At 34.7% G+C, this 288,358-nt stretch overlaps 9 protein-coding genes and 2 long non-coding RNA genes across 37 annotated transcripts; 5 read left to right on the top strand and 6 right to left on the bottom strand.

Annotated features, from left to right (window-relative positions):
- Nucleotides 1-7,696: 7,696 nt before the first annotated feature.
- On the top strand, nt 7,697-48,774 carry LOC138178523 (probable cytochrome P450 6a13). 5 transcript variants are annotated; one of them, XM_069110471.1, is made up of 6 exons: nt 41,916-42,410; nt 42,725-43,940; nt 44,298-44,868; nt 46,185-46,406; nt 47,411-47,662; nt 48,153-48,774. In XM_069110471.1, the coding sequence occupies exons 2-6, from the start codon at nt 43,605-43,607 to the stop codon at nt 48,317-48,319; spliced, it is 1,548 nt and encodes a 515-aa protein (XP_068966572.1). In that variant the 5' UTR covers nt 41,916-42,410; nt 42,725-43,604; the 3' UTR covers nt 48,320-48,774. The 5 variants fall into 5 exon arrangements, with proteins under 5 accessions (XP_068966574.1, XP_068966575.1, XP_068966572.1 ...); XM_069110473.1 differs by lacking the exons at nt 41,916-42,410; nt 42,725-43,940 and adding an exon at nt 7,697-7,858; XM_069110474.1 differs by lacking the exons at nt 41,916-42,410; nt 42,725-43,940 and adding an exon at nt 41,202-41,330.
- Nucleotides 27,742-38,154, bottom strand: LOC138178522 (uncharacterized). Of its 2 annotated transcripts, XM_069110469.1 has the most exons (15): nt 35,929-38,154; nt 35,772-35,898; nt 35,346-35,534; nt 34,465-34,700; nt 34,067-34,278; nt 33,429-33,505; nt 33,094-33,290; nt 32,749-32,909; nt 32,233-32,401; nt 31,767-31,960; nt 31,557-31,686; nt 31,281-31,470; nt 31,059-31,201; nt 30,203-30,723; nt 27,742-30,099 (listed from the first exon to the last, which is right to left on the bottom strand). In XM_069110469.1, exons 1-15 carry the CDS (start codon nt 37,378-37,380, stop codon nt 28,629-28,631), a joined length of 5,469 nt encoding a protein of 1,822 aa, XP_068966570.1. In that variant the 5' UTR covers nt 37,381-38,154; the 3' UTR covers nt 27,742-28,628. The 2 variants fall into 2 exon arrangements, with proteins under 2 accessions (XP_068966570.1, XP_068966569.1); XM_069110468.1 differs by having other exon boundaries at nt 35,772-38,154.
- A 539-nt stretch (nt 48,775-49,313) lies between the features above and the next one.
- On the top strand, nt 49,314-61,035 carry Pi3K68D (phosphatidylinositol-4-phosphate 3-kinase catalytic subunit Pi3K68D). 6 transcript variants are annotated; one of them, XM_069109209.1, is made up of 27 exons: nt 49,314-49,554; nt 49,671-49,755; nt 50,279-50,526; nt 50,611-50,820; nt 50,920-51,157; nt 51,251-51,301; nt 51,486-51,747; nt 51,829-52,049; nt 52,130-52,235; nt 52,316-52,474; nt 52,560-52,789; nt 52,862-52,961; nt 53,060-53,479; nt 53,565-53,766; nt 53,889-54,062; nt 54,132-54,392; nt 54,468-54,656; nt 54,774-54,999; nt 55,073-55,219; nt 55,305-55,553; nt 55,625-56,061; nt 56,134-56,290; nt 56,904-57,139; nt 57,254-57,454; nt 58,356-58,552; nt 58,630-58,877; nt 58,970-61,035. In XM_069109209.1, the coding sequence occupies exons 3-27, from the start codon at nt 50,279-50,281 to the stop codon at nt 59,141-59,143; spliced, it is 5,343 nt and encodes a 1,780-aa protein (XP_068965310.1). In that variant the 5' UTR covers nt 49,314-49,554; nt 49,671-49,755; the 3' UTR covers nt 59,144-61,035. The 6 variants fall into 6 exon arrangements, with proteins under 6 accessions (XP_068965310.1, XP_068965309.1, XP_068965311.1 ...); XM_069109208.1 differs by having other exon boundaries at nt 49,671-49,834; XM_069109210.1 differs by having other exon boundaries at nt 49,314-49,755; nt 50,923-51,157.
- Nucleotides 61,036-62,478: 1,443 nt separating this feature from the next.
- On the top strand, nt 62,479-65,586 carry LOC138177826 (uncharacterized). Of its 4 annotated transcripts, XR_011172556.1 has the most exons (4): nt 62,522-62,754; nt 62,873-63,203; nt 63,379-65,293; nt 65,405-65,586. It is a non-coding gene; the product is annotated as an uncharacterized LOC138177826 (long non-coding RNA). The 4 variants fall into 4 exon arrangements; XR_011172558.1 differs by lacking the exon at nt 62,873-63,203 and having other exon boundaries at nt 62,479-62,585; XR_011172557.1 differs by lacking the exon at nt 62,873-63,203 and having other exon boundaries at nt 62,527-62,754.
- Nucleotides 65,587-68,544: 2,958 nt separating this feature from the next.
- cad (homeotic protein caudal) lies at nt 68,545-84,821 on the bottom strand. Of its 2 annotated transcripts, XM_069109452.1 has the most exons (4): nt 82,503-84,821; nt 77,883-77,951; nt 69,805-69,950; nt 68,545-69,086 (listed from the first exon to the last, which is right to left on the bottom strand). In XM_069109452.1, exons 1-4 carry the CDS (start codon nt 84,058-84,060, stop codon nt 68,868-68,870), a joined length of 1,992 nt encoding a protein of 663 aa, XP_068965553.1. In that variant the 5' UTR covers nt 84,061-84,821; the 3' UTR covers nt 68,545-68,867. The 2 variants fall into 2 exon arrangements, with proteins under 2 accessions (XP_068965553.1, XP_068965554.1); XM_069109453.1 differs by lacking the exon at nt 77,883-77,951.
- A 10,447-nt stretch (nt 84,822-95,268) lies between these two features.
- On the bottom strand, nt 95,269-99,198 carry LOC138190196 (TBC1 domain family member 13). 2 transcript variants are annotated; one of them, XR_011176219.1, is made up of 11 exons: nt 98,701-99,197; nt 98,559-98,632; nt 98,312-98,437; nt 97,903-98,056; nt 97,679-97,835; nt 97,324-97,522; nt 97,061-97,262; nt 96,866-96,988; nt 96,737-96,794; nt 96,430-96,586; nt 95,269-96,338 (listed from the first exon to the last, which is right to left on the bottom strand). XR_011176219.1 is itself a non-coding variant. In XM_069132829.1 (10 exons), the coding sequence occupies exons 1-10, from the start codon at nt 98,718-98,720 to the stop codon at nt 96,509-96,511; spliced, it is 1,191 nt and encodes a 396-aa protein (XP_068988930.1). In that variant the 5' UTR covers nt 98,721-99,198; the 3' UTR covers nt 95,269-96,508. The 2 variants fall into 2 exon arrangements, 1 of the variants encoding a protein (XP_068988930.1); XM_069132829.1 differs by having other exon boundaries at nt 95,269-96,586; nt 98,701-99,198.
- Nucleotides 99,106-101,634, top strand: LOC138190197 (uncharacterized). Of its 6 annotated transcripts, XR_011176224.1 has the most exons (5): nt 99,106-99,206; nt 100,153-100,216; nt 100,668-100,822; nt 100,904-101,109; nt 101,174-101,634. It is a non-coding gene; the product is annotated as an uncharacterized LOC138190197 (long non-coding RNA). The 6 variants fall into 6 exon arrangements; XR_011176221.1 differs by lacking the exon at nt 99,106-99,206 and having other exon boundaries at nt 99,839-100,216; XR_011176223.1 differs by lacking the exons at nt 99,106-99,206; nt 100,153-100,216 and adding an exon at nt 100,223-100,428.
- Nucleotides 101,635-115,261: 13,627 nt separating this feature from the next.
- Nucleotides 115,262-265,421, bottom strand: crp (transcription factor cropped). Of its 3 annotated transcripts, XR_011172701.1 has the most exons (7): nt 264,261-265,416; nt 245,449-245,773; nt 123,901-124,051; nt 122,552-122,817; nt 121,964-122,418; nt 117,053-120,853; nt 115,262-116,983 (listed from the first exon to the last, which is right to left on the bottom strand). XR_011172701.1 is itself a non-coding variant. In XM_069110265.1 (6 exons), exons 1-6 carry the CDS (start codon nt 264,341-264,343, stop codon nt 120,529-120,531), a joined length of 1,602 nt encoding a protein of 533 aa, XP_068966366.1. In that variant the 5' UTR covers nt 264,344-265,421; the 3' UTR covers nt 115,262-120,528. The 3 variants fall into 3 exon arrangements, 2 of the variants coding, with proteins under 2 accessions (XP_068966366.1, XP_068966365.1); XM_069110265.1 differs by having other exon boundaries at nt 115,262-120,853; nt 245,449-245,770; nt 264,261-265,421; XM_069110264.1 differs by having other exon boundaries at nt 115,262-120,853.
- A 912-nt stretch (nt 265,422-266,333) lies between these two features.
- LOC138178420 (polycomb protein Sfmbt) lies at nt 266,334-275,564 on the bottom strand. 4 transcript variants are annotated; one of them, XM_069110262.1, is made up of 10 exons: nt 275,508-275,564; nt 274,698-274,966; nt 274,363-274,597; nt 274,081-274,280; nt 273,814-274,008; nt 273,433-273,697; nt 272,604-273,340; nt 272,146-272,401; nt 271,400-271,749; nt 266,334-271,148 (listed from the first exon to the last, which is right to left on the bottom strand). In XM_069110262.1, the coding sequence occupies exons 1-10, from the start codon at nt 275,527-275,529 to the stop codon at nt 270,819-270,821; spliced, it is 2,859 nt and encodes a 952-aa protein (XP_068966363.1). In that variant the 5' UTR covers nt 275,530-275,564; the 3' UTR covers nt 266,334-270,818. The 4 variants fall into 4 exon arrangements, with proteins under 4 accessions (XP_068966363.1, XP_068966361.1, XP_068966362.1 ...); XM_069110260.1 differs by having other exon boundaries at nt 274,698-274,990; nt 275,508-275,557; XM_069110261.1 differs by lacking the exon at nt 275,508-275,564 and adding an exon at nt 275,359-275,501 and having other exon boundaries at nt 274,698-274,990.
- Nucleotides 275,565-276,615: 1,051 nt separating this feature from the next.
- On the top strand, nt 276,616-278,060 carry LOC138177951 (serine hydrolase-like protein). The gene is made up of 2 exons (XM_069109313.1): nt 276,616-276,866; nt 276,935-278,060. The coding sequence occupies exon 2, from the start codon at nt 277,010-277,012 to the stop codon at nt 277,895-277,897; it is 888 nt and encodes a 295-aa protein (XP_068965414.1). The 5' UTR covers nt 276,616-276,866; nt 276,935-277,009; the 3' UTR covers nt 277,898-278,060.
- Nucleotides 278,047-281,003, bottom strand: LOC138177950 (protein arginine N-methyltransferase 9). Of its 2 annotated transcripts, none has more exons than XM_069109310.1 (7): nt 280,791-281,003; nt 280,599-280,725; nt 280,075-280,476; nt 278,997-279,998; nt 278,768-278,924; nt 278,594-278,659; nt 278,047-278,519 (listed from the first exon to the last, which is right to left on the bottom strand). In XM_069109310.1, the coding sequence occupies exons 1-7, from the start codon at nt 280,951-280,953 to the stop codon at nt 278,178-278,180; spliced, it is 2,259 nt and encodes a 752-aa protein (XP_068965411.1). In that variant the 5' UTR covers nt 280,954-281,003; the 3' UTR covers nt 278,047-278,177. The 2 variants fall into 2 exon arrangements, with proteins under 2 accessions (XP_068965411.1, XP_068965412.1); XM_069109311.1 differs by having other exon boundaries at nt 278,049-278,519; nt 280,075-280,530; nt 280,791-280,804.
- Between the last annotated feature and the right edge of the window lie 7,355 nt (nt 281,004-288,358).

Below are 288,358 nucleotides of genomic sequence, written 5' to 3'. Positions count from 1 at the left end.
TCCGAACGAATGAAATGTAAATCGGGAAATAAAGGTAACGTTGCGGAAAATTAAATACCATTTGAATAACGCAAATGGTAATAGAATTATCGAGCTGATCGATTAAAGCAATAATACTGTCTGTCTTCCTGCTATACTATCCACTCTACCCTTTTTTCTTCGATGAATACGTCTCCGACCATTTCGCTCGTTATACTTCGTTTATACCAACCTTCTCTTTGTCTTAGAATTACAAGAATTACACGACATCATAAGTTAAATTACGTTGAGTTTAATATGAGACTATATTAGTACTTCCTTACTTATATCCTTGCCACTATAGATCTTTTGTATAAAAATCCTCCATAGACCATTTTCTACATAAGACTAATGAAACATGTAACTTAAAAATCTACCTACTAAAAATTTACCAAAAAACCACTAAATCTTCCTCTTTATTACCAGAAATTGTTTTCAGACAATATTCTTCCGACTATATTAATTAATTGTGCGATCTTAAATAAATAAAAATCACTTGAGTGAAAGTGTACAATTGCAAACGGAACCAGGCGATCTGAAGTACCCTCGATCCTTGTAACAAATCCCGTGTCTCTTACGTAAAGGACAAGATCACAGAAGAAGAAGAAGCATCGAATCGCGCCGATACGAAGCTTGTTCTAGCGCATCGATTTGTTTGCACGTTTCGAGAGACAAGTTGGTGAGAAGTACAGAGGATGGCCTGGTGTAGAAACAATGGAAATGAGTTTTCTGCGGGGCAACCGGGAGAATTTTAAGGTCCTGCAAACGAGGCTTTAGGCGAAGCAAGGCCTGATATCTGCTCTGGTGTAATTGTCATTCGTATCTTATTCCAAGCGACGAAGGACGAAGAGGATGAAAGGTGGAAGGGCAAGAGGAAGAGAGAAACTAGAAGGAGAACGAACAGCGAGCAGTGGCTGTAGGTATCGTAGCTTGGAAGCAAACACCGTCTCGCTACAATGAAACGCAATTTCCTGCTGCTGGTGCCGAGACTGAGCTAGTCGTCTCATTCGTCTTGACTAAAAGCTTCACTCCTCACGCTCGCTGCGTTAAACAATCGTACCTGCGTGGCATTCGTTAAGGAAAGCCGTAGGGTAGAGGGTTTCCTCATCCTTGGTTGCAATAGCGAAGATTCACGGCTCCTAGTCGAGTTACCCTCCATCGAGTACCAAGACGTTTGTTTCCTCGGTGTGATTATTTACAGCGCAGCGGCCGGCTAACGCATTCTTCTCCTCTCGTTATATTATTCTTCGGTAGTTTACGAAATAAATTTATCAATGCAAAGAATATGCGGAGTTCGATCACCGTTCTTGAAGAATTTCGCTCGAAGTGTTTCTGAAATAAGTATTGTAATTTCTTATTTGTTAGACAGAAAATAAATATCGATGTTTCGACAAGACATCGTATTCTTTCGTTGAATATATTAAAGAAAGATATTTTATCAGAATATCTCATTAAAATATTAAATTATTAAAATTGAAAATAACACAGAGAAATAGAAAATCTATTATAAAAGAATTTTATAATGTAACTAGAATTCTATAATCATCTAACAGCCTATCGACTCCACCAGGAGCCACGTCCAAAGGTAGGAGGAAGGAAGTAAACAGATTGGAAAGGGTGCAAGAAAGCAGGCTACGTCTCCATGTGGCCGGCTCTCGGTTATTTATATTCATATCGATGCATGAGAAAAAGTTGGCAACCTTCTTGCCTCCTCTTGACGCCGACGCAGACGCTGCTACCTATCTTCATCCCCCTTCTCTCTCCTAGTGACGTCCCTCATGCCACTAGCTGCATCTTCACCGGCCATAAATACAAAAAACTCACAGGGACAACCGCTCCAGCCGCGATTTATTGCATATGAGTTCTCGGATTTGTCAATCGTGCAACGTGCCTCTCGTAACCACACAGCCACCTTCCCTCTCGTTTTACCCTGTTCGGCCTTGCTCGTGGTGGTCGAGCGCTACTTATTTCCCGGAACAAACGCCATGAATCATCGGTGTCCGCCACGCCGCTACGAGTGCTCTTCCGCAGATATCGGAAGCGGATGTACCATATAGCCATCCGCAACTTGCACTTTTTGGTGTCATGCCTTGCAAAGGAAATTTTTACTTTCTAAAGAAATAGTTTTTAAGAAATGTCCCTTTTACATTTACAAGATAATAAAACATTTCATAATAATTCGACTATTTGACTAGAAAGGCACTCGATACATAAATTCAAATGTACGGACCCAGAATATATTATGGACGCAAATACGAGAAGTTTACCGAGAAAAACTTTTTCACGGTTGTCTTTATTTTGCCAGGCATTACATACACATGGAGGATAGTCTGGTGCCCGGTCGATTTATCAAGCGAGACAATTTATGGTGGAAGCAGCGAGAAGCTTATCTCAAAGCACGAAGGTGGTAGATCGAACTTGCGGCCACCCAGAAAATGGAGTGTCCTGAAACGGGCCGAGCGTGTCGACCAATTTATGACACGTAATTAAAAAGTCAAGCGCCCGCGGCAGCATCGTTCCTCTCAGGCACATTCTATCTGGCGTAAACTCGATAAGACCGATAAGTGGATAACGCCAATCACCAATATTTTATAAGAAGTAAATCAGCTACACTATCGTCGCTAATTCATCCCTCATTTCTTTGTATACTTTTACAAATCTTACAGATAGTAACTTCTACAGAAAATATTTTTAGTATCGTAAATATCAGAATATATTACCACTGATTCAGTTATTTCATAGTGTTGTAATAGTGAAATAATTGTTCCACGTGTTATCGTATATAAAATTCTAACAAATGAGTATTACAATGTATCACAAGTTTAATCGGATTAGATCTCATTGGTACTCATGCATATAATGTCATTAGCGTTATCATGCTCGGAAGTAAAAAAGAGGGACTTTAGGTTGTTAAAAAGAAGAAAGAAAATAGTTTCCTCCTTTCATCATGGTCGAGAACACGGTCGAATGCAAGAGTACCATTCTATTGGCAAACTTCCTTGGAAATTCAGGCTGCAAAGCAGAAACTTTTTTTAATTTCATTTACTTTAATTTGTAAAGTAACTTTTCAATAGTAATTCTCTTGCAGTCGCAACGACCGATATAAAAGCAGAAATGTTAAGGAAAGGAGGACAGAAAAGGGTAAAAAGGTGAACGACAAAACTAAAGAGTTTCATTGCCCTATTTTAGATCTCACTACTTTCGGTATTTATCATTAAGTTTCAAAACTTATTGACTATGAACTACTCGAAATTAAACGTCAAATATTGCACCAACCGCAATGAGTTAAAGCAGTTAGATCGTCGTCGATATGGATTATAGGTTATCTGCCTCGAGCCAGCAGTTCCAGAAAGTGATGGAAATAACTCGTGGCCATATACGCGAATAAATTCGTTCAACACTACCCCAATCAAGGGTAGTTAACCTCTTGCCTTGGAATTTCTTTAGTAGCTACTTAAATAGCTATTAGCTGTTCATTCATGTAACATATCAAATGGCAATATTAAAATATTACATAATTTACATTTCGCTAGATTCTTTACGCTATAACGAACCAGTCCTTTTGTTCGCCATTTGAAATTATTCCTGAAACTCGAGCGCTCAGACAACTGTAGCGTGTGATTACAAACTAGGGACTTACATTTTTCCCTCTTTTCCTCTCTTTCTTTTTTATATCGTATGCAGGACAATGACGCTGTCGTGATGCCATTGTTTGTGCCTGTAATTGCGCCTGCGGCACGCCACTCTGGATTAATCTCGCACGATTTCGGGAAATCCCTCTTCCACCTCCGTCCCTCGTCATCACTCGATCCTTGTTTTCCCTATGAACTGTTGCCAAAAAGGGGTTCACTTTCTCTGCCTTCTAATTTCACCTGTCAAATGGTTCTAAAATGCTTTGTTTTCTTATTTATCGAATTTCTGTAAATTTATTGTTACAATAACAGTTCTAACTGCTTGTACATTAGTTTCTCGAGGTCCCACGATTGACTTCTTGTTTTAGTACCAAAATAAAACTCGATTCATCAAAAAAATCTCTGTCAATTCGTGGAAATACATCTGTATGGATAAATAGCTACCACATAATGTCCATAATGTCCAATGTTTTAAACGTCGTACCTTACTTCGTACGAATTCCATACACGTCTATGTCATTTTCAATTTAGAAATTCAATGTTATATACATAGCGGCACGTTTCGAAGCGTGCAGGAAATTCCGCGTTACAAACGGGCCGCCGCTTTAACCGCGGAATTATACATTCAGAAAAGGTCCTCGCTGAATTCTAAATTCGTTTGCATTGCACCTTTTATTCTTCCTACGTTCAATATGTAACGCGACGGGATTAAGCGTGAAGGAAAGTCGGCTGGGCAAATTTAATCCCTAACCTCTCTTTCGCGTCCCTTTCTACAACATTGCCAGGAATTAATTAATTCGTCTTTAACTAGAAACCTTTCAGCAGATAAGGAATCTCCTTCTCCCTCTTTTGTACATTTTCTCTTCTCTTTTCTTTTCTTTTCTTGCCTTTCTTTGTGTAGGAAAGCTTCAGCTGTTGGTTGGTATTTAATTAATCGAGAATAATCCGAATTCGTCTCGATCCAAGCCAACTACCCTTTGTCCCCCTTTTTCACTTTCTCTTTCCATGTCTCCAATTCTATGTCTTCCATACTTTCTGGCACCTATTGTTCTTCTCCTCGGCGCAATCTTCATATCAAACGGTATTTCATAATTACGCTGTTTGAGAAAGTATTTCCGTCTCACTTCATCCTCGTCAAATTAAAGTCTCCGGCATGTCGAGTTAAATTTTGAACAGAGGAGATCAAATTTTGTCAAGAAACAAAATCAATTACGTGTTAAAATCGGAATATTGTAAATACTGTAAATGGTTCGATCATTTATTTAAAATTATTAATTCATATATGTATCTGAATTCTAAAATACAATTTTAGTGACAACTAAAACAAAATCATATTTTTTATTAAGAGAATATCTTTTACTTAACTAAGCTAACCAAGATTCTTTATTTTTTACGCAAATATTCTTTATTTTTGTCTGTATATGTTATTTTGTTTGTATATTAATATTTATAAAACAGTTTAAAGTAAATAATATTCTTTCATATAAAAGTAAAATTCTAAATCAAAGGTTATCTAAAAGATTTGATTATCCGAAGCAAACAGCGTGTCACGATAAATTTTGATAATCAATGCTCAGCAGTAGTTCCTGCTAATGAAAAAGCACTGGGTTGGAACGTTCTACCTTAACCTAAAAGCACTCACGTTCAACTGAGTGAGTCCGCTGTTGTTTCAAGTAATGCCGTGTGTTTATGCACGCGAAGTAACTAAACTTACTTACCTACTCCTCAAACCGAACGATCCTAATCCTAACCACGTTTCTCACAACGATACTGTACCATTTCATCTTGTTCGTTTGCTAGTTCGTTCTACTGTGAATAATAATAAGTTTCCACTTGTTAGAAATTTCATTACAGCTTTGTTGACCGTATTTAACTCAGATGGTACATTTTTTCATTTAATATTTGTTTTACTAATTGTTCTTTGTCACTAAAAAAATACTTTTGTTCGTTCTCTTTTTCTCTTTAAATCTTTTTATTGAAAATCAAAAAGACAGTATTTGCGTAACAATAGTGAATGTGTTAATTATATATTAATGATCTTTGTACTATACATATACATATAGAGTGGTTCATTGGTAAAAGGATCCGCACATAATTCAAAATACTAATAAAGATGTGAAAGAGAAGCTATTTTTGTGGTTTTATCTGATCCTAACCTAATCTCCACATACAATTCAAGTTTTCGATTTGGAAGTTATTAATTTAAACAAGGTAATGTAATTGTTACAACGTTTCGATATCGATATTTCGAAATTAATTATCCTTCCTGCATTTACGGTTAGTTTCAAATTGCATTGCATCACGTTAATAAATGTAATAACTTCGCATAAAGGTTAATCCGTTGAAAGACCAATACACTCGGTACAATTGTTAATTATAAGGAAGACCTACAAATTTCTATGGTTCGATTACCTATTATCATTTGACGCTTATTCAATATAATTGCGTTTCTCTTTTCAGATACATGGGTAAATCCATAATTTATAGCAAATAAGAGAGTAATTAATATTTGTAATACAAAGATTTTATTCCAATTAAAGTTATTTCCGTTCTCTTTCCTAATTTAATAAAACGTAAAAATAAAAAATATGAATATGATCTATCAAATATGACAATAAATAATACTAAAAGCAAACAGAAATAAAGTATTATCAAAACGAATAAAATTTATTTTATTTATTTTATTTATTTGTAAAACGCTGAATGAATAAATGTAATTAAAATGTCTTAAAATGCTTCAATAATAAATATCAATAGTCTCTCCACTGCCAAACTTAGTCTCAAATTATTTTATAGTCATCAAAATAAGAGAACATTATTTTATTTGCTTTACATCCATATAAATGAAAATTCGCCTTAAAATTGTTCGATAATAAGAATCAACAGGCTCTTGTAAATGTAACGAGAGAAGATATGGGTGAAGGATGAGAAAGAAATCGGAAAGACCAGATGAAAAGCGAAGAAACAAAGCGGCGAGGGACTAGAAGAGGCGAATCATCGCAAAATGAAAAAGAATCACGGGCGATCAACCCGAGATGTAATTACTTGGAGAAGTACAAACACGAGCACCTCCCTTTCTTCGTATTCACCATAAAAAATAATGGAGCCGGCTTCCAGCTCGCAATTTGAATGCCGGTATGAATGGGCACTTACGCCTAGCTTCGAGTATAGCCGCCGAGAGATAAAAAGATATTCATGTTGCCAGCTCGAATTCCTCCTTCTCTGGTTTTGCTGGCACCATCCCTTCTTTCTTTTTTCTAATTACTCCTCTAAAATTAAACGAATTCAAACGCAATCGCCGACAAAAGGAGAGAGCACTTCAAGAGGATAATAAATCATTGTCTTCCTCGTCTTCGACATCGAACTTCATTTCTTATGTTTTAAAACTTACTGACAATCGTCAAATATTTATATTTCAATCTTACTTTCGTTTCAATAATCGAAAAAGATTTTTAATGTTACAAAATTTTGAATGTAAAATCAAAATGAGGGCTGAACTTCGTCTTAGGACAACGTGTAGATTATGAATACATTCAATATATACATTAAAAGAAATTTAAGAATGTAATGATTTGAGAATAAATTGACGCAAAAATATTCTTTAAGTAAATCAAGATAATGAAATCTAACTTTTAAGTATATATCAACGTCATTTATGAACATATTTAATGCACTACATAGCGTATAAAATATACTTGTGTTTAATTGTATTATTAATTAATTGCGTTATTAAAATATAAAGTACTCACGTAAGGGAATAGATACGTCCTCCATTCACAAATAAACTGTTTCTTCATTTATGTCTCAGTATTATTTCATTCTGGTTATTATGTTATCTGAGAAATTACGGCTGAGAACTTCAACAATTACGTTAGAATTTAGAATGTTGGATGAAAATATCGATATGTGTATAATGGATGATAGTATCGATATATAATGAAGGAAAGTATCGATATACAATATCTGTTTAGATTAAAGGACGATAGATGGCAGTTATACATCCTGTATCTTTTAGTTCTTTTATCACAGTCAATCGTTTGTTTAACTGTCGAAACGTATTGTGTCGCATCGCATGGTGCAATTAAAAGTTTTTGACCTGCATTTTTGTTTCTTTTGATAGTTGTGTATTCGTGTGTTTAATGTATTATTCATACGTTATAATAACTAGTATACAAGTTTCTTACGTATTATACGCATACTGTAAAAAGGTAAGATGTATTATGAAAATTATTTTTCTATGGTTTTGTAACATATGGTATATGTCAGTAATTTCATATGTATTGTTATATGTATACGAAAAAATGATACATTCAAGAATTAGATCATTCTATGTTATTCAATCGTATTTTTCTCAATATTAAACAGCAAGTGGACAAAATTATTAGAATTATTAATTATAGAATTAGTCGTTCATTGGAAATCACAGGTTAAGTTTTATAAGTTCTGGAAGAAATTCGTCTATTTAACGATTTGGTCAAAGATGGCTAAAGCCACGCAGTAAGGTTAACACTGTTACCAATTATAATTATCAATAAAAGCAATTTCTTATGAAGAATAATATTATTTATAGGTTACTTTAAACATCATACGCTACATAAACAATCTTTTCTCAAGAAATGAAATATTCCCCTCGAATAAAATAAACTTAACAGATCAAACATCGAAATGCTTTTTATGATATTTTTTCAATACGCATCATCGTATGCGCACGTTTTGCGATAGTATTCACAATGCGTTGCTTGATAATAATAACGCACAGCGTCAGAGTAAGAGGAGCATCAGCGTGCATGCCTTTAGGCGATATAACTTCTTCACAATGAAACCGGAAAATTAAATTCCAACCCTGCCAGTATTCAGCAACTTGCTGTACGCACCTTTGCCCCATTCACGACTCTGTCACGTTACCATGAAGATAGAATGGAAGGAAAGGGATCACCTACTTGTTAGAAATCTCTATTGATTTGGCCCTTTGTCAATGTGAAAATTATACGCACGAATAAACATATTCTGCGTGTTATGTTAAAGTATAGAATGTTCGATACGTTAAGTTTGTACTTATGAAAAACTTAATACATATATAAAATATTCAAAGTAAAGTAGTGGTTATGATTTATAACATTTAATTAATAAAACAAAGTGATTTTTAGGTTCTATTCCTTCAATTAACTTTATAAAGATATGAATTTTTATTAATAATTAGCAATTATTGTCGAACGAAAATTAAGGTAGACAAATCTAAGCAGACCGAACATAGATATGGTTAATTGATTTATTCACTTTTCATATCCATATATCTTTCTGTATATCAGTTTTCATGATCAGTTATTCCCAAATAATTTCTTAAATAAAATAGAGTCAAGAAGAAAATTGAAAATGAGTTATATATAACATTGCGTATTAAGCGTTTTGAAGCTTATACTAACCTATTAGGAACTAACAGGAAAAAATTATTTACTTTTCTACAAATAAATCAATTACTCTATACATATATCAAAAAACACTTCAATTTCAAATCATCAAATTCTAATTCCATATCGAGCATTTTCCAAAACAAGGAGACAACTTTCAACTTTTCCTATAGACGAACTATATAAAAAGTATAGAGTAAAATATGAAAAACATGAAAGGGCCAGCTGTTTCGCTTGTTCCGCGTCCGATAAATATTATTCGAGGAAAGAGGCGGCGACACGAACCGAAATAACGTCTCTCCCTGTACACTGTACACGGTGGCATGTATCGTGGTAAAAGTGAATTTGGGAACTCGCCCAAATGTTAGCTCATCGGTTAAATCCATGCGCGGGCGAGAGGTATTTAATATTGTGGCAGCAGAGGTGGTTGCGGTATAGGCAGCCGTGAGCTGCCAGCGGACCCCTCTGTTTACCATATAGATGACTCGTTAGCGAATGTTAAATTACTGTATTTGCCTAGTGGAGATTTATCATTCATACCGCGGGCCAATCTACCCAGTCGTCGCGATAATAAGTCAGCTTCCATTCTCGTTCCACCACCACCTATCTGAAATACGCCCACGGCGTGATGCAGGTGGCAACCTCTATAATCGATTTACCACCGGACCGATTCTTCCATCGATTCCTCGCTAAAATGTCGCGCTAATGCCATCTCCAATCGTATTTACGACCCCGTTCACGCACATCGTTCCCGTTTCGATATCCCAGCCAATGAAATTGACACGTTTACGCGTTTACGCAAAATTTCATTGTTACTCTTTCACGAATTTGTAGTAAGTGTGCAATAGTGTGCATGTCTGTATGGAGGGAAGATAATTAAAGAAAGATCCTTTAGCATTTAGACGATAATTCTGATTGATCGATAATTATTGTACTATATTCAATGGAAAGTTAGATAAACATAATTTATTTGTTAAAGTAACTTATATAAATTTCGAATATATAGGGACGAATAATATTCTATAATTTAAAACATTCCATAATCCTTTGCGTTTCGAATAAATTTTCTGTTTTATATTAAATTTACTTTTGTAAGGGTTATGGGTCAATATTTGAACCAAATTGATCAAAGCTGCATTTTTGAAACTAATAAACTTGCGAACGCATAGAAACGAAACGCTTTCGTTCACTTTCGATCTCTCGGTCCGATTCGCTTCACGGTTGGCTCAGTGTTCCATCGACTTGCGAGTAATAAATAACGATTTCGAACGTCAACCAAGAATTCGCCGCGGTCAAATTGATACCATAGATCAAGCTATGGAAAAATGGCTCAGGCATACCTAGCTCCTGCCCTTCTTTCGTTCGATAAAGCTTTATCGAACAGCCATCTCTCCCTACTGGAAAAGACTTTTCTAGAGTTGGACCTTGAAAATGGATACTGTCATCTGAATCTGCAGATGATAGACATCCTATACTTTATGACTAACTCTTGGAAGGGAGAATCTTATAATTGCACGATAATAGTGTCTCTCACGAACTTGATCTCTAGTAATCATTCAAATAAATGTTAATAGTAACATATAAATATGGGAAGATTATTCTTAGAATTTGAAATTTTCTAAAAATTCTATCTTTTTAATAGCATTTTTTATGAGCTGAATGTTTATTGACAATTTCGATAAATGTCTATAAGAGCACAAACAATTGAAAAGTTTGTAGAAATTCTACGAGCTTTACCTTTTCGATGGATTAAGAAATTTTGTTAGAATTAATTTGATCTCAGTTATAAATAAATGATTAATAAGATATTAAGTGATACTGTAAAGATATTTTTATGAGGAAGTTATTATAAAACGTACAAATGTTTGGAAAAGATTTGAAAAGAATTTCACATTCAGTTCCTTTCCACATTGGACATTCTCCAAATTACCAGGAATTTTGAAACGGGATGTTGGCATAACGACACCAAGTATGAAATACGCACCTATAATTAAGGAATCTCATTCCAGAATATTTGTAAAGTTCTTTACCACTACTATTTTGGCGTAAAATTTATATTTTTATCAATAGAACTAAAGAAATAAAAATTTGTGTCATGCTCTAGACATTATAACATGTATTTTATTTTTGATATTTTTTTATGTATTATATGCATTATTCTCATAAATACATAGATTCCTATAATACATAAATATGTCTATTAACAATATTTCACATTTATACGTGATATAATTTTGTATTACGTACAACCTTAACATACATACATAGATATTTTTAAGTACACGTTTAATATTACGAAGTTGCACAGCCCCAACAGTTAAAAGCTGGGAACATTCACAAGAGGGGCTTTGAACATTTTTTACTCTACTTGTTCACTAAACAGCTTGGAAAATATATTTTTCACACAAAATTTAAACCCAGCTAATGTCGAAACCTCTTTCAAAGTAGAATTTAATTTAAAAACATTGCAATTACAGTTGGTGATAAATCTATTATAAATATCTACTATATACTATAAATACCTATCCTTGAAAATTATAAGAGAAGAACCTACTAGTTTGTGGTAAATATATTTCTAGTCAAATGGTTTATTCATTATCAAATTTTTATTTATTTTGAAAATACGAGAAAAACGAAGTTCCCTGTAAGAGCAATTATAATTTTATCAAACAGAAATAGGAAAGAGAATTGTTATAGAGAAATGCGTCGAACGTTTTACACTCTTAACGAGTCTGTCATCAAAACTTAAATACGGAATGAGTACGTTGTTAATTCTGCACTACAATTTTCCAGAAGCACCGGCCCGTTTCCTAGCACTAATTGCAGTTATACTTTCATACGTTCAGGGTTGTTACAGCGTTTACCTCTGCTTTCCTTTGAAGTATACTTCACGACCGAGGCACCCTCAGAGTCAAGGTGAAATTTAACGAGACCTCTGTCACGGTAAAGATACAAAAGCTAAACGCGAGATGCATCACAAACCTCATATAATTGGCCGAGAATTTAGCAACCGGTAAACAAAGCGAATGCACCAGCCCGTGAAACCGCACTGTTTCTAGCTCGTGTGTTCGAGATTAAAGCGGTTTCCATATACCCCAAAAATTTATTCTTTCTCTAATATTCCCCTTCAAAAGTATCATTTCTTATATTTTTTAATAATATGTAATGATAATTTCAGTTTTATTTCAAGGATATTCGTCTATCTTAAACTATAATTGAAGTGTGATTGAAAGCAGAACATTAGAAGGTGAATTTTTTAAATAAAATGTACTGAAGTACGTAATAGTAGTTATGTTTCTGTTTTTTAGTAACAATAATCGAGATTTTATCTCAAACTTTTGCATTTATTTTAAGTTATAATTAAAACCTAATTAGAAACCGGACATTAAAGTGGAAATTTTGTAATGATTAAAGGCCAAAAATGAAGTCTGTAGGAGGAATTAAGGTATAAAAATAAGGTTTAAATAAAAGAATTATATATAAGACATTTATAATGAGTTAATAATATTTATAAATAATATTTATAATGAGTTAGGTCAATACAAGTAGAACATTCTATTGGTCTGGGCCTACCGTTAGTAGTTAGTATCATGACGCGTTAGACAGTTTACTCTTCCTTAGCCAAACAATTAATATAGATCAATGATACGTATGCTTTTCTACTCACACAGTCTGGAAACATTATTATCGCACGCCATATGAATTCCAAGTACTTCGTCATATATTTATATAGATATCTATCATAATTCTCAAAGAGACATAATACGAATGACATATATCATCCAACATTCAATTAATTGATCAATCAGTCCAACAATTACCAATAAGATCTCCCTTTAATCAAATGCGTAGTTGAGCAGGTAGATAAAGCAAGGATCTATATCGTTGCGGGAGACAAATCCAGGATGGCGGGTTTTCTTCAAGGCAAGAAAACCTTGAAAGATTCGGAAGGTTGGGGTAAGAGCGAACCGCTGTACCATGCAATGGATCGGATTAAATATTATTATGAGGAAGAACGAGACGTGTCGTGCGGCACGGTACAGCCTTCGTTCCTCGTCGATCCTCCCTTCGTTTTCCCTTAACCACCGTTAACCACCCTCTGCACCCCTCGTTTTACCCCTTTTCGCCCCGCTTCGTTTCTCACCATTGAGAAGAAACTGCGCCCAGGCCTGTGAAAACCGAAGTCTCGAAAGTTTAGACCCTTTCCAACGGTCCACGCCATCAACTATACCGCGAGGAATGCATTTTTCATATCCTTGCGATATTATCGCTCCCGTTGGTTGTATTAATCGGTTTGGAAAGGGAAATAACGAAGGGAAAACTTCGCGGCCGCCTACGACGCGAATTCCGAAAGAATTATGTAAACGGGAATTGCTCGCCTGGATCGCGAATTAGGCAAGGGGAATTTCAAATGAGACCATGAGTGACGCGTTATGGCGCGAATCTTCAACACTTGAATACTAGAGAATACCTAAAACGTCGCTCATTTGCTCCAGCAATAGTCATTTGTCTCTTATTTGATTCCAAATTTCCATTTACACTGTAGGTAAACTTTTCTAAGTTTTTGCATCTAATTCATACAACAATTCTCTCTTATATTCTTACAAATTTTTGCTTCACTATCGTGATCGATTAATTACCGTTTCGGTAATTCAACTACCAGGAGATAACCTGATAGCTATGAACCGAAGTATACCTGAATGGTATAATAAATAGGGTTTCTAATCGATAGTAAATTTTTAACTACGTGGTTAGTCGATGTCTTGGCATTATTTAGGAGTCTGCTGTATACATAAATAGAGGTCGACGACATTCTAACGTAGCAGTCGAACGGTACAGACGAAAGAAAGAAACGAGGCTGTACTATCGACAAGTAATTAAAGCTGCTCACCAAAGAGCGAAGGAATTTAAAGATCTTTTCTTCGTCTTTGAAAACGGCTTCCTTGTTCCGTTGGTCGACGACCACCGATAACCAAAGAACAGAGCGTCCCGATTGGTCGTTAGAAGATCGCAGACGATCTCCAGGAAAGAGGCTTCATTTCAGGAAACGATAGTCACCCGATAATTCCGCGGAGAGCTCCAATAATTTTGATATGTAAATACAAGGTGGTATCCTTGTCTTGCGATATCGACCTGATTAAAATATCCCGAGGTTCGGATTACTCGTTGGATTCGCAGAGGTTGCCCCAGACATCTTATCCCTGCTTAGGAAACTCTTCCAGTATTCTCTGCCATTTTACCCTTGTCTTCTTCCTGCTTTAAATTTCATTATCGAATCATCGAAACTCACTGCTGAGCAGGCTATTCCTATTTACCGATGCAGCCGTGTTTAAGACTGCTTTGTCTTAGAAGTCGACGCTCATTTTTGGAGGTAAATGGGAGGATTTGCATTATTATCGAACGCAATTTACATTATGTTCGTGATTGATGGTGGTTTCGTCAATAATCTACATTCTGATTGTAAATTAAACGGATATTGATTTAATTTTGTGCTAAGGCTATTGACAAGGTCATCTAGTTCGCAGCTAATAATACATTCATCTTTTAAATTTGTTAATCGAGTTTCTAAGTAATGAAAGTGTGATGGTAATGAAGTAATCGCAGAACAATTAATTGCATTTTTCCACGTTCGTTGTCGCATCTTTGCTTATTATAACATTCTAGCTTTATTCGTAAAAACTATCCATTATAAAATTATAATATTCGTCGGTAGAATTAGTTATCGTAACATACCATGATCTGTACTATAGTATAAAATATATTTTATTTGGTATTTCATCGTTTACGAGACACTTTGTTCTGTTTAAAATCTGAAATTAGTCGCTGTACAATCCAACCTGTAAATTACGACTTCAACACCATCGTAGTCGCCTCCATGCTCTGTTATCAGGCTAACCAGGAAGTTGGAAATTAAACGAGACTTCGCGTTCGAGCAGATGAAACAATTTTTCGATGAACCAAGAAGGGTAGTAGCAAAAAGGGAGGAAACTGGAGGCCTCTTCGGCTCTGGCTAGAGGGTAGGCAGAATTAAAGAGGAAGAAAGAGGAGATCGAAGGAAACGGCGAAGCGTAAGAGGGTAAGTGGGTGGGATTTTAGGTGGGACGCTATCTCGACTTATTTTCACGGATCGGATTTCTTCGGGCCAGGGGTAACGGTATCAGCGGTTTTCACGTCCCGCGGCAATTACATTAAAAGTTTCTTTAAGGGGCGCGAGAATTGAGCGGGAAGACTGGGATAAAGAGAGAAAATCTCAATCTGAGCGAGAGACCTGTTCTGTGGCACGAGTGAGAAAGATATTGGACAAGGAGCGAAAGAGTCCATTTAGCGAAGGGAGAGAAGAGTAGTCGGAGAGAGAATAAGAAATGGCCGAGACGCCTGCTAACGATCCACGAAGGTTTTTATCTCGTCATCCCTTAACGGTTCCCGTTGTTATTTAATGCCTCGTCATTATAACTCGGGCCCGCTCGCGTTTCTTATTCCATCTTTACTATTAATTGTCCATTCACCCCTTATCGAGACCATGCGCGCACGCTTCGCCCTTTTCCCATATTCATAATAGGTTATAACAGATTCAACGATCCTATAACAAACAATTTTTATTAATACGAACGATTCTACAACGAGTGAAATTTCTTCATTTCCTACGACTAAAATTGGAATACTATAACGAATAAAGGTGCGACAACTACTGTTTGCTTCCGTTGATGCTTCATCGTCTACGTGATTCTACTAACTTCGCACGAAATAATAAACGATAAACTCACTGTCGTAGCTATAATGAGATTAGCAATCGCCGTTCGCCAGAGGAAGCCAGCATTAAAAACTTCGGAACGTTGTACACTTTCCTTAAAGAGCGAGTCAAGCCAGGAACTTCGTAATTGGAGCACCGTCTGTGTTAAATTGGAGATCATGGGCCGAGAGTTGATGCAATCCTGAGATAGCTTATTCAACTATTTCTCCCGTGATAAATGTTTTCACGGAATTTGGCCAAGCACATGTAATGACCGCTCGCGATAATAGCATTTTTTGAAGATCGGTTGATTTTTAGAATTATATCGGCTAGGCTATTTAGTCGATCGACTACTTCCTTTCCGCTTGAACAACCTCTTATACACCATGATTTTAAAGATCATGGCAAATAGTCTAAAAGAAGCATTTTTAAGCGAAGATAAGAAGAATTACGGTTAGACGACGACTTAATTCGTTTTGAATGGCTTCCAAACGATTCCATTCGCGACACTTTCATTCACAGTATACTATTACCTGATCATACGTTTTATTAATTAAACGACATGCGTTAAGGTAATATGTTATGGGGTGAATTTAAACTTTCTATTACTAGTCCAAAAAGGCTTTAATATATTCTTAACTACTATTTTTGAAGTTAATTCCACTTTCTGTAAGTGTCTTAACATTTATGAACGGAGGTATATGTTGTAAATCGTCTACCCCATAGTATGCTCAAATAACTGTTAAAACTATTCATGCAAAAGACGTACACGAATGTAACGTTGATACCTGACCGGCTGGTTGCGCGGTCGGCGAAGGAAGTAACGATACGTGTAACGCAATCAATTTCGGTCTGGTCGCGTGTCAAATGCTCGGCTCCCGCTCATTCCCGGCGGAGCCAAAAATTCCGAGATTTTCCACGGAATAAACGGCCCGTTTTTTTGCGCTCTGATGCGTCGCGTAACGGGCAAACAACGCCTAAATCGTTTGAAAAACAAGCGTCGGTGTTTTGTTTCCAACGCGTTGAAGCGGTCATGCCGCGACCCACGCGCCGCCAATCTGTCATTGACGACAAAGTGACTGACGACGAGCAATTTTGCTAGACGAGGCTTCCCGTGGACACTGTCGAATCTGCCAACCTATGTCACAGGATATTTCCATCTGTTAGGAATAATTAAGGGGATTTTTGGAAATAGAATTCATAAGACAAAATGGGAAATTGAGTAAATTGCATTGGAAATTTTAGTTCTAGTTTTTTAAGATCTATTAGCTATTTGTTAACTTACATTTTTATTGAAACAATCTGAATCTTCACTTGTACATTTTTTATCACCGCTAAAGCAGGAGCCTAGTTACAGATGCAATATTTTCTTAAATCGTTAGATTAATCGCAAATTAGTTTTTCATAAATGACTAAACGAATTTATAAATTGTTACTGTAACCTTCTAAGATATGAAATTCTTCATCACAATATAAACAACCATTAACTATGAAATTTCTTTGTAACCCATACTCTCTCTAATCCTTCTACTAATAATTATCTAACACCAATTCTCTACACATTCTCCAATTATTATTGTTCATCTACGTATATGGCTAACAACACAATGCAACACGTACTATTATACATAGTTATACATATAGCACTCTTGATCCAACATCGTCTACAGTGAAGTAACGAAAAGAGGCTAGCTGTTGGTAGTGCCGAAATACCTCTAACGATATTATTACAAGGTTCATTTAAGTTAGATAACAACAACTGTATAGCTCAGTCGGCGGCGTAGCAAGGTAACAGGCAACGTGCTATAATATCCGCTACATCTCTCGCCTGCAGCCTAATTATTTTCTGGCCTCCGGCACCGGTACCAACGGTAATGCCCGTAGAAGGAGAACCGCTGCAGTTACAGACACCATCTCCATCGACTTACTGTCATAACCTTCGACATAACACTCCGCGTTATTTCGTTAGATAGTGAATTCCGAACAGTTTGCATGAAGTCGCGAAACGAAAAACTTCTTCATGTATCTATATACATATATCTGTTCTTTTTAGCGTATCTTCAATTTTCTTATAACGTCATCATACAAATTTCGTGTTGAAATATTTCTTTCAGTATCATTTCTTTGCGAAGCGTATTTCACTTTCATTGTTATTTTCCAAATCGCGTTATACGAAGGCAATAGCAATTTTTTATGTTTTAGCGTTATACGTGGTCCTACTCTGTATTTGGATTGCTCCTGCGTCTTTAACGCTAGATGTTGGAACGGAACGCGGCGCTCTATGCTGCGAACGATAATCCTTCTTCCTTTTATTTTATTTCTTATGTTCCAGTTTAATTAGTTCCCCGATAATACCTGTTATCTCCTCCGTGCAGTGAAAAGATCAGCCCAGTCTCCGCCCTACCATTCCGTTTCTACAATACTACGCCTCCTCTTCTGAACGAGCTTTTTGCACCCTCGAATCGTTCGAAGACACTCGTTCGACTTGATTCCACGGATCGTTCGTTAGTTCGACTTTAGAAGACCTCTGATATATCTCAGATTTTATGCTGATGAGACCGAGATTGGGAAATGATGGAGAACAGTAGGCAAATGAAACACCAATGAAAATTGAGAATAGAGGAATCGCTCGTTTTTGGAATTGGGGATTCCAGAAATCAGTAGATGGTATTTTTTATCGTGTTTTGAATTCCTCGTTTGTAGTTCGATTTGGACTACTAACTTGAATAATAAGAATAAATATATGTAGAAAATTAAAAAAATATTTCATATAAAATAAATAAATATAAAGCCCGTGAATAATTCAAACGATACTTTGCTATTACATGATTAGTATAATCAGTAATAAAATAGAATTAACTGAATTATAATAAACCAAAAATCACGAAGCTTCCCAGCAACTGAACCACCCGAAAATTTCCGAAAAGACAGAAACAAAGACACTTGGATATTGCGTGATAATATAATAAAATTCCATAGCTTTGTGTTTTGTACTTAATACAAAAACATTACCAATCTTTGTTACAACCCAATAAAGTATAGTCCTAATTAAACTACAATAAGGCAAAAATCACGAATCTCATCCACAAAAACTGCCAGAAAATGTCTAGTGGCAAAAATATCGAGCGTAAAAACGGTGGCGCGTGATCGAAATGGTTCGCGGTTCGATTCGTTACAAACGAACGGCAAATCCTGGTTCGTCTGGCCACGTTGAAAAAATAACGAGTATTTGGAATCGACGAGTTGCGGAATACGAGTAGAGTGAAGTTGACGACCATAACTCGGCTTGGCCTTCCGTTCAACGAAGTTCGTGTCGATTTTCCAGGGCAGTTTTCCAACGAGAAAACGATTCGTGCCGTTAAAGTCGTATGTTTGTTTTGGAAGTTGCGCATCGTCGCTTTTCAGTCCACCGCAGCCGCCATCTCGACTCTTCACCCGGGCAACCGGCAATATCTCGTGTGCTTGCCACCCACTGGCTGGCCACCCATCCGATGGTGGCTGGGTGAAAGAGCACCCTTTTGGGGTTTGTGATGCGTGCAGATGGCCGTGCAGAGGGAAATCACGCGTGGCTGCGCTCAACTGCACGGTTGCACCGAATACATGCCGACCACCGGCGAAACGTTCGACCGACCAACACCAATTAAGCCAATGACGGTCTCTGACACCGATGATAATGCTAACGCTACGCGTTTTCGAGACCATGTATCCTATAACATGACACCAAAGAGTGTTGCTGCGAGGGAAAAGATGGTAGAGCAGGGTTGAAGTTATGATTTTAGCTTGTGAAATCTTTCATGACGAGGCTTAAATGTGATCACTTAATAGTTCAGATCATTTTTGGAAATAAATAACATATTTATTCATACATTATGTGTGTCTTTCTGATGACAAAATTTCTTTCTGCTTTTAAAAACTAAGTAAGCTTTGAAGAAAATATTGACGATAGTTTCAATAGAGTTGATAATACTTCTTATCGTCTTTAAGCAAAGAAACAGCAAGTTAAAAACTTTAATTGATACATACATTCTATGAATTTTACCATAAAGAATTTTATTACATACATTGACACAATTTCTATTTAAATTTTATGTTATAAAATAACAGTTTTAAATAGAAGGTTTGCATAGAAGGAACATTTTCGAAGAGTGAGAATTGGGGCAGATTTTAAGAGTCTTAAAAGCAGATTTCTACAGGTTATATTAACTCGAATAACTTTTTTTTAATTGCGTTGGAAGTTACAATTATAATTATTTTCAGCTTTAAATTTATCCAGCACTTTCATATTCTTCAATTGAAATTCCATCTGCGTTCTTTGATATTACAGTAATTTTTATGAAAATACAATTTCATATATATTCTTCAACAAATTTTTAATACACGAGGCTAGTGAAACATAAATAAATATGAAAAGTGTATAAAATAAGACTAAATAAATACATTCTACATTCAGAATTAAAGACGTTTAAACTTTAGTCCCTAACACTAAGAAATGTGTCTTAAGTATAAATAAAAAATCATCTGTCTCGCGGTATTCATAATCCAAATCATTTGAAAATAAATTAGAAAAAGTTAGAATAAAGGGAAGCTATCTAATTCGAGAGATTGGACCGAAAGTTGAAGGTGCAACGTTCTCGAAATAATCACAAATCGATGGTAATTATCGCGTTCAGATCGATATTCGTCGATTGAATGCTGGGATTCCCTATTGAAGCCGTTTTTTCATTGAGTCTTGTACTTTCCTTAATAGACACTCTCCCTCTTTTAATCCGGATAATAGCGTTGCGAAGTAATTAAGCTCTTTGTCTTCTGTCTTCTTGTATTTAGTTACAAAGAAAACGTCAGGAAGCTTCGTGACTTGTTGCACAAACTGTCATGTCATACGATGGAGCGTTCTGTATAGGAGACAAAGCACCTTATTCGTCGCAAAAGGACTTCCCACTTTTATAATAGATCACCAGATCAGCCTAAGAACCAACATGTTCTTTACAAACTTTCTACCAGTAGGTTTCTAGCTTTGCTATCCTAACATTTCTATTCTATTTGTAAATGCGTGTCACAATTTTTCATTGTCAAATAAATATTATATATATATATATATTTGATGAAAATATTTGGAAAATTATTTATGAAATAACTATTTAAGTGTGCATTATCGCCCTGCTGCTTTTTCCTCGATCATCTGGTTTCCGGCATTCGGCATTCCAACACGTTTCAAAACAGTTTGTTGGGTACGTTTACGCATCATGCGTTCCAGTAGATAGATCCCTGTGCAGATCCGTGCGGTTGAATTTTATTACAGGGCAGGAGGGCTATCGATAATTGCGCGATCGGTGCAATCAAACGTGGCCGACAATGAACAATATATAATATTCGTATCACATCAAACGCCGGGCTGATCTCGAATGCCTCGCGAAATTTTCAGACGCATAATGGCCGATTGCGTAAAGCAATTTCGCGGATCATTGCTACTGAAAGGCATCGGCCCCTTCAGCCGTCTCGATGAATCGATGTCCTCTTGGGCTCCACTAATTTTTCCGTTGAATGGTTTACATCTCTGTAACGGTAAGGTATTACAATTTATTTTCTCTCGACTAAAATGAAGTTGCTTTCTTTTATTAGCCGCAAATTCGTAGAAATATTTGGAATCTAAGAAAGTAGCACAATTAAATATTAAGTTTTATCACATATACATAATGTAAGAAGAATATAATATGTAATAAATAATATATATAATATATAATAAGAAGTAAAAAATTTAATTGAGAAATTACATACGAGATTTTAGGTAAACGTCTCTGGGTTGCGCTTCTACTTCGTACAAAACTTTTCTAACAACGTTATAGTATGATTCTTAAATTATATTCAAAAACTGATCTAATACTTGTGAACGCGGATGTACATCAGATTAGAAAAATCGAGATCTAAAAAGAGAAATCTTAAATCATGTCGTTGTAAAACTTTGAAATACATAGATTTTACCATGACACCCATGACACCAAAGTCAAAGATCCCAATAGAGAATCAACCGATTCAACTACATACAATCGCCTTGAAGCTCACCCACGGTCCTCAGTTCTCGAGTAGCCTGTGACGAATCCCTTGGCTCCGGGGTGGTCCGTGGCTAGTGGCTCGACCTCGGCGTGGATCGAAGCCGCTCTCTCGACCTCGAGGTTATCCGAGTAGTTACCGCGATCTTGAGGTCATGGTTGCTGGGCTATCGCGACTCCCGGGTGGTCCGTAGCTAGGCGAGATCTCCAACTAGTGCTACATATGTTTTTCAGTTTGTGGTTCCTCCCTAATATTCGAAATTAATGGATACCAATAGATATCGCAAAGCAAAGTTATGAAATTTGAATATTTCTAAGCTCAAATTTTCTCGAGGTTAATCTTTTGAAAAATTGTAATATCTCGCGACGTTGCTATGAAGAGAGCGTAGACTAAATTGTATGCGAAATAACAAATTCTAGTCAACTATCCAAAGGTAATTTATTATACGACGTAGGAACATATATTCTACAAAAATTAAAGATTCTTATGGTAAACATTTATTTAACACAGTTTTTAAAGCTGTACTGAGGATACTAACAAAGCTAAAAATTATAAAATTCCATAGCTTACTATCGTTATCAACACATATTTAAAATGATTGGCATCATTGCCAATCTAGATTTACAGAAAGGGAGAACCGTCAGATAGAGTATAGCGGAGTGGTTGAGTTGGGATGGAAGAGCACCTTTTAGGAGCTTAGAGATTACACTTGGGACGAGCTAGTAGTAATGCAGAGGTGAATCTCGCAAGAGCAAGCCGCTCATTCCCACGAAGGATTCGACAGAACTTATAATACCTACGATGTGGGATCGGTTGCGGCACGCTTCTACCACCTAACTGTCGCCCTCTTGACGCTATCGTTTCGTCTTTAGACACCCTTCCCTTACTCGCGTCGCTACGCATTCATAATTCAATGTCAAGCGCCACTTATCGAGCCCCTGGACCCTTTAACTCTTCAACGAATTTGATTTATTTCCTTTCTCCATGCCAGTCTTCGTAGAAGCGACGATCATATCGAATTGAATGAAAAAATTGATCCATATATCAACAGATCGTGAAACGTACAGTTGCTATTAATTGTTCGTTTATAGATATTTGTAGAATTTTTCTGCATCTTCTATCATAGGTAAAAAGACATAAATCCTTTTTTTCGATTTTAATTTAATGCCACTTTATGCCTAAAAAAGGATACTATTCACGTTGAACATATAAGTAGGCTACGGATGTTTATGCATTTATGGGAAATTTAAAAGTACAAAAATACACTGAATTCGTATGATATGTAAAAATATATAAAAAAAGTTAGCATAGTACATATTATAATATTTGGTAAATAAAACATATTTCTATTTAGGTCCTGTTTCTTACATTGTATTTAATAAAACATAAATTTGCATAAACATCCGAAATCTATTCATAAGATACAATTTGCCAACGACCATTTCCCTGGTCGTAGTAAGTTTCAATTCGTCGAGCGACGTCAAACACTCGCTGGGAGGTCTGCCACCCAATTTCCGACGCAGCAATTTCCCTTAGCGTGGAGAGACGACTAAACACGAGACATCTCCTTAGGAAAGAGTCGCTTTTGGCTCATCTGCTCGAGCCAATATTATCAATCGATTCGTCGACGCTGATAATGAAATAAAACTGTCCGCTTATTTTCATCTTCCGTGATGCAGAAAAGTCTCGTAATGTTACTTTGTACCGTTTTACCAGACGAGTTGGATAATTGCTTCGATTATTTACAAGATTTTCTCTCTACAGATTAAAGTAGTACTGGCAGTTACGCGACGGTACTTCATCTACTTTGAAGCATACTCTTCTTCCTCCTTTCTTTCATCTTCTACCTCATCTTTATCGTCCTCTGGCCCCTTCCAATCGTTTTCGTTGCTCTATCTCGAACTCGATGCAGCCTCTCATTCTGTCTTTCAAGGCCTAATCCGATTACGATGGAACGAGGTGTTCGTTCGGGTGTAACTCCGTGATAATGGATATTGCTATTCAAAGTATTTCTCGCGTTAAATGAGTTCTGCCTGGATTCACCGGAGGAGAAGATTTTGCGGTTCGATGCGACACTTAATTTCTTTTCTCCCCAGATGATTTCTAATATCTAAGCAACCTGAACCGTTTTTGCGCTTCAGATGATCGAAGCGTGTACGTTAAATGAGAAAGTATTCCGACTAAGAATATGGGTGTCTTTAAATACCAACGTCATCTCGCACAATTGAACTTATATTATTAACGAAACCGAAAGTGTTGAAACTGTTGTTTCATGTTATATTTTTATCTGATTATATTCACAGTCTTAGTATTAGTCCGAAATTTTAATAATTAATTAATAATTAATATAATATTTATATTATAGTATAATATTAAAAGACATATGTATGTATTTTATTGTGTATAACGTATATCCTTTAGTTTAAGTATCATAGGAACTGAGAGTTGTCTCGAGATATCCCGTATAGACATATATATATGTATTTAGATCGTGCAAGCACAAGACAGTCCTTTTCTCTCCATCGCACGCGACGTGGCCAGACTGCGGAAATCGATGATTTCCACATTGCATTCCTTTACCGTTGCGTCTGTAGCGTTTCCAGCATGCACACAACAGGCTTCCTCCTGGAACCGTTGCTCGACGTACTTGCCAAAATAAATACCGTGCCACAGTAAACTCGAGGCACGCCTCTGTCTTACCTGCTACAGCAGACACATCGCCCATTCAGCTTCTGTGCAACGAAAGAGGCACTTCTTTGACCACTAAAGATGTTTTCTTTGGCCGAACACGTATGTACATACTCTCCTGTTCATAAGTATTAAGTATTTTTTGCTTTCATATAAGATGTGATAATTCATTTAAATCATCGAGTAAACGGTTAACCGACCACGATTTTAGCTTCTGACCGATTCAATTTTTCATATTTTCGTTCATATTTCATTTTCGTTCCTACAAACTAATTATACGCTTTATCAGTTAAACGGAATTTGTATGAAACAGAAGCTGTAATAATAAAGAGGCGTTAGGTGGTAGAGAAAAAGGGAGAGACGTCTAACGAAAAGGGTCCTCGAGTGATGTTCAAAGACGAAGAGAAACGTCTAATGCCATAGTGGCATTTGCATACTTGGGTATTCATGCAAGGAAAGCTTTCGTCGCCGCATTACACGATCCGGGATTGTTGTGCGAATACGCAACAGCTCTCGCAAAGTAACTAACAATAACCTTCAAGTGGCTGTAGATACGTTGCAGCTACCTATAACTTACTGCGAGGAGTACTTGAACTGTGCGTATAACATACAATGTGACGTCAATCAATAAAATATCTTCATATTTTATATTTCGCTGGTGTTAAAGAACAAATGTCATTATCCAGTGGCGGATTTCATTATTCGTCTGGATGCGGATACGCATTGCCGTCTTTGTTACATTTTCTTTCTTTGAAATATTAAGATTTTTTGTGCGACTCGATCTTATTTTGTACGATTCTCGAAAACCTATTATGCATAGCGTTTTGATAATCGATAGATAAATTGCACTATTTACATTGTATTTTGAAAATTTAATTTTGATAATTTTCTGCAAGGCCATCCTCATCTTTGAAAAAAAATGCTGCCCACCGGATACGTGATCTCTTGTCCGTCGCCTCGTTCGTAGGCTGTTTATCCGCTTTCCTACTCGAGAAGTTACGTGAACATCGTGTTTCTCCAGCGTCGTTGATTTTCAACTTCACGTCCACGTGTACACGCGCTTCTGTTGATACACGTGCACGTACGTACACGAATACCGACAGCTGTGTGCATGGTATCTCTAGCTACGTTTCGTTCCAAGTAAGCTCTAAACTGACAGGCTATGATGTTACACAGCTACTTGGAATAAGCTACGCACAAATATTTTAGTGTATTTTTAATAACATCCTTTGTTTATTTGTAGAAATACAAATCATATTCAGACGTGTATTGAGGCGTAGGTCAAGGATTAAAATCAGAACACTCAGTCAGATGTGCTTTTACACAATCTACTTTCTTTTCCAAAATATAAAAAAAAATATACGCTATTGGAGTATAATATGTTATTATGAAAACTAGCAATTGACTTAAACTAACCCAATGAAGACGAAAATTTTCACTAGCCAGTTTTCATCGATGATTCGAGACAAGAGTGTAAAGATAAGATTCTTATTAATGAATTGTCATAGAATCGGAGCACGTGAATCGGAACCACGTTCGCATTCCTATGTTATGAAGGGTCATGCAGTTCGTGGCCCTGGGTTCTAGAATTTCAAGGGTTCCGTTCCAAGCTTTCGCTCACAGCCACGGCCTCGTGAAGCATGGTAGTCCAAACTGCTAGGAAGTGATCCGTGGAAGGTCGTACCACTCGCGTTTCGACCGTTTCGAATTCCTCGAACGTCCGGGTTCGCGATGGCTATGCCATTTTGTGGTTTCATACCTGAGAAACGCCTAGGGACCGGAACCACTTATCGAAGTCCTCGAGTATTCGTATATTTCGTACTAGAATTCTGTTAGATAATAATTTGGTAGAACGTCTAGTCGATGCAGAGATGCGTTTAATACGCATATAAATTCCCAACTACATTGTAGGTTATCGTGCCTGGTCAATTGAACCTGAATAATCGTCAGATGAATTTTGATTCATTCTTTGAATCGATGAGAGAATGACAAAGTTTCGAAACATTCGAATATTGAATCTATACTATAATATCCCAGTGCTTCTTAAATTTTTAAGTTTCAATTGGAACTTTGAAATTATACGAAAGTTCAATCGTACAAGAAGTATACAAGATTACACACGAAACTAATATTAGCTCAATTATACAAAATAGCCTGAGCAAGCATTGATACAGACTAAAATAAATTTTTCGACTGATTTATTACATTATTAATGGATCGTACTTTACATCGTATTTGTACTGTATTTTTATAGAATTACGATTTCCAGGGAAGGTTGTAGCTTCAAAAGTAAGACAAAAAGAAGAGATTGCTTTGCGGTACGTTGTTTTACGACACAAAGCCTCGTAAAGAGTTCGTACAAGCGCATAATGGCCGTCGTTTGCTCGTAAGTTAATTCTCGGCTGGACGTTATCCGGTAGTAGGTGATGTACGCGTGCGTTTATAGTGCCACGGGGATTACTTCCGTTCAGCATAGACACCAACCGCAGAAGACAGCCGCTTACGGTGCTTTTCATTACATCGCCTGCGCGATCGTCCGTGGCTCGTCCCGTTTACGCCTGTCACACGGGACCAGCGAAGTCTTCATACCGTAGACATCCCACGAATCGGTCAAATATCCGTTCGCTCCCCGTAAATTCATCGAAAGATCACGTCCTCGTCGTATTTCATGTTTACACAATTTTATCGGTTCCTTCGCGTAGGTTCGCGTATATGTTCCCTTAGCTTCATTTAATTTTTCTGAAGGGAAATACGTGGGTATATTTCCCGTATCAAATTAAAAAAAAATACATATTTATTAGTAACAGTACAGTGAAAGTAAATTAAAGTTGTAGTGTTTTAGAGTATCCAATTTTCAATCTATGGAAGATAATTGCCAATATGTTATATGTAATATGTAATATGTTAAATATGTATAAAGTCGTGAAAGCACAACTAGAATTCATTAACTAATCAGACTTTGGATTGGTTACATCGTATGTTGGAATAGAATAAAATATAAAATAAATAATAAAAAATATAATAAAAAAAATAAAAAAATAAGTCTTAAAATAGAATTTTAAATCTTACGACTGATTTGTCTAATACAGATTCAAATAAGCATTTTTCTATTTGTTATAATAATAATTATAATATTCCAAATGAAATATTGAGGCATTGGAGAAATATTGAAACAAGGCTGTAAAAAATGAAATTTCGTCGTTCAAAAATTTCATAAGGAAGACACTTTTTTAGCATAATTTTATTACCAGTATCCTTCGCATCCTTTACAATAAACAAATTCCATCAAATGTAAGAAGATAAGGAACGTCATAAATACCGAAGAAATACGGAATTTTCCAATATTACTATCTCATTCATTCACGATGCTAATATATGTATATTTAACGAATAATTTATTATACTCTACGGAAAATAGTTTCATAATTTGGTCTTGTCATTCGCAACGCTTTTAACATGTATTGTAATTCCACGATTACATTCGACTTATGTGTTTTGACGATAGATTTAAATACAGATAAACGATCTTGGGCTTGAAACCAGAAACAAGAGACAATTGCAGAGAAGATGTACAATCGGTCACAAAATTCTACATATCTTACTCAATTCTCAATAAGACATAAAATGAATTTGATCAATATATTAATATATTTCTGGAAGAAATTAAAATAATATTAACATTTAGCTCACAAACTCTTGGGACGAAATTTTAATTTTAATTTTATCAATACCAAAAGTTAAGATTTTATTTAACTCGTATACTCGGTTTCTGTATAGCTAATGTATTAGAAGCTTTATGTGATTTATAAACAGCGGTGTACGTAGACTTCTGATTGACTGTAATAAAACGATTAAAACTGTAATAAAAGAATAAAACTATTGTAAAAATACGTTCTTTCTATTCTCTCTCACGGAACGATAATTATATCTATCAATCATTAACTCCTCAATGATCCATTTTTCCTTTCAAATCCTCACTCCTTCCTTCCCAAAATCCAGTCCACTTCGCTTTCCCCTTCCCTCTCAACCAATCCAAGCAGAATAATTTACCTCGTTATATTTAATTTATAATCATTTTTCTTGCTCCATAATTCACTCACTTCATCAAGTCTCTTCTCTTTCGCAGCTCCACTCTGTCTCCTCCGATTTACTCCTAGGACCGCTTCTATAAACTTGCTCCTCCTCCGATGGCCAATTAGATCTCAGGGAATCCTCCTCAACGTCCGATGACTTCACACTATTTTTCTTAGAACTCTTACTCCTCTCAGTTGAAACTGACTCCGTTTCTTCAGACCTCGAACTCATTCTCGTGTTATCATCAATATCACTACTACTATGAGCCAGCATAACCGATTCTGACTCATCATCAGCAAACATGCCAGTGTCTTCGTACTGTTCTCCACTAAATTCCTTTCTAATTTCTTTAGTTTCCTTAATTTCGTCATCTTTCGATTTCATTTCTGTTTTAGATTGTTCTTTGGATTCTTTAATAACGTATGCAGCGCTATCTTCCTCAGACCTAGATTTCTGCATCTGCCAAGCTTTCTTAAAAGGATGCTCTCTCTCCTGCTGCACCAATTTTGGCCTTTCGGGAAGAAGATACTCAGGATCTTCTTCACTAGCCTGGCTTTTAATAATCGATTCTCTTTTATACAAACCAGAAGAAGACCTAAGTAAACCTTCACCCTCTTTCTTTCCAACAGTCAATTCAAGCTCTACAAAGTCAAAATCTTCCTGAGGTAACCTAGAAAGGTCCTGAACAGATTTTCTTTTACTATCTTTTGTTAGAACGAAGTTATAAGTATCAATATCGTCGTCTTCTTCGATAGAAGTCACCTGACTACTACTGGTATAAGATTTTCTTGTGGAATCCCAAATCGCTTCTTCTTCGCTTTGAGTGTCTTCTCTTGGAGGCGGAGCCTGTTCACGATATTCTCTTCTTCGTCGAATATAGTCGTCTTCAGGTTCACTTCGTTCTTGAGAAGAGCCTAATTGAGTAACACGCGAACCTACACTAACCGTCCAGGAATCCATATTGTCATCTCCTGTTGGATCTTTTAGCAATGCTAGCTTTCCTTCCGCTGAAGATCTTCGTAAAGAGACCAAGTTTTCTTCTTCAGATGCAGGATCTCGTGTCGCCAGTTTTTCCATGAATTGCTTTCGACGTATTCTCAACTCGCTCTCCCAATCCTCTTCGTCGCTGATCCTTGGTTCTACGTGTCTCTTTTCAATTCTTCTCTGTTGAGGAAAATGTTCTTCTTCGCTTTCTGAGGAAAAGGTTTTTGAGACTCTTGGTTGTCTTTGTATAGGCTCGCGTTCTTCGGATTTTCTGGAAGGTCTTTTGGAATCTTTAGGAAGGTCCCAGGAACGATAATCGTCCGATTCCCTGATCACGGATCTTCCTCTGGACTGCGATCGCCTGTATCTCGGATTATTTTCGTCTTCTTCTTCATATTTGGTTCTTGGATAGTCTTCCTCGTCCTCGCTGTCCCGTGTGGATAATTTTTTAGTGTCGAGGCTTCTTGACAGAGAGCGTCTGCTTCGTTTAATTGATTCTTCTCGCTCTTGTTGCGCTCTAGAAAGATTTAGAGTACAAGTTATGGTTTTGATCGTATATAACTGAATTTATATTGAAAAAAGTTCAATATAAAAATGTTTTCCAACAAATGAATAGTCACCTTAAAGCTTCATTCTCCTTATAATCCCTTTGACTGCTTTTGCTTCTTCTTCCACGATCTCTATAGTCTTCAGTATTATTTGAGAATCTTTTGTTATCGTTCTTTAGCCAATATGACGGATATTCGGCTTCAGATGGTTCACGACTAATAAATGATCGTCTTCTGCCACTTGACTTTTTTAAGATAGGCATGTCTACTCGTTCTTCGTCTTCTATACTCTCATTAGAGTATTTTGTACCACCATCTACTATGTCTCTTTGCCAGTCCCAGCCTGTTGAAGCTACTTCGTCTTCTTCGAACATTTTCTTTTCATGGAGTTCTGATTTTGGAGCTTTTGAGGTTTTCGAGATTTCTGCGGTTGAAGACTCGACTATTGCTGATTTCTCTGATATTGATACTTCTGCGTTCAGGGAGTCTGTACTCTCCATAAGCACGTTCTTGATCTCTTGCATAGGGATATCGAAGAATAAGGTTAGGATGATGGAGATGATTATGACTGTTGCTGCTTCCAGAAGATCTAGCTGGAAAAGTACACTTTATTTTAGTATCCTAGTTATTTTAACCTATTAACTAATTCATCTTTTAAATACAATAGTTCGGAAAATTCATGAAATTGAATGTTAATTGCAACAAATTAATTATAATTGTTTGCAACAGAAAATTTAATGTTTTTTCTCCTTAAAGAAAAAGGCATAAAGACGCATTAAGAAAGAAGTCTCTATCTTTTTTTAATTTTAAAAGGAAATATAGAAATTATTATATCTAAGAGATTAGGAACCTGAGTGACAAGTTAATTCATTTTACTCGGTTAACAAGAGATGTGGATGCTGTTTTTCGAGATTCATATTATACATACGCCTCTATGAAGATGAAATTCACTAGAGTGTCTGGTGGTCCCAACATTGTAGAAAAATACTGCGAATTGTGTTAAATATACAGCATACGATATTCTGCTGAAGAATAATAGCCAGTAGTTCGAAAGGAATCTATTTAATATACCTATAAATAAAAATTAGCATTGTTAATAAATAATCGAAATTGTGTGTTAACGCCTAATATTCAACAATTTAAGAAAGACCTCCGTGATTGGTGTAGCACGCAAAAATGAGCCAACATAAAGCCAAGGTCCAAAAGACTGGACTGATCACAACATAATTGGTTGCTTCTTCAGCATCGTACACATAGTCCCTTCTGGCTAAGTGCCATGGTGAAAATAACGACCAGGATCCCAAAGCCATCGCGATCAACCATCCCAAGATCACTAACACCTGAAATTAATACGATACATCTCGTTTATTTGGTGGGTCACGGTATTTTGAATTGTAGAATAAATCTTATCTGCAGTCTACTATACCTTGTGGATTCTGACATCTTTTCCTGTGTGCCGTAATAACACACCAAGTCCTACACCAAATATATACGGCGTTGCTCTATGTAATGGTAGTGCGTAAACTAAATTGGCAGTCCTGTAAAGATGCTTCAATCTAAAACCAAGGACTTGCGCTTAAAATGATTGAATATAAAATGAAGAAGCTTATATTGAAAATTGGCAAGATATACTTACGACATTCCATGGAAAACAACAACGGAAAGATAATTGCTCATCGTTGCTACGTAACGGAGTGTAGCTGACAATAAGACGAAGAAAAATATTACAAGAATCCCAATGATAGGCCTGCATTCTAAGAAGAATACCAACATTGGGGCTAATAGTGACAATTGCATGTCTAAAGCCAACTGGTGGGTATGAGTTGCACACTATCGATCAAGAAAAATTTGTTAAATCGAATGAAGTTGACTGAAGTTAATCAAGTTGATGAAACGCAAAGACTAATTTTATAATAGAATTCAAATTAACGACGATTGGTGCACTAGTAACATTGAGAGAACACAAGATCTAATTGTAGATGAAAACGAAGTTAATCTTCTAGAATAATTTGGAATGTTTGTGCTTATGATAATCGATAAATAGGATTATAATTGTGATTATGTTGCGAAGTCCTCGCACAGTTTCAGAACGGCTTATATACCATCTCTTCGAAGGGGAAGAAATTTTGTATGTATAACAAATTCGTCCACGCGTTGCTTTTGCAAAGCTCTGCATTTGGTACTATGACGCTATTCCATTGTGGTCCCGATCCAATGTGCTCCATTATGAATGCGTACCAAAATACCACTGCGAGTAACGCTGGGGTGAGTCTAAAAAGTAGCATCGAAAGAATCAATATACTTTAATAAAAGTAATTAACAAAATGGAAATTCAAGAACTCGGCGTTAAAATTCAAATTGAGATATTTAATTTTATTATCCTTTTCCTATACAGTGAAATATTTTCAACGATTTTGGTTGAATAAGAATATAACTTTGAAGTCAAATATAACTTTTCAAAATTTTCTGAAATAGCGAAATTATATAGAAGAATATTTATATGCTGATATAAAAAAAAATTTCACTGTTAATAAATTAATAAATGAATTTATTAGTGAGAACATGAAATAAAATATCTGACATTGCTTTAATAATCAAATGAGTCAACCATAACTTACCTGATATATCTGGCAATAAAACGGCAAAACCATCGAATCTCGCCCCGTGTTATAAATTCGTGCGCCATGTTGAAAGCAGCTAGGACACCGCTAAGCAATAAAAACGCGTCTGTGTAAACCATTGACACCCTCATTATCGAGCTGATAGGAGAGTTCGCTACCTATTTTAACACCAGACATTAAACGCAAACTTCAACGACACAGAAAACCAATGAAAAGAAATGTTAATTCTATTTCTCTAGTTGAGTTCACAAAAACATGAATTTTCATAGAAATTCGCGGTATTATAATAAAGAATTATTTGTCTTAATATGTTTGAGCGAATATGTAAATCTTTATCCTTACCTCTGTGAGTTCGATTCGATTGGAAAATGGCAACATCGAAATCGGTATGATTTGATGACTAATGTAAAGCATAATCGTGACGAGTGTCCTTATTCCATGAATGCATGTAATATCGACATAGCTGGATCCTTTACTGAATAAAGATCTGAGGGTTCTCCGTAAGGAAAAGGACATTATTATTCTCTCCGAATAGTTTCCTGTAAAGGACAACGATCGTGTAATAAAAATTTGTGATATCGTACATAAAATAAAATATTTGAAACTACTTAAATAAATTTAGAAGATTTTTTAAGCGCATTAACTTGCAGAAAATATAGAATGTTATGAGAATCTACCTTTTCCTTCCGACACCACTAAATAATCTCTCGTGGTTGCTACAGCGACGAGACAGACGATCATTGCGTAGAAATATCTGTAAAGAAGATTGGAAAGAAAAAAAAAGAAATTAAATATTCCATTTTATTATTGTTATAATTTTTAATCAGATAATATGAGAATTGGAGAATTTTGTAATATTTGAATTTTGTGAAGGAACCCACAATTGTCAATAAAAAGAAAATTATCTTCATTTTTGCCTACTTTGAGAACGTAATGTAAAAACGGATTTCTGTAGTTTTAATAATTTTATAAGAACTTCTATAGGAAACATAATTATGAAATAATCTGATAGTTCTAACGTTTTAATAAAATTGTTTTAATGGTCTCTCATAAGAATAGAGCTCCATTGTGAATTCCTTAAATTGATTTAATTCGATAATTATAAATATACTGCGGATTTTTATGCAAATTTACATTTTTGTGAACTCAATTGGAGAAATGGAAGTTAAGCGGATATTTATTTCACCCACAGTAAGTATAACGAGTATACTTTGGTGATTTTTTAATATTAGATACATTCTGTACATTTGTATACCTTTTAAATTTCACATAAATGCATAAAATCCGCCATTTAATTGTAAATATAAATACATACAGAACACCGATCGTCTCTTTTGAATAGCTTCGTGATTTTTGTTTGACGTAGCACATGTTAGGATTGACATCTACCATGAATGTAATTCCTACGGTAGAGTTATAGTCGTTCAATGCTTCCTCGACAACGGTTCGTGCATCTTCAGCGGAACACGCCGCTGGAAGACACACTGCCCAGTTCACTGTCGTGAATTTTGGAATGAAGTGACCAGGCTGAAAAAGTGAACGTTCATCATAATAAAATTTCTCGAAAGTTTGATCATTCATTAATCTTCACGGTGTGAAAAAGTAATACGAAAAAGTATTCACTGATATTGAAAACAATGTGCTTTTGGTTGCAGCGAAAAGATCAATATCGTTGATAAAATGCAAACAAAAAAAATACAATCATTCACTTACGTCGTACATACTTCCTCTTATGAAAGAACGTGCCTGCATCATATTAACCGGAAGCTTCATGTCCGGATGAGACGGATACAAATCTATATTGGCCAAACAATATTTGCCCTGCACCCTTATCGTTTTTTCATTCAATTTCACGTGCGCCATCACACCCAAACACTCGTCAAAATCTCCAAGTTGGTTCACGTTCCCTCGCAATAGACCCGATGGAATTTTTGCGCTCGAATCTAACACTGATTCCATAGAGACAATGAAACACAATTGGATAAAATATTGACAATATGATTCGGAAAATTTCCAAACGAAAAATCAGAGGAAGAATAGAATCAAACACCATGTTCAACTTTAGATTAATTACTTTATTTTCGAAAATATAATACGTTGACTATTGGGCCGAAATCACGTGGCTTTTTATTCTAACTGAAATATTTCTTTTCCAACTCGTCGACCATTCCGATGCCATTTGAGAATTATTCATGCGTGACGCCAACGTAATGTCATCAATACTCAACATGATAGAATAGATAAAATTTGTTAAAGCGAACTGTTGAGATATGTATAATTTTCTGTGCTGGACTGGGTTAAATGCGTAGTAGAGATACTTGTATGTGGGTATCAGTGTGTGGAGGTATGTGTGTGCGCGGCGTCTCGAAAACAGATGAATGTAAACTATTCAGTCGGTTAACAGTCGGGTATAGAAGAAAGTGCTGAGACGCGTGCAAGTGTGTATCGATGAATATATAAAAAATCATCCATAAAATAAATATATAACTATTCTAATATTAATCCCAAGTGTAAATTTAGTGTTCCTGTAACATTATTTCGGCTAAAGATCCACAATTCTCAACACGAACATATGGAAAAAAGAGGTGACTTACTTTGCAACGCCCATAATTTATAACCCCGTAATTGTCGTAAGAAGATCTTGCCATGCTGCTGACATTCGAAGTTCTCAACGGCCGTGAAATTTGGCACGAATGTCGGTACGCGTAGTATCGCTTCGTTCAATCGAGCCAAAGTGAAAGAAGCTTCCACGTGCGTTTTCGTTTTTACTTTCGACTCATCTTCTGCAACACAGTATCATACTCATTTTACTCCAAAAATTCAACAAAGATTTCTTTCTGCGATGATTTTCTCCGTGGACAACTGGATAAAACACGATTTACATTATACTGGATGAAACGATTTATATCGACGTAATTCCAATAACTACATTTGATCTTGTATTTACAAGTACTGTGTTTTCCGCAAATTCCGAAGAACAAATCAACAAATCACGACATTCAATCTTTCACGATACTCACTATCGGATCGCTTAACTTCTGTAACTTTAACCGGAGCTTGAGCATTCGTTGTTTTCACTTTTGCTGGTTCCCGTGTTTTCGACACTTCCGGTTTTACCTTCGTCCTTTCTTCCGTCTTCACCGGAATCTTTGTCCTTTCTTCCGTCTTCACCGGAACCTTCGTTTTCTCTTCCGTCTTCACCGGAACTTTCGCTTTTTCCTCTGTCTTCACCGGAACCTTCGCCGTTTCCTCTGTCTTCACCGAAATCTGCGCTTTTTTTTCCGGCTTCACGACAATTTTCGATTCAGGAGATTCGATTTCAGCTTTCGTTATTTTCACGGGTTCCACTTTCTTCGTGGCTTCAACTAGCTTCGATGGTTCTTCCGTCGACTTCTTTTCATATAATTTTTTAATCTTCTTCACGCTTTCCTCTGGTTCCTTCTCTACTTTTGGTATTTCCTTTGGCTTTTCTGTAATAATTGCTATTTCTGCTGACCTAATCTTATCTTTGTCCGCGTGTCTAACCTTTTCTAGTTTTCGTGGTGGAGGTAGAACAATTTTTTCTTCTTCGTCTTCGTCTTCATTTTCGTCTTCGTCTTCGTCTTCGTCTTCGTCTTCGTCTTCGTCTTCGTCTTCGTCTTCGTCTTCGTCTTCGTCTTCGTCTTCGTCTTCGTCTTCGTCTTCGTCTTCGTCTTCGTCTTCGTCTTCGTCTTCGTCTTCGTCTTCGTCTTCGTCTTCGTCTTCGTCTTCGTCTTTGTCTTCGTTCTCGTCTTCGTCTTCGTCTTCGTCTTCGTCCTCGTCTTCGTCTTCTTCAATCTTCTCTTGCTTCTTAAATTTCATTGTCTCTTTCAATCCTTTTTCTAAACTTATTTTTCTCTTCAAATCCACTTTTTCACTTGTCTTCTCATCTTCCTCTGTATCTTCTACAAGTTTCTTTGCAGCCAGTTTTCCATGAACATCTCTCCTATATTTCTTTCCATGTTTTTCTTCTTCATCCTCATCTTTGTCCTTTTCATCCTTTTCTTGTTTCTTAGATTTCAAACCTTTCTCCAAACTTACTTTCTTCTTCGAATCCACTTTCTCGCCCTTCTCTTCATCTTCCTCAGTATCCTTTACAAGTTTCTCCATAATTACTTTTCTATCTTCTTCTTCATCACTATCACCGTCATCATCATTTTCACTTATTTCCTCCTCTTCCTCTTCTTCATCCTGATCCTCATCGTAACTCACAATTACTTCGTCAGTATCTTCTTCTATCTCCACAATCACTTCGTCATCCGCATCCTCGTCCTCTTCAAGACTCTTCTCTATCCAATCAGAGACACGTTCACCTCCTTCATGTTTTATATACTTTTCTTCTTCTATTACTCTATCGTCATCCGTCGACGTCAGCTCGACAGGTGGTTTCCTAGCAGCACTGGCAAGCCGCGAAGTGTCGTGCCACTTTTTGTTCGACGTGGCCGTGATCGTCTTCTCCTGGCATCTGCCAAAGATGGAAGTGCAGGTGGCGCGATGTGGTTGCTCCGTCGACGATGGATGATCTCGAATACGGAAGCCATAGCAACAACTATAGAGAAGCAACACCAGAGCCAGTAATCCAACGCACTTGCCCAAAAGGGCGGCAGCCATGTCACCGCAACCTTCGCATGGAAGAACCCACGATTCACCACTGGAAGCTTCAAAATTTGCTTCTTTTCTTCACTTATAATTACAGATACAAACACCTATTTCGTAACAGTTCTCCTTAATCTTCGCAAGTTTTTCAACCTTTTAATTTGAAGATTTTTTAAGTTTTAATTAGATGAGTAAATCGCACACCAATTTTGACACAATTCTTTTAATCGTCACAAGTTGCTCAACTTTCTCGTTTTGAGGAGAAGGATTAGTAGGCAAGTAAATAAATTACTAGAGTTCCGCAACGATTCAACTTTTTTCGATAGACGCAGCAACTATCGTTTCTAATCGTCATCAGTTTGCCAGTCTTTCGTATAAAAGTACTCGCAAACGAGCTTTCTTGTATCTCGTATCAGACGACCAATTTTTCTGTTGATCGAAAGAATTTCCCCGAATTATCACCAATTTTTCAATTGCTCATGTTGGAGGACTTTCAAAGAGATCTTTTTGTTTTTCGCCGTGAATGATTCTAATAGTCACCGACCTTTCCGTGTCTCGTCATAAGCGTACGAGTTTCTTCGTTTATCGAAACGATTCTCTATAATTAACACCGATTTTTCCTTGTTTGGTCTCGAAAGACACGTTTTCCCGTTTATCTATGTGTAAACTTCCCTCTCCTTGCCACGAAGAACAGGTAACCCGGAGAGAGCTTCGAAAGACTATCGAATCATCCGGCTCGAAACGACGCGGCGGACCACGTCCCGGGCTAGCGATCTGCCTTCGTGAAAATTAGAACGCATGGCATCGTCCCAACCAGCTAGGAGTTTTATTTAGCATCAACATTTCGGAGTCTGCTGAGCCACGACGCGCCGGCCAGCGAAACTCTTCTGCACGTGCGCGAATAATGGTCGCCTCCGTGCGTTCCCTCGCATTTTCCACTCTTCAGAATAATCTACAGTTAACTGTTCCAGGTCGTAACTTAGTTATCAGTGCAGTTAGACAAAATTCTCAAAGGAAGAAGATGAATAGCTGAAAGGATACTTTTGTAGAATTTTTCTTATAAGTGCAATGGTGCACATGCATACCACAATTGTATTATTTTTTTCAATAAATAGTATTATTAATAATGATATAAATAGTAAAATTTCCAGGATGAATTTTGCACAGAAATGTTGGTAAAATATTGTAACTATTTTTTTCGTTGTAAAGTTGATTAGTGTGGTTTGTGTGTGTTCGATTGCGCAATGGTCCCCTCAGCTTGAAAAGTTAGGTTTCACCGAGGTTTCCCACCGTACAGTTCGAAAATAATGTTTCGTGGCGAGTCGAAGCGACGCCCACGATCAGACGAAGGTTACTCGAGATCGCCTTCGAGCATCTGGTTACGAATTTTGCGATAAAGTAGCGCGACGATGCGCCGTCTGGTATGCAGCCATTGGGAGCCATCCAGATGTTGAAAATCGAGGATCATGAATTGATCGAAATTTAGATCTGACACTTAATGTATTAGCTTTTTTTGGTGGAAGAAAGGATAAGAGGTTTTGGAAAAATTTTAAAAGAAATTAAATCGCTCTTCTTCATTTTTTAATGATGGCTTGATGATGGGTTCAATTTATTGACGTACTCGTATATGTAGATTATATTTTTTTAATTAAGAAATTTGTCGACTTTATTGAAGTCATTCGTATGTTTTTGTTTCGAAAATGGAACTGGTATGATAAAATAAATGAAAACGTTTTAAGGGTCTTGAAAAATTTTGCTCGAGTATTTGAAAATATGCTTGACGTATTGCTAGAGAATTACGTGTTCAAAATATTTCGTTGTTCAAGCTAAGATGGGAAAAAATAAATAAACGAAATACGTTTTTCTTTTCGTAGAAAATTTTTTCTACGTATTTTTGTTCGAAATTATCTTCGATTTATTTCGAACAATACACAAAATTTTCGAAAGAACTTAAGAAACCTATATGTAAATTATGATTCATGCTTGGTGTCTACCAAAAATTTTCTAAATATTGCTAATTGCTAAATTTGTCACTCAATAATAATATAGACACACATCCTTTAAATACGTAAGATTTAATTTGTTCAAAAAATTAGATGAGAGAGAGAGAGAGAGAGAGAGAAAGAGAGACAAGTTCTTAATAATTCTTAAACTCTGACATTAATTCTAACGATATTTACTCCATATTAGACAACTTGCATTTAGCGTACAATATCTTCACGATATACTTGTAATTCAAGCCAACTGTTACGTATTATGTTATATAATGCACTGTTGAGTACAATTTTCCAAATGAAATCGGGAAATATAATTTATCGCTACGTATAAGAGCAATAAACTATAAAAATAAGTATTATATATAAAATTATAATATTGTAACGAAACTAATGTAAAAATTATTCTATTGTTGCATATCGTAACTTCTATAAAATTACTTTACGCTTGTTCTCCTCTATAATGGTAATAGGTTACTATAATAAAACACAATATTATAATGTTTACTATTAAATTAAAATTATACAAATGACATATTTGAAATTTTCTAAGTTTCTTACATTTTTAGTAACTTTTCTACTGTAATTAAAATTTAATTTTTATAAATAACAAGAGCGAAACTTCATACTGGAATTATACGTAACTGTTGAAAGGATTGAAATACAGAGTAAAAGAGAACAAGAAATTTTTTCAGACAAAAAAAAGTAGCATAATAAATACATGTATGAAATAAAATACATAGAAAATTCTACTATTTTGAAACTTTTTAGTAACAAAATTCTGAGAATTTGAACTGAAACGAATAGCCACATCACGGAAAATAGATAAAACACTATTAAAATTTGAATCTTCTTACTTATATATGATATAGTAGAAAACTAGACTGTAATATATATCTTTTATCGATATCTTACCGACATTTCCCACATTTTTACAAATACAAACGAGGTATAGTCAATGAAATTGACTTGCAAATTTCGAAATCGTATTCATTATTTGCAGCAAAACTTGTGAATTATATGCCGTCACTAGATTTATTTTATAACTCATTTGCATTGAGATTGTAGAGAAGATGACAAACCTATGTAAATCTTATATAACCTTGTTTGAAGTGTATAAAATGTAAAAAAAGGGTATAATATATTAACAGTTATTGATAAACATTTACCATGTATAATCAACAAGTTAAATAAAAATCAAAACTCATTAATACCTTTATATGAAGTTAGAAAAAAATAAAAAATTATATAATGCTTGCGTAATACGAGTTCTGTATTATTTACATGACACGAATCATATATGAAATTGAGCGCAAAAATTAAACATATCTACGATAGGATAGCTTTGCTAAGCTTATGTACATAGTCCATAATTTTTATGATGTAATCAATCATGAAATGGTATAGATTCTATCTGTTTACATGTAGAGCAAAATTTGTCATACTTTTAAATTTATTATTGAGCAAATTTCAATTTCAGATTTATGAAACATACCAAAGAGAACCAATTTTAACTTATAAGAAACCAGAAATACACTTACTCAGTTTCAAATTACTTTACATTCATTCCATAAATCGGAACATTCTTTCTATAAATATCATCCAGCGACAACTTATTCATAAAACATACACGCATGAGCATTACATCTATGCATAATGTAGAAACCTAATCTAATCTTAATTTACAGTATTAAACAAAACCTATCATTTCATCTAATAAATAATAATAACACGAGGAAACAAGTTGCGAATGAAAGAAAGAATCGGTTGCATATTGTGGCAACGAGTTTTCATTCGCGTTGCTTCTAATTTTTTCTTTTTTTTTTTCTTGGTAACCCAGTCGCATACATCATAAGGAGATAGAAGGTAGAGAAAGGCACGCAGGAAGGAGTCGAACCAGGTCCCCCATGCTCAACCATCTGTTTTCATTCTAAAAGCAGTGGAAGGAGAGATCACAATCTCGTAGTAAAAGTAAGATCTATTTTCATTTGTTACAGATTGTCGACAGACACGCGTTCAAAACGAAGTAGACTACGTTATCTCTGCATATAACGCATTCTGAAATTTCCGCATGACTTCACGCTTTCGCGGATTAGTCTTTCTCTTTTAGTTGCATTTCTTGCCACTTCGTATCATATTTTTACGTGTTCGTCCTTATATGATATCATTATGTGAGTCACAGATTAAAGTAAAACGTTGAGTTATTTCATTTTATTTCATATTTTACATCCGAATGATAAAATAAGAGTTACAGTTAATAATCTCCCCTGTATAAAATATGAAATATAAAATACAAAATAAATAATTTGATTAACTTGTTATATTTTTTACGTTTATCTAGGACTTGATTAGTACTCATTGAGTTGAAGATACAAGAATGCACAAAATACGTATAATATGCAAAATTACTACATTTCATATAATAATAATAATAACAACAACAACAACAATAATAATAATAATAATAATAATAACAAAATAATACAATATTATGGTATTTGGTATATATTATTATGGTAATTGATACTAAATCACCTAACGCTAAACTTTTAACAACTAAAAACACTCTTAAACACCAATTCTGAGATAAAGATGTTAAAATTACAAGAAAATCAAATTCTAAAAGAACAACGATACTAACGAATCATAACCGTGTAATGTAACCATAAGAATTTCTCATATAATAACATCAAAATTTTAACCGTTATGACAGCAATATAATACAGCGTTTTTAAAAGATCGTAATTAATAGCCTCGGTTTGTTAACGATAGTGATGAATAAAAAGTCTCACGCAAACAGAAGCTATACAAACTTAAGATGATATCGATCATTTTTAAACGGAAATTCGTGCGTAAAAACGAGCATATATCTTGGGGCTAATTATCCGGGTGGCAGAGAGAGGGAACGAAAAGCTGTTGAAGATAAACGAGCGGCTCTCGACCGGAACATGAGTTTGGATACGAACCCGAGCCGGAGCAGGAGCACAAGGTCTCTATAAATGCGTGCATGCGTACGTTCATGATTTCCAGTCGGTGGGAGGTTAGCTTTCGGTGAGAACGATAGGCGTCCCCTTCCCTCTTCTTCTTTCCTTTCTTTCACTCTTCTTCCTTTTCCTATTCTTCTTGTTGTCCCCAAACTTGTGCAGTATACCTTAACCTCATTAAATCCGATACATCTTACAATCGTCTATAGTTGCGAAACTTCGATAGTGAATTGTTGTGAATTTATGTTGTTGATTACATTCTTCCCGCCTAAAAACTAACGTTGTTTTGTATACGTGAAATAGACAAAAGTGTGAAATTAATTCAAAGTGATAACCAATTGCAGCTTGTAGGAAGTTTTAAAATTACGTACGTTGTTTCAGTGATCATAAGAAGCATAACATCTCGATTCGACGTTCAAAATCGACGTGTAAGTCGATAAAATGCACACGCAGTAAAATTACAAGAATCGATTAGTGGAACAATATTAATATTCGAAATGGTGTTAAACGGAACGAATTAACGCTCGCTTAGCATTTGAACGTTGAATTCGGCAGCCTGATAATCACGTGCTCGCACGAAACGTCAGTTGCGCGTGCGAACAGTGAACAGTTGAACGAGCGTTCATCACTGACATTTCACTGGGAGAAACAAGAGAGTGCAAATACTGCGTTCGTGAGTCAGTCGACAAGTGTACTTCTATAAACAACTCCAAGGATTCGATCGGAGTATCGAACTGCGTAATTCGAGAACTGCCGCGACAAACGTCGAGTAATCCTTTGTTTTATACTATTGACCTCGCGACGATAACGTTGAACCGATATCCGCCGCTCCAGACGTAATGCATTATGTATACGACTGTTGAATCAAAAAAGGAAAGAATCTTTTAACGCGGTTCATAAAAGTATCAGAACACTTGCCATACACAATTGCTATGTATTATATTGTACGCGTTATATGAAACATCTTTCTCATAGCTACTTCGTTACAATGCTAATAAGATCGTAAAATATGAAAATATAACACACATAATACATTCGTAAAAGATTGCTATACCTATTTAAATGTTTGATCTCGAATATACATATGGTGTACGAAAATTTATTTAAAAAGCAGAAAAACAACGAAAATTATGAGATGACATGTAGCAAATATATTGCTCAATTTTATAAATAAAGAAGGAACAGAAGAGCGTCATAGTTATTGATTTGGAAAAATAATTTTATATTTGTATTTCGAAAAAAACTCTGTAGCGAATTCAAAATGTGGAATATTTTGGAGCAATTTCTATTACTAGGATTACTGCTAGGTATTGTATATTGTTTTTTTACGTCGTCATTCGATTTTTGGAAGAACCGTGGCGTCCCTTTCCGAAAACCTATAGTATTATTTGGAAATTTTGCGTCGTTGCTATTGTTCCAAAAATCGTTACCAGAAGGTATAAAAGATATGTACGAGTGGTTCAAAGACGAGAGGTATTTCGGAGCGTTTCGTGTTACGTCGCCTGTGCTGATCCTACGGGACCCAGACCTCGTGAAAGATATTTGCGTGAAAAGCTTCGCTTGCTTCACGAACCGTGGAATACCGGTAAACTCACAGGTAAAAGGAAAATGTTTTGTTATGTAAATTGGTCGTGCCCATAACGGGTTCTAACCATGATAAGTATTTTAAATATGAGAACAAATTTCGTTCTGCTAAGGTTAATAGAAAACTTGAATGAATTCAAAATTGAAAATTTAGTTATATTTAACGATAACAATACAAAATAAATTAGGATCTTATTATTGATATAAATTATTTGTAAAAAATGCAAAATTAAAGATCGACGTACGTTGTAACAAGATATACGCAGAATATTAGAATAGATCTGAAATAACCATAAAATACATAATACATAAAAATACATAATAGAAAAACATAAATTATAATTAATTTAAATGAATAATCTTCTCATAGGATTCGTTATCCGCCCACTTATTCAACCTAGAAGGGAAAAGATGGAAGAGCCTGAGATCCAAACTGACCCCAGCCTTTTCATCCGGCAAATTGAAAAGAATGTTCTACCTGCTGGCCGAGTGCGGCGAGGAGTTTCAAAAATTAATCGACGCGTCCTCCGAGACCCATCGTCCATTTGAGATTCGCGAGCTAGCGGCGAAATTTACGATAGACGTCATTGGCAGCTGTGCTTTTGGCATACAAATAAATGCTCTCACCGATGAGGAATCCGAGTTTCACAGGGCTGCTAAGAAACTCTCGAAACCAAGTTACACAGCTACCCTCTGGAGAATGCTCAGGACAGCCATGCCAAAATTGTACAAATTTTTGGATGTTCAAGTGATAGATCCTGAGGTAAGCAAATTTTTCAAGAATGTAGTGTCGCAGATGATTAACGAACGAGAGGAACATGGTATTAAGAGACACGACTTTATGGACCTGTTAATTGAATTGAAAAACAAAGGAACATTGGATGAGTGTGGAAGTGGACAAGTTTGCAATGACGAAGATGAGAAAATTACTGAAGAGATAGGTATGTTGATAAATATGGAGATTAGTGGTGTTTAAGTTGTGGATGTTTATGTATTTATGGGAAATAAATGAATAGTATAGAAAATTAGATAAACACAATGTTTAGAAGTACAACATAAATATAGAAAATGAAATAACGTAGAAAGCTGATAAAATTCACGGAATACGCATTTCCTCAATTACGTTCATAAAAATGCACATTTGCATAAACATTCACAGCCCAATAGGTAGAATTCGAAAACGAAAAACACAAAAACTCTTGCGAAATCGTAGCAAGTAGCAACAGAATAAACTGTCGTATGGGTGTATCGGCTTGCTCCTATCGTTTATATAGATTACTTTATACGAAGATAAATCGTACGCTTTACGAGAGAAATGTTGTCGTTCGCCTTAACATGTGGTCTGGTATGTGCTTGATACTGCTGCACCGTTTCACTGCGACACACATTTTTTTGGCAGACCAATGCCAAGTTACTTGCACGTTTTTTGTACAACTATACTTGTTATTAGAAAGTTGTTATATCAGTTAATATTTTTTGTGTAAATGAACTTGACACTATATAAAGAAATATCGATAAATGTAATGTATTCGCTGCTGTTAGCGTTTGCTCTATATTGCCTTCTATCGGTTCTGAATAACTTAATTGTATCAATGAAGGAAGAGAGTTATATAATTGATAAGTCTCCTTCAGTCAATAAGTGAACTATTTGCTGTACACTTCCAGTACTTGTAATGACTAACCACAAACGATACCATTTTGTAACAAATTAATCAGGATAAGATTGACAGTAAATGCTTTATTCATATAGCCGCTGCAAGATTCACGTAATGTCAGTGAAATGTAGCAGCTCCTTTAATGAAACGTTTTATTAACTACGTATAAGAGAAGCTTTATCAAGTCGTAATTAGAATTCACAGTTAACGTTGGTTACATCACAATGTTACGTATATCAATAGCTTATTTATTAATTTTCTAACAAAATTAGTATTGTCTAAAATAATTAGAAGATTTTATATTTGGAAAGCAATCCAAAATTACTTTGTTAATTTCTTATTTATTTTTTATTTACTTTAAAAATGTCTAAAATTATATTTTCCCTATACATACCTTTCCATAAATATTCCAAAATACGTCGTTTCATAATAATCTAATTCATAATTATGCCGATTCACGATTCACAATTAGCGATCAAAAATTACAGAATAGCTTTCTTCTTACGATTAGGAGTGTTCATATTGAAAGTTTATCAAACTGGTGACCGATAAAGAAATTTTTTGTCCACATGCTTTATCATGTATAGTATCGTTATTTATAGAATTGGACGAGAACAGCATTGCAGCGCAAGCGTTTGTGTTTTTCGCTGCCGGTTATGAAACGTCCTCGAACACCATAGCTTTCTGTCTTCACGAGTTGGCGTTAAATACAGAAATTCAGGAAAAAACGAGACGCGACATACAAGACGCCATTGACAGCAGAAATGGCAAACTGTCTTACGATGCTATCCAAGACATGAAGTATCTTGATATGGTTATTGCAGGTATAAATGCATTTTCTTTGACCTGATTGCACGTAAATTGCATACCTTGAAATGTGTCATAAGATATTCTTGTAATGATTATTCCTATTATTTGCTGTGTTGATATAGTATGTTGCTTGTCATCGTTAGTTTCACGATTTCTTCAAGTTACGTATCTCTTTGGAAAGTTCGAAAATATCTATCTCGAGATATTACTAGAATTTCAACAATTTCTCGATCTTTTAACAAAATTAATTAATTATTTTATCAAAGTTACTTTATAAAATATTACTAGTACAAAGCATAACAATTATAAGTATGTTATAAGTTTTATTACAATTATCCTTGTTATAACTACCAATGACTTAGCGTACAAAATTTGTTAAGATCAGAAAATTTAGGTGATAAAATAGGCAATAGATCTTTATAACAGATTTCAGATTTTATTCAGATTTGATATTCCATATAAGTGTTTATGTATGCATGTCTTCATCCTCATGATCGTAATCTTTTTGTGTTTTACTATGACCTTCAATTGCACTGTGTCATTGATTAAGTTCTTATTCCACCCACAGTGAGATATAAATAGAACGATTTAAAAAGAGACGAAGTTGGCCTTGTTTACTTAACACCTCCACGCGAAAAGCAATTGTTTTCGTCATACACGTTATTTCAATAGTAAGAGTTTCGTGCTTAAATTGAGCAGGATCTTGATTTAACTGAACAAATGAAAAAAGTTTTTAAAATTAGGAGCTAAAAGAACCAATTGAAATAAGAAATATTAAAGAAAAAATTACTTTTCCTTCAAGGATTTTTGTTAATTACGGAATATCAAAGTTATAGGTGTAATACTGCAATTTATTATAATAAACTAGGAAACAAATGCTGGACAACAAACTATTTTATTATAGAATTATTATTATAATAGAATTTCATTATTAAATGATTATTTATGTCCAAAATTCATCTAAACTTTTAATGTAATATTACTGAAAACATAGTGTAATCTACTAAATTCTTCTCAGAAACGCTACGGAAATATCCTCCAGCTTCAATGCTATCCCGAAGATGCGAGCACCAATACCAAATACCAGGAAGTAAGGTTGAATTACCAGTAGGCATGCGGGTGATCATACCGATTTATGGATTTCACCATGATCCAGATTATTACCCGGATCCAGCAACATTTGATCCCGAAAGATTCACAGAAGAAAATAAACGAACCAGACACCCTTATACGTATCTTCCATTTGGCGAGGGACCTCGAAATTGCATAGGTATATTAAATATTATATTTCATTTAACTTTACTGTTTAAAAATAAGCTGAAATGTTCAAAAATGTATAAATAATATTTTTAAAAAATTATTTTTGAGATAGTGAACATCATAGACTACAAATATTTTAAGATGAAAAATTGTCCACTGTGTAAATTTAAATATGAAAAGCAATAAAAAAGAACTATCACAAAATTCCATTTAAAAAGGTATCTTTACTTATCAACAAGAAATTTAAAATTTAAATGCATTTTTTGCTGTTTGTCAACTCGTTTAAGTCATTATTATCAATTATATAAATTATACATTAATTTTGCATTTATCACGCAATATGGTAGCATATTACAGTGAGGTACTAACATGATTTATTGCGATCTAGTATAGATCACAACTTGTAACAAATCATTAGTGATGAATAACCTAAAGTACACTATATCAAATGACGTCAGAAAGATTACATCGTTATATTAACGGCACTTCATTTGTTTCAGGTATGCGGTTCGCATTGCTACAAATTAAAGTGGGGATAATTTCGTTTCTCAGAAAGCACAGAGTGGAAACATGCGAGAGAACAATAACGCCGATAAAATTTAGTAGACGAAGTCTCGTGACAACTAGCGAAAAAGGATTCTGGCTTAAAATCATACAATACTCTTAAACTTGCAAAATTTAAAAAAGAACACCACCAATGTCTGTTGTGTACTTAAAATACCTCAAAGAAATTATCAATATTATTAACTACCTTAGTATTAATGCGGCCAGTAGAACAATTTTAATCTCGCTTTTTATATTTTATTTTTTTTTTATTCTTATATTTCATGAATATTTATTAAAAATTATTAGTGTTACTTTCTACAATAGTTAATTTTCAGTGATGTTTTAGGTTACCATCAGTAATATATTTATAATTATTAGTAATTATGAACAGGATAATTCACTTTGTACATTCTTAATGGGTCGTATTTATAGTTAGTGTTATTGCACTATTTTTGAAAATGATATTGTTACACAAATGAAACATTTATATTTTTGTAAACATTTTATCCATTAGACATTATAATGTATTAATATAATAAATATCATACGTGTATTAATACACGACAAATATCTGAATCTGTGTATGTGTTATTGTTATAGATAATAAATAACCGATATGCGAAAGAGATCAAATGTTTCGTTTAGCAGATCGATTACAAATGAAGACCGATCTTGACAATATATATGCATAAAATCGGGATGCATGATCCGATGTATCGACACTACTTGACACAATTTGACAAATTTTCAATTTTTATTTTCTTGAAAATAGAGCACCATATGAAAAAATGTTATTCCATATTTTCGGTTTATTTTTCCCCACAAAATTATCCTGTTCTCTATTATACCACAACTAGACATCTTGTATAAAAAAAGAATAAAATTAACGGACATAATCTTTCGCATAAGAAGGTTCACATATAGAGCTATACATATTATTAACACAACTTATATATATATATATATATATATATATATAGATAGATAGATAGATAGATAGATAGATAGATAGATAGATAGATAGATAGATAGATACTCCTAACTGTAAACAATCCTACGCGTTCCATGTATAAATCAGCTTTAATCAAATAAGGTTCGCTGTTCAGGTTAAATAGATTAACCATCCAAATAGTCGATACACCGGAAAGAGTTAATGTAACCTAACTGTATACCGTCACCACTTTCAATTACATCCGCACCATAACCAGTCTTTCGTTACATCGTATCGTTGTATTGATTGTAAGACGTATCGTGCACGTATATACGATACATTTATTGTATGTACATACGATACACTTATTGTGTCTTCTACTTCTACTCTACCAGTACGTTGTCTATCCGTGGCAGCAGCTTCAAGTCAGTGCACTTTTCGATTTGTGTACACATAGTATCTACGTGTGTACAGTTAGTACAGTAGGTTGTTTGTACACGACAGCTAATTATACGATTGAAAATGTCATTTCCTTGATTAGGTGACAGTGCTTTTTCTCAGACTGTATTGGTCTTTTGCTTGAAGATTTTTCAACAGCGAGACACTTCGCTGAAAATAATGCTAGGGTGAGCCGTAAATCTGTTTACCTAGACGCATAATATTCCTGGAACTTTAAATTGATAATGCAGCCCTTTAAATGATAAGGTCTATACCAACAATATGTTTCTTTCACTTTTATTAATTCATGTGATACATGATTACACCCAATGTTGAGAAATTTCTTTTTGATATACTTTTTTTATCTTCTTCATCACATAATTTTAATACATAGAACTACGTTATTAAGATATATATGTGTAAATTAGTAAGATATATAATAATAACATAAAACTATGTTATTGTATTAATAAATTAATGTTATTATTTAATTTAATTTCGTTAACAATGTATGAAAATACTTACGTGAATGCACTTCAGGTATAGGTTAAAGTGTATTTAAAATATACGTATTGTGTTTATATTATTAGTAGCTTATTCATACTAGTTTGTCATATTTACATCTTGAATATTCGTACATATATATATATTAATTTTCTTTACACTTCCGTCTTTCTTTAATGTGGTAACAAGCTTTTAATTTAATTTTAGATGTCACACTACAGTAGAAATACAAGTACTCAAAGATCTGCGATGATTGATTATGAACGTCAATTCCAAGAGGATTTAGAACTTGCTCAGGCAATGAGTTTGGAGAGTCTGGCACTAGAAAAATTTAAGTTACAAAAGCAACGATCAGATTTTAATAATATTCAGCAACAATGTGTTCCACAGAGTGATGGAAACAGCACTGTACATAGTAGTTCATCAGAAAGAGATAACACACAACAAACCGAAAAGTAAATGAAATTTGTATCATTTTTATTTTATCATATATTTATTGCACAAATTAGAATGAATTTATAATAACAAAAATTATATAGATTTCAGTGTAGAAGTAGACCAAGGCCTGGTTCCTGTAATACTAATCAATCTAGAAATGCTGTGATATTAGCACCGCCACCAGTTCCATCTAGAAGAAATTCAACAACAGCCACCACAAGTCAAGAACATACTGTTGATTTGATTACATTTACAAGTCCAGTGAAGCAAGATAATTTAAATGATTATTGTTCACCTCCACCTCCACCTTCGTAAGAATACAATTAATCACTCTGACAAATTATAAATTTTATAAAAACATTGGAGAATTATTAGTTAATAGTTATTAATTAATAATTACTTTTCCATAGCAGAAAAGCGACTGTAGAGCCAAGATGGGAAACTCATCCCTCATTATTGAAAAAACAAGGGAGAGTGTCACGTAGCACTAGTTCTGCAGGTTATCATTCTCGAGACTTCCGATATCAATCACTTTCTCCAGGGCCTAGATCTTCCACTGCGCCTTGTACACCAGGAACCCCAAAAATTAGTCCTGTTATGTCAAGATCTAGTAGTATTAACAGTAATGTACCTGATATAACGCCACAGGTAAATATCATATCTTCATCAGTATTCAGTGGTTAATGTGGAATATGTTTTTTTTTTTTGTTGTAACGATAATTTTGTTAATGATTCTTGCAGCCTGCATGGAATCTTAATGATTTAAAAAATTTTTTTCTTACTCATTCTCAGGTATATATTATGTATAAATCTTACATTCAGTTTAATATCTTCAACTATCAATTTAATAATGTCGGGTATAAAAATATTAGTTTTAAGTTTATCTGTAACTCTTTTTTAAAGTAATTTTTTAAAAGACAAACATTCAATAATATTCATCATTTTTTTAAGAATAAATATTGATAATTTTTTACAGATACCTCCACTACCTATGAATTATAGACCAAGTATTACTCCTTCTATATGTGGTGTCCAAAAACCTACATTTTGTATGGATGACGAACAGCTGAATGTATTAAAAGTGATAGAGAAGAAGCCAAATAATAATCTTATAGATTTGAGTTCTTTTGATCAAGTAGATGATAAAACAAATGTTCGGGTTAGTGTACTAGAAGCATTTGATCCATTACTTGTTAAGATTGAAGATCAGAATGATAGCACACAGGGACATAAAGATGGTAATATTTTGTTAAAATTTATAAAAAAAATAAAATAATTGTATAAATATTTAATAATAATAGTATGATGTGTTTAAGCAGAAATACAATCGCAAGTGAGTGGATCAGTGTATGATCCATTCGATCCTTTTGATTACATGTATAGCACAAATGAAAGTGTTAATTCAGATCCAGTATATGTTGCTGTGGAAAAGTCTGCTAAATCTCCAGCAGTATCTCCAGCTGCACCACCACCACTACCTCCTAGAAATTCATCAGCTTGGAATACTATTGAAAGAAGAAGGACTTCCTTAGATAGAAGAGTAAATATTCTAAATGTTTAATTACTTAAATAAATAATTAATAACTAAAGTTTTAATTATCTTCATCGTTTATATCACAGAAACGACAAACACGCTTGTATGAAAATGTAACAGTGAGAAAAACTAGACCATCACTTCATGATTGCGATCTTAGAGCTTTCTATGACATGATCAAATCTGTTCGAAGTTAGTAAAGTATAAGTAAACAATTTAGTATTTTCATAGAATTTACAATACATGTATATTAATTGACAAAATATGTTCAGGTGAATTTCCGTTCAATGATCCCAGTACAAACATTGGACATGTAATCAGTCCAATGATGGAAAGTTTATATCCTGAAGGCACAAGTATAAAATTAGTTGTACATCCACAGTTAATGGATTCTGACGAAAATACTCCGTCCATTTCTTTTACATGCGATGGTAAATTTACACACATAGAATTTATAATAAAAAATTTATGAAATAAATTTCAACAATTTAACATATAAAACACATCTTTTTTCAGTAAATTGTAGTGTTGAGCATGTTATTCTTAATGTCGCTTGTTCCTTAGAAGATGAAGATATAGTAAATATAGAGAAATATTGTCTGAGAGTATGGGGTTTAGCAGAATATTTTGCATCTAATACAACTTTAGCTCAGTACGAATATATACATCAATGTATCAAATTAGAAAAAGATATTGAATTAGCTATCCTAACTAAAGCGCAAATAAAACGGTCTATAACACGAACAGTAAGTATTTTTTTGAATGTAAGGATATTTTAATTAATAATTAATGTTATACGTATACAATTTTGTTTAAAGCTTCAAGATGATAATCGTGATCAATGTCTCAAGTTAGAAGATATTCTTCCAAATGAACCAGTACAACCTATTTCGTACGATACACTTCTTATTTTATTAGGTATGAAAACAAAAAATAATTTTTATGAAATTATTATTATACAAAAAAATGTGAAATATTTAAATAATAGTTACGCATTTTCATATAAAAAATTGTAGAAACTGTAGAAAAAGAAATGGAACGTGTGGAAACTGCTGCCATACATTTAGCAACTACTAATCATGGTTCCAGTCTTTTACCACAATTGCAACCCCGTAGTGTTGTGCAAGCGGTAAAAGCAGTATGTGCGTTAATGGGAAACATAGAGACATTTGAAATTACCGAAGCTGTTGATAATTTCGTAAATGCATGTTGTCAATTTTTACCTCAAGTTCATACAACAAATATAGAGTGCAAGAAACCAGAAATTCTGCATGAAGATGGTGATTATTCCGTAGTGACATTAAGAACAAAATTTCCAGATGTTATTGCATCTCATTGTCGAAAAATTCGTGATGCAATTCAAGATCTTGTAGAAACTTACTGTCATGCATTTAGGGTCGATTTTGAATTAAATAGCAGGGGAGAAGTTCCAACAAGTAAGAACATTAGAATTATAAAATTTCATTTTGACAGATAATGAATTATAGAAATGATTAATTTTATTATATTTTTGTATAATAGATACATTAATATCGTCTGAGGTATTAGATACCATCCTAGTTCGTGTTGGAGCATTACATAGACTGCCAGGATCATGGAAACATGATGATTATATCATCGCAACTCAAATATTTCATGGAACAAGACCTGTTGGAAATCCAGTTTTATCTGAACCTATGGCAGTCAGTTCTAATTTTCATCCAAGAATTTTATTTAATTCATGGTAATAATATTGAAAGCTACTATTAAATAACATTACTGTTACTTTTAATTGATGAGAAATATTACTATTATTTTATTACTTCTATTACTATTAATAATAAAATTAACTATTACTATACTAAGGCTAGAATTTCGTGGGATAAGCGTATGTCAAGTACCAAGAGAAGCAAGATTAGTGTTAGTTTTATATGGCCGTACATTGCAACCTACTGATCATGAATCTAATTCATCAGCAGAAAATACCATGCAAAAAGAAGAATTGGGATGGGGAGCTATACAATTTTTCGATTATGAAGGGTAATTGATTACATCTATTAAAGTGAGAAAGTATTTTACTATATGTTTTTTTTATATTTTTACTTACAGAGTTATGAGTCAAGGAAGCTTTTTCTTGTCACTTTGGCCAGCAATTGCTGATAAAAGATTAGGCCCTGCCCCAGCAGCTGGGATTCATCCTCATGGAGATACGCATGCTATTATTGGTGTAGAATTACCTGATTATGGTGGCAGAGTATTATTTCCTACAGAATTACGTGATTATGATGTAGAATCGCTTGATTTTAATTCATTGGATCAGAACACACAAGAATTGTTAATAGATATCACACAGCAAACTACATTTTCAAGGTATAAATATATTTTTGAATTACAAATATTAATAATAAACTATTGATATCTATTAATTAATTAATTTTTTAATAGACCACTTGTTGAAGAAAGAGAAATTTTATGGGAAAAACGACATTATTTGCACAATAGACCTGAAGCTTTACCTAAAGTACTTTTAGCTGCACATAGTTGGGATTGGGCATGTTTGCCTGATCTTCATGCATCTCTTAGAATTTGGAATCCTTTACCTCCTGTCCAAGCTCTGCAATTATTGTTACCTTGGTATATATATATATATTTTAATGTTTTAAATATATATGTTCCAATGTTCTAAATATATATATGTATATGTATGTGAGATTGTTGATAATTGTACAACTAATCAAAGATACTTTATAGTTTTCCAGATATGAAAGTTAGAGAAATGGCAGTTGGATGGATTCGAGAACTGAGTAATGATGAACTTGTAGATTACTTACCTCAATTATTACAAGCGTTAAAGCACGAAACATATGAAACGTCCCCTCTTACAAAGTTTTTATTAGAACGAGCTTTACTTTCTCCGCGGGTAGCTCATCACATCTATTGGTTACTAACGCAAGCGTTACCAGGGCAAAGTCCTCAAGTAATTCAGATTGGAATAATTTTCTTTTACTTTAGAAAGTTAAACAAGTATATTTAGTGTACTCTATTTTCAGAATTCTGCTGAAACTACACCAGAGGATGATAAAAATATTAGTTCAGCACGTTATCATAGAAGGTTACAATTGATGTTACGAGCGTTATTAGCCGTCATTGGGGATGCACTAAGAAATAGTTTTCTTACGCAACAATTACTCGTTAAAGTAAAATATTTCCTCTCCTTCTTTCTTTAACGTATATTTTTGTATAAATTACTAAATGTTAACGGTGTAACTCATAATATTGTAGAATTTATATGAAGTAGCGGAAAATATTAAGCAAACGAAAGAATCATTACGACTAGATGCGCTCAAAATTGGTTTACAAAATATACATTGTCAATTAATGGAAGATGATGGCACCTGTTTACCGTTGTCTCCTAGTAAACAAGTATTTGGTATAAATGTACAAAGCTGCTCATACTTTCCATCATTTACACTTCCATTGAAAATCAACTTTATTAGCTGTGATGATGTAATTTGTCCAGCGATTTTTAAAGTATGTTTAATTAACAAATACCTACTGCTATAATTTATTATGATTTATTCTATACTAAAATAATCTTGAAGGTTGGAGATGATTTACAACAAGATATGTTAACTCTTCAAATGATGCGCATAATGGATAAACTTTGGTTAAAAGAAGGTCTTGATCTTAAAATGGTAACATTTGCTTGCGTACCTACTGGATACAAACGTGGGATGATAGAAATGGTTACAAATGCAGAGACGTTGAGAAAAATACAGGTTGAGTTTGGCCTAACTGGATCATTTAAAGATCGACCTATTGCCGAATGGTTGGCAAAACATAATCCTTCAGAGTTGGAGTATGAACGAGCAGTAGAAAACTTTACTGCATCTTGTGCGGGTTATAGTGTTGCTACCTATATCTTAGGAATTTGTGATAGACATAACGACAATATTATGTTAAAAACATCAGGTCACCTGTTTCATATTGATTTTGGGAAATTCTTAGGTGATGCTCAAATGTTTGGAAATTTTAAAAGGTAAATGTATCCTTATTTATATATATTCACTACTTATAAAAGTAAATTATAATCTTTCATGTTTTTAATTAGGGATAGGACACCATTTGTATTGACATCTGATATGGCTTATGTTATAAATGGTGGAGATAAGCCATCAGCTAAGTTCCATCATTTCGTGGATTTGTGTTGTCAAGCATTTAATGTAGTGCGGAAGCATGGAAATCTAATTCTTCATCTTTTTGGATTGGTACGTCTATTCCTGTTATATTGTATATGTTAAGGATTTTGTGTCATTACAATTTAAAAATTTATATCGAAATATTATTAAACAGTAGTCTATTCGTTTACTATAAAAGACCTAACTTGTTTACAAAATTGAATTAAAAAGGCAAAAAAAATAGTTTGAACTTTTTTCTGGTATTATAATTTAAACCATTACTGTGTTATGACAACAATAAAACCGCAACGGAAGGACCTATCCACGCGTTTTATCAGAAAGTGGTCCGCCTATCACGCTAAACTATATACAGTGCGTAGTTAATTAGCGTTTATCGTCTGAGGTTCCGTAATATCGAACAATGCAGCAGTTTTAATCATTTATGCGTAAAGCAAACAAGCGACGAACAATATATTAATAACAAACGGTTATAATATTAACTTTAAAAATATCGTAGAAGTTATTGTATCATAAATCATTTTAACAGACAAGAGCATAGGTGTTAAAAATGGATGATTTATTGCTTCAAAAAAATAACATGACTGATTTATATAAATCACATGTTATACAACAAAAGCTTAGTGACATTGAAATCAAAGAATTGGTGAACAAATCTAAAATGAATAATTATACAAATTCACAGATGACTTCGTCTGGCATTCCTGGTGTGACTGTGGATGCAGTTAGTTATGTACAAAAAGCTCTTCTTCCAGAGCAAACAAATCCTGAAGCAGCTGCAACATTTGCCCGAATGATAGAAAGTTCACTTAAAAGTTGGTTTACACAGTTCAACTTTTTTCTACATAATTTAGCACAACTTAGATTTTCGGGCGACCATAATGATGGAGCATTATTATCTTTTATACCACGTACATATACGTAAGTTTGTTAATATACTTTTTAATATTTGCTCTTAAATGTAAATTTAAAATTTAAAATTATATTTCTTAAAGTACATTGAATGTTTAAAAGATGTCTATATGTTCACTGTAGAATGCAGCAGGAAGGTCAGTTAACAAGTGTTCAAGTGCACGGCTACCAAAAACGATATGATCCTGAAAAATATTATATGTATATCTTGCGTATACAACGGAAAGGTCATGCAGATCCTACTTATTTATTCCGATCATATAAGGAATTTTGTGAATTCTATCAAAAATTGTGCATTCACTTTCCTCTTGCAAAACTTGCTAGGTAAGTAAAATATATTTTATTGCACTTTTATGTTATGACACGATTTTTATAGTATAAATTAAAATACATATTACAGTTGTTAATCAACAACAATATATTAATAATAATTCATATAATATCATATGTGATTCATGTCTGTAGAGATTATACATATATAGTAATTTAATTTATCTACATCATTTTATATCTCATAGTCTAGATTATTCGACATATTGAATCCAATGCAAATCATTTATTAGTTTATCTTATTTCTTTATTGTTAGGATGAAGACTTGAATTGTTTAATATCATTGCTAACAGTTTTCTTGTTATTTATATTGTTATTTATGTCTTTCTGCGATTGTGATTCAGTTTGTGATATTCTTCGATAAAATTCGGGCGCAATCGATTTTCTAGACGAAGCTTTTTGTATCAATACTTGAGCACGGAAACGTTTAATAATACCCATTTTTAATTTGATATTCTTTTCTAAAACAATGCAGAATTAAATCTTATGTGTATATATATTTTTTAATTTGATAATAATACATACCTACTTTTTAGTATAAAATGTATATTCAAATACTTCAAACAAATGTACAATCAATAGTACAAACTTCAATAAGTGTAAACATAAAATGATAATGCGTTTTATTATTGCTACTTGAATTGTTTGATAGATTTTTATAATATGTTATCAGAATTTTGTGTTATCTTATATTTCGTATTATCTAATCAGATTAGTATCTTTGATATAAAAAAAGTTCCTTTGAAGCCAAATTTACAAGAATAATTTAGATGTTACTTTATCTTCGTGAGTAATTGTAATTAGTCATAATTCATGAAAAATTGATACAGTTTATTTGTAAAATATAAAAATAGCATTATATGATTAATGTAAATAGATATTTATTTTACATAGCTTACCAAGTGGTATAAGTGTTGGAAGATCTAACATAAAGCAAGTTGCTGATAAACGACGAGCGGATATTGAGAAATTCCTTGTAAGTTTATTCAAGATGGCACCAGAAATTTCTCAAAGTGATTTAGTATACACTTTCTTTCATCCTTTGTTGAGAGATCAACAAAATGCAGATATTCATTTACGTAAAGTAAAAGGTATACACTTTTTTTCACAATGTGGCTATCTAATATTTGAAGATATCATAAATGTTATTATCATCTTCTTTTATTAGTTGGCAATTGGTGGGCTGAAAAACGTGTAAGAGATAATGTACAGAACGGACAAATTAAGATGTCTCTTCACTATACACGTGGAGCATTTTATGTGATGGTCTATCATGCAAGAGGGTTACCCAAAGTAGCAAATTGTCAGGAACCAAATACATATGTTAAAGTTTACCTTAAACCTGATCCTACAAAAAAGACAAAGCGGAAAACAAAAGTTGTAAAGAAAAATTGTCATCCTTCGTTTATGGAAATGGTAATGAATTTAAATAAATAAATCAGTAGCTGCTGTTTCTTTTTGGTTAAGTTAAAATTCTTGGATGTATAATATGTATATGTTCATCACAGTTGGAATATAGAATGGCTCTAGACGTGATTAAAGAGAGAACTCTGGAAGCTACAATATGGAATCATGACACATTACAAGAAAATGAATTTCTTGGTGGAATACGCTTACCTCTTGGACGTATCGATTTAACAACCGAAACAATTGAGTGGTTTTCGCTTGGAAGTATTCGATGAATGAATTGTTCAATGAACGAATTAACAAATTGAAAAGGAGATTTATTAATGCTCACGATTTGTTCTCGATAAGAGTAAACAAAATGTAATTCTATCGCACAATACTAATTATAATATTTCTATACTATGCACGCAATAGTGCAATAAAAAAATAGTGTTTATGTATCACTATGAATGACATTGATACATGCTTTCATGTTTAGGGAAGACGTTTCTTAAAAAGTTAGCTAACGTCGTACAATCCATTATACATATAAAATCATATTCAATTGTGACATTGTAACAGCACATGAACAGAAGAGGCATATTTCATAAAATTATTCTGCCTTTGCAAGAAATTGCTAAAATATGACAAGTAATGAATTTGAATTTTGCTTTACAAGTATTTGATGGAAATTATTAAAAAGCATAGACCAGTAAGTTTACAGTAGGAAATTTTATTGGGATCTTAATAAGGATTTGATAAACAGGTTCTTATGAAAGATATTTTATGCTGTTTCTACCGAGAGATACTTTCTAAGTATGATATATATTAATAATTGTAAATTAAAACTTTATTATGCTACTCCATTGTAACAAAATCAAATACAAGATTTCCTAAATAGCGAGATGTAACAATATAGATCTTTATAAGTGCGTAATATTGCTCGATTATAAGTTATTTGCCTACAGTGAAGAGGGGAGACATTTTTTACTTTCGTATAAAAATTTTAAATTATATATAAAAATCAAAATATGTCTATATAAAATAGCAAAATCTATATAAAGGGAAAATTGCATATGTTGGTGTGTATTTAAGGGATATTTTATCCTGAAAAAGGAGAATGAAATTATGTAAATATGCTTTAAAATTTATAAATGTTTTGTAATCAGTCTACGTATTGTGAATATATTTTATGTTGGTTCTTTAGATAAATAGTATATACTATAACGAAAATGAAAGTTTGTGTTAATACATTATCGACGGGAGATTATTAAATATTAATTTGATTATACATGTAATACATTAATATTTTTCTATCACTTTTATTTTATAGAAGAATTTTATTACGGAACTTTACTATGGACAGTTTGACTATCATAATTTATTATGAAACTAATAATATTACAAAGCGCAAAATACAATTAATATAATTCTTCTATTATTACATTTCTTCTAGCCTTCTGTCGTTAGTGTATTAATGTAATTAATTTCGATCTAATCTTTCGTTATAAATATGTTTAAAATACAATGAGATAATTTAATAGTACAAGTTGCACCGTTTCTTCGCAATTAATAAAATTTTTAATATTATAATTGTGAGAAAGGAATTGCGCTAATAAAATGCTCAAACTTTGTGCTTCTGCATTATAAAATGCTTTTGCATGTGCTTTCTATAATCTTTACATTGTGACATAAAATCATGTAAATTTGGATAATTTATTTATATTTTGAATTTACTTTTGTTTCTTTAATCATGTGACATAAATATAAACAAAAATAATTCAATATTGGATTTCAATCATTTCCTTAATATTTTCATGATCAGCCAAAAAATTAGAATCTTTTTTACGCCCTCCGTAATTCCCCACGGCGAACATAGCAATCATTATAAAAGATTCGTCAGTGCCAATATCACCGATGAAGTACAGGATAGATGTTACATTTATAATGTCGATTTATCAACGTCTTGCTGGCCTATCGGTATAATTGCTAAGAATTTTTGTATCTGTCGCTGCTCTGCGACACCCGAGGTGTGCGAGCGCGGGCCCTGTTGTCACCTTTGATATCTGCAGCCATGAAAAGCAAAGTTGAACCTTTACATAAGCCAGCCTCTCCCCTACGATGAAGGTCAAAGTATAAAATGATCTGTCTCACTGATTTTTGAAACTTTACTTTTTTATTACAAAATCTCTATTATTTACATTGTGTTATTTATTTACATTGTTTTATTTATTTACATTGTTATTTATTTACATTGTGTTATTTATTTACATCATGTTATTTATTTACATTGTGTTGTCAATGTATTATATTAGTGCATTACATAGCATATAGAATTTGTAATATTTGAATTAGTCTTAATAACCTTGTCCTTTATTACTATATATAAAGTCTTAAATACAAGTTCTCATCAATAATTAAACACTTTATAAATTACTTAACTTTATTCCTTTTTTGGCATTAAGCCAAAACAATTTGAAACTATAAATTCGATATCTACAAATTTGATATTTAAAGCTAACTACAGTTCAGTTTTTTGATTTACTGGAGATTCCCCTATTGCAGCTCCTTGGTGTCACAGCAAGCCGATCCTGTAACATACAAAAGAATAAAGTTTATTAACAAATTGCGAAATGTATTAACACATAGCGTAAGATTTATTCTAGTATTGTTGATTAGATGAGTTTGAATGAATAAGTTTATTCTAATATTAAGTTTTAAGTAAATTGTGTGCGAAAACTTGATGAATCATGAAATTAATTTCAAACAATAAAATAAAAATTGATTTGTAATATTCGGATAATCAAAAAAATTACCACTTCAATCTGTTGTATCATAATAAGATTAGAGTACAATTAAGTACGTATTGCAGAAGTATAGAACTCTATACTCAATACGCAAAATGTTCTGTTCTCTGCATTATTTGTAATTTCATAAGGAAACAGTATGAAACATCAGATGACCGTCAAAAAGATGACACCAAAAAGTATTGAATATCAGATCTATTCTGTACCTCGTTGGTGATATTATCGATTTTTTTATCATTTTCCACATTACCGATTATAGCGCAGAATAAGATTACAACATTCACAGCGGAGAAAATTGGGATTAAAACATGAAAATTTATTTATTTCTCAGAAATAGTATGTGGAACAATATATAGGAAAAAGGTATTGTTATAAATTTGATCATAAGTAAGATATGAAAAACTGAAATCTCATATGAGATATTTTACCGGAGAAATTGAAATACCTTCCGGGTAAAACAGTCAGTGGATCCATAAGATTTTTCCACCGCTTGCAATTCAGAGCGGTGAGTTTATCAATTATGTATATATATTGTATGCAATCCTAAAAAATTATAGAATTTCTTCTCATTTGAAACATTTAGAACCAAAGTAATGTTTTTAAAATTTTCAGTTCAAGAATAGAAGTGATTATGTAGCGAAATCATAAAGAATAACGCTATAAACAATTAAAATAATCTAAAGTTATACAAAAGTGTCATTCCGAGGTTATGATTTGCTCTATATCAAGGAAACGTCAGTTCCGATACCTTATTTATACATATATAAGCGTATAGAAACGCAAGGTGTATGATCTCGTAAAATTTTAAACTAACCTAAAACAGGGGAACAGTATATGTTTTCCTTTAGGAAAATATTCAGGTCAGGGTGCTACCTGAGCACTCAAAGTAAGGGCGCGTATTACTGCAAAAGGATTTCAGATACATACGCAGGTCGGACGTTTTATTACAGTTTTCATCCGCAGATTAGCCCCTTTGGAACCATCGATACTCGATTCAGCACCTTTATAGCCCCCCATAAAAGTATCTATTTGGTGTTTTCGACTGGACCGACTGGACCGAAACGCAACTCGAACAAAAAGCTATCCCCCGGAATTTCTCGGTATACGTGAAACGTTGTTACGTCTCGGGGTCCAATTACGTTAGGATCGCCGACGTACCTTTACAATTTCAAAGACGTTGCGCATCCCTTTCATTTCCTTTTTTATCTTCCTCTATAGATCCTGATTTTTACTATTTCATGGCGCGATACTGTGAAACCTAGTATATACGTATATACGTATGTATGGGAATGTTAAAAGCTTGTGGTTATATGATTAGAATTGTATGTGTGAGTTTTGAAGAAAGAGGAAGCACTTTTTGACTTCTTTGTGTGCTTAGTGAAGTTTACGGAATCGTGGATTTCTACGCTTAGATCTTTATGTTAGACTGTTCCTTTTTCCTCGTTTTGTGTAGTAGAGATTGTAAATCATAGATATTGTGGTATATAGAGAAGAAGTTGTTGGAAGCAAGCAACATGTATATAGTTTGAAGTTGTATTGAGTTAAAAGGGTTTGTAGAGAATGGTCGTTTGGAGATTAATAATGAAACTACGCTTGCAATATATCGAGATAAACATATGCTAATTTAAATATATTAAAGAGTATTTAATACTTATCGTACATATATTTATACGTAGTGTTTAAACACATATACGATTTTCTCATAAGTAATTTTTTTCCTACAGTTGATAGGTTTGTGAGGAAAATAGCAGGAAAATATCGTAACCGTAAGAGATAGAAAAGAAACACAACGAATAGGACGAAAAACGAATAAAATAAACTAAAGCGAAGTCAAGTAAACTAATGAAGACGAACAAACATATCAAGAGGAAAAGTACACGAAAACATAAACAATATTTAGAAGAAGACTGTTCAAAAGAACAAGGATATAAAACCATAATACACATGAAAAAAGGAATACGCAAGAAATAATACGTATATGTATATACAAAAAGAAATGAAGAACGAAAAAAAACAAATATGACGAGTAGAAGATGGAGGACAGAGAAGAGAGGGAACGAGTACTCGGTAGCATGTAAGCCAGCAGGGGTTGGTTTCAGGGGATGAAGCGTGGTCGGGGTTGGACATCGATCTAGTAGTTAAGTTGAGGGCTCCCATGGGACTCGTTGCCACCTTCGCAGCTTCGTCTCGTCTTGCTTTATTTGCCCCCTTTCTCAGTATTCACTGAATACACACTTTGGAATCGGTTACCGCGTTGCCTGGCCATTCGCATAAACCGCATTACACGTTTTTATGCTTGTATTTATGTACGATCTAACGAGAGCCATTCGAGAGCCGTCGTCGAGACAAACCAAGGAACTTTTCCGTATCGCAAACAAATCGCCAGGTCGTAAATGATACGTTACCATTCTACAGATTTGACGATCTCCAAGAGCATTTCACGATTGAAAATTGACCTCGTTGAATTTTAGTAGAATTCCAGTAATTGCCGGTCGTTAACGATTTGTATTTCTAACGTATTTATAACGTGTTTGTAAATTCCCGTTAACGAGCAATATATAAATGAGTACAAGCTCAAATATCGCGTCAGTCGTGTGCCAAGAGTGTACAAACATGTTTCTGGTAATGTACGATCGTTCTTATATCAATTTAAATGTGAACATGTATTACGTTCTACATTTTATGACCCTGATCTTCGAGTTTTAATATAACGGAATTTAATAGTTTTAGAGAAGAGACTATTAATCTATACGACAATCGTTAAAAATGAATGATCCTATATAAATTGGTCTGAAAAGAAACAAATATTTGGATTACGCAATTGATATTTATACGATTAGATATTGTTAATACCGTGCAATAATATGTAACAGTATTAATTGCCATATATATTACAAACAATTTAAATATTCCAATCCTATTCGTTATCTGACCCCTTGTTGCAATAATTTGGTTATGAAATAAAATTAACGATTTTACAAAAATTGAAGAAATTAGAGAAATGAAAGAAATTAATTTAGAACTGGCTAAAGAATAAAATGTCTCCTACTAAACTTTGTAAACGTAATACCGTGTACTTTGAAATTACGAATATATAATGATCACATATCAGAATAATATTAGGCTTAACGATCATATAATATTCACAGTATATATTATGATAATTAATTATTATATAGAATAATTTAAGAAATGCTCACGTAAATGTATTTTCACATAAACCATATGAGATTTTCCGTAGAATACGTTACGACTATTCTTGCTATTTTTTCACATACACATTCTATATTTATACTAACGTCGTAATTACAGATTACAAGCTTGCAAACAGTCTTATAACACATGGTACGTAAAACCGCGGAAATTCTCATTTTCTGTTCTTCGCAAATATCGTTCGTTTCTTTTATTGTCGTTAAAAATTCGAAATATTCAGGACCGACGAACTCAAAACGTGTAGCAGTAAAGCCAGCATAAAACGCGTTAACACGAAAAGAGTGGAAAAAGGGACGAGAAGAAAAACAAGTCCAGACGCGGATTCTCGAGATGGTAATAAAAATGAAGGATTGAAATTTGCCATGATCAGAAACAACAATGCATGCTAACTTTTCTCATGTTCTAAGGCATGTTTCACCTACGTAGGTAGGTACATTTTATAGAATTATACTATTATTATACTATTATACTATTATTATATTGTTCTCCTTATATGATCAAATATCTTATCTATCTTTATTATATGAACATCTTAAGAATCTGAAGAATCTGAAGAATTTCAAGAATCCTAGAATTTGATTAAAAATATTTCATCATCATGTCGTGATAGTCTGTATAATGAAAATTCTCAATTTCGAAAGTAAGAAATACGGGACTAATACTCTCATTTTGGAAAGTGAAGAAAATGCTATATAGGATATTTTAACTGATTTATAAATGCGATAATTTATACATATACACACACATACAGTGGTGTTAGTATGTAAATAGGAGAAAAAATTCTTATATATACTAAATCGAATGCAATTTAGTCATAGCTAATATAATTGAGCCGTTCGAAAGACAAATTAAGCCTCTATCCTCTGAATGATATTTTCAGAATTGGTTGCTAAATGCGAATTTGATATGATCGAACACTTAGTTATTTTATGTTTTTCTATGACGTAATTAATTGAATTTATGGGTGAACATATTCTTTTAAGTATTCGTACGCTCACCACTGTATATAGCATGAACCGATGAATGATAAATGAAAAATTTCGTGTTTTATCGCGTTTACTTTTCGATCCTCTATTATCCCGACTTGTGGTGAACACGATTTCGAGCGATTTCTTAACGAATTTACGATAATATGGCACGTATGTAACTACACAATTTTCTCTCGGATTGGGGTACGTAAAAATTAGGAACGATGAGTACTAATAACAATACACTTTGTGAATTATATCTCAAAAGTTAAGTATATAAAGACAAGCTTGTAAAAAGAAATATTCCTTGAAAATAATTAATTCAAATAATAACAGTAGAAATAACAGTAGTAACAACAACATTATTATTATTATTATAGTATTAATAATAGTAATAATAATATTGACAATAATATTAATAGTGATATTATTAATAATTCAATAAATATCTAATTAACTCATAAAATTATTAATAATCAGTCGATAATTAATTAAGATACTTCTATATCATGATCCTACATAATCAATAAGAATAATTAAATTATAAAGAAAAACTTTGTTTTGTATAAAAACATGCTTAAGGTTAATCTTATTGTTTTTAATTGAAAAATCGATACTACATGGTAGATATCTTGCGTTATAATTCACGAAAGTGTTAATTTTACCGTTGCTATTAATCAGGGTGAGAACAGAAGAACATCTGCACTGTAAATCATATTCTGTCGTTTTCTGCATGTCAACATGTTAACACAATGTAAAAACACAAATATGTACTAATTTCAAAATGAGTTCATAAACAATTCTGAATTTAATCAAAATCCATGGTACTTGTTTAGAAAGAAATTACGCTCCTTATTATAACGAAAAAGTTTATTTATCAAACATTATATAATAAAACGGGACGGAAAGTCACTTCTTATTATCAAAAATTAAAAATTCTCTAAAGTCGTTGCGTTGAATCATATCATAAATTTAATATATTCGATATTTTTTTATTGTAAAATTGTATAAAGAAAATTGTACGAGATAAGTGATTGAAAAAGAAGATCAATTTACACATGAATTTTGTTACTTTCCATACGAGAAATGTTTTTAATTTCGTTTTTCTTTTCTTCTCGTTTGAGGAGTATATCAACAGACTAATGCGTACCAAAGGGGTTGTTAGCGTCTTAAACTCTTTTCTATTTACAATTCATAACGAGACGATACGTTACAAGTACATGTTGTACGTTACATAATACAATGTTATTGATGTATTTGGTATAACTGAACAAATGGATGAGATAAAACGAATATGAGATCTTCGATTTGTGTAACTTCTCATCTTAAGATTTGAAAAAGGTGTTTTAAAATATGCTTTAAGCATAAGATATACATAAGGTCGTCCAAAACTATCTATCGTTATGATCATGACATAATGATCATCTCGTTAGAAAGTATTTGGAGAACCTAACAATCATATTTACAACAAAGAAGTTCTCGCTATATAGCGCGAGTAATTTGAAAAAAAGATCGAAGAATTTTTCGTTCATTCGTCTAATATCGTCTTACGATTGGCGAAGAAGAAACGAAAATAGAAAAGAGTATCCAAGTTTTTTATAGGAAAAATAAATTAAAAAAAGAACTAAAAGAATCGACGCTAAACATCTTAGCTTGTCTAATTTGTACAAGCGATACTTTAAAAATTTTAAAGATATATATACAAAAACGATCTTCTATGAGGCCCCTTAGAACGTAGTATTAGTCTGATGTACAAATAACAAAAAAAAATATGTATATATATATATATATATATATATATATAATATAATACACACACATATATATATATAATATATTATAATATACATATACATATATATACACACATATATATATGTCGGAGATGGAAAGACATGTAAATCCGACATATATATATAATATAATATATATATACATATATATATACATATATTTTTTATCATTTTCTTTTCTTTTTTCTGATCTCTTAATTGTAATTTCCGAATTCTGTAATTCAACACATTAATCGACGTGCACGAATACGCCGATATACTCAGTGGTTCGTAATTTAAGGCAAACGCTGGACGTTTCTGACATCATTCGTGTTTTGTAAAATATCAGAAATTTGATTGTCATTCGATAATCTAAGAACTAATTATAACCGAGGGTATGCCGTAAATGCGAACAAACTATCATACTTTGCAAAGCGTTTGGAAGAAATTGTGCACGATGTATTTCGGAAAAGTAATATATTTTTATTTTATAAAAATTTTGTATTCCGTCCCGTCTGTTGAAAATTGAAATAATTTTGTTTATAAAAAGTAGAATGCGGATTTATATGGAAATTCATATTTATGCGTACAAACAAAAATTTAACTTTAATTGTCAACTTTGATATTCATTATAATTTTGATTAAATTAAAATTTTGAAGTAAATTAAAGTTTCATTTTATTCAACTTAATGAATATCATATTTAACGTTATAAATATATTTATCGCTACATATTGTACGCATTTCTCATTAAAATTTTATCATAAATTATTGTCATAAAAGTATTTACAGAATTTCCATGAAATTACATAAATATCCGCATTCTACATATAAACACTATTTTTTATACCATTTTATTTCATTTTTCAATTCTATATTCCATAAACATTTTATATAATATATAATATCTATTTATTTAATATAATATCTATTTATTTTTTGTAACCACGATATTCTAGTTATTATAAGTCTTTTTCTCAAAAATATCACATTTTGTTTCGAATTATTTAAGTATCCTCTAATATATTTAAAAACTGATAAAAGAAAAGTCTGTTACATTAATCTATTAGTCAATGTAATTAATTTTGATGATTTGATGTCGGTCACCTCAATTCATGCGTCCTCTTACCAGCATGCGTTAGGTGGAGCTTCCGGAATTAGTCGTCGCCGGACCAAGCTTTTGTGATGTGGTCGCCGGCGCCAGGTCACAACCCCACCGCCAATGGGAATGGCTGCTTGGGTGGACAGCAGCTGTCGCGCCTCAAATAAGTGGATGCGACGAAGGTCCGGGACGAGGAGACGGCGGATCAGGTTCGTAACCAAGCATCCCACCCATTTCTGCCAACCCTCCGATCGTTAGGTTGGCCATCGGGCTGTTTGGTATTGCATCTGCCGCTTTTAACTCTTTCTGTTCGAGTTCTTCGCGCTTTTTAACTTGTTTCCGCTCTTTCGCGCGGCGGTTTTGGAACCAGATTTTGACCTGTAACAGAAGAATGGTGGTACCTTTAAATTGTGTGTCTAGGAATATAGTCGGGAGATAGAACATGTATTTAAGTAATATTTAAGGATAGAAGATTTGAAACTATTTTTCTAGGCCTTTCAAAATACAAGTAATAAATATTTTACAAGAATATTGTGACAATACAAATGCAGTTTTATTTCACTAGTGCCTACTGATCCAAATAAGCTTGTGTTTAGATGTTAGATAAATTTTAACGACTTCACCAATTATTATATATTGAGAAATGATTAAGGCGGCTTCATATTACAATAATTTCAAGGAACCAGCAAAATCAAAATCAATCAAAATTATGCAACTTTCCTAAACGTACTATAAATTCATATACAGTCCACTATATATGTATGTGATATTTACAGTAATAGTTTTTCGTGTGTTTATAAAACCGACTATAAAATCCATAAGTTTCTTTAGATACGTTGAACATATAATTTAAAAAAGAAAATTGTATTTATCTATGGTGGTATCAGATACCATCATATGCTAAGTATACGTATACAGCCTATACTAATAAGTCCAATACTATCTAATAGTCTGATAGAAAGTACTATTTCCTTAAAAAATACAATTTAGGTGTCGAACCTGCCTCTTTATTCCTACAAACTCTCCGCCTCACGCAAGTCGCGTTTTATTTTAAAGTCGCAAATATTTGTATCTATTATTTTTGTAAATTACTCACTTGACGTTCCGAGAGCGCAAGATTAGCGGCGAGTTCAGCTTTGCGACGAATTGTGATGTAACGGCTATAGTGAAACTCCTTTTCAAGCTCCAACCTTTGATGATCTGTGTAGACCACTCTGTATTTGTCTTTAGTTCGGGTTTTTCCTGTAAAAAGCAAGAAGGCGAAGATAAGATCGACATTATTACACGTTTAATATCTGCTTCCCTAATTCTCTTGTCAATAACGAGTATAACGAAGATAACGCTTTTGACGATCATACAAGTAGACACATCTCGTACTGAAGCCCATTAGTAATGTAAGTAAAACATGATTTATAATAATTTTAGAAAAAACTATTCGCTACACATGACACGTGTGAAGGAAACCTCGAAAGAACGATAAATCACGACGTAACTTCAAAATGGATAATACTCGTCCGAAATTTCGATGGAAATTATATTCAATTATATTCAATTGTATTCAATTATAGGAAGATTAAAGATTACATTAAAAAGTAATACATATAAAAAGTCCATATTTGCATAAAATGTTAATAAAGAATTTTCACAAAATTAGGAAAAATATGTAAGTTTAATTTTAATGCAGTTAGAACACTAAAGGAGAAAAAATTTTACCTAATATCAAACGGTTACATTGTCTACTTCATGCAGTGGCAGGCATATCAATTTAGCTTGTAATTAATCTTTTTGGAAGCTTAATCAAGCATAATACTTAGACGTTTCCTACAGTAAGCGTTCAAATACTTTAGCGAGCCATTGTATATGAATGACAGAACGTTCTGTGGTTCATTACTATATAGCGACAAAGAATTTGAAGAAAATGGGCGAGAAAGAAGATACCGATAAGTCTGCGTCGTTGATGGTGCGAATTCAACGTGGCATTCGAAAACGATTGCTATACACCAGAGTACGAAATATACAAAATGAGAAGGAAACTGAAACGCAGCGAAACTGACGGAGAGGGCGGGAAGAGACGCAACGGGAGAAAGGAAAACGATTAGATAAGGCCGGTGGCCGGCGAGATCAAAGGCGTGCACGTTAATCCACCACTCCTCGATAACAGTGCTCGAGGCCTTCGAGACATCACGAATAAGCTTCGACCTTAGACTTTTCGATGGTATATACATGGATACAGCATGGCTGGCACCAAATCACCGAGATTACTGTATAAGTAACTCTTCGTTTGTGCCAAAGAGAAATTAATTTCTACTGCCATACATGTAATACTCAAATTTGATACTGCGTTTTCTTCCACAAGTACCGCAGACTTTTAGAAATCGCAATAGTTTAAATCCTCAAAAAATGAATATTTAAAGACACTATATTTAAAAAGCATTCTTTATAAAAACAACAACTTCACTTTTATGAGAAATGTCCCAGGATTTTATTTATTTCATTTTAGAGCCAAATCAGTGATGTTATCAAATTAGCGATGCTATTTGAGACCAAGGTATTGTTCTCTCTTTATATTTCGTACTTTTGTTGTAACTTTTCAATAAAGTTTTAAATGACGTCTAGATATAACATCTTTTACTCGATTACAGATACCCGTAGAATACACTGACAAAGTTTGATTGCGTAAAAGCCATTTATAAAAGCCACTAATTTCAAATTTCCTCTTTTTTTTTGTTAAGATTATATTATTACGATTTTTGAAGAGTATTAACTATGTGTGGAGGAAAATGGAGACTTGAGTATTGTATATTTGAATGGGGTTGAAAGATATGTTATATACATAGGTATCATAGCTGTTCAAATATTAGAACAATATATTATGACACGTCGAATTTCTTGCTCAGATTGCGCTCGATCGTTATCGTGTACCTATGAGCATATAAAATTTTTCGCGGTAATGATAGTGAAATAATGAAACGATCCCCGTCGCAAATATAAAATGCGTTTTACGCATAGAATATTTTTGGAAATTTGATAAAAAGAACGTTTTATGGAAGAGTTTCACAAAGTAAGAAGATTCTATGAATGATTTATACTGCCTTTCTAAATAAGAAGAAGAAGAAGAAGAAGGAGAAGAAGAAGAATAAGAAGAAGAATAAGAAGAAGTTCCTTACAAATATTAATTTGAAAACTATGATACAACTTTGGCGAATTTTTCGTATCAGTTCGTAGATCCTATTTTCCTATACTTCGTATTATTTACAATGATTATATGTAGATACTTAATATAGTATTAGGTTGCCCGGAAAGTGTCTTTCTTCTATAGACACGTCTTTTACAACGATGCATACAAACATGAAACCTAATCTATTAAACGTTGTGATCTTTATCTTGATAGAACAAAATGGATCATACGTAATTTGATAAAATAATATAAAACGGAAAATGTTGTGTATCCATTATTTCCTTATAAAACGAAAGAAACTTTTCGGACGATCTAATATGTAACAAAATACATATAATGTGCAAAAGTTTAAGTATAAAATATTCAAGGTATGCCATTTCTTATAATATTCAATGGATAAACCAAGTCCCTATTTAAGTTGCATTTTTTAAATTAGTTTCATAAAAGTACGAATTTGTATAAACATTTAATCCTTATTAGCATTCTTATTGGTTATGGTAGAGACCATAGAAAACACAATTTAATCGAAGTCATCAACAATTTTGCACAAATTCAAAGAAAATGAGGGCATGTATACTTATACAATACCTTGTAGGTACACTACTATTGTTTTAAAACAATAATTAATATATGCAAATCAGTGAATAACATTTGTAAATAACAAGAAAAAAGTCAATCGTGTATAAATATTCGAATATCATTCCTTTTTCGACAATGCGCGTACACGTATCGTTCGTCAGAATCGCAAATATTTGCCATGTTAAGCATAATTGTCGATGAAACTTAATGCACGATAAACAAGCATAAAACATTATTAAATCTTATCGACAGACATTTCATCGTTGAAGATTGTCATCGAAACAGAAAGAAGAAAAAATTCCAAACGCTACGGCATTATGCGTGCTTCAATTTCGACAGATCTTTCCACGTACTCTTTTGATACATTTTTTTTTCTAATGTATTGTTAAAAGACAATTTCATTTCAAAAGATTTAAAACTGAAAAATAAAATAGAAAATACAAAGACACCAGAATAATAAAACGGAAAAGTTTGCCATCCAACACGAAATTAGTCCGCTCGATGTAATAGGTGAAAAGCCAATTTCCTTGTAACTGTTTGATTTTTAACCGTCCAAAGTTGTATACACTTGAACTTTTACATCCGAAAAAAAGTCTATCGGAAATCCCAGAGGAGAAAACGTTGTTTGAAGGGGAGAACGGTCGGTTTTTCGATGTAAGAACCGCGTAGTTGTGTGAGTCGGCAAGGATTACCGTCGGCTTTTTTCATCTCTCTGATATCGGAACTCGCACCTACGATTATCCGACCGGTTTCTTGTCAACACTCGATCTACTTATACTTTGAATAGCGTAATTGTTACACCAGGTCAGTCACGATAATTTCATTTCACCCATTGTAAGTACCTACTCTATTACGCATTGACATATATATTTCTTGTAACACCGTGTGCATCATTCATCTTCCCCTTTCAGAAAAGAACTTCATAAAAATCAGTTCTGATACAAATCTTGACACATTTTTGACCCACTCGCGTTTGTTACTAAAATGATCAAAACGGGCAATTCGTTATTTTCCATAGAGATTGTTGTTTCAAACAGAATATTATAATCGTCACAAAGATGTTCATTGAAATATTATTCGAAAGAAGAATATTACAGAACCGTGAATTTTCAGAGATTTCAATGATTCTCAATCATATGGATAAAATATACGAGTCAAAACTTGTTTTTCTCCCTATGTATTTGTTCATGTATTTTACATTCTAGTTTCTTTGATACAATGTTGATACTTCAAGTGTAGCAAGAAACTCTTGTAATTTCAAGAAAAGTACGAAATCGAGAGCTACTGTGCGAGAAGTTTCTTAGATTTCTCCTTAGAAGTTTCTTAGATTTACTGTAAGGAAACATATTGCTTAACGTTTCAGCGTTAGCCAGTTATTCTTTATCCAAATAATTAATTCACAAGATTTGTATAACACGTATCTCACATAGATATTCCTGTTGTAAGAACTTCTCTACTATTCGATAAGAAAAGACAACGTGAGCGGAAGAATGTAAATCGTCAGCACGATGTAGTACAAATGGAAGAATTTGAGCATCACAGAGGAACGTGTCGTGCAATATTTGTAGAGAGATTACAAAAGAATTTCTTTCGAAAGAATACGCGCCTACCTTTAACCACGTGTCAAACATCTACTTTTCTGAATAATTTTACGAATCTCCTGAAAGTCGACTTTAGATATTCGCTACAAAATCAACCCTTTATGTTGTAATTAATCTGTTCCGTACAAGCATGACGTTTAGGACGTACACATATAGTTCAATCAAAAACAAATCCACGTCATGATTTTGTGCCTTCACTTCGCTATATGTGCATTTTGATTGAGCAAGAGGGAAGAATATTTTGCGTACTATCCGGCGGAAAAGTGAGACGAGAAGAGAGCTCGAGCAAGGGAGCAAAGAAAGAGGACTCCTGGGGCTCGTTGCTACCCCATTATAGCGTTTGCTCTTCCATTTCGCTATGCGAAATGGTGAAAGCGCGTGTCCCGCTTTTCCTGTCGATGTCCTCGAGTTCTCTTTGCCACCCCCTTAACCGCGACCCCCATGCCGCCACTCTACTTGAACCGGCGCTTCTCTACTCGCACGGGTACTATTCGTCAGTGACATCACAATTACCTCTATTGTGCCATGCAACATTTGTATATTACATATCAAGTGTCTTCTCTGTAGTTAGCTATACAGTAGTCGCTTCGTTGATTAATCTCGTTACGCGCATACAAGATTTTTTTAATATTACTGAAAATATTGCTTAAAATATACAGGAGAGTACGATTTATTTAAATATGTGGAATATGCTTTACTCTTTGTGAGATACTGTTTGGGTTTCTAATAAGTGGACTGCTGATGTTTATACGAATTTATACTTTTATAGCTTTTTGTATCTTTAGAAATCTAGGCAACCTGTCTAAGTTTATATTGAGATATCATTTTACAAGAATCCTTGGATAAATACTACACGTATTCGCTTGAATTGCTCAGAGAAGCAAGTTTACATAAATCCTAACCTTGTAACTAACATTGATAGGACGAGAAATTCTTGGTGGTCGAAAACAACAATCAATCACAGCACGGCGCGCGACGCTCAAAATTCCTTGACACATATGCACCTTTTTCAGCCGCAAAGGTCCAGATCAAAGAATATACAACGTAATATTTGTAATTTTCTGAATCGTAGAAATCGTTATCGCTGTGCAATTTTATCTCCGATAACGGCGCTCATACGAGTGCGCGATATTTATAGAAACCATGATTTGCAAAAATCTCATCTAACTGATCCGACGAATTTAATTGAATCATAATCTCGAGTGCCTCGCACGTGCTTCGTAATATGCACGACGATGTGTTTTAACCCGTTAAGCGAAAAAGACGAGTTACTTCGTCACCAAGTCGCTCAAACGTTTTTTAAGCGTAAGAGTTTCTTTATTTACGGATTCGATGTTTTCCGATACGCATTTTTATTTCTGTGAAAAATCACCTATTTGTAAGGGAATAGAAAGATAATACAAAATCGTCAATCAAACGTCTATTTTAGAATTATAAGTTTATCCTCTCTCAACGGCTTATCGAGTCAGGTCAAAATTCAGATATTTATGTGTGCAAGGCTAAAGTAACAGTTAGTAACAATGTACAGGGTATTTAGAGGTTCGGGGTAATTGTACCTACAGTGTACTTCTCGAATCGAAATTTCGCCAACCCTGTATTTAGAAATAGTACCTGGTAAAATTTCTTGCCTCGACCCTCAACTGATTATTATATTGCCGACACGGCAAAATTCATTAGCCGGTTCTTAAGCTGCAGGTACAAATGGGTGAAATATAACACAAAAGGGTCGGTATAAGAGGATTAGGAAAGCAAAGTAGAAAGTAAAAATTATCCTGGTCGATTCTAACAAGTAACCGTAAGTAAGTAATATTTAATGAAAGTTTAACGAAAATTGGTAAAACAAACCGTTTGGAGAAGTTTTACGACATAATAGTCGAACGTTTAGATGGACTTACGCCACAAAATTGTTTCCAAAAGTTTTACGAGTCAATCGATTTATATTCGAGTATATTTAGCGTGAATTTATAATTGTGACGTGATCGTCATGCATTCGTGCGAAATTGACAATTAGGGAAAATTTAGATTTCATTTCTATAAAAATACAAATTTGCATAAACATCTTTATTCTATCTTCAGCTTCTCACGAGGTGACCAAAATGGCGTCAGTAATAAAATCCGAAGAAAACGCGTTCTCTATCGCGATGACTCGAACAGAATGCGGTCGTTCCGAAGGAGCACGCCAACTATAACTAATAATCACGAGGAAAAATCGCATACAGCCAGAAGCGTGCGAATATACGTATTCTGAATCATCTGAGTGTCGTCTTTATACGAGACAGCGGCTGCCTGCAATATAACCATAAAATCCGGGTAATAGCCGGTAGAAGGTATTGAAGGGACGCTGGGCTGTGAAACGGTCGAAAAATGAGAAAAAGGTGAAATTTAGCAGCAGGAAGGAAACAGGGCGAGGAAAGGAAAGTCGTGATGTCCTCACGATTGTAAGGTGCTATCACTGATGATTTGGCTGTAGTTATACTTCGAAGTGAAGCAAATACTTGAAAGTTTGCTTCTGTATACTATGATTCATGGATTCACAAAGTGTATGGATCGCTAGCTGATTTTGGCCCAGTTAAATATCAAAATATGAAAGTTCTTTAAACGTTCATTAGAAGCGTCTTATTCATCGAAAATCGCCGGTTGCACAATTCAAAGTTGTTTCGGTTAGAGATCACGCGAGGATTACTGTTTTTGCCTAGTTTCTCCAAGTTTGCAGATCTCTATCACGTCAATTGTGAAAGTCAAGTCTCGATAGTAATTACGCTTCGTGCGACCTTCGAATGGATCGTGAAAAATTATTGTTTTCCAAAGTAGATGTCGATCCGTAAAAGTTTGGAAGCCTCACTATGGGCGATTTAAATGCGAGAGTTTACAGCTTAGAAAGTTGAAAATACTGGAACTTCGAAAATCGGATGTCAGATAATTAGAATTATTTGAGAATGTTACGTCTAGTAGTGGTAAACTTTTCAACGATTTCCATCTTTAATTTAATTGATAAATTTAGTTGAAGAATTTAATTAATAATTATGTACATAATTGTCGATTTTTATTACTGGCATTGTGCAACTATATGAAAAGCAACTGCGTTAAAAGTTATAAATATATAGTAGAAGAAACATTTAGATCGCTTATAAATTATCACAGCATACAATTCATGCAAATGATTATATCATGCAATAATTCCATCATCGATATTCGTATCATAAATATGAAATGATTAATACATAATCGAATATATCCACAATATAAAATTTACATTCAGCAAGGCAAACTTAACGACTATAAGTTTAGATGTACGTAATTGAGACATGCAAACTATCGAATAATCTCACTTTTCTTCTAAATATTCTATATAAGTTAGGTTCTTTTTTCAATTCTTCGTAAAGAAACTTTCGAGTTTAAAAGAAAAGGCAATAAATAAAAATAAATATTGAAGGCTACAATGAAATTAGAAATACAATTTTTGAGAAAACACAAGATTTCCATTGCTTTAAAATTAATTTAAGAAATTAATTTTAGAACTATTTTGGAATAGAAGTAAAAAATATGTATATAAATAAATTTCAGTTAACGGTTATCAGATATAAACATTTTAAGAAGCGAAACCGATATCATAATCTCCTGCGACCTTGAAAAGTGATATTTCATAAAAGAATCAAATAAAAAATCATATACATTTACAAGTACTTGCATAGGATTTTACAAGGGAAGCTAGTTTATATGAATAAACACTTTTGTTCATTACTAATCAACGACATATTCACGAATAGCTAGAAAATAACACAGTGCACATCCGAATATCAACTATTGATATCGTACCGTCAATGATGCAGAGGTCGTGAATCGAAGAACTTGCATTTGCGTTGCAACTTGCAGTTATGTTGCATGCTGCAATAGTAGAAAATATTTGACTGTTTGAGCGTATAGATATCTTCATTCTAAGATTATTCCACTAGAGATATATGAAGCAAGTTCTTTCCCGTAGCGTGAGTTTTATTATGAAGTTTAAGAAAACCTCAATCTTCTTTATTATGGAGTATAAAAATTGTAGTCTTCTTCATTATGAATTTTAACAAATCCCTGTTTTTAATTATAATTACCTATGAAAATAACAATAATTTTAATAAAGATATACAACTTTCTAAGTGTTAGAAATTTTCAAGTGGCATTTCAAAGTTATAAATAATATTTAGAGACAATGTTCTACTCTCGTCTCGTTTCCTTTTAATTTTTCAGTGGAAAAGTTTTATGCAGAGAAATTTTCTAAGAGCTATAAATCTTCTCCATCATATATACATACATCACGTAATACGAAACTCAATCCATAAACTGTACACGAAGAATTAACAGACATTCGAAAGGTTTACCGAAACAATTAAAATCCACGTAAATCAGGAAGCATGTATATGAACATGTAAATATCTATGAATCTATAATGTCAATTGCAACAAAATTCAACGTGAAATATGTAAACGTATAGTGCCAAAAAATTTGATTAATCTTTACTTTGAAGTTTTATTAGTAAGTATTGCGATGAAATCAGACTATCGTGACTCTATCGATAAAGTTTGAAACAAAAGATCTGAGAATATAAAAGTTTTCTATGGTAATTTATCTTATCATGTATGTGATTTATCTTTAGCATTGCTACAAAATGGAAAAATCCGCGTAATTTTAAAATTGCGTTCAACTTCGTTGCGACAACTTTCAAACTCGCGGAACTCGGAAGAAAATTACTTGACATGTTTCGTGACTAACTGTGGATGAATTTTGAAAGAAACGAATCCTTTGTACTTGAAGATGACTGGAAAGAGTAGCGTTCTGAGTTTCGTTGGTCCGGTTAAAAATCGAGGCGACAGTAAGAGGACGGAGATTATCTCACAAATATTTGAGAGCAATTAGATGTTTGCTCGTCTGTTACCGTGTTTACATTGTTCACCGTATCTAGACCGCAGAGACGTGTTTATGTATAGTCGAGTGCGATGTGCGCCGAGTTCTACACGATTCTTTCTTAAAAGTCTTTCTCATTTAACACTAATTCAAGTAAACTATATTAAGATTATGTATATCGACAGAAATGATCTTTCGCGTATCGTGAAATAAAGTGAATTTGCTATCGTTCGATATCGTTTGATAGAGGAGCGACATTATATGAATTTTCAGTTTCGAGATATCTACGAAAATAAGCTCTAAACGTGAATTTATCAATCATTCTGAGAATTGTTACTCATCTAACGAACCAATAATATAAGTCATATATATATATATATCAATAACGGGATACTTTATCGTAATTCGTCAACTTTGGAACAAATCTGATAATGCACATGGAAACTGCAAGATATTTAGGATATATTTGACAATGATCGCAAAAGTATTTAAACAATCCATTATATTAATAAGTTTGAATATTCAATGGGACCATCTCGTATGTCTAAAACGGTTGTGTTGTGTATCAATTTTTGTATTGAAAATATGCTTGCAGTAAATCTCTCCTAGTTTCTTGTATATATTACATTTTCAGATTGGTTTCAAAGGTCAATACATATAATAATGGCAGTTGTGACTCATTATAATACTGTGTAATGAAATTGCAAAATGTGTTATGAAATACATACAATATGAACATACAAATTTTTTATGTTAAACGTTCAAATACTTTCATAAAACACTGTATGTATTACTGTAGAAAGATATAATGTATTATATTTCACCTAGTATATAAATATCATATCTGTTGACATAGAGACCCAATGTCCTAGGTTGCCACAGTTTGTCGTATTATTGTATTTGTAACTCGATTTTTTGTTACAGGCTATGTAGGTAATTATTTAAATAGGCATCTATCAAGAAAATATAAATGATTTTTCTATCGATTCGTACATCAATAAAATCTTACGCTTTACGTTCTTCAATTAGCTATTAATTAACGCTACTTTTGAATGGTTTCAATTTTAAAGAACAATTGTTATAATTACGATTTTTATTTAATTAATAATTCACCAATAAATTTGACAAATTTCTTGCATTTCCTAATAGCTCGATTTTGAATATGTCAACTGATTTTAATTTATTTTAAGTGATATGTAGGTAAAGTATTATTTGCCAGATATATAAATAATAGAATATTTTATGAAACTATTATTATATTTTGAACACAGTATTTATTACCATAAAATAAAATACAATAAATTATAGTAGGAGGTAGCAAATTATATAATCTATATTCGATATTATATCATTGTTGAGGGATAAACGAATATAATCATGTAGAAACGAAATGATATTTTAAAGGTATAATCGAAGCTCCATTAACGCGGGAACCTTATCTGTATTAACGAGAAACGTTTTAATTCGTCTCATCCATCGTGTCAGTTATCGTTTTTTTTAATACCAGTAATTAGAATACTGTTTGAAGCAATTTGACTTTAAATCGTGAGACGTAAACTGACAAGATCGTTTTAAAAAACTGAAATTCATTGCATGAATTTATCAATGCATTTCCAGATACCCTTGCACAATAATTTTCCAAACAGATTGTATCAGCGAAACATTTTACAACTATAAAATTGTTCTTTATAGTCCATAAACTTCAATTCCGCAAACAATATTTTGTAATTTGTGAAGAATGTTTTAAATTTTCTTAACTACAGATCGCAAAATTGCACTGTTTTAACGTTGCTTAGAAACATCTTTGTAACGTCGTTTGTGTATTTGTATTAACGTAAATTGCAATTTACGATTTTATGTAAAATAGGGCAATTAATTTGCGATTTGTTTAATTTGTAAAATTACGCTTATAAATCTTTCCTTCATTAGCAAACTCATTAGCAACAAGTATTTTTACTACTTTACTGTATAGAAATTTTATTACTGAGTTTACTACTTTATTATGAAAAAATTTATTAACGCTACATATATATATATATATACACATATTTATTAAGATTTATTATAGTATAATAAGAAACTATAAACTACATTTATCATAATTCTACAAAAAACAATTTACTAATTACTTGTAACTTGTAAGATTCCGCTAATACCTAGGTTAATACAAAGTAAATTGTGCAAGAGAGCCGTGATCGAAATTTGTTCATCATTTTCTTCCTATTATTCGTTAAATTTCATTCGAGGTACGATTCTCACGTTCGTAAAATATTATCAGTAACAATAATACGATGTCGCATAAATATCGCGTTATCTACTTTTTTCTTGTATAATGGTACCTATATCGATTAGTCTTGCAAGTTTAATAATTATCGTTTTTGGTGTTTATTATTAGCGAACAAAGTGACTCGCGTGTCTCTGCTCATTGTCTTTTGTTTAATTACTTCGTCGTAATTTGTTGACCAATGTTTGACTTTTCGCGACATGATACGATATTTTATGTCTGTATATCTAACTTTGAACAGTCTCAATGTCGAATGTTAGCATAGTGGTTAATTTGATTCGACTTTTAAACAACGTCTTTTCTTTCAAAAATAATAAATTTTGAGATAGAACGATGTCTGAATATTAATACGAGTACTTGATTGTAGATGGAAGATTTGTATAGGAATCGTTTGCACTGCGAAGGGTTAATAAACGATATAAAGACAAAGAAAGTGAAGATCAAATTCTTCAGTCTAAACTTTCCATTTAATTATTCTTAAGTCAGAAATGACTACCATTCTCGGATTTTGATCAGAGTGTTGAGTAAACAGTATCGTGTCCAAAAAATTTTCGTGTATGCACGAAATTGAACAAATCAATTATTGATACATTCGTGATCAGTAATTTTATACGAATTATAACGTAGGAAATCAAAACACTCTACAATTCAGAGAAAGAATTTGAAAATTCCGAGGAGGAATAGAAATACGTATTATATTTTGAACGTTATTTTATACGACCAAATAGACGCAATAAACGTTGAATATTAAATAGAAATTCTCTGTTACTGCAATTAACGAACCAAATCTTCTTTTTACAAATCCTACCAATTTTATAATCAGCTGACACCAAAAACTAACAAGTATATGCCTACCAATAATATATGACTAACAAAATATACCAATGTATATCCAATAGGGGAAACATGTACAAAACCGTATAGCAAGACAAAACCATATATCCATACTCGTCTCCGTAGTTAATTAAAAAATCCGATGTAAATTAAGAATAAAAAGGATAAATAAAATAATTAAATAAATAAAAAATAGAATTTTGATTTACACAATTTGTTTCATAAAACGAAAAATTATCCAGAACCTTTAATATACAGTTTTGTGCGGATTTCCCCCAAATACGAGAAATAAATCGTATCCATAAATGAAAATAAAATGAACTTGTAAATAAAATAAAGTAACTAAAGAAAATACGTAAAGCAAGAAAGTAGAGCATATAAGTAATAAAATAAAGTAGATAAGTAAAGCAATAAAATAAAATAAGACTAACCAGGATTGGGGTGAGACTGGTAGGAAGTCTTCTTCATCCACTCGTAGGGACTTCTGATCTGCGCGGGTCTCATCGATGACGCGCTATTAATACTGTTCCCACTATTGCTAGTGCTAGGCGGCGTAATATTTTTACTATTCGTAACGTTACTGCTGCTGTTATTCCTCGGTGGAGTAGACGAAGTCTCTGGATTACTAACTTCGCTCCCGCTGGCAGTAACGGGAGGACTTGTTTCTTCAGTTATAAGAGGACCACTTGCTTCATTACCCCAATCATTTAATCCTGCCAGCTGAGCTTGTTGATACTGGTGATACTGATATTGATGAATATGTGAGTACGGGTAAGCGTGAGGATGCGGCCAATTAGGAATCATCTCTGCCGGATCCAAATATTGTTGTGGTCCAGGTGATTGATAATGGACATGTGGATATCCATGTGGATGTGGTGTATGTGCATGTGAAAGTCCTTGTGAAAGTGTTTGTGTATGTGCATGTGCAAGTGTTTGTGTATGTGCATGTGCAAGTGTTTGTGGAAGTGCATATGAAAGTGTTTGTGGAAGTGCATGTGAAAGTGTTTGTGGAAGTGCATGTGAAAGTGTTTGTGGAAGTGCATGTGAAAGTGTTTGTGGAAGTGCATGTGAAAGTGTTTGTGGAAGTGCATGTGAAAGTGTTTGTGGAAGTGCATGTGAAAGTGTTTGTGAAAGTGTTTGTGGAAGTGTTTGTGGAAGTGTTTGTGGAAGTGTATGTGAAAGTGTTTGTGGAAGTGCATGTGAAAGTGTTTGTGGAAGTGTTTGTGAAAGTGTTTGTGAAAGTGTTTGTGGAAGTGTATGTGGAAATGTATGTGCATGTGTATTTGGATGTGAATGTGCTTGTGCTTGTATTTGTGTTTGTGTATGTGCTTGTGTTTGTGCATGTGTTTGTGCATGTGTTTGTGCATGTGCTTGTGCATGTGTTTGTGTATGTGCTTGTGTATGTGCTTGTGTATGTGCTTGTGTATGTGCTTGTGTATGTGCTTGTGTATGTGCTTGTGCTTGTGCTTGTGTATGTGCTTGTGCTTGTGCTTGTGCCTGAGCTTGTGCTTGAGCTTGTGCTTGTGCTTGTGCTTGTGCTTGTGTTTGTGCTTGTGTTTGTGCTGGTGTTTGTGCATGTCTTTGTGTATATGTATGTAGATGTGCATATGTATGTGGATGTCCATGTGAAGAACCATGTGGAGATCCATGTGAAGATCCATGTGAAGATCCATGTGAAGATCCATGTGGATGCTCATGTGGATAACTATACCAATATTGCTGACCTCCGTCGGCTGTGGTGTTTGTTTGTTGCGGACCATGTTGTGCAGAATGATGTGCAGAATTATGTTGCGCAGAATTATGTTGTGCAGAATTATGTTGTGTAGAATTACTTAATGCAGAATTATTTGGTGCCGAATTATGTTGTACAGAATTATTTTGTGGTATTTGCTGTGGTAGTGGCTGCTGGCCAGATACTTGCTGTTGTTGGCAAAGCATCGCAAGGGAATTATAGTAAGATACCATTCCGATATTACATATGTCTCCCATTTAATTCGATTATTTTTGTACACCCTCGACAAGAGCACTTTTTTTAGTCAATTCTTGTTAATCAGTTGAGCAACGAATTTCGAGGTTTGTATAGACTAGATTTCTTTTATCACAATTACGAGTTATTTTTAGTCAATATAAAATTTAGTCATATAAAGCAATTATTAAGATTCGTTAGATCTTATGCAACATTAATTTATTAAAAGATTAAGTTAAATTTATCTCTTTTGTTGCTTTATATCGCTAGTTTTTGTCAATAAACATAAATTAAGCTTTATAGGAACAATTTCTTGTTTTTAAAATTTGTGTCGTAGGTTAGAAACCTTCGTCACTGTGCGCTTGTCACGGTTACATCTTATTAAACGAATAAGTGTGGTTATCAAACGAGCCGCCTCATAGTGTCAATAACGTTGATGTAAGTGGTCAATCTGGAATTACCAGATTTATATGTCGAAAGAATTATTTCTGTCACTGTGACGAGTTCCACAGTGAACAGAAACCAATTCTAAAAATTTGACAGCTTCCCCATTGCGAAAGTTTTGTTAGTTTGACCTAGCTTGAACTTTTTAACTGTTTAGTTGATCACTTAAACCACGCACCTTTCACATCCAGAAACATTCGAAGTTTTCTCTTCAGTTTTCGAAGCAAAGTAGACACACGAATAAGATTTAAGTCCTGTACTATTGAGTATAAATTCACGACTAGACACACTTCCCTCTAACAGCAAACGCGTGCGCGATGTTGAGATAACGACGGTTGGGTAGACTGTGATCATCAAGCCTGTGACTCTGTCAAGGCATAGAGACGCCCGGGGTGGGAACTTCTCCCCACAACTGGTACCAAGCAACCAATCAACGCGTTGCGTGGTTACCGTTAGCTGTAATGGCGTCGCACGAAAGTTTCGACGGCCAGAGATATCGCTGGCAGATAAAAATTGCTGGAAGGCAGCTCTCACACCCCCGCGAATGTAAACCAAACGTGAAACACGCGAAATAGACAACATTTTTCGCACTTGTCGCCATTTAATAGCACTTGGACGAGGTTATGGAAATTTATCTGAAGGATCTCTGCGTGTTTACACGAGATGATGGTAGGGGACGTTTAATGAAGATCGGTGCACACGCGAGAAAGTTCAGTTTCTGGGCTTGATCGAGATTTTATCGTCGGAGAAGATGGATTATTTTAGGTTTTCGAATATAGAACGAGTTCGTGTTATGTAACCGGTCTTTGGAATCAAAATCCGTCGACACGTTTGTTAAAAATGGAGGATTTAATAGTTTCCAGGGTTTCAAAGATATGATTTCTAAACGAAGAGTTGCTATTGAATGAATACTTAAGAGAAACTTTGCTTTAACTAATAGTTATGTAGAATATGTGTAAAAGATTGTGGGCAACTATAGATACATAGTTGTTTATATATATATATATATTTATATTATATATATATAATATAGCATATACATTTTAGTTCTACTTCAGTCCGAAACGCTATATAGTTTTGTGAACTTTCCGTTCCGTAGTATAATAATATTATTTTAAAAAGAGATATTGTAGATCAGCGGCGACCACGAAGTCCTCACACATGCAGATTGTGATCGTATTATTCGGATAAAAATATTTATTATGTGTATTTATTTATTTAATTTATTTATAATGAATCTCTTCCATTCAGAAAGATTGTTATTTGGCACATATTTGGCACATTTAGGATATAAACTTCCTGTCATGTCTTGGGGGTCTGCGAGAACAATGTGTTGTTTAAAGAAGGTCTGTGCCCATCGTTGTATAGCATTGTATATTAATTTTCATTAAAAGAGTAACAGGTGATATATATATAAATAATCGTTTGCAATTCGATTAAATATTTGATATCTGCATAAATATAATTTAGTAGAATTGAAATTAAATTACATAGATATGTACAGCTATCGTTTAACATTTACATACGTATAATCATATTCATTGAATATAAGTGTTTATATATGTATCTTTAGATATTTTTCGTAGAAAAGAATCTAAAATGAAGAGAGAGAAACGCAATGAGAAATTACATAGCTCATCGCGTTCGTTGCACCAGGCCAGCAAATTCTGATACTTTATTGCGTGGTCGTAACAAAATCATACATAATTAGGAATGTATAACAATTATAAACTGCACTGCGCCGACTTCATAAATCACCCGGCCACAGAAATGATTTAAAGCCAAAAACTTGAACTTGTGTGGTTTCATAACTGTGATTAAGATCAATGATTATCGTTTATTACGTTTACATAAGGTATAATATGAGTATTTAAAATGAGAATGAAACGATTGCATGTTATTCACGGACAATCCAACTAAATTATATAGGTACTATTTCCAAGCAATAATAATCGAGATATCCCTTGCTTATCAGCACTCTATATTTCTTTCAAGTGACTCGGAAATAGTGTTCTTTACGTTACACGCGTGTATATACACACTCCCCATTGAATTAATCTAAGCTATATACGATTCAACTGTTAGCTACTATTGAAATTTATGAGCGCAGATCGTATCTTCTTTGGAAATTGATTTAAACCAAATTATAGCACTATTATATACTTTTATTAAGTATTGTATATAGAACGTACTGACAGCGAGAGTTCATTGAAGATCTAAATTATTACAAGTATTTTCTAAATCATCGATGAGTATGAGAAATATCGTACATATCTAACATAGCATTAAATGACAATAAGAATATCAACGTTGATGAAATATTAAATAATACAGATTTCAAAGAAGAAATGTTAACCTACTTAGAAATACATAGAAACTAAAAATATCTTCATAGTATAATAATAGCAACTGGCACAAATGCACCGACAGTGATGAGTGTCATAATATTGACTAGCAACAATGCAATGTAGTCAACGCTTGACAGTCCGTTAAAATCCCTTCTTATTCTTCAATTAGATCCGCCTTGACTATCGGTACCCGTCCATCATGCTCCCTTCTGAGCGTTTCTGGTGTTTCTTGTTTGTGAATCCGTATTTTTGACCATCATCCCTTAATCTTCACCCTTGTTTCAACACATTGTAGATACGCAAAAATATCTAATTAAAATGATTGCTGAGGATAAGCTTTGTTTGTTCTTCGTTTATTTTAAATTTCTTACTTCGAAAGAACTGTATAAGTTTTTGTTTCTTAGATTATTATGTTCCAAATGGGGTTTATGGGATATTAAACATGTTCGCGAAGAAATTTATGGTGAATTACTCGTTAGAGTTAATGGATAAATAGATAAGTAGGATAGTAGGTAAATAGTATCAAATATTCAAAATACTTTGTTACATTCACGCTTCATACATTACTTCGTACATTACTTCACACTTTGTTGTTTTTTATCTAGAACTATTACATATTGCATTTGTTTACTTATTTCCTTTTTTATTACCTAATATCTAGCTATCTGAAAAATTGACATTACGCACAAAGTAAGAACAATTAAAAATCTAGTTGGTAATGAATATATCCATCATTCATTGTAGCGAATAATAACCGGGAAAACCGGAAAATTTCTAATGATCGACTAGTTTATATTTCTGTTAGCTCACGCAACATGACGTCGTGATTTTCTCTTTGTCACATGATCTATAGTGTATTAACGCGTCAAAAGATGTTTGTCGGAGTTGCCAATGGTCAAACTTTGTCAAGATGCCATCGCAAAATCTTGTAAAGAACATTTCAGCCTTCTTAAAGCTTGCTATTTGCCACGTGCTGTGGTAAACACTATAATTACACGGTTAGTTTACGACTTTTGAGATGCGAAAATATTATGATATCGCGATAATGGCAAATTACAGGCAAATAAATGTGTTAAAACATCACAAACATTTTATATTCTCTCTACTTGCGAGTAGTATACGTAGTTAGAAGTAAAAATGTATATCGATGCTAAAAAAAATCTGTAACAACACGCGCGAACACAAATTTCAATTGTTATAAAAATAATTGCTACAAAATACGAAGTACCAGGATTCCGCTTAATCGCAGAATGAGAAGTAAATATACATATGTCTCCTAAAAGATATTTACTTATGAAAAACAATTAAAATGTGGCAAGTATAAGCAAAACATAGCAAAGGATTCTTTATACCTATATAATACGATACATACAGCTTATATATTTTCTTTAATTTTCAAGAAATTTCGTAATATTTATTTGAGTTGCAACTGAGACTAACAAGACTACACCAGTCGTAAATGTTTAATACGGAAGTTAAATATTCTTCTCATTTAAGTTACTAAGAAAAGGTAGGAAATATTAAGAATTTCTAGGCTCATAAACTATTTTCCCTGACGGTAATAAGCATTTAAGGACCGCTTGTTGACTGTACCTTATTGTATAATTTTCGCTGTCAGAAGTTAGGGAAGTGTTTGGTCCAAGAAATAGCTTAGTCAGAACTTAAGATAATTCAATAGGGATACACAGATGCGGGTTCAAGAAGGATGCCCCTAGAACATTACCGTTCCCATCAAAAATGGGACGCAATATTGTACACAAAATTGCACGGACAGACTAAACATGTCCTTTGCCTTCTGCTTTGCATTCTTCGTCATCTGGCGTTGGCCTGATAATGCTCCACATTATATTCACCTCTTTAAAAATTTCGAAACTAACTGTAATGAAATTGTCCCGTTTCAATAAATCATAAAATTGTGTCAGCATCGACATTACTAATGCGTAAATGCTTGTCACGTCTCATTTATTTCACGTTTTACTACCTTTATTCGAATGTTAGTGTCTATCCGTAGCTTTAGAGATACAACTACAAAAGTCTAGAGAGAAATTTATTTTATTTATTGTTTGGAATGTATTGTCGTACACTGTGTACATTTAAATATATTCTGCAAATTTTTAGAATCTCCTTTATCATAAGTGTTCCATCCCAGTGTAATTTAACAACTTTTACTTTCTACGACATCTGCGTTTTACAAATTCTTTTAATTTGTTTGTTTACTAACTTAAAACGAACTTAGAACCTAACTTAGAACATAACATTAATATTTTCCGGCCTTTTACCAAGCTGTACATACAATACTTTGTAAAAGGACTGACGTTTCGTCCGAAAGATTGAGAGAGGTAGAAGCCGGGAGAAATGGAAAATTTATTGTCGCCTATAAAAATGGCACTTCGAGACTCGTGAAAAATAAACGTTTGATTTACTATTCGGTTGTGGCAATGAACTTTCCATTTAGGAACTTTAAATTCTCCACCTTCCAAAAACAAAAGAAATTTACAAGTAAAGGCCAAGAATTTATTTAGAATTTTCTTCTTCCTTTAATTTATTTTACTAAATTTTTCCGTTTAACAGTTGCTATTTTGAAAAAGAATTTCAACAATATCCTTAATATTTTTTGTCCATATTTCTTCTTGCATCTAGTTACTAACTATACGCAATTTTGCAGTTATTATATTTTACAATCATATCATATTAACGATCAAATCATATTAGCAATCAAGTACAGGATGTACAAAAGAAATCTCGCGCGAAGAAGAACTGAAACGCATACACGTAAGACGAGATAAGAGATAAACGATTTAAAAAGTGACGGCACGTATCTCCGTGCGGTATTACGCGTGCTTAAAAGAGTTTTCAAACCGCTGACATTTGCGTCAATCGTTTCTTTACGCAGATTACGCGTAATCATTGAGAACACAATTAGACAGCGATATTTGCATAACAATGTATATAAGTCGCGATGACTCGACAGTTTTATTGGGAACAAAACATTAATCTTGAAAGTTAAGAGAAGCAGTGCTTACTGCCCATTATGTAGATTTATAAGACTGAAACGTAGGATTTGTTAAAAATGCGCTTCATTGGAAAGCAAGAGTATATAAAAATGCTACAAAAAGTATTGGCATATACGTATGAAACGAAGACGAAATAATTTCTCTTTCATTTATTCCTCTTCCATATTTTTGCACGCGTATGTATAAAGATCACAATTGCGTGAACTTGAAAAAACACTAATTTACGAATACATCTTCCTTTCTTCGCCAAGTTGACTTTAATGATCGGTACCGTAAACATGCTTCTTTCTTTTATAGCGCTATAAACACTTCTTTGATGAAAGCGTACACAAGCGCTTACAACTGCCCTCCGCATGATGCACTTTATTTATTTCAAGTTTCTCGCCAGTAAATACTTCGATAGATTTTAACATCGAATCAAATTATAAAGTACATTATTCACAATTTAACAATAAATTTAACTCTAAAATTGTGAAGATTTACAACGATATATGTGTATAATTGTTTCTTCACGATTATATTACTTCTATTTAAACGTTAATTGCTTCTGACATGCCGCATTGTGCCTCCACTTACCTTTTTATCATAATAATCAAATAATAAATCAAACGAAACATAAAACTATACATTATTATACTAATTTGCGAGATTATAAATTGGCACATAAACTTCGAATGAACGTCATTATCTAGCTTATAAATGGTAAACAAGACAATAGATGGATTATTATCATTTCAATTATTATTATTATCCTGTTTAGGACAAATAAATTCGTTAGTTAAAAGATATATTATCCAAAATCGACAGAATTCATAGATAGCATTACATAGATACATAGATACATTATTTATATGTTTTGATGAATATTAAAAGGCAAAAGATTGAATTAATTACAAACATAAAAGGAGATTTCCTTGATGACCGAATTAGAAAAGGTGTTAATACGTTCGAATGCGTTAGTTATCCCAAATTCCATGCAGAACATTTAGTTATACTGCAGCGCAGTTGCTGTGAGTCGCAACCTCTTGATTATTGCACCTATGGGAAACATGATGGCACATCAGGGCATCGCAACGTCTCGTAACTTTACATAAAATTAGTACCTAAAAGCCCTTTGTCTTCATGGAGCCCATGAAATAACTGTACTCCTGCGAATATTATACCTGGGCAATCGTTACGTTTAATCGAAATAGATTAATATTATAGAAAATTCGGTAAATCTAGAAGGATAAAGAAAAAGTCGCACTGATACAGCTTGTGGAAAGAATTGATACCGTCATTTGGAAAGCGAAGGAGTAAATGTCATAAATATCGTTCTCATTTATGATATTTGACTTGCGTGGTTCTTGTGTAAAGTATTGCTCCTGTGTAAAATTTGTACCTAAAAGCCCTTTGCCTTCATGGAGCCCATGAAATGATTATACTCCTGTGAATATTATACTTGGACATTTGTTACGTTTATTCGAAATAGATTAATACTATAGAAAATTCGATAAATCTAGAAGGATAAAGAAAAAGTCGTAATGATACAGCTTGTGGAATGAATTGAAACTGTCATTTAGGAAGCAAAGGAGTAAGTGTCATAAATATCATTCTCATTTATGATATTTAACTTGCGTGGTTCTTGTACAAAGTATTGCTCCTGTGTAAAATGTGTACCTACAAGCCCTTTGTCTTCATGGAGCTCATGAAATATTTGTACTCCTGATAATATTATACCTGCACAATCGTCACATTTAATCGAAATAAATAATTATTATAGAAAATGCGATAAATCTAAAAGGATAAAACAAAAGTCGTCCTGATACGAGTTGTGGAACGAATTGAAACCGTCATTTGGAAAGCGAAGAAATAAATATCATTCTCATTTGTGTTATTTAACTTGTCATTCCTGTGTAAATTATTAATAATATCGTTCTCCCCCGATACAATGCGGCATGTATACCTCTTTCAAATAGATATCGTAAAATTTTATTGTAAACAATACCATATAAGAAAGGTTTAATACAGATGAAGGTGTGAAAGTGAAATAGTCAAATAATAAGTAGCACGAAGTTCGAATTCACATTCCCTAAACGCTTATTATGTATTTGGTATAATCATAAAATGATTACGATCGGTTAATAGGCAAACAAAGAAATTAACAGAATCTTAACGAAATTTATGGACGTGATTACCAAGTCAAGTATGCAAACAATACATTGCACAATATAAATTCCTTTTTCGCGTATATAATTTATAGCTCAGGTAATCGTTATCTAGTAGACTGATCAATCATATCGTTCCAATCATCGATCGAATGAATCAAATAAATCTAAATTATCTTAAAAAATGCATACGACACGCGCCAATATACGTATAAATTATCCAAAGTGGAATATAATTATAATTTTTTATTTCAAATGTATTTTTTTAATTGCATTCGCAACAACATAAATTTACATAAAAATACGCAATCTAGTAGTGTAATGAACATATTCGTGCGGACGCACTTTATGCATCGCTGTAGCGTCGAAAATAATAATAAACTAAAAATACCAGACGGCAGGGTACAAAAGATGGTAATAAAAAATATTGAGACAAAAAAATGGTAAGACCCTTCCAAAACAAGAAGAAATTTGTGAAAGCTGCCTAACTACGGTAAAAGATAAGGTACGTTTATTTTTAATGCAGGTTTAGTTCATCACTTTTCCTTCGTGTACCAAAAGGTACACGACGTTTTCAAACCGCATTTAAACGGCAATAATTTTATTGCATGGTAATTACGTCTCAACTGCCGTACCTTCGAGGGACCTTTGTCATTGCACGTGTAGTAAGTCCGGAAAATTTTACGACCGAATTTGCCTGAGCAAATTATCCTAACTTCACCCTAACAAAAAATTCGTACTCCGAAAAAACTCAGACAGCGTCAGTTGACCATTGAAAAGGTATTAAGCTGAAACCAAGGCAGCTAAGTACACATTTCGGGAACAAAGAGTGGACGACTGCCGGATAATTTCTTGTATGAATTCGTTCAGCATCAAACTGCATTAATTATCGAAGTTTCTCGATAGCTTTAATTTACTGCAATCACTCATGAATTACACGTATCGTGATATAAAGCGAAAAATTCGATATGAGGTTTACTGCACAAGGTATAAGGTATATAGATGAGCAGGAATAGATTTGGCAACAATGTCAGATGAATTTCAGATGTACAAATAGTACCTTCTGGTTGACAGCAGACGATGAGGACCTGCTAAAGTATAGGTACAGGAATTACCTTGCTGAGCGCAAGGTACAATAATGAATAGACAGTAAGTGTCGTGCTACCTTGAATATTTATTCCATCGTATAAATTAACTTGAGCAATAAATTCGTTTCTTGCGAAACACGTTACAGAAATTATTTGAAAACTGTAAAAATACACGTATCTGAGTTGCTTGATGAAAGATAGGATATATTTTTATAAAAGAAATGAGATAAATGAGCTATTTATTAGATAAATGAGATGGATTATGTATGAAACTAATATGTTCATATGCTCTCTTAAGAAAACGTGTACGAAATTATTATTTAGGTTAAGATATCCTATATATATACATATAAATATGTACATAATATATAGTACGATTTCTATTATATAGGTATGTATAATATAAAGTTAGATTTGATCCGGAGCTTGTAATAAGACTGTCCACGTTAATTTATATCCGCGTTTTATGTTTCGAGTTTGATAATATATCCATGAACCGCCAGCTAGAGGTCATTGGGAATTCGATCATTTGACTCCGCCTATGAGGGCACAGATATTGGGGCACCTCTTTATCTTGTTTAACGTTCGTATGAATGCAACAGCACGGGAATTTCCAGGATAGGTTGTCCTAAGTTAAAGGCATGCCTTGGAACAACCGGTTCGACCACTCTCCAACGAAACCAGGACCCGTTCTTTCGAATAGAATCTTATGGACGTGGTGAAAGATCGAAGACGAGGATTTCAAGATGGTAGACAAATCTTGAATCGTTAGTTCAATTTTGTTGAACCTTCATCTATGAAGTTTGATCTATTTTTAAATATGATGGAATATTTTTGCGATTCATGTGGATATTTATAAATTTTAGATATGTATAGGAACCATGATATTAAAATAACATTTTTACTCGTGATAAAGAAATTAGAAATTTCAAAATTGTTGATTTATATATAAATTGTATTAAATAATATAGAAATCGAATTTTGCATTGTAGATTCGTGAAGTTTGATTGTTACATATCTAGCTTTACTTTCATCTTCATCTTTTTCTACTTCATAACATTAAACTTATTAAAATATTTTTAGTCTTAATTTCTTATTATATTCTTACTTATAATCTTGTATATAGTATTTGCAATCTTTTTTCGTTAAATCCTTCATTTCCTATACAAAGTATGCATTTATTTTAATAAAGTGAAACCACAGCCATCCTAATAGTTTCTCATATAGTAACAAATATTAGCATCTATCTGTAACAATAAATTAATATTAATATGTGTTTGAATGAATCTTTTCAAATTCGTGGAATATTTGTACATAGCGAACCAATCAGCATCATTCGAACACCGCCGAATATTGACCGAAACCAGGTTCGTAGCAGTGATAAGAAAATGAGCGGCAAAACCCTGCGCCGTACGAGCATACAAGTTTTTGATCATTTTCGCATGACAAGAGTTGATTTGGCTCTATCGATCAAACAGCAAAATCAAATCATTGCAGAATTACATAATTACACAAATTATTGTACAGAAAATGATGAATTTATTGTACAATTGTACTGTTACTGCAAATTGACGAAGCATTTAATTGTTTAAAATCCCACCAACATCCACAATCTTCAAATCCTTTTTATCTTCTATTAGTCTAAGGAATAAGTTATTAAAGTGACGAAAATTTTTGATAAAATTGGTGAATATTAAGAGAATAAAACAGCATAAAAAGTATTCGAAACCTTCTGAAAATCCTGGAAATGGTATCATTTACCAAGAAAATTTAAGAGCGGAAAATTTGCCGCACGAATGAAAAAATTTGTAAAGAGACGGAGAGTATACAATCTTGAAGGTGGTAACAATGTGTCGATAATTCTTGGAATTTGATGTCAATTTTCAGAATTTTCGACAGTTATTTCGCGAATATTTTTTTATACAATTTTGTTTAAAATTCCATATGTTCTTAACTAATTTTTTCATTAGTTTCAATTCATTTTATTTATTGCTTATCATTAGTTCCTACTTCAACCACTGCTGGCGGTGCAATCTTATTCTATACTTGGTCGATAACGTCGAAAGTGATACTTAAATGGTAAAACATTCGCAAGTTAATAAATAAAAGAAATCGCAAAACTTCAAAGTTTGAGATAAACAGACAGAAAAGGTGGGTTATAGAATATATATAGAATTGTAAAGAAAACAATTTATGCAAATATAACATTTTTTTATTTTATAAACGCAGAACAAACGACGCAGGTCATTACAAAAATAAGATTACAAAATATAATATTTCACTTAAACACAGTACGTAATTATTGCGCGTACAAACGATAATAATATTAGTGTTTAATGATTACAAAATGTATGTCGAATCAGCCAGTATTACAGACGCATTCGCACATCTTTTATTTTCTTTCTGCGCTCTTGTAATTATTTAATAACTACTAGATTACCTTTCACACCTTTTTCGTTAAGAAATTTTTATGAAATCTCAACTTACTAATAAATGCTTTTTTGAATATCCAAACATTTGTTCTTTTCGTTTTTTTTTTTTTTTTTTTTTTTGGACATAACAAAGGTTAGATGGCTGAATTTTTCATTCACAGCACAGTTATTATGTTTTTCTTAACCCTTAACAAAAGTACTTTTTATTCAAAATGTCTACTTTTTAAAAGTAAACTTGCTCCTTTCTTTTATTGCTATTTACATGTATATATCTTAATCGAATCATTCAGTCAAAAAAAAAAAAAAAAAATAATAAGATTAATGGCGATACTGTAACTTAAAATTTTTTAATGTAACATCTTTTTAATATTTAATTTATATAAAATATTTAAACTCACTTATTTATATAAATTTAAACATGCTAAAGTGCAATCAATTTTCTAGGAAGAAAAATAAAGAAAAAATACTTAAGTATAAATCTTATCAATAACAAATAACTAAATATATCTGCAGAAATGCGATAAGAATCATTGAGTTTACAACTTACTTCATTTCTTGTTAAGGGTTAAATGAGTCTCTTTATCTCGATTAATAAAGAAACAGAGAGCCAAATTCAGATTCTACCAATCCCGCCCTCCCAGATACATACAAATGGAGAAATTTTTATATTTTGGGAGTATAAAACGTTGTTTAAAATCATTTTACTTTTCAACGATTCTTACACGTAATACGATATTTACGTTATATCTATATATGTATATATCTATGCGAACCATTTAGTACGACTCTTTTAGTTCTGATAAGTTGTTCGCGTAAGGATGCTCAGGCCTATGTGTAAGATCATAATTTGCATTGTAGAAATGAGAAAATGAGAGAAATAAGAAGAAACAAAGGGTATAACAGCGTTAGGAATATATACCTTTGAAGGATGTTTAAGCACTCCATTCCAAACGATTCATTTATACTTTCAATTCTTTACGAAACAGCACAATTACACGTTACGATAAGTTCAGACTTTTGCCTGCCAATGCAGCTGCCTTAGAAAGTACTATTTGGATGTCAACCGAAGGAAAGTTCTAAAACAAAATCAGAATAAACATTATGGCATTAAATTCAATAATATTTCGAAGGATATCTTACTGAATATAATTTTTTCGTTTAAGTACAAAAGGTATACGTACATTCAGTTTCAATTTTCTACGTGGTATAAAGGAAATATAACTTACTTGTAAGAGTTTAACATTTGTAGCAAAGTCTCCAGCAAGTAATTGGTCCCTCAAGAGTCTGAAAATTTTCACATGCTTAAATTATATTTATATTTGGGACTAAAATTTATTGCGACAAAAGATACTTACAAAATCATGGCACAGCAAATATGTATCAAAAAACTGAATCTATTCTCATCAGCAAAAAGAGAATCCCAAATTCTCATGACATCGGGTAATGGAAATTCTTGTGAGAGAAGAAGCGTTAGCCATCTAGAGAGAGGATAATTTTTATTTATAAAAATAATAATTTTTAAAAAAAGAAAATTATTTCTATTAACTTACCTGAAGCTATAGTATTGTGGACATAATTCTTGTTGATGCAAACGCATCCAAACTTCAGGATCATTAACTTTGACTTGAGTTGTGAGCTTACCCATCATCGAATTTATTCCAAACTCAGCTTCATCCAGTGATTTTATAAAGAAGTCACGGATCTCACTCATCAGATTGGTGAAGCAAAAAAATGTATCTGCTTCTGCATGTTCTATAAGAAATATGTAAATGTGAAATATAAAGAATTTAAAAGTGTATTTTTCAATGATTACCTCTCCAGTTTTGGTCAGGGTCACAAGCAAATGCGTGATATATAGGTCCAACAATTTCATTCATACCCTGTACATATCCTTGTCCTGGATTTAATTTGGCATACAGAAAGAGTATCCTTTCTAAAACTTCCCAATGAGCTTCACCACCTTCCGCTAGTGGTGCATAATCTTCTGTAGCTTTTCTAATAGATACTGCTATCTATAGGTAAACAAATGAAGTTTTTTCACAACACTAATTTAAGATATGAAATTCAAGTAATTAAACGGTGTTACCTGCTGCTTTCCATCCGCAATAAAGCATAAGAATCGACATTAATACCATTTTTTATTTATAGTATCATTAAATATGAAATACCTTAGTGATACCCAGTCCCTTTCTCTCTACATTTGCACTTCTTAAAACTGTATGTTGCACTCTATGATGTAAACGTCTCTGTCCATTAGCATTTACAATCTCTTTACGTGGATAATCGGTGCCTTGTTGGAAGAACGATATATCTGGACATAATCTCCTACAAATATAATTCATTATATTTCTAATACATAAGAAACTGTTACATCATATGGTCAAAAACATACCTAACATCTTTGTCTATTTGTAGAAGAACTTCATTATCCTTAAAGTAGGTTTGCCACTTACTATCAGGATTTAAATTTAATGGATGATCGTGAAGTGTAACATCTACTCTTTCTCCATCACTATTTGCTTCACCTGGCGTGACAATGAGATCCTCTGCAATGCAATTTCATTACTGACTATTTCATTATTTATACCTTTATGATCGAAAATCACAGGTGAAAAACATCATGAGTTATTTTATTTATATATTGTATATATATATTTATCTTTTATAGAAGAACAATAAAATTCAATATGCTGTTAATTAAATTCACATCAAAACTATCTTTCCATCTGAGTTTGGTATTAATTTATCATATTTTCCATGTGATCTTCAACTGTAAATCAAATAAGAGAAACAAACTGTACCAATAAACGTTTTATAAAGCGTTCTTTTACGAATAAGCGTTTCTGACCAACTGGCTCTTGTTGAAGGTAGATAATTTAATAAAAGTTTCCAGCATAGAGGTCTCAAACCTCCTTCATCCGGTATTCCTATAAATAATCAACCATCAATTAGTAAGCTTTTCTAATCTATCCATTTATTACAACATCCACAGTGGCACACAAAGAAAATTAAAAGATATATATATATACACATACATAAAACACATACCATGGAAGCATAATCGTTTGAGATTAATGAGATCTATTTCTTCAGCGTTTAGTGCATCATCGAATTCATATAATCTAAAGAAGAAACAAGTATATATAACTGAAAATTTTTCAAATCAGCTAAGATTTCGTAATATAATTACCTTTTTCTTAAAATACTCATGGTGACTGTGCGCGGCACATGCGGTGCTTAACAAGAAATCCACTATGTTCTTATCGGCATTCAATAGGCATGTGGGCGTAGAGCAATACCCACTTCTTACATTATTGTCAGTGGCCGGCCAGATTGACAGGCAAACTAACCGCCATTTTTCCTGTTACGCACTGATCGACCGCTTACATCAAACAATGATTCAAGGGTCTCGTATTAGGGTGTGGAATAATCTTTCTTATCATAGCAATATGGCACTTTATACTCGTGACTTCGTAACTACAAGCACGTGAACTACAGTTTCTGCACAATCTACTCGCAGTCGTGGTGGCGGGATAGCAACGGGTAACAAGGGGAAAATACAGGTGTGGAAATCGCTCTCCAAACGGGACTACGTGAAAGTTGTAGTACGCGTATAGTGTTACAAAAGCCTTATAGGTTTTCTTAAAATGGATTTTCGTTTTTTAAATATCTTGGCTTAAACTTTATATGGACCGAGTAACTCAGATGTATGACACATATGCCTCAAAATGTACTGTAGCTATAATGCTACAGTACGTATTTACTACGCGGCTGGTTCGGGTTCAAATCCAGCAGAAGGTTTACTAATTCTCATTTATTTTTCTACTTTTTTTGTTTTCTTTCGTTTCTCTTTTTTACGAATCTTATCATGGAAATATTATATATTACGTATTATATATATTTATAAATATTATATATTGTATTACATATTGCATATTATATACCACATATTATACATTATTTTACACAAATTTCAAACTTGAAAATGCATTTATAACCTAACATATTATCCTAATCGCCTCATTCACAAGTGTAAATATATTATTAAATGATAAAAAAATAGATAAAATGCAAACTTCTGCTGGATTCGAATCCAAACTAGCAGCTTTCTAAACAACTACCATAACGTTATACTATTACTATTAGGTTGTCCGGAAAGTTCGTTCCGATTTACATTTCGATTCAATATACATTTATTGAATTATATAGATGGCATTTTGTTCCACAACCTTTCTCCATCTTTCACGTAACTCGAATATTCCATCCTTCCAGAACCTCTTAGGTTTTTCGGCGAAAAACTTTTCAATATGATCTTTCATGTCGACGAAATTCCTTAAAAATCGAAACGAACTTTCTGGGCAATCAAATAGTTTACAATATGTAGTATTCTATCGAGACTTGAAGCTAAGACAAAGACGAATTAGGACTAAATATTATCAATAATTAAAGATTATAATCAAATCTAATCGAAGAATATAATTAACTATATATAAATCAATACTAATATAAATATATCAATAACTAAGGCTAAATACTATCAAAGACTTATACAAACTATAGTAATACACACATATACTTATTATGTTAGTCTACATATATAGTAATTGCCATATACAGTTGTATAATATGTATTTATGCGCAGAGCATACATAATTCTATTGAGTACATTGCTTGTCGCCTGTGGTTTAGGTCAATCATCAATAAAGGTTGGTATTCTTCCTATAATTGTCGCAATAACCAACGTCTGAAGTCGAACAGAATAGTTGTTCAGTTCGTGAAGTATTCTTTTGTCTTGTAGTTTTCGATTGTAAGTTATAAGCATATTTTCTGAATCTTGAATCAGACCTTGCGCCTCTAAATGTACGAATTTTTCGGTCCAGGTGTATCCAATTTATTTTGTAATTTCGAAGTATTAAGGGTAGGTGGAACTAAACATTAAGCTGTTATCTTCGATGTCTCTTACTTTGGTCCAGTGGTTTCTAATTATTTTCAATATGAGGAGGTCAATTCTTATGATATTAACTTTGTCGTGTAGATCGCCTTTGTTAACATATTTTGTATCAACCTTTGCCCGTGACTTCATTTACGTGGGACTTTGTGAGGTTGATGGATATTTATTATATTTGTTTTATTGTATTTGTTTTTTGCCATCTGTAGACAAGGCCACCATCTCACGTAATATCTGATGCTTTGTCCAGGTCAATTAGTACTGCCCGAAGCATTGATTTATATTGTTTGCCCAACAAATGTCAAATGTAAACTGCGTTGTGCTTGAAACTGTGCCGAGTTTCGAGGATTATGTTGTGCTTATGGTAGATTAGTTACATAATGAGCTTATTGGTTTCAATTTAGTTCGGTGGAATTATGGCTTAGAATACTCTGCTTATTTTCAGGTAACAAACAAACAGCACGATCATCCGACAAGATCATCTTCTTGCAGAGGATTCATGGGGAGAGATTTGCAGTTTCCCATGTTCTAGGAAAGTATTTCAGATTTAAACAGTTGTTGAATGATACTGTGTAGTGGTTTGTTAATGTTAACTACAGCTTCCACATAGTGCCATTTCAAATGCGATTTCCACAACTGTGACTCCCTCTTGTAAGTATTTAATCAAGTGATTTTCCCAACGAAATAGCCAACCTACATACTGGTACACCAACAGGACGAGAGAACTCATAGATACTCAACATACTGACTCAACCGTTTCACATTTTTCGCAAGTGAATGTGGCTGATCTGTAACGTGCATATACATACATACATCCACACACATACATGTATACATATACGCGTACATACATTCGGTGGATACGAAAGTACAATGGAGATGAAACTGCTAATGTAGTAAGTTCATAGGGCATGAAGTAAGAGGCCAAGTGTTGAATGAAGGGTCATTAACATAGCTATCTTTTCATTCGAAGAAGCAAACAGCTGCGAGAATTTGATGACGGAGATAATTTTATGGCGCACATTTCCGTAGTTAAAAGGCTATTTTTGAGTTAACGCTTTCAATTTTCCATGTTTATCGTGTTCTCAATAGCTGAGTCATAATAGTCCCAATAGTTATATTGACTTGTCAATCCTAATCGAAGTTCGTTCGAGTATCACTAGAACTTGTACAGAACTTGTACTGTATATCCTTGGTAGCATCACTCGCACTTTTCTCGCCAAAGATCAGGGTAGTAAACAATGTGTAACGCACGAGCATTCTGATCAGACACTTTCGTTTTGAGACTTGCTAGACATCGAATCTAGCAATGTCAGTCTCGTGCGAGCTTTTTAGAGCTCCAAGCAGTCGTAGAGTAAATTAGTCTCTCAGTAGTCAGAGAGAACAGTTTCGAATCGCTAACATCATGAAGCAGTTTCCGAAGAGCTTGATATCGTAGATTAATTTACTCAGTCGGTAACGTTAGACGAAGCAACGGATCCTCAAGACATATTAAATGTATTAAGTTTAATGCAGAATATGTTAATAATGAAGGTAGAGATGAGGAATTAGGTGAAGAAATATTAAATTCAGATGTTAGGGGCAAAAGGGAAAGAAAACACGATAGTAGATAATACAGAGACAAACTTAACTGCGCATAGGAGAACAATATATTTAACAGTACATTCATGATTTTGAATTTTGATTTTGAATAATGTGCAAACAAACTAATGAAAAACTATAACCTGGACGATAAAGTGAACTCTGTCAGGCGCTTTTAGATTGCCGTGTAGAAATGAGAACATAAAAATTCTTTAGATTTTTGTCTGGTCGGTTTTGTGCGATCAATAAAATGTATGTCACATCATTTGAGAAAATTTCTCAAAATTCGTATCATACAATATGCCGTTTAGATACAAATAAATTCCGTAATGTAGCAAAGTTTCTTTGCTCACTTACTATTTACTGATTCTATATCGTGGTAAGTATTATCTCGTGTGAAATTAATCCAATAAATTCCAACAGGATATTCATCAAAATTTTATTTCAAGAACTTATCGAATACGTGCTAGTATCTGAACTTTAATCAAAGTGTGAAATACATTACGTTAAAGCATACATTTGAAGGTTTGTTATCGCAATAAATCCGTTTGTTTCAATGGTCTCGCAGATGATCTAAGGAAGCATTTGAATAAAGTAGAATTTGTACAACAAAGATAAGTAATAAATATTTTTACCTTTTATTAATTCATATTGTTAGTATATTTATCGCACCACACATCCGTACATTATTCAATGTCTTTCGGATATGTAATGTACTTAGTATAGTCCTACAATCCTATATTGCAACAAGTACATAAAATATAATGCAATACAAAAAACAGAACAATATACTACATAGGTAATATTCGGATAACCGTATAGCCATGCTTCTTGCGTTTGGTTGCTCTTCCTCCCCAATTTTCCGTGCTGTGGCTCCTTACTTATTCTCTCCAGAAAATTTTGTTCTCATATATTTGATGATTTATATACAACTACTTGCAGGGATGTATATTTGTAAATATCATTGAAATATGGATTTTAGGGGAAGAAGATTATCGTAAGGAGTTATAAAATTATTGCATGAAGGATGTAAACATACATATAGTTGACTTGTAATTTGATATACGATGCATACGCATATATACATATACACGTATGTATATACATATATATGTATTTAAGAAAAGATTGTTAAAAATTTTTCTGGAGATTTGTCGTATTCAGCCAACAGCTTTTCGCAGGATTTTCGCGTGCTTCTTCATATTCTGCTAATATAGAATAAATCATTGGGAGTAGGATAAGAAAGACAAGAGACAGGCTAACATTGTTTATTACTTTTTGTATTCAAGGTATCTCGAATGAATTATTACAAGCAATAATATAATCAAAGGTAATGAATAAAAAGCGATGAAACTAAACAATCAGACGTTACACCTCACTCGTTATTGGTCACAATTATCTCATTCTCGAATGATTGATTTTATTTCGCATTTTTACGGTTCTTGTCTCACGCTCTCTCTCTCTCTCTCTCTCTCTCTCTCTCTCTCTCTCTCCATTTAATAATTTGTACTTCTCTATTGGCGCAATCCCTTGCCTCTCTATAGTCTCTAAGAAACCGGTTGATTGCTTCACCAACGTCGACAGATTTGCGAGGTTTTACTATACGTTATCTTTACGACGATAATAATGTCGATGAAACGATGCGACTCGATTTTGTATTTATTACCAGTCTTCGGCATCTCTCAAAACGCGTATTCTATCGCACGAAAAATATAAAAAGAAAAAGGAAGAAAAAAAGAAATAGGAAATATTAAATAAAACGAAAAATATAGTAAAAGATCATCGACAATGATTACTTACGAATAAAAGATACAAATTCTATTTCGTTGATTGAGAAAGGAAATTTCTCTTTTAGAGTCTAAAGAGAAACTCCTTTAGAATGTAGTAGAAAATTAACGGAAGAAATCGGAGTGAAAAAGCATTCGAAAGTTTGAGGCGACTACTTTCCTGTTGAGATCATTTTTTTCTTGTCTCGTTCATAGTATGGTTCCATTTGTATGCACGCGTGCATACGCATCTGAACAAGAACAGGGGGTGGTTAAGTCCGGAAAACTAAATTGAGTCACATCGTTACGAAGATCATTACGTTTAACGACGACAAATTAGTCGTCGTTTATATCAACGCGTTCGATTCAATAAAATCTGGTTGATTAACAGTAAAATGAACGTGTTTTAGTCGTAATAATTCTTATTTTTTTTTTTTTTTTTAGTCCATAATTACATACCGTCGTTCTAAATGGATGGTTATTCTGGGAATATACAAAGTACGTAGAAAAAGAAGGGAAAGTAAAACGTTTCCGTTTTTACCTATGAATTAAAATGCTCCACCTTTGTAAATATGTGAACGTATCTCGCGTAATAGCTAGAATTACGTACTGGCGGTTTTAAAGCGAGTCCTCTCGGGGAAGCGGCAAATTTCTATGCGTGGGCATAACCAGTGCAGTCATTTGAGGGAATTCCTGACGAAGGTTCACGAGGTTCGTACTTCTCACACTCTGCATATATCCTTCTTCCGACTTTTATTTCTTCATTCAAATAAAATTAATTTTTCAGAAGTCGTTCTTACAGTCTCGACTCCCTACGTATTTTTAAAACTTTTTTATTCAAATATAAGTTTAAAAATTCAAAGTGAAATTACGTTTTCATACATAAAATTTTAAATCTTGCAACTTCATTAAAAAAAGACGATCAGTAAACAGATTTTAAAGATTATTTGAATACCAGAATGGAGAAGAAAGTGTGAACAGTCGACAGTGTGAAAATGTTGAGAGACAAAAATCAAGTCTCGTATCTTCGCGTGAAAAATATTTCGGCAAAATACACACAGTAATTTCTTGGACACGGCTTAAAACCGCCGGTAGAATCGATGGATACCGCCGGGTTAATATTCCTTTACTTTTAATCATAATGTATCGTTACAATGTTCGTATAACAATAAAGCAATATGCAAATAGTATGAAGACATTTTTTCTCAAAGTGTTTTCCGCTCGTGTGGCGCGTTCCGTGCATCGCGCGAGTCGAGTTTAACAATAAAACATTGCACTTTCATCTGTTTCATTCGTTATCTCATTATTTTTATTTCGATGCCCCCTTTCTTCTTTTTTTTTCTATTTTTAACTCGTCTACGTCTCACAATTCACATTTTTCATTTCGTATTTACCACGGGCAATACAGGCAACGCTCGATTCTTCTTTTTCTCTTGTTCTCGTCTAATTTTCTTTATTGCTGATCAACATGGTGCAACGTTTCATCGCCGTTTATATAATAATACGTTATTTAATATAATAAATTATCTTTCATATAAGGGTATAATATATTATCCGATAAGATAATATATTATTCTCGAATAGTTATTTTCTTACGCGAGCTTGCAAGGGTTCGCGTGTCTTTTACACATGCCTTAAGTGAAGTCGTCTTCTTGCTTTTATCAACTATTTCTACCTTTCTAATTAATTCTTTTTCTTCTTTTTTTAAGTCTAGGTGTGTTTTAAACGTTTCAAACACCGCCTGGCGGCTCTTTGGAAACGACCGGTCTTCGAACCCGTTGCGTCTGCACGAAACATCCGCTCCGAGCTTTATCCGACGTTTTTATTTTTTCTAGTCGTCGATTTAGTAACCAAGTACATCTTAACCCTATCGGTCGACCTGAGCGAATTCGAAATCACCAAATATAAGTTAACTCTTCGAGGATCATTGTGACGCCGTCATCTCGCTCTCCAGCTTGCAAAACTTCGTTTCGCTACACGATATATGAATCAGCCGATAACCTTTAATCGGTTGCCATCATGATTTGCACTCTTTTTTTATTCTCATTTGTTACTTTATCCAATTTAATTCTAATCTGTCAAATATTTATAAAATATTGCGTGTCAACACCTGAAGCCCGGAAGAGTTAAATAAAGTGGAAAAACGAGATATAAAGTCGGCCAATTTTTCGCGTTTCGCTCAAGTCGCTCCAGTGCAGTCGTATGTTTCATACCTTTTTTATTTTTTACGTTTTTTTTTTTTTCATCCTTAATTATTACAACGCTTAGAATACACCATTCTATCTCTTTTCCTTTCTTTTTCACAATTCTTGCACGCAGACACAAATATACACGACTTTCTTTCGCCCCATTTCTCGCACATTTTTCATTTTTGTCCGTACGTACGCCTAGTTCTATCTAAGTTCACGTTCTTTCTTCCTTTTCTTTAATCAAAGTTCAAAGAAGGAACGCCGTTTTTTAATAACCTGTCTCTGGTTTTCTAGAAAACCTTCGATTTTCTTTTCTTTTCCTTTTTTATTTTATTCATTTACGTCGAATTACAAGATTCGACGACCTTTATTTCTTAATACTTTGATGACCGGAATAGATCTTCACGTTGGAAGTCATTAGAGCTCGTTTCAATAAAACAAATTATGCCAAGTAACGCGTGTTATCTTATCCCCTAAAGTGTCTACTAAAACGACTAACAATCACGTGACGATAGATGAGCAGACTGTGGATATTTATGCGTTTGAATCTAAAAAATTCTTTAGAAATTTCATAAGTTCAACGCCTATTGTCAGAAAACTTGCGTCTCTGAATCTAATTTAACTTGGCTATCTTAGCTAATTGTAAGTGACAAAAGAAATAAAAAAAGTCAAGGGAAATATACTTTTATGTTTTTCTCTTATAACTATCTGTAGTATTTTGTCACTGAAACTAACTTTCATTTAGGTTTCTCGCTTCCTCCGATCACATTTATAAAAATGTTAATTTGCATAAACATTCGCAGTCTATAGACGAGAGTCCGTAGAAATAAATAAATAACGACTATACGAAATAAATTAGAATTTCTTACGATTCGTCAATTTCGGTCAGCTTCCTTCTCTTTCGCTTAATTAGAAGAAATGCATCGATTAAAAATCTAGTAGACGTGTTTACATTAATTAGTTAAATTATATTTCAACAAAAAGGATCGCTTGACTTAGTTTAAACAAGATTCTTTGAAAAGCAAAGAAAATATCCGTTTTTAACAATAGGACTACCGATCTATGTGTGTTTAAATACATTACAATCTAATATACATACATTTCAATTTCACAATAAAAGTAAATAGATATATCTACGAGATTATGTTTCTATCTCAATAAAAATGAGCGTTTCAATTCTTTAGAAATGGAAAAATTCACAATTAAGCCTTTAAAAGTGAGAAAACTAATATACAAGTTGTTGGAAGTGAACAAATTTTGTAAACACAAGATTGTAAAGACAAAAGTACTAAAATCCACGATCCTGACGAGTTTGATAGTTCTAGTGTTAAATCTATCATCCCCTACTTGCTCGTTCGAGCATCGACTCGTTCTGTGAGTTTTCTATTAAAACTTTAAATTCTCTTTTTTTCTTTTTCTCTAACTACGAGCAGCTTAGAATATCCGCGCTCTCAACGTTTACGCTCTATGTCGTTAAGTCGTTTCACCCAAGAAGTTTCTTTATTCTTCACATTTCCTGTCTGCCTTCTCATCCCCGATTTCTCTTTCGTTCAAACGAATTCATTCGAAAAACGTACGAACAAATCGCATTAATCGTCCTCGATTACCACGAGTCGATTTTTGCAATAGATATCGAAATAGAAAATTCGTGAGAAAAAAATTGATTCTTCGTTTTCTTATAAGATCAACCGATTTCTCGGGATAAAACAACTTATTTCGCCGATCTAATTAACGATCCCCGTTGAATCTTCGCTGTTTCACGCGTGCATTTACGTTTCGCGTCGTTTTCGCTTTCTTCCCATATTTTCTCAGCGAGCACAGTGAATTTATACGCGCTATTCATCAAACAATAAGATTCGATGGACAGAAGTACGCGAGGGAACGAAATCGAACATTTACAACAATCTCACGTTAGTCTATACCTATATAAATAAAAGATAAATTAACGATCGGCTATCTAAAGGCGCGATCTCCTATAAGCGTCAGACGCGTACGTCTGACATACGCGACAGACGCATTTATACCGATACAATAAAGTAGTACGTTCGGCTCGTTTTAAAACTGTATTCCACTTTCTTTATACGTAAAGAATCATTTTTTTTTTTTTTGCTAGACAACGATACACTACATAACGAATGCATAAAGAAACAAATGCTTCACGTTCATATTGGGTTAAGCGATCTGCGTTTAGTGGAACCGAAGCACGCGGCGTCTCATGCTTGCAGAAAATTTCCCATGTACAGAGGGATGCAGTAACTGTGTCTAGTCGAAAGCAGTGGACATGTACGTCTGATGCTTATTGGAAATTCAACCTTGGTAGAGTAATCGAGTTACTTTACTTTATAGAGAATTACATTGTTCTTTCCCGATTTCCCTCCATCCCTTCATTTCTCTTCCTCTTTTTTTTAATTTTTATCTATTCATGAATTTTAATTTATGCGTAATTACATGTTTGAATTGACTCGGATCTGTTTTAATTTTCAACTGTTTCGTTGCCGCACGAGTTGTCTGGAAAACGCAACTCGACAATCTTTGCGATCTCTCGTGTCTATCGATTGATTGCACTTCACTGAGCTTGTCGTTAAAAAGTGCTTGAGAAAAAGAATCTCTTTGATTGATTATTACCGATCGATAAGAACGTAGCATCATTTTTTCAGTTCTATCGAGAATGAAACGAACAGGCTTTTAAAACGTTGACAAGCTTGCGTGGACGTGATTTTTGGCAATTAGAATTTTTAAATGAAAAAAGAAACGATGTTGCTTAGTATATCTTGTATCTTCCCTCAAAGAGACTTGTTTGGAACTTGTTAAAATATATGTACATCGCAATTGGTGGATTTGATGTAATATTAGGTTGTCTTAAAAGTTTCTTTCGTTTTATACGGAAATAATAGGACAAAATGGATCATACATAATTCAATAAAGTAATATAAAAGAAAAAAATGTTGTGCGTCTATTATTTCCTTATAAAACGAAAAAATCTTTCGGGACAACTTAATACATTGCCAGAAATACACGTGAACGTGACGTTCTTGTCGCATCGAGTGCGAGCTGCGATATTAGGCACTTAACATTGTCACCAGAGATACATTTGTTATGTGCAATTTAAAACTAGGGCGGTGTATTGTGTATGACTTTAAGAAACTCGTAGAAAAGATTATTTTAGACCCGCGTTAACCCGTGTTTTTACAATATTTTAATTAAATGTTTAATTAATATATTTTCGTACTATTTTCATATTTTCATTAAAGTAAAAAATTTGATATTTTTATTAATAAGATAATTTTCCTATAATAGAGAATAAAAAAAGACGCGTGTATAATTTCATTTAAAATGATTTTATAAAATAATTAATTAATTTTGTATTAGATATTAAATTTGTATTAGTAATTATTTAAAAAAATAAATTTGTTGACATTTGTAAAAAATATTTTTCACTACACCGGGCTAACGCAGGGCCAAGTTAGTCATCATCATATATATATTTTTCACTCCTGTTTGTTAAGAATAAAAACCATTGGACAAATTTTAGAATATTTTCATATCGAATAAAAATTCGTCGTGTTTGCATGCGTAAGGTAGAACATTCACGTTTATCCGTCTTACAAGCTATCAAAAACTCTGTAAAATGTACAAAAAGTTGTCCTCGGCAAATTACAGATAACAAGTTGAGATTCCATTTTAATTATCTTTTTCGGTTGATCTTCATGATTTTTATTCTCTTTCAGGATGATCAAAACGACAGTCTTTCTAGATATGCGCAGAGTCCGGCGTTTCTTGTAAAAATTCACTAGATCCATTCTCTCTATTCTTAAAACGACACGATTAATTATTATCAAATTACGGTTTATTATTCGTAACTGCTTATTCGTAACGGTCGTTGGCACTAAATGCCCTGTGTAAATTAGATAGCGTTTTATCGATCATCGAACGTGGTAATTAAATCTCCGAGTATACACGCACGCACACTCTTCACCTCTTTCCACATTTTTTTCGTTTTTCTTGTTTTTCCTTTTTTTTTTTTTTGTTTTTAGTTTAGTAGAATTTACGAAAGAATTTATTTATTATTCCACAGAAATCGACACTTTCTTAACCCACACATGGATAAGAATACTGTAGATTTGAAGTTTTCGATCTTTTACACGAAACAAAGTCGTCTTCTTGATGCATTTTAACAATTGCTGTCTGACAAATTTTAAATGAAAGTCACTGTGTAAATAATGAATATTTGAATATGGATAATAAACTTAAAGATGTATTAAGATTGAAGAAATATTTAAATGTTGATAATGTTACTTCATTATTTCACAATTCTACTTTTTATCTCGGATTTGGTTAACTCAATATCGCATTGTTTGACTGTTAGTACGTGAAATCCAATATCTTATTGAATGTTCTCATTCAAAAATTAAGAAGGAAGAAAGTTTAGAAGAAAATAGCGCTGTACCATTGCGAATTTATTTTTTCTCATTTTTTCCTCTTACGTGAACATTTGATAAAAGAAGAAACACATTTAACAGAAGTATCGAAAGAAATAAATAAAAATCAAGAACATTCTTTCTCAATTCTTTGATCAATTACAAAATAAACCTTACGAATTCTAGAATAAAATTAAGAATTACGGTCTAGATTACAAAAAGGAAAGAAAAAAAAAAAAGGCAGAACGAACAGTATTCTCTCCGCTGTGCGATCTCTCGTTTAAAGGTTCGTCCATCCAATGTTTCGATAGTTTAATCAACAAAATTACATCGATAAAAATCTTCTTATAGCTACAAGGAATCGCAGAATCTTGTCCAAAACAAGAGCCGATTGCAAACAAAACAAAACAAAACAAAACAAATCGTCCGTTAGAAACATCGTTTTCTCTCTAATATATTTATAATTTATAAATCGCAGCTTTTAAAAGTATAGTTCTATATAAATCTATGATAAATTAGAGTTCGTCGCTCGGAACAATGATTTATTTTTACAAGCTCCCCTTAAATTTCGACGATTAATAAGTTACGCACCACGATATCAAAGAAAAAAGAAATGCAAGAAAATTACAATCTCTATCGTGTCGATGAGTTGAAATGAAAATATTGTATAAAAAAGAAGGAAGAGAAAGTAAAGTTGGAGTTAAATGTGGGAATATTTTGAAAATGTTATTTAAGTGAATTTGCAAGTGAGAGTAAATGTGAATATTAATTATTGGAACGGTTTCACGCGTTCTCGGACACTCATTCATTGTTCTCTCTCTTTCCGTCGTACACAGTTTGTTTCTTCTCTTTATACGAATTGATTACAAAACAAGTACATTCGAATCAATGGCAGTCTGTTCTTGTTCGAAACATTGGGAACAAAAGTGGATTTCGCATTCTTCTGAATATCGTAGATCATTCAATTTTTGATGAACGAACTTTTCATTGCGAACTTTTTAATATTCCATAATGTGTCGCTTATGACATTAGTTCATTTAGGAATTCATTTGTTCCAAATGAAAGCCAAATAATGAAATCGTCGATGCAACGCATATTTTATGCCTACCACTATTTTAATAACGATTATTGTTAGGTTATTTAGAATTGCTTGGTTTATCGAGCCAGTTCATTTTTGTTCTCAATGTTTCATTTCATGTATTTATATAGACGGAATTTACGGCGCGTTGCGACGTTCCTCATTTTCTTTTTCGGCTTTCTCTTGTTTCTTCCGTGATTCATATCTGTTTTCGTCTAACTTGTTTCATCTCTATTTTCGTTTCTTCAATTTGTTCTTTCTACGAGGGAATGCAGACGCACGAAGCGAACGTAGCTTAAACTTGAGGAACATTTTCTTCTTTCCTTTCATTGTTTTCTGTTTTGTTGTCCATTATATTTAAGATTATATAATCTTTCTTTCGTTTCGTTTCAACAATAAGTCGATGTTCGAGGGCCTGCCGAAAATTAAACGATGAAACCTCGATCACAATGGATTTCTTCTCGATTTTCTTCTAAGCGAATAAAACAGATTATCATATACGCATATCAGCTCCTAACGACTAGACATTCTTCAACGTTCGAAACTTACGAAAAAAAATAGCCGCCAATTTGTCAGATCGCTACTTAATCGAGGTATCACCGCTATTTAAATCGAATTCTTTTATTCCATGTCCTTTTTCAATTTACAATCGTGAAATAATCGTAAAGAACAGAGAAAAAAATACTAATACTGTTACAATGTTCCCTTCGCGAAAGCTTGTAATATTCCACCCATTCTTCTCGTTTCTATTTGAACGATTAATTGGACGGCGCTTCGAACTAATTAGGTACATGGTTTTCATCGATCTCAAAGTCAATAAAATTGTTCCATCAATCTTCCCTCTGTTTTTTCTTTTCATGTTCCTGTCTTTATCAATTGTTCTGTTTTAAGTTCCAAACATTTCCATTAAACATTGATAAAAACGTGTTTCTTTGCCACTGATACGAAAAAATTTATTGATTTTTATTTAAACTAATTTATTAAGAAAAAAAAATTATTTTTTAGAAACTCTAGATATGTCCAACCTACTATAGTATTATGTGTTTAGGTCTAATTTAACAGAGGATCAAAATTAATTTTGATTTATCGGCCGATCAAATGCACGAATATTGCCGAACGCTGTTCGAAAAACCGCATCTGTATAAAGTCTTATACAGTCTTTAATTTGAATCTTAACTCTATAAGAAGAGGAAAAAGAACTGTATTTTCCCTTGTTATTTCGTTTTTTTCGTTTGTCTTCGTAAAATTCAAGAAAGAAACATTTTGACTTTCCTACAAATAAAAGCACGTTAAACACGCGGAAAAGAAAAGAAAAGAAAAGAAAAAGAAAACAATCAAACCGCCGTTTTCTCTCTCACCTTAAACGAATGTCATCTCGAAGAATTTATCTCTAAATTCTGTTATTCAGGTCTATTCTCAAAAAACGAGAATTTCTTTGAACCTAACTCTTATTCATCTTGTTTATTCACTGTTCCACTAAGTGTACTTCAACTCTCATGCACACTATTCTCTCCTATATTCCTAACGCTCCTTTCTCAACAAATTCGCAATCTTTAACGCTATTCACATACATCTTTTTATTAACCTTACATACGCAATACGTTGTGGCCGCCATTTTAACATTCTAGGATTTATAATATGCACAGTGCTTCTTTCTTCTCCTCGATTTTGGGCCCGTGGCGACCGAAAGTGTGATAGAAAAATAATTACGATGCTCGATCGATTTATCAGAGGCACTCCGTTCTCTCGAGCTATTTTCAGTCTCATTATCAACGTCATTTACTTATTCGAGAGATGAGAACACTCAAGAGCACACGAATCGATTTAATATCCCTCGTCCTCGTTTAAAACTTCAATAAACACTCGAATTTCTTTAAATGAGACATTTGAAATCAAAGTGACAGACAAAAGTTACGTTAAGATCAAATAGATTAATCATGCATATCAATTGAGTAGTGTATTTTTTATCAATTAAAATTCTAATATATATTAGTTACGACGAAGAATATAAAAAGAAACGTTTGCTTTCTTTATTCCCAGGAGACAGTTAATCGTCCATTTTGTATTCGCAGTGGACGATCAAGGAACAACTTTCAGTCGCCATTTGCCGCAAAAAAAGTACAAATCGAAATTAGCCTTAACGTTAAACTTCCTCTAATTAATTCATAATCGCTCGCACAGCCACGCTCGCCTAAATGTTAAAAGGATTCTTTTTCTTCTTTGTCGCTTCTTTTGCTTTTCTCCACTATTTCTTCTTTCTTTTTTTCTTATTTTATTCTTCATCTTCGTTTCTCTTGCTCTTTCTTCCTGTTTTTTTCTTTTCTTTATAATAGTAATTAAACTATTATGATGACTCTTCGTATTTTACCTCTAATTTTTTCTTATTAAGATTCTTTTAACTAAGTAATGTTAAAGTATAATGAAGATATAGCAATCATTGTTTCGTAAATTTATATGTATAATTTATATTATTTATTTTCTTCTTTTTTACCGGGAGAATTATCGAATTCTAAAGTGGCGTTTTAAATGTTTCTATATTCTCTTTTCTATCTTTCTGTCTATGTGTGTATATCGTTTTAAATCGTTTCTTCGTTTGAGTGAGGAAATGCAGCAATGTATAAAAACAGGTTCAATGAAACGCCATTCAAAAGTCCGTCATTTCTTCTATATTTTTCTGCATTCTTTATTTGTTCTTGCGTTGTTATATAGTTTATCTTCTTTGTTAGATCTTCAATTTGTATGCGGTGTAAATGGTAGATTAAAAAACATTTATGGTAAAAATTGGAGGAATTTCCTTTGTTTCCGAGTATTTGTTTCATCAATTATTAAAAGCTGTAAATCGATAACACATTTAAACGTAACTATCCGAGGACGTTGACGTGTATTCCAAAAAGGAAAAATAAAAAATAAATTAATCACTGTTGATAGTAACAAAGTTAAAAATTTTTTCTCTAACATTTTTGCGGATTTGCAAAGTTTAATTGGATCAGAAATTCCCATTGCTACGTGTACATTGTATATCGAAATTTAAATGGATAAGAGTACTATTTTCATAATACATAGGCTTCATAATTATAAGTAATTCCTTTCAAACAAAGAAGTATAACTAAATATTGGAATCGTTAATGTTTTATTTTATAATTATTTAATAGCATAGAATGGATATAATAATCGAAATCTGATTTTCCTCAAAGCGTTTTTTGTCAAACACTGGGCAAAATACACGTCAACGCGTTTTTCTGCCGCGAACCGACTTTACGAGAAATATATTACAGGGAAGAAACGCATGGTAGACCCACCCATACACCAACTCATCAATTTATAGTCTGTATATACAGTAATTAATAAAAATATTGGCACAGACCAGATTTTAATAATCCTGTGCAAACCTGCAAAACGTACGATTGCTTATTCAATTTTGTTTGTAATATATTTTCATCGCTGTTGTTAAGAAACTGTATCGAAATTACTTCGCAAATAATGAAAAATATATAACGATCTGTTTTTACTCCAATTTTTCTTATATATATATATAAGATATATATGTGTATATATATATATATATATATATATATATATATATATATATATATATATATATATACACACACATATATACATACTATACACACATATAGTATTTATTATTGTAATACGTATCTTTTATCTTCATGAAACAATAAATTACTGTATTTGTCTTCCAATAATATTGCATTCTTGCAACTTTATTTCGTTGCTTTGTCCTTAATGGGTACAATTAATATGGCAAAATTAAATATCATAACTTTGCAACTTTTGCTCCTTATATTTTACAAAAAATAAACAAAGAACCATGTCTTTTACAAACCAACATAAAAGTTTACAAAATAACCTGATCTATGCCAATACTTTTGTTTATCATGCGACCGCGGATTTCTATGCATTTATGCAAAAGATAAAAATGCACAGAATGCATATAATATATGCAAAAATATATAAAATACATATCAATAATTCAATACATAAAACAAATCTCTATCAATGAAGTTCATTGATCAAGTGAATTCTATTTCTTTAGTTGTGTTTATAAAACCATAGATTCCCATAAAAGTCCGCAGTCTACTTATCACCGTACTCTTCACCGTGGCTCTTATCATTCCTAAGAACTTCGTTTCGTCATAAACGAAATAAAATTAAATCAGGCATTTGTTCGCCAAAAATATAACAAGTACATTCTCTCTCAAATTCTTAGATTTTTAATAACATTCAAACAAGTATGGCTCGAGAGAAAACAAGATTTGATCGAGTCGCACGAAGCCTTAGGAAGGTTAAGGCTTTTTCCCCTAAATGCTCGCAAAGTAAGCTGTGTAAATGCGTATGCATAGCGTATGTAGTTTTCTCGCGTGTACTCTAGATTCGTCACTGCTTCTTTCTTACATTTAGACGCAATGTATGCGCGCAACATTCTCGTATACATTGTACAAGCTTTTCCATAATCTATGGAAGCGCTCGAATATTTAAATTACAAGTGTTCCTTGCTACAAGATACAATATCCTTTCAATAATTATCATTTCGAAGGAGTTTTCGCAAACCTTAATTTCACAAAAATTAGTGGCTGTCTTTTCCAAATAATTCGCTTGCAAACTATTATTTCGAGGAGACATCATTAAGTGAGTGTTCATAGAGAAGAAAATATTCTAATAAAAGAAAGTGTGAAGTATCGTTTAAATAACACTAATTTATTAAAACTTAAAAAAATATTATTGACAAGATAAACGCTGACAATTTAATTTCCTTGCAGATCTGTAATATTCATGTTTATATTTTAATCGTGATTTGATTAAATTATCAAAACGCACGTTATCGAGTAGCAAGAAACACGAGAAAACGGAAAGTGTCGCGTACGCGTGATCACGCATTCAGAGCCGAAAGAGGGGAGATCGATCGCGCGCATACACGCCATTACAATCGTATAAAATCACTCTTGAAAAAACGATTGATGAAATTTACCGGAGAAATCGTCGAATTATCTTTTTCCACGTCAGAGAAAAAAGAAAAATTAGGAAAGGAAAGAAAAGATGAAAATGATCGAAGAAAACTCGTATCTCGACTTCTTAGGCCCTCGTGCGTCCTCGCGCGAACATCGACCGCGAGATTTTTGTACATTACCCTTGAACAAGGTTTATCTTAATTCCTCGAAGGTACGATATATCAAAGTTCCATTAGTTACACTTTCATCGTGGAATTTTAAAGGTTAACCCTATCTTTATATAAATGGTCTCTTCGTACCTGTCGCGACACGAAATGTTTTCGTGGCGAACGAAGTGTGAAAAACGTGGAAATAGCGGCGTTGAAAATCGTAGAAAAACGATGAACGCGTGATAGAAAAAGTTGTCGCGTCAGGTACGAGAAACTGAAACTCTCTTCCATTTTCTTTCTTCTTCTCTCTTTCGTTATGCTTCTTCTCCATTGCAAGCTTTTTAACGTCGGCCTTAGATAATCACGTGTATAACCTACGTAACATCGCTATAATAGTATATACACACAGTACAATTACGGATTAGCGTTCACATTTATCATACCGATAGACAATATTAATAACATGGTTGTATCTTCATTGTGTACTCGCTGCTAACAATTCCTACGTACTCTCTAGCTGCTAAACGTTAACTAAAGTTCTTAATCTTTACGCCAGTGTTTCATCTTCGTTTATTTCATAATTCTTTCTGCGTCTGCCTTTTGCTTATGTACTTACAAACACAAGTGTATGTATATCTAACAATGAAATCCCTCTCGATGATAGGCATACTACATATTCGCTCAAAACTCAATACATACACACTCTCTCGTATCTTCATCGCATGGAAAACTAAACCGTGTGTCGGTATATCGAATGGCGATCGAAAGGATCCACTGTTTCGATCTGGAAAGAAAAGAGAAATAGAAAAAAGTAACTAGACGCACGCGTTATGTCGGTAATTCAGTCCGTGTTTATTTTTCTAGGATTAAGAAAAAAAGATGCAACGTAAAACGAGAGAGAAAAAGAGAGAGAGAGAGAGAGAGAGAGAGAGAGAGAGAGAGAAAGACGCGTTTAACTCAAACGAATGTATGTCTGTCTGTTTATATAGTAGAACTTCATTTATTGAAACGAAATTTTGTTAACTGATTATTTGGTTCCTCTTGCACAATGAAATTAGTATTATTAGTGACATTTTACTAATCATAAGTTACAAATTATCAGTATTAATAAGTTCTTTTGATAATAAAATAAATGAACTTTTACAAATCACAAGTCATTTGCTTATCCTATTTAACATGTGTCTATAAAAGAGAAGTCTAACACATAAAATTCATAATTTGTCAATTTATTAATTTTATTAATATTTATACTAAATTATTGTGCAAGAGAATCCTGAATATGAACTTTTATTAAGCGCCTCATAAGCCAAATTGATCAGCACCACTTTTGTCAATTTCTCAGTTTCATTGCGTGACTACATGATTAATATTCAATTCTTAATAAACAAATGACTTACTTTCACAAGATCATTTATTGCAAAGAGATAACAAAAATAATAATAAATCCTAAAGTAAGATTAAAAAATAGTGTCTGCAACATCGTCACTCTTCTCTGCTTTTCAATTTATACAGATGATCAATATGGCTTTGTCATAGGGTCATGTATAATATAGACTCTTGTTATATATGCACATTATTTCCTTCATGAATAACTTCAGCTTTCAGATAAACAAAGTTCTACAATATTTGATTGATCGGTATTTAAGTCGCGTTCGATCCAATCGAATAGATCGTTCTTCCCTTCAAAAGGCACGAAGAAATCATGGCTCGCTTCTCTCAAGTTTCTTAACCTAAAAACATCGTGCTTCGTTCGACGTACAAAAATGGTTGGGGGGAAAGTGTTGTTGCGAGGATCACCGAAGCAGTGTTGATGGTGATTGCTCCCAGTGTTTCAGCCTTCTGCGTTTCAATACATGTATATATTTTTTTGTTATTTTTTTATTATATGTTTTTTTGGTTTTTCGAATTTTCGTCTCGCGATTGAGGTTAGGGGAACAAGTGAATATTAAAAAAGTGTACACACGGTAGAAAAAGTCTGCCTCGCGAGCTCGAGTGTCGTAATATGCATGCCAGACACGATTTGCGAGAAGGGAGTGAACGATCATCGTTTCAGCGGCTGATCGCCGCCATTTTGGTTCGAACGCCAGGTCTACCAATTTTCTGTTTTTCGTCGCTGGCACTACTACTATCTACGAAGGAACAAAAAGTCTGGTTACTCGATATTTGGCACAGATTAAACGGAATTTCTTGCTCGCGTGTGCTCTCTCGTGCGACGAGATCACTCTTCGACTGGATAACTATGTTTTTCGCTCTGCCGTTTTTTTTTTGTTTTCTCTTCCTAAATTGGTTCATGGAAACAATCGGTATTTTTCTTTTTATGGCTCTTTCGCTTAGGTGCATCTTAATGTGTGTCAAATATTAAGCATGCGGCGTGTATGTGTAATATACATATACGTATATATATACACATATATACGTGTAGTATGCGTACAATGTGTGTGATCGATCCTGTTGATCGAACTATCACTCGAACAATATGGTACTAAGTCCATATGAACATCGTAAAAAAAACAGAAACATAAAGAGAAAAACAAGAAACAGAGAAAAAGAAAAGACAAAAGAATGTACGGTGTCGTCGAGAGTGTATCCGCTTCCTATAAGTATCTTTTATATGTATATATATATAGAATGCTCCTTTTTTTTCCTTTTTTCTTTGAATTCTCGTAACAATGTAAAAAAGAAAACGCAAATGTGTGTATGTTTGTGTGTGTGTGTATATATATATCCATTATATATATATCTATATACATATATACGTATACACACATACATATACATATATGTATATACACATTTCGCGGAAGGGGATCGTACTCGTTACATTGTCTCATGTATATACGTATATATCGTGTGTACATATGTATATATCGGTACGACATACAGCATACGCAGCCTTACGACCTAGGAATAATTATTATTGTGGTAGCATGTCGCCTTAAGTCTATGGAAAAAAAACAAGAAAAAGAAAATGAAAAATCCTGTCTCGTTAACACACGAGGAGAGAAACGCCCGCTTCGCTGTCTCGATTCGCGAAGTGATGAAGGGGATAAATGTTGGGAAAAGACTAACGATTCAACCCTATTACGGGTGTTATTGAGGATGACAGCAGGACAGGGAAGAATCTTTCTTGGGAATGAGGGAAACGCTTGGGTTCACCATCGTGTTCTTATTACAAAGAAAGAAAATAAAAAAAATAAAACGGAAATGGGACACGATGGAGAACCTAACTAAGAGGAAAATATATCGGTGGTATTTACAAGAACTAGCGAGAGGATAATGATGATTGGAGTGGGCGATGAAAAGTGAGGTTAGGACGAGGGAAACATTTCGACGACTCGGTGGCGAGGATCCTTTCGTCGAGCTTCGACTTTTTGGCCCCACCCTCGTTTCGAGATTTTCATAACCTCAAACTCCATCAATAGAAAGTATGTGGTTAGATAGCTTTCTCGTTGGATCTGTCGATACTTATTAACCAATAAACGATTATCTAATCCCTCGAACGTAAACAGCAACAGGTTTGAATCTCGATGGACACTGGGGACAGATCTGTGCTCGAAACGACGGCGGACGACAGGCAGTAGGAACATACGAAAACGCCGACAGAGCAACACCGATACAATGGTCGGTCGGCGGTTACAACAGCGAACGCAAGGAGGCGTCCCGAGCGTCTTCGAGGAAACAGAGCCTCCGACTCGAGCGTAGACTGTGTAGCAGAAACATCCTTCTTTCTTCTTCTTCTTCTTTATTCTCTCGGTTGGTTACTTAACGTACGTGTTTCTGTGTACACACTTTTCGAAGGATGCGTCTCTTGATGTCTCGATGCGTCGCGGGTTTTCGACCGTCCATTAATCTCGAGCGGAGGCGAGTTCGCCGTGGCGAACGCGCGCGTTCAGTTTGCTGATCGCGACGCGCCTTTTGATCACGAATGCTTCACTACGATCACGCCCGGTCGCTGCTGGGCCTGTTGCTGTCTGTGGAACTGAAGGAACTCGGCCTGTAGTAGCCGCTGCTTCGCCGTCGGCGACGCGCCTGGCGTAGTAGATGATTTGCTCGACGTGTTCGCCGTTTGTTTGTTGGTCAACGCCAGCGGCATGTCCTGCGCTGGTTCGTCGCTGAAGAGATGGTCCCCCTCTAGGTGACGTATCGCCTCCACGATCGTTTCCAGATTCTGTCTGGAGGTGTTCGCTAAATAAAGCCTCGCCTGAGGGGAACTGTCGTCTAGGGAGTTTGAAGGCGACGGCAACCTGGAATTAGAATGATTTTTCTTTTATACGTGCTATCATGTAGTTTTACAAACCGCATATTTATGCAATTTCCTATGTTAATGAATGTACATAAACAAACTGAACTTTGTTCCAGTCACTAAATATTGTGTACATTCTGTACATTTTGACAATTAAATTTCTCATAAATGTATAAATACATGATAATAGCATGATAATAATGAATTTCATCGAGCATAACAAATTTGTGTTAGTAAAATGTATCAGAAAATTCGAAAATAATATTGAAAATTTGATAATTCTGCATGAAAATTATTTGATAAATTATAAAAGCTGTTTACATTTTTGAAGTCTTGTTATCAGTCAAATGCACGACGTTCATAACAAGAATCATAAAATATTAATAAGATGGAGACATGTGTTACTATTTACCTTGACATTTACCCTACATACTAAATGCAGGCTATATAAATGTATCACGTAAAGTTCATCGTAAAATTGAAACACTTATATCTTGTAAGTAAAACGATAGCATATTTTAAATTTGTTAAGACACATTGCCTTTTCCAGAAATGTTCTTAATATTATATAAGACGTGATATATTATACGAAATTAATATTAAAAATTGACTCCACCTATAGAATAATCAATTTATTAAACCGTTCTATCTATATATCCGTTATATCTAACCATTATATCTATAATCTATATACAGTAAATTTAATACATATAATATTCAATGCATATATAGAATGTTATATTTTTATTTATTTCAAATTATTATTTTATAATTAATATTTATTCATACATTACAATACAATATTATTAATTATTTATAAATTTTCTAATACCTATAAAGGAGGTTGCATATAAACAGAAGCTGGGAACGAGTTGCACTATAAATATGTTACAGACTTTTATGTTTATATTTTTTATATTATTATAGATATACAAAGATATAAAAATACACAGAACCCATATAATATATAAAAATATACAGTTCTGTTTCTTTAATTATTCTCCTAAAAATACAAATTTGCATCCACTCATAATGTAACCAGCAATATTAATATATTAATACGTATAATAATATTAACAGAAAATAAAAAACAGGAAACCAGAACACTCACCTCTCAACTTCTACTTTCGGTTCCGCTTTCATAGCGGCCTCGAGGACGCTTGGTAGTCGTTGCGGCTCCGCGGTCGGTGAGAAAGGCCTGCTGGGGCTGGTGGTGATATATTGAGGTGACGCGTTTTTAAACTCCCCCGTAGTCGTGGCGTACGTGACACGACTCGACGAGGAAAAAGAGTCACCGGTTGTCTGTTCGTCAATTGCAGAGAACACCTGGTTCTGACCAAACGTTACAATCTTCGGCGAACCTGGTCCAGTCTCTTCCTCCTTGATCTCTTCTGGTACCATATCGGCGGGTTGTGGAGACAGAGGTGGTGAACTTGGATCCGGACTAGACGTGTCCACGGTCTGCGTCGTGCCAACCGGTGCCAAGGACACCACGGAAACTACCTGCAGTGCCGCTACCGCTTCCTCTGTCTCTTGAGCGATCACGTTGTCCGTATGTTCAATCACCTGAAGAATAGGAATTAAGAATTTCACCCTCTTCATATTTTACACATTGTTGTCACAAATAAAGAGAAATTTTTATGTACTATATTATTTATTGTCAATGCAATAAAAAGGAGAACATTATTTAATAATTTACCTCGTGAGGCTGATAAGTGATCAGTTGATTATCCCTGAATCTTTCCGGGTATAGTTGACTCTGTATAGCTCTCATCTGCTTCTCTAGATGCAACCTCGCGTGACGTTCCCTTTCCAACTGTCGTCTGAGTTCTACCACCTCACTGTTGACCACAGAATGTCCCTCTGTGGTCACCGTTATTACCGACAATGGTTCTGGGGACATGCTGCCCAATCCTTCGTCACCGCTTTCGCTAACGTGCATTGGTAGACTAACCACGACACCTCCTGAAACAAGCAAATTCCATCGATAATTCATTACTTAATCACATATAGCAAAAGCAGAATAAGTTCTACACTCTTTAACGTTTCTAAATGTATTTTATATCGTCGATTTGATCGAAGAGAATAGAATTCACAAAACTAACTTCTGAAAGTAAACTATTATCTAGGATAGAATGTGTTAATATTTTATATATGATATATTCGAGACTTCTAAATTAATAATAATAAATATAATAAAACAAATATATAATATATAATAAATAAATTCATTCTTAATAAGGATATTACTTGCACTGGAATTATAAAATAAAACTAAAAAATGAGGAATTAATTAATAACGCGCTGAGAATTTTTAAATCGTGTGCGTGTGTGTGTGTGTTCTTTTTTCTTTTCAGTTTTAATAAAATTTCCTTCGTCATATCTCTTTTCAATAGTCATGAAATGGAAGTTTGTATAAAGGTTGTGAGTTTATAAACTTATCATAAATATAAGAATGACGATCACAAAATCAACGATTATATTCAAATAATTTATTAGTCCGTGGAAATCAATGATTTAGTAGACAAAGAGGAAGCATCCCTCTTTTTATCCGATGCGTAAGATTGAAAATTTAATCGCGCCGCGCCGTGAGAATCAAAGGAAAGTAAACGAAGTTTCGATCCTATCGATCGAATTGCGACTTCTTCCCTCTTGTGAACAGAATAGAATATCCGGCAGAGCCTGCAGGAATGTAATTACTCGCACGAAAATGACGAACGACTCCTATATTAATCTCCACACCACTTTCGACCGACAAATTAAAAAATTCCTCGACGAATCTTCCCGATGAGTCAGTATCATAAAGCAAGTTATTCTGATGACGCGGGTAAATTAGTGATCGTGCGTTCGCAGATTGCGTTCTTCCTCCAAGAGTGATAGATTAGTTCTATGGTCGTAGTAAAATCATACAAATATTTGATTCGCAATTTTGTATACGTTTAAGATGTATAGTTTCAACTTAAGATACATACTATTTAGTTAATGACACATTATAATCGTTATAAGTAAAATTGTCAATTTCCTTTAGATCAAAGTGAACACACTCACCTTGATTGTCCGGTTTGCGTTTCTTGATCGGAACATCACCACCCTCGTGTTGATTCACCAGTCGCTTTAATTGACAGTTCTGTGACAGCAGTTGGGTTTTCTCTTGCTCCAGCTGGTATATGTATTCGGCAGTCTGCTGAAGTATCGCAGCCTGAAATAAGAATGCCATGTTATTGAAATAAATACTTATTTCCGTATTTAGTACGTTAATAATTTGTATTCTACAATCTATGCGATAAATATCATCGATGATCATCAACGTGTAAGATACAAGATACAAAGTAAAAATTAAAATGAAGTGTTGCAGGTGCGGCCCAACGATGTATCCAAGATTTAAAAAGTGATCTTCAAAGCGCGCGTTGCTACTCTATTTTTATCTTTATACACGTTTTACCTAAATCAATATCTATTCCACCCATTCTAAGTCAATACTCGTTAAATAATTTTTACATCGTATTTGTCAGATATCGTGGTGTTCGAACATTGTCGATATAAAAATTGTTCTATATATTTTTAGAACAAACTGACGCTAGAACGAACGAACTTCTACTAAAACCATCCTGGCATATCTCGCTATACTTTCAATCAATAAAAACCTTCGAAACGAACCAAACTAAAATCCATAAAATACCAAAGGACAAGAAACAGCGGAACTAGGCCGAGTTTAAAAAGAATAAAGGTTCATTCAACACGCAGGTGTTCCCAAAGAATTATTCGCAATCTGTGTCTGAATACAAAATAAATAGGCAAGAGGAGGGGGTGTAAGATACTTCCTGTTTATATGGCTGAAGCTTAAAGGGTTTTATCAAGGGGGAGAAAGGACCACCATGGGTCTGTGGTCGAGTCGATAACATCCGGAACAGCGACGTACGCGTGTCGTACGCACGTAGTACGTAGTAAAACGGGAATGGTGGTGGTAGCAGCGAAAACAAAAGGGTCAATTGATACAGGAGTAAAAGGTAACGGGCTGTACGTTTTGCACCTGCCGACAGGTGGCCAACGAACAGATGCCCGCGTGTGTCGTGAAGCCATCTTCAGCTGTTTCTCTCTTGAAACTCGTTCCACTCGAAACTCCAAGTAATATACATTTAAAAAAACGTCTCCACTGTGATTATGCATATGATGCAAAGGACATTTAACTGGTTAATCGAAGAACTGGTTTCATGAATAATTTTTTCCTGCAACCGTTGAATTATTTTTTCTTTTCATTTTTGCTCTAGATTTGTTCATTTTGGATCGGATTAATTTGTAGGTTCAGATGCATTTCTCGATGCGATAAAAGCAAGATCAGGATTCACGTTAAAAAATGTTTTGTAGAATTATAAATTGAGCTTTTTTCACTGATCTTGCTTTATGGTTATTTTACTATGAATCTGTAATTCCTGTTCTCTAATTTTTATTTTAATCGTAATATAGGATTTCAATTATTTTTATTTTTGTTCTTTATTATTTTAAATATAATTGTTCAATTGATTTATCTATCTATTTTCTCTTTTATATTGAGAAAAATCTTGTTTTTCTTTTTCTAATTTACTAATTTCCAAGTAGATTCATAAGAGCATAAAAAAAACAATTGCTTTCATGGAAATTATTCTATGATTTTAATATACTTTATTACATTAAAGTATGAATATATTAAAATTTAATTTAACGTAATTGTATTAAATTCTGTTGCACACATTGTTCCTCTTTCGAAAGGCTGGATTATTAAATTCAAAATATCATGATAACGAGAAAGTATTTCACAACTCGTTAAAACTCCATGTAATTCGTCTATGCTCGCGTGTAAGCACGGACAAAGAATTTCTAGAATTTAAATACATAGACTGCTGAACATGATATTTCGCAATATGAAGTCATACACGAATTAAGCGATACACCGTATATAAAAGAGAATTAAATTTAAACTAAAATCAGTGGAGCTAAAGTTTATACGTTTTAAATTTCTTGAGGGATTATTTCTACTAATACAAAAACTATTATTAAAAATACAAGCAACCATATGGTTTTAATTATCTTATAAAGTTTATTTATTATAAAAGGTACGAAATATAGAATTTGCAAAGCATGCGATTCTTTTCAAATCCATATTTTTATGGACACAACTAATGAAATAGAATACTTATATTTATGTACACATTTCAGGAGGATCTGACCTTTGGAATTTATTATAGCAACAATCGTAACATTCGATGAAGATCGACAAAATTTTCATTACATTCTTCCATGGGACTATCGAATGGCAGAAAAATTTAATTTGTTCACCAGAGTACCGTATCTCCTCGTGTGGCTTGGTTTGGTTTACAATCTCACGGTTGCATCACCTAGCGTCATTCAGAGACAAATGAAAAGGCATGGCGATGAATCTAATAAAAAATTACTCGTCAAAAAGGTCATTCGATTCCAATGACAGCGCGACGAGACGTAAGGGAAAAATCAATTTGGAGATATAAATTTGGTATTGAATATATGATGAAGACGTGTTTGACATGGTTTGAAGAAAACATAGGGTGTCATAAAACATATAAAAACATATAATAAAAGATCACAAAATAAAGGAATAAAAAGATATTTTCATTTAAAGTGACATTTAGATCACTTGAAAAATCCATTTAGATATTTTAATATTGAAATCTGTCCATCGCACAGATTATACTTCAAGTATAATACAATATTTGCATATATAACAATTGAAATAAATTGCCCTACTTAAGTTTCATTTCTATAGAAAAGTTGCGCCCAATAAAAAAATATGAATCTACATAAACTGAGCAGCTAACTCAAACTCGTGTAAGCGGATTAAGTGTGTGAGAGAGGTCAAGAAAATGTTAACGATGCGTTATATTGCGTATCATGCATATTTACATACATCTATGACATCATATGATTGAATCTTCGGTTTGGGCGAGTAACGATCTAAATATAATTCGCGTCGAAAGGAACGAAAAATGAAAAAAAAGGAAACTAGCAAAGAAAAGTATTAGCCAATTCGCCAAAAAGTTGTCATTCTTCCGACAAAAACATAAAACGATCTTACGATCAACAAAAAATCTTTTCCTAAAATATTCCTACTCGCATAAACACGTAAAACACATGGAAATATTGAAGACGAGAAACACCGCAAGGTTGAGACAGAAAGGAAGTAACAAAACGAAAAAGATCACTCGTGAGAGGAGAGAAAGGTGGAGAAAGAATGCAAAGGTGCGCTGTAACAAGACCAAAAGAAGAAAATGACGAAGAAACTAGAGTAGAGGAGAAGTCTTAACCAGAGAAAGACGAAAAAGAGAAAGGATGTCTGAAGAATAATATCAGAGGAACCGGGTACGAGTCCCTACACGGACTCTTATTATTGCGTTTGCGTGTATGTAAGCCCGATCTTAGAGCATAATCGCGAACACACTCGGCATCTGTCAAGGGCACAAGGAGTTGGAACGAAAAGAGCTGCCCTTTGCGCGCATGTTTTTCTTTATTTGTGCAATTAAAAACTCACAGTTAACATTGAGAACCGGAAGCGATCCAGATGGAACCGAATCCGCGTTCCTTGGAGAATCCGCGGATTTTATTCCTTTTCGTATGTTTTAATTCATTTCGGAATTACGAAATTTGTTTAATTAATAAAGCTAGAAGAATTTTGATAATTCACAAAAATAAATACATATTTAGATATTCTTTACAATTAAAGAAATGTTAAATATTTAATTGGAATTTTCTCATGTTCTTTAATGTTCCGACTGAAGATGTAAAATATTTAAGAATTTATTTCGGGTATTAATAAATATGAAATATTAAATTAAAAAAATACTTTAGAATTTAATTATTAATTTTCGAAAAGTTATGGTTGGATATATATCACGAGTATTCTCATTTCTATTTCTTCTTTTGCCCTTTAAAAAGAGAAGATAGAAAAATTAAAAGCTCATAAAACATCGAACTGGGAGTTGATTATGTATCGCGTGACTCGATCGCTTAAATTCGAGGCAATCCATTTTTTACCTCTAGACAATCGACGCCGGCAATACGAAGAAACAGCTATAAAAATGGTTGTCGTTGTTTGCCATGATTTCGGGATCAGCGTGATCTAGCTAAATCATCCAGGTTTCAATTTCGAACTCGCAATGTCTGTGACCAAATCATGTGTTCGCGTGTTCATACGCATTTTCTCTGAATGCTATAAAAATCTTTCATATTTTAGAGCGGTTTATAAAGTTCCTCTCCCAAAACATTATATATAGTTTGTTATGAATATTCATATAAATGTATTATTACTGTCAATAGAGGTATTATAGATCAAGAATTTTTTACATTACGCTAGTATCGATATTTATTGCTCTAAAATGTCATAATCTTATTTCTGTATATCCTCCAATTACAGAACTATATAAAAAAGAATTCTACGTTTCATAGATCGATAATCTTCTGTACTTTAGAAATTTTCATATATTCGCATACATTTCGGAGCAGTTATAGTTATATGTATATATAATTAGATTTCTACATATCGGAGGATTTTCATTTCATAAAGAAAAATATTTTTTCAACGTTAAGATCGAAAGATTGAATTTCGCTTAGGAGATGCCAACTCTTAGGCCGTTTTTCGACTATGATGATTAGGGGAGCCGAAAGGCCACGCGTACGGCCTGCTCGGTCAGAGTTCCGACGCACGTGCCGAAATCTTGTTAATACCATTCTGCAGAGTCGTGGCGGGCCAAGGTCGATCCTCGAACGTTTCCTGAACGTTCGCAGATAGCGATTTACGGAGAGGAAGCGGCCAGTCGAATCGACTGGCCAGGCAATTTTTTTAAATAACTCCGCTCAGAAAGTTTCGTACGAACAATTGGTTCTTCTGATCATCTTCAATGGCTCGATTTGATGAAATTTTATTTGTGTAAAAATGCTAAAAAACCATGTTAGACGTTGCGTACGAAAAACTTTAATAATTGTCCCTATATATAAATTCGTTTTATAATAAATGGACAACGATAATATTCTACGAGTAATGTAGCGTTTATGCGTGTCACTACCTGGTAGTGATATAGTATGTAATAAATATCAAACACAAGGAAAATCGTAAATTTTGAATTAAAACAATTCTTGGATATAGGAATTTAAAAAAACTTCTCTGAGTGTTATGTAAACGTATTATATCATGCGTTGGACACGTGAACGTTTTAAATTTAACAGTCATTAAAAGGGATATTTTCAAGATATATTACAATAAAACGTCACTCACTGGTTTCGTCTAGTATATTCAGCAAAAAGAAATTTATTAACTTTTTTCCTATTTAAAACAAGCACACGTGACGCCAAAAAAATTCGCCAACTACTTACGCGACCTTGAGTCTTATTTATGTGTATGAAATCTTATGCATTTTTAAATGGCTTTTGCTGGAACTCTTCAAGAAGCGTGTCGTTGATAGAACAAACGTGTATTCATTGATAAACAACGTGTCATGACAAAATGCACAGTCATTTTTTCTAAATTAAAACAAGATAACAGGATTATTAATTAATGTTATTATTGTAAACAATCAAACAAACAATGCTAATTAATTAATGTTAATACTGTAAATAATCAAAGGATTAATCGTATTATACAGCGGATGACGGAAATACCATGAACATTATATAGAATTATACTATTTCAAAAACAAAATTTATGAGAACTGAAATATCGTAAGTAATTAAAATATTGTGAATACAAAAATCTTCAACGGAATCTATTTACCTAAAATTGTTTTGTTTGCGTAGGAACCTAAAAATTCATTCGAACGAAAATGAACTCTTGCTTTCTATGCTTAATCTGAAAGAGCGGAGTTCTTTTACTACAAGAAAATGGTCACATAATTTTAGTTTTTTTTTTTTTTCGTTTCACCCTAATAATATACTACTAGAAATATTTAGTTTGAACTGCCAACTTAATATTTCGAAGATCACTTGACACATCTATTTCGATAAATTTGATCCCTGATATCAATAGAACTACCGGTTGCACGAAACTGCAAAGAATATGAGGTAGCTGCGCGTGGAAATGAGTTCAGCAGGTAGGGTCACGAGCTAAAATCACGCTTTACGGCTGTGAACTTTCCTTTCTTTCGATCGCCAGCTGCGCGCTAGAGCATTATGCCCTCTAGTCTTTCGCTCCTATCGATCGGTCCGTGTCGTCAGCCCATTCAGTCACGGTCACAGCTGTCGTATCTTGATTTTCTCAGCAGCTCGGGAAAATAGTCGATTTACGACAGAAAATTGCCTTAAAATTTTCTTTTTTAGCAGAACTGGATGTAAGAAGGCTAATCGAGTGGTCCGGATGGTGAGAAAACAATAAGGCGAGGCAGGAAGAGGTGAAGAAAAGAGAAGAGCTAGAGGGTGGATTTTATTGATGGAACGCAGGATCATAAAGGAACGCGAAACTGCAGCACGAAGTGAGAGCGAGTACGATAGGTGGCCGGCTGTGGCCGTTCTCTTGCATCGTGTTCGGTCTTTGGAATGCCGACACCGCCGACGCCGACACAACAAGAAGAAAACGATTCGATTCTCCCCAGGGCCGAGTCAGGACTTTCGGTGGGAGAGAATTCTCTCGCCAAGCGATGGCTTCGAGCTGTCCTCGTTGTGTATTGTGTATGCACGATAGAAGAGTAATAGAACTCGGAGAAGTAAATTTTCTAAAAAATATATTTGAAATAGGATTTGTTAATTAATTAACTCGACCATTTAGCTACGAAAGACATTTTTTCCAGGTCTGGGACTTGTAATGAAGACTTAAATAAGATACTTGTATTTCTAATAAAACATTATATACGTACATAGATTGCCAGCTAATATAAAAAGAAACAAGTTGTATGTGTAATGCAAATTATTATGCACATTTTTATAGGAAGTATTTGCAATAAATTACCACTAATAAGAAAGTTGATTACCTAATAATGATAAACGAATCCTGTGCCATTGGATAAAACTAGAAACCGATGCAAGCGATTCTAAATCGAACATGTACGTACATTAATTCTAGATCTGGACAGAATTCAAACGAGATCCATTACATGCAGATCCATTATGTAGATTCGCGTAGATCCAATATAGACCTGGAACGAATTCAAGAAAAGCGATTTTCCTGATCGTTCTTCTTCTAGAACTGTAAACATTAGTTTTTCTACCTATACACGCCCCTTCAAAATTGTACTTTTTTTATTAATTACTATCGATAGGAATACATTTTCTCATAAAGGTTTCACAGGAAAGAGCAGAATTACGGAAAGACTTTATCTGATAATAATAATAACAATTATTATAATGATACTGTATATATAATTACGATAATTATTATTATCATTTATTTATGTAAGGATGACACCCTTTGATATGAAAAATAAATACAACAATATAAAATGAACAAATACCTGCAATTGGTAACAACAACAGGTTACCACAAATGTTGCGCCATTGGTATTAGTCAATTACGTACTGCATTTTTACCATTTCTTTTTGAATACAGGAAGCGACTCGCAGAATAAGTTTAATCGATGGCCAAGTAAATTAGAACGTCTGCAAATGCGATTAATCCAACTACTAAAAATATAATTAGGTCTGTGTGGAAAATTAGGAATTTTCTGAAAGATCTAAACGGAGGAGTAAGCTTAACAAACTGAAGAACCTCTGGACAATTAATGTAATTTAATTTTTTATACGAATGTAGCATCATTTCTATTTCTATCTACATTTTTTCCAAGGTGAATATTATGCAACTTACCATACTTTATAAATATAAATTTCAACATTTCTGCAAACAATTAAAAGTACAGAATTAATTTTCCTTCGCAATTCCTTAAATTACATACGATATTCGATAAATTCAAATACAAGTTCGTAATATTGTAATGCAATATTAGATATAAATAACGTTTTCGAAAGCATTAGACTGTTCAATAGACAGTAGATACGTATAAATAACATTGCTAATCTTGAGTACACGAGCAAGGAATGCCTCCTTTCTTGCGACTGTTCGCATTACATAATCCCGGACGTATTGCTTGTTCCTTTCGCGCTAAACGATCGATTCATTTAAGTCTACTCGAATCGGTCGAGTAAGTACTAGTCACCGTTCTCCGCTTATTTATCCGTCAACATCTACCGATCTAATATCGTAAATGTAGCCATGTATCCACGTAACTACATACCTCCAAAGATCCGGACGTTTGGAATTTACAAGCTTAAACCTCGTTACAAACGAATAAATTTTATCATGTAGACTGTAGATATTTCTCGTGCGTACCGACTGTACACGGTATCCCAATAATCGTGGTACAATTGCCAAAGGTCTAACCCTACATACGACAGACACATGGAAAATATGTAATAAAATTTCTTCACAGGATACTTCTTTCCCGAAAAAATTAGATCGAAAAATTTATGAAGTATCCCGATTTACAGTAAATTATGAATTTGGATTCGACTTATTTCAGGCAAATTAGAGATTCGCCGAGGTACAGTAAAAAAACTCAGTGAAATGAAAAAAAGACCCAGCAAGCCTGCGGAATCCCCTAAAAAGTTTGAAACTGCAATCACATTCAAACTGTGGTTATGAATGGTCCGAATAAAATGTTAATTTTATGGGAATTCGGCACTCTCCATCCTCTCGAAAGTTGAAAACGCGTTTGTAAGCTGTCTGTCAAGGCAATTACGACGTAATAGTAAGAATCTCGGCACTATAGGGGTGGTCCAGCAGTAAATTCAGTCGATTTTGGCCAGCAGCCACTTCCTACTCGACAATCTGTCTTTGAAAGACGAAACTAACCTAACTCGAACCAACATGACTGAAATCGACGCGACTCTTCGGCGTTTACGCTATTCTGCGATTTATACCGAGGCCGGAAAACCTTTGGATCTTCGATTTAGTTTGAAACTTCTGTTTTCGTTTTTCTTGTAATAAAGTATCATCGTTAAATTTGAGAACCTAGAGTCAAAGATAAACGAAATGATATAAATCGCTTCTGCATTCTTCGCGTTTCGATGGCTCTAATATAAAATACCATCAACCCAAAAAGAAATTTATAACCACGCGATAAAAATGCACAAAAGATAAGAATATTTCTCTTGCAATGTGCGTTCCTACAATCGACCAACGGCAACAACGAAGGTTTAAAAAGTCGAAAAATAGAAAAAGAAGGTTGATTCGTTGAAAAAGGGGTAGACACAAAGGGTTTTCCTCGAGGAATATATTCGTACGTTTCCGGTGGACGCTGGAGACACGAGGTGTGCCGCATTTGTGGCGTCGTCTGGCGCCGGGACGCTTGACCGCAATGTGCCATGACAGACGAACGAATGCAGGTAATTTGCAATTCTCGTTCGCTTTAATAGACCATGCAGTGGGCGAGTAAAACGTTTACGTTAGCTAGGCAACAAGGCTGCGTTTCAATCATGGGAGGGATTTCTATTTTTCTTTCTGTCAACCATTATTCTTTTCTTCCCTTTGTCTTGCGCCCTGTTTTATTCATTTTGACAGATAGCTGCAAATATTTAAAATGGAATTATTTCCCAGAAGAGAATTTTATCTATTACCGTGGTAAAATATTTTTGTACGCGAAACTTCAGGTGAGATTTTTTTGAGATTTCCTTTGCTTTTGACGCGTTTTCAGCTGACGTTAACACTCGATCGCTGTCATTGTAGAGCGTAATAATTTAGATTCATATATGGAATTATGTTATTTTTACTGTATTATTTATATATATGTCGAGTTCTCATTATGATTAGGGTTAGGGGCGTGAAACGAATCCTCATTTGAACTACACATTGTCGCTATGCAATGGAGAAGACATTGACTAGTGCAAATACGACTACTACAGAATTTGACAAGTAACCGCGGTAATCAGACACTCGAGAAGCTAATGACAATGATCCTAGGTCCAACAACGAATCCGCGGTCAACGGGTTAGTAGGCTTATTTCTCAGTCGAAGTCTAAGTTGTAATTGATATCAAGACGTTAGTTAACTAGTCCAAGAGCTCGTACACCAGCGAGAGAGTGCCTTTCCGTCACGGTGACACTGTCGAGGAAAACTATGATGGGGTGTGTCTAAGACCACGAAATCCTCGGATTCGTGGAGAGATGTCTTCATTCGGGAAGTGAGGGAAATTGACGCTGCTGTTAATTGGTCAATTTGGGACAAAGACTGCTTGTCCGTTTGTAGAACCTTAATTAACAAAATCCTAAGGTTTATAGCGGGTCCTCAGGCTAGCTGAACTTGTGCTGTGTAGGTGCATCGACACCTGGTAATCATTTTATCCGAAGGAACCATTGGAATGTTTACTGTCGAATACCTCTACGGGCATTTCTTTTAATGAGGACCATATTATTACTCCACACCTTTGTTAGACGGAGCGTTCGTCCCGTTGACCGCGGCTACGTTCGGCGACTGATTGTCGTCTTGAGCCCAAGCTCATCGTCACAAATCTCAAATAAATACAATTGGGTAGAATGATAGCAAATTGTTTAATTACAGCTGTAGACTTTAATTACAATTTTATGGATTTTCCCGAAGTTCCAGAGGGGAGACTCCGATGTCCTTACATCTCCGACATATACATGTCGGGTTTACATTGGAATTAGGATTAGGGGCGTGAAACGAATCGTCGTTTGGTTTACGCATTGTCGATAAGCAATACAGAAGACATTGACTAGTGCAGATACGATTATTATGGAATTGGACAAGCAACCGTGGCAATTAGACACTCGAGAAACTAATGATAATGATCCTAGGTTCAATAACGAATCCGCGGTCGACGGGGTGATGGATGAACGTGCCCACAAAATGTAAGTCGGACTCTTTGTTAAAACGGTGAATACCCACCGAGCGTACAGACGCTAAGTGAGTCGCTAATACGATCTCGCGAGAGAATGACTTTCCGTCGCGACGATGCTGCAGAGGAAAACTATGATGGGGTGTGTCTAAGGACACGAGATCATCGGATTCGTCGAGGATAGTCCTCGTTCAGAAAGTAAGGGAAATTAACGTTGCTGCTAATTGGTCAATCTCCATATCGGTGGTTAGAAAAGATGGTAGCCGCCCTCGAGGGAAAGTTGCTAGTGGGAGACGCCGTTCGTTGAAAGAAATAGATCTCTCCTATCTTCCCGTAGTTGGGACAAAGACTGTTTATCTGTTTGAAGGACTTTAGGTAACTAGATCTTAGTGTTTATAACGGCCCTCGGGCTAGCTGATCACGTACTGTGGAAACACATCGACATCTGGCAATCATCTTACTCGAAGAATAGGGACTGCGTGTGGCCACTGGACAGAGACCGTTGGAATGTTTACTGTCGCGTGTCGCCAGAGATATTTCTTTTAAGGAGAGCTATAGAATTACTTCATACCTTTGTTAGGCAAAGCGTTCATCCCGTGACCGCGGCTACGTTCGGCGACTGGCTATCGCCTCGAGCCCAAGCTCATTATCACAAATCTTGAACAAATACAATCGGATCGAAAGACGACAATTGTTTAATTACGCCTATGATAGAATCTCGATTACGGTGTTAAGGGATTTTCCCGGGGTTCCAAAGGGAAGACTCCGATGTCCTTTCATCTCCGACATACATATATAATTATTTTTTATTTTCCCAAGAAAATAGATAGCGAGTAGGTGCTGAAGATAGTGTTGGTCATTTGTAAAAGAGAGTATCGTTTGTAATAATGTTAATTGTTTGAATTAAAGGAAATATCTTTCAGGAAGGTAAAGAGGGATATGATTTTGAAAATACCTTTTCAAAATACATCAAACAGACAGATGATTTCCAAGGAAACGTTGAATAAAACTTATCACACGATCCTAGTTCCCATAAATCAGATTACCTATTCTACACCAAACAAACCTACATACGTGAAGTACCAGAGTTAATTTAATGAGAAGGAACAAACGAAAGACGTAATTTACAAAGATGGTATTAGTTGAGCGAGTTAAACGGAAGAGAAGGGAATAAGAGGTCTTTTATGGCTATCGCATTAAAAACACGTATCCCACATAGAAACGAATTGACTATCTTCGCTAGTGAATTTGGAGGACTTGGCATGAGAACGTAAGAGAAGAAAAATAACTTAAGTGGATTCGAGTTCTGCGGTCTTGGGAAAAACTGGACATCTTGCCAAGGCACGAACCCGTACCTTACTATGGTACAACGAAAAGAAAAAATAGTATCTTAACATGCGTTCAATTCCCCTCAAAAAACTGTTTAAATTAAAAAAAAAAGTTTAAATTATCATCTGTTTTATCCAGTCGAAATACACTACCATTTTTCCACTGTTCAACGTTTACTCAAATTTCACTCTACATTCCTTTGAACTTGCTAGATCGCTCCTACGAAAGCGTATGAAACATCAAACACTTTCAAAATTAGTTCCCCGAGCATTCAAATAGGAAACAAGTAAAAGAAGAAAAGAAAAATTGTGAATCGAAATTGAAAAAAAGGAGAACCGTACTTGCAGCCATGTGCGCCACAAAGAAAGGGTCGAGGAAAAGAGGAAAAATCGATTGAACAAAAACGCAAAGTCAACGAAAATCAACCGCATTGAAAAGAGAAGGGACGACGAGCTGAATAGAAAAAGAAGAAGAAAGGAAGGAGAGTCGGTGGCGGGCAGATAACCAACAGCACAAGTGGAGGCAACGTTATGCAACCGCATTCTGAACGTGGTGTACTCTCGTACGTGCACTCGAGGACATTACACCCGGCGAGTCGGCAGGCCGTTTTGGAGTAGCGGCCACGGGCCGATCCAAAAACACCGAGAAACTGCGACGATGGCCAAAATATCTCGTCAACCGGCGCGCATTGCCATGTCGTCCCGAAATCGGCATGACCTTCTTTCGAGGGGCGGGACTGATCCGATGCACTTTTGTGCCAACGTCGAACTCGATTAACCGTCCCTGATCAACTGTCTCCTTTTACGTAGGTTATCGGTCGATACATTTTCGTGTTGTTAAAAAATACGAATATTCTATTTTTGAGCATTAATTTCTTAAAGTTGTGAATTTTTCTAATTATTCGCGTAATGGCAAAATTTTTGTGAACCATCAGTTTTCTTTTTATTACTAATTTTTATAAATTACGTATATTATCGATCATTCGCTTTTGTAGGTTACATATTTTTCTGATTTTTACGTACGTACATATGTTAATTGCTTACAAAATGCAAGCGCAGACGCGCGGCTGGAATGCGCGTGGGAATGTCCGTGCAGTGGAAAGAGACAGCGAAAGGAGAGAGGTATGTCGGGTGGTCGATGAATCGATTGCAACTGATCGTTTCCATTATTTAAAGACTCGAGAAACTATTAGTTTTCCGTGTCCCCTCGGGAATGTGTGTTTCTTCGCGTGCTTCGTTGTTCCACGTTCAGATTCTTCTTTTCTATCCATTACACGTTGCTCGCTTACTTTTGCTCGTTCTTTTTATTTCTCTCTTTCTTTTACTTCGTTCTTCTTATCTTTATCCTTTGGTCGAGTAGGTTATATCACGAGGACTTTCTGTTTTAGTTTGAGAAATGGGATAAGTGAATCGAAAGTATACTTTTACACAGATATGTATTAGGTTTAAAAGTATACACAGATGCAGCTAATAAAAGGATCTATAATAACTATTCTTTATGTTTACATTGCCGACTTATATCCAAATCTACAGGGTGGTTGGTAACTGGTGGTACAAGCGGAAAGGGGGTGATTCTACGCGAAAAAAGAAGTCGAAAATATAGAATAAAAATTTTTCTTTTTCATTTTTTTTTTTTTTTTTTTTTAAAATTTTTCCATCGAGACAACGATCTACAGTGAGATCCGTTATAACGTATCGCACGCGTACCGAGCGAAAATTCAAAGTCGATTTTCTCGAAAACAAAGCCTCAAACGAAAAATTTTTATTCTATATTTTCGACTTCCTTTCTCGTGTAGAATCACCCCCTTTCCGCTTGTACCACCAGTTACCAACCACCCTGTATATTTTTATAAACGCAACAAAAGATTGTTATGAAAGTTATTTCTAACTATTTTGACTGTATATAATGAAACTATCTAAAATATGTAGAAAATATAGTTATACTATCCTTCCATTGAAATGTAGCGGCATATGCGTCTTAGGACGTTGCGATACGAAGATGCCTCACTTAGTTGTTTGGCACAGAGGATTAACACTGTACGACGCATATAATGTAATAAACAAACTCAGGACAAAGCAATTTCGCTACTACGTGCAACCTACAACCTGCGACAAGTTCAAACCTTTCGGTACCCTCCTCGACCAGTATAAATAGACGACAATGTCCTCCAGACACAGTCAGTCGCACGAATTAATATCAGTATCGAGTCTGCAGTCAGCAGTCAATATCAGTACCGCAGTATCGTGTAATCTTATAACGAATAACATCAAGCGAGCAACGCTTGCGATTAACTTTGCATTCTACATTTTAAAATATTTGTAAATATAGTTAATTAAATCAACTCGTCTCATTATTGATTTAACCAACAACACGTCACACCGTCCATCACAAAAATAATTTCCGAATTTTCCAATCGTTCTCTATTACTCAATTTCTCTACAATTTCTGTAGTCTAGGAATATTAACCACGATGCTTCCATTAATTTGTTCAAAGCTTCTATTTTCGTAGGAACGTAATGCGCACGAAGAACGACGAGGAACACCGATAATTAAAATTCACAAGAAATAAGACACCGTGGTGGATCTAACGGTATCGATCGAGAACCTTAGAAACATTAATCGGATGAACGGTGCAACGGGCGGATCTCGACTAATATTATTCTCTGCTGGATTTAGGGATTTACCTGATGAAGATGCACCCTTCTATAACGTATCGAAGTTACAACCAACTCGAAGGCGTTGGATCGCAAGTGGTCTATGAAGTATTCCAATTACAAGGAAATTTGGTAAGATAATCTCTCAACTAGGAAAGATAACGCGAAGTTTCTACGAGCTCATAAAGAAACGCGAGACGTGGTTCGTGTACCGAAGGAAACATTAATATCTCTAATGAAACAAAATATCAGAACTATGTAAAAAATAATCAAGTATCGAAGTTACGATGAAATTCTGTGATATTACGTGTGACTGCGGATTGAAATATGAAATTTCATTAATGAGAAATAAATTGTAGCGTAGAACGGGTAAAAGGAGCATGGCGAAACGGAGCAACAGAAAATAACAACGATAGAGGTAACTTGAATCGATTCAGTCTGCCGTGAATACGATATCGTCGTATTCTCCGAAATCCGTAAATCGAAGGTATGACAGCGTACGTGTTGCATATATTTTGGTACGAGCTTATCTTCTACTACTATTTCTATTTCACTTCAAAGATTCTATTTGAAATCGTACATTTTCTATACAAAAATCACTATACAGAAATCAACAAATCACTATCTTCGTTTTACCATAACATTACAAAAGCGAATTAAAAAAAACCTCTTAAAATATTTTAAATTCTTTAATTTTTGATCTCGCACAATTTTATCAGAAACATCTCAAAGTATCTCGCACGTGTTGTACGAGCGTTCATCGGAAAAAATTGAGAACAGAAAAAAATGTGTTGGATGTCGAACGAACGATATAGGGAGAGGAAATTAAAAGAGAAAACAGCGGAACGAGAATACATCTGACACTCTAATCCGGGAGTGAATGCGGTGGGACAGCTGTATTCCCAGGAGAGTCAACACTGATAGCAACGGCCATGCAATTACCGGCTTCAGCCCGAGCCATGGAAAAGCCGGTAATTAGTTAACGTGCTCCAGATTCGATGTTTGAGTAGATAAGCTGACAGCCTGACCGCGGCTGCATGCGATTCATGTGGCTTGATTCATGGTCACGGTCAAGGTCATCTAACGAATTTACTCATCTATCGTAAATTCTACAGGCCAGCTGCGACATTTCGCGCGGTTATGCCAGTTCACACGTTTCCTGAACGTTATTGATTCTTAAATCCAGAGTGTTATTACTTGATAACATATGTGTATTATGTACGTATAACGTAGAATTTTACTGTTATAAATTATCTATCTGATCATAATGAAAGTCGTGTTTATATTTTTGAACTGAAACTATATTCTTTTATTTCATATTCTTGTGGCTGACATCGAAACATTTTTAAAACACGGCAGCGTGAAATACACGGTGTGTACGCCAGACTAAAACTCTTCAGTGCTCGCTCCGTTTGACGAATCGTGCCTTATCTGTGGTAGGAACGTCACAGGATCTCTGACAACGCAGCGCCGTAAGTCTTTGCAGAGTCGGCGATCTCGAGATTTCTTAGTCGCGTCGCGAAAAATTCGTTGCCACTTGGAAATCCAAGAAAGTGGAGAAGTCGACGTTACGAACAAATAAGCTGACGAGTTTACCTTTCTTCCAACATTGTTTGTCTTTTGTTCATTTTCTATACCACTGCACCAGTAAATCCGTTCACAGTCATCCGAGAAATAAGATTCTAGCCATCGCGACCGAATAACTCCAAACGCTATACATAATACCACGAAACGAAAGCTTTAATTAAACGCAATCTACGCATCCTGGTGTTGGAATCATTTGCAAGAAATATAGTGTTTCTGTAGGAAGAATGAAGGTGATGTTCGCGATATTATGCACCGAAGGAGCCTGGGAACATCCGTGGGGGAGCGTCACCGGCGTGGAAACGTCCCTGAGTCTCGTCGGGATGCCATTTTGACTTTTAAGCAGGCTCGTGTGTAAATAGACCATGCATTCATGTATTAGGTTGTTTAGAACGTTCACAGACTAAATTTTAACAAAATTTTACACCCATGCATTTTCATAAAACCAACTTAATTAATTACAGAAATTTAATCCCAATTTTATCAAACAGCATATAAATATAATCTAAAACTCAGCAATAATTACTATAAATAAATTGTTTGCTATACCAGTACTATATATACCATTTATACTACATTCCTATATATTGGGATAAGGGTACAATAAGTCTTTACATAAAGTTTCTGTCCCACGGTGATCAACATAAAAAAGTTAAAGAACTACGATATTTTATACAGTTTAAGGTTTAGGACCTCGATACTTTAAGAAGGTTATATCCGAACGTGTGTCGAAGAACAGAGAAAATAATCAAATAGCCGACGTTTGGTCGTGATCGTCTTTCTGCTGGTCGGCATGTACGGTTGAATCGCGGCCTGGTGTAGCAGCACGTGGCCGTTTATGGGAGACACGATGCCCATTGGATGGCAAGCCGGAGTCGAGTCACTGGACGTGTGGACGACCCTGACCTTGACTGTTGGACAAGGAGAGGGAGACGCAACACCGTGCAGCTGCGTTCACAACGGTACCACGGCATCGACTTTGGATCGTCGCGATTTTAGATGACCGACACGCGCGCCTGACCTAGATCGAGCTACGGATCCGACTGATCTCCTCGTTAGGACCATTAACGTGCATAGATTCTTAGCGACACGAGATTTTTATTTCGAACGAATTTATCGATGGTTAGGCTTAAGTTAGGTTTAATTTATAGGTGATTAGATCTAAGTTAGGATCGTAGACGATTAGATTTTTGTTTCTTTTCTTTAAACGTCATTCATTTATTTTCTTTAAACATCATTTATTTATGTCGCAGCTTAAACACGTTGAAGCGTCCTACATTTCTTAGTAATTTCACCGAAGTGATGAGCAAGAAAACGCGAGGATAATCAATTTTTTCACATACCGGTAGCATCTCTGCAACCATTGCAAAATGTTTTTGAAAAATGTATCGAAAGCATCGCGATGAAATCTGTGGGAGGTAACAAAGTAGAACAAAGCGGTGAACTTGATCCAAGGGACACGTTGTCGCGAACAAAAAGATGCGCTGCTGGGTTAAGTGCGTGTGAATCGAGCTTGAGGCAACACACGCGCCACGTTGCACGCTGCGCGCGAGAATGCGCGAAAGAGGAGGACGCTAGTCCTCGTCGTACTCGTTGGACATGGTTTGTTTGCATTCCGCGACCATGAAGCGGTCGTCAGTCTTCCATGAAAATTATCGTCGCGCATGGGGCCCAATGCCCTTCGTCTACCAACTTATCTCTCTTTTCCGCTTAACTTTTTTTTTCTTTACTCGTCTGTACATACATATGTGTGCACGAGTTTCGTACGAAGTTTCTCTACACGCCTTGAGAAGTCGCGACAATCAAGGAATTGTAGAGGACGATCGCGTCGAACAATGGCTACGCTGTCGTCGATACGTCGCATCGCTTACCTCTTCCTTTTGTATCGTCCTTTTTCAACGTTCACGATTACTTTGTTTTTCTATTTTTCGTTAATACGTTTGGTAAGTAGCCTTAAACAGACGTATTAAAAATTCTTAGAAAAAAAAATGGAGAATAATGGGATTGTGTGTAGAGCTTCCTGATGTTTATAATCTTCCATTAACGCAAATTTTACACGTTACATTCACGGTGATTTCAGGTTAACTTGATTCGAGAAAATTTATGCGACATTATTTTTCCCTTTTGAAGCAGAGTTACTTTTTTCAAATATTCCAACATATTTCGTATTCTAAAATGCAATTTGAAAGATTCTCACATATCATCATCGAACGATAGATTATTTTTATAGTAGAATCATCCAAGCTACGAAGGTTTAGGGAGCTCGTTTTTGAATCTGTACTTATTCCATTTGTTCGAAAAATAATCTAAACACTGGAAGCTCGTAGCAAAGAGGAGTTTTTATCCAGCTCGGCGTGGAGTTGCAAAAAAGCTTTGAATAATTCACGGTTTCGACAACTCGTTTAGCGCGGCGCGTTAACGATAAGACTACGAAATGACAGGTTTAACGGTCGCTGGCACGGTTCAGCCAGAGGGAGCCTCAAAGAGACACGTCCTCCTATGTATGTATGCACGCGTGTCGCATTAACTATGCGATCGAAGCCTGCTCTGCATATTTTCTCATTCGCATGCGATCGCGTACGCTCGTGTGTGGGCGTTTTCATTGAATCGCCCCGGCGAATAATGAACTTTAAGTTCTAGCGTAGCGTAGCATCCTTTTAGTTGACAACAAAGGGGTGGAGAGGTATATATTAGCATCACGTGCCGCGTCCAGAATCGACTGAAACTTGAATTGAAAGCCCCGCTTTCAGTGAACCTCTGCAAATAGAAATTACTCCGCTATACAGGGTATCCCAATAATCATGGCACAATCTCTAGGGGAGCGGTCTTTACGTTAAAAAAACAATTCCGAAATGTATATTTGTTTTCCGTCACACTACCTTGAAATTCGGCTGCGCTGTGTCTAAAATTAAAAAAATATCAGAAAATTGTTATGACAGAATTAATGGTATTACCGAATTGGAAATACCAAGGAAGAAATAAAATCATGAATTATTCCTGACAAAATTGAAATTCTATTATTTTCTCTATTTTTAATAGCGAACAAATAATAATATATGTACGTTAACTAACTGTGAAAAAGTATTATAATCATTAATGTAACGAATGGTTATCATTAATATACTAACTTCAATTATTTTCTACTATTGATAATACTAATATAATAATAACAATGGTTAAAAGCGAATTTCTCTGGAAATCTAAAAAGCTTACTACTGAAAGAGTTAATATTTCTACAATTTTTTTTCTTTCCACAAAGAAAGAATCAATTTCTGTTTCATCCGGAGCGCCGACATTTCCTTTGAATTCCAGCTACTTTTTCTCCGTACGCGTCGTATCAGACAGATCTGCACGCAGCGAGATTAAAATCTACGGTGTGTCAGATGGCGCGCGTGTTCTCATGGAGAACCGGATATCATCGCGCAGTCCGAGTGACAACCCAGACAAGGTAGATGAAAAAGAAAAGAAGAGGACACGCGACAACTTCTCTTCAAGATCAGAAAGAGAAGGTGCGAAGAAAGAAAGAATTCGACCGAATTGAAAGAACAGAAAGAAGATGGAAACTTCCTTCTTATTTATGCATTAAAGATGCCAATCGATATCCATCGATATTGCCATTCTCGAGTGGCGCAGACCGTGTCTCGACCACAGCCGAAACTTAAACTCCATTTCACCGTGGTATTTCAAGTAGTTGCTGAACTCTCGAGAAACTTTAATATCCCACGTCGCGAAAGATTAAAGATTCAACCGCTACTTGTCATTCCATCGCCACGTTTCACGCGGACTCCCATCGTCGTCTAGCCGAAGCATTTCACGTTCCCTCTTTCATCTTCAATCCCTCTCGCTTTTTCAACGCCTCTTCGCGCCTACGTAGGGGGTTTCGATGGTAAATCGTTTGTGGAAACACAAAGCGCTCGCGTTCCTTTTGGTTACTTTTAACGTGATTGTACCGCGAAATTTGAAGAACTCGTGGGCAAGAAGTGTATGATGTCAAGGTCGTTTGTTGTCGATGGATTCGTTGGGTTAGATGCATGAGAAACGGCTTTGAACTTAGTTTTCTGTTGAATTTACGTACTTTTCGTGTATTCTTGACGACTATAATTCAGAACTAGATACACTGAATTTTACTTTGTGTACGTACTACATTTACTTGTTTATACAATAACTCACTGAAACCATCTATTAATCTTCATTAGCACCTAATTCGAATGACGTATCCCTTCAAAGAAATCAAACTCGCAAAAACAAATTCTCTTTAGGAATTCCAATCGTTTGGAGAAAAAATGATCATACAACAACTTACGAATATCTCGGTGAAACGAACCGTGAAGACATTTAGCACTATTTTTCATTCTCCAATGTTGAAAAAGTGTCACATATAAAAAGTGGCCGTAGCAACAACGTGTTTTAGTGGCAACATGATGCATCCAGTTCTGAGAGTCACAACAGGATCTGTTGCTGGTTGAGCCGGTGTGCAACAATGCGACAAAAAGGACTTCACAGGACATTTCTCGTGCTGGGAAATGGGCACACTAGTGGAATAAAAAAAATGAGGATAAACTAGCACAGAGAAACATGTAGCAAATTCTTTTTGGTATCGAGGGTGGAATGACATCATGGATTAACCATAACTGCGATAAATTATATTGATATAGTATACGCTATTATACGTGCATATAAACCGTTGATTATGCTAATAAGAATTCCATAGAATATGTAATTTGATATGTTGGAATACGTAGCAAATATAAATTGTAAACGTAAGTTATATTGCGTTATTTGTTATTATACGTGTCATTGTTTTAAATTATCGTTCAAAAAGAATTCTTTTTCTAGGATAACGTTATCGCCATTAGCCTTTGAGAGACTAACAACACAAAGGATTAAAACTGTATTTATCAGAAGACCACCCTGCTCGAGTCACTTGTTCGGATCTATAATTTCAATAAGGTGTAAGTGATACGAAAGGTACGATCGAGATTGAAGAGGCCATAAAGGCGTAAATCTCGCAGTGATCGGTAGTCAATCTTCGTATGCAAATATGGTGCACGGTTAAGTGCATGACGGTGCAATTTCACGTAGAGGCCAACGTGCCTCGGCGTCACTTCATTGCTGAAACCAGCAGGTACTTAGTCTACGTTCACGTGTACTGCTGTTTAAAAATTTCTTTACTATTACACATTCTACATATTCAGTATGAAACAAACTAACTATAAAGTAAATAATAACTAAATATCTAATAAATACTTGACCAAATATTTAAGGACACGCTGTTTTAACACTTTACCGACCGCTAGAAGTTCAAAAGCATATGCACGTCCGACCGGCAACTTAGGCGCAAGTTCTCCCTGGCGCCGGCTCTGTTTCGGTTTAGACTCTCCAATACCATCCTTTTCGTTCATCGCGAACGGTAAGTTTTTCAAATTGATATAAAACTGTGGGAGTTTACAAAGCAACGCAACTGACGCAATTGAGCAAGATACCTTAGTACAAATTACTACTCAAATAATGAAAAAGATTGTCAGCGACAAAAATTCGATTAATAGGCTATCGGTCGGTAAGCGTCGGCGACAAAAACCGATTAATCGGCTATCGGTCGGTAAAATGTTAAAACCTTCATCATTTTTTTACCAATTCCATATATCGATTTCAGAATTTATTACGATTGAATTTAATATTTACTCTACTAACTTCGAAGCACTGGTTCAACCTATCGCAACGAACACCGACACCGTTTGCGGAGAAAAAGAAGCAGCGACAGTAGAAGAATCGTTTTTACATAAATAAGGACAATTCTCTGTGCAATCTTCCTCTATTGATCAGCAATTTTAACCAATCATAACCGATAATAATCCGACATGATAATTATCGTGAGAATTATTTGAAGCAACGTTTAGGTTACTAGTGCCTTCGTGTAGTATCTTTGTTATCTTAAAATTTTCCAATGGGAAATCGATTTACTCGTGAAAAAGGTGTGAATATCTCGGACAGGTCTTTATCGAAGTCTATTTCACGATCATGATTCTGAAAATTGAACGTGCACTATTCTCACTGGTGGACACTGGTGAGGGTGTATCGGATGAAACGCGAGAGGTCCCAGGCGGCCTCAGAGGGGACGAAATAAAAGCGATCAGAAAAACGGGTAGAGAACAGAAGCTGAACGAACCGAGAAGAGGTGACATTTCAGATATGAATTTCGCGGTGAACCACAGTCGGCGGTTGGCGAGGTCAGTGGCGCTTTGCGGAGAGCCTGATGGCGTCTCTCTCTGAGAAAATCGACGTTAAAAATAACTTTTCACCGGCCGACAATAGAACATGCGATTCCGCGGACAGACGCGTCCAGAGTGGCTCGTATCCACTTCGTCGTGCATGTCCACGCGCACGAAACATCGATTTCCCTGGTGTCGCGTTTATTTCAACGTTTTCGTTAAATCGGCCCTCATTGCTGATCGTTTTGATCCGTTGATACATGTCCGTTAATTAACTTGTTAAACGACGAAACCGAGCTAACTGGTTATTTGGATCGATAATTTATTGCACGTATTAATTTCTTTACTTGGAGAATTTAAAAATAGATTCTACATTATATATTTACGCTCGTAATACTTTGAAATATGTACTTTGAAACTGTTATATGTTTTTAGTTTATATAACTGACACGATACGTAAGATTTTTGTATGTGCATTTAGATCAAGGAAAATTTCAACAAATATAACGATTGAATAAAAGTATGATAGTAAAAACGTCGATAAAATATGACTGTATCATGGAATCATCGCTAAAGCATTTCTAACACCGCAAAACGATAATCACGACAATAATCACGACGATTGGCAATGATTAAAACATCAGTATATTAAGTTTGATTTGGCCTGTGTGTTGACCTAGTGCCAGCAATCGCGTTTACGTCAGACAAGCGTGAGAGACTCGACTTCATCGCCTATCTATCATTCAGTCATAATTACCGGGCGAATTATAATAAAAGAGAAGAGAAGATAGTCGGCAACCAATGGTTTTGTTCATTTTCTGCGATCGACCGTCCACGTAATTACGCACGAGAGTGGATAGTTATATAAACGCGTTCTTTGTTATCCGGGGAAAAAAGAACAGCAATTAATAGGGCGTATCAAGCGTGGCGCGTGTTGTTGCTTTGTTTTCGCGATAGAGGCTCTTTCTCTAATAGGATTTATCGATTCTCAAGAATCTTCAAGAAACGTTAAAATATTTGATTCACATCATCGATCGAAGTTAGTTTTTAATCGATATAACATTTACTTGTAATTTTTAGTAATTAAACATTTATTTTTATCTTTGTTTTATAATATAAAATTTAAGAATACATTTTTTGCGATTTGCATCGATATGTAAACGTCAATCATTTCTATTGCTGCTTTAATCACAGATTCAATTTCTACACTAATAAAGCTTGAAAATAAGTAATAATGAAATAATCACCGAATTTACTTATATAGGAATCAATTTGTATACCTTATAGGCGAATCAAAGATTATCCATTATAAGAAATTACAAAATTGCCCATGATAATTGTAGAAATATTCGATAGAAAATTACTTAATAATCGTAATGAATGTCTGGCGCCAACCAGGATTTCTGATAATAGTAATATTATTGCATCAATTATTAGATAATTACCTTCAATTATATCACAGCGTAAAAATTAATGCAAAAAATAACTATAAAGCAAGAATTACGAAAAAATTCAAATAAAATAAAGAACAAAATTAATGACAATTGACTGAAAAAAAAGGAAAAAGTATAGATGAATAAACAAGAAACACGAACGACGAGTTATCCGGCGTTCTCATACATCATTTGCTAATTCATTGCAATCACTGTTGGTTTGATAAACATCGATGTAATATTTACATTGTTCTCACTTATGCGACTTGGGTTCAGAGAAAATCGTCTGTCATTACATCGGAAACGAAACGACAGTCGTGTCTATATTTTCTGACAATAGTAGTAATCATGTTTCCTAAGATTTGATTAGATCATGAACGATAGTTTATTAACGAAGGCACTTGCAACCTTGTGACCTATTATGTGTAATAATCTGCGATTGTCGCATGAATAAGTTTATTACGAAGAAAATTTAGTTATGAAATTAAAGAGATGATATCTTTCAAAATAAAACAGTGTTCATTATTTACTACTATACAGATTTAACGATACTTTATTAAATCATAAAAAAGTAAGAAAATATGAAAAGTATGAAAGTATGAAGTATGAAAAGTATGAAAAGTTATATACATCGCCATAATTCTCAATCCACCAAATAAAGCCAACCCTTTGTTTCCATTCTCATAAACTGCGATCGATTGAATTTTATTTTAAAAACCTGTGCAATTGGAGCACGCTCTCTCATTAGCCGTAAAAATGTCGAAGGAAGAATCACAAACCGCGTACAGAAGCTCTATACACATATAGCCTGCGCATACAATACTCACTATTCATTGAAAAGCTTCTCGCAAAGCATTCTCGCGACCAGATGTACGCTACTTCCCCCACTCTTCTGCAAAGGATCCATCAATACTCGCGGGCGAATCTAAAAAACCGCGGCGTCATTCATCGCGACCGTAGACACAGCTCTGTCGATAATGAGGGAGAAGATGGCGGAAGTACGACGGGAGCGCAGAGAAGCGGGGCAGAACGAGCCAAAACGTTCTCATTTTTCTTTCTCTGGGCGTTGCTGGTAAAGTTGAGGTAGTAATTGTAACGGAACCATTAAAAGCTGCGACAGAATTCTCCGGCAAATATTAGGTACGACCTCGATTGTAGCCGTGACGGTGGATGAAGGCGATAATAAAAGTATCGTACGTAGTAGTAGTGATAGTAGTAGTAGTCTCGTACGCGCGGTAGTAGAGTACGAATAGTAGTAGTAGGAGTAGTAGTAGGTGGTCGGTCGCAGTCGCAGTCGCAGTGGAAGCAGAATCGAGCCTCTCTGGAGGGAGGGTTTCGAGAACGAGAGACTGAGTAGGGGATGGTGAATGTGGTAGTGGAGGGGAGGGGAGAGAGAGAGAGAGAGAGTCTGGTTGCGCTAGGTTCGCTCGTTGCAGTTGCAGCACTTCGTAATGAATGGTGCATCGCGCGCGGGGCAACGCCCTGTCAGCCAGCTGACTGAAATCAACCGAATCGAACCGAATCTTCCCGAATATCGCCGAACGACTTCTCAAACGCGCGCTTATCTTGACACCACTCCCAAATATTTTAATATAAATCAGAAATTTTACTTGTTGTTACATTGACTGATGATAATTAGGCTGTGGATGCTTATGCATTTATGGGAAATTCAATCTTACAAGAATGCACAGAATGCATATAATATGCGAAAATATCCAAAGTTTAGTTCTAATTAAATATATAAGAGTATGAATATGAACAAACATCTGTTGTCTAGTGAAGATAATTGAGCCTTCAAAAAAAAACTGACCTACATCTTTTGTAAATCTCTCAATTTCGCTATCTAGAAATATAATTGACATATTACTAAAATATAACGTGTACTGTAATATAACTTTGTCTAACCTTCAAGTGAATCGATATATCTATATCATATTTCAATTATAACTTCACAAAATAAAATTTCAAATCTTTATCGTCCAACAGCAGCATAAAATACCATTCTGAAAAAGTAACTGAAGTTCGAACTAAACGAGCCAAAGCTGCTTTTCTCCGAGATCTATCAAAGCCTTTCTCGCATCCCGTCCTTACGTTTCGAACAGAGAAATACGAAAGACGAGACCAAAACGAAAATGAACGAAAAAAGAGAGAACGTGTATCCGGACAGATCGCGTTAGCATGTCGACAGGACGAGTTGCGAAGAAAGGAGACAGCAAGTACTCTCTGTAATCGCAGTCATCCCCAATAAACTGTTTGCCCGACAACCCGACCCGGTTTGACGTCTGCACACAACTACATATACATATATATGTATGGATCGGCGTTCAGGTTCACACATACATGCTGTCCCTTTTCTCGATAAGGCTATGACTGTGCCTTCAATTCGCCGATTCTCGAAACTGTGCCGATCCGTAAATGGGCCATTCGCAAAAGGTTCGGAGAACAAACCTTGTGTGATCTTACAAAGGCGGAATACATTACGTGCGAACTTGCTCCGTTTTGTTCATATACAAACGCCACTAGAAGTGGCAGAACTCTACCTTATCATCGTGATCGCACCTTGGTATTAGAGTGTAGAGAAGACAACTTCGTGAAGTTTGATATGGGATTTCGTTACTGTTCCAGTGAAGATGATTATTTATACGTACCTGAAACAGAAAAAGGAATTATACGTGTTAGATATGTGTATTGTATTGTGAAATATTGTGTTGTGGTATAGGGAGGTATAAAACGTATTATTCCTTATATATATGCAGTAAAAGAAAATTATATTATATAGTAAAATAATATTGCGAAATGTAAAAAAATAATCCTTCTTCCGGATTGACGATACTTGAATAAATTTTACATTTACATTTGGGAAAATTAGAATCTACCTTAAATTGACTTGTCTTTATTAACTTTGTTATTGAATTAAGCTTATAACTTGATTATTCCATTTACTCTAATTTCCATTTTAATTCATTCCTATTTTCAGCCCTGTTGATGCCTTGTAATTCCATTCTCCCTCGTGATTAAATCACCGACTCTATACAATTTATGCTGTATTAAAACCTTCCTTCTTTACAGTTCAATTAATGCCCTTAAACAGAAACATTAATTTCAAAATATAATTTATTACGATATCCAATTCTGGAATCTTTCGCAATTTTCACGTTAACAATTAACATATGGTTTAGATTATATTCAACAAAACGGGGGAAGATCTGTATTGCTTTAGGCAGCTAATAGACAGAAGACGGAAATAACTGTGTATAAAACATAAAACGGATCAGGGACGATAACCCAGAAAAGAGCTGTAACTAGGTAAAAATCCCGTTTAGACAACGAGATATTGGAATACGCAGGAGAGGCACGTTGTCATAGAGGAATACGGAATAAACTCCTCGGCGAGGCAACGAACTCGCCAGAGGCTAGTTGATGCAAGCCTTGTAATACGTGCATCCTCCGCAAGAAGGGGGTTATTTGGTTTTGGTGCTTGCCAGGGTGGGTTCCAGCAGCGCTGCTCTGCACCCGACACGGGATGGGCGAGGGCAACGGGCGTGATGTCACGCCCTGCTCTGCAGCAGCAGCACGAGAGGAGAGGGAGCGATTAGAAGAAAGATGACCAGCGACTCCCTCTCGCTGCTGCTTCCAGGTATACAGGGTGTTTCGGTAATCATTGTACAATAGGCAAGGGGAGATTCTATATGAAAAAACAGGTGGAAGATATAGATTGAAATTTTTTCATAGAACGTTTCGTTTCTGAGAAAATGAAATTTGAGAATTGGTTCGCACGAATATGCGTGTGCTAATTCTTAATTAAACACGTCCACGCTCTATTTCCTTGAAACAATTTCATTTTTATGGAAGACGGAGCGCCGTATAAAACTTCTATCCTATATGCACGATTTATTTTTTCACGTAGAATAATCTTACTAATTGTATCACAATTACGAAGACAACCCAGTATAACGAGAAGAAGGGCAAAAAGACAGAGAGAAAGACTGAGAGAGCGCGCAGCGAGATGTGGACGTGGTGAAATGAAAAGATCCCGGAAAAACTGTAAAGCATGAAGAATGAATGATGAGTATGCAATGTGAAAATGAAACGGTAAAAAAGAAGACGAGGGTGGACTGACAGAAACTCGATGGGGTGTATCACGATGGAAATGAGGAAGCAGCTACGATAAACAATATATATAATATATATATATTAGGTTGGGCTAGGCACGCCTATAATTGTGGATATAAGGAGGCTATCATAATGTTAGTTATAATTAGATTGCGCGTTTTTATACAAACTTTTATTTTCATGGATGCAAATAAAGAAACAAAATTTAAAAGCAAAGTTGGTTTATTTAGTAGGAATTACAGAGAACAGCATATTTTGAATATTTTGTGTATCTTTGCACATGAAAACTGCAGGAGTTAGTTCTAAAAAATTTGCTTACTAAAAGTTCACTAATGATAACCAAACGATAACTCTCAAAATTACAAACTAAAAACCTAATTGAAAAGAAGAAAAGAAACAGCAAGGGCGTGAAGAAGACAAAAAGAAAAAAAGCTGTTGAGAGGAAAATAGTGGAACAAACGGAACGGAAACGAAAAGAGAATGAGAGTAGCGTACGAATCAGAAGAGGGGCAAGGAAGAAGAGAAACCTCTGGAAAAAGAGGGGAATGGAGAGACGAAAGAGGGGGAATACGTAGTAGAAAGGAGCGTCGCCCGGGCGAGTGGGATATCGAGCGACGTCGGGACGCCGACCCACGCAAGCCGTGACGTCACGCGACGCGTCAGCTGCTGCTTCCGCGCAGCAAGCCGTGCACTAAGCTCTGTGGACCCCACCGGCTTCTCGTCTTCCCGGATCTACGCCGGGTCTTCCTCATTCTGTTTGCACGGACGAAAACGTGCTCGCCACATGTGCCCGGTTTATGTACACCACGCTACACGCTTCTACGCGTGTTTTTATTTTTAGTTTTAATTTCTCTTTCTCTGTTTCTCTATTTATTCGTCGTTCATGCTGCAGTGAAACATGGACAGATCCAGGTTTCTTTTTTCGGAACTGCGTACATTTAATCAAGAGTCTGTTTTTTTCTTTTGAGCTTTGTTGCAACTTACTCGAAGGTTTTAGAGACAGATTAGTTTTAAGATAATCATTGGAAAAGAACATATAGATTTCAACTGTTTTAAGTATTAGAATTTTGGAAATTGGCGTTTAGAAACGAAAAACTTGGGAATATTCTAGAAACAAATATTAAATAATATATTTTTAACGTTATAACTTCACATAATCTCTCCTTAATATTTCATATTACGTAATATTGTAATACTTTAAGCTTGAGGAGAAAAGATGTGGAAGTTTTAATATGATTTTATGCACAATAAGAAAAGTCTGTTATATCCGACGCTTAATTATTCAGTCTGAATCCGGTTTACATTAAACACAAATGATTTATTCGTTACTTTCATGGAAATTTTGATGCATCACCAATATTTTATTGCGAACAAAAAGAAAAAGTAAAGTCACGTTGGATGACCAACGTTTTTTCATCATGAATCATTCAGCTTATTCAGATAACTCCGCCCTGTCGTTTAGTTTTCAAAAATTACATGTATTTATTACTAGAGTTGGTGTATACATTTAGTAACTAACAATAAGAGCACGTCTCTGTTTTACATGTTGACGTGAGAGCTATTTTAATCAGAGAAAGCATTGAATTCAGAAAAAACGTTCTGAATTTCCAACAAGGAGAAAAATATGATAATGTATTTTGGAATTTTTACTAAAAGTATTTGTACAAAAGATTAACGTACTATCAAAATTTTATATTAAAATTTCTTTTATAGCTTATCAAAAAAATGGAAGTTAAAGATTACTAAAGGCCATCAAGATGATCGCACTTTTTCATTTAAAAATACTTCTTCATTTAACTCTGTCGAATGAAGCTGGGGAAAGTAAGGTCAAGGGTTAACAAAGACCAGCAAAATATTTACTCTCTTCATTCAAACCCTATTTCTATCTAAATCCACCAATCTCACGACCAATCATCGTCCAATTTGCATACAACAGGATCGTTTGTTCATCCGGATTTCAAGTCACACGGTTGACCTCCGATACATCCCGATATATCCACACGTGGTATATCATACATATCTCGATTTACATATACCTACCTTCGACGCAGTCGGCGCGTTTTCCCGCCATTTTAGTCGCAGAGACAGGAAACGATCGGTCGGCGTAGCAGCGTCTGGCTCGACCCGGAAGTGGAGTGCCGCGAACGCTAGAGAGAATGACGACGAGCAGACGCGTACTACAGAGTGGGAGAAACAGGGGAAGAGAAAGAGAAAGAGAGAAAAGTCATTGTCTATGAATTCCTGGCGGCCTTCCGCCTGGGCGTATCTCCGCGACCGGACTGACTGCCTACGAGCAGTCGCGTGCGTCTATCCGGTACGCGGCTACTTTCACGTACCACGACTAGCGATGGGATCAAGTTCAATATGTATTTACGAATTTTAATCATATTCAGTAACCAAGGTTCGCTGTACAGGGTTCGAATATTAATCGTACGATATAACGGTTCGTTCGAAATTTTATAAGTGTAGAAAGTCTTATCGGTACATACTTTAATATTTCCATGAATTTTCAAACTTTAGGATTTTTTGAGCTTCCGAGAATCTTCAGAATTTTAAATTGCCGAAATTTCAATCTTTCCTAAGACAATCTTTATAAGACAGGTTAAAAAACATCTTGTATGTTGGTAAAAAGACTTCCGATGATAATAATACAGTAGTAATATCTAATAGTAAATATATGTAGTAATATACGCAATAAAAATGTCTTTCAACAAATAATTTATATTATTAGTAGTCTGATAATGCGATAAAAAGTAGTAAATATTGCTTGGAGTGATTAATGCATCATTGATTTGTACACTTTGGTTATTACAAAACAACAAAAATGACCGGATATTTATTTTATCGGTCAGTGTTCGAACTTTCGCGACCCGGTTGAGGCCATCACTAAAGACGACGCGTGCAACGACTCGAAATTCCAATCTCTGCTCGATAAAACGTGTCCGCCTACGTGTCACCTCTAGCAGTGACACCGTGTTCTCGAACGATTCGAAACGCTTCTCTTCTTTACTTTACGGGACATTCGTGAACGCTGTCCTCCACTTCGTGGGTATCGCCGTGATGACGCATACACTCGAGAACAGATAATCGGTAACCTTGAATGCAACCGGATAAAGGATCGTTTTAAATATATCAAACGATTATTTATAACTTTTCATACTATGTACTTACACATTTTTCGATTTGAATGCTACGTTTGAAAGTGTATACACCTACATAGGAGAATCAATGACGATCAACGATACCAGCTAATGGTTAATCTACCAGTCAAGTTCATACATATCTTTTCAAAAGGCAAGCACATTTACTTCCTTATTTGATTCTAATACATTATCTTAGCCAAGAAATATAGCTATTCATAAGCGCACACCATTATCAAACTCTCATAACCTATCATTTCAATTTTTCAACTCGACCTAAAACACCGTACTAAATTCCACGTATTTCAAGCTCCGCATGGCGAAGAATCGATGGAAAACGGCTTTTTATCAACCAAGGCGAGTGTTCTGACCATCATTGGTGCAGCCAACGCGAAACCAAAATTGTGAAATTGCTGTTGTATAAAAAGGCTGAAAGAGTGCCTCATCAAATGTTTTTCCTTTCTCCGGTACTCTTCAAATACATAGCAACGAAGCACGAAGCATCAGACGGGTCGGCAAAGTACGCCAATTGGCTAACGCGATAAATGAGTAGAATAAAACGAATTGACCGTACGATAGGTTAGGAGCATCAGCCGGTCGGCCAGTCAGTCAGGCGTTCGGCTTCCTGTGACGCATCCGATTGAACGAGCAAAGAGGAATGAGACGCAGTATGCAAGAGAGCAACAACGTTGCCTGGTACCACCAGACACCAACTGACGCCACTCTTTCACGTGTTTCGCGTCCGTGCCACGTGGGTGGCACGAATAAAGTACGCCCATGACGAAACTCATTATCGGCGATCGATCGAATGATTCATCGGGCCCCAGTACCACTAACCTTCCGCTTCCTGATTTTACCTGTAATTAGAACGACCGTGCTAGAAATCCTGTAGTAGGTACACACAATCCTGTTTGCGACCACCGGTGAACCAGAGATACGAGGAGGAGGCGGAGTGAACGTCGATCTCTCCCGTGTACGCTTCTCTGTCTTCTACCATCTCTGCATCGTACTAAACGCCGTGCTAACGGGACGCCAGGGACTTGGAGAATCTAACATGTGTCGATCCACGGTTTCGAGATGCTTCACGCTGGCGATTGATTATCTAGCGTGGGATTTTCAACTTAGAATTTAGGACGGCTGTTTTTATTATTGGGCAGAGAAAGGGATTTTTAATTATCCAGGAAATTGTGTTCGAGATTAGGGTTAGCTTTGATTTATGGAAGATAGACATTTTAGACAGCTATATTAAGGTTAGGTGATTTAAGCTGGATTTGAATCTTAGGAGGTGAAGACTTTAGATGCCTATGTTAGGTGCTTTGGAAGGTTAAATTTGATTTTCGAAAGATAAAAATAGAGTAGCTGCAGCTATGTTAGAAAATCAAAAAAAGTAGACATATCATATTATTTCATTTACTCGTGTTAATCATATCTTCATTAATTTCTTGATAGTTCAAACAAATAGATGGCGTCCAATGAAACTATTACTGTATTACATGCGTATCTTATCGAATTGCAACATTGAATTTAGCAGTCCGAACTATCCAGAAACGTAATTCCCCAATTATGTCGAGCAATATGTTACCAACTGTTATACACGGAATTACTAAATCACGTTTAAAACGCGATACGAATCAAACGATTAGGAACGTATCTATCTCAATAATATATTAACTTCACCCAGAGAAATGATCGAAATCTTTATGTTTAAGCGTTATATTCCATAAAATCCTACGCGGTTCCATAATCGGCGAGACCAAGTATGCAAGACGTAGGAAGTTCGTGACAGCGAACTAATAGCCGTAGTAATCTACTTCCTATTCTCTCGATCGCAATAAAGCGGCTACGTCTATTTACGAACTGACTTTCCCGCGACATACACCGTGTATAATCATCCTGGAAGTTCTATTTTCCAAAATTAAATATCTATCTGTTCCTAAATTTACTACAATCTTTCGCACGACTCAACGTTTCATTTTCAGTAGAATCAAAAAGCGAAGAAGTTTTATTTTACTGCAAGTTTAATCGGTATGAAATCATTGTTAGATGAAAATAATAACGTTATATAAATAATTTTTAGAATATAAATTTTCGCATTTACGAATTATACAAATCTTGCTAACAGGTATAAATAATTGATATAAATATAAACTACGCGTTGGAACGTTACACACATAAATATTCTTCTAGCTACAAATAATAGGAAACTCCATTACCAGAATGAACTTTCCACTCGTAGGACCTCGCCTCCTTAAACGACTCTCAACAATTAAAATCAAACCTGTCGAAGCAACCACTTCCTCCTTCGCTCACCACATAAACTCACCACACGTGTACATGTACAAAGGGACACTTACAATTATCAGCGTGAAATTCGCGCAAAACGCAATCATCATGAACGGTGGTCCGCATTAGTCGAACGATAAATTGCAAAACGTTTGGACGCGAAAGCTCAGCGTGTCAAAAGTCAATGACCTTTCGGCTTACTCCAGTGACCAAAGCAGCGACGATAGTAGTAGCGAGTGCAGTGTACATGCAAAGCCCTAAGGAATGCCAGGTGATGGGGTCACATTTAATACATAGATATATATTTACTTGCAAATCTGAATCAAATCCTACGTCCAAGATTCGCCACACAGGGATAGAATATTGTCTAGAAGATACTGTAGGTATTTGCCAAGTGTTCGATATTCACAAACTCTGTGGTAATGGTTCCCAATCTCGAAATGACCGCTACTTGCAGATTTCGCAAAATTTCAAATTTCCAAATTGTCTACTTTCTGTGTTTTTAAATCGTTAAATTTCTAGATTTTCAAATTCCTAGAACCTTAGATTCCCAATAGTCGACGAAAGTATCCAGACACTTGTCTATTTGGTCAATGTTGTTATGCACTTGAGGCTATCACTAATGGACACTCTCTCTCTGAATTTCTCTCTGTTGTTGTTCGACGATAGTAAAGTAGTCGACTCTGGCGAGGCTTTTCATCCTGCTCTGCCGTAATGGCCGCTTAGGGTTTACGCTTCGTCGAGCAATTCGCTGAATCGATCGACGAGAGACGCTACACGTCCCCCTCGTAGCGCGTGCTATCGCTTTCTTGTCGATACCAGGCAAAGATTATCGGTTGGTATCGCGGAAACGAGAAAACAGTAGGAAACGAGCAACAACCGAGAAGAGGTACGGTGTTGGTGTGCTGGTTCGCGAATGGCGAACGAGGAAGAAGCGACGATCTATGAATAGATCGTGAAAGAACGTGAAAGAACGTGAAAGAACGCCAAGAGCCATGGAAGTCCATGAATCAACTCTGCTTGTGAGAGTAGACGCAGTTTGAATTCGTTGAAGATAGCAGAGGTTAACACAGGTTGATCATTTTCAAGATAACGTTTGATCTAAATATGGAACATGGATTTTACCAATAAACAAACGAAGTTTACAGTTTATAATCCACGATAAATACTAGTTTTATTAAAAGTCTTCTATTAACACCTATAGCGATAAGCATATATGCGAATATTAGCATGTTTAAAAATTTCATAGGGAAATTTCAGTAAAATTTCAATAAAACGCATTTTCGTCGAATTCACATTTTATCTAACAAAATACATATTGCCTGTTTTGCGTGGCAACAGAATTTGCTTAAACTTCATTATCTGATCAAACGATGAGAGGTTCGTTTTAAAGATTATCTTTGCATCGGCTGAAAATGGAAGAAGACATGTCAAAGTAAATTGGATTTTTGCAACGTTGCAATTAAAAATCGTGATTCGTACAATTTCTAGCCGACGTTCCTAGACTTGGGACACACGCGTGTTTCGAGTATAAATAAATCGACCTTGACAAAGTCGAGGCCATACCAGTTTTCAAGTAGAGAAAAATACCGAGTGCATTACACTCTCGGTAGGATCCCGAAGGAGGAAAAGGTCGGAAACGGCGATAGCCGTTAATCAATGTCATCCAGCGTGTACGTTGGAATCTACAAATGCATCGAGGTCACGATATCCAACGAATCTAATCACGAACTTGACTCGATAGGAATACGGAAGGTTTCTCTTAGGTTAAACAGCCTGTGTTTTGACAATCATCCGTGAATAGGTTCGTCAACCATAGAAATGATTAAAAGACGTCTTTGAATACTTATCGAGTGGATGTAATAAAAACGTTTCAATCCTCACCAGTGCATAAAACACATTTAATAGTATCCTTCGCTAACACAAGGAAAGAAAATTATGTTCGAGTTTCCTGAAACGTGTTGCTTAATAATAATTGATTAATACTGCCGTGCATGCAGGTGAATAAGTACGCTTTCAAATGATCAGCTTGTAGATTTATGTACATTAAACGAAAAGATCAAAGACATCGTCCTTGGTGTTTCTTGCGCCTTTGCGTATATACGAGAAGGAGAACTAGTTCGTCTTTTGTTTTTCATAATCGTCCTTGTGAAAGTTTCGTCCTTTCAGAATATTACAGATTACAAGGTTACGATAATTGCGATAATTTTGATCGTCACATTCAGTCTTTACATCGTCCAATAAACATATATGAATATTAATGAATATGAATATATGAAAATTCTTCTCCTTCGTTATTGAGAAGATTAATTTAAAGAATTTTAATTAAATATCACGATTGCTATAATTTTTCAAACAAACCAACCTTTCCCATAGATAGTAAATATAGTTTCCTAGTTAATGATCTATTAGTTGCTAAGAAATTATTACGATGATTGACATGAATGCATAACAAATAATAGAAGAACATAAATAATAAATGACGCCTAATAAGATTATAAGTGAAATAAGGTTTTCGTTAAAGGGCTAATTATATTTGTCTACACTCTCACTAACTTACATGCGAACTTATTAATTTTCAAATACATATTAATAGAAAGAATCTTCTTCTATTATTAATAACTCAATCAGATGTGCTAGATCAGAAAATAGATCTCGAGTAACGATTTATCATTGGTTTATGTGAGCAAGGATATAGAAGAATGTAATATTGCAAAGAGAACGACGGGGAACGATATTCCTGACGGGCGAAATCGTCGTAGAAGAGCAAACGGCGCAATAAATCTTGCGGACAACGTAATTCCATGGAAATAGAAATCCTTTCGCCGACATCTTAAACCGCCATTGGTCGCGGTCGATGGCAGCGGAAAAACAGCGGCCGTCGCGAGTGAAACTGCATTCTTGTCAAGTACGTTTGCGGCAATCGTAACCGATCATTATTCCACACAAGGTGAACCGGCAAGCTTTTCCAGGAAATAGCTACGAGTAGATCTCCACTTGCAACGATAATTCGTCCGTTTGAATATTAACGATGATTGAGATTTTCAGAAGCGAAACTATCCAACTGCCCTTTTCAACATCATCTAAACCTGTTAAAAAGAGTATAAGATTGAGATACGAAAATTCGGAGCATAGCAGTTCTGAGCCAAAGTCACCTCTCATTGTCGCTGAACGTACGTATCGTTAATAAAAATCGTCAACATTTCCGATGTCATGCGTAACCCATTTGCGCGTGACACCGACGTGTCGTCATCGACGGTCAACGTGTTAAATCGATTCCCTAAAAATTGTACAACTATACGAAGCTTTGCCTTTATCGTATCTGAAGAATAGAAAATACTGTGGAAAGCCGTGGCCTGGAAACCGGCAACGAGCCTGCAAAGAAACGGGAGCGACGCGGTATGCCGCACAACGGCGCAGATTCATCGAGAGAGATCGTGGCTATGAATAGGGGAGATAAATAGACAAAGCATAGGCTAGATGGGTGCCTGGTGCCGGGCAATCGTAGACAGGGAACAGGAGGCAAGAAAAGAATGAAAGAAAGAAAGAAAGAAAGAAAGACAGGTAGGAACGGTGTGAGGTGTTGCAAACAGAATACTCAAGGTTCACGGGAGAGGTATGCGGATCTGAAAAGCCGATAGAGCCGAACGAGCGAAGTAAGCTTTCGAGGGAGTATTATGCGCACGAAATGGACATGCTTCCAGAGTATGCGAGTATATTTCAAGCGAAACGAATATTTACTTTGCAATCGAATATTTCATTTGGAAAAAGTTCCTTTTTCTTTGATGGATTGCTGTTCCTTTGAATCGTAAGATGAACGAAGAGTATAGAATGATATATGTTCTCTGTACTTTCTATATTTTGAATACAGTACAGTCTCGGTTATCCGAGTACCGTTTAATCGAAGTTCCGCATTATCCAAGGTGCTTTCAACCGTGCCACAACTACATTTTCGCTGAAATTTTTACATGAAAAGTAGGAAAGTGTAAACATAGTCAGATATTGTGAAAGCAGTTAATCAAGCCTTCAACCGATTAAATAATTAATTACACCTAGATGTTAATTAATTACACAGCATACGTGCAATATTGCATTGTCAAAATTTTTCTACGATTTTATTGTACGATTTATGCACGCTAATAGACGTTTCCGTATTATCCGCGTTAAACCCGGTCCATATCGTCTCGGGCAATCGAGGTTCTACTGTATTTTACCATGGAAATAACATGGTTGAATTGTATCTTTTTTAAGATCTTCTTTTTATTTCGCTTCTAAGGTCGACCTATCTATCAGCAAGACACGCACCATTGGACCTGAGCGCGGGAACAACTTTGTAGACAGCGTCGGCAGAACGAAAATTACATGGCCGGTGAAACAAAGTGTCGGTCTAATTGTTTCAATTACGACTGACGAGAACAGCTACCACAGCCTCCGTTCAGAAGAAAGTCGCTGAAACATCTTCATGATTGTCCACAATTACAATAAGATTGTTATGAAACACCCAGGATTATCGATGGCATTGCGACATCTAACGTCAGTATCCAAGAAATTCTATGAAGCTAACATTTTGTCCTCTCTTGTTGAATATGTGTAAAATTAGTACAATATTTCCAGCTGTTTTCCTAAGCCCTCGAAGAGATAAAAATGATACGTAACGAAATTTTTGAAAAATTACCATTTTGATTCAATATTATTCCCTTTTTGTCAAAATAATATAAATTTAGACTGTACTTGAGTAAATTCTCTTATAGATGATATAAATACAAATTTAATAAATCTACATGTAAATCTACAATATAACGAAAATATAGATACAGATAACAACGTAGAAAAATTCAATAAAGAGAACATTTTATGAGGTCGCAAATATGCTCCTATTACAAAAAGAAGTATTTCACGCGTATTGAATGGAATTCCATCGTCGTGACATCACTCTCTTCATCAACAACGTTTCTGTACTCGCGTTGCATAACGTTCAGTTTTATTTTCAACGTACATACGATGTGCACACGATTCTTTCGCTTCTTCCTTTTTTTTCTTTTTTACAATCAACGTGACGGAATTCCCTTTGTTAATTCAACGTTTGCTCCATCATGAGCAGGCATCACAATATTTATGTAAAGAGAAAAAGAGCAATAACACGACAGAGGAGAGGTATGGCGAGAGGCAATACTTGCTCCTCTCTCTTTCTCTCTCCACTCAGACCCGTAATTTACAGGCGCCATAAGTAACGCAACTGGCTTTGCAATCTGTTCTCGCGTGATCAGTTTTTGCGCAGCTCCTATCCCCGTTGTTGCATTCATTCACGATTACCTATACAATTGCAATCGTAATAAATAGCATTAACAAATTTCTCTTCGAGAACGTCCTCTTACGCAACGTCGTTTCGTTCCATGCATCGTTTTGCTGTTATTTATTAGTTGCACGCCTCTCTTTTCCCCTCGATATACCAGTGAACATGAATTATTATATTATAGATGTCAGAGCTCTTCAAGTTTATTGATTTATTTATTATTTTAATAGATTCTTTCAATTCAATTTTCATTTCAATTTATGGAATCACTCGATGGTTCCGAACGATTCGATGGAAAATGCGACGAGTATTTTCAGCGTGATGCCAGATCGGGCGTAAATAAAACGCGGCTGCGTTGTGCAAAAGTTACGCGAAGGCAACCGTATAACTATATAACGAGTGAACGAACCAACTCGATTCTTAGCGCTCGCGCGAGCATGACCCGTGCAACACTCCGCTGGAATTCCACGTTCTTACCGTAGGCACATCCCTGGTAAATGCTTCGACTACATGGAGAAAAAAAAGTATTTGCAACGCGCACGACAAACGCGCGGCTATGCTTTTGCGTCCACGTGAGGCAGACATGTTGGTATTGCGTCACTGGCAATGCAACGGGAACAGGTTAAGTCATCTGCGGTCAACTAACTATCGAAGGAACGAGTTAAATAATTTTGCATGAAATGTATATGCAATTATCTATAAGGAATATTACGACTATAATTATCGAAAATTATGTGTGATTTGTAGGAAACGTTTAAGTCTAGAATATTCAACGATGAAGAGATTAAAATGTGAATTATTTTGACATAATGTGATTACGTTTGAAGGACTATACAGGGTAAGTCAATAAAAGCTACCACATGAAATAATATGCTATCTATTGACTTTATCAAAAAATGTTTCAACTGAAATTTATTGTATCTAAGGAGCCTGATCGGATGAGTACATTTTGATCTTTTAATACCTCGTATCTTTTGTAATCTCTTACAACATTGGTCGGTCCAGCTGGTCGTTCTCTACAAAAAAGAAACCATTAGCGCAGCAGATATCTTAACTTTAACTTGTCAAATTTAACGCATGAAAGACAAACACGACGTAAACGCATTACACAGAATACCGCTTCGCGTCTTTCCTTGTCTTTCCTATATTAATTAAATTTGATAAATTGGAGTTAAAATATTTGCTAAACTAGTGATTCTCCGGTACAAGTAGGTTAATACTTTTTTGTACTATGTATCGGTATGGTAATGGTATTTCACCCCTGTACAACTCCTAATTATACCTCATATTTATTTACCTTTCAATAGTTTTTGGTCATTCGATAAATTTTCTCAAACTTCTCCAACTATTTCACGCTGTGTCGGGATTTCATAATTAGCAGATAACTCATTTACGACATTCTCTTGCACAGCATTGCCAATTAACGAAGAGACTCCTTCGTATATCGCATAACGTGTCGCTTTGCTGCTCGAGTTCTTGCTCTTTCTTCTTACTGTCACCTATATTTAGCTGCTAATTGGCGGTGACGAACATTGTTCCCTCCCCCTCTCCCTCCCCCTCCCCCTTAATACAGACAAGAAAGTTTCGCGACGTTGATACTCCCGCCGTGATTATCCGACGAGCTTGTCCAGATCCAGACACGTTGACCTACTCCCATTCGATTCAGAGCTCGTGAATGACCTAGCAAGGGGATTTCGACGTTCAGTGCAAAATTACGTACAGGATTGAGATGTTCGTAACAAAAACGATCGTCGTCGATCATTTCTGGACGATAGATTAGATTTTTAGATCGTAGAATTATAACAGATTAGGAAAAGAAACGAGAAAAGAACCATCGTTTTTCATAATTGCACATCACTGCTTGATAAACTACATTCGTTCGAGCCAATTAATGCATGTATCTCTTTTGCATTGTGTTAATTTACATGCAACTTCTTAAAGCCCACAGAAAAAAATATTCTAATGAGGAGTTAGTTTATCTGCATAGATCTTAGCTAGAAGATACGTAGAAATTAATGATATCGTACAAGTTATTAGTATTAATAACTTCTTTTACACAACAATAAAAAAAAGTTGATAACAAATGATATAAAATGAAATAAATTTTAGCAAATACGTGTTAATTACTCTACTACAACTTGTAATTTGTAACTTGTAAATTCACTGATATTATCGACTTGTAAATTTGTATGCGTACGAGAGTCCTATTAAACTTATATAAACTGATTTATCTAAACTTTTATATATTTAACTAAAATTTTGTATTTATATAAAATATTAAAACTGAACCACAGAATTTTTAAGTTAACCACGAAATTTTTTACAACAACGATAACGATTCTTATACTCTTCGGAATCTACAGGTTTGATGATCTGACGTCAAGCAGTAGTTGTAGTACCGTAGGTGGACAGAAAACATTGTATCGCACTTATTTTAATTAACAGCCGCCCCAAGCTAGAGCTTAACAACTTCCTGTGCGCTTTCTAGCGGCACTCGCGTCGCGACAGTTCCCGTTTCACGTGAAATATGTCGACAGTTAATCGGTTTCTCCTCGACCGTCTTAAGGAACGTTAGGTTCGCGTAAACAAACTGGTGATACTCAGATATGTACCGTGTACCGGTCGTTAAAACTATTTTTCTTTCAGTCAGCAATAAAACTATCTTTCGTTTCCCTCTTGAGGCAGGATGATGCACTTGGACGATATCAAATCAACCACGCCCAACATTGTTCTACAATGTTGCAAGAGCATTATTACCGGCTCGTAAATATTAAGTTGTTCGAAAAATTTGCTGCGACGGTTAAGAATGATTTAAAATCTTCTGTATAAAGAATTTGAATATTGAAATTTAAAAAAGAAAATTAAATATATTCGTCCTAGGAAAAAATTCCATTTTCGTTGTTGCTGCGTTCTAACAAATAGCAAAAAATATTCTGTATCTATTTGTAAAGAAGAGGCTCTCTCTTACTTTTTAAAAACTGAACGATTCTTCCTACCTGGGTACATTGTTATTGGAGGATTAATTGGACGATAAATCGTGGAAATTTTATATGCCAGCGTGTCGTGAGAAACGTTCGAACGTCGCGTTACGGGCAGCTCTCGATCTCGAGACGAAGGAGACGAGGTGTGTTTGGGTTTGCCAACGAGGGTTGATTTATGCTCGACTTACGGCCCTTCACCGCAAAGGACGCGACGTTTCGGGAAACGACGTAACCGGAATTGCCGATAAACCTGCATTAGTTTCCACGACCAAATTGATGGATGATCGAACCTAGTCGACCTTTCCAACTTTCACGCCCACGTTGTTTCCATTTGTTGACTTCCGTTTCATTGGCTTCCACCCGCACGTTAAACGTATTATTCGAACAGCAGCGGGTTAGAGATCGATGTTTTCGCACTTCAATCTTGTTTCAATGCTTTTATTGGTTGGCGAGATTTGTGATTGGCAAATCGAATTGTCGATGATATGATATAGTTACCTGTATTATCTGGATAAAATCCTTGACGTTATTGTTCGTAGCTTTTCAAAACCTATTCGAAAGAGATAGACACGATATGAAATACGCTAAAAAGGTGTAAAAGTTACTCCAAAGAATCACAATTGAAAAAACGGATAACTTTTTACGAATAGATAGCTGAAGTTAGAGATAAATAGTCTAATCGTAGTTAAATCTTTCTTAATTTTCGCTATGAATTTTTCGAACCTAAACCTAATATTTAATTGCTGTTGTTTAATTTATCCACAATAAAATATTCACAGTATAGTCAACGTTGTGTTTAAAAGTAGAAATCTTCGTTGAGGGACGGTCGTTGGCTCCTTCCTTTTTTCCTGGAACGTCGATCGGCGTTGACCGAGGAAACCGGAGGAATTTGCAATGCATATAGTCGCGGAAGTTCCACGGATTCATGAGCTATTCCGTGGAGAATGAAGGCACGACACGGCTTTCGCGATCCTCCTCTTTCTCCGTTATTGGTCCGCAGGTGTCTCATTAACGCTTAGCCGTTCGCTCTTCTATCTTGTGCTAAACGCGCGAGAAGTACTCATGGCGTTAAGTGAAACGAACAAGAGACGGTAAACGGAACTGTCCTCGATATTCGAAGACTCAGGGAAAAGTGTTTGCCGAGGGAACCGTAAAAAGGTGCTAAAATTCACAAGATGTCCGTGTACACTATCTCTCAAAAGTATTTAGACATTATATTGTTTATTTCTGACGAAATTTCTGCGAATAATATTAAAATATAAACAGCTCTTAAATTCGCTTTTATGAAATATACCTAATGCCCGCATCGACAAACCGCAAAGAATAATTGAAGATGTGAAAAGAAAAGTTTATTCGATATATTTAAATTTTACTACTTTTTACTAACTTTATTGAATCCTCAACAATCTATCCTCCGCCTAATACGACATTTCTGGAAAACCATAATGAAGAAACCACAATGTAGAAAAGATTCGAATCAGGCCCTTAAATTTCCATCTTCTCGAGAACCAAAATTTACGGGGACCACCAGCGACGCGTATAACGATGGCTGTGAAAATCGAAAGGTGGCCAGAGTACACGGCAGGTGCACCATATCGCAGCGGTGAACGTCAATGGGAGAAACATGCGTGCCATGTACTACGCTCCCAAAGAAAGGAAAAAACTAATAAAGAAAAAGAGAAAAAAAAGGAAAGATCACGCGTATAACTAACATATACACGTGTAGAATAGTGTTAGTGTCGCGGTTGCAACGTCTGAAACAGCAGCATTCAAGAACGACGGACCCGCTTACCTTGGCGAGGTCCTTCCACTCGCTCTGCCTGTGGAATGCAACGAGAAGGCCTACGTGGCCCGAAGAAAAAGAAGAACCGAGTAGAAGAACGAAGAGAAGAAGAGGAGGAAAAGTAATAAGAGGAACAAAACGATTACGGGGAACGGAGTCCAGAGGTGGTCCAGGGAAGGAATTGTGTAGAGAGGAGGAAGCGGATGATCGATAAGAGCGATGGAATGGCCGACGATGAAAAATGAACAAGAAAATTGGGTTAAGCTTTTGTTTCTTCCTTTTCTTTCTTCGTTCTTTTGGATGTGATAATCGGAAGGGGTAGATACGTAATTGGAGGACTTCTCTTTTTCAGGGAATTTGTTTCCAATTAGTTTTCAAATATGTACATACTACAAATATAGATACTACTTAAAAATTTGCCGCCACTAGAAGGAGGTAAAGTAGTCGCGTAAGAGAACAATGCCAAATGAGCAGGTACATAAACCCGTGTATATAAATAATATAGCCATTCTAGACACAATTGAGATATCGCGGTGACGTAACAATGCGACGCGTCTATGCGCAGCTGCCACGCATTGTTACGAGTCTGCGTTCCTAACCTCACTTATTCCCGCGTTCAACGATATCTCTTTTGTCCTTCTAATTTCTCTTCATTAGCGTTGATTTTCGTTAATAGATTGCGAAATTTTATCCATTGGCGGAAAATTTGCCGGTCAAAATTCATAGAAATGCATACTATGCAAAAGTAAATAAAATTAGAAAAGAAAAAAAATACAAGTTATTACTAATGTTCAATTCCCGTAAAATACGTATTTATTGCGTTGCATTTATAAAGATTCAAAAATTCATAATCGACGATTATCGTTAAAATTATATCTAGAAAACTGACGTCATCTTGAATTTCAATGATTTTTTAATATGTTATCAGGGGCATAATACTGAACTTTTTCCTATATATCTAAGCGCTGCCCAGTCTTAATTTTCGAGATATTTGAAAAAAACTATAGGCACCACTACAGTGAATTCTACCTGTAATTGTGCATCCGTGACGTCGTATGCGTTAGTATTGGTTGCAGGCCGCCTCCTCATGGCAGCCGAATAAAATAATGCCTAACACAAATCTAATTCTTATCTTTTGTTTATGGTTTACATAGATTCAGATTAGGTGCCATTTCATCCGATTCTTATTAATAATATTATATCTATGATTATTGGAAATTTTGTTATCGTTTATTATTGCTAAGATTCATTGCGACTATAATAAATTAAACGATAAATTACAATTATTATTTGACTACTGCCTGTTCGCTATTTGTTATTACGATGTTCTATGCACGGCCATATTATCTTTCCCAGAACTAAAAGTTCTAATCTAACTGTAATCTTATCTCCGTTTATTTTAGTAATATGATCATAGACATTTGCTACGCATCTTCTCTGTATAAAATCTTAATACAGATTATATCCAGTAGAATGGACATAATTAGTATGTCATATTTATACAGAGCATAAAAAAGATTGTAGCTTAAAGCAAAAGCGAGTGGAAGATGTAGATTGATAATTTTTGATACAAAATTTCATTTACATATGAGAAACTCCAGTTTCTATGCATATTCGTCAAGTTTTAAATTCGATTTTTTTGAAAACAAGGCATCAAATGAAAAAATCTTATTCTACATCTTTTACTTATTTTTACATGTAGAATAACCTCCAGCTAATTATTTATTTGTGTTTAATCCAGATTCCACCACTTACATCTATAAAAATAATTTATAAAAGCTTCAAGCTCGATGTTCTCGAGAACGAAACTTCGTATCAAAAATTATTCTACAATTTTTTATTTATTTATACACAAAAAAACCTCTCCCTTCGTTTTGTAACACTATCTTTCCTCTACTGCACAAATTATAAAGTTTCTTGGATATACGTAAAAAAATTGTACTCTGTACAAGTATATTAAACTAACATAAGAACACAATTCTACGTCACAAATGTGACAATGATATCATAATTCGTTTCTTTTATCATTCTTCATATAGATTACCTAAGAAAAGAGAAATGTAAGCGTTATAGATATTGTACGACCATAATCATCTACAATGTAAGTAAAAAGATTCGTGGTCAGCGATTACAGCTGCTTGTAATGTATAAAAATCGCCTCGACTCATTATAGCCTCTCATAGTAGCGAAAGGGACAATAAAGTTTGTTGCCTAAAAAGACACAAGAAATTTTTTTACCGTGTAATATCAAGCAGCAATACTTACAGTAATCTTGAGAAAACAGCTGCATCGAGCATCATTACGAAATCGTGTGCAAAGTACTTGCAATTATTTATCAATTTTCGCGTAAATTTCTTTATACAGACTACGAATTTACTCAAAATACGGATAAGCCGGAATTTTGATTTTTCCAAATTATTATTGAAATATGCTTGAACAATGTGTCTGCAACGCACAACGTCGCAGACATACGCTATTTACAAGAGGATCTTAATTCATCTCTTATTTTCTCTTCATGTTTCTCCCTTCTGTCTACTACGAATTCCAGGTAGTAAGATAGGAGAAATCTTTATCGTACGCATATCAGACCGTGGCATATGCATGTTCTTGAGTTTCATCGCCCTAGACGCTGATATCTTATCGATACGCGAATACGCAGAATGCGTACCACGCGTTTAATACTGTTTTACGTGACTCGTATCGAATTCTTCCTCTGAACAATTTCAATACCATTCTTTCGTTCCACCCTACTTCGTTACAATGGCGCGAGGCAAAATAGCGTTACTTGTCACCCGAGTTTGACTTTTTAATTAATATTATATTATATTAATGCTTTTATTTTTTCAATAAACCAGCAAACTGTAAAACCAACTTCCTAATTCAAACCAAATAAATCTCCGAAAGTGTCAATACATATTTTCTAATTAAAAAGCCAAACAATTATATTCCTTCGTCATTGTATAAATAGGGAACTATCGCAACAACGATATCGGGGTCGACTTTAAAATGCAGCTTTTCGCTGTTACGAGTCGCACCATTCACCGACTTTCTCACCATGCAACGTGCACACAAACGTATCAGCTGTTCGATATAACAAATTTCTCCTCGCTTTTTCCTCGGCGTCACCATACACTGATGTTCGACACACAGCCTTACGACTGTGTCACGGGATAGCAGACCTTGCCTTATGGGGAGTGGCGCCACTCGGCGTACCCATAGTCGTCGCATGCATTAGCTGCACCTATAATACGTGGCCGGATCATCTACCGATCCTGGAATGGTTATTTGGGTTAAACACGTAACAAATTAATAGCCGTGCTATCCAACATTTACATGTTGAGTCACGCGCGATTTTGTGCTTGCATCGCGCGATTCCCGATTTACTCTACGTCTCCGTAACTAGCAAAATGCATGACGCGTCTTCCAGTTCGTTGTTTACGTAGTTTGTGCTAACCCTATCAACAGTTTGAAGGAACGTTGCGAAGGTTGAACAACTCTCGTTACATATTAGAGAATATACGAGGTTGAACGACATTGTTTCGCCAAAGCAAAGAAACTCGTTTTATTTCCCTCAATTGTCTTTAGTATGGAATAGTAATAAAATAGAACGGTAATAATGATCATAATATTAAAAAAAAATTGACACTGTATTTCATGTAATGTATCTTGAAACGCAATAAGTCTCTGCACTTGTTTTATCGTTTACAGTGCACACCGTGCAGATTGCGCGATATCCTGCATGGAACGCAAACACTGCTTCAGACTTCAGAATCGTAAAGCAACGAGAGCTTGGGTATTTCTTGGCAATGATTGCCGGCGCGACGAGTCAACAAACTCATTGACTTTCTTACGTAGAGCCACGTGGACTGAGAACGAGTGACTCATTGTGAGATTACTCGCACGATTTCGTTTTTTGCCCCGGTAATTTGCAAAATATATACAAGCGAACATATATTTGTAGAAATACATACAAATATGTACAAGCTTTCATTTATTCTATTTATTTGTTTATTTTCAAAATGCATACATAAGTACTATTTATGCTGTCACAACCTTTCCCTACAGTCTTCTCCAACCTTCTTAATAAGTCATCGTGAAATTTTCAGAATTTTCATTTTAATAATTCTTGGTTCATAACAATTTAAACTATGAAATGACGAAATTAAAGACGTGTAACCTACGAATTTTTATTTTAATATTAATTTGTAGCTCATAAAGATTCAAACTATGGAGAAACAGAGTCAGATATGGTTTAGTAGTTTTACTTTCAATCTCAATGTGTGATTTGTCAATTGAGAACTATCAATTACAAAAAATATTTAACTCGTGTACAATGTTTATCGGCAAGAATGTACATAAATATACAAGTATATAAATATGTATTTAAACGAATGTCTAATGTTAACAGGCACGACGCTACTAAAACAGAGTAATTAAGGGTAAAATCTCGAGGATCAAAAACTCACTAATATTCTTGACGATTTATTTCTCGGCAAACGAAGCCCTTACCAGGTGTAGCCAGAAAAATAAAAGCGGCATTAGGCGAGAAATATCGAAAATTAATCGGGTCAAAGGAATAGGAAGAAAGGTGACGCCACGTGCCTATCCAATCGTTTAATGTCGTGATTCTAACAAAGTGTTCGTTTTCTATTTTTCATTTTATCCGCCGTCTTCGATGTACCGATCGGTCAACGTGCACGCAACCAATTAATCCACCACCAACCTCCCCTACTATCTTAAATTTTTCGTACACGCACTTATTTGAGGAACATAATTTGCAGTCGCTACAAAAGATATTAGCATACCGCTGAAATCAGAAGAATTCTATCGTTCTCGGCTCTTCTCCAAAAATGCAAAGGAAAACTGTAAAATAATCGCGAAAACAACTCGATTCGATTTAGTCAGACTGGTTGAACGAGGATGTCATCATGGATAATCGAGTGTCCCATTAAACGTCCATCTTACAAGCGATGGAAAATGGTATAAAAGCAAAAAGAAGTATCATATCAAGTTCTAACATTTAAAAGAGGATTCTAGGGTAACTGCATATTGCGATCTTCGTGCTTCTATATAGTATAGAAGTACGCAGCTTTCCCCTAGTTCTTCACTCTATTGGCTACATGTTAGAGGAAATACGAAGTTTTCTCGAATTTTTCTGACAAGTTTTTACGTAATATTGTAGTTGACGTGATGTCTAAGATTTTTAATTGTCAATAACGTCTTTTTGCGAGAATAACATTGCAACTAGATTTAAATAGTGTGTCAGTATGCTATTGGATTATTAGATCGTTAATGAAGATGGAAGCCATTTGATTTCACATCTGAAAGCACTTCTGATATTTCACTGTTTCGCTGAATGATATTAAAAAATCAGTCCTACCTATGGAGTGCAACGTAATTGTAACGAAATTCCGAATTTCATTCTAATAATACAATACGATAACTCAGGAGAATTATAAATTTTAGCTTTTCAACGGTGCAAATGATTGCACGTGCACGCGTCGATTGACACGATTAAATCCAGTTTTATGCCGACGCATTAACTCGTAACGAGTGAAATAGATACGAATTATTTTTGCATACGAGCTTTATCGAGTTGCGGTTCCTACCATAGTTATTAAATTTGCATGTTCCATCGATTTATTCGTAGAATATTCATTTCGCTATTTATTTCTCTAAATATTTATATGGGAGAGACGATAGAATCCGAGGATTTTCTGCAAAGTATCTACTCCCCTCGAAATTAAAATGTTTGTTAAAAAGAGAAAACGACATAAACTATAATCACATCGTTCACGTTCGTTTCAATTGTGTTTAGGGTATTTACGATAATCTTTGATTTGACTTGACTGACGATGCACTTAACCGGTTACGCGATTTTCTCATCCTAACCTTTCTTTCCACGATTTTATGTGTCTACGTAATCTCATCGACCGTTACGGCCGGTTTATTGTATCTTTTATTACCTGTTCTTGGCGATATCGTGGTAATATTAGTCTATTTTCCGTCACGGTTATTAATCTCCTCGAATGGCCACGTGTAATTGCCTCGCCGGTGTGCAGAACGAGAGACTCATTCGATTTGATAGACGATTTGATCGAACTATGGATTGTTATTCCGTTTAAGGGGAACCTTTGCGAACCTTTCAATCAGGTTATACGCGTATATACCGTGTTATCAATTTGAACCGGTTCAACGTTATTTTTAGAATTAAAGTAAGTTATGTTTATGGTAGAGAAAATATTTTACATTCTATACTTGATTGCGATAATATGTGAAAGATCCATAGTTTCACCTAATTACCGTTTAAATTTATCGATATGATAATTAGATTAAGATTATTATTTTAAAAGAATTGTTAAAGTTTCTATTATGGATCGATTGATACTTGTAACTAGATACATTAAAGAAATTATTAAAAGATTCGCTTGTCATCGTTGTATACGAGAAAAGTAAATGTTTCACCGCGTGAAATTCTATATTTCACGGAATAATTTCTTACTTTAAAGTAGGCAAAGTAAGTAGAAATTGTATTACACAATCAGTTTGAAAAATAAATAAAGAAACTTGGCAACCTATTCTAAAATCTGTTAATTTCTAACATACATATACATTATGTTTATAGTTCTTTGAAACCATCTCTAACATGTATCATCGCTAAAGTCAACTTTCAACTCATTTTACATTTACGCTACAAACTTTCATATTTCACAACTACATATATTCTTCGCGTGACCATTACAAACTAAATTACTAACTAATCCTATCAGTATGTATGTATGACGAATGTGAGTTAAATTTTTTAAGCTAATTTCATTTTGCAGATAGGCAAAAATTAATAAAGTATGTAAACTACTAAGTAACCTTATGCAAAGGAGAAAAGAAAAATAAAAGTAGAAGAGAAATTGAAAAACGAAATATTAATGCATTTTTAATTATACTTTTCTTGCATGACTATTATTCTGCGCGTTAACGGTTCCCGTCTATTGACAAACGAGCAGTCGTGAGCAGAAAAGAAAGAGGAAAGTCTCAAAGTCTCCGACACGGTGGACACAGCGTGAAGCTGCCAGGTCACGTAACCAATCAGCATCGGCTTATTATGCGGAACAAAGGAAATTACGATAACGTGGCGAAGAAAAGTGTGAAACAAGAAGAAAAAAGAGAGAAGGTTGCAAGGTGCAGCGTTAACTTTTGACACGCGTGAACGACTATACTGAATATCTGGTTGACCAATACTTACGCGATGTATTATACATTGCAGAACAAAAGTATAAGCAAAGGAAAGAACGGTGATAGAATGTAATTTAATTATAAGATTACGAATAAATCGAATTTCGAGGATTCTAATCTTCCTGATCATCGCTGTTACATATAATGGAATATTAATTTTTATCAATTCGAAGATAGAAAATATTGCTACTATCTATCAATTTCGGTAAAATTCATATACTGTTATACACTTTACGAAACTGTCTGGATACTTATATACAACAGTGTACGTTTGTTCACTAGTTATATCGTAAACCGGTGTTGCCTGTCTGGGTTTACGCCATTCGTCTGGCACGCGCGTGCCTCCGCATACTTAAGTGCATTTAAAACGTTAACCAACGGAGCACCCGGATGACCCACGATATTTCCTAACTTTGTTGACATCGAAAGATTTCTGACAAATTCCTGGAAAAAAATTGTGTTGAAAATAATTGAACAATTGAGAATGTAGATACGTAAGTTACGCTTCGCCATAAGAAGATAAACAACACGTCCCAAAAAATGGTTTCACAATTTGTAGATAATAAATGTATGTATTTTTTGGCGCAGAAAGATTTTTCTTGGATAGTACGATTTATTATTATAAAAAATAGGAAGAAATAGACCTATTACTTAAGCATATTTAAAAATAAAAATATTTACGATTAAATCATTTAATTTTGAAATGTTTCGTTTAATTTAATTATTAATCTCTAAATGTGCCACCTTTATGACACGAGACATCGGTACATCAGGTAATTTCTAAAAGTCGAAGTTATTAAATTTTATTATTACATCTTCGAACGTCGCAGTTGCTTAAATTGTACACTTCTAAAGGAATTAATTACAGGCACGAGTATGCAATATACATGTTAACACAGTGCGTGAGAAGCAAGTACTTAATTTATCGTACTTCGTTATTACCACCTGATGTAAAGGTCACGAAAAATCAGTGATATTCGTCGAAATAAATCTTCGATTCTAATAAGTCGAATTAGATAAGCTTTTCTAATAAATTTGATGCTGTTTCAGAGGAATTTCGATAATATTAATGGATTATTACTAGACTGCGGATTTCTATGCATGAAACGTAAAGATGCAGAGATCCAGAAAATACATATATATTAGAAAAATCTATAAAATATTTAAAGTGTAGTATTCATTATAGTTTCCAATATGTAAAGCGAATCTCTGTTTAAATTATGTTTCTTTAGTTGCGTCTATAGAAGTATAAATTTCCATAAAAATCCGTAGTTTACTTATCATGAAAATATTAGCTAGATTTAAAAAGTAGTAAAGGAGACGAATGCAATCTTTGAAGGAGACACAAAGAACGGTTCGCTTCAGAAACGCCAATAAACTGAAGAGTCCTTTCTGAAGTGACCACCGTGTAAACCCATTACAGCCTTTCAGCGCCTGTGACCGAGTTCTTTCCGTTCGCTCTGTGGTTTCGTTCTTCGTTCGTTTCCATCGTCTCGATCCCGTTTTACGAGTATGTACCTACCACGCAGTCATTAAATTTATATCGTAGAAAATAAATATTAGGAATGATAAAAAATTGCTGAAAGTGAAAGCCACTGATAAAAGTTCTCGAAAACGAAATAAAATGAAATAATATTAAAGTATACACGGTATATGTCAATGCTTTTTGTTGACGTTGTATATCCATAAAAATTTTCTATGGTAAGTATTGTTCTTTTATTACACCGACAATGTAAAAAAAAAAAAAAACAAAGAATGTTTCCAATTCTTTTTACTTTTCGCTATTCTTCTTTTTACTTTTGACTATTCCTTTTATAATTAATCGTAACGTAATCTGTTATGATCTAAGTTTCGTTACGGTAAATAAAGATATTTTGAAAATTAAAGTAAAAAAGTATGCGTATGAATAACGAACAATACACGAGTTTACTCTTTTCCTCTCCTCAAACCAGAGTCGTGAATCTTGTTGGATTACCTTCTATAATTCGCGACAACTCGCAACTCTGAACTCTCCACGTCGTTCCTCCTCCAGTTTTATCGTCTCTGTTTCCTTTTCTTCCTCGTTTCCCCACCCTTTTCACTTTTCAACCCCTTCTATACATCGCCGTCATCCCTCTCTTCTCCTCCCCTCTGCATTTAGCTCTTTCACTTTTTCCCCCCGTTGTCTGTCTGTGTTTAGTAGGTTCACCAGTTTTTCTCTTTTTGTCGGGTAGTTTGAACGATCGTACAAGCCACGAGGGCTTTCGGTGCGTATGTACGTACACGTAGAGAAAACAATTACGAGCACGTACATCCATGCCACGAGATAAGTCGGTGTCATAAATTACGGAATACAATATAAATGCAAATTTAATGTCGGCTAGCCTACTGCTATTTGCGTTTACTCTCTTGGACGGTCCCTCCCTTTGGTTTCATTATCTCTCTCATTATTTGGCTCTCCTCTTTTTTCTTTTTTTTTCCCTTTGACGAATCGAGACTCCAATACCCGTCTGTACTTAGGTAAATATAGTTTATCTCTTTTTCCATGTTTGTAATCGTTGTGAACGAAGTTATTGGACTATTCGAAAAGTTCGTAGCGTTTTTATGAATTTGTATGAAATAACGAAATCGTCGTGATGGTCGTGATGCAGACTATTTCAGATAACACACAGTGTTCAACGTGCACCGGAAACATTCATCGGGTCGTATATACCTTAGTAGAGCCGAAAAAGTTCATGACAAATTTGAGAATAATATCTATTTAATATTCATTTGTATAAAATACTGCGAAGTAATATCCTCTCTTATGGAGACAAAGTTATTCAATTATAATAGGTAGCGAAAAATGTAACACTATTTAAGTCTCTTTTAACTTCGGCTACAAATTTTTCGAACAACTTAATATTCATATATACATATTTGTAATTATTTTTTTCTGTTTCACGAATTACTTCAATATTCAAATATATAATCAAATTGTTACAGCTATACCGTACATGCTTAATGACTTAAAGAAAATTGTACATTTGTATATTTCGTCCGTACGTTTTATGATTTACGAGATAGAATTATTAAATTGATTATCAGATAATAAAACAAATTGAAAGTTATGAGACAAGCGTATCTATCTCTAGTACTTCTTGTATTAATCTCGGAGTTCTCGAATTAAAATATCGCGTGTATTTTCGATGAAACCGCTTACGGTTAACTTCATAATGCTAATGCATCGTTTCAAGACATAGCTGTACACCACACTGTGTAGAAAGGTGCAGCAATAATTTATAACTTTACAGGCTACACCCGGTATTAGCGTTAAAAGCGGCAATTAACTCTACATTGAATTACTGCTGGCTTAATCATGGCAAAGTGCTGGATGTAGCGGAAATAAAACTCAACTTGAATGACTTGTTTCAATTTCTCCAACGAATACAGTGATTTAAACTGAAAGGAGGAAAGAAATAGTAGCTGTTCCCTTCTTTCTTCATCTTTAATTACATTAGCAGATTGAGAATTAGTTTTGAATGACAAATAATGAATTTCGTTAAACTGAAAGAATTTTGTAATTTCTGACATTTGAGTACTTTAAAAGCTGAGATGTCCTGTTCCATTTCTTAACACCGATCATGAGTACACATTTAACTTTTAATTACCTTTTCTATGATTTCTTTTATCGGTTCTAGAACTTAAAATTTCAAAATTTGAAAAAAAATAACATTCATATATTCATCTCCACTGTAACTGATTTCTGATTCTGATACGATACCATAAGTCAACAACCTTCGCGAAAAACGTGTCCTTGAACAAAACACGTCATTACCAAAAATAAAATTCCCTATAAACTGCGTGGATGTCATATGTAACATGTGGACATTCTCGAAAAAGAAATAAATAAATAAATAAATAAATAAAAAAGAGAAAAGGAGAAAATGCGAGACTTTACTAGAACGAGAAAACGATAGACAACACGCAATTCCCTGAATTAGCAAAGCGACCCCAGTACATATTGACTAATTAGGTTAATGACTTGCTCGAATCCGAACGATGTCTATAAAAGATCACAGTCACGAAACGTGGCCCTGTAATCTGGAAAATTCCTACTGTCTGTAATTCGCGTTTCGCCATACGGATATAGGTCGTCGAACCAATCGTAATTCACTTTTATCAAGAACATTATTGACTAGAAACCCTTTCTTGCGAGCCGCCTGCTCGTTCCATCGATATTTACGTGGCTGGTACTTGAATGATTCATACTGGTTATGCGATCGACATACTCGGTAAATATCAGTACGGAGACTGATGCATACGGACCAGACGCAACCTCGGTAAATTCTGCTCTTGATCGACCAGAATTCCGCCGTGACAAATAAAGTTGATTCGTTGAGAAAATTTGTTTATTATTGGGTTGACAACTAAGTGATTACGGATTTTGTCAATATCATCTCATGACAAAATCACTTAGTTGCCAACCCAATATATTAGCTTGTTCCGAGAAGTCGATAATACTGCATTCATGCACTTTTTATATATTACTTCACTACTTAATCTTACTTTTCAGATTTACAAAGTTAATTCCACCGTGTCTTCCGAATTTTAACCGAAATTAGACTTTTAGCTATCTATACAACTATACGAGTTTGTGGATACGAAGATATCCACTATACGAGATAGTGGATTCCTTCGGGTAGCTTTTACAGGCTTCTAAAGTATTTTATTTATCGTTTATGCCTTTCAAATGAGTTTTGTTTCACGATAAATAAAGTAAGAGTAAGATCATGATAATTAAAGTAATCGTCGAAATCGTGAATGCGTTAACAAAGATCCTGATCAAGATAAAGATATAATTTATTCGCTAAATGTCCTCGACATAAGCATAATTTTATTTACAAGCGAATGTATAGTTCGAAGAAAAAACAGTTTATCTCGAGTATGCAGCGCCGGTGGTACTTTTTTGTATCGTTTCAGTCAGGTGAAAAAGCTGGCAGAATCGTTCATTTGTCATCGTCAGGTCGTCCGGATGAATTTTCCATTCGTCAGAGCTTTTCTTAGGCGAGATAGGCTCCGCGAGCCTCAGATGCATTTACGCTCGCCATCGATCATAATTAAGAGAATAATATGGATTTATGGACATAATAGTTATCCTAATTATCGCGTTAAGATCCTTATTAATTGATAATTTACTTATCTCTGTGAATACTTCATTGAAATAAAATTATTTTTAGATTAGTATCAAAATTACGGATAATTATACAAATGAGAATCGACAATTCCCTAATTGCTTAAAATATGGTGAACGAAGGTAATAACAGTGTTCATTTTTCGCGTACACGAGCGACGCGCGTGTCCCGCATTTGTTTACACGGTCTCGGTTTCCTTTTATCGACAGGCCAGACCGTCCGCTTTCACGAATGTGCAGTAACTTTCCACAAATAGAATACTTGAGTGACAGCTTGACAGCTTGGTCGTATACTAAAGAGATAGATTCGATTTGCCATGGCAATCCACGTCGATCGTTTCTTAATCGAATTTAAATAATCGCCATTCCATAGCCAAATTTTACTATATTTATCTGTATTTATTGTATCGTTGAATTTTCATTCAACGAATTAATACACCAGGTAAAAAAATAAAGGAATTTTTCCATCTTTTGATAAAGAATACATTGATTACTATGTAGATTTGAATAAACTGTGAATGATTTATTGTAATTTTTCTACGTATACGTAGATACTCGAATTCACCTGTTGATACCTGTTAATACATTTCAAAATTAAAAAAAAAGATATCGTATCATTTATCCCTTTTCGTCTCCATGAAACGTCATAGAATTCTAAAGTTGCAACTTTTCACAATTTGTTCGATTCAGAATTTTCGTTTCATTTTGTACGCAGACAACGTATGACAACAGGAATTTCTTCCTCGGGCCAGTGAAACAAAGAACCGTTAATTTTAAACTGATTAATGATCCCGCGAAAGACAGCCGAATAAAGGATTATTACTCTGAACATACAAACAGCTGTCGAAGATTGTGATTGATTGCAACACAATCGTTTACCTTCACTTGATCGATCGAAAAATCACACAGTCTCTTTACATTTGCCAGTTTCTCCTCATACACGCGATTTAAATATGAAATATTATGCAAAAGTCAATTTATACGTACGAAGAAAAAATGGGAATAAATATTTATTTGAAACGGAATTTGCATGGGTCTATTTTCCATAATAATATAAAGCTTGAAACGGAAAGAACGAAGACCGGAAGTGTTGGACGACCTCTGGCGGTCGCTTAAGAAAGCAAAAGAAAGTATGTATACGGTATGACAGAGCGGATATAACGAGCTCGGAGTTGATCGTCGGGTCTCATTGCACAGTTACATGGGCCGTGTCACCTTTCCATTAATGCGAAGAAAAAAACGAAGTCTTACGGGTTTTATCGCCAATTAAAGGTTCGATCGAATCGTAATTCAACCCGCGAATTTGTAACACGAGTTGTACGCTGCGCCGTGTATAGTATGTTCTCGAACGTTGTCGATTACCAATCGATCCACTTGTATATTGTATATGCAATCTCGTTCAAAAGTCTTGGAACACGTTGTATTTTTATTTTTAACCATCTAATCGATATTTATTAATAATTCAACGGTATGAGATTAAGCTTGTAAATATCTTAATATTCCATTAATAAAACATTCGGAGATTCTATGCACATGAGTAACGCAAAGGTTTCACAATGCATCAGTGTTACTTAATTCCCATGAAATTACCTTTTCTCGAGCTTCATCGTGAACATTTTGCAAATACTACGTGAACGTTGTTCGAAAATACAAATGATGAAAAGGAAATCTCACCTTGTAACAAATAATGTAGGTTTCATCTTAAGTGCTGACTCATTTATGCTAATGCTTCCAAGAAGATTTGTAATACGTACCTGAAACAGAAAAAGAAACATATCTGTCAATAACCGCTGTTTCCAGAAACTTAAAGAAACACATTCCTTTGTAACAATTAATTTCAACTTAAAATATTAATTATCGGAATAGCAGCCTTTCGTTTGCTGGAAGCAATAGTTTCCTGATGAAAAGAATTTCTTAAAATTGTATTGTATCCTCTTGAATAATTAATAACGAAATCTAATACAAATGTAATTAAAGAGTTACTTTACAGTTCTAATATCATGAATTATTAAATAATCAATTAAAAAATTACATAATCAATTAGATATATTAAAAGAGAAAACCATATATCTGTATAAGAATTGAAAAGTTTTTAATGATTTTATGCTCATAAGCCATGACTCACAGTGTATCAACAAACTGTCCATTTTATTTTTTCTCAGAATAGCTCGATCTTAAGCGTTAAATTTGTTATCCTGTAGAGCAAAGTTAACAGATAAAAGCATTACGTAACAGATTCCAGCTTGTTGCAAGATTGTTTGGTGGGTGGAAGAGCAACCAGTCGGTAATATCGATAGTATAGAATCGTTATGGGAAAACAATAAAGCTAATGCAGCCTTGTAAACTCTGATATCGCGCTGCTCTCGCGTTTTTTTCGTTGGTATCGCGTCTTGTTCGTAGGAAATTCATGCGAACCGAACCATGTTTGGCTCAAAAACAGCCACCTTTTACGTATTCGGACAAAACGATTCGTCACGCGCAATATTTGAAATAATATCACGAGGTAAAGATCGAATCGGCAATGCACGTCACGTAGAAACTTTCATCGCGTACAAAATATACCGCACTGCGCAATTCTACTTTTTCTGCTTCTTTTAATCCATTCAAGACAAAAGTAAATTTCTTTTTAGTTAATTCACATTATTGGATTTTATCGGACTTATTAGGTTACACGGAAAACTCGTAGCGAAAGTTTTGACCTTTCTAGGAAAGATTTAATTGGAAGTAGATTTTCCGTCAACTATAACTTTACGAGATTTTCCTCAAAAAATTATTCGTCTTTTTCGCTAACGAATTCTTATGAATAGTTTTTTCACGTTTCTGCAGTATTTCGCTTCTTGCCTATGTTTTTGCACAAGCTTTGTAAAGACCGCGATAAATAGCGTGTTATTTTAAATATTCCTAATCACGATCATGGCAATACGTTTCATGGAAATTTATAATAAAAATAATACAAAATATTCGAGCAATCCAATATATTATAGAATACAATGTGTTGATAAAGTAACCGAGATTAACTACTACGTGTAACTATTCAGTGACGCTATACTAACGTCGATAGGAGGTTAAAATATGAATATCTTGATTAACCTAGAAAATCATAAAAACAGTTTGCGTTTCGGTATAAATTATTGCCGTGCATCAAAATATTTATAATTACATTTATTATGTATGTATAGAGATATTTATTATACGAATTCAATAATTCCAACGATGGAAACAAAATAACGTATTGTACAACGAACTCTGGCAATAATTCTCGCTGAAAAGGGATTTTATATATATAAGTATCAATCAATACCAGGGAAAATTTAACGTTATTCATAAGTTATATTACCAATAAATACTTCAGATAATATTACGTTCTATAGTGATTTTCGAAGCATTCGATAATGAAATGAATTATAATGGAAAACATCGTCGTCGAATTCTTCTAAACATTCATAGTTTGTAAAAATTATTAAAATTATTGCTTGATAAATTTAGTATTATGTATGCTGGGAAAGAAACGTGTATCAAATAAATTATATTGAATAAATTGTTTTGGTTATATTATACAACGTGAAATGGTTGGCTTATGTTGTAGCTGTTGTAGCACATTCACTGTACATTGCGATACATTAGCGATTGAGCTGTAACACTATAATTAATTAATCATAGTTCTGGATACCTGACATCCATTTCTCTATTACTTGCTACACTCCATGAATCATACTTTGAAGTATGAATTGATGTATTACATATTACATTGTACGCGTGGAAAGCAAATTATCTCGACGTCGTATCATATGTTTAGAGCACTTGAAAATAGTCGAATATGTGTATATATATATATATTTCTATCTTTTTAATAGCATTTCGAAAGTCGGTGATTGAAATAATTGCATAGTAATAACCAGGCCGCGGATGTTTATCCAATTTCATATTTTTATAAACGTAATTGAAGAAATTGAATCTAAATAGAAATTTGTTTCACTCATGAAGCATATAATTTAAATATCGCTATACTTGACGACTTTCCTTGAATCCTCTCATAATACACTGTAAAAAGATTCGTATAAATTTAACATAAATCAAACTTAACAACTCAGCTTACCAATTCCTTTCTAAACAGGATACGGATTTCTATGCATTTGTCATAAATTTAGAAATACAAAAATGCATAGAATGCACGCGGCGTGCTAAAATATAAAACATAACAAATATATATAAAATAAAATATAAAATAAAATAAAAACTATCAAAGGTAGAATTAATCGTTAGAATATACAGCGAATTGTTCGAATCTCTCAGGATACATCGCTTTAATTATTTTCACAAAAAGAACTGACTTTGTATAGAACTCGGCACCCTGCTTATAAAATATAACAAAGGGAATCAACAAAAAGCCGAACTTTCCTTGCACGATAGTTAGTAAAACTTCCTCTTATCGGCGCTCGAATGGAAGAACAAGCGTAGAGAATCGAAAATGCTACAGAATCGGTAGGAAATTTTTGTTGAACTCGATCATGGCGACACTTCGTGAAAGCGGCACGCGGCAACGCCTTTCTCGACCTATCCACGAGTGTTGAGCTCATTAACGGAATGTCCTGTGCCGAGGAACGATGGTACTTGATTTATTGCCGCTACAACTACACATACCAACTTGCCATGGTTTTATCAGGCCGCTCGTTAACGACGAAGAAACAGCAACGGGGGTCGAAACGGTGAACCATGGGGGACAAAAGGCGATTTCCCACGAGCGCTCGACCTACACAGATCTTTGCTTTGCTATCCGTAAAACCGACGCGACATGCTAACGAATCGCAGCGTTGTAAAGCTGACGCAGCGACCGTTGCCACGCTTCCGCGCCTTGGGTATTTTTTCGGAGACGAATTCCAAGGAGCGTGCATAACGTCTTTATATCTACGATGGCTGCGAAAAATATTGGCACATCCTTGTATTTATTATAGCAAGGTTTCCAAAACTTGATTGATGAGACGAGAGCTATTTTCAAAAATATATAAGATTGATGTAACTAACGATGTGATAGCGAACTTAAGTGACTTAATCTAAACTTAAGGTAAATATGTGAATCTCTGATTCAACAATTTCCATTCGATTACATTAGGTATCGATTATTATTAACGAAGAAATGTAGTGAATTTATGTTAAACATAGGAAATTCGTTGGGGGCTTGAAATGATTTGTTTGGCACGGTATGCTGGCTATGTGGAGAAAGTGTGTCTGTAGAAAAATTGTCTATTAGCGTGCTTAGCTTCAGGAAAATTTCTGAGATTATTCGCGACTAATATATAATGGTTTCGTCAATAAAGCAAATGTTTATTTATATTGACCAAAGCGGCAAATGTACCGTATTCGACGACTTGTTTGGATTTCCAGTTACGATATAACGAATTACTATTTTTCAACAAACGATATAATCAATCAAAGCCTATCTTAATTATTACATATATTTCTATTGACAAACATTGCCGATCGTATACATGTGGTGTATACGTATTGACATTACTGAGTATCTTGAGATGAATCTGCAGATTGAATGAGAAGATATGTATTTCATTTTTACATTATGCCGTGTCGTGTAAACATGATAAACGCGTGTGTGCACTAATTTTGAACTATTATACTTGAAACGCTATAGAGATAACGATGACGGACACGACATGAAAGTAATTTCTAGTCAGATAGGAGCGAGTAGATTTATGCACGACGACCATCAAAATAAATCCGATATTCTAGCAATTTACCAGGTTGATTTGAAAATTTCACGACCTGACTTGTAGATAAATATCATATAACGTCTGGCCATGGACTCATCAACTTACTCTCGTATCTAAATTCACATCGATATTAATACTAAACGGAAATTACTAATTGGGATTTACAAAATGCAAAATTTACTTTGTTTTAAGATTAATTTTAGCTGCGGTTCTTTGTTTGGAAACAAGGAAGGATAAATTAAAAATATTTACAAATACCTGAAATCAGTAAAACAGTCAAAGCAATCGATCGATTGAGCATAGCGAAGGGGACACAGATTCCTGCATTCTGTTGGAAACAGAGTGGCCGATTGGTTAATGAAATAGAAATTCTAGTGCTGGAATATCATCCGATCGTCACGAGTTCCGTTCTACCGATAGCTCTGGAATGTCCACGGATTCAGGACACGTTCGGCCCAAAGACATGCTATGTCCAATGATCTTGGTTTTAGAGGTAGCTAGAGCTACAGGCCGACACCGTTTCTATCGTCTGGATCTCGCAATCCTTGCTTCTCATTTATACAACGAGCAACAAATCTTTGCCTTGTCACGGAAGTCCCCATTAAACCAGATTGTTGGCTAACCATAGGATCGTAATAGTACGATCTTCGAATCCTTACATTTTAATATTGCTCGTATTTCGTCAAAATTAAAAAGGATTAAATTATTAGAAAATTAGATTAAAAAGATTTTTAACGTGTTAAATATATAGTTTGTTGTATTTTGCTATAGACTCGAGATATTTTTTGAAGGTTAGAAAACGCGAAATTCTTCTCTTAAAAGAGAGAAAGAAATAGAAGGTCAATTACACTGTGACATCTATTAAATAAGAGAGAGAAGTGGCGAATTCTAACCTAAAAATTCTATTAGACGAAATATTTCGCGTTATCGATTCGTCATCGACTTATCCACGCATCTCAGCCGATACATCGTCGATAGCCTGCTGTGGATATAATCGGTACTGGTATCTCCATGTTGTGGGCAGCATTCTTGCCACTTACCGTGGAACAATTACGATCGTGTCGTTCGCCGACTAATCGCCTTTAACGTACAATCGCCAAAATTACCCGGAACAGGTAGGATCGCTTGAAATTCCAAATAACATTCCCTACGTCGCAGTATTTCGAATCACCGCGTGAACTGCCTGTTCGCAAGGTCTACTACGTTCCCACCAGAGGCTTATCAGCGTGTAATTTACCAGAGCAAGGATATGTGATGGTAGGCCAGTGTGACGAAGCTTCGTTGTAGCGTTTTCATGAAGCAACGAAACTCACGCATTTGACGAAAGTGTCAGAACACCGACCTAGCACTCTTTACGAAATCATGGCTGACATTGAGGATCAAGTAGTGAAATAATGCATAAAAATTGTGTGAACGCAATACCTACATCAATATTATTAAATATTACAATATTTAATTTGATTGCAATATTACATCACTATTGTTAAAAGTAATATTGGGTAAGTAGAAAAGCTTTTGTGAAGAAATATAATAATCTCTTTTAGTTCCTACTTCTATTTTCCAACGTTACTGTTCGTTCAGATATATGCTTCTTCAAGGTATTGTAATATAAGCATCTCACACTGGTAGAAAACTTCTGTGTACCTTTATATCCAAATGGAAGCGTTCAGAAGCACGCTATGTATATCTGCCGCTTACACAGAATACAATATACCTTTACACGCATAAAACCTCACTTCTATTAGTTCAGTTATTTAAAACTTAAACAACTTGAAACCACTTTAATTACTAACCTGTTATTAATTTGAAATAGTATTCGTTGAAGTTTCTACGTTCAATCTTGCCAGATTTGTTGGTCCAACGAAACGCTACTACTAATATCTTCTGCGCGAACACACTTCAATTACATTAAGATTATACATAACACATTTAATCATATTAACACTTCACACTAGATACTTTAATTAAATATATATAGACAACACATTAGACATTTGAGTTTTTAACAGTAATGTAACTGATACACGCGGACAACATTATGCAACGAACACGAGACGTCCATAATGGCGATCTACTGATCACGTTTACAACTTTTTTGGCGGGGTCTGCAAGGTGGCGCATGGGTCGCAACTATTTTCACATGGTCAGACAATCGATTCCAAATCGATCTCATTCGACTAGCTCGATACGATCTTTATTTTATTTTATACTGTTCTTACAAATTCCTTAATTTCAAAACAACAACAACTCCGACTGTACAGGAGTGAATAATCGACAGAAGCTTATTCTACGTGTAAATAGTTTCGTTTCCGAAAAAATGAAATTTGAAAATTGATTGATTGAAATGCACCTGGCCAATTCTTAATTAAACAAATCCAAACTCTATTTCTCCGAAAACGAGGTGTTCAAACGGACAAATTTTATTTTATATTCTTCGCTTATTTTCACATGTAAATTAACTTCTAGCTGATAGTTTACTCGCACTCAGTCGATAATTAGACAAGTTCACATATTAAATAGATTTTCGAATTATATTTTATCGAAAACGAAGCATCGTATGAAAAGATATTATTCTGTATTTTCAACGTATTTTTTCATACTGAATCATCCCTTTGCTGATTGTAGCATGATTACTGGGACACCTTATATATCGACGCGGTCGAACGACCCTGGAGAGAACGTTCGTTCGCCTCGTCGTGCTCGTCGATCACACAGCATCGTCGTTATTGTTGTCGTCGGTGAGTGCAGGTGACTGTAGATCAAAGGCAGTTAACGCGTACGTGGAATCAGAGTCTCCTGGAACCCAGTTAAGAATTGCGTAACGCAAGCCACGGGTCAATTACCTTAGGCATAGATGCCATTGCGGCGACACGGTGCGCAATCGTTGCAAAGTGATCTCGTTACAACGCGCGTGCGACGTAGTACATTGCTTTGCTTCACTTTGCGTGATCTATGCCGGTCGCTTGCGTTATGTTCCCTGGATTTTGCAATGCTGTTACTAAGGTGTTGCTCGAGAAACACACGCTTTACAATCAAATATATGCCCACGAAAGTATTTGAACACTTATCATAGAAAACTTGTATGTACAGTGGCTGCAAAAAATATTGACACGCATCCTTATTTTTCAATGATGCGTTCTTCTATGAAATTTTACATTTCATTTTCACAGTATCGCAAGGACTTTTTAATCACAAGGACTGTATTAAATGATATGAAATTTAATACGCTCAGACATAATTAATTAGCATACAAGTGTTATGATAGATACAATGATGTGCGAATACTTTTCGTTGCTACTGTACATATCCTATGCGTTATACAACGTGAATTACTGCATCTTGCAAAATAAAAATTTACTAGATAGAACGTTTTAACTAAGAAGAGCGATATTCTCGTCACATTCTGTTTATCTGTCTTTCCTAATCACGCGGAATAGTTACGCCATCGTCTTTGCGAGCTTTTTTCCACGCTAGTCGTGATCGAGACAGGATATCGAACGAACGAGATGGATCTACGCCAGAAGATAACCGATCCTGGGACGCGGACAAATCGCGTGGTCGGTTGACCGTGAGAGGGACTACGGTTTGAATAGCTGAGAAGGGAAATATGACTGGCAAAAAAGACGTCGGATATAGTGAAGAGAATAAATCTTGCATGCGTAATGATGATGTCTGCATTGTTTTACGTGGTATGCGAAGGATTTCATTTCGAGCGGTTTATTTCATTAAGTTTTGTTTTGTATCGAAGAAAGAAAAGTAAGAGGAAATTTTATGTCTGGTTATTTAAGGGATACTTGTCCGTATTGTATTAAGACGTTAGGATAATTTTTGAAGAATTTTCAATATTTATATTATAGAAAAGACTAAAAATTTAACTACTATATAAATGAGTCATACTTATTTTTTTCACACTTACTCACTGAGTCGTTGATTAATAAAGCATCTATTCAACTTAAAATGCATGTCATGCAGGAATGACGAAGTATCAGAGATGACGCATGATACATACTCTTTCAAGAATCTGGGTGACAAAAATAAGAAATACGAACAAATAAAAGTTGAAAGTTCGGATATTGGATATCTACAAAATACTACAAAGAATAAACGAGACACCTCATCTCGAAACATTAACCGAACATTTTGCGTTAAAATTCAATCAATTTTTCACAAATTTTAGAATTACTCGAAATTACTACTGGGCTGGCTTTCGCCGACGGCATATCCAGTGAAACTTCTCTTTCCTGTATGTCCCTTTTACCCTTCTTTAAGAAGGCGCCGAAGGGCACGTTTCTCGACATGCTTGGTGAGAAGCTACGGTTGATGATGCTCCGAGACGTGACTATGTTCAGCACTTCTTCGTTGGTTTTATCAGTTCCGTACCTGCGAGAAAATACGACAATGGCGGATCTCGATGGTACGCACTGATTTCTCCAATCCTCAATTACGTACTATTTTGTCTTCTGCTTTTTCGATAGATTTCTGCTTCTCCAATATTTGATTGCAATTTTTATAAACCCGTACGTTTGATTGTTTAGAGCTTTTCGAAATCTTATTGGGACTTTATTAATGTTTCTCCTTCTTTCTAAACTGAAAGCAACGAAAATCGTTTAAGCAAACATCGCTCGAGAATAATTAACATACTCGCAATTAATTCAGCTTCTTTTACTGTTTCGTAACGTCTCGAACAAATATCGCGCTTTCTCCAGGAAAACACTTGGCACAAAAGTACGGAGACGTTCATAAACACATTCCATTGCTGTGATTTTCTCCAAAGTGTACAAAGTGCCGGAGGGACGAGATGAAACAGCCGCGAAACGAGAGGAAACAATGTTAGAAAGGGACGAACACGAGTACATTGGTAAAATGAAACATAGTAGGCACGAACCAAAGCCAAGAATATCGTTTTTACGCCTATTCTTAGTGAAAAACTAGACAACCAACCGTATCGTGAAACGTTCAACCCTCTTAGCCCCCGTGAGAACGATGGAAATCCGATGCAGTTTTCATTTTGAACTATGGATGAAGCTTAACAGCTGTTTCTTACGATGACTGATCCTTTTTCGTTATCATTCGAACGATTAAAAGACAATTTTCTAAATAAATGTAGCTTGTTTATTTCAATAATATTTAAAAAATTATGTAATTTTAAGTTCTTCAACTTTAACTTTTTTGCATTTCTTATGTTACCAATGCGTTGCCGCGCATTTACCGTCACAATAACATAACTCAAAATTTCCAGTTCTTAAGTTATTAGTAGAGAAAAATAAGGTTTGAAAATTTACTACAATATAGTTTTAATGTAAAGCTGCATCTCACTCGACTTTAAAAACAACAAAAATACTACAGTATTTTTGGTTTCCAGGTTAAATAAACGTTCGCAGATATTCGATGCAGAACGATAGGAAAAAGAGGGAAAGATGGCACGGAATGCGCAAACGGTCAAAGGAAACGGTTTCGAATCGCAATTCGGTGGCACTTCTGGTGTCTCTCTGACGCCTTGACATTGCGTCCGCAGTAACGTCAGTGCAATCAAGAACTCATCTCCTGCAGGAAGGACAGTCTCCTCGGCATTGTGCTCTCGTCACTTGGAGCTTGTCATCAGCTTGGAACTTGCCGGAAACACGACTCAGTTCTGACTCTGCTCCATTCTGTTCTATTCTATTCTGTTCACGACTTAATATTTCCTTTTTACTCCTCGTTTTCCACGTTATTAATATATTAATATATATATTCCATACATCCATATCGATCATATTCGATCGTAAGACCTATCACCGTGGTTAATTAACGATAATTTTCTAGACACGAAACTCAACTCCAAAAATACAACTAAAAACCCAAGAGCCTTCTCAACCATTTCCTCAAAGATAAAAACAAGTATCGTGAAACGAGTGACGCGTAGTTGTCAAAGGGTAGCACGGCTTGGCACAAAAGAAACGAAACTTTCGAGGAAGGGTGGAAAGAAAAACATAGTAATAACCCGATGCTCGGCACGCTGTAAATACTGGAAAGGGAAAAGCGGAATAAAACAATAACGGGACAATTGGTCCACTTTGGGCCAAGTTTCCGTGGTTGAATAAAAAGTAAAAAGGCATGACAAAGCTTCTCTATCTATTCCACACGATAAAACGAGAGAGAAGGTTAAGAGGAATAGAGAGAAGAGTATGAAGGAAGCGTAGAGGGGTGGAAAAGGGATGGAGGGGTTGTCTTGAGGCCGACGCCCAGATCGATGCTCCCGTCTGAGGTTCCTGTAGGCGGAGGCTGTGCAGAATTCCCGACCGTAAGGATCTCCGTGCACTTCTCCTGTTATTTTGCTTAGCAGAGAATCTCGACCTCCACAGCCCTCGAACCAAAGAAACAATGTCCTCTTTTCCTTAAAATGTTTCGTTTCCCCCCGTGAGGATCAAGTTCACTTCTTCTGAATTCATGATCGAGGTCATTTCCAAACGTTGACCCTTAAAAATATGGTTTTTCCAAGTGTCTATGATGAAATATTTTGAAGCGATAATCTATATGCCACAGAGTCTATGTTTATAGAACACTATGCAAAGACTTTACAAACATTTGCACGATCATAAATTATGAATAAATTTTTTTAAATATAATTTCTGCAGTGTCATAGTCATTACCATTCGCCTGAAATCATTTCAAATCCGAACAAACAAACCTCTAAGAAACAAGATTTATCTGTATATACGTAACTATTGAAATTTTCCTAGCAGACTCCTAAGTGCTGTGGCTCCAGCAGATTAAAATTCCTTGGAAAAGCATAAATTTCGTAATTTCTAAGAAAATCTAGTGGCTACGAAATAGGAATAGAAATAAGAAAAGAAAGTCACCGAAGGGTTCTACATATGCCGGACGATTCATCGAGGCATTCACGCGTGGAAGGCCCTCCATTGTGCGGTATTACAGCCCTTCAGGGTGAAGTCCAGCCAGTCTTAAGGGCACATGTGACAAATGCCTTTATTCGTTTTCTCACACCAGTATACCAAGTATGACAATCGCGGCGAGGCACGTATACGCACTTCGCGAAAAGCATTCTTCTGCTCCGTCGTTTACGACGAACTCGATCACGTGCCATTACGAACCATAGAGAATGTCAATAACCTTTGACTATACGTAATAGAGACACGCACCCGCTCCATCATTTTCTAGGCAGTGTAGAATTAACAAAATGAAAATTCAAAACGTAGGAAAATTTGATTTTGAGCGACATATACGCATACGCGTAAGTAATTTCTAGCATTTGATGGAATTTTAAAATTCAATAAACTCCATATCGATCAATTTAATGTTATCAAAACTGAATAAAAAATTTAATTTGTTTGCGGGATTAAATATGTATTTTTGTACTGTATGAAACATATCTATCAGTAATTGTTTACAAAACTTTATAAAAAATTATATTTTGCACAAAATTTCGTCACCTTTCACGAATTATAAATTAAGAGTGTAAATTATACGCTTCAAGCAAGATATAATATAGTTTTCTTAAAGTATTTTTACCTTTGAAAATGTTTCGTATAATACGTATAATACACATATTCATAAAAATTTTCTACATTAAATAGGTACTCAAATTATTTCGCGAATCGTTATATATCGAAGTTTCGTTGGCAAACATCTTTCACAACTGAAGTTCTGTAGATGAATATTTATTCAAAGTCCTATCCGAATTGGATCGGCTTCAATGACAAGTGCAGGCTGATCGCGACGCGACTATAATTCGATATTACGAAAACTTAATCAGGCATGTTCTTTTTCTCTTTCTTTCCATTCGTTTACCCATGGGTGCGAATAATTCGATTTGTCAGTATCAGTGATGAGCTGACTCAGTGACCTTTCAAGGTCTGCACCGAAATTACGCTCACACAACACCCGTAACGCGATTTCGTGGCCCAAATTAATCATATTTTTCTTCAATTTTCAGCCTATTTTCTATCATCCAAATCCAGTTTCGAATTATTTTTACGTATGGCTAATCTTAAATTTAAAATCACTAGATTTAAAATTTCAAACTAGACACACTGTATATCTTATTGATACTGTGCCGTAGAATTTAATATTAAAATTACGAGAACGGTCAAAATGACCAATGTATAATTTTTAGTAGAAACTTTATGGACTTATAACGGTGCATCTCTACATTTTGTTGATTTTAGTGATTTTTATAAAGTACATATGTGAATAGATGCTCGTCTTTTTTCTCATGTATAGTTACTTTTCATTTCAATTTCTTTAGTACAAATTTTATATATTAAAATATACGTAAGCAAATGTAATCTACGAATTGATATAATAAAATTTCTATGGTAAGCAAATGTATAAGTTTATATATGTTTTCTGTATGAAAACGTAAACGGAGGAAATGTTTATTAAATATAAAAGGAGTCTATTAAGTAGCTATGTATTTGGTAGGAAATCAATTTAAGAAGAATTGGTTTCAAACATCGACTCACGGTTGTTAACCACAGGGAACGCAGCACGTACCAGGGCAGGAATTCCTGAACCGCAAATGAAGTGTGCAGACTTACCTGTAATAAACATAAAAATAAAATGCTTATCGTTTCACGCTATGTTTGCGCTTACAATTACGATCAAGGCGAACACTCGCGGTAATAGCGTTCACGGAATCATCCTTGTTAACTTGGATTATACGAGAAAGTTGGAAAAATTGGAAAAAAGAAGATAGATGCCCTAGTCTACTAAAATAATAAAGGAAAAACAAAATACTTGTGTAATAATAGAAATAGAACTAACGATAATTCTATACAATTCAAAAATACAATAAAATAGCCGAACACTATAGTATGTTTTATACTATATTTAATTTACATATATATTATATATCAATAATTTATAATTTATATATATATAATTTATACTTAATTTGAATAAAAAAGTTAATAAAATCCCCAAAAATTAAAATGACTAAGTCATTATATAGTATTCAGAGATTTCAATTTAAGTAACAAGTTTCGCGGAAGTTTCGAATAACACTGAATTTATTTCCGCAGGAAGAGGATGTAACACACGAAACTATACATGGAATGTTGCTTGGGAAGTGTGGCGTCATAAATTAGCGCCATTAGCGTTACACCCTTTCTAAGAAACGCGCGTTTCCTCGAGACTGTGTAACGAATGTATGATGCAATAACGTGTACCGTGTTTATTAATATCAATTATAAAGAAAATAATTAATGGTGACAGCCCTTCTGCGTTTATCGTGTACCCCAGTGTCGCTGACACGTCGTTAAATCATTTGAAGAGAGGGGAGAATTCGAAGAGATTGGGAACAGGGGTTGCCAACCCTCCGCTACTTTGTTTAATAAATTTTGCACAAAATTTATTTCTGTTAGTTAATCCCTCCCGGAAAATATTTAAAATTACTATCAAAAAAAAGCAATACATAAAGCGAAGTTCCTTTTGTAAACGAATAAAAAATTAAATTCTAGCCCATAAACTATAAAATGAACTTCATCACCGACGCTTACTTGTCTTTGTTCATTACGAAACCCGCAAATGCTTCTTTTCTATCGGAAGAGTCGAATTAGAAGAATCCGAACGGCACGATAAAACGTTGATTTACAATCGACAACATTTGCAGCGATAACGTACTCGCAGGCGTTACTCATTGTACCAGGCGTCGGAATTACGTAATGCGGTTCTGTGAATGAATCAGAAGTTACGTTGGTGCCGCGGCTTTATCTAATTGTAGGACGTGCGCTTCTTTTGCTACGTTACTTCACGTTGCGTGCATTTTTCAACGAGCAGCGCTGTCATAGGCGCAATGCAATGACGAACCTCTGGACCCTAACCTACCTCTCTGCCAATGTTCGAGAGAAGTGGAAATGAGTGACGACCATTGCGAGGTATCGCCACGACGCAACGTAAGCTTAATATAGATTGTTGATTCTTGAAGTACGTATGTGGCGTTTGAGCTTTTCGAAAATAGCGGCCAACAGCGTTACGATAGATCTTTAAATTACTCCTCTATAAAAATACGACTTATCACATTCTGTTATGTTATAAATAAATAAATAAATATATATATATATATATATATATAGGTATGTGCTATAAATAGATTGTAGATTTTCATGCATTTGTACAATCTAAAACCGCAAGAATTGCGTATGATAGAATGCATAAAATATCCAAGGTACGGTACTCGTTATGATTTTTAATAAATAAAACGAATTTCTATTTAAGTTCTGCCTCTTTTATTTTATTTTATTATTTTTATATGTCTATACGTACATATAAATTTTCATAAAAATTTGCAGCTTGCTTATAAATTATGATGTTCGTTATTCGAGTATATCTTCATATATAGAGTAAGTGAAGGAACAACTTCAAGCGTCTAACTTTTTCTTTTGAAAATATTTCGCTACGGGCCGGAACGCGACGAAGGCTGACGTCTTTTTTCACGGCCCTGACTTCCTGATGACAGTAGTAGCCTTGAGTAGAGACTCGAGAGAGAGTGGAGGAACCGACGCTGAGTCGAGCAGAGCAAGCAGGCGTTACAACGTTACAACATTACGACGATGAAGAGGAGGTAGAGTTGCATGGCGTGTATCTATGTTTAGAAGGGCGAAACGTCACATCCGGTAGTCTACGCTCCCCTTGATCGTTCGCTCACTCTTTCCATGTTCCGTCTCTTTCTTTACACCGTATTTCTCGTAGCGTTTCTTCTTCGTCAACCTCTTTTTCCTTCCTGGCTACTGGACACCGCGTTGTCACGTGCCGTGACTTATTTCAACCAACTTTTAGCTAATTGCGTATATACATCAATGAGATTTGAAATTTCATTGAAATAAAAGTTTCAGATTAGGAAAAAATTGAACGCGTAATTACGTATCAATTCTTCGGGATTTTTTAATATTCTCAATTAAGTAAACAATTTTCTAATTGTCGCGCGTAATACATTTGTGTAAACTGCGTCGTTAAATACTTTCATGCCGTTTATAAGAATTCTTCGTATGGACATGACCTACGGCAAATTACGATCCTAACCTTCAAGCTGACACGATATTATGATTATCGATCGATCTTTTTAAGTGCGTCAAGGTTGACAACATCCACACAACATTTTCTTTTCTTTCATGGCTGTTTGGCATCGAAAGACTGATTTTTTAAGCTTATAAATTATTATATGTTTGCCACGTTGCAATTCATCCATTTACTGGTAAGATTTTATTACAAAATGAATAATTTTCAATTTGAACTTTTCGATCGAATTTTTGTCGATTCTCGTTAAAAACTGCAGGACCATCTTTATCAATCGCTAATTAACTCGCAAACAATTACGCGGTAACGTTATCGGACGGTCATTTTAAACATTTAACCGATTCTAACATCGACGCGGTAAGCAACAATTCGACTGCGAATCGGCGTTAATTTCAGGCCCCAATTAAAAAGACGCCTGATCCAATTAAAACGTCAAGCAGAATGGCCGCGTACTCACCCCGTGTGTGCGCATGCGCACGAGGCTCGTTCGTTTCACGCACGTTGTACCGCCGCGTAGAATGCGTAAAGCAACGTGTACTGTACCACAAGAGAGAAGCAAAGCAGAGTTTTCATTAATGAGAAAGTGCTCGCCGCGCGTATCGAGTCAAGCCGACTCGAGTTGAATTGCGTGCACGGTAAGAACTCGCGTTCTCTGTCCTCGTGTGTCGTCGACAAGAAATATGAACGTCGGCAAGCACTGCATCCTCGTTGCATACGTAACACGTACAGTGTACACAGCCGTTCGTTCATAAGTATTAGGTAGTTTGAACATACTTAGTCATGAATTAATAATATAATCGTATTTATCGAATTTTTAAATTCAGTTCTTCTGGAAGAAGAAACTAACAACGAAATTTTGTTATTGTTAATTGCCATCTTATTTCGAGTTTTGTAGCTTCAACAATTGTCTCGTACCTCGTTGTCAAACAATTAAGACTCAAGTATATTTGAAATATCATTAGGAAATCATTAAATCGTCTAATTATATTTAGAATTATTGTATTATGAGGAATCAATATTTAGTATTATAATAACAATTACAGCTAATTTGATGTAGTCTAATTTCATACATGTAATATAATGATCTAATTTTTTAAATAAAATAGCCATGTTTTTTTTTTCAAAATTACAGGAATTCTGCCGAGTAATATAAATTCAATGAGAAAATTACGTATCTACTACTTTCTCCGTTTACCTGGATTATCGAACGGAAATGGTTTGCAAGTATTGGCTCTAAAGAACTACATGTTTTTCTCTATATCGTACATTTATACATGAATTTTTCTCGTTTTTCGAAACTTCCGTGTCGTGCGATATAAAATGTTCGCAGGAAAATCGTGTGCTTTTTATCCTTAATAATAGTAATCTCGGGAAGGAAATGTGAAAGGAAGGAACGTAACGTCGCAATTACGTCTGTTGTTTCAAGCAATCGTTGCACTCGAGCTTCGTACGCATCTGCGTAACATTCCAGGGTAATTGAAATCCCTCTTGACGAATGTTTATGTAATTTTCTCATAAATCAGAAGTATCTCGAGCAACGGAGATTAAAAATACATTAAGTAATATTATAAACATACCATTTGAAGACTACAAGGGAAAGATGCGATAAGCCGCACTTTCAAAATGACCTTTCTATTTGATTTTATAAAATTAATTTGTTAACTAGGAAATCCAGTTTGCTAATATTCTCATATATCTAGTTCTTATTTATACTCATACAATATACCAGAGCATAGTTTCACGAGGAAATGCCACGACATCCGGTATAAATGTAGTTAAAAAATTATGATTTTATTCAATTCAAGAATTTAATGTCAAGCTTTTTGTTGATTCAAGTTTTTGACTTTTCACCTCGAGACCAATTCCAGGATCGCGCACGTTGCACTCACGTACGAATGCTCGTACTACGTTCAATGTGTACGCGAATTATGACACGACAAACGCGGCTTCTTGGATAGTAGAAGCGATGGAGAAGACAGTAGATTACCCTGCGCCATAATAATAAATGCCAACGAAAACAAAAACATCGACTATCCGCCTACTATGGAATGCCGTATCCCCTCCCTTCTTCTCGTCTGATTAAAAAGAAATAAGATGCAAACTCCGCGAAATACGATACACGTAGTCTACTCCACTTAGAAGTTAGAGCAAAAGTTGCAACTTAGGAAGAACATAAGCTTTATTTAAAGAACAATTAACACGTTAACTTCTGGGTCGAAGTCGCGTGGCCTTCCAGTATAGTCCCAGTTACTTTACTACTAACGCATTTGGCTAGAAACTAGAAAATAATGTTTGTAACAAATATTCTTGTTCTAAATATATTCGCAGCCAGAAATACTGTACATATAAGATACACGAGAAAAACAGCTGACCAAAATTTAGAAGCGTATTCTGCTCACACTAAGGATGGAAAAGATGGTGTAATCAAAGACCCCAAAAGAAATCTTTCTTTATCTAACATATGAACGCTTTTCAAACATAAATCTTCTGGAATTCTTTCTTATGGCGACATTTTCAGATTCTTGTTTATGATATTTTTGTTGTTAGCATGAAAATATCTCAAAGTCGTATTATCGTTACAATATATTAATAACAGACGCGTTTTGATTATGTTACATGACGAAACACAGCACAGAAGAAGACGATTAACAATGTTCTGATGGCACAGAAATGAAGGATGAAGGACTGATTAAACCCTATGACTCTCGAAACTGACTAAATTCGTTTGCTCGATTGCACCACGCTCTTGAAACTATCTCATGCTATGTATCTTCTTGTGCTCGAAACTTTACAGTGCATTTCTGGAATCTATTCAAATACAAGCAGCCACTCGATCTCGTCTGTTCTACTCCAAACACTCGTCATTTGCGCTCGAGAGTCGTTTCAAAGTTTATACGCAGTTACCATGTGTACTACGTTCTGAATTTTGTGTGTTCATTGGTAAAAGATTGAGGAACCATTACGATCAATGGTAAATACATTTTGTGTGCCATTCGTTTGACGGAATAACAAAAATTTAATCTTTTCTGAGATATTATATAAAAATAAAAATTGTGAAATTTGTGAGTGAGCGAGATACGCTTGTCTCATGATCATGATCGCTCTAGAAATGAAAGAAAGAAAACACCAGATTGCAGTTAAATCAGAGAAACTAACGGGTCGAAGGTAGAACAGGACAGAGTTCGAACAAATCGGCAAGTTTTCGCGTGGGTTGCAACAGCGAAGGAGAATCGATCGATCACAAAAGGTTCGAGGTTCATGAGTTGGCACGCCACGCGTTTCGCTACATAATCAATCGATTTCTCCCTCATCGACTTACAGTCTACGTAGAATGTATGTTGTATATAGTTTTCTTGCAGCTTGTAGTACAATAGTGCATGTTCTGCTTTCGCAGGCCGGCCAACCGTGAAACAAAGGAAGTCGAAGTCTTCCTATAGACACAGCGTATGTTCCAGCTGAGTGTATGCATATAGAACATCGGATGTGTCCGTCTTGAGATTATTACTCAGTTATATACTTTACGTTATCTATTTATTGTGTAATATTATTTTCTTAAAAGATAAATTGATGGATACCAATCTTTTCATACATTTAAGACAAACGTTTTCGTTTAGAATATATTCAGAATATAACATTGAATACATTCGACAGTTCTAACCTTAATTATTCAAATCCTTGTCTCGTAAATTGTAAGTCAATTTTCAAACGTAATATTAATTTCAATGTTTGCCAATTTTACTATTAAAATTGGCCAAATATTACAACGCAATATTCTTCTAATTACCCGAGTCACCCTGTTCTAGATAAATCAGCTACTAAGCGCAGTTCACTTCATTCAACCTATTATTTTGTGCCTTAAAAAACGATTATATCAAATTCTTTTTCTTATTCTTTTTCGTTTGGTAGCCGACAGACAATGTAGCAGTAATCGAGTATATCTACGTATATCTACGCTGCGAAGTACGAGGAACGGAAAAGGGGAATTTCTTGCACGCCAACGCGCGTGCAACTTAGGTTTCTCCCCCTTTATATTGTTGCAATATGGATATCAGTCACGAGCGTGCATCTACCTTCGAAACCTCCCCTGTTCGTTCTCCGCTTCCGAACGAACATTCACTGGAAGACAATACGGCAATCAACATTGTTCAACCGAAGAATCGATTCCACTGCTGACTTCGGTATAACATAGTTGCTGGAAAATGTACAACGAAATTGTAAAATTAACACGATTATCAAAGCGCTAATTTTAGATATCGAAGGTAGAAACTTGAGAATTTATGGTCAGTGGTGTGTTTTAGTATTAATTTTGTTCTGTAATTTTAATTTTATTTTAATTTATATTTTAAAATACTATCGTAGTATATTTTGCCATGAACAAACAAGAATAGTCCAGAAACGAATTATTTTTCATTTCTTCAAACAAGACAAATGATGTCTGTTTAAAAGATTCTGTAAATTATTGTTAGTAGGAATTGGTTTCTAACCTAGCAAATATAGCTTCTAGCAACAATGCATCGTACGAGTTTGTTGGATCATTGTATGCTATGGATTACGCGTAGGTCGTTCGTTTCTCTTCTATGCGGAAGCGAAAGAAGAAAAATCGGCCGAGTTGTGCATGTGTCACAAGCGGAGACAACTTTCAACAGTGTAACGGAGAGCCTGTCGCGATTTTATTCGCCACAAAGTAGCGAAATATTATCGTGGCGGAGAATCGCGTGGTGCGCGTGCGCAACTCGATACACCGTGGCCACTCTGGCTTTCCTTACCTCGAGAAAGCTATAAACCCAACCGTGATCCATTTACAACCAAATTGAAACGATAAATAATATTTAACGAAGCTGGCCAGCGACTCTCGAAACGCGCGGAAACCATTATACAACCCTACAAATTGCTATGCCAATTTTAATCTAATTCGAATGTAATTTCTTTCCGGCACTTGTTTTCTTCCGTTTAGAAGTTACATCTGTTACGTTTTTACGTTTATTGGCAAGAAGTTAGGGAAATTTCTTCTAGAAATGTGTGGTTATGCATAATTGGAAATTATGCGTCATTAGATAAATAACGAAGTAAGAGATTCGAGAGATTATTAATGGTTTGTAGTGGAAAGCAAGGATATTTTTGATTATATGGTTTTGTCGTTGGCAGTGCAATTATGACGAGTATGTAAATGGGGAAAGTTCTTATAGACGGCAGCTTTATGTTAATTTGGTTTGCAATTATTACTAAAATTAAATATTTCCAAACAGTTCTATAATCGTAATATTTTAAAATACCAGAAATGTATTGCTAAATCCAACAAGAAATTACTTATAGAAGTAAGAGCGTTCATAATACAATTACTACATTTATTATAATTTCCATATCCTCATGATACGATAAAAAATAAAAATTACATAGCCAGCGTGAAAAAAAAGAATGAAAATAGCCGCAAGGAACACACGACCCAATATATAAATCATTATTACATTTCTTAAATTATATTCCCAAAAATAAATCTGCATAATCTTTATAAATATCCGCAGTCTAATCATTATCTTCTCTAAATCATTCGTCTATATACCAACATAAATCGACCACTGTTCAAACAACGTCGGAATTACTCTTACTCGTGTCTTCGCGATCGTGTTTCAAGTGTATATCTGGGAAGAAAGGGGCCGGGTGGTGTCAGCGTTTCTTTCGAGGCAGCGTCGCCGCGGCAGGCGAGCGAGAGAAGCGCAGCAGCAGTTTCTACGTCGTCATGAATCGCTCGAGTAGAACGCGGCGGTGGCTGGCATGGTGGGGCAAGGTGTAGGTCTCGTGACGTAGCAGTACGTATTTCTACTACTACGTTGTAACCTCCGTACATCCAGCCCCTCCACCATTCCCCACTCCACGCCAGCGTTCCGGAATCAGACCTGGTTCTCAACCCTCTCGTGTGTAACCGGAATATGAGCAACTACCCCTCCGCCCCGTGTTTCTCTCTAGCCAGCCAGCCAGCCGCCACCTACTCCGCCTCCTCTCTTCTTTCTCCTCCACGTTGCACGTCGTAGCCATGGCAATATTGATCGACCGGCTGGCCAGCCAGCCAGGCGGCCAGACTGGATGGTATGCTCGGTCTGCGCTTCCTACGACAGCCAACGAGCTTTCGGGGCCGACGATGCCTTCCGAGAGATCCTTCAATCCACGCTATATGATTCTGTGTAACGTGTATGGTACGATGTTACGCAGATATACTGGCTAGCTGGCGTTCTTCGCGACTCTTGTTACAAGTGTAGGATAGGTTGCTTAGTATTTATAGGGTTGGCGTAGTTAATATGGGATTGAGCGATACATATTTGGATTTTGAGATAATTTTTTAGTGAATGACAACCTTCGTTGTAAGTTTATGCAGCTTGAGGGATGTCTCTTCTTTCGATCTACGCTAGTCTTCGTACTATTGTATGATGTATCGTACAATTCTACGCAGTTACGTCGGTTGGTGTTTCACTTGGTGTATAAGATAGCATAGGTCGGTAACAGATTTGGCGCGGTTAGGATGGCATTAAGAGATATTTACATTTCGAGATTGGGAGAAGGAACGGTGAACTTTGATTTGGTCTCGAGGTTTCGGAATTTGCAAACTTTGATATTTGATCGATTATTTGGATCTGTATACATGTAGCGTAGGCTGCGCGTAATTAGGATTGACAGATATCTATTTTTACATGGTTTACATTTTACTGCACTTCTGTATAGAGAATGATGACCTTTGATTTTGAGTTTTGAAAGACGGATTTGAGTTAGGTGATTGAATAAATTGTACTATAATTTAGCAGCAGTATTGGTATTAACATATTAGGTGTCATCGAGAGCTAACGATAAAAATTAATTTTGAACAAAAGTTTAATCATTTCATTATTCAGTCTTTTTCATTATTTAGTCATATTAGCTTTTTCATTATTTAGTTCATATTAGGTGTCATCGAGATCTAACGATAAAAATTAATTTTGAACAAAAGTTTAATCATTTCATTATTTAGTCATTATTGCGTAACAACCTGTACAATATAATCTGTCTTAGAACATGAAAAATGTTGACAATAATTTTCTGAAAAGATGAAACAGTATCAGATGAAACGTTTTCACTAAAAACAGTACGATAATATTATGTACATGGAAAGCGCCTAATTATGATCACTGGCAAAAGACTCTGAAATCGTTCAATGATTATTGGACTCTCGAATAAGAAGGGAGAAAAATCGGTGAAAGAAATTACGAACTATTATCGACGACGGTTCATTGAGAAAAATTGGTTTGTATTGGGAATCGCGGAAGGGGATCCGTATCGTGGCTCGTTAGAAGCTCCGTATTCAGGGCCGAGTTTACGGCACATCGAGGTTTACGAACTCTCGATGCTGTGGTTTCAGACGAGAACTTTGCAGTTCCCTCGCTGTGCACCGATACATCGATACATCAACACTACGTTGTATTTCTCGTCGGTGTTCTCCACAGAATACTGATTCTTACGGTTATATTTATCGCGATAAATATTTTTCTATCCCCTTGTCTAATAGAAGGAATTTAAAGATGAGTGAAAATTTTTTATTTTCGATAGGAAGATAATGTCGAGTGAAAGCTGTGTTCCGTTGATGTCGTAGAATATGATTTTTATGGTTGCAACTATGTAGGTGCTTGTTATGCATAATAACTTATAATTTATGATGATGAAATGACTTGTAATTTATAACATTTATTTATAAAACATCAATATTCGTTCTATTATCAAACTTGTTGTATTGGTAATTTGTGACTTGTGTCTAAAGTTTCACGTACTAATATTATATTAGTCGAGGGCCCAGATCCACCTACGAAAATACTGTTCGCTATCACTTGCGGCTATCCAAAACACAAACACTGAAACGAATCGATAGTTAAGCCGGCTCGATAAGCCGAACATCAAAGACGCAGTACGCGCTCAAAAATCAAATCTCGTTAACGCTCTCGTTGAATAACAGCGGTGCGCCAGCCGTGAAAAAAAAAAATAAAAATAAAAACATGGAAAATCTTCGACGCAGTTTCAAGTGACCTTGTTGCAAATTTACACCATCCTATGTATTATCTACATATATATGCATGTATGATTCGATGACTTTAAATACATTTTCTTTATATACATCCTATATCGCTCATTTGCCGCAATAATGACATAACTCAAAAATCACGAAAACGTTTTTGAATGTTTTGGATAATTTTGTAAGAACGACGCATTAAAATGTCAAATTGGATAACAAGCGGCCAGAACACTACAGTACTGTTTCTTTTACTCGCTATAATAAGCCTCGATATTTAGAGGGACCAATTTTGACGTTTATTTTACGTTTAACACTATTATTCATGCTGTGTACAGTGAATACATTGTAATTTCTATATGAACGTGTTCTTAGGTTTATTTTTAATTTTACCAATATAATCATGATATTCACTTGAATTATATAATCATGATAATTGTCTCATTAGCGCCAGTGAATAAAATACAATTTCTAAATGTAAAGTAACACACTTGTTCGTTACGTAGCTGTTGGTAAAAACACCATCGAAATCCGAAGAACCAGAAATGTATGTCATCTAATCATCGCGAAAGTTTAAAATTCGAAACGCTTCTATAAATGTTCTACTATTTTTGTGAGTCTCTGTATGCGAAACATGAACAGTCGTACGTCTTCTTCTTTTTCTACTTTTTTCGATTAGAGAGTGGTGCAGGTGTGTGCGCTCGCGACCAGGTCGGTTCAAAGGACCTGACCCGGCCGAGTGGCCGAGATCCATTCTGGGATGTGACCGAATGCTCGACCAAGATGAAGCTCCGGAAGCGACACAACCATGAACCGAACCCAACCTATCGCGACCTTTTCGGCTCGTACCTATTTGTCGCCGATCGAAAGGTCGTACAACCGAATTTAGATTCGACTGTTCGACTGGTAATAACGAAATGGATAATAATAGACACAGTTGGTTCGGAGTACGAGATTTCCACGAAGTTTGTGCAGGTGTAATAAGGATCGAGGGATGACAGCTTGCAGAATCGCTTCGTATGTTTGGGTTCAAGTTAAGATATGATATGGTAACTCTTGACAAGTTAGAGGTCATGTTTGAGCGTATGTTATGTGGATTTTTTTTACAAGAAGTATGGAGATATGGAAGTATTTTGAGAAAATTGTCAGAAATTCTATTATGAAGTTTGGTAGAATCAACATTTCATACGATCGATTATCAAAGTACGTAAGATTTATTAAATTAAAATTTTGTAATAAAATATAGATAACTGTATTACAGAGTTTGATAGAATTTGGATTTAACAAAATAAAATTTGACGAAGGTATTGAATTCCGCTAAACTTAAATAGTAAAGTAAAATTCTGCATTTACTTTATACAACAAACGTAAGTAGATAAATTGTATGATGATGGGATTTTATCATTTTATAACGAATGAAGATTGTTTCACGTGGTGAGTTTGGTATGGAAAACATACTACTTGAATAATTTTGTATACTTGTTGCAACATTCGGTGCAATTAATTCCGACAAGCAAAATATTTGTATATTTGAATATAACACACGTTTGGTTAGAAACCAGTGTGAGATCGGTAGATGTTTTCGAACAAGAATGACAATGGATAGTAAAAACGAAGAAAAATATTCTTCCGCTAGCTGGTTTTATATCTATTCAACACTGTTATGCGTACTGAGGAATGGAACATTAATAAAAAGCAGCTGGGAAAGGAAAATATTATGACGTTTTGTAAAAAATAAAAAATATGTTTCATAGAGAATTCTATAGACAGACAATTCCGAAAGGTAGAGAATTAATGTTGATGAAGACACGTGTTATTGTACGATGCTTTATTAGAATTGTGGTATTTTATGTGCAGAGCCTGCAAATAGGGATTTATAGAACTGTCAAAATAAACATTTTATGAAAATATTGCGCAGCATGCATTGAAACGAAAATACGGTAATCACGAATGGACTTCCCAGAACTATAAATTCTTTGCTCAGCCCCCATCAGTAGCAGTAGCAGCTAATTAATGTCAGAAATTCATCAAGTCGATTTACGTTTCAAAGCTTATTATACCTCGAGTTATTCGTAAGTAAAGTACCTGTTGCCGAAATGTATATATTTTAGATATGCCTCGTAACAAGATATTCAACTTCTCCTTGCCTGTCTTTCAACAACATCTTCAGTGCTCATCGAGAAGCCTTGGATACAGGGATACGCTTCGTAAATGCACAAATTACTCATAGTCCTTTACAAGCGTTAGTCACAAATATTTATCATGGCATTTACAACGAAATTGTGTCATTTCGATATCTCTACTTAATGTCATCGATAATAACGGTTTTGCATAAATAATTCAGTTGTAATAATACGTTCTACTGCGTCCTTTGAGTTACTTTGACGAAACATAAGCTAACGTTATAAAACATTTTAAAACGTAACATAAACTGGAAAGATTTTGTAACTTCGACGAGAAAAAGTTCCAATTAAAAGTAATTGGAACGATTAATGTTGTAGCTAATAAGTTAGCGAGCGCTAAGATGCATTTTTTCCTCGAAATGATTTTATAGCAATCGTTAGAATTTTCCGCGGTTAACACACGGAAACTAATGATAATCCCACATGAACGAACATTGTAGCAAGTGGTTTAGCCTGATATGAACAACGTTAGAACGTGTGACTTGCGGTATGCTGGCAGCGGTTGCTCGTACATCTGATATCGCGTTTTCCAGCAACCCCTCTACATATGCCCACCTATGATGATCGACTTTATCGTTCAGTTCAGTCTTATCGCACTTTGCCACAGGCATTTGATTGATAAAATCTGCCAAACAAGAAACAAATTAGGAATTACGGGAAGGCATACATGTACAATATATTGTGCACTGCTAGCTAACACTCGCGTGGCGTTAGTACTCATATTCATGGAGATACTTCATTCCAAGTAGCAATATTTGTTCGAACGTTTCTTTATTGAACAGACATTTTTAATAAAAACGGTATGATCTTTTCGAGCGACCCAATATATTTATTTCCTTTTTCTCTCTTTTTGTTATTTTCTGTATACGTGCTTCTTTCTGCAATTTGTCTGAGGAGACATTTGGCAGATTACTATAGACGTGACACAAACGAAGCAATGGAATAAGAAGAAAGTTCGATTGCCTTTGAACGCGAGCGTAAGAAAATGGAGAGACCGCTGGCAAAGCGGACCACTTCCGCCTATTATTTCATCGAAGGGTGAGGAGAGATCGCGGCGTACCGATGACCAGCAGAGGAGGAAACAGGAATATAAAGGAGACAGGGAAGAAAAGAGACTGCTTTTAACGTTGCAAGCCTTCGAGTAAAACCGGCTTCGAACAGTCGTTGGAAAGTATATACTTTGAATATTGAACTGGACCTACACTGAGATACTCGACAGAGTGCAAGGTTAGGTTAGATCGTCTGAAACTCAGACACGAAGATCCCCTTTGACTTGATATCTTGATGAGATGAGTTGTCGTGGATGACGATGGATTTTTAAGCTCTCAAGAGAAACCAAATTATCATTCCTCGCGTTTTCTTCCCCGCGAAAGTGTTTGGGAGCATTTAAATAGTCGAGATATGCTGCGATTTCTTTCTACGTTTGGAGAAAGGAAATTTTACTTCCAGTATTTACAGTAGGTACATATATCTTCAAGAAAAATAACAAAGAAACTCTTCTTTAGAGAGAATCGTAAATTTGTGAGAAACTCGAGGAGAATTTGAAAAAATACGACTTTCAATAACGATGATTCATTTTTACATATTCTAGATCTCGGTGAGAGTTGATTATTTTTTGATCAATCTTTTCATTTATTTTGCGCTTTGATCGTCGTTTTTATTTCTTCCCTTGCACCAAGCATATTTTTCCCACCGATTTTTCCTCCATATAAATATACAAAATTCTGATTATAGAATATTAGTTAAAAAAACGTGTTCCTTCTAAACCGCACGTTTATATAATTTCTCGAATGGTATCACGCATGCGATTCCTGCGGCGAAAATTAATTGACCGATCAGTAACGACGGACAACTCCGAGATTTGATAAGACAACGCAATTTGTTATTAGAAATACCGAAATTCCTGGAACTGTCGGCCAGATTGTGCCCCATGGTTAATCGCAACGTAGCGTGTAACACGAGGACGATAAGATCGACGATTCAACTCTCTACGTTTGCAGGATACTAGTGATGGGATCAAGTTCAATATGTACTTACAATTTCGAATCAAACCCAGTACGATCGATATAAACGATAAATAGGATTTATTTAAACGTTTGCTATAATTATTTAAATTTATAGTCTAGTGATTCTATAAGATTTAAATGTTTTTTTTTTTTTTTTTTGTAATAAATGATTTAGATTCATAATCGAGCGATTCCATGCGAAACATAGTAAATGTTGCTTTTGATTATCAATTTACCATCGATTTATACACTTAGGTACAGATTCTCATGCAGTGTTACTATAATACTTAATAGACGAAACTGTTTACGACGTACTTAAGTCCATTCCTAACGATTACACGTACTACGTACACGAATTATCCGACAAAAGGCTCTCACGAGTTATGCGTATCGCCCACGCCTCTACGCCTCGTGAATTGTATCTCCATCAGTATCCCGGAAGTTGGCTCGTAATATCGATGCTCCTTAGATCATCGCTCTAGTCGAGGGACGTTTACATTTGCACCATGGTTCAGAAAGGAACGTTCGAACGAGCCAGCCGACAGAAATAAGGACAAGCTGCCTATGCTACAATAAATAATACCATGTAGAAATACGATGTTTCGTGACAACGATTATTTCTTATTCAAATTCTATGCAAGCGAATTTGAAGGATCTTGTTCTCACGGTTACGGATTATATTCGGGATTGTGAAATGGGATTATGAAGTAGAATATTGTTATTGGAAGAGATAGAATTCTACATTATATAATGTAAATATTATATAATTGGAAATATTTAGAAACATAGAAATATTTCGGTGCATTAAAGTCTACATTAACTTACGTTTCTACAATAATTTGTTTTTAGAAAATTTACTCTAGAAAAATGATATTTAATAATACGCTATAAATAGCCAACTACCGCGAACAGTTCGAATAACGCCTTTCACTTATAACTTCGTGCAACTCCGAACTTTATGTAATGTCGTAGCTTGTTCTAGTAAAACATTCAAAGTTCAATGACAGACTAAACGTAGCAAGTTTCAAACAAGTACCAGTTAAGAGCGATTACATATCCAGTGTGCTGAAGGCGTATTTTCCAAAACGTACAAGTAATTCATACAAATATTCAAAAATTAATTAAAATTAGAACTAAACTTCCCTTGCAACTTAAAAATTAATGCTAACGATATTCATAAGTTATTGCTAATGTGAAATAAAAAATTCCAAGCACATAATTCTTAGAATACCGTTAAAAAATTCCTAAGGAATAAAGATCTGGCCAACTGTTCTCGTCTTGTAAAGAACTTTACATAAACAATGGTTGGTTTACCAGACGAAGAAAATCCCAGCTAAAACAAGATGATTTCCTTGAAGCCGCGGTGATATTCACACAAGTGTACCTTCTGAAACGGAATTCCTGGATTCCAGAGTTCCGCAAATTACCAGAAGATACGCGGCAGACAGCCGTGAGTCTGTAGAGTAGAGACAGGCGAATAAGACAACGATGATAGGCAAGGATAGAAAAGCGAAAAGAAGACGAGGCAAAGCCAATTTTGCTATAGAAAGCAGAGGAAAGAAAGTGGGTGCCGTAAGAAGGCGGTATTAACCGTCTCGTTGAACAAAGAGAAATAGTAATTTTGCTGTTGGCATGATGCAAGGAAGTACACTGCACGTCTTCTAATACTCCTTCTTCTTCTTCTTCTTCTCCTCTTTCATTTTCTCTCTTTCAGTTTTTTTTACCTTTACTTTGTTCGATCTCGTACTAATTTTATTGTAAATCTCAATCTCAACAGCAGTTCGATTATTTTTCTATCGGATTATCAATTTAATACGTCGTTGTCTTTTTCGAAATTTAATTTTACATATCGTCGGTCTTTGTGTTAAAACGGGGAGGAGGAAAGAACGGTATTGTTTTCGAAGGTTATAGAATTATTAAATTGTAGAAATTAAAAATTAATAAGAAAAATTAAAGCACGAAGACATCATGAATATATTAACTGTATAAACTACAATTAGAATTGAAACTAGAGATATTTATAAAAATATATAAAGATTTATGTAAAGGGTGACTAAAAAGTCGAGACGCTGTCCAGAAGTAAGTACGATTCGTTTTAAAGGACTCTCTGAAAAGTAAGTTGGCACAGATTCAACTTGGATATCGTTTCACCCTTGCGGTAAGTAATCGACCTCGATTAATTAGCGGTCCAATTAACGCGACGCGTGATCTAATCGAGCGTCGATACATTATTTATCCCTCGACAACTAATTGATCAGCCTCTAGGATGCTTGTCTTGCTTACTATTGCACAGCTATGCCTTTTCAATTCCTTTTTAAACGCAGCAATTTCAATGCCTGGTCTTTTTTCTACGTGCTATGTTTCACAACGTTATTGAACACTCCATTTCGAGATTAATTTAACGTCTTTTAGTCTTTGCAACTTCTTTTTTTGTCTTAAAATAAAGCAATTATCATTCGCTGTATCGTTAATTTTAGATTGCTATTGCTAGCTTCATAGTCAATTAATTCTGAAATTTAGTAAATTAAGATTTTAACTGTAATAAATATAATATCGAATTATTTATGTATTAATTATTGTTATCAGGTTATCTTTACGTTCATGTGAAATCATCTACGATATTACTTATAAAAAAAAGAATAATTTTCTCTATAAAGATTTCCAATTATCATCGATATATTTTTCTAATTTGACGATTATTTTGTAGTTCAAAATAAGCGAAACGTTTAAGATAAAGCCTTATAAAAGGATATCTAAAATAAACGAACAAAAAGATACTTGTCCAATGAAATTTCTATTCAATACAGTTATGTGATTTAGTAGATCGTCAAATTAAAGGCTCTGGCAAGGAAAGATGTACCATTACTCTATAATTTCTTCGATAAGGAGTTTCAATGTTAAAAAGAAACATAGTATCCATGGAACGCAGCTTATGAATCTTAGCGCCGTTCCACTGGCTGCTATTAGGTATTATCAAATTATGAATCGCTCTGCTTTGCTTTGCGTTAGCTTAACTTTCAGTTATGCCAGGATTAGATTTCCTTCAGCCGTTTCGAGGTAAAAGAGAAATGGAAATTAACCGAGATCAGATTCGAGGCTGAACCCCGTTAATATCGAACGTTTCACGAAATAAAATATCTTCCACGTAAATTACTCATTCGCTCAGTTAACTCGTGGCCAACTATGATTTCCGATTAAAAAGCAAGAAACTTTTAAAGTAGTGCTTCTCCGTTTACAAAATGATTTTCCTTAATTCGTGGTGAACTGTAATTTTCGTTTAAAACGAGGAAGCACGTGGTAATTCTCCGTTTATAGAAGAATCTTTCCGCTGTAATTCAATAAATATTTGTATACTTCCATAAGAAATATCTCTAGTGTAGATATAAATTCCAGTTTTGAGTAAATTAAATATGCAATAAATAATTTGAAGTAAATTAATTTACCGTATATTTTCGTTATAAGATTTAAGGCATAGGATACGCTCGATTCATGCGCGACATATTAAGAACCAAAACTGCATTAACCAAAAGAAATGTGTGCTGATTGCAATCTTTCTGATAAAATTCTAACATTCGATTACGCGATATTTAACCCTGCACTCCTATATCGAGTGTGACTCGACATCAGTTTTTATCTCAGGAGCTCCTTTGTCGAGTCCCACTCGACATTTATTCAGTCCCACCTTCTTTTGTGAAAAATAAAACTAGGATTACATTCTGAAAATTGTTTCAACATATATCATACACTTAAAAATTACAAAATACAACAATAGTGTGAATAGAATTGGTATTTAAGTGAATTTCTTTCTTCCTCTATTTATTTAAATTGTCTTATTTTCTAGTTAAAGTAAATTTCAAATAAAACAGTTAAAAGCGTTGGGAGCTACTGGTAACGAAATTGAAATAAAATTCGGAGTGCAAAGGGTTAATAATTACTTCCTGAAAATGACAAAAAAAAAAAAAAGAATAGAGGAAGAAAGAACGGTGGAAACGCATTCTACATATCTTCTCTCTCGCCAGAAAACAAAAGCCTGCGTACATCGATTTCGCAATGAATCACAACACGTCGCACATACCGGCTTCGTCCATAAGGAAACTCAGCGAACCGATATCGGAATCTCAAGAATTCGCGAAATTTAGCACGAACGCCTATCAAACATGTTTTCCTATCTGTCCTCCCTCTTTTTCTTGCCTACACCGATTTTTTCTCCTTTTTTCCCCCATTGGTGGAACACGACCGTTCACAGCACTATATTTGTAGTGAAAGACAGGCTCGAACGCTGGTTTCCACGAACGTGTATCCGCACACGGTACAGTTATATACCCGCATGAGCACGTGCGCGTGTACGCTCTGGTGGGTGGAAAGCAACGAGGCACGAAAAGTCAACCGATCTCGATCCCGCGATGGGGCCCACACGTCCGCCAGACGAGCCAGCGAGTTAAAAGACTTTTAAGCTTGTCCCACTGTGATTTACGGCGCTCGTTTCAAGCCTACGACGAGCAGGATGCCATCGTGCTCGTTGCATGCGCCGCGAGGGCGGCGATCGTGTACCACTGCATAAGTGCATACGCCAGAACGTGATTCTCAGGAGACGTTCTCGTTCGAGCGGAGAAGCAACGAATGATATCGGATTATTCGAAAAGTTCGTGACGATTGTATTACGAATTCCTACGAAATAACGTGTTAATCTATTAGGATGAACGTGAACCAGAATCTTTCAAATTATACGTAGTATTCGATAGGCACCAAAAATATTGACTGGAACGCGCCAATTTTCGCCCTTTATCACGCTCTTTTGTCGTATTTCGCTTTACGTCGTTATTTTCTGTGTGTTGTTCCCGTAGCTGCCGGTGCTAGGGAATTCTATTTTAGGGAAAGACCCGCGAATCTCGAGCGCTGTATAACCTGTTGTGATAGTTGGAAGTTTGAGTAAAGTTTGAAGGAGTGTGATGCAAAAAGTCGGCGATCGAGATGCCTCGTTCCTCTGTTTTTTCATTTCATTGTTTACGAAAGAACGTTGATAGATGGTACATCTCCGTGTTTTTCCACTGGTAACGGGAGAATCTCGAAATTTGTCGGACGATAACTTGTTACGTAGCGTGAACACGTCATTTTGCTTCTTGGAAATAATTTTGCAAGTAAAAAGTGTCGATCGCGTTAAGGTTGCTTTTAAATAATCTAAATACTTTCCCACAATTTTTTGTTCGTGCTCGTAAATCACGATAATCGAGCTTCTCATGCTTGATTTTACTCGAAGCACGTACCTATTTATATAACAGCTCTCGAGAACTTGGTGCTCGTGGAGCGTCAAAATCTTGAAGGCGTTCAGCTGAGACACGATCCGAAAAATGGTTGGGAAACACTGATCTAACAGATTCGCTCGTCTGAAACACGGAACAACGGTGGCGACACTCCAGGTGTGTCGACGCGCTACGACCACGCGGCCAACGACAGAATGCTGTCCACGGAACGGGCATCATCATCGCGGGTTCCGTGTCCCCGGCTTCGTGTACGCACGTTGTACACATGAAGGAACACGCAGGGAACACGCACACACAAACCACGTGAAGGAGAAGCGCGGAGGCGCAGTCACAACTACGCACACCCACTCGAACTGCATTCATTCATAAAAGTAGCGAGCACAGAGCCTTGTGCCGCGCCCTGCTAGCCGCCGGCTGGCCTTTTACGAGCAGAACTCGCGTATTCTCGCGCGATCTAACCTCACGCACGGAACACCAGATCTCCGTAGACCGACGTCCTGACAAACTCCGCACGTAGAAACCTTTTATCAACGTGTCACGTGTGTATATACAGAATTAAATCGAGATATTACTAGATTACGTTAGATAAAGAAAATCGGAAATACATATAGAAGATATACGACTATATATAGATACGGCTATATTAGTATACACTGGCTCAAGAAGATACATATTTGAACACTTAGGTGGCAGACTTGCACATTGATATCTAGACTCCATTTAGACTCGAGAAGCAACCACTCCTCTAGTATTTCAAACACGTACCATTTGCAACTAACGTAATTGAGGAGTTCATTTATCTCTATACTTGTATGTTTAATTTAAGTCGGTGCAATTCTACTATCATGGTGATGATAGGCGTAATTGATTCAGAAAATTGCTTCTTTTTTAATTCAGCTTTTTAAATTTCGTGACGCTCTATTCAAATTGTTCAAATTACTTTCTACATAAGAAAAGCTACTACTAAAGTACGTGTAAAGTTTCGTTACGATGCGAAAAGAAACATTCTATAGTTTTCATTTTACACGGGTACGTTACGTAGCGGGAATTTTTTTTCTTTTTAATACTTTTAATTTTTTCACCACAAAATGATACATCGCTACATGTGTTCATCGTGAGTATTTGCTTAACAGTTATAAAAACTATATTCTCTATCTTTTTTTTTATACGATGCGCGTTAATATTTTTGTAGCAATATGCGGCAACTACAGACAGAATAATCAGCAAGGGTTTTCGTTTGAACTATATATTCCATATCAGGGAAACGATAAGAGCCATAATTTACCGTTCACGGAAAAAAAAAAGAAACGAAACTTCCAACGATAGCGAAGGCAGATTAAAAGAAGAAATTTCCCGCGAAGATGTATGAAATTTCTATTATAAAAAAAAAACAAACAAACAAAAAATGCGTAGCAATCAATGAACATATTAATTGCTTCCTACCAGCCATGTTATCGATATTCCACCTAATCTCGCCTAAACCGAACCAATTATTCATCTGTTTACGATAATCCTCTACTTATTCATAAATTTTCCCAAGAATTCCGATATCAATGCAATGATACATGTTAGACGCAGAAGCTCGTTTCCTACGAGAAACATAGCACATATATAATTTTTCGCGCAACATGATAACTCGCGTTACTCTGTCTAATCAGAGCGTTGGTGAAGAAAAATCGCGTTGAGACGCGAGTATGTATCGAGTTATGAGAACAGCGGAGGAATAAGACTAGGCGCGATTGAGACAGCTGGCTATCTCGGGACAGAGCCGAGTATTCTCGTCCTGGTTCTGATCGGACGGCCGCGTTCAAGGCCGTATAAAAAGTCGAAGCACGCCACAAATGCAACCGCAACGGCACCCACCGGCAGATATAACACGATAAGTAGAAACCGCCGACTGCACCGTTCGCTTCTCTCCTTCTTCTCGTCGTTACATCGTCTGGTCGGTCAGTTGTGTCGGCTGGTCGATCAGGAATTAAGACGAGACTCTAACTCGCGCTGTATAGTACGTAGAAGCGACGCAACGAGGTACGATAACAGGTCGTACCACATGAAATTGCCGTTTTTGTTTGTCGAAAGAGATAACGATATATAGTAATAGATATAACAATATATTTTTCAAAGTATAATCTTTATTCGATCAAAATATGAACCATTAGTTTTAACGATCTTTTCCCAACGAGATTCCGACTGGCACGTTCCACTTTTCTAAAATTTCGTGGTTTAGGCGCGAAGAAATTCTTCGAATGGTGCGATTGCAACTTCTCGAATATCGAATATCTTATTTTTTAAAAACAACTGTAAATGGCGAAACAAGAGAGTATGGTGTATATATTTCATTTCATATTTCAATTTAGCTAATTTTTGTAGAGTGGTTTGTGATGTACGCGGTCGAGCGTTGTCACGCAGAAAAATAGGTCCATGTCGGTTGAATAATGCGAGCTGTTTCTTAATCAATTTCTTGGCAGTAGGATGCTGCTATCTCCTTGTTCCAGAAAAGAATAATGAATTATTCCTTTTACACCACTATACAATCATCGTAACTTTCTTTCGATCATAATTCGATGAATTCGAAGTCTGTTTAGAATTTTTATTAGCATCCAAGCATTTTCCAGATCGTGTACGATTATCGTATAGTATCTATTTCTCATCGCAGCTGCACTGTTTCAGCTGCACAGTGAGCCAGCTTAAACTCATACAGGAATAATATTCTAAATTCGTTCGGTAACATCATATTGTTCATTTCTCAACAAATAGTTAAAACAATACAAAAAAGAACTTACTACACAAAGGAAATATACAAGGACAACGTGAAAATATGCTAAGCAAAATATAGGTTGAGTAGAGTTTATAAATCGCAGTTTATCGTCGTTTATTCTAAAATTAGCAATTTCACGTGCTACGACACCAATATTATATAACAACGATACAAAATTCTTTTGGCTACATGAGATCCAACTTTATCTCGCTGAAACAGGAAACCTATTTTATCAACGAATTTCCGATCCTTGATATTTCGCAGAATCCAACCAAGAGCGGTATTTGTTCGAATGTTTCGTTATTCGATAGAAACTCGTAAAAGTAGAAACGCTACGAACTTTTCGAATGCAGTATATCGTGAAGTGGTAATTGAGGCTCGCATGGCGCTAGCGTTGCGTCATCAATCCGTATAACATTAATATTCATTGAAATACTCGTATTCTTAACTTAAAAAATTTGCGATATTCATATACATACGAATCCTCCGGAAGCGAAATTCTATTCGAGTATTTTTATCAATTTTTCAATCTCGTTATCCAAATACGCAATTGTCATTCGACTGGCAAAAAAATTAACCATTTACTTTTGTAAGTCTATTTATCGTATAGAAACGATATAGATTATAATTAAGCGAAAAAGTTGCGTCATTGGCTCTGATAAATAATTTCCATTGAATCTTGTAAATTTCAATCGCTAACCAATTTTACGACCTCGCTGTATCTCTTCCATCTACTGTACTGGTCTGTTCGGTGGAAAATACAGAAAGAGGAGAGATAATACGAATGAAAAGAATAATATAGGGAAGAGAGAGGTTATGAGAGAACCGCTGGCCCATTGGCCAGAAATCTTGCACGAAGAACCAGTTTTGCAAAACTGCATTGGCAACCTCGTTATCTGAACTCGAGCACGGTTTCGTCCCTGTGTAACCACCTCGAGGAGAGAGACCGGTTTCGTTCATGTACGCCTCCTTGGTATTTTAACGTCGTCCTCTTCTTTCATCCTTCCTATACCTTCTTTTCAGTCTCTTTTATTCGACGAGCTTGCAACGTTTTCCCGGAGGACCGGCATAATGCGACTATTAAATTCCAGTGGACTAAGGGCTGATATATTGAAACTGTTTAACAAGACGCGTGCGCTCTCGTTGAAATTAGCAGACTGATACACGTGCAGTTTGTTCAATGGGATTTTTGGAGTTGATTTGTACTTGCGTATTTCGCTGATCGCTGATTGATTTATTTGGCAGGACAGAAAAAAAATGGTGAATTTTAAAAAGTTTAACGATAAATTGTGATTTGTTTATGCTGTTAATAGGTATATCGTGATTACGCAAAAACAGCGAAAAATAGCTAATCGTAAAAATTGCAGACGTTCGAAAACCTAATACGAACTGTTTCTTAACGTAAAACTGCGTAAACTTTTTAGTTTCTAAAAGTATACAGAGGAGAAGAGGTCTGAGGAGAGTCTTAGTCGTGCAAATATGATTTTAAAACACAGAATGGAACTTCGATGAGAAAACTCTGAGCCAATAAACCACGGTACCCGTGCGATCGAATATTAAAGTATCTCGTTGGACCATCTTTAGTAACTGAACGTGATCAATTTTTTACGGGGAACTTTCTATCGTTGAGAATGGAACGATAGTTTCTCTCGTACGCTCTCAATTTACTCGAGCACGATCATCGACTTTATAATCGATAGCCTTAATGTAGAGCTTTCCAGCAGTCGCTATCCCGGTGGTCTCGTATTGAATTTGTAAAACAAACGACTCATTCATGAACGTTAACTATTACGGGAATAAGAATGACCACATTTTCCTTGCCTCGTGCAAGTGTTCGCAATATTGAAGAACTCCGCTTTTGTCTTTATTTTATTTTTAACGATCGCGCAGACAAAACGTTTGAAAGCCATTCTTTCTATGCATTTTCATGATTCTAATATAGAAAACATTTCATTTTTACACATAACGTATAACAAAACAAACTACTACATATTCAAAGACAGATTGTATTATTGAAAATATATAAATTAAAATGTACATATGATAATCCAGATGTATATATAATTAAGTTAAATAATATAATACAAGGTGTAAAAAGAAGTTTAAACGTAATAACCTGCGACGATTCCACGCGATATTATTTCACTAACTATACTCATCAACGTAGAATGAAAAGAAGTCAGCCTACGATAAAATGACAACTATTTGGAAATTCAAAAAATTTCGAAATTGTTTATAAAAATAAATTTATCTCAAATATAAGAAAATATTCGAACAGTTAGCTATCATTTCCAATTAGCCCGGTTCGACGTCACAAAGCAGCCGACCAAACGGTCCCGCGACTTCCGGGACCGATGCAATTATGCAAAATCTTGCAGAGGTTAACATCGTTCCCATTTATTTTTATATTCCCTGCACTCCAATTTACTTTTACGACGGTCAACCAAGGAATGGGGAGAACATCGTGGTTTGGCCGGTGATCATCATGGTAATTTTCACGAAGCAACGGACCAACTAAGAAAATACAGGGCGAATCTCTTGCCAGAGACCTCAAAGAAAAAAAGAAAAGAAAAAGAAAAAAGAAAAAGGAGTCCATGCAACCTATATGAAAAGAAGGTTAAAAAGTGTTCGACATTTGTGTTTCAACGCGATGCGCGCTCTTTTCTTATTCATTTGTCGGTACTCTAATTTATCGACTATCGATGTAAGTTGACGTGTAAAGATGAAAAACGTATGAATTCGCAAAGCACATAGAGCGACTGTTGTAATCGGAAGACACGGGTTTTGGGTATTAAATGTTCTAAAAGTTTTATCGCTTCTGCCTTGTTCATTTTCCAACAAAAAAAAGTAAGCAATTATGATAACATATTACTGGAAATAGTCAACCACGTACTATGTAATTTGCATAAGGCATGGCAAAATCTTTTTTTCGACAGGCGGCACGTTCTGCGAACAAAGACTCGTAACTCGATTATGGTCGACAGCTGATAATTCGGAGCAGCTATGCGTGGCAATTCGATAAATCTTGCTCGACCAAAGCTGTCAGGGAATCGTTTGCTCGCGATAACTTTATTTACGACATGATACTATGCGAAATGTCAAATGAGACGCGAATCGACTATGTAGAATATTGTCCAACGCTGTTTTCATTTTCGGGCGAAAATGTTTACTTCAAAATTATTGTCATCACGTATCTTCGTAAAATTTAAGATTTACGTTATCATCGTTCATTTTAACGACACATAGAAAATTATACATTTATGGAAAATTTGAAAATAGAAGATTATATGAAATCTATGAAAACGTGGAAATAGTATCTCGTGCTATTATCATTTTCCTCGTTCTTCTACACAGAACCACAGGAAAGACGGAATAGAAAAGAATTTTCCGCGTTCCAATCGTCATTCTAATATCAAAATAAGGCAACACACGTGACGGTATCTCCGGAAACACAACTCACCGTCATAGACATGGGTCGTCCCAAATATTTCCAGAATCCACAAGAAAAAACTCCATCGACAGATAAGAATAACAGGGAGAGCACAGAAAAGAGAGGCTATGCAACATTAAACGATCTGAAGAAAGAAGTGGCGTACAGGAGAAACGAGGAACGCTTGAAAACGAGACAACACTGACAAGAGAGAGAGAGAGAGAGAGAGAGACCGTGGAACGTGGTGGAAGATAAAGAGAGAAAACCGAGTTCGACCGGCTGGGTAAGGTTGAGGTTGGGATTAAGTAAGGTTAGGTTGGCAGCGTGGTAGACGACTGCAGCCTGAAAATAGCACGGTACTCACTGTCTGGCTATGTGGCGTCTGTACTCCAACTCCCGCCAGTCGGTTCGTCCGTTTGTCCGTTTATCCGTTTGTCAGTCCGTCCTTTCTCATTCGTCTATCCGTCGATCTGAAACCGTATACGCGCCACACAACTACAAACACTGGCTGCTCTCGTGTTATTCTGGTCGTTGTCATCGTCATCGTGTTCCTCGTCTTTTCTCGTCTCCACGGATTCACCGCCTACTACAGTATCACACTTCTTATTTAAGTCTGTTACGATCCCCGAATTTCTTTAATATTTTAATCTCGTCTTCGTTTTAATCGAATAAAAAGCTTGTAATATATATATTTGGCAGAAATCACACAAGTATCCAAGTATCCATCTTAAACATCTTTAAACATTTATTTTATTATTATTATATATGTGTTTAAAATAGTTATTCGTGTAATACTTGGTCATTTAGTCAGTGTTATTGACGTTTTTATTTTAAATTGTCAAATAGAAACAACTATAGCTGTCAGATGTATAATAAACATTCTGTCTGTGAGTAAGTGCAAATATTTTTCTCACCTATAATGAAAGGGGCAACGTGTGATCGAGAAACGGCTACGAAATTATTTGCACACTCTGGAACCACATTTTGTGAAACGCAACGCCGTCCCGTTAGAGATATCCGAGAAGCTAGACGACACATTTGTGGTCAACTGTCCGTATCCGCGAAAAAGCTGGCCACGCTTGTGAAATAGTCGCGTGGAAACGCAACAAATCGTGTCGTGTGCGTGTGAATCGTACTGTGCAACTTAGTTCGCTTTGCTATTCAATATCTTCATATGCGTTACTTATCAGTAGAATTATTTTGCTAATTAGATTTCTAATTTTTATTTTCGTATGCTAATAGCGTAACTGGTATATGGAAACTCATTCATTTCGAAGTCGTTTTGACATAACGCAACGCGTGAATGAACGAAGATATCAATCGTACTAAAGGTCAACATTTACCTCTTTCTCTTTTTTTGTCTGATAAAGAAAGAGTAAAAATCGGCTAGTAGAACGTTAATAGAAGATAATTCTATTCTCGTTCATGACAACATCCGATCACATATTTCACCAGTCACACCGTGAGAACTGAATGAACGCTAATCCATAAACGATTAAATTAATTAAATAATCAAAAACTCACTACAATCTTTTTAACCCATTAAGAAACAACGATTCATTTGCAATTTTTCCCTGTCAATTTACATCATCGAATTCCGTTTCTGAACACCGTAGTTGTGAAAAAAAAAGAATTCCGAGGATTTATTGAATATCTCTTCATCACCTCCATCACTTAGAACATTTATTACTTAGTTCTTAATGGGTTTAATAAATGAATGTTCTTTATTTATAACCATTCAAGTGGAAAAAGAGTTATTATTTCTTCGACCAGACGAAGTTTCAATATATATGCACACATATAACAAATATTTCGTCCGCCATCTAGTATCTTTTTATTCAGTAAATCCATCGAGTGGCAGAAGGGAGAATCGAAACAATCAAGCAAAACAAATTGCATTTTTTGGTTGAAATTGCTCTTGGATTGCTCGTCTACCAATTCCGATAACTGATCTTTTAATTAACAGAATCGACTGTCGAACGGTGCTCCATTAAATGGTTCCAGACCAAAACACAATCAAAAGCTATAACTTGTCTTCGAGATAAAAGAAAGTAGATGAAACACGAAAAATAGAAAGAACACGTAAATTGGTTTTTCACGTCTTTGATTGGATAGTCATTAACAGCGACGGAATCAAGTTCAATTTACGTACGTACAGATTCAAATCGAATGTAATACTCAAGGTTTACTTCATAGTGATCGAGCGTTACTCGTAACATATTTTGAAAGTTTAATTGTAACTACGTATATATTTCAATATTCGCAGGAATTTTCAAGCTCTCAAATTTTTAAATTTTTAAATTTCTCTCTTTTATATAACAAAATGTTCCATATGATATACACAAGATACATCTACGTAGAAATTTCCTATGGTTGGCGTTCACGTACCTTCGCGAGTAAATTATTTTCGAATAAAACAAACTATACTAATAGCAATTACAAAGCAGCTATAATTACACGCGAAGAATTCCAGTTGATACGCATAACACAATAATCATGCTATCTTTCCGCATATAAAATATAATTTCTTTGGTCGGTTAATTCTCTTTTATGCGACGAGATAATTTCCGATTACGCAGGTCTATTTTATCGTAGTAGTTAAAAGACGATAAAATTGGATTATAATCTGCGGAGAAGAACGGAATGTGCATTTGTGGTGCGATAAATGCTCGACGCTGATTGTATAGTCACTCACCCTCGTTTATTGCGGTCTGTATCGACGGCCAGTCGTACAGAGTCCACGGCAATAACATCAACAACAGTAGTTATCGTGGTGAAAATAGGGTCAAGTACAAGTTTTATGAGTTAGTCTGCAGGCAAGACTTGGGATTGTTTTGCATCGAATGCGCACGCTCTCTCGACTCCGTTAAATAATCTCTTCGAGTGAATTAATGATTAGAGATGCACTCAAGTACGTCACACAGTTCATAGAAACTTGTTTAATAAAAAAAATATGCAACTTACAGATGGAGAAATCTTCGAATTTAGGCGTTCAAGAATTTAGAAATTTAGAAACTCGAGCGTTCGTCAATTTGGAAATTTAGCAATTTAGTAATTTGGAATTTTTTTTTTTTTTCGATAAACACGCGCAAAAGTGCATCGACGGGTCAATAGAAAATACTCGCGTGCGTTCACAGATTTTACGCTCACGATTTTAATACAGGACTCTTCGTCGGATTGATCGATCGTATGAAAATTAAGAAAATTCTACATCTTTGATCTTAATATAGAATTCGATATTACAAACATTTCAACGCCTTTGTATCCATGAAATGTGTGAAGAAAACATTTCGAAGTGTAATCTATAATAAGCAAACGCGCGTGGAACGCGAAGGTGCAACAACTGCATCTGATTCTGATAATGATCGTTGTAAAATCAATAAACCAACATTCCTCGGCTAACGAGTTCCCTTCTGCATTCTTTCACCGCGAGCCTAATGGCTTGGGAGAACGTAATCGTATAATATTCGCGAAATACACGTCCGTCGACCCGCCCACGTCCACTGGAATGTCGTACGCACAACCAACCAGGACAACAGTCCCGATGAAACAGTATTTTATAAACGTTCCATCCACCGATACCTATTTGTAATCTTATTTTGCATACAGCTGTTCGCGAAAGTATTTCAAGACTTTTACAATTCTTTTATGTATGTTTTATATTACGTATCTTACACAAAATGTCATTATTGTCATTATATTAATGTCAGATTGTCAAATGTCATTATCCCCGTAACGTATAGATTGCGGATTTTTATTCAATTTCATATTTCTATTAACGTGACCGAGGAAACGCAACGTAAAGATTTCCTTCGCCCATTAAATATTGTAGCGAGTACTTCACTCTGAATATTTCTTATGTACTTTGCATACTACATACACTTGGCACATTTTTACAATTTTAAATATTTCACAAATGCATAAAAATCCGCAGTCGTATCGCTAATGTCAATGCATTCTGCTAATGGATGTTTCTAGCTAGAGGAACACCTTAACAATAGGTGAAAATGTAATTCCTACGTTCACGTGTCCCCTTTATGTCGTCCTCGATCAAACGATCGATAGCATCGGCAGTCTATATGAATGTAACGTATTCAATGCTCGCAGTACTCTTTTCACAAGTTCGTTTTCTCGTCGATCTACAAAACATGAAAGAACCAGGGTACCGATACGCTGTCACAAATACGCATCTATTGTACTCTTTCTATTTTGTGGTATTAGAACTTCGTAAGAAATCTTTTGTACGAATTTGCCATTCAAACACTGAATCATTAAACGTGATTTTATCACAAAGTTCTTCGTATTACGTGTGTATGTTATGTAAAAAAAATAAATGTCGGAGTAAATAGACCAAGTAAATAATAGGTACTTGTCGACCGGGATTTCGTCTTTTACGTATTCAATACACGTCAAAAAACGATATGGATCGGTATAATATCGACAGCCGATTCCGTCTGTTTATGGCTGCTCTGTCTGGTATCGCATTTTCAAACCAGCTTTCTCTCGGATCAGGTTTGAACCCGAGAATGGAAGGAACGTTCTCACGATGACGTACGCGGTTACACTGACTTTTTAGTTTCTTCGTTAAGAACCGAATAGCCGCCGTCTTAGCTTTCCCTCGATCGTGCGAAAATGTCCACGAGATGCACGAGAAATTGACGAATACCATCGTTATTCCTGTCGCCACGCTCCATTAAAAATGACACAAGACAAAATCCAATACTACTGTTCATTGAATTCATTAATCCAAACTTTTATTATTTTATGTTACGTTTGATGATATATTTAGATAAATATGTCAGATTTTTTATCACTTTTATCAGACTTGTAAGGAGATTAGATTAGCATGCCAAGACAGAATTATCTATATTCTTTACAAAGTGTTTACAACAATTAATTAAAGCACACAGAACTATTTAGCGATAATTAGTTATTAATATTCTATGTTGAAACACTTGTAAAGGTCGAGCGAACGTTAGAAATTACGTAACTTAAATTTGGCAATCTGCCACATCATTCATGAATTTCTTAATTCGATGCATAAAAAAACATTTCGTTGAATTTCGAACTAACAATCGCATAAAAAAAGAAACTAAGAATCGCCGTTATATAAAAGAAAACTAGTAACGATACAAACGTGAACAAAACATGAATAAAACTAATAAAGAGAATAACAGGTTATTGAATAGTAGGTTTCGTAAGTTTTTCTCTGGCTGTAGTAAGAACACATGTCACGTGCAAAATTAATGATTAATTTCGCATTCTCGTTAAATATCGTCTAACACACGTATTTCTTTAACGGATAACGGCGGTACCGAAGCTTCAAACTTTCTTTTCCAATTAGAAGTTGTTCTCCATGGTGAAACTGGTCTATCGAGCTATTCTCCATAAATCGGTTATTCCACGACTCGAGCTGCCTCGCAGAAATTTCATACGAACGATCATCGTCTACGTATTTGAAATTTCTCGTTTCTACCCGGTAAACTTTTATAATAATTCATGAATTTGTATTCCCAGTTATCTATAATAAGTCTTCGTTAATTAATTCGGAATAATTTGTATTTGGCAACATAAATAAATATTCTATAAATATACAAATTCCTAGCCTCGAGTTAATGAATCGTAGAAATATATGGAATGCATAATAAATCACAGCTTCTATATTTACCTCGCAAAGAGACCAAATTACACACTAGTAGCGTTATCAAAGTCTTATTTAGATAAAAAGAAAGGTGGAGTTTATTCTTGAAACGGCCACGACCATGTTCAAAGCGTTTCATTCATCGGAACGAGCGACTGGTCGCGCTAGTACGTGCCTCGGTACACATTACGAATACACAGCACACACGAGAAGCTAAAGAGATGTTATCAGAGCCTATTGCTCACTGGTTCGGCAGATTAGGATAAGACGTACTACGCACGTAACGTCACATAATAATACTACCTTCTTCCTCCGGCTCTTTCCGTCCACGTAATCAGCGCATTTCCTTATCCGTGCTTTGAATCGCAGAAACACAGTTGCACACCCGAGCTTCATTCACGTTTCCATTTAGTGGCCACTCATAGTACGCGGAGCGTGTACTATACTATATCTATTACTTACTACGCTTCATGCCTATGCACTGAATTTATGCAATCGCGGACAGCGATGGCTATGAACCGACCTATGCCAGATATAAGCCACACAGCGATAGAATCGATCGTACGAAGTGCTATAACGGTGATGATCATACGTATCGGTTTGGAAGTTAATCGATTCCAATTGTAATTCTGTTATAATTGTTATAATGGGGATATCTTATTTATGTTGCAAATATTTTCGTATCTTTAAATTTTTATATATGCTGCATATTGTTTTCGTTACTGTTAATATTCTGGAATTGAAAGTTCCGATTCTCAAAAAATTGTACAGCAATCTCGCGATATATTCTTACGGTGAAATTTCTTTGAAACTTTTTCTCTCTGTAACTTGCAAATTGACTTATTTTCGAATCGTCTAGATAAAAACCAAGATTCCTCTATTTCAAATATCTGTAGAATAGACTCTTCGAAATTTGCGAATCTTCGTATCGCATGAAACTCCAAGTAACACCAGCGAATCGATACGAAACGTTACGTTATTTATTATCCCGTCGTCTAGTATTTACGACGAAACAGTACATCTAATTTTCCCTAACTTGGTCAAACACATGGCGGTATCTTTTTGCTCCAGACGTGCATCCATGAATTTATTCAGCTCGTATCACGCTTTAATCCTGAAATTTATAACGCTAAAGCTACGGTCGAGGACTTCGCTAAAATCAGCAAATGGCAGCCTGACAGACTACCGAGAGCATTTATGTTGCGTGTAGATTTCACTCGTACGATCTCTGGCCTGTAATCAGCTTAGCATTGCGTGAGCATGTAACGCAACGTTAATTGCAATTAATAATGTTATGCAATTTCTCTACGTTAGTTGTCGTCCTACTCCCCTCTACTCGTAATTCTCCCTCGTCGAGAGGAACCCGCAATAAGGTTAACCCTTTTACTACAAAGGGTGGTATGCATATTCGCACATATCGTGGTATGCTGCATGAACGCCATCTATACGAGCTACGAACATACACGTTCGTTAAATTATTTGCAATCTGTTGCTTCCAGTAGATTTCCCCTCTTTTCTTTCTACATTTGTTTTTGGTTTGAAGTTTTTGTTTTCGATCGTGTTTATACGTTTGCTACGAGAGTGGTAAAAAATAAAAGCTAAAGAATTCGTCGACCTAAAATTGCTTGTATTTGTGTGATAAAACGCTATGAGAACGAATCAATCAGGTTCGTTCACCTGCGGCCAGTCCGGCATACATAAAGTTTCGCGACATACCATGTCTGTACCGCGAAATTCGGTGCACGTAAATGCAGGCTTCGAGTGCGTGGAATGGATGATCGATCCATAGATCGAACTGTTGAACCGCGAATTCCTTGCGGTTCAACTACAACGTTACACACAAGGACAGGCGAAACAATGCGAGCAATGCCCGCGAACAGACCCCAAACGAATTGCATTCCAATAAAACGACCAATCCCAATATTTACTCGTTTATCCCTTTGTTTATCCTTTATCATGTGATTTTCCAAAATGGCTATTGTTTCCAGCTTTTACAGTTCCCAGTATTTCATTTGTCGATAATTTGCTTTCCTTTTAGAAATATAGTCGATCTAGATAATGCGTACAATTAACGTAATTAATGCAAATACCTCGATAAACGTTTTAAAATTTCTTACGATTTTTCAAAAGCATAGGGCAGTAAGAAGATTAGACGTCGATATAAACGACACAAACTCGTAACTTCGATAACGTGTTCAATCCAATTAATAAATTTAAGGATGAACACATGAATTATGAAAAAATTCAATAAGCATTTCGAAAAGCTTTATTCAATAAACTACAGTTAATTAGAATAATTCGTTGTTTGCCGTGCAAACATGTGATCTTACAAAAGCATCGACTGAAAGAAGAGACTGAAAGATTGTGAGCGGCTAATAACGGCGCCATTCATGTCGTGAATGTTAACAAATGGCACGAACCATGGAAGATTAATTACCGTAATCGACGCTGATGTTACGAGTCATCGTTGATCCGCGCGCATATTTTTCTTGCCTCGGCTTCTTAAAGGACCTTGTACAATGGTAGATCTTCAAAAAAAAAAGAAGAAGAAAAAAGAAAAAAGGAGGTCGGGTTGAATGATCGCGGACTTATTCGTTTGGCAAACGTAGCGGAGGGCGTAATGAACTGGCCCGGTCGTTGTTGACAAACACTCTGTTTACAAATAGCAAGAGCACATGAGTTCTTGCGCTTGTTTGCAGCTCGATGACGAAAATAATTACTCAGAATCCGGTCCCGATGCCAAGGGTTATGAAGTTTCGAACCGACTACTTGAAATTCTTCTCTAGCGATATATCGCTGTTTGGCATTGATAGTGGCACAACTGAAAAAATCTCCAATTTGATTTATTTAGTATTTATGATGCCATCAATTTCGCTTCAACAAGTAATTATATTAATCAGGCCCGTATCTAGTATTTTTAAAAATGTAAATTTTAAAGAGCCACTCCTCTGAAATTTACATTTTTTGGGTTGCGTCACAACAATCAATGCCAAGTTGTAATATGTACTTTGCCTTCTTGTTTATGAAATTAAAGTTCTTGAAATCTCAAGACCTTTACATTTATATTGGAAGATTTTTATGGTGGTATTATACGTGTCTCATAAATGTATTCTAATAAGAGTTTTTTCCAAAAGCAATCGATAAAAATCCCCGGTAAACATCTCTACAGTTCTTTGTATTCTTTATTTTCAGTTAATGTTTAAAGAATATTATAGAAGACACGTCCACGCAGTTTTTATTAAGCATATAGCACAGTTTTTACATGCTGCTTCCCGATTAATCTAACAGTTATTTGTTAGATTTTTCATTAGCCAAAAGTTGCGCCATTATTGAAATTGAAATAAAACGAACGCTTGTCCACGATCGTATTAGATTCATTCAGGGTGATATAAAAATCATTGAGCATTAAGGCATGATAGAAGAAAAAAGTTAGGAAACACTGATATAGCGCTAGTGATAAATGCAGACGCATAAAGCGGATGTGCATCCGATAAGGTTGTCCCACGTGCGCCGATAAAACCAAGTCAGTTGTTTCCCCCGACTTTAACGACGTCGCGAGTGAACGAGTGACTCCGTACTCTGTGTTCACCGTGTCATTCGGTCAACGATCTCGTAAGGCGGGTTCGCGGCATGAGTGGGAGATCGGGCAAAAAGGCAACCGACATGAGAAAAAACTCGGTCAAATGGATCGAGAGTATCGCCTCTACCTTGTGTGCCTGTTTTCTTTTTACTGTCCTCCTTCTTTTACCCTACGCGATGTGTCTTCTGTGTCACTCGTTAGACTAACCAGAATTCTTACATTCTTTTCCCACCCCGTTATATTTCCGTAGAGCGAACAGCTGTCTAGTATTTTTCTATGTCGTCTAGCGTTAGGTTAGGTGTAATTAACGGTGAGTTACCGTGAGAAACTTAGGTTTGTTCACTAGATGGTGTACAATATTTTAAGCAATATGTTTTTTTTTTTAATTTTGTTGTACGATTCGAGGATGTCTCAAATATTAATCTTTTACTATTGATTTTTTTATTTGTCGATAGAAAATATTTTTTTGTAAACATTTAGGGAATATTACGATGTTTTAGCAATATTTCGAAGTCACGCGAATTTCCAAAATATCTTTTTTCTTTTTCTTTTAATAAACGGAACGAACACTATTATATTGTTATGATAATTAGAACTTTAATGATACAAATTACGACTACGAATTTCTTTCGTATAAAATAAATGACAGATAAGTGGCAAAAATTAGAGCTAATGATCTCTCGTTAGAAAATTTCAAAATTAAAGAATTATTCGATATATTGTTTAAATAACGAACGAATAGTTATGATTATGAAAAAGAAGGAGAGGCTATCTTTATTTTACAACAATACACAGTTTCCTTTTAGTATGGCGTTAATAGTGAAACATTAATTATTGCGTAATTACAAATACGCTCATTTACTTCACTTTCTGGTAACAACAGTGTAACAGCAATTGTGATACTTCAATTGCAAAGATGTGAAAAAGATTCACCCACCTACTGTTTCATATGCTGTATTATATGTCATCACATTTTCCCGAAAAAGGATTTCCAATCATTTGCGTAGTGCCCACTGGTAAGACTTCTTCTAATCTGGTGCTACGATTGTTTACAAACTTTCACATTTCTCGCGAAAATGATGAAACTTAGCCAGGAAATTGCTTCAGAAAATTTATAGACATGAAAACATCAATATTATTTGTAGAAGAATGTTTTCATAAAAACAACAAATATACTTTCCTTACGTCTTAAAAGAGACGAATTTTTGTAAAAAAAAAAAAAATTTGAATTAAGAAAATTGCAGATATTCAAAAACAATTTAATCATTTATCAAGACTTTTGACTTGTGATTCTGTAATTGTACTTCAATTCTGCTTAGTGAATTCTATAATAACACAATCGTAGTTTTGAAAGGTAGTGCGGATATTTTTAATTCTTCTGTTTTTTGTGGTTCAAGAATACAAGTTTCATAATAATATATTGTTTCTTGAATCGATAGTTGAACGAGGAGAAAATTCACGTTTAATATTTGCTAGTGAACACGTCTCGGCAAGTTTGATGATTTCTTCCGGCGTTTAAACGAACAATATGGCCTTCGTTTGGCCACATTACCGCAGACTATTGCCCAGTCGAACGAGTGGATAATTTCGCAGGCAAAGAGGTAAACAGGTCAATAACTTGCGTCTGTGTTCGGTTCCTTTCTTTTCTGTGGCTTTTCTTTCTCTTCTGTCTGATTCTTTCTTTCTCCTTTTTTTTCTTCTTCTTGAATACCCTCGAAATTTTCATTCCGCCAAACAAACTTTTCTTTTTCTAATTATTTCCTAAAATCTACCTCTCCCAAACTCTAACTTTATATTCCTAATTATAATAATTTTAATATAATAAGTGTAATAATCTAATCAAAATTTCCTAATTTTTCTAGAAAATCTACTTTCCTTAAATGTGTCACTCTTGACAACACAACTCTTCTTCCGCAATAAAATATTACAGTAAATATTACAGTAAAAAGCACATTAAAAATCTATAACATGCACAAATGAAAATTTTGTCAATGTTATAAAATGTAATAAATATAACTATGTATATATATAAGTATGACCGTGAACTCAATTCTTAGAAAGTATTCAAGAACCTTGAATCGAAATAAATACATAAAAAAATATTGACCTTATAAATAATAAATGATCAAAGAACAGGTGCATAATACATAACACGAAGTTATACGATATATGTATTTCTTTCGTTAAAGCATGAGCGTCATTACAATTTATCATTGTACCCTACGTAGTCAACACAATTATTCGCACTGTAATTAACAGGTTTACAATTTGCCTTTCACATTTGTCCAAGTATTCACGGTTACGAATAAGAATAACTTAGTGTATTACGGAGAAACAATTATACGAAATAGCTGAATGGATAAGCGAACATGAAAACACCATCTTTACGTAAGCATACATTATTAAATAACGAATAATAATAAATTATGGTCGACTACAACGATTAGGAACGAGTAATTCAATAAATTAATTATCGCTACGATATCGCAAATGAATATGCGATAAAATCAATGTTATTGCGTAAGCCAGCCAATTGTGGCTAGTAATCGACTTGCGACAAATATGTAGAATCCTTCGGCTGAATTTGTTAGCGCAATGGAAAGATTAAATATGTAAACGGTGTAATAGACAAAAGCGAATAGAATTGAAATAAAACTGATACAACGTGATACATACAGCAGATTTAGATTTTCATGAATAATGGATGACCATATTAATCTTTGATCGTTGTGTATGTTATTGAGTGATTTATAAAAAAATGCAATGTATGTAAACTAAAACATAATTTTGTAAAAAGAAAGAAAAACAGATTATTCGAAATTCTTCGCCAATTTAGACATTTAAGTAGTATTTTATTGCAAAACTACTCGTAAAAATTCTTTAACTTTTCTATACATCATCTACATACCGTTCAGTGAAACAACGTCTATCCTAAGTTCCCCGCAACTTTTACGTAAGAATTTTTATGTAACGCTGCGCCAGTCAAATGACAAGAAGGAGGAAGAAAAAAAAGAATACGAAATTACAACAGTACTAAACGCTATACAATACAATCGATTTTATTGTCTGTGATTTGGCGACGTTTCGATTTAAGTGAAATAAATTTCACTAAAATTTGTCGTATTTAATACATTAATTACTCGTGACATTTCGATTTTAATTAATTCTGCCATTCTTATTTCTATTATACTGTTAATTATAATATATTTTTCCTTGATTCTACATTGTAAATTTACTGATATTTTAGCATCAAAATGTAAACTGATTTCGTAACTTAGCGAGGAAATAAAGGATCCATGTGAAGTAATAATTTTTATTAATTCAATTCCAAATCCTTATTTACAATTGTCATTATACGCTTGCAATATCTTAACAAATTTATTCGTTAGACTTGGATTTTAACTCAAATACCACTATAGAGACCAACTGTCGTCCACTATTAAAAGTCGCGAATAGTAGATACAACAAAATTTTGCCCCCGTATGCATCTCGTTTCGCCTCGGTGTCGCTCTCGATTGATCATTGATAGCAATTAGACTGGATTAGAAAGAACGCGATACAACATACGAATGCATATGTAGAAATGTTTCTTATAGAACGCTTGTTCAGCCACGGTGACATGCATAAATACATGAGAATGCCCGCATGATAACTATACCGCACGATATAGTCGTATATACGTGTGGTAACACGAAGGAACAGGACTTCGACATGGCGCCAAGTCTCGTCGCGTGCGACGATAATGACACCGTATTACGTACACTCGTTTATTCCAAATGGAGGCATGTAAAACGACGTCCTTTTTTTTCCCCACTCTTCTCCATTCCACGTGTTCCAACGTTACTATAGTTTATTCGCGTACATTGTGCTAGTACGCGTATACCACGACCCCAGAGCGACCCTTTTCGTGACACAATTGGACAAACTTCCATTTCACTAACACGTGACTCGTGCGGTCCCTAAATTTCTATATAAGTACTGTACGTGGTATATTGAATCGTCGGAAAAGCTCGCAGCGTTTTTATTATGAGTTATTTCTATGAAATAATGAAACGCATTATGATGGTCGTGATCCAAAATGTGATAACACATAGCCATATCAGGAATCTTTCACTGAAATATAGATATAGGATCGACAGAGTTAATGGAAAATTGGGGAATAGTTGCTAATAAGGAAAAGGAGAATAGTAAGGAAGACAGGCATAGAAACTGAAGCAGATTATCAGAATGAAGAAATTTTGTTAAAAAGATTTCCTTCCTACGTAATATTAATCACGATGGAGATAAAATACCTAGAACAAAGAATCTTCTCTTTCGTGGAAACAGACTTAATCGATTATCCGAAAATTTCGTATATGCGAACAACGTCTGTCACAATTGATTCGGATAATCAAGATTCTATCGTATCTGAATTTAAGCCTTGACAAGATTTACTTTCAACACTAAAGATCCAACAGAAAATATCCCAAGCCTCTTCCGAGAACAAAAAAGGAATAAATAAACGGAGGATCATATTATTCCGTATTTTATATCTCCTTCGACTCTCTAGTCACCTTTTCTCTACGTTTCGAGATACCCAGTCTAGAGTGGTTGAGAGGACACGATACCTACGGCGTACGTCGTAACCCGATGAATGTCGAAGAACGACTGCAATTTTAAATATTCATACGCGTGACGAGCGTCGAAGCTCGGTTATACGAGCGTGCCTTCGACCACCTCCAACGGGGCAGTCGTAAAACGCGTACGCGTGTAACCCCTTAAAATCCTGTTGCGAGAAAGTATACACGCTTGTGCAATTCCTTTCAGCGACGCTTCAAACGAGAGTCTTCGCGTGCCTTCGAACCGCCCGACAATGCTTTCGGTCGGGAGACGCATTCATTAGCAACAAAGCGGAGAAAACCTATACAAAACCGTATATTATACTTATCTCTTTAATTAATTTAAGAAAAAGAAAAAAACAACCATCATTGGTAATTATTTTTCACCATAATGAAGTGATCATCATATATGTACATATATCGATATATATATATATAAAGACATTTCATGTTACGATAAAAATTTCACCAATTAAATAATACAGTTGGAGCTCTGTTTTTATTATTTATTTATTTATCATGAAAGCATCTAATGATTGTAATTTTGGTTCCACAATTTATTTCGTAAATTCAAACGTTATAAAATTAGAACCAGGACTAGACGGTTTTCGATAAGGAGACACCATTAGAGAAAAGATATGCAATCTTAAAAATAATGTGAAAGTTAAAATTGCATAAAAATTCACAGTTTAAGAATGACAGAACACTCGTTACACAATACTCGACAATACTTGTTGCAAGATTACCAATCAAAATACACGTGTTATCGGTTGTGTTTATCATCGTGAGAATAGAATAAGATGTCGAGATGGAGGACAACGAAGCAAAAGCAAGACATAAAAAAGAATGTGTGTCCCGGAGGAAACGTCTGTCGCAGATGTCTGTCCGCTATTGATGTAAATTACGAGTATAACTTTGCGGGCTCGAGACAGGAAGAAAATGCGAGACGACTTGCAGTTGAACGTTCCGACATCGTGTAATGATTTGTGGCCTTCGTTATCCTGTGTTGTTACTACTATCCTTATCGTGGTTGTTTCGCTATGTCCAACTCAAAATGATTTTCGCCTAATCATGGTTTCACTTATAGGGAAAATCGAGAGACGAATTTGTAAATAGTTACTGGAAGACAGCTTCTTTGTAACGTAAGCAAAGATGCAAATAAGTTCGTAGAATTTTTAGAATATAGCAACATAAAAGATATAGAATATAGGAGATATGGTAATGAAAATTATTTGTTAAGATACAATATTGTAAGTAGACTACAGATACGTATGCAGATTTGTATTATTATTTATGAATATAAATAAAAAACTAGAACCTAGGTAGAAAATTATCTTGCCTACTAAATATCATGAGAAATACTATAAGTTGTCGTATATTATGTGCATTCTATACAATTTTTCACCTTGAAATTCCCTATAAGCGCATACAAATTTGCAGTCTACTTATATGTTATGAAAATGGTATTCGAGTTAACAAAGGAACAAGGAAAAGATGAGAAACGTGGAGGGGGTAGTAGGAAGAAGAGAATGAATAAAAAAACGACGAAGTAGAATGAAATGGCATTATCCATTAATTGCAACCACCGTATCTCTGACATCCGTGACTTTTACGAGCGAGCTGCACAGGAACGACAGAGCGCGGCGGCACGATTAAATCACGGGACATATTAAAAGTAATTAATGAAGTCCGACGAGAATCATTGTCCGTTTTGTCGCAGGATTCTTCTCCGCAAACGATCGTAACATTTCATTCCCAAAGAAATATATAGAGGAATGTTAGCGGGAAACAAAGCATGCGAGAATTTTAAACCTTAAACAGTCGCGCTATTAAAATGTGAGTGTGAAAAGGAAAAACTTAATTTTGAAAATTTAGATATCATTTCCAAAACATCGAAGGATATTTTCCCAGCAGTGAAATTTAACAGAAAACGTCATCATAAGATTTATGCGATTCTCAAGATTATTTATGCAAAGTTGGAATTTTTCAAGAAATCCATTGAGGTACTCGTTTCGCGTAAATCGCGTAGAGGAGAAAGTCGATGAAAATTCTCCCGTGTACGAAGCTGCGAAAATACAGGTGCAACAGTCGTTACGCACAATAGCGTCATTAGGGTAACTTGTTACCGACAAATAGCACTACAATCGCTAGTCACGTTCTATAAATACGCACGGTGACTCCTAACTCTAAGGTGTGTCTGGGGACAGGTCATCGAGACAAAGACCTGCATCCACTTTCTTTCGATACGAGGAGCTAACGAAGTTGGAGAAAACCGAGTCAAAAACCTGCCCTATATTGTTCTATTGTTACGTTAATGACATATCTAAAATTTCAAAATTTCATATACTTTATTACCAAGCTTATTATTGCTGTATAAGACAATTTATTAATGTTAATAATTTGTAAAATATTGTTAACTAATTTAAAATATTATTATTAGCTAATAACGATTACCACAAATTTTATAATATATCGTAATTCCATTTTAGAACCCAATGGATATACCTGCATTTTCTATACAAAATGATCCTTTGTTACACCTGACCCGTAATTAACATCAGACACTTCTACTGAGCACCCTCTACATAAGTTTCTCAAGTTTTTATCGTATGTTCACCGCACAATGCAACTCCACGCACGCTTTTAATAACTAGAACGATCTATTTTTCACGCTATTACGTGACAAAGCAAAGAGACCGATTTCTGTGCGCGCAACGCGCGTAAACGTGATTTACACGAGGTCTGCGAGAGAATTAATCATGACCGTAGTTTCTTGCGCTGGTCATGAATCGTACGAATAATTCAATCGACGTCAATCGTGCAAACAGGTAGGACAATACAAATCTAATACTAAATGAACTGCGACTTAATTTCGAGGTCAAATGATGTAACATTGTTAGTAAATTCTATGAAATTTCTCAAATTATTATGTGTTTCGCGAATAGATTGCATTGGATGTTTATACAAATATAAACGTATGTTTAAATATAAATATAAATATAAATGCATATGAATTAGCTACAAAAAAAAAAAAAAATAGAACTTAAGTTGCATTTCACGCTTTTGTCGATATACTAAATACTTTAATATGATTTTCGATTCAGGATCAATTCAAAGACGTATACGTTTGTATCAAGTTTACAACGAAGCATAGAAGACAAGCGTAGTAAATCAATTACGAGTTATATTCTTGTCTGTTTATCTTACATGTTTAAAGCAATAATCTATATAAAATTTCTATAAATAATTTTGTCGCATTATATGGGATTCTAGAGTATTCACAACACAGATAACGTAACGACAACATCTCATAACCAGACGACTTTTCCTCGATAGATTATTATATTTTTACGTTTTGTTGTATCCACGAATAAATATATCGCAAAGGAAGCATACTGCGTATTTTAGTGCCGGTTGGTGAAGTTATACCACAAGCCGTTATACGAGACTGCGGCTTCGAGTTTCCTTCTGCATTCCTAGGTGACGAAGCGCATGCATATTTGTACCAACGACACGCTTCTAAACTACAAGGCCGGGGGGATACTTGAGAGACGCGATTATAATGCAATCACAGTGCTAATTTATTTCTACGGATGACTTAATTATACCGTTACTGCTCTCTGTTCGACACGTCACTTCCCCATATCAATCGCTGCAACCACATGTTATCTGTTATATCTATACAGTGGCTCGCAAAAGCATGTACATATCTATGTACAATGAACATTACTATATAATGATTAATTAATATTTAAGTCACGACAATATTTTTTAATTTTCTTCTTAGAAATACGCGGAATATCTTTTTCGTTGTTTTGTTTTTCCTCTTCTCTTTTGGACTTTGAAACGTGAAGAGGAAAAACGAAATTTTAATAGAAGCGCTAATAATGTTGAAATTAAACTTGTCAACTGGTGAGTGTTAAGTGGTTATACAGAGGAGGAGATTCGAGGTCAAGAGTTAAGATACGAATTGAACAAGAAATTTGATTTTTCTTCGTTGTTCCAACAAATAGAAGAATACATATAATATTTCTGGAAATTGTTTCGACGTAGTAAAATAGTCGAGTGATTGAATAACCTACTTACTACGGCGAAACGATTCGAATTTCAACCGCTCAGCTGTTCCTGCGATTCACACGTTATATCAACCTTTACAAAGTTGCTTTATTCATTACGATGTTATCTTACGGAAAGATTTCAGCTTCAAGGAAATAACAACTATAAAAGCGATTTATGTATAAGCTTTTCAACTTACGGAACTACAGAATCTCGATAGATTGTTATAAAAAGATTGATATTAAGCTAACTGAATTGTTTATATGCAAGTCTAATTTTTTAAATAAAATTTATAGTAAAATCGTTAATAACTTGTATACAAATGCTTATTTTTTCCATTTTGATTTCTTTGCTACAAGTTCCATATTTTGCGTAATATTAAGAATTGAGAATATGTGTATGTTTAAGCTTAGTATTACAGATAAGATGAGATATGTGTGTTTGGGATGGGAGTGTGAATGGGTGTGGATCTTTGGGTATGATAGGTGTTCTAAATAAAGTACGTTAACGAAAGAGTTAGAAATATGTAAGCCAAGTCCCTTTCCTGGTCTATGAAACCGAGAAGTCAATAAAATATATATATTAGAAACTGGGACACGAAATTCAACCTAAGACGAAACAAAATAATTCATGCTGCGGTATCGTGGTCTGATTGTGAGTCGAAAATCCTGTGGAACTTTCTCTTCTGTTCGCTTGGGACACCTTGTAGAAAGCAACGGCTGTATCGGCTGCCACAGGTATATAGTATATACTGATGGCAAGACCTTTGTCGGTCGGCTTAACCAGAAAGAGGGACCGTAGGGAAGCTCGAGACAAAGGGACGAACAGGGTCCGAACCGATGGAAAGGGGAATTGCGGAGAGAAGAGTAAAATGACCCAGATGCTCCTGGGCCCATACGTTTTAGCTGGCGTTCGACTGAACCAGCTACACCATCATTCAGTTGATGCAGCAAGTTTGTTCCGACAATAAAAATAATTGCTTCCATCTTTTTTTCTTCGATACTTGAACTAATATAAAATTTTATTGGATTTCAAGCTATGAGATATTATATCATATTTTTTTTTATGTCAAAATCATGAATGTGTAAATTTTCATTTTTTATTTTTATTTTTTTTTTTTTTTTTTTTTTTTAATCAAAGAAATAAGTTGGATGTTTCTATACATGAAATATTTTGTTATATATGTTATATAAAATGTATGAATTTAAATAACATGAATAAATTTTGTATTAAATAAATTAAAAATTTTACTACGTTGTACGATGAAACATCGTGATATAAAATATCAAATTATAATATTTAATGAATCAGATCGATTTCAATTATGTTGCAAATTATATTCGCGAAAATATTAAATTGCTTAAATAACAATAAATTCAATACCAAAAACAAATTACTGAAAACAAGTCTAAAAAGAAAGAAAAAAGAAAAATCTCTAAAAATTTAAAAAGAAGTCTTCATATACCAAAGCCCATTTCTATAATGTGAATCCGCCTTTAATAATACATTTTCATTTCTCTTTTTTCTTCTTATATTTCCGAAACACCCTATGTAGTATGAAACGAAGCGTATCATTCGACACGGAGGATAGATTTTCAACGAAAGGATGACTCGCGAACCGAATGAATCGCTGTTGCAAAACCGGCCAACGAAGTCGAAAAATATGTAGCGTACGCTCATGTGTATACAATCTTCCTTAAGGCGTGTACTCACCAGCGAACAGTTCGTGAACGATGTTTCCAAGAAATTCGCAAGCATTTTATATTCACTCAAAGTACCACTATGTTTCACGAATATATTTGCAAATAATATTCCTCAATTGGTATCGTTGAGTTACAGGTAACTCACAAGAATTTTGATTAAATATTGCATATAATTTTAGAATATCTTTCATTCTAATTTGTATTCGTCGTGCTTTTCGTGTTTTACCTGACGAAGGCCGTCTTAATATTATTTTTAATACATTTAAAATTAAATAATTTATAAAATTAAACACTATGTATCCAAATACCTGAATATCCAAAGTACATATAGTACTAGTCATAATACTTATTTATAATATTTCTAATATCTACAATATCTACAATTTTCTTACTAAATCTTGTTAATTTATCAACTGATAAACGATATATTTTATCGAATACGATATGTATAATGAATAAGAATTAAGAAATTGAAAGAATATAAAAAACTGTTCGTCAGTGGGTACGCGCCTTTAGGTGCTGAAAAGTGTTAACATCTGCGGTGTATATAGAATGGATAAGGAAAAGTGCGGCGCGAAAAATGAGTGGCGAAAAAAGGTTAGGATACGCGACGCAGGCAACGACGCAAAGCAACTTATTGGACTCTGTGTGCAGCAGTAGTACTACCATTGCCACGAAACAAGAAGGAGAAGGAGAAGCACGTGACGTCTGGGTTCCCGCCGTTCTTTCCTACCAAGCTGGAACGCGCTCACGTACGATCCAGATGCAGAGAAAGAACCACGGAAACAACGTACAAGGGAAAACATTGGAGAAGGAACTTCGTTGATGTAAAATTTTGCTTCTCATTTCTGTTTCCATGCTTTTCACTTATCATAATAGTAATAAATATATTATAATAAAATAAATAATTATTCTCTATGTAAAGGTTCTCTATAAATAAGATTATTTTTACCATTTTGATTCTACTGTCAAAAGATCAGAAAGTTCTTGTATTTTCTCGCGAGGGAAAATTTATCAACAGGCGTAAAAAATGAAGCGTAACGACCGAGAGCCGATGGTTACCAGTATTAATCAGGCAGTTTCAATGCAAATACGTTCGAGGGCTGTATTACATGCAAGATCGATCTCGTGCGGTATAAAAGCACGATTATGCGTACGAAACAACCCCGACCCACGCACGCACAACACACATAACCGCGGGAGGCACGATGCAAGTTTCGTTAAAAGGCTCACGAACAGAGAGAGGAGAGCGGTTTATTTTTATTTTTGTCTGGCGAGTGCTAAATGAAAATGGGTCGAGGCGTCTGTGCTCATTTGCGCTCCTTCATTTTTACTTCTTCTTTTCCAAAGTGCCGCTGTGCTGCTGCCGTTACAAAAGACGCGACACTTCTCGAGACTACGCGATTACGCCTATGTCATCGCCTGTTCCTTTCTTTTATTTCCAAAGAACTGGTGATTGCTTGGTAGTATAACAGAATTTTAACGTGATTTTCCCATAAAAAGCGGAAATGTGATTTGCTGTAATCTTAATTTTAAAAAATCATGGATTTAATGGTTAACAAGAAGTAAGTTCTCCAGAGTATTGTATCCTATGGTCGCTGTCGCGTGTAACGAGCAAAAAGTTCCGCATCGGCAAAAAAGAGATGGGTTCGTATTTGGACATTGGTCTCGTCAATATTCGCTATGTAGCGAAAGGGAGTTAAATCACCAAGTATATATACACTACCAATAACTCCATTTATTTCTATAATATATTCCAATTAATTATTTATAAAATTCTAAATAAATCCACCAAAATATTATTCTTCGTTAAAGCTTTTGCAAAATATTTTGACACAATAAAATTTATTTTTAAAAATTAATACATTATAGAATAAAACGTTACAGAGATTTTTTTTGTTAAAGAGGTTCGTTATCCTCATCTCATTTAAAATTGGCAAACCGTAACTAAGATAGAGAAGATTCTTCCAAATTGATAGACAAACATTATCATGACTCGTCATAGTATGTTTTAATATTTAAAGCCGGTGAACGAATCGTACATTTAATTTTCATACAACGCTGATAAGCGTTCTACATAAATAACTTAAATATCATTAATAATTATTGGTTTTGAGCATTAGTTCATCATTAATTTATATAGTTTAGTAAAATTTGTATTATCAATGCATGTACTATTAATAAAAATTGATCAAAGTGTCTCATATATTTATGAACAGCAGTGTATAATGTAGTTTTTAGTGGGCCAGGGTTCCAGCAAATTTCGTCGACCAAGCTTGGCCTTCGTCGTATAGAGTGAGAGAAAGAAGAATGAAGAAAAGATGGAGGCAAGCGAGGCCAAATACAAGGAAAAAGATAAAAAGGGTGAAGCATGGAGAGGGGGAGGGGAAGAGCAAGCGGCGAAAAAGAAAGGAAAGAGTAAAAGAACAAAAGGAACAGAGCGATCTCCTTAAGAGAAATGCGTGGGAATTGAACCATGTGGCCCGAGGACTGGTTCGCGAAATATCGTATTGCGAAAGTACGCGCTTACACACAGACATCAAGAAGTTGTATGTAGATACATAGCCTACGTGAAAAGTAGCGGGAAACTGCTGTTTTTCTATCTATATGGCAATCTTGGCTTCTATTTAGTAGAGTAGTAAAATTAATTTGATCATAAATTTAGATATTCTTATTTTGTTTGCGTTTTATTGTTGTAAAGAACATTTGAAGAGTATTTTATTTGAAGATTATTTACGTCTCGTTATGAAAGACATTATGTCTCTTCTTTTGAGACATGACTTTTTATAATACTCATTTTTAATTTGTAATTGTAACTTTTGAAACAAAAGAATTCTTTACGAACGTCAGTACTGTCAATTAGAACCTCGTGATATCCGCGTGACTCGTAGCCACTGCTGTGAATTAACAGCTGATTTTGCACGTAAATACGTGGATATCCGTGTATACGTATTACACACGTCGCATTCAGATATCGTCCATGTATCACGTAACCTACCAACGAGTAGGTAAATTGCTTACAGATAAACGTAAAATTTACGCAATTGCAGATTTCGTGGACAGATTATTCACGACTGTTCATGAGAATCGTTTCGTTAAGCTCGTTAAGATATTAGATATCAAAGAGACTTTAACATTCAAGATAAAGCGTAAAGTGTAAACATTAAAGATTAAAGTAAAAAGTATTTTAGCTAACTAACTTTAAAATTTATAATTCGTAGTAAAAAGTGTGTCAATAGAAGATTTAATACACAATTTAACATTCCCCTCAAACATATTCCAACTTTTCAACAAAATCCATAACAGTACTATAAAAAGTTAATATTTATCTCTACCATATCCCAAGTTTTCAATATCCCTAATCAAATACCAACTACACATACAATGAAGGGATAGCTAGGAGCATTGGTCAACGCGTATCTCCAATTAAATGATAACAGGCGTCAGCTGATATTCGCAACGTCATAGAGAAGCAACCGTATAAGGGCAAACTAAAGCGGTCAGTGTCACACTGTGTTGGACTATTGACGAGACGAACGATTAAAGCCACCGACATGACTAGGCATACATACACACGAAAGCCGGACAGAATCTAGTTTAACGGCGTGGGATCGGACGACGACTTTCACATGCTAAAATTAGTCGAACAACGCCGAGGCGACAATTCGTAAAAGCTTGCCGCTTGCCCCGAAGCCACACACCATTCGTTGCGTAATATTCCTTCCTCTATGTTCGCGCGAGAGAACGATTCAGCTTCATTGGTGAATTCACTTTACCAAAGCGAAACAGGTTACCGTTTTCGTTCCACGTGTTAACCTTAGTAGAAACAACATCCTATTAAGAACCACGTAGCATCAGCACGGCGGCGAAATATCATTGTAATATATTTTATTCGGAGAATTAACGGCTTTTAACGAGATCGTAATTATTTGAAAATATGTTACAAATTATATTTTATTATGTATTTTTCTTTTCGTATTTTATAGCTGGAAAATTATTATATAGCAGACTAAAAATGAAGATTTTGAGAATTTCTTAAATAAGAGTTATTATTCAGTTAGATTATAACCACATATATTCTCTTTTGCATCTTCTTCATTTTCGTGATCTAAAAAAATATATGAATTTTTCATAACAATAAATATAGAACACTATGAAAACGACATTTATTCTCAATTTGTTACTAATTTTCGAAGTCAGCTTTTAATTGATAGTATACGTTTCATGTGAATTCAACTATGTTTAATTAAATTGCACTATAAATTTGCTGCTCGGTTTAGAGGGTAGGTTTTAGTTCATAGTGTGATATATTTAATCTGATTGAGTGCAGTAAATAATGATATTGAAAGTGTCGGAAAGATTGACAAAATTTTACATCTCAAGAACGCAATATTCACAGAGCAATGAATGAAAGAGTAGGTCGGATGAATGAAGTGTTGCAGAGTGGTACTATTGAACAACCGTACACCACTCATGCGACATTGTGGCTACCGCCAGTCTCGAGCACGTGCAAAAGGTGCGGCATAAGAATAATTTTTTGTACGCATTGCACATTTTGCACTATTTCAATCGGATTATTTAATTCGATGTAATCAAATGTTACTTTAAAATTAATTATAAAGAAATGAAAGAAAATGATGAATATGTAGATGAGGACCACAAGAAAAAATATGATAAATCTATTTTTTATATGTATATTAATATTAAACAGTAGAAAATAATTAGGTCTAAATTTACGAAAGAAACGAATAATTTTATAAATATTGTAAACTTAATCTCGCACGAAATATCCAACATTTTCCACATATTAAAAAACCCAGTAAAGATACATATTTTATTCTAAAACTAAATAAAACTATACTTTGGTGTTAATCGGTAGTGTAGTAAAATTTTAGAATAAAATTTTTGTGTCAAAAAACGTTAAGGCAATTTACCATAATTTTTCTTGATGATCTTCACTAATCTAATACAACATTTTCCTTTTGATACGTGCAAGTGATGACTAACAGTGTACTGACTACGATTGATTGAAGAAATCAACCCTTTGAATTCATTCAACAATATAGCGCTATCATCTATTTAAAAATGACTAGGCCTAAAAAGAAACTAACCTTAGATATCAAACGCACGCATTCAACTAGCACTACGAATTCAAAGAGTCAATCTGTGTGATGACTAGATGAATTATGGGGATTAAATTCTTCCTCCAGCACAGGTAACTTATTGGAGGAAGTAAATAATGTCGCTTTCGATAAGACAAAGCGTCTAAAACTAATGATGTAGTATGATACGCTTGTCTCAAAAAAACTTTCATCGACCGATTTTTCGAAAAACCTACAAGAGTATCACTTTTCTATATTCACTTTTTTTTTCTTTTTTTTCTTTTTTTTTTTTTTTTGTTCGCACATCACAGCTAGCTTGATTTCGATGAAGGTTTCGAGTTTTTATTTCTCATGCCAAATTTCTTCCTCGTAAAATTGATATGTTGAATTTCAAGCGTGAAAACAATGGTTCTTTGTACAAGGATGGTTCCGCACACTAATTCTTTGTAAGTTAAAAAAGTAAGGGGGAAAGAAGATAAGAATATAAGACTTACCTTAGAAAGTTTCTCGCCCTCATGATGTGGCAACAACGTCCTTAGAGATTGGAAACCGGCGTTAATACTTTGCATCCGACGTCGTTCATTGCTGTTGGCGATTTCTCGCCGCATACGCTTCTCCTGCTCCATATGGCTTCGCGGTGTAACGCGGCCGACGTTGCTGGTACTATTTCCGTTGCTCAACGCAACGTTCTGACCAGCAACACGGCGAGATACTGCGCCGTTGCTTTTCGATTGCTGTTGCTGTTGCTCCTGCGAATCAGCGACCTCGGCGACCGTCACGCTCGTGGTCACCGAGCCCTCCTCTATTGTTCCAATGCTTCTGCCAAACAAAAATCATACGTTCTCAATATTTATTGACTATTTATTTGCTTTTGTGAGTGTTAACACTAAACTCATTCTGGCTTCTTTAACTCTTTTCTTATGGGAAACTTTTGCTAATTTTTAGCTTCATCGATACAAGAATTAAGTATTTATATCGTCTTCCTTAATCTTATTTTAAATACATTACTATAAATTAAACTTATACTATAAGATAAGATGAGATTATAGTAGTAAAATCCTATTGTATGAATGGAAAGTCATAAGAAAAAATCTGCAAACTCCTCTTATATTAAATACTGGATTTCATATTTATTGCTGAAAAAAGATCGAGAAGTGATTTTCTTCCAACTAAACATTCGAATAGAATAATACGAAAGATTGACATTGAAATACGTGGCGAACATAGAAATCTATATCGTTGGATGATAAAAAGTATTTGAAAAGCCTGGTTGCACAAGGGAAAAAACGAATACGCGAAGAATAATTTCATGTAGCGCTGACGACATTGCGTGCAGTCTAGAGCCTTTGAAAACTGTAACCACAGAACGACAATGCTGTCTCGCTTCATTGACCGCGAATTTAACTGTCGATAAGTCGTGGCTGCTATGTAGTTTCTGTGAAACAAACAGCACGACGCTTTCAATTTCCTTAAAAGCCCTTATATCCAGACAAACAGCCGTTTTTATATTTCTGTCTGCACATTCATTTCTCTGCTTTTCTTCTCTCTTTCTCTCTCTCTTTCTTTCTCTCTCTCTCTCTCTCTCTCTATCTCTTATCTGCTTGTAAATCAAATATTTAGAGCCGCCACAAAACTCGACGAAACGTGGACTTCATATGGGGTGCACATAGAAAGTGATATACCCAAGTCCGTGTCAGTGTCCTCTCTTTCATTTCGTCTCTTTGATTTTCGGTTATCTCTTTGCTGGCTACGACGAAATGCTTTTGGTGAGTCTGCAATCTACACTTGAAACGAATGTGTTCAGTGATTCTTCTCTTTAGTTTCGTGACAATTTATTGAAACTTTATTGCGTTTGGAGTTCCCGCACAATTTATTCACAATAAAAATTATCTTTGTTTCATATTTTAATACTCTGGTATTGAGCCATTGGGGATCATAGGAATTTAGGATTAGATTGCTTAATCTCGAAATCGTTCATTTAATTTAACTTTATTGCGAATCTCTATCACGGGAAACGTGAAATACGAAATAAAACTACGTACTCCAAATTTTAATAATCTAACATAAATTAGTATTAGAACCATCCAGTATTCCAGTGATACTATTTGAGGGTCCGCTTTAATTCCAAGAATATTGCAATCTAAAAACGCGAAACTCTGTTGAAAATATTGTAAATACTTGTATAACTGAAACAAACTTCCTATAAGCTTTCGAAAATCCAATAAAAAAAATAAAATATAATGGCAAGAAAAAAAAGATCAAACAAAAACAAACAATAGCTGCATCTGATTCCAAATACGAGATTCACGAAACCTCAGAGAAGGAAGAAGAAGTACGCATTTGTGGAAGATTAACAGTTGAACTAAACGGTATGTCATTACAGGAACGGATGTAATGAATAGTTTAGAAATGAAGAGGAGATGGGAATGTTTCTCTGGTCGGTAATGTTGGTGGTGAAGAGAAAAGAAGAAGAAGAAGAGAGATGGGAAATGGGTGGCGCGTCTGCCGCTAGGAAACATCTGGTAAAATTACACGGAGGCGCGGCGGAGACGATAGGGAGAAAGAGAAAAGAGGGAAAAGATCGGGATAGCGGATGTGAGATGAGTCAGCAGGGAAAGACCGTGACCTTGTGCCCTGCTCTCTGAAACATTCGTTCAACGCGTGCCGATAATAGCACCACAATATATCCATATGTATATAATATACCTACATGTAGGACATACGTGTTTCATATTATACGAATGATTTATTTGATTTTGTGGAAATTGAAGAATCGATTTGCTAAATGAGAAACGGCTATGCGTATTTGCATTTGTATTCGATATTTTAACGCTGATTTTTTAACAATCCGTCTAAATTCCTATTTCGTTGTTCATTAATCGAAGTAATAAAAGATTAATTTACCAATATTTGATGGATTTTACAGATGGGAACTATTTTAGTTGATTTACATTATTATGAATGAAATTGCTAAAATTACCATCAAATAATCGGAATGAAATTTAAAGAGAAACATAATAGTATATGCAAGAGACATTATAGATGAGGAAATTTTAAACTTAACCAAAGTGTACACTGAAATTGAAGCTAAAATTTCGAAGAATTTTAACAAGAACTATACGAATCATTAATAGCAATCTAATTTCTCTGGGAAATGTGAAAACATGAAAACCAACAAATTTTAAAGACAAACACGCTATACGGCGAAACTTGCAGATTCTAGGAATTTGAAGAAGGAACTGTATGAATGAACGGCTGGTGAAGTCATCGTACTTCCTGCAGGATATGCAATAATAACACGTGGTCCACGCAGCAGAATTCCACATGGCATTCTCCCATCGAGTGGTTACATTAGATCAGCTGGTACGCCGACGGCTTACTGGCTGGATGGTTGGCTGCTGTGACGTCAGCTCGTTCGTCGGATACCCGCTGAGTTCACTCGGATCAGTCCCGTAGAAGTAGGTCGACTAAGTAGGTGGCTACCTTCCTTTTCATCACAGACCTCTATATGTATATATATACACATATAGAGGTCTATATATCTATATACAGACACATTTCTAAAGTGTAGGTCGTGAGCTGATTTTGGGTGGGTAGAGTCAAATATTAGGTACAATATGAGAATATCTTACATAGTACATGCTTTTAAGAGGATTACACTCATTGAGAAACGTCAGATGAATAATTCAAAGTCGATTCAGTTGAAGATCACGTAAAAATTACTATCTTTGTCTAGTTTTTCCCAGCTCGCAGATCTATATCAGATCAATTTTGAATTGCTTATCAATCAACTCTTGACAGCAATTAGATACACTTTATGTAATCTTCAAGTGGATCGTGAAAAATTACGGGTTAAAATTAAAATTACAATCGTTGTATACGTATGTAAGACTATTATCAGGCTAAATTTTAATAAATGTATCCGATGATCCGTTGTTAGTCACAAACGCCATTTTCGTTTGGAAAGAATGTCAGTTCAAATGGAAAAATCATACCATCTACTTCAGAGTTTACGATGCTTTCGAAATCGTTGAGTAACACAGGCCTACTCTTTCGAGTTCACGATAAACATTCTCCATGGAGCTGGAGTTTATCGTGTCCCACGTGTTCGTCGAATAGGCGTTATCGTATCAGATAGCACTAACGAGGTTGAACCTGAGAGGTAGAACATTAGAAGCTTCTGCATTTATGTGCATACTTGACTTTCAAATTGAATACTGGATCTGTAGATTCATCTAATAAGAATTACAAAATTCGAATTCGTATTAATGTAAGACGAGCGATCTCGAAACTAAATTAAAAAATTTGAATGCCTAATTAAGAAAAAGCACTTTGAAAATGTACATTCAACTTATTCAAAATATGTAACACGCGAGTTAAAATTTTAAATGCTTGAATGATATTGTAACTAGGAAATACTTTATTACTTTGATACAGAATTTAAATATTGTTGTATACGTCTATATTGCAGTAATATCTTAAGATTTTTTTTAAGAGATGTATTTTTATACTAGGTATCTTATAAGTCATAGTTACTAATAATGAATAATCATCAGTAGAATTCATAAACACAAATAATGGGCAACTTGTGGTACATTCATACTATAAATATTCTCTGAACGAAACATACATAGTCCTTGGATTATCTTTTTGCTACAAATATAATCATTTTCTCATCCAGTTTTCCTCGTATTATCAATTACGTATCAGTACTTCCTTTAAACTTATTTATCGAATTGACTCCAATGGTTACTGATTCTTCTTATAAATGCACACGTAAAAATATGCAGATGCTGGCAATTATATAAACTGAAAATATACAGGGTGGTCCATGACTGGTGGTACAATTGGGTACCGGGTGATCCTACGAGAAAGAAGTAAGGCGAAGGTAGAGAATAAAATTCTTTCATATGACGTCTCGTTTCCGAGAAAATCGAGTTTGAATATTTGACAAGTATACTTAAACTTAGCTAATTCCAGACTGAACAAGAGTAAATAATCGATCGGAGCTAAACTACGTACGAAGATGTGTTAAAAACGTAGAATAAAATCTTTTCATGAGATGCTTTGTTTTCGAGAAAAATGAAATTGAAAATATGGTGCGCGTGTATGAAATCAGTTCCTACATAAACATATTCAAACTTTATTTGCTTGAAAATGAGGTATTAAGGGGAAAAATTTCATTTTATATTTTCGATTTATTTTCGCATGCATAATAACCTCCTGCTGATTGTTTACACATACTTAATTACTAGATAATTGGCCAAATTTAAATAAAATTGGCGAATTTTCAAATTCGATCTTCTTCGAAACAAAGCGTCATATGAAACAAATTGTATTCCATATTTTCGACTTATTTTTTCACATAGAATCACCCTGTACCACCAGTTACGAACGACCCCGTATATAGCAGTTTCAAGCATCCCTCTCAAACACTAGATGTTCAAATACCATCATGAGCTGTACGTGTATATGTATCTACACATCCATCGCTCGTATCCGAACGTTGCGTTGCCACGTCTGCGTTTCGCATGTGTGTAGCAATGGTAGCGTCTCGCGCATGCGCAGACGTGTGTCAGTGAGCGAGCCGCGAGAGAGAATACGCGGATTGTGCGGTTGTGTTATATCGGCGCGGTGCTCTCGCGTGAGTCACCAACAGCTGATGGCTGGCGCCACTCAGCTGGTTGTTACCGGTGCCTTCGCACGAGCCTCGCTATCTCTGGCTGCCTATCAGCTGCTAGCGACTAGGAAACGACCGGAAAGGATGTCTTGTCGAGCTCTATAAAAAAAAAACCGGAGAGAAAAAGCGACGCGGCTACGCGACGGTTACGATAACGCTGTCACTAGCCGACCAACTCGAGGAACTTCCTTTCGACTTTTCGGACTGAGGATCAATGAAACGCGTAGTCGAAACGCTGACTATAAAGTTACTTTTATACGAACTGGCTCATAAAAGTGTTCTAGCATCTATAAACACTTTTTATGGATACATATATTACGTGTGTTATATGAAACATTATGAAGTTTCATTAGTACGATTGAACGATCAGAAAAGATTTTTAATTTTCGACTAGAATTTAACGATTAGAAAAATCTGTGAATGTAAAACACGAAAAATCGGTATTGCGATACTGTATGTCACGAGAATCGCCATATGAACGCTCTTATAGATAACAACGCGCCTAATTGTTTTAGATCTGGGATAAGTTATTTTACTTAACCTTAAAATGGTACACTATTCATTGATATTATTATATTCCACATTAGGCTCTTTCAGGTTTGGCGCGGTTTCCGTACATTTTGAACATTAAAAAGTTTTAAAAGAATCCATTCAAATTCAACAAAAGATCACTAAAATTAAAATTAAACAAATGTTTAAAAGATGCTGCTCAAAGCTTCTTTTTATTTGCAATTATTTAGTAAATGAAATCATCCTGTTGAAGTCAGAAAAGGCCCATAGTATGACATTTCAGATTCGAGTTTACGAAAGAAATTAAGCTTAGATTAGGTTCCTTAATTCTACTTTGTATTCTGTATTCTATCGGATAAAGATTAAATAACCTAATGTAAACCGCACCCAAAATATTTTGATCACCCATGTTTGTATGTGCAACTGTTGCGTACGGAAAAAGTTGTAAGGTTTACACTTCTGTTTTAACCGATTCTGTGACCAATTCCAGCCACTCCAATGGAAACAAACAGCTCGAAGTACAGTCTGTCGAAAGGTCAAGGTTCATTGAAAAGTTGAGTAAATTCGTGGCGTTTGAAAAGCCTGCTCGGTTCATTCATCACTTCCAATACGCTACTCAGAACTCAGAGTATGCTTTGGTTATTTTCGAATCTGTTTGTTTCAACATGGCGGGATGCAGTGATCTGATGTTACCATATTTGTTTATCAAGACGCGCGTATAATGGTTTTAGTCAAATAACTTCGATGTTTTGGATATAACGGAAGAATACCGGAGTTTATGTTTTACAGGTTGAACGATTTTTTATTTTATACGAAATTAATTTTCTAGTGTTAAGAAACATACTAACATAAAAAAATAACAAAAGGATAAATTTATTTATTGAAAAAACATTTATCTTAAAAACTGAATTAAAGATATATTTCATAAATTAAGAAACATGCAATGGATGCTAAATCGCAATGCTTAAGGAAGAGGAACATTGAATAATATTGAATAAATTGAATGAAATTTTGTTGAGTCACTCGGTATACAGACCCAAGGCTAAGTTTGGGTAGAATAGGGGAACTGCACGACGCTCTTCAAATGTGCTTGTATAGGTATGTATACGTACTACTACTACGTTTGTGTGCTTCTGTTGGTTTATGTTGGGGTTTGAACACCCTAGCCAAGTTACCCAGCCTCGGAAAAACTCTCCCTATGAACGAAGCCTATCAGACGCACTGCGGAGGCCTATCTTCTCTTTCCTTCCTTTCATTTTGTTTCTCAGAACGCAACGATTGGACCCTGTTAAAATTCTTTCCCGTCTCATGAATTAATAATATCCTACAAATTCCATAGCATACGAAAAGTAGATTCGTAGATATGGTATATAAAATAAAAATTTGAAAAATAAATAAAATTGTAATAAATAGATAACTTGTGGAGATATATTTAAAATATGATTGAATGTAATTTTAAATAAATAACATATATATATATATATATATATATATATATATATATAATATATATATATATATAGAGGTATGTTTAAAGATGTAGAATATTAAGAAAATTGATACCCGAAAACACGTTCAAATCGCTGTTCTGTGAAATTTTGTAACATGTCGTGAGTTCAATTCGAATATTGGTCATTTTGTCTCCGGCAGCCTCAATTACAGTTCGTTAGGAAGATATTTGAGCAACGTGGTTTCAGAGGAAAAAATAGGAGCGAATAAGCGTAAAGATTGCTGCCAGTGGCAGCTGCCGTGCAGAAATTTTTCTAGAAACGAAGCTGTCGACGACAAATGTTAACAGGATCAAGAACAAATCCCGAAATGGAGGAGTGTATACCTAAGCCACGACCTCTCCTTATTCTAAATTCTCCTTTTAAGTGTATCTCGAATAAAGAGCACTTCATAAATTACGTTCCCATTTCAGTAAAATTACATTTCAATTAATATATATATATATATATATATATATATATATATATATATATACACACACACATATTATTAAAATTAGTTGAAATTGACTACTATATTGTTAAAATTTACATTTAATTACATTTTATTTCATTACATTTGTTCATTACATTTTGTTATTAATTATATTTGTCTTTTTTAATTCCAATAGTGCACTGACAATTTTAATTTAATAACAATTAAATTTTTATTTTATCAGTGTCTTCATTTCACATAGAATATCTTTCTTATGTTATGAAAATTATGAAGAGAAATTAAAAGATGAAGATGAGATTATATGAAATTTCATATTTTCAAAGAACCATTTTTACTTCAATGTCGTGTGTGTGTGTGTGTGTGTGTGTGCGCGCGCGTTGTGGCATCCTTATCACCCCTTATCACCAATATTATTACCGCTCTTTATTACCGCTTTTCAAAGCCGACAAACGTTTCCCGGAACTTAATATGTCATTCAACGATCAACACAAAATCATAATTATGTAGTGGTTCGTTCGATAAGTTTTTCGTTAATGGTCTAAGGAAAAAAGCTAAAATTTAAAAATGTCATTCAATAGACACAAATAATAGGATAATAAATAGATCGGATTACAGAATGTAGAGAAACAAAGTAAGAGGGAAAGGTGGAGGACAATTTCGCGGATATCTTTGCCTGAGTAAGGATGTCTGCTGTCGTATTAGCTCACGGGATGGAATGAAGAACGAGAATGGGAATGAGATTGGGAACGGCCAGGCATATATTTAGCTATGTGACGTAAGGCACAGGCCAGCGGGCGCCACGTCGCGTCGGGTGTACGTGCCTCCGCTGTCTCTGGTTCTCCTCGCCTTCCTGGCTCTTCTTCGTTTACCCGTTTACTTCGTTTAGCCGTAGTCCCGTCTCTACCTTGTATCGCGAAATCGTATCGGTTCACATTCATTTTCTTACTTTTTGCTATTTAATTCTTCAAGTATTTCCTAGGAAGATATATATATATATATATATATATATATATATATATATATATATATATATATATATATATATATATATATATGTATATATATAATATACATACGTGTACATTATAATGTAGACTATATATAATACGTGTTTTTAATAAAAATTTCAGACGAAGAACACGGTATGCATGTACAAATCAAGAGTTTCGTAAAAAAATAATAACACTATATTAAAATTAAATCATGTACGCATATCAATATGTATAATGTATATCAAGAAATACGATAGGAAACGTATTTATATTGAAATTCGAACAAGATAAAATGTCTTGTTTATTGCTGACCTTTGATTGACACACGTGAATAACTGTGTGCGATATAAAAAAATTTCGATATCGTACTCTTTGGCACGAAGCAGTCTCTCTTATTTTCTCTTTCTTTTTTTCTAATAAGATTTGTGGGGGAATTTGTGGTTTCTCAGATGATGCAATCGAATCGTTTATGAACAATATACGCGTTGAGGTGAACCTTCCGGATGGGGCTTCGAGTTGAAAATCCTATTAATCGTATAAGTAGAAGGTATATATACCTACACATATATACCGTTGAGCGAAGTCGTTAAAAATAAATTGTTAAATAAGCGAATGTGATATTCGTTTAGGAGAACATCACTCGAATGTGAGACAGCGTGTAATAAATGTATGATAAATTGCACTTTGTATATACATTCTCGTATCTGCGACTAATACACGCGAAGATTATTTAATTTTAATTGTACCATTTCGTAATATGGCGCAACATTATCTGTAGCCGCCGGTAATCGCAAACACGACGAAAGCTCGATGGATTTCTGTTCGAACATATGCTCGTATTTTCATTTTTATTGCTTAACACAGCTCTTAATTAAAATATGACGAATCGTGATTAGAGGTGCAACATTTTTCACCAAAAATATCCTTTCTTTAACTTCATTTCTAAATTAATAAGTTATTTTATTTCCATTGAAAATAAATTATATTTATGTTTTATAAAAATTGAAATCTATTTAGAATTCATTTCTTTTTTAACTATTCTATAAATAAAAAAACTTTTATTAACGCGTTAACTGCTTATGACATCACGTTGGCGTCGTGGCCTAGTTGTTTCCGGAAGCGGGTGACGCCACGTTGCGCAAATTGTTTTTAAATGAAATCAAAGAAAACAAATTTCAGTCACAATGGAAGGTTACGAGATTCGATGCAGCAAACAACGTATTAAGAGTTCACTCGAATTAAAACCTTGTTACTTGTTTCTTTTAGTTCAAAAGAAAAAGTAAAGTTCAGTAAAGCATCTAACATATATTCAAACTGTATTTTAAAACGGGACAGACATTCCAAACCAGCTAATACCGATTCAAACACCACTCTTCTTTAAATGTAGATAGACCAGGCCGTTAATCAGTCGGTGCAACACCTGCGACGAAAACAATGACAATTTATATTGATGACGATCGGAATGCGAGTGCCCTGATGCGTGAAACGACGCGGCCGACCAGCTGTCTGATTTTGACGCAACCACCAACGACAGCCGGTAATTTTGTACTTGTAACAGCGTCAGATTCCAAGAATGTTTCCATACTCTCTTCCTTTCTTTTCCATTCACACGTTTTCGTTTCCTGACACAGGCATCACACGTTCTTTATATTTTTAAGCCGAGAATAAAAATATTAATGTTTTTAACAATGCAAATAAAGATTATTTCATCTAATTGAAATTGAGCCTTGCTTGAAGCTGTGTATATGTAATATTACACTCGGGAAAGGATCGATGGGATAATTATTTAGTAACTTAAAATTATTTTAAATTTTCAAAGCTACTTTCACTATTTCATATCAAAATCTAGGAAGAAACGAAGAAAGAAATTGGTAGAAATCTTTCACAATAATTCTAAAGTCCGAAAAAAACCAAACAATAATGTCCAAAAGCTAAGAATATCTCTAAAAAGCTTTCTTTCTTCCCATAAATATTTGAGCACCCGTATATCTTATCTTGCTTTCAAAATCCTGGTGCAGAATGGTCCAAGGTCAACGAATAAAGGAACAACAGGCTACCCGTTATTCTATCTTACGTCCACGACTAAAAACTCAGGTAGATGATCCCAGTAGGACCAAATGATCCCATCAACTACGTATATTATACACGGAAATGGTCTTATAGAACGATTCCTAAATGGTTAAGGTAGTGTGGTTTAGAGCAAAATTTACCACTCTGCAAGAGTTTGTTAAAAAAACTGTTTTCTTTTTAATAAAATAATTTAAATTTATAGTTTGGTGATTCAAATTCAAATTCATTATTACTATAAATTCAAATGTTACTACCAAAATATTCGAATACTTATGAAGAATAGCGTAGAAAGAAGTAACACGAAAGTGAGACATTTTTTCAAAAATTGAACGCAAACTCGAAGATGAAGTTATGAAGCTACATCAGTAGTAACGTGCGAGCTTACTCGAAAAGAGAAGAAAAGAAAAGAAGAGAAAAAGGAAGGGCGTCAGACAGAGGCATTATTGCCGTCTGAGGTTGGTCCCTTTGACTTTATTCATGAGTAATACTCGCATACATGTGTGTATGTAACATGAGTTTGCGGTGCGCAGTGGGTATGTGGAGCGTAAGAGGTCAACAGAGGAACCATTGTTGTCTGCTGCCAGCCTCCACAACTGAAAGGCGTTTCAAGATTGTACAAATTATTTTCGTAGTTTAGCTGTCTACTATAGTACGATAAACAAAATCAACAAAATTAAAGAAAAAGAAATGTTCATCGCCGTATTATATGAGAATGGCATAACGAATTGCAAAATTGTAATCTCGACAATAAACTTCTTTTTTATCCTACTATCTTATGTGCCCTATCAGAAAACACTGATACATCCATCAAGCTGTCGATCACGTTACTGTAAGATTGGAAGCAGATAAATTTACCTTTTAATTGCAAGTATAATACTTAAGATTAAGTTAAGTTGTAATACTTATAAGACTTAACCTTTGGCCGTAGGTACGAAGGAATAACGAGATTTGAAAATATATACAGTTCCAGCAAGTGTTAAGTCCATTCCTAGACGAGGCCAGGCAAGTGCTGAGATTTTGCGGTGCAATGACGTGACGCCGCGACGCGACATCGTACACCTCTTTTGCGTACAAATCCAAAGAAACGGTATTATGCTTTTCATGGTAAACCTTTTCACTCGATACAATAGCTAATCAATATGCATAACAAACTACTTTTCTTCAGAAAATGCATTAGCTACACCATTCGAGTCGATACAATCGAGGAATGAAATGAGAAATTTAGAAAAATTGGCTAATCAATTTGACTTTTCGAAAACTCAGATTCGATTCTTCTGAAACGTCACCAGCATTGGCCAGAAAATTTCACGACTCTCTTAAGCGGACCGATTTTGAACGAATGAAGCGAATGCTTGATAAGAAATTACGAATTTGTACGAGAACTTTTCGCGATCACAGTTAATTATAGAATCGGGTAAAGTGAGATAAGGAATTTCAATTCGGCTGGCTGATATATGCCGTCTCACAAAATTCTAGTAGAGTCAAATATAATTTAACAAAGCAGTCCACGTACGGTTACTCGTGAAAGTATTCGTACGTGTTTTAAAATTTCATTAGCACTGTTATGAGACTCGACTATCATGATTAGATTGCGGATTTTTATGCATTTATGTGAAATTTAAGGAGGCAGGAATGCGTAAAATCCACATAATGCATAAAAGTATTCGTCATAACTCTTAATGGATAAAACAAATTTATAAGATCGTGATTTTTATGAAAATATATATAAATGTGCTATTTATTTCAACCAGTGAAGTTACTGCTCTGCAGGGACGAATAATTAAATACTAGGTGTCGAAATCGTATATGAATAAAGAATAGACGAATCTATAGGTAGGCAAGAATCTAACAACCTGACCTTAGACACGTTAATATCTTTGCACTAAATAAAAGATTATTGGAATTTAAGATTTCAATATGAACTTTGCACGCTTTTCTTCGTTTTATTGTACTTTGTTCTGTTTAAGATACATACTTTAAAGGTCAACGATAAATAAGTAAGTAGTTTCAGAACGTAAACAATTCTTCTTTTAATATCTTTTTTTCTTTATCTGTGATAAATGATCGTATATATTTATAATAATATATATAAAGTAAATTAAAAAATATTCGGATACTAACATGCCAGAAACCAATTTTACTTTGGAACGATAGTATACATACTCTTTCAATGACGTTCAAAACAATTATAAGTCCATTAGTATTTTTTGTCACTCGTATAATGTTCCTTATTACACTAGGAAATATAGACCATATCTAACAGATATGATAAGAAAATTTTTCACGATACCTACAAGCTAAACCGCATTGTTTATATTCTGCATAAATCCAACAAATCCCCCAGCCTTCCATTCCATTTCTCTATGTGTATAATTACACGCTACTAAAACTTCATTTAAAAATCACTTTCTAATCACATAGTCAAGTAATTATGAATCTTTTACTTATTTTGTAAATATTATTTCTTTTACTTATTTTGTAATATTTGTAAAACAAAGCTAAAGTAACATTAAAACCTCCAAAATTTTCAATACGATTTACTCAATCGATTTTTACAAGATGCTCCTGAATCATAGTGAAATATAAAACAAATTTCATATGGAAAACAACTATTGAAACTCAAAAATACGAGGCTCAAATCCAATTTCAATTTAGATCAAATTCAATTTACGTTAAAATTAGAAACATTTAACTTCAAAGATCGCCAGAAAGAAGTTTAAGGTCACGCGTTCACTTTTCGTTATATATACAGAAAAAAAGTAAAAAAGTAAAAAAAAGTAAAAAAAAAGAAGAATGAACGACCTCGGAAACGTAAGGCACGTTTCACGTTACACCAATCGAATCATCTAGTTTTCATCGTCACTATTTTTCACGACATTAAAGCAGCCTGTTTTCAGTGAATGACCCTGTACAATAATTTCAATGTCACTTAATATCATTAACCGCGTCAAACGACGCATACATAGTATAGATATGGTTGAAATAATCCATAAAATCAAAGGTAGGAAAATAAATAAAGAAAGAAAGAAGAGACACGACACTTTGGTATGTACGTACATACTACGTATGTAACTCTGCATTAAGTACAAGTGCACTCATACACGGAGATTGACCTGGTGCAAGCGCAATGCGCAATTCAAACTCTTTATCTCTCTTTCTTATTTCCTGTGCAGTTCATTCAGCTGTCTTTGTTGCTCTAATTGGCTACTCGTAACTAACCACAGGATGAAGTATGTAAGTCGCAAATTCAAACGTATATTGAACTATCACAGTAACTTTTCAGTTTGGAAATTTGAAAATGTAGAAGTTCGAGTATTTCGAAATTTGCGAATTTAAAAGTTCAGTATCCGAAGTTCGAGAATAGTTTGTAAAGATCGAATACTTAACTATATCTTACAAGTACTCTTCGAACCGTATGAAGCTAACTACCTTGGATAGTGGATTTGATTTGTACGCATTGAACTTGATCCCATCGCTACTCGTAATACTATGTACATAATACGTGTATATACCTAGATGTGTTATAAGCACATGTATACGTAAAAAGGCAACTACGTACGATATGGTGCAATCACGTTGACCGTGGTCAGGATTGGCTCGACCGATTTATTAAGTCGTGCAAACGAGCGAACGAAAAAGTACCATCAGTCGAGCGAGTTTTATTTTCCAACGCTTGATAAACGATGTGGTGATAATAACTAATAAGTACAGCATGACACGCACACCGACAAAGGTTTAGCTGACGTAAATACTGAAAGAAAATCGATAGGGCATCGAGCGACATTAATTATATCTGTGCTTTGTGTGTACGTGTGTGTAAAACATGTCATAGAGAAAAAACTAAGTGGTGGGTGGACGGTAACTCAATATTTTTTTTATAAATTAATAATCCAATAATATGTAACCTAACTTTGTTAGAATCGACCGTGATTGATGTTTTCTTGATGGTTGGAGCGATCAAAAGAGAAATAAAATCGATAACTGGTAGGCAATGAGAGAGCGAAGAAAAGTTATGAAAGTTTTCGTACACCTATAGCACACAAAGTTATTTTTATTATTATCAAATTCTACTCTTCGATTCCTAAATCTCTAGACTTTTAAATTCCAACACTTCGATGCAAAGTTAATATATTATATAGTGAGAAGATTAATCACATACTGTTTTAAAAGTAAAACAAGGTCGACAGAAAATATAAACATAAGAAAACATAAGACTACGTAAATACGATATTTCTATTGCTATATTAAAATACATGTTTAAATATTTTTATAGAATAACTCATCTTTCTATAAAGTAGTTATTGTACTGTTTTATACGTTTTAACAAATTGATAAGATATTACATATGCATAATAAAAATATTAACTCTACACCGTGAAACGTATAACACAGTGTTTAATCATTCAATCGTTTAAATCTACAATGTCATTTCCATCTACGCTTCGAGCAGTGTAAAAACATCGAAACGCCTTAAGTGACTAATATTTGACAATAATTATCCGACTATATAATTATAAATTCATGACGCATCGTTTCAACGACTAAATGACACATTGCATATATATGTGAAACGTTTGATTAGCGTACAAAGCAGCGATAAACCGCGAGAGAGAGAAAATTTATCATGATCGGTGAAGTATGTATCAATCGTGCTCGATTATGTAATAGCAAAACGTTTAATCAGCTGATATACTGGATCGTGTGATGAAAGGATAAACACATATCAGATGTTCTCGTAATAATCCGACTATCCTTTTCACTTTTCAAATGGAAAAGAAGTAAGACCAAAAAATACTGCGAATGACGATATAACATTTACGCATTTACTGATATTGACACACACGGTGCGTCTACTGATAGTAGTCAATATTTTATATCATGGGGTATTTCAGCAATCACATGCAGCAAGGAAACGTTTCTATGTAAAAGAGTAAGTCAAAAATTGATCAAGTACCTAAACACCCATCATCAACCGATTGGTAGAAATGAGATGATACAAAATTACTTTCTTCGTTTGTTATATACTAAATATTGTATTTTATTTTAAGTATAAACGGGTACGCTTTTAATCTGTTTTTGATTTCAAGTTTTTCTTGATATGATATAATGTTATCTGACCATATAGTATAATTTTAATTTCGTAGTAAAATACATTAGATTTAAATTTCTACATATGTAATTAAAATGCAAACTGCTGTCATTCTTTGTTAGTAAAAATATGGCGGAAATCCACGCATAGGCGCAAAGCAAAATTAAGAAAGTAAAAGTAAGGTTAGATCGTCGATGTAGAACTTTTACTCAAATGTATTTATACATATATTTGTATGGTGACATTACTTAACACAATTATACTTAAATTTTCAAATAAACATATTCCCTATTTACATGCTCGCCATCATACCTACATTCATCATTATTCACTCTTACCGATCTAACCACCAAAAACAAGAAAAAAAAAATAGACATAAACATACCGCGAGCGTGAACGTAAGGTATGCCGCGTGCATTAATGCAATGATTTACGCTTGATACCTCCAACGAGCCTTTCATACACATGTAAAATCGTTCGTCTTCCCTCGTTTCTTCATTCAAGCTCTATATCAATTATGGCGTACACTGTACAGCTTTCCTTTACACCATGTGTGTGTGTGTGTGTGTGTGTGTGTGTGCGCGCGCGCGCGCGCGCGCATACATATATATATTGTTACACGCATATCGTCTGTGTAGTTTCTCGCATTACCTACGCGCGTTATCGCGGCACGTCGCGCAACCAAACGGACAAAGAAAGCATACGAGGCGCTGTGCCCGGTGTAATATCGACAAGTAGTCAACGTTCGCGAATTTCACAACTACACGCGAGCAGACTGTGTACCTTGAACACGATTTACACACGTTTAGCCTAGACACGATAGATCGAAGCCTATCCGTGTAAAGTGTAAGTGAACGTAATGCAGCGCGGTGATGAGCGTATGTAAACAAGAAGTCGCGCCGATGCGGCATGCTTCGAGTTATTTATAGAGACCCATTATTGTGCAACAAACGTGGCTTTACGTAACGCACATAGTATAACCTGGCTGGTCTGTCGGTCACTCGGCCGTATACAAAGGAACTTGCTTTCCTCGTCCTTTTGTTTTTTTCCCTTCTTTTTACATCCTTTTTCTCTATAACTGCTGCAAAGAGATACTAAAAACCACGCCACTTAGTTTCAACCCTGGTGTAAACAATAATCTAAAGAAATCTCAGCATTGTGTATTGAAAGAAAAGTTTGCTTTGATTCATACAATGTTTATCTGTATACTGTGAAATTTTGCACATGTGTAATGTTGCGAAAAGCTTTTTCAGAGTTTGAAAAATTTACAAAATTCTATATAGTGGAATAAATTGTGTCTATTTCATGCAATATTAACGCCATGATAATAAAAATTTATCTCTATATTGTAAAACTTTACATATACATATACGTAATATTACGAAATGGTTTTCCAGAATTCGTGAAATTTTTAGAATTGTGTATAGGGAGAAATTGTTCCTTCGTTTCTCTATATTATAAAAAACTTTACATATCTGTTCTACATTTTGCCCCAATTCTGTAATTTCTATGATATTCAATTCATATCCATGAACATAATCTAGAAATACGTGTCAATCTAAATTTGCGTCGTACTCATTACGTCTTAAATAGAATGTGTTTTTCACAATTTTTTAATGATACTTCTGTTGATTGATGATTTTATGATGTTAAATTGATGACAGATTTCATGATGGCAACACCGTCGCGAGGGGAACGAACATATAGAGAGCTAATGCAAACGCGAGTACCGTATATGCATTTTAAACCTGTTCAGAGATAACGTTCTAAGAAAGCGATTAATAGCGACACCGCGTCGTAGCCATCCAGTTACTGTTTATATTACGCTCGTCATAGCAAATTACTACAATTTTCCTAGAATATAATATACTATACGATAGACTACTTTGCTATATGAATATTCAAAAACATCAATAACTAAAATTAATTTACGTAATATACGACAATGAAAAACATTCTTATAATTTTCCTAGAATATTGTGTGATATACAAATATTTGAAAATATCGAAAATTAATTTACACAAGCTATAACAAAATTTAACATCTATTTGTCATTTACTAATATCACAAATAATTAAATAAGACCAAAAAGTACTCTATGTAAAATTTCAAAATCTACAATTCTTCGCAATAATTCTACATTTATATTGTTAGAAAACAATTGATATATCGGCAGTGACTCCCGCGCCATGCTTGTTTGGGCGTGAACGCATGGAAGGTCCGGTTTGACACAACTTCGCAAAATATTTCCCAACTTGCCTCTATCGATCATTCCAACAACAAAAATAAACACTAACTTCAAAGAAAGAAAGAAGTCTCCACTTTATAACTCAAAGAAATATCACGTAGTAGCATCGTATAATGCGAAGACTATTGTGCCGGCCGGCTGGCCGGCCGGCCGGCTTCGCGACAGCTGGCTATCGAGAGTCTACTAGGATTTTGTTTGTATTGTACACACGTTTTGCGTCCGTGTCACGATTACAAGTCTCGCCAATGCCACCGCGACGTCGACGTCGATGCTAACAACGACTGAGATGGCGAACAGAAAGAGTTGCCGCTGAACGTTGTTAGAATCGGCATGACTTGATAAGGAAGACGAGCACGCCTTCCTTTGCTGACAAATTCGTGTCATCTCGGTCAAAATTCACGAAAAATACGTTACGTGCATTTAATCCTCGCGATCCGACGCATGCGACATCTTAGACGTCTTAGTCACTCATTTTAGACGCAGTATTTACGAAATAAAATTAGATAAATTTGGATTTAATGATAAAAATGACATGGGTGATTCTTGACTCAGCCATCATATTTCGCGGTTCGCACTCCCAGAATTGAAGTCATAAATGACGTGGCGTGTCAAACCACACCGCTCTATATACTACATAACGCTGACGTACACGCGAACGCATATGTAACTCGGTACGAGTTTTCCCAGTCGACACATGGCCGTGCACATTCCTAGCAATTTCACGTTTTCCACGTCGTCGTTTTTTTCTGTGATCAATGAGAGAAAGACTCACCCACACAAATTGGTTTCCTGTTCCTCGGTGGTTTCGACAATTTCCTCGAGCAGAATACGATCCTCGCCACCAAACACTGACATATCTCGTTGGTCCGCAGCACTGAGAATCCCGCCGCGCGATCCCGCACCGTCCCAGCAGCCGTCGTCACGGCAGCGAAAAGACGACGGGCTTCTCTCTCTTTCGCAGCACTCCACTCGAAAAAAATCGACGCGCACACTTCACGCAAACGTGACGCAAATCCTCCACGGAACTCGTTAATTAACTTTTTAGACCGCGGTGGCACGCACCGAGATTCGTCCACGGGACAGCCACTCCGCGCGGCGCACACACAACGCCCGAACGCGTTTTGTAATGGCGATCTTTGGCGGGAAACAGCTGAGGGCCCCCACAGAGTACCGCGAATCACTCCGCCGCCGGCTTCAGTGCCGTCAAAACCTATGGTTCATCCGACTCCCCTTTGGACATCTGCCACTTTCTACTACAAATTTTTTCTCAAATCTTATATACCCTAGAAATCCTTTATTTTTTAACACCAATTATTTTAATCGCGCTTACACGATAACACTCTTGATTAATTATATATGTTCGTTTAATGTATCGAAAATTACGATAAGTAATGTCCGATGTTGCATAAACTGATACTACATTTCAAATAAATCATCTCACGAATCGTGTCACGAAGCAAATCATTCCGTCCGTGTACACCGAATCATCACGTGGCACATGCTAAACTTTGTCATGAAACTTGAGGCAAATAACACTCGCGCACTGTAGAAACGATATGCAGGAACGAAAATATAATCACACGGTAAAGTTTATTGTCTCAATCTAGTTCATGTTTCCACGAAGCACAACAACATAGACGTGATTCACAGTGTCGAACGTTGGAGAAGCGTTTTCAAGGCACTCATGACAAGTTTAGTGTACGCGGTTAGGGTGAACGCTACAGGATACTCTGCCCTGAACAATGACTCTCTTTGGACCAATCGCACATCAGCTCATCTTCAGTTTCGCACCAAGTTTTTACGGTTTTCCGCAGGTAGTTGCGTGCAGATTATCTACTGCCATACGTCGAATCACTGGCGTGGTTAGCTGTCTGCTTGGTGAGCTATTGTTAGAAATATTTATCGCTTTAGAAGGGACTACTTTCACGCTGCGTAGGTTTACGCTAGAGGAATGGTGCGGCCGCGCGGGAAACATCTGCCAGCTGGCAGAGGCCCCGCCCATAGAATACGCCAGTCTCCCCCACTTCCCCCACCTGCGCGAAACTAAACCCACGCACACTAACCCCCAACCATTTGTATAGCCGTGACCGCGCGCGTACACATCCAACAACCTTCTATCCTGGTCCTTCAACGAGCTCTCTGCGCAATGTTACACGATACGAAAGTTGACAATAAAAATTCGCTGCTTCCTCGCACGTATCATACATCCCAAGTCCCTCGTTCTGCATTTCTCTATGTCGATGCAGAGATGAATAATCAAAAATCAAAACTAAGTGTAAACCAATATAATAAATAAAAAATGTTCTACTATATTCATTAACAATTTATCCGTATTCTGAATATTGAAATAATGTAATTTTATAATTTAAACTGACTATTTGTATTTGTAACTATGTATGTATGTATAATTTTTATTGTAAAGTTGTAAACGATCTTAATGCACTGTCTTCGTTCACAAATTGCTACATTTTTCAAATGTTTCTCTATCAATGTGTGAAAGATAAAAATATAAGTATAAAAGATAATACATTTCAACAAGATCTTACGTAAATTAGTTTCGTCGATTACTAGAAATTAATAACTTTCCTAAGACTCTCTAAATAATTTGATTTTCCATAAATAAGATTTCAATAAATTATTCTTCAAATAATTTTGCTTTAGAAATTGCGATAAGCTTGTTTAAATCGATAAATTGTGAAAAGTCGTGCAGCCAATGCCATCTGGCGGTCGACGATTGCACATGCAAAAATAACGGAACGGCAACCGAAATACAAACACTCAGATGATTTAATATAAACAATGTACTTCCATCATTATTTGCAAATAGTTTTTTTTTTATACAATATATGTGAAAAACATTTATTTTCGTAATCATTCTTTCTTTAATTCTATAAAATGAAATATAGTAGTGATGAACTTACAAATAAAAAGAGGAAATAAAAGATGTTCTCACTTCTGAACCTATTTTACCATTATCGATAAATACTGTTGATTATCTGCGGAATTTCTTTTTCATACTCTGATATAATGACAGGCTAAAATAATATTTAGAGACTGTATTCATAGTTATTGTTTATATTAATTATACATTACATCGTAAAAAATGAGGGTTTTATATTGTTATGATTTAGAAAGAGATAACTATGAATACGCCTTAAATCCAGTTTAGTAAATGAAAATAATATTAAGTTTTTTCGATCCTCATTCTCTTACTCTATTTCATTCATTAATCCGGAAAATGGTTGATTCTATCTTGAATTTCTTGATTTGCAACTTTGGAAATATAAGTAAATTTCGTCTTGATCTCATGTTTAAAATATGTCTTTAACCCCTTGCGGACGAGACAGTTCGAAGTCAACCGTACCATGGGGCCGAGCTGCTGCTACGATAGTCATTTAAAATTGCCAGCGCACATTTCTGTTTAGACGCGATTTTCGTTCATAACACTCCAAGATGTCAAATTCTAGACATATGTACATGCACAGATTCTTCACAGGATAAATAAAATGACACACATATGAGTCTTTTGGTTCTATCAGTTGTTTTCTCCGAACGCGTATATAAGTTTGTCGCTCATAGCGACGCATTTACGTGGGACACATATATGAGTCTTTCGGCTCTATCAGTTTTCGCCAAACGCATATATGAGTTCCTCGGCCAAATTGATGGCTTACGCAGAACGCATATATGCAATATGCAAATTGCATATGATACGTATGTAAATATGAAATCACGAAGCATTTTTACTAATACCTTATAAAACAGCTACGTAATCAGCGCTATTTGGCTGATTATATGTAATATCTTTTTCAGAAAAGGTGCACATTTAGACTTTGCTCGATTCTATTTGAATTAATATGTAGTATTATTCAAATGCTCGATGATTCGTATAAAAAAAATTGGCATAAATACATGTATCATTTAGATTTTTCATCCTTAGTGCGTTTATATATTTGAAATTATCTGATCATTATAAAACAGATAATTTGTTTAACACGTTGAATGCCACGCTAGTTTTACAGGGATTGCCCGTGGCGCCACGATGAATTTTTTATTATGCGATACGTATGATGTTGAAATATTACCTACAAGAGATATGTTACGGCGTATAATCATCATTAATGAATTTATCTCACTGAGGTCATCGGTGACCACCGTGGCGCTGAAGTGCGATTTCGCGCGATTCACTTATTTTTCACGATTATCAATTATCTCATATTGTTTCTTCGTGTTGCTAAGTAATTGTTCTATGTTGTTACGCCCCGGGACCTACCATAAACCATAATCCATCCCTTGGTCATACTTATTCAAATATATAATACATAATAAATATATAATATTTATGATATTAATCAAACATCTTTCAAGTCGAAACATTCCTTAGGGTTATTGTTCATCAAAGTAAAACACGGAAAAAGCGGGTTTTTCCATTGTTCGACAGCCACTGACGGGGGACGCACATAATAGATCTACATTTCATGTATAAATAAAACTATTTTTATATGTTTTATACTGCATTAATTTTGTCATACCATTGTAGTAACGATGGTAATAATAAAAAATTTATAACTATTGACATTTGTTCAAATTATGTATTTCTACAAATATTGGCGCAACGGTCACCGGTGACCCCCGTGGCATTCAACGTGTTAACCAGAACAAAATTTGTTTGTAATATTCGCATTTCAAAATCGAACAAAAAATCTTAAAAATTTCTTCCGAGAAAATTAATATTTTTATATTGGATTTTTATATTATGTTAACACTTAGCCACCGCGCATTTTTCCAAGTATCAAGGACTAATATTCACTACTTAAAAAACAAAGAAGTCTAAAAATTATTTAAGTGATTAATTATATCTTGCGGTAATGATTTTATTTAACGATTTCACATATTGTTTATACAAAACATCAAATTAAAAATATATATTAAAAGCATAAAAAATATAGGTAGAATTAAAGACATTAAAGATGACTAAAGATAAATAACACGACTTGAACGTGAAATTAAAAATTCATAATGCATTTTAATATTTTTTTAGTGTGTGGTATCGTTCGATTATAACTTTATTTAGTCATAACTGATAGTGTAGCTTTTTAATTAATTTTAACACTACTAAATTGGTGTATTTTATTATATACTGTACTTTATAAAAGCAGAAAAAAAATGGCGCAATTAATTGGAAACATATCCAGCTAAACAATAACTGATAATAACAAAAAAAAAAAAAAAAAATGAAGAAAACGCGTTGCTAAAGTCAAAAAGAGAGATCTCCCCGTTCGGTCACGCAGCGATGTTCTTCACAGAGGGGACATCTGCGCTATTCGGTTGGCTAAGTGTTAAATTTTACAACGGACGTTATTTTGTTCTCAAACTAAAATTGATTAATATAACACGTAGAAATCTGTTATTATTTGTATTTTTAATTTGTAAGTAATATTGTTTTTTCTTCTTTTGTACTCACAGTAATGTGATTAGTGTATTTAAAGCAGAACCCAAATTTTGTCAGTTTATAATTATAACACTATTTATAATGCCTCCCAATTTGTACACAATGATGATTTCAAGAAAACTTTTACTACTTTTCTTTCGATCAGCAGGTATAGACATATAATATTTCTCCAAATTAATAAATTTTCTTTACATTGCTAATGTGAAATAGCTAATCAACATAATAAACAGAAACAAGTATCGCCACAATAAAATCTAAGTGATTATTAGTCAAATATCCAACCTTATATCAATTAACTGCTAAGAAAACGTTTAGGAACCAAATTGAATTGGTACCCCATGAGATTCCAAGATATTGAATAAATAAAGAGAGTAACAATGTTACCCTATCGTACTAAAAATAGTATTTAAAGAGCCTAAGACAAATCAGTCTTAGACTTTACTCGACTGGTTTGATTTACTTTACTGTAATGATTATAAAGCTATATATAGATACAATATGTGTTATACAAATGCATCAACCACTTTCTAATAGTTATACTTCTTTTACACTGTGGTTACATTCTCTTCATTCTCTTTTTTTCCCCCAAAAAACGAGCTAAACCTAATACTGTGCTAAATGCTATATTTACAAGATTAGAAGTTGACCGTTCCGTTTTTTATTTAATTATGTACAGACGCGTAGCTCTTGATTACAGTAGAGAGTAAATCAACAAATCTATTAAAATATATAAAACTAATTTAGTATTGCGAATGATATCGTCAAGGCAAATATGATTGAAGCTGTAATGAATTGATACTCGGAAACTAATTTGTACTTTATGATTTATTTTTACTACCTTCTTTTTTACTTTTTCGTATTAAATATTATATATCTTTGTTGATTTACTTCTAAATTTTTCCCCTTTTAAATTACACCCTTTAACTTTCTGTTTGTTTAAAAAAATCTTTAAATATACATTAGTATCTTTTTTCTTAATGTGGTTCATGCATCTGTAATCAATTTAGTGCAATGTGAAAGCATGGATTTACAAATAACGGCGTTGTAAAAGAAATGTTGTCAGAATAATAAAATAACTTCTGATATACATAAGAATGTTTAAATGCAATATGTATGCATGAATTTCTCTTGATATTTTATGTAGAAATTTATATATACATGTAAATATTAATATAAAATAAATCTTGTATTCTTTACCAAATACCACATTAGTTTTAGTCCAAGCTCCATGAAATTATAAATATGTATTAAATATGTTTTGTTCAGTTCTGGAATTCATTTATCTATTTGCAAGCATTAAAATAACTACTGTATTGTATTTTAATTTACAAAGAAGTAGTTTGGTATTCCAATTTCTGTTACTTCAAAAAGTAATTTACAGATAGTCAGATTTTGTAAGAATTGATTTTTTGTAAAACATTCAAATTAAAACTAATATTTTATCAAACACCAATTTTAACCTAACCCCCAATGAACGTGTATAAATGCATAAATAAATAAGTTTCAAATTATATTTTTAATTTATAATATTTAACTATTTTCCAAAACAAAATATCTCATACCTTTGTCTTTTTGTCGCTTTTTTCTTTTTCTCTTTTAAATAAATGGTATTCTTTCCAAATTTACATCCTAAGTGATAGAGCAGGATCTCTATCTTTACCTTTCCCTAATTTCATATGTGTATGCATATATGTATATGTATATTTATATACATACACATACACATTTTATTAATAAAGTATGTAACAAATACTGTATATAACCATGATGAAATATGAATTTTTAATTATTTGCATCTATATGCCTTACCTGTAAATCCATGTTTATTTGTATGCAATGATGGAACTTATTCATGGTATTATCTATGTACTATCTTTGTTATAATAATTTTTTCAATCCTAATTTCAACCTTTCCTGAGCTGGATTCACTTTGATTTTCAATTGTTGAATAAGATCATATATCTTTAAAGAAGGCCCAACTTTAAAACCGGTTAGGTCTATTATTTGGTCCTTAGTGAGTGTTAATAGAGTTTTTCCATCTATCTTACGTTTACTAAAATTATCGCAATATGTTGCACAATCATTAACACGAAGAAATTGTGCAACATCAAACACATTCCACTCAGATGGCACTAAATCACCAGATTCAGAACTCTTTTGAACACCATCTGCTAGCCTTGGGATGTATTTGCTAGAAGCAGACGTTACCTGGAAAATACCATTTACTTTAAATATTCATATTTAAAACTTTTTTTTATATGTGAAATTCAGCAAAAATTTAACAAGGTTTAATATTAAATGTATAAATGTCGAGACGTTATTCTCACTAATTTACTATATAAATATAAAATATTTTATGTAGGATTGAAAATTCAAAAGTTTAATATTACATCTAAGCAATCAGTAATATTCATTAATTAATATTCATCTCTAATATAAAAATATCAAAATATATTTACATTAATGTACGACGTAGCAATTCGTTCTTTTGGTGGTGGAGGGCTTTGTATCTCACTTTGAGTATCATTTAATGCTTGACCTTGTCCAGTAGTAGGACTAGGTAAAGTTTGATCAGGTCCAGCTGGTTCTTCTGCTGGTTCTGGTTCCCTGTTTCTTTGTTCTGGTAGGCTTTCCAAGTCACGTTCTCTTTCGATTTTTATTCCTTGGGCTGGCTCTACTTCTCGTTCGCGTTCACGAGCCGTACTAATACGTTCACTGTGCCGAGGTAGAATGTTTTTCGCGCAAGATACTTTGTTGCTTTTTTTCACTTTTCTCTTAGCTTTACGTTTAAGGCCTCTTGGTGATTTTACTAAGAAATGAAATGAACATGTTCATTTATGACATTAGAAAAAGAAAACAGAAGTTGGCACACAAGAATAGTAAAAAATATATTAATAACATTGAAACAAAACTCATTCTGGAAAATATTTTTAATCCATTCACTCCCAACAAGATATCTCGTACTAAGCGTATGTACCAAGACTGCCGACTACAAGTTATCTCATAATGCTTTTTTCATTTTCAAATTACTGTAAATACCATTTTAGTACTATATCTGCAACTAAATATTAGATTTTGTGAAATTCCATGTTTTTTTTTTTATATAAAATCTTGGCGCCTAGGGCAAGATGCTCTAAATTTGTCTGGCAATGAATGGGTTAAAATATGAAATTACATTTTTTTAGAATATGAAACAAGTATTTACCAGTAGGACTAGTGTTTTTATTGAGTACACGGGGCCCTTCTAATTTATGATCAACCAAATCACACCATCCAACTGGATAAATGTCAGGACTCTGACAATCTAGCCATTGATCATATTCGTCCTCCCAACCATCGAAGTGTACTCTTAATAACCTTCCAATCACCCTAGTAATAGTAGCAACACAAACTAATCTAGGATCCATTAAATCAGCTGCTTCGAGCCTCATTCCTTCAATAAATCCATGTTGAGGTATTTCCTATAATGAAAATTTCTATATGTTGAAAAGCAATGAATATAGTTATACATGAATACAAAATATAATAAATAGTACAAAACCTATAAAATTTGTATTTCTATAAAGGTTTTATAATATTTCTTAAATTTATTACCTCTATGAAAAATACTATTTCTAACGTCTATTAATTAACGTTTATTATTAAAATTATTTCTGTAGTTACCCTATTAAATAACTGCACAGGAGCGGGTATAGTATTCGTCTCTGTTAAATATGTATCCCATGTAAATGTAGTAGGATCATAGCCCTTTGGTGGTGTAAGTGGTAATCCATGTTGAGAACAAAATCCAATTGGAAAAATACAAGGTGAACATGAATGATAGCAGAACCAATCAGCACCACTTGCATCTTCATCATAACTATCTATACGGATCATTATATAATCTTCTTTTAAAACTTGCATAATTGTTGCTGCGCATATGGCAGAGAGATTAAGAGGATCAATGGCTTCTATTTTCATTCCTTCTCGAAATGTGTATCCAAGATGTACATGATGGTTCTTTGGCACATAGAAAAGGTCTTCAGTTGCGTCGTCTTCACATAATTTTGATTTTGACACACGTTCTAAATATTCAGGATATGCATCCAACGTTTGTCCTACCCGTTTTGCCCACCCAACAGGATGTATAAGAGGAGAATCTTCGTGGCACCAAAAACCATTGTCTTCGGGTGGTGAATCATAGTATCGTACATGTAATCGTTTACCCACAATTTTTTGTATCGTTGCTACTTTTACTTGCGAGATTCTATTTTTATCTACGACTTCCAAGTGAAATCCACATCTAAAACGCGACTTCATACTATCGTTAACTTTATTATAAAAATTAGTTGGCAGTGTTCTTGCACCTGTCAATCGTTTCATTAGAAAATCCTTCCAGTCTTTGTACTTATCAGCAATTGCTGTAAAGGATTATTATGATTCATTATTACAAATTTTGTACAAAAACAAAGGGGGAACCATAACAATGTAAGCATCATAAATGTTTGCTTACTATTAGGTGGAATAAGAGGTTTTCCAATGGTTGCACACCAACCTACAGGGTGTATGTCATTCGAGCACAAAGATACCCAAAAATCTTTATCATCATTGAGTCCAAAACCTTCATACCTTAACAAAGCTCTATATCCAGATATACGTAACACAGTAGCAACCCAAAAGGAATCTGGGAAAGCTTCACATACTTCGTCGCAATCAGTATTTTCCACCTCCACTTTCATACCAACTGTGATATTATCCCATATTTCTGATATAGGTGCCTGAAACATAAAAATTGAAATAAAATCTATGCAAAATTCAAAGTATAATAGCAAAAATATCAGAATCTAAATTAAAAGTTATGTAGTACTATATTAACATTGTATGGAAGACTGACATGTTTAAAACAAGATACTGGAGCAGCACAAAATCCAGGTTCTGTCAATTGTGGGGTCCAATCATAAGAACCTGCCATTTCAGCAGTTCTTTTTCTTCTTACAGGTAAATCCTCTGGCATTACTGGTTCTGATATAACTTTCTCTTTCTCTAGTTCAAAAGATTCTTTTATGTCTGTTTCTTCTTGTACTATGACCTAAGATATTTAAAAAATATTGTATGATTTCTTCTTCATCTTTTTAAAAACTTATTTTTACATGTAACTCACATTCTTTGTTAATTTAGACTCATTTGGAGAAGTTGAATTTACAGATGCATGTGCCTCTACAGAATGTGATGGACTATATGTAGAATCAGCAGTAGGAGCTGTATGTTCTGAAGATCTTGCACATGCTCTACTACAAAATCGTCGTTCTTTAGTATAAAATGCATGTTTCACACCAATAGCACCACATTTTTCACAAACAGCTATAACAAGATAATAGAAGTTTACAATTATACATCAATAAATTTAGAATTTATAATTATGATCTTGAATTCTATATCTAACCTATACCATCCTTACGAATGGGAATAAAATTTAAATCTGTATGTGGTTGATATGCAATTGGTGTCTTTAAAACCAATCCAGGATGCTTTATAGGTTTTATTTTCCTATTGCGATTATCCTGAGTAGTTTGTGTTGCTGCATTGTTTACAACTTGCTCTCGTTCTTCGTCACCAATGTAATCTTCTAATGTCAAATATTCAGTCATTTCTTGTCTTTCAGACTGTGAATCATATTCCTGAAAAAATAATGATGGTAAATATTACTTATAGGTGTACATATTACTTATAGGTACAATGTAAAATTAAAATATGTGTGTTTAAAGGATTAGAGTTTACCTGTTGTATTTCCTGGGAATCGACAGCTTCCACAGCTTCATCAGGCTCTGAACATTCATTAGGGAACTGAGGTGGTAGATATCGTACCATAGTTGTAGGTGCGATTTGGTGATTTCTAATATTTTCATACGGATTTGAACCATGAGGAAAAAAAGGACTTTCAGCTTGACGTGGATCCAACATAAGTTCATGTGTGGGTTCTCCATGTACCATCATATCTCCCATCCATACCATCCCTAGTTCCGGTAATCCAGGGATGGAAGCATACACTGAATTCATACAAATATCCATTCCTATATTCACATAATGATTGAAATATTACTCTTAGACAGATTATATATATTAATATCTTTTAGTATCGAATAACAGGATATTACAATCGAACGAACAATATTTGATGTAGGACAAAGTATATTCTACAAATACTGCAATTTCGATTAAATTATGATGCTTAATAGGTCGAAGGATTTTTAGTACATGCAAGAGAATTCATTTAACAAATTACTATACAAAACGTAATTTATTACACAAAAACAGTTTTTTGAATTGATACTATCGCATCTGAATTCTATTCTATGTCGTATAAAATGTGCAAAAAAAACTCAATATGATTTATTTCTCAAAGCGACGCCGAAGCTTTGAAAATCAACATTTATTCAACCTTTTCCACTGGGAAACATGTTTCAAAAGAAGAAGTTTCTCTTTGGAGATACACCATATCCTGTGTAAAGTATTCAGTCCCAGAATCATAAATTACGATGTAATTTAACGCGCGAGCATATCACATAGCGTAGGAAAACAAGTACGAACCATTAGAAGCTTGCATGTCCATGACAAAGCAGAGCCAGAAAACTCCTGTATATTCAAGTGGTGTGCAAATTGTTACGCCACCTGATATCAATCATTGATATCATACAAATTTGGCGGTATATACAAAACTTTAATTTCCCATTTATTATTATTTTGAATAACGAGAATCTGGTACGATGAAAAATGAGGAAGTACGGAGAAGATTGGTTATTTTATAATTATAATTATTTTCTATCATATTTATCAATAAGTTTGTTTATTTATGATAAAATTTTAAATAACCAATTTTGGTACTTTATTATTCTTAATAATGATTCTTTCTGATCATTCTAACCATTTGTAATGAGATCGTTTATTCTCAAAAAACATAATTGTTAAAAATATAACCTTTTTCCTATCTTTTAAATTAGTAAGTTATTGTGTAAAATATTATTCATTTTTATTTAATTTTGTACAAATACAAAGTTATATGACTGTAAATAAAGTTTAGTGCATCTTCGTTTAGCATATTATATTTTTAAATTCTAAAAGTTTCATTCAAGATTATATAAACAAATCTCGACATTCATTACCGAAATAGGTTGAAGCATAGGGAAAACTGTTCGAAAATTGAGTCGTGAGAAATCAACATGGAAGATAAGAGGTTCTCATTTTGTGCATGCCTGACATACTATGAATATCTCAAACAGAGATACTTTCATATACTGTTTACTAAATACATTGTCATATATTATATATAATTAATTTTTATACATATATAATAATAATTATTATTTTTAAGACCTCAAGGGTAACATTCTTGTTTAAATTTTCGTAAAGAAATAAATACTTTTAGTACAAATTATGTTTATTAATTTTCTAACTAGGATAATCAATACTACTAAGAAAATAACGAATATGCAATTATAATTCGACATATATGTATACATATACATATACTTACAGAAGCTATGACATTATGTTTTAGAACAATTGAAACATTTAAAACATCGATAATTATTTTCAATTGTCTTTGTTTTTCTAATAAACTGCACTGTTTTTATGAAATAAATAGTAACTTTTTTCCTAAACATGTTTCATTAGCTATCTAACTGTAATTACCAAATGATCAAATGAAAAAAAAAGAATGTTAAATCATGTTCTTTACAGTATTCTGTAATAGTGTAAATATGAGATAGATATATAATATATATTCCTAATATAGGATTTATTTATCAAATAATACACTCAATATTTTATGAATATGATTAGTACATTATATTACTATGTTAAGTATTTGTGACTTGTAAAACTATTATTCGTTTTGAGCTTTGAACTCTAACATTTCATTCAAGTCCTTCATCTACATAATTTACAATGGTAATTATTTTTGTATTAGTATCATTATACAGTTACAGTTAAGATTAATCGTAAATAAGAATTTTTAGTCTTACAAAACATAAAAGAAGATAAAATAACAAAGGGATTATTTTGTATAAAGTAAATATTTTAACAAAATTAATATGAATCAAAAAAGGACATCAATAGAAGTGAAATTCCCAGTACCATGGGGTCATATTGCAGGCAAGATCTATGGATCTCTGAAAGAAAAAAGAGTTCTAATGGTGCATGGTATTTTAGACAATGCTGGTGCATTTGACAGGTTAATTGAACACCTTCCACAGAAATACCAATATGTGAATATAGATTTGCCAGGGCACGGGCTCTCATCTTCAATGCCATCTGGAATGCCATTGCATTTTTTTGATTATGTCCATTCAATATTGTTTGTTTTGGATGCACTAAAATGGCAAACCTGTATATATATTGGACACAGTTTTGGAGCTCATATTGCAACATATTTCAGTATTTTGTACCCTGGAAGACTTGAAAAAATTGTAGCACTCGATGGATTTCTACCTTTTCTGGTTAAGGATATTGTTCCTTATATTCGAGATGTATATAATTTAAACGCTTATTCTAAAGATTCTAATATGCTTTATACTAAAGATGAAATTATGTATGCTTTGCAATTTAAAAGATTTGAGACATTAAGAATGGAGGCTGCAGAAGCTTTATTTAAACGTGCAGTCACTAAGGTTGGTGATTTGTACAAATTTAATCGTGATACAAGATTAAGACATGTTGTTAGACCATTTTTTACACTGGAACAACACAAGGAAATTTTTAAAAAATATGCAACTAAAACATTAATAATTATAGCGGACAGTTCCATACGAGTAAATATTTTGTTGCAAATAGTAGAAACATTACCATCAATTACTAACAAAACTGATCTTTTTACTGTAATTCAAATCAGAGGAAATCATGATGTACATAACAATTATCCTGAGTGGGTAGCACCACATATATGTAAATTTCTAGACGATAATTTACAAAGTAAATTATAAATTATTTATTATTTCTATAAAATATATATATATTATTTTTATAAAATTATTTTTATTATATAACACTACATGAAGGGGATGTATGAGAATATAATTCATATTAAATTTATTTTTGTAGTACTTAATGTAGGTCATTTTTTACAGTATTTATATGCACAGAGTTTATTATAAGTATATACACTTTAATCTGTATTGAACTATATGTACTTACATTATTGAAAAATATAAAAAGAATGTATATTTTAAAATTGGTAATGGTTATAAAAAATTGTGTTTAAAATCATTTTACTTTTACCCGAATTATACCTTCACCTTGCAGAACTTTTATACATACTTCGTTACCTTGTAAAATGGAATTCTTTAATTCATCTTCTAGTAATATTGCCATATGATTCATAAACGATCCATTTCTTTTTGTATCATAATTATGATTTAACGTCAATTTGACTTTGTACCAACATACTAAAGCATTTGGCAATAATTTATTATTAGTTGCACTTATTTTTCCAAAATTTATCACACGTTCAGCAACTTCATTTTCTCTCATTTCTATCAATACATTTATATCGGATAAAGCTTCATATAAATACAAACTCGAATTCAAATCAAAAATTTGATTTATCTGTAATATTGTATATAATATCATGGCGAAAAATTTGTAATTATATTGTCTTACTATAACGTTTTATATTTTACCTTAAATTCGTTAATGTATTGTGCAATACCATAAGAAGTTGTACTATTAAAAGTATTATGTGTTTCCTGTAAAGGAGTATTATAAGATAATTTGGTATTAATTTTTACATATGAATACAGAAATTATCTTAACATGTTGACAGCCAACATATTAAACAGATCTCTTAAATATACCTTTTCACAATTTGGTGTATTAAATGCAAACGTTGATATATCTTGTAAATTTTTATCTTCTACATAAACCATATTTGGCAAGTCATCTGAAAATACAAGTTGACCTACAAAAAATATCTGTTCAGGCAACAAAATGCCATTTGGTTTAAGTAAACATCTGTAAAAGTATTAAAATTTTCATTCTGCTATAAACAAAATGTAATTACACAGCTTTTGAATATATTCTTACCGAAAAAATTCATGATTATATTCCTCACTATAATCTTTCAATTCTCCTTTAATGTCAAAATCATGAATAAATATAGTATCTAAGGAATCGGAAATATGATTGTATTTTGATATGATACATAATTTATCCTTGAAACCATTTTGTTCTGCTATTTGTTTGATAAATTGTTGAAATGCTATATTTTCATTTTTGTAGTATAAAATATTGCTATGCTTGTTTTCCTTTAGTAATATTAATCCATAAATAGGAAATGGGGAAGTATCTAAAATACTGTGTATTTCTTTGTTAGTGAATGATTTGCTAACCTCGGTAAGTAATTTTATGTATTCTACATCATTTAAAAACGTTATGACTTCTTTTGGTAAACGGTACAAAAATTTATGATCATAGTTATCACATTGAGAATTATTTGATGAATATGAGCATTTAAGTTTTCCTTTCAACATTTCTCCCTTAATTGCAACTGCATCACCTTTCTGTAATGATTTTGGTATTGTAGGAAAAATGGCAACTTGCCAACATGATTTTTTTTCTGAAGTGTCTATTGTTATTTCCTCATCAAGATGTAACTTAAACCATGTTATTAAACCATCTATAGTACCACTACGTTTACACGTTATATCTATAATATTTTTTATTCCATCTGTATTAAATTGTTGTAAGTCTGACAAGTCGTTGAAATTGATAGTGAAAAACGCTGTGGGTTCTACTATGTAATTAACTTCCACATTTTTTAAATTGTCTGTGTCGTAGTATTCCTCATCCAATAATACAGACACATTATCAAAATTTAGAGGACAAAAATGTTTTACTTTATCAAACATCACAGCTGATTTGTTTCTTATATATTCACATTCAACAGCAGCTATGTAAAGTGTAGCTCCCATTGGTATTACTATGCCATTCTTATCCAAAACATTTGAATGTACGCTCATCATGGATGGTATCACATGTTCTCCAAATAAACCAGCATCAAAGGTTTCTGTAACTACTAATTTTACTCTAAAAGATTAAGAATGAAATTACAGCTTTTTTGTTGGTTTAATTATATAATTATTACTATTATCGTAGAACTAACCTTTCTGCAATATCTGTAGGGATTACAAGGTCTGAAGAAAGTTTTGGTAATAATATTATGTCTCTGGCATTATTAGTTTCAAATACTTTCTCCGCAATTTTTAACATCGCTGGTGAACATTCACAGGCATAAATTTTTTTAGCACCTGCATTCTGTGCATATAAACTTAACAACCCTGTACCAGTTCCTACATCTAATACAGTATCATATCCTTGAGAAATTCTCTTGCGAATTACGCACTCAAATGCCATGTTTCTCTGCTTGTCATTTAACATTGGAAAATGCCATCTATCTACAGCCATGCTATATGCATTTTCCAAGTTCCGTTCTGCTGGTAAAAAATTAGGATTCGCTTGCAGGGCTCTCTTTAAGTATTTTATTGCCTCTATTGGATCATTATTCCTTTAACAATATAGTTTTTTTCCTCATTATAAGGAATTTTAGCGGTCATGATATCTGTCACGTCAAAAAATTAATTTTAAATTGACTGATAATACATTAATTCAAGCAATGAGTTAAATTACCTTAAGAGATGCGCTGCGAAATTATTTAACATACGAGGATTGTTTGGATAAATATCTAATGAACGCTTGTAACATAAAACTACATCTGCAAATCTATTCTCACCTGCTAACTGTATTCCCCATTGACCTTAAATAAAAACATTTTTAAGTTTTTAGGCTTTAAAAAGTACTGTTGATAAAATAACAACATACAGAGAACATTAACAAATGCTTCTTCAATTTCTAATCTTTTTGGAGGACATAGCTCTGCAACAACCGTATAATATGCATATGCTTTTCCTACATTCCCAGTTCTATTATGATCGTAAGCTTTTTGTAATGACTTCTCAACTATTTCGTTTAATTCTCTCTGCATTTTTAATAGTATATGATATCTTCCTTATCTTTATCATGAGGAAACATACTCTTGTTTACCATTTAAAATTAAGCAAAAGTAGTTATTTATTGTTAGGAACATAACCACATATATACACCATGAAGAAATATAAAATTAATAAAGACTCTTTTTAACTGTAATATTTTTCGTTAAATTGAATGTTTCCTATTCATACGCCTATCATCATATAAAAACAACTTAATACTATTTATCTCTGAACACCATCTACTGCTATAATGTCATAGATAAGAAGAAACTTATGTAGATGTTGATCTTTGAGATTTTAAGAATTATACCATAGATAAAGTATAAAATAGATCTACCACCTAATGAGGCTTTTGTACTGAATTATTATGTTCATTGTTTATATCATTTTCTTTACTCATTGAATACGAAATACAAAAGAAGAAGGGTGCAATTAAAATTATATATGGATGGAAGTTATTTGTTTCAAAAATAAAACGGGAAGGTGATATAGTAGTTAGAAAACTGTATTAAAATACAAGATGTTTCAAAACAAAAGGAAAATTTAAATACTATCGATGTTTTTATGGGTATGTGAAATATTTAAAGTACTGTTTGGATAGTTTCGAAAGAGAAATAACTACTTGAAAAGAAAACGTTCTTTACTTCTATTAGAGAATATCTTGATCAGTATTTTTATGCCAAGAAGCATCTGTATTTTTCTATTGCATTTTACACGGATATTAAAATAAGTATTAAAATAACAAATATTTAAATCCAGATTGTTAGTTAACCTTAAATCTAGAAAGATTTTCCTATAGAATTTCTATGTATGTATGTATATAAAATTTTTCTTGGAATCTATAAAAGTTTCTATTTTCAGTAGAATTTCTGTAGAAAAACTTGATTAAATATTAACAATTAAATATTATTTCTATCCAGAATGTAACTAAATAAACGATTCTTTAATTATCTTGCATAATTTGTTTTTTAATGTGTTATACCGTATTTTATTCATTAATACAAACAATTTCTGTGAGAAATACAATGTAGAAATTCATAGCAAGTACAAATTAATCAGATATTCATTCGTCGCTCTATCCATAGAGGATCCGAATGATTATTATGAAAGTAATAAAGCCGACGCGTTCGCGAGTAGAATAAGCCGAATTTCTGGATTTCATTTCATTTCGTCTCATCCACTGGCAAATAGAATGATTGGGCTTGCACGGCCAGCGAATACAAATCAGAATACGTTTCGATCATTTGCGAACTAGATGCACGTCTATCTGTTTACATGCATAATACGATACGGTTGCTTATAGAATACGAATATATTTTCGCGGTATATGTATATCTATTTACTACATTTATTTGAAAATTCAGACTTCCTTGTTAGATATATAATAAGTTAAATATATATTTAATCTAATATACTTGTTATATTTATATTTTTATTAAATATAGATATTATGAACAGACATATATACCAATCAACATTCTAATTTTCATCTGCTATTTATACCTATCAAACTCACAATTCCAATGTATGTTTGTAAATAGGTATGTACATAGTCTTTTAAATCACAATCGTCGCTTGCCTCTTACAATCTGGCTAAGCTCTCTTATCGACGCTCGTAAAGAACGGAAAATCAGCGATAAGGTACGCGATTCGGAGTGGATTCGGGTCGCGCGTGCGGCAACGCGCCCACGCGTGTTCCTTCTGAATTGGTCAGGCGCGAGGCTACGCGATGATCGCTGATTTATGCCGTATTGTGCTCTTAAACTCCTCAGTTATATATAAACGCGTCGCTTCTAGCCGCGACAATGCACCGGGCCCGGACTGGTCCTGATTTCTTTTCACTTGGATCGGCCACTCGCGTATTTTGTTGGCGCAACAATCGTCTTTGCTCGGCCCGTCCGCGCCGCGCGCAGAAATCCTGCCACACCGTGGAGAATCGCAATCGCGACGCCAGATTTCGAGGGTTGCTGCCATAACCTGAAAAGATATCTATGTATCTGCTTGTTTGTATACAGGGTGTTAATTTTAAATCGGACATCTAAATTGCTTCCGTTATTAAAGGTAAGAGGAAATGACCAACGAGTATTTGGTAAATGATTTCAAGGAATGCATTTGATAATTTATCGTACGAAAGACAAGAAAAGAGGCAAAATATTATTTCCATATCCATGTTTTTCTTGTCTTTCATATAGAAGTTCAATAAAATTAAATATCTTTCGAACTAATCATATCTAGATACATATACCTTAACACGTTTCGACACATTTTTCTGGAGAATAGATATAAATTATAAATTAGATTTATTGCATTAATTATTACAATTATTACAATAATTATTTATTTCAATATTAATTACATTTACAAATATATATCTATAATTTATATAATATTACCAATTACAAATTTTACAAATTAACAAAATCTCGAAAAATTCTTCCTCCAATTCGTCCCGTGGCTCCAAGCTTTAATATCCCCTTGAGAAAAAGAAACACCAACAAAATTTCGTCATTTGATCGCGGAAAAAAGTGAGGCTCGCGATCGCGCGTGGGCGGACTTTTATAGCGGTTGATTGCTTGATTTATAATCTCAGGCCGGCTCCTCGGAGGTAGACCGCAATCATAAAGGGATTGCAAGACGTTTGTGCTAATATCCGTGGATTTTTGCGTAGTTTGGGCGTGGAGGGATGGGAGGGATTCTCGCGGCGATCAAACTTTGATTAAGAGCGCCGCCATATCAGATGCCTAATTACGGACAAAAACTAGGGGACATTGCCTACCGTAAACACGCCCCCGTCGTTAAGGCAGAACCTTGAAATTTACTTCGCCATTCTCAGATCATCTTCCTACCCTTATAACCTGAACTTTCGGCTAATCAGAGATCGCGAATTTTACGGTCGATGATGGGATCGTTAAAAGAGCGCTGGAATGGCCGCTTTTATAACACGTGCTTCGTTCTCATCAACTATGTCACGGAAGCTGCCATTTGTAACGTCAAAACTTTGAAAAAGAAACGAGAAAAGGAAATATTTGTTACGATACTTGCTGGATTCGTCTCGATATCCGCTAAAAGATAGTTGTAAAAATGTTACAGGTTTATCTATAAAAAACTGAAGGAGACTGAAAACTCCGAGAAAAAGAGAATCAACAAAAAATTTATTTTAACTATCTTGAAGCTCCTTTCGAACCACGTTATACCAAATCGCAAAATTTTCTATCGGCTCGCTAACAAGAGAATAATGTAAGCTGGTGAATATAATAATGATGTAAACCTCCGTTTGTGAAGATGAAGATTTTGTTTCTAAATTTTGGTTTCTGATGATATATATATATATATTTAAATTAATTTGATCTGAGGAATGACGGATGTATTTCGATCTGATCGACAGGATTTGCGAACTACGTACACCCTGTTTAAGATAAGCAAATATCCAGATACTTTTGAACAGTAGTACCTATACATAATACTGTAACGTCAAACAACTTTATAATCGCGCAGTAATCTCACCTAAACGTTCGAATACTTTCCATCTGGTTGCATTAGCACCGTGTTCGTGCCCGTTTGACACGCCACACACGTTGACCCGCTAAGCAGGGACGCGCGAGCCGCAATAAATCGCTTAATCGCAAAACGGCCTGTGTCGAAGTCTGAATCGGGTTAGCTAGAAATCTATCATTTTTCGAGAGGCGTGGCGAAGCGTTCGTTTAAGGTCAGAATCTATCGATCGGAGCTGTGGCGAGCATGGACCACCGCTGAGAACGCTGGCGAACAATCTGCCAGTCACCTTTGGGTGATCTTAGCACATTCGTCAACTTCATAACCCTGTTGCTGGTCGAGAGACCAGACTCGATCTGGGATGAGGGTATCGCACACGTTCACACGCGCCGTCAGTTTTAACCCCTTTGACTTTGACTTTATCATTTCTTTAAGTATCGTTGCGATAAACGCTAAAAATTTGATTCACCTTAATCTCAATTTTCAATTTAAGTTTAAGTACGGTAGGATCATTTGAGTTGGAATTATACATGAGTCAACCTTAAGTATATTATTTGCTTCGTAATTCGACAAATTACGTATAGTAAAATAATACATTAAAAGGAAATTTTGACTTAGTTTCTTTCTTTTGTTGTACTTTACGTAAAATACGTAGCTAGTTGCTTTTAATATTCTAACTCGGTTGAATATCTTTGTCGTCTATGTGCAGATCAAATTGTAAGAATTCAAACTATGTTCGGAAGAAGGAATTGGAAGGTGGATGATACAAGTGCTGTCATCGAAAGATTCGACCGGAAGGAATACATCGTCGATCGACGATCGGCTCATTGGTGGTCCAATATTGTCCGTCGTTCGATATCGTTGCATCGAAGATCTTAATCGTTTATTTACGTCGGTGAATGTACTCGCTCGTATCTACCTGTCGTTTCATGCATTGTGCGTGACTTTGGCTTTGCCGCGAGATGCGTCACGATGTTACAAGTCGATTTTATTTCCTGCTTGTCGTCCCATTACATAATAACTCGATGCCATCGGACGTCTCGATCATAGATTATCAGCAATCGATAGACATCTACACCGACAACCGTTCTCTCATCTTCTTCTCCTCTCTCCCTTCTTCTTTTTCTTCTTGTTCTAGGAGTGATCGAATCGCGAAAAGTATCGTTTGGCTTCTCCGCCATTGATCCTTTCTGCGGAATGTAACGTTCATTTCCGTTCGCTGGTGCTTGCCTTGCGATAGCGAGTTCAGGTTAGGCGTCAATAGAAATATCGCGTCACGTTATACACAATACATACAATATACAGGAAACTTTTGTATGTTATATTATACATGTTATGTAAAACATTTTGAAATTTCATTAGTATTGTAACGAGAAGACCACGGAATATTTATACATTCATGGGAAATTTAAAGATATAAAAACTGCATAAAACGCGCTCTAACACGCAAAAATATATAAAATATTAAAAGTGTAGCAGTGGTTGTTAACATTAGGTTGTCCCGAAAGTTTCTTTCGTTTTATAAGAAAATAATAGGTGGATCATACATAATTCAATAAAATAATATAAAACAAAAAATGTCGTGCATCTATTATTTCTTTATAAAACGAAAGAAATTTTTGGGACAACCTAATATTTTGACAAAACGATTCTTTATCTAGATTCGATGTTTTTAATTAGGATGTATATTAAGAAAAATATAAATGTATGTCAATATCTGTAGCTTAGTAACGAGCTACGACCGTCATTATCATGTTACCGAGATTTGAACCGATCTGGAAACTTGGAACTTTACCTTCGTTTCTGTAGTTTGCATTAACATATCACGATAAACACGGTGCGCAAAGAACGAGCGTGCTGGTTCCATTCTTTCATTTCCTCCACCTCTGTTGTGGTAGCATTAATCTTAAACCCATGTCAGTAATAATCATGCGTCTTATATCCTCCGCGTGAAACGAACCGACCGACGCGACGTAACGATTGCCTGCCTTCCCAGAAACGAAAACTTCCTTTGAGTGATGAACGTGTCAAGTAGGTATATCCATACGTGCATCGATTTGAACGTAAAGGATGTACATGTGTAAGGTAGAGGGAAGCGATTAATAATTTTGGTCTTAGGAAAACTGTAATTGGAAAGCCGCTAAAAATTCTGCTTACGAGCTCTTCAGCTTTCAATCGGATAGCGGAACCGAAACTTTTCTAAATTTATCTAGAAAATTTATTAGCGTTTGGATTATGTAAATCTTGGTTACCGAACATTTATATAGTAGTAGCTTTTTTATTATCAGAAAATTAGTTAGTGAAATGATTGATTCTCGAAGCGTCGACTAATAGAAAATTTGGAGCTGATTTTTTGGTATTTTTGTGTGCATCTACAGATTTATAGAGGTTTCCACGTGGTGGGACGGAAGGGAATGAACAAAACTCTAGTCTTACAGACGTCCGATTGTATTACAGCTGTAACTATATCGCTTAATCCTCCCATGGGAGTGGTCATGCGATCGGCACAACGGTACCAATGTAATCCCGTAAAAATGTAAATTTAGCGCTGCCCCGAAGCACGCATCGCGCCGCTGTTTGCAGCGTTTGATCGTGTGCGTGGCGTCCAATGCGTCGAATCGTAGACACAGAGCGTAGTTAGAGCGCATTACAACGCGCATGTAATGCGCTACCCACGGGCAAATATTCACAGATGCGAGCCGGGAAAATTCGGCTTTGCTCTCGCGCCGGCTACGGCTAACAGGATTTATCTGTATTCGCGTGTGCGTAGCGTCCCAACGTCCCTTTCTCTCTGTTCCGACTCTTCTTCTCTTCGTGTGTGCCAATGGAGCAAAGTACATATGTATGCATGCGCGTATGTAAGCACAGCCGGTATATAGGCGAGAGAAAGAGAAAGAGAGGCGAGTTAGACTAACTAACGGACTACCAGTTCATTAGAGATCGCTAAACTTTAGGGTGCACCGAAAAGGGTGAGGATTTCGTTATCGTTGCCCTGTGCGTAGTTTTATGCCAGCCCGTATCCCGATGCTAATAAAAATCAGTCTGGAGATTCTTTCGAGTTTTTCCCGCGATATATGTGAAAATGGACAAAGAGACTTTCTGTGAATAAAGATCAGAGAATCGATCATCGTCAATTTGTGTAGTAATTTTCAACCGTTAGGCTGGGTATTGATTTTTAGTTATTTAACCATTCAATATAGTTATATTAATTAATGAACCATCAATGTATTATTCGATATATTGTAGCGTTGAGTCAATTTCTCGTAGCAAGATTCGAAATTGTTATTTGAATTTTATCTTCTCTGTATTATGCTGTAAATTCTTCTACCCCTTTTGGTGGTTGCAGTGGATTGCGGGGTTAATCCTCGAGTAATGCATTCGAGTGAAAAGAATTAACCAAAGGGATGTCGAATGATCAAGAGTCACTCTCTTTTTGTATATGCCACCCTATTCTCCCGTTTTATAAGACACAGGGTGAATCGTGGCGGCTGGTAGCACATGTCGCGTTCTATCGCGTGCCTAACACCCCATGCGCAACAATTGATACGTTCGAAACGTTCGGAGGGGTGCAATTTGAAATCCTCGGTATATTTTAGTTCAACCAGAGAAGGATAAGAACAATCAATATCTAGTAAAAGTTAAAACGAATCTTACGCTATCAATTTCATTAAGATAAATTGACGACCTAATATATATCAATTCCAAAAAAAAGACACCTTGGAAAAGCATGTTTTTCAATGCGTAGTGATGAAATTTTTAATCTTTTTACTTCATAAATTAGTAAACACGAAGTGAAATAGTGTATTTTTACTTCCTAATGAACAAATTATCTGATTACTTTTATTAAAATGAGAAGTATATTAAAATATGATCAAATGTCGTGTTTTATTTATGGCAGTTTTGTTA

The sequence above is a fragment of the Bombus flavifrons genome, chromosome 3 (genome assembly GCF_040668555.2).
Source record: "Bombus flavifrons isolate JBK064 chromosome 3, iyBomFlav1_principal, whole genome shotgun sequence".
Classification (NCBI taxonomy): Eukaryota; Metazoa; Arthropoda; class Insecta; order Hymenoptera; family Apidae; genus Bombus; species Bombus flavifrons.
This window is presented reverse-complemented; position numbering and strand designations above follow the sequence as displayed.

Coding starts and splice junctions, on each gene's coding strand:
- LOC138178522 (XM_069110468.1), bottom strand. CDS start 37,380: ATGGCTGCCGCCCTTTTGGGCAAGTGCGTTGGATTACTGGCTCTGGTG. Junction 34,279..34,464: donor TAAGAGGAAGTATGTACGAC/GTAAGTGAATGA, acceptor TCACTTTTTCAG/CCTGGTCACTTCATTCCAAA. Junction 31,471..31,556: donor AAGATGTCAGAATCCACAAG/GTATAGTAGACT, acceptor TATTAATTTCAG/GTGTTAGTGATCTTGGGATG.
- cad (XM_069109452.1), bottom strand. CDS start 84,060: ATGGGAGACATATGTAATATCGGAATGGTATCTTACTATAATTCCCTT. Junction 77,952..82,502: donor CCAGTCTCACCCCAATCCTG/GTTAGTCTTATT, acceptor CTACTATTGCAG/CATGCAACATAACTGCAAGT. Junction 69,951..77,882: donor CGACCTCTGCATCATTGACG/GTACGATATCAA, acceptor TGCTTTTTACAG/GAAAAACCCGAACTAAAGAC.
- LOC138177950 (XM_069109310.1), bottom strand. CDS start 280,953: ATGCAGAGAGAATTAAACGAAATAGTTGAGAAGTCATTACAAAAAGCT. Junction 278,660..278,767: donor ATACACCAAATTGTGAAAAG/GTATATTTAAGA, acceptor ACTCCTTTACAG/GAAACACATAATACTTTTAA. Junction 278,520..278,593: donor AATACATTAACGAATTTAAG/GTAAAATATAAA, acceptor ACAATATTACAG/ATAAATCAAATTTTTGATTT.
- LOC138190196 (XM_069132829.1), bottom strand. CDS start 98,720: ATGAGTATTTTAAGAAAAAG. Junction 97,523..97,678: donor AGGGACTGGGTATCACTAAG/GTATTTCATATT, acceptor GTTTACCTATAG/ATAGCAGTATCTATTAGAAA. Junction 96,587..96,736: donor CAAATGTTAAACTCTTACAA/GTAAGTTATATT, acceptor ATTTTGTTTTAG/AACTTTCCTTCGGTTGACAT.
- LOC138178523 (XM_069110471.1), top strand. CDS start 43,605: ATGTGGAATATTTTGGAGCAATTTCTATTACTAGGATTACTGCTAGGT. Junction 46,407..47,410: donor TCTTGATATGGTTATTGCAG/GTATAAATGCAT, acceptor AATTCTTCTCAG/AAACGCTACGGAAATATCCT. Junction 47,663..48,152: donor GGGACCTCGAAATTGCATAG/GTATATTAAATA, acceptor CATTTGTTTCAG/GTATGCGGTTCGCATTGCTA.
- LOC138178420 (XM_069110260.1), bottom strand. CDS start 275,529: ATGGACATGCAAGCTTCTAATG. Junction 274,009..274,080: donor AGTCTAAATTAACAAAGAAT/GTGAGTTACATG, acceptor TAAATATCTTAG/GTCATAGTACAAGAAGAAAC. Junction 272,402..272,603: donor CTGTGCAGTTATTTAATAGG/GTAACTACAGAA, acceptor TTTTCATTATAG/GAAATACCTCAACATGGATT.
- LOC138177951 (XM_069109313.1), top strand. CDS start 277,010: ATGAATCAAAAAAGGACATCAATAGAAGTGAAATTCCCAGTACCATGG.
- Pi3K68D (XM_069109209.1), top strand. CDS start 50,279: ATGTCACACTACAGTAGAAATACAAGTACTCAAAGATCTGCGATGATT. Junction 50,821..50,919: donor TCACCTCCACCTCCACCTTC/GTAAGAATACAA, acceptor ACTTTTCCATAG/CAGAAAAGCGACTGTAGAGC. Junction 51,302..51,485: donor TTTTTCTTACTCATTCTCAG/GTATATATTATG, acceptor AATTTTTTACAG/ATACCTCCACTACCTATGAA.
- crp (XM_069110264.1), bottom strand. CDS start 264,343: ATGTCAGTGTTTGGTGGCGAGGATCGTATTCTGCTCGAGGAAATTGTC. Junction 124,052..245,448: donor AGGGCGAGAAACTTTCTAAG/GTAAGTCTTATA, acceptor TTCTTATTTCAG/GCTGCGATACTTCAGCAGAC. Junction 120,854..121,963: donor CCGAAAGTAGAAGTTGAGAG/GTGAGTGTTCTG, acceptor TTCTAATTCCAG/GTTGCCGTCGCCTTCAAACT.